This window comes from Cydia splendana, chromosome 7, assembly GCF_910591565.1.
Source record: "Cydia splendana chromosome 7, ilCydSple1.2, whole genome shotgun sequence".
NCBI classification, from domain to species: Eukaryota; Metazoa; Arthropoda; class Insecta; order Lepidoptera; family Tortricidae; genus Cydia; species Cydia splendana.
Window position 1 is genome coordinate 2,884,136 of NC_085966.1, and position 288,358 is coordinate 3,172,493.

Below are 288,358 nucleotides of genomic sequence, written 5' to 3' on the forward strand. Positions count from 1 at the left end.
TGTTTTATTAGACCATGATGCTTGTAGAGGTAGTTAGCATGTAGGTAAGACTAAATATCATACAATATATCATTCGGCGATAAAGTATTATTACCTACAGGTACACGCAATTTTCTATGTAAAGTGTCATTGTATAGAACTTGCTAACTATGTAACAAAAGTCACTAGTAAATTCATCATTCAGAGACAATTTCAATGTGGCGGTTTGTGTACATATGTAGTTATCAGGTTCCATAAAATGACACTTTCGGTACAGGTACAATATACTCGTACTACGAGTACGTATCTATATAGAGTCGGACCAAGAAAAGTCTGCAGCGGCTTTGATAGCCCACGCAGTGCAAGTGTCATTTATACGTCATAATTTCATAGACTTTGACGTTTAAAATAACACGTGCAGTGCGTGGGCTATCAAATCCGCTGCAGACTTTTCATGGACTGACTCTACCAGTGGATTTATTATCTCAAGCGTTGGCAAATGAGTGATTTTCATGTGGAATATATTATGCACCGAAACCTACCTCAAAAATCACTCTATAGTGGTTAAAAATGAGTGACGTTGGCCGCATCATTACTGCCGCGATTATGACGTTCAATTCATTACTCATTTTATTCAGTGGTCTTACCTAATCCGAATGGTACCTTTAGACGCTCGCAAACTATGGCCTTAATGTTTGCAATACTCGGCCCCATTCGAACTTTAAGATGCGTTTGGATACGATATGGATTAGATATGTCAGTGTCAAAAGTGACGTTTTTGTTTGAAGAAACGTCACTTTTGACACTGGCATATCTAATCCATAATTATAGTTTCTAGACGTAATATTTGACGTATCTTAAGGGCATTTTCACTTAACTGTGCACCTTTAACGGCCGGTTAGCAATCGTTACAAAACTGACGGTCAATGTCAAATCCCATACATTTTGTCAGGAATGTAACGTTACTGAAACACGACTTAAGTCGCGCTTTAAAGTAAAAGTTAAATGAAAATGCCCTTAAAGTTCGAATCGGGCCGACTGTCTCGGTATAGTTGAAGTGTACATTTTACTTCCTCGGGGGAAATTCAAGTTCCACTTTACTTGAACGTTGTTCTGTGATTAAAGGTTCACCTCGCTTCTCTTCACACCGTGATGACGGCAATTAACATAATAGATTAGATTAGATTAGATTAGATTAGATTTATTTATTACACAACATATGATTACAGTACAAATTACATTAATGTCAATTTATAAGATATATTATTTATATTGTGATCGTCAGAAATAAATTTAAATAATAGCAAGATAATCCAAATAACTATTATAAAGTATTTACTACTACATACTACATACGGCGAACTATTAAAAAACGGTGGTAAAATATCTAAACATAATGGTGGTAAAAAATTAAGTATTTTCTCTTAATTTTAAAACTAAACAATGCAACACTAAACATAGATAAAAACAATAAAAATGTTGTACATGACATCTATTATTGATTAATGTATTTGTACAAAATAGTGTGATTTTAATGGGGCTAATGTTAAAATAAATAGAACTTATTAACTTAAATTATTGTAGTAAAATAAGTATTTATCATCAGTTTTCAAACACGGGCAACATTTTACCGTAAACAAGAGCCATAGATCAGCTTAAGTTTGACGTTTCATTCATTTTTGTTTATTTTAAAATAAATAGTGTCCACAGGTATATTAGTATGTATATTTAGGTATTTAAATAAAAGTAAACAAAATCTGGCCTCAAATGGCTCCTTAAGCCAGTTGAGGGTAGATGAAAACATTACACGATCAAATAATATGTACGTTAAAGTCAGGTCGTTCAGTGGCAGATCCAGGCGGTTTTGTATTTGGTTGGTTAACCGATAAATGCTCGGAGTAATTAACAATGGAGCCGCCATTAACAGGCGTTCCCCTCTGTCGAAAATAGGCGGCCAATGGTCAACAACTTGTCAACCATATGTATGGACTGACGTTTATCTGACATGACGTACCTATACATTTGATGTGCCCCTCCCCCGCAAAAAACGGCAGACTATTTTGTACCGAAAATTTTAGACATGGCGTCTCCGTTGGTTATATCCTCTAAGGATAAATGTTATAACTACCCGAAAATTTACGTATTATTTGTTTACTTTTATTTAAATACCTAAAGATACGGAGTATAGTACCTATTACCCGTGACTGGAGAAAAAAACATAGTTTACTCTCTATGCTCACGTTACGAGGCTTTCTCATATCGTACACGGTACGGTGTAAGTGAGCCACCACACTCTGGAGACCAAGTTATTGAACTTGGTTCATTTCAACGGCAAATATTACTTTAAATTACTGAATATTGGAAATTTCATGTACGCCTTTTGTTCTGGCAAAGAGAATTTAGACTAGAGGAATATTGTCGAAGTAAATTAAAATTATGTAGTCAGTACATTTACTGCCATCTTTCGACACAATTGATTTACACTTTTAGAACGCCATTTGACTTTGATCCTTATTTTTCACTGATATCTGTTAAATTTGTTAAATGTCAAAAAGTATCGCCATCTACTCAATGATAGGCCAAAGGTATGTTGCCATCTTTTCGAGCGATGGCGCCATACCTTTGGCCTACTTTCACACTACATAATTTACTTTGACAATATTCCTCTATTTCAAGTTCTCTTTGGTTCTGGTCATTGTCATACACACAAAATTTGATTCAATATCAATATACGTTGACATACTATGTAATAGTGAATGGAGATAAGATAAATACGTAATCGTATTTTGATTATTTTTAATGAACAGTACGGTTACCATCAGTTTGTCACTGACATAAACGCCGTCGAGAACGTAATTTACTTTCTATACATCCCGTTTGCACTATTATGCGAGTGCGAGCGAGATGTATAGAAAGTAAATTACGTTCTCGACGGCGTTTATGTCAGTGACAAACTGATGGTAACCGTACAGGTCGATTTATGGTATACATTTTCTACACTTTAATAGTATTTGATTTCCCCTCGCAACTTAAAAATAGAGATTTTCTCTTAAAGGTTAGATTTATTGGAAAAAGTCAATTTACATAATTCCCGTGAACAGTGAAGGCAAACTTGTTTGCTTCGGATTTGCACTAGAATGGACGACCCTTCAAGGGATCGGCAAATATTGGAAGGATTTAGTTGGAGTGTTAGGTAAATTAGATTTTACTATGTATCGACGTCGAATCACGTTCGCCGGGGGTACGAGTACACACATTTATAACGAATTGTAAAACTTAGAATAACCATATTGAATTTGAAAAATAAGCTAAAGTAAAGGCCCCTACTGTGCGAGTACTTTAGCTTGCCATACAATAGCCTCTTGACAAAGATTACCTTCTAATAGACAGAGCGCGCGGACGGACGGATAGAAAACGTCGCACGCTCACTATTCATAGGCACGCACGTACAGTCAAAGAATATAATTTAACCGCGAAAATCACAGTCCAAAATCCAGTCCAGTGTTGAAATGCACAGTCCTCCACATGCACAAGAAAAACCCCAAGTTGCCCTACACTTTAAACAACGTACAATTAGCAGGAACCAAGACCCAACAAGACCTAGGAGTCATTATGTCTGACGATCTCAAGTGGGAACCCCATATTTCACAAATGGTAAAAAAGGCTTATTCTATAATCTACATAATGAGAAGAGCTTTTGTGCCGCTAGGTTCCTGGTCTTATCCATCAGGCAGCGGACTGGACGCAGGCGGCGCGCGGCGCGGCGAGCGGCAAATCAATGCCATTTATTCCTACTTTACGCTCGACCAAATCTATCGACGGCCTTGATTTGCCGCTCGCCGTGCCGCGCGCCGCTTGCGTCCAGTCCGCAGTGTAAGGCAGCGTCTAGTAGGACGTAATCTACGGCCTGTATAGACAAATAATGTCAATAAAGTTGTGGATACCCACGTCACCTTTATAAATTGACACAGGACTGTCAGTGAGGGATATCATGGGCCGTTAACTCGTTTTGACAAGGGTTGGGCCAAGGTTAGGCAAGGTGATGTTGTTTTATATGTGGTTATAATTTAATTATCGAACAGGTGTCTATATTTGGGGATGGTAGGATTAATTAAAATTCAATATGATTTGTATTTTGTTTGGAGTAATTCTAAAAGTTGAATAGTTTATTTGTAGTTTATTGATTAATTTAAATAGATATTACTTTTAAGTTATTTTTTTTAGGATTGTATATACCATTAAATTTAATGTAGTAAATCCATTTTGATGATGAACATTTAAATAAATGATGATGATATATTGAAAAAAATTAAAATAATTTTAATACTGTAGTGTAGTGGACTCAAGAATAAACCAGCATTACTGTAGCAGTATTGCAACACGACAGTACTGCCAACTGCATTGCTGCCACAAATGTTAAAAATCCGGGAGTAACTTCGATTGTGACATTATTATGATGTTGCTTGGTTCTCATGTAGTCTCATTTTGTATGGGATTTAGAACAGCGCGCCAAGCGGGACGTTTTGGAAACTCAAAATCCCATACGTAACGTCACGCTATTGAATGAAATTTACACTAGGAGTACGGTTCGAGCCTAACATTTGTTTGATTTACATACTTATGCCATCCGTACATGGCGACCGTGACAGGACATCGACCCTCGTTGGTCCACGAGCCTCAGTGTGACGTCCTTCCTAAAGCCATCCGTACCATTGAATTATTATTACTAACGTATAGATTTGGCACAGAGAACCAGTATTTTGCGCCATGAGTTGCTGTCGTTTTGACAACAAACCATAGAAGCGGAGCGTGAATCTCGTGACCTAAACGCGTAAGCGCCATGAATTTTACGGGGCTTACGACGTTTTGGTCGCGTGGTACAGGTTGCGATTGCGACAATTTCGTTGTTTAAGGCTTCTCTATAGTAGGTAATAATAGCTCAATGATCCGTACAGTATTAAACTGAAACAGGAAACTATTGTACTAATTTAGCAAAGAGACGAAGTAATTGAAATCGGGAACTTTAAATGTTATTAACATTTAAAGTTCAAACGATTCTCATTACTAGTGATACACGTGTCACTACACTAGTGTTGGGAAAAACTCGAGTCTTTGGTCTTATTTTTAGGAATCGAATCAGTTTATAAGACTCTAGTTTTTATGTATAGTTATGTACAAAATTGAGTCCTTTTAAGCTTGTTGAGGCACAGTCTAAAGAGCGAGAAAGAACAAGAGCCCTATTCAGATTTATATGTCTTGTTATGAAACGGTTATGAATGTGAACGATTATTTCTGGTCTCTCTTCTTCTTCCCTAAATAAAAGAAATTACCTAAACACAGCAACAGATGTCATGATTTAGGGAGCGCGGTCACGCATTCCTCTGTCAAATATAGGTTTTGAAAAGGTTTCATTCGGATGGCGACTGAAGCCTGCAGCATCGCGCAGGCTGTATAAATTGATGGAATGTATGTTCTAATCATGACAGCCATACGGTAACGACAGCAATGAAACATATCTTGGAATTGAGAGTGACATCACCAGTGGTAATGCCGCAACATGTAACGCCGCTGCAACAGCAAAGCTGTTGCAGTCGCCATCCAAATAATATAATTTATTTATTTAAACTTTATTGCACAAAATATATACAACAATGTACGAATGGTGGACTTAATGCCAAATGGCATTCTCTACCAGTCAACCATAGGGCCAAACAGAGAAAATAATAATATTAAATTGTACCTAATTGGCTGTGGTCAAGTCGAAAGACTCGAGTCTCCAAAAATTTTGTCAACTAAAAAAAAGACTCATGAAACTCGTTCTTCCCAGCTCTTTGTTTTATATAGTTAGCTTACTACGGAATTTAGTGAGGATCTGAAGCGCTTTAACCGTGTCCGTTTCATTCTCTGGGATAGAGTCAAAAGGTATAAGCTAAATGGAGCATGATACCTATTCAGCGAAATCCACTTTTATTTTAAATCGTTTAGCGTCAGGTTAAATCGGTTCTAGTTTCGCCGACCCTAGTTTTTGTGCCCCTTTGACCGCTTTGTTACTTAATCCACAATCAGCCGACGAATGGATTTCACTAGGGTTGTCACTTGTCAATTACTTGAAGTCAGCATTTTATAGTTTTCATAACGAAATATTTAGAGTAAAATTCTGGACTGTGTCATCTCACTGATTTACTAGTTTAATAACTTCATTATCTTCCGTCACTCTTTGTGTCATTTCTGATTCCATCATTCTAATCAATTCACTGTCAGTAGTAATGTCATTTCTAGTATCATTACATTGACATAAATCCAATACTGAAGGAAAATATTTAAATAAACTTCATTACTTGCCGTTTTTCCTTCATGACAATCCCTACATTATCACTAAAAATGTCATTCCTTCAAAGTAATGCCATTGTTCATGATAGTGTAGGGCTCATATAAAATTTTCCCGATTTTAACACATAATTATTTACTTTGACAATGACATCCAAAGTGTGAAACAAATTTAAGTTGATAAACAAGACCAAGTGCGGGATGTTCGAAAAACATTAGCCCGTAATTTTCCGACATTACCGTCCTCGAGACGTCGGAGTTAGTAATTTTAAAGCTTAAGTACCTATAAGCTTTTCAGTCCCATTGAAGTGAATATTAAGGGACATTATTACCTTATAAAACATAATTATATTCGCTGAGAATTGCACTTTTAGTAGGTTCCTATTGTACTCGTGTAAGTACGTACACAATGGCACAATATTATTTAACCAGGGATCGCAAACAACTAAAACCCAGAACAGTCAAGCTACAGCAATTTAAACTTTACCCCATACGATATAAGGATATCCGGATCGCATACAAACTTCTGCAGTTAACGTAACCTGAATTGTTGGTTGCATACAGTTTCTACGAAGTTTGTTGTCGTATCATTAAATATACAGCCTCTCTGTATTAATGCTTTGAGTGCGGATGCGGACATTTTGCAGGAAAGGTCAAAACGAAAAGTAACATGACGGCATAAAGCCCTTTGGTTATAATGTCTACTATAACTAATAATAATTCATATAAGGCGTAAGGATGTGTGTAAGCGCTGGTGGCCTAGCGGTAAGATCGTGCGACTTGCAATCTGGAGTTCGCGGGTTCAAACCCCGGCTCGTACCAATGAGTTTTTCGGAACTTATGTATGAAATATCATTTGATATTTACCAGTAGCTTTCGGTGAAGGAAAATATCGTGAGGAAACCGGACTAATCCCAATAAGACCTAGTTTACCCTCTGGGTTGGAAGGTCAGATGGCAATCGCTTACAATACTTAAGACTATTCTTAAGGACGAATCATGCCGTCATTTTCTAACTTGTACGGTTTGACAAGAACGGCAGGTTTTGAGTAGAAAAGTAGGCAACAAACATTGGACGTTTTGAAACTTTTCTAGTTAGCTCCGTTTTGCTCATTTCATTTGTTTTCTCGAACAAAAATGAACTATGCAAATCGTCGCTATACTTACTCAACCTCATATCTGCAACAATCATTTGATGGAAATGTCGCTTTTCTTTCATTCGGAATACGGGTGTTTTTGTCATCAAATGAGTGTTGCAGATACGAGGTTGAGTAAGTACAGCGGCGAAATGCCATCGCCCACACTGTTAACTGACAGTTCACAAACCTTATTACAATAGGCTTAAGGTCCACCGATGGGCAGTTAAGAGTGTTGCTGTTTGTACTGAGCCAGGTAATTAGTTCTGAAACTTGTTTGCTAGAATTTTCCAGGTGTTTGTCGCGTTTCATAAAAGTGATAGAGTCTGGCTACTGAAATATTACACAAATGTTTGGCGGGAAATTCAAAAAATCTTGGGCTGGTCACACTTTGTGTGGTAGGAATTATAGTTTTGATACTAGAAAATATTTTTGATTTCCTGTGCTCACGTAAGGTACCTAAGGATATAAGTTAAATATAAGTTGAAGTGCACTCAAAGTCAGCTCACATAATTTCTACCACTATGTAAAGTACAGTCAACGATAAACACATAATAATATGTTAACACTTTCTCACCATATACCATTGTAACAAGGCAAAATGAAATGTAGTGTAAATGAGACCTAGCTCGATAATACCGTAATATTAATCCATCACCAAAAAAAATACATAAGTATTGCCAAATATGCTAAATGCTAAGTATCTAAATATCTATAGAGCACCAACCTCCTAATTTGTTTACATTTGTTTAGGAGTTGTAAGGCAGTATGGCTTAGAGCTTTAGCCTGTCCAGATGGACGAAAAAAAAAAAAAAAATTAGGAGTTGTAAACATTGCAGTTTTTCGTTATACAACGCTACACGTCGACTTCGGACACTGTCGTAATTATTAACGAGCTTAAATAATAGTTTGCGAACCTCACTCAGTAAAGACATTATTAATATTATTTAAAATAAACCCCTTATTAACCGCAAACAGTTTGAAGAATGACATAAATTGACAACTGACTTTTAGCTTTTTTTTAATCATAGACTATTGGTGATACAACAACGAAATATCTGTCTACAATTTTTGGCTAGCCAGACTCTAGGACTCTAGGACAGGAATCGGAACATAGGTTAAGGCCGGTTAAGCACACAAAAATGTGGCATATAATAATTAAAACATAGATTGTACTCCTCAGACGATGAAACTTTGGTCAATAACTTTTGAAAAATAAGAAGTCTTTAAATTTCCTATTATTTATACAAATTAAATATTAATCCTCAATGTACGCCATCATCGATTCGTTGTAATGGGGTTGGCCGGTCAAAGTATTTAACAGATGGCGCCAGCATAGCTTGCCCTGTCAATCCCTAGAATTGTGTCAAATTTTTGTTTTTTTTTAAGAAATTTTATGCCCTGGATCCTGGATGCCAGCCCTTTTATCCAAATCTCATAGAAAAAGGGGCAAGCTATGATGACGCCATCTTTGTAAGCCTTTGACAGTCGCCAATCCCATTGACGTTGCTTGTCACGCTTTAAACCGTGCTTTAAACTGTTGTGCGTGAGATGCGCGCCAATCACCAAGACGTTCTTCAAGGTCGTGTCAAAACCTGTTCAAACCCGTAACCAGTTTTTAAAATCAGAATCGGGCTCTAGTATAGTGCAATCAAAGAGAATTTGAAATAGAGAGTTACTGTCATAGTAAATTATGTAGCTACAGTACATTTAGGGGAGACCGAGGTAAGTTGTGACATTGTCGATTTTTTGGAATCTTATAACTGTTAGCGAGCTCGTAACAGTGTGCGTTTGTTAGCTCGTAACTTGAACTAAAAGACGCGCGCGCAATAGCGCCTAGTTTTTAGTTTTTAGTTTTTAGTTTTTACCTAGTTTTTAGTTAATAGATTCCAAAAATATCGACTATGTCACAACTCTCCACTGTCACAACTTACGTCGGTCTCCCCTACTGCCATCTTTCGACAGAAGATTAAAATTGTTAGAACGCCAGGGAGGGCGGTGTCTTATATGGGACGCAACTTGTGTGAGTACATTTGCTGCGTCCCATGTAGGACACACCGCTAAGTCGGCAGGCTCAGCGGCAGAGACTGCCGCCAAAAACAAGCACCAAAAATACTTTGCCTTGGGAGCCAACTACGACTTCGTGCCCGTTGCCGTCGAGACAGCCGGGCCCTGGGGACGGGAGGCGCGTGAGCTATTTAGAGAGATCGGCAAGCGCCTAAGGGAAAAGGGGTATGACCCCCGTTCTGAGTCATGGCTTGTCCAACAGGTCTCTATCGCCATACAGCGGGGTAACGCTGCAAGTGTGATGGGGACCTTTGGACCCGGCATGGCTCAGAACGGGTTTTAGTTCTTAAGTTTTGTATGTATTTGTTTTATATTATCAAATAAATGATTTTAAAAACTTTGATCATTATTGTGTGATGTGTTAACTTGTTAAATATTAATATTAACGCCATCTACTTGAGAGTAGGCCAGAGGTATGGTGCAACCTTTTCGAGCGATGGCGCCATAACCTTTGGCCTACAGTCGAGTAAATGGCGTTAATGTCAATATTTAACAAATTAACGCATATCAGTGAAATAATAAGGATCAAAGTCAAATGGCGTTCTAACAGTTTTAATCTTCTGTCGAAAGATGGCAGTAAATTTACAGTGGCTACATAATTTACTTTGACAATCCGCCTCTATACACTCTATTGTCTTTGGTGCAATTAAGCAAAACGAAGCAGCGAACATTTTCAATTCCGATTTAACTTCGGGCACTTTCTCGAAACAGATTCATGGTCCATTTTCTTTCTTTAGTGATTGGAGAGCGGCCAAGCGTCATGAGCGATATGCCAAATAATCGCTTAGTAATTTATTGCTCGTATCGCTTAGGCGAGAATGTAATGGCGTGGATAATGTAGTTAAGCGTAATTTAGGTGTTCTATTGTGTTTTGTAAAAATTCTACAAAAAAAAACGTTAGTATAAGTAATGTACCTATGTTACCGTAAAAAATGGTATTTGTCGAAACGCGTTTTCTCTAGTTAAAATAGTTTTCTGTAACGCCTCAGTGAAAATGCGTTTTCACTATGTTAGAACTAGTTTTTCGTAACGCCTCGACGCCTCGAGGAAAACTAGTTTTGACTAATTGTTTTTTTCTAAGCTAACTTTATAACACTACGTTATACACCGTGTTTTTATTGAATTCCGTTAACTTCGGGGTATAGTTAAGTACGTATAAAAGAACTAAATGGCATAGTTAATTTTCAAAAAAAAATTTTTTTTTTGTTTTCTTTTTGTTTTTTTTTTGTTTAAAAAGTAATTAAATGTAGCATATAGCGTTGTTGTAACACGGGCATTACATTTAACTCAACCAAACACTTGAAATCTGTGACATATCAATGTCATTTCGTACATCAATCGACCGAGATTGTACTTAAGTTTAGTAGCAAATGTATGAACTCATTCTAAACACTAATCAATATGTAAGCCGGCCCTAAGGCAAGTGTACACGCTTGTAGAGGTCTTATAGGAAAAAAATAAATTATGGATTATCTCCGAAATGGACTTAATTAGAACATCGGTGTCTTTGAGAAAGTTACTTGATTTAAGCTCAGGAATGCACCCTTGAAATTAACGGAAATCAAAAAAAACACGGTGTATAGACTTTGTTCGTAATAAATGATTTTTGATTTGATTTGAAAATACTTAAAAAGTCGGTTCTGGCGCTCGCCGGCCGCTGCCGTGCGCGTTTTCAATAAAAAGACACGTCAAGATTGTTTACCCTTTTTCTAATGCTAAAACGAGGTATAGTTAGTGAAAACTACCAAGGGACTTTGTAGATACTCCCTTGTCACAATTTTCTACTAAGCCCGCGAGACACAGGGATAAACAGCCACAAAACTAAGCTTTTTTATCTCTTACTGTACTTTTCTTTGGCAAGGCTCGGAACCGGTTTTTTCTTCATACATGAAATACCGGTATTATTACGTTCTTTTTCGTTCTTTGGTTTATTATTTCATTTTGAATGGGACAATCTAATATACGAAGTTGTTACCTAAATACACGATTCAGTCCTACGTAAACAGCATAAAATACTTAAAAATATTGGGCTATTTTGGGATTAAAAAAAAACCGGTTCCGAGCCCTAATACTCATCGATACAATTCTAAAAACCCCAAACACAATTAGGTTTCGTTGTTTCCAGGGTTCCTGTGGCCACCTCCTGTATCCATCATCAGCTCGATGGTACCATAATATTGCACTGTCATCGTCATATGTATGCAAATTTTCAGCTTCATTGGAAGTCGAAAATTTGACCCTTACAAACATAGGTAGATACATATAGGTAGGTACATTGCAAGTTAATAAAAAGTTTGTAATAATATCACCGGCTTGCTTAGTCATGTATGCGTCTTCATTATGCAACCTCGCAGCTTCTAAATCTTGGCTTCTTATTACAGCCTCATTGCGCAATAACTCCCAGAAAACCCAATAAGGGTCTAAGGGATATATAGACCCCCTTGACCCCCGATAAGTGCGGTCCTCTGAGCCTCTTGTTTCTTGATTTATTGACCCACTCGGTGTTTTATATTATAATATATGGCGTATTAGGATAGGCTTGTCTGTAAATAGTATTTTGTGTGAGTACTTTAATTCAAATTTGAAGATTGTAACGTATACAAGGCTATTTTAAAGGCCATTTTCGAGTTTAAAGATGAAGGAAAATTAAAATACTCGGATGAGAGTCAATTCGTGAATCCAGAATATAATAGCCCGTCGCTCTGCCAACATTATTTATTACAGATGTAGTGAATAATTATTTTCCATCGTATTTTCACGGAAATGTACGAATGTGTCTTGTTATTTACGTCTGTCTTGGTACAAAAAGTACTGAGGTTGACTGAACTAACATGACAAATACGAAAGTTTCCGTAAAAATATATTATGATGGAAAACAGTTATGCACTAAATCTGTTTTTAAAACTGAGGACTTGCGAATCGGCCGACAGGTCGGTTTCTAACATCGAAATCGGTTTTGATATTGATTAATTTCCTTATTACTAAAGCTTATTGTTAGTTATTCTTTAAATTACTATTAAGTAATTCAGAAAAACACTTTTTGACTCTGAAAAAATAACTAGCCGAAATCATTGAAGTCTCCTAATTATTTTTTTCAGTGTACCGAAAATTAATCGTCTACATTAAACATTTCTATTGTATATTTCACGAGCATTGTGGTGCCATGAGCAGACGTCTCTGCTTAATACAAAATTAATTTACGCGAAACGCGTTAATATTTATATTATTATAGACTTTGGCTACTTTTTCTGAAAATAAAATGTACAAGATTTACAATATTCTTTTGCTTTTACAATATTGCTTTTGTAAGAATTTGATATGCTTTCTGAAAAGAACTACGTATTTGTATGATGTGATACACATATATAATTTTAAATCAAATTTCTAGAAGGAAAAGTACCTACTGTATGTAATTGCATGAATTCTATAGTAATTTAACTTGTATTTTTACACGACTGCCCAAACAAAAAGAGTGTCTTGTTTTCAGTGTTCATGTTTGTATGTATGTGAGTTTCTTTATTCCACCTTAACTTCTGAATGCCTTAACCGATTTAGACGTATGATACATCATTAGAATCCTTACGTCATCCCGGCTAACATAGGCTATATGACGTCATTATAAAAACAATATGGCGGACTTAATACGCCATATTACGCAATCTTTAGAAAAAAATATCGTGCAAACCTATCGAGTAGGGTATCAAAATGAAGGGCTTTGAAAGCCAATTGATAATATATATGCAACATGTGGGTTTAAGTTTCATTTTGAGAAAGTAAGAATTGACAAATAGTATTTTATACAATCGTGATATAATAGAGAGTTTTTCAGTCGAGTACCGTGTTTAGGCAACGAAGCTTGCTGAGTTGCCTAAGTAAGGTACGAGATTGAAAAGCTTGATTATATCACTATTGTATACAATACTTTTTCTACTAGTCAACAAAAATAATACTTTAAACTTTTATCATACAAACAAACCAAACTAAAAGTACAGCTAAGATTCGCGAACAGCCGCGATACCTACATACTGGTACGCGACCCGGCCGCCGCGCCCCGCGCCCCACGGCGGGTTGGTCAACGACACCTTCTCGTAACTCATGAGGCCCTGGTACTTGCTCCGCGCTTAATTTAATTTTTAGACAGTTGTTTTCTCGATTTTGGCCACCGTAGCCTATGGAGACTAACAAGCAACACTAAGTGGTTTTCGTAGTCTATGGATATTGCTATATTAAGGGTGTCACATGCGCGTTTCTGACTTATGAACCAATTGTTTCTACTATACAACCTAAAATAATTAATTTGAGCTATGGTTTTGTTTCGTCCTCTTGATCGCGACGAGCTGTGATTGGTCAATTTCATTATAGTTGACTAAACTGTATCGATATGAATATTATAGTTGAGTTGGCAACCCATACACAAGAATTACAGTCGACGAGTAGAAAAATATGTTAAGAGAAGCTAATCTCATAAAACCAAATATTATTATTGAATGGGATACTTATTAAAATAAAAGGAAAGGGTTTGACCGCTGATCATAAAAAAATATCATCATCATCATCATCATATCAGCCAGAGGACGTCCACTCCTGGACATAGGCCTCCCCCAAAGAGTGCCACAATGACCGGTCTTGCGCCACCCGCATCCAGCGGACTCCCGCGACCTTTACCAGGTCGTCAGTCCACCTTGTGGGGGGTCTACCCACGTTGCGCCTTCCGGTACGTGGTCGCCACTCGAGAACCTTTCCGCCCCAACGGCCATCGGTTCTACGGGCAATGTGCCCCGCCCACTGCCACTTAAGTTTAGCGATTCGGAGGGCTACATCGGTTACTTTGGTTCTGCTGCGGATGGCCTCATTTCTGATGCGATCACGCAGAGAGACTCCAAGCATAGCCCTCTCCATTGCCCTTTGGGTGATTTTGAGCCTTCTTATGAGGCACACAGTAAGCGGCCACGTTTCAGTTCCATATTTCATCACTGGCAACACACACTGGTCGAAGACTTTCTAGTAAAGTAGTATAGTATAAAAAAAACATGTTCGTAATTGTGCTAATGGAATCGGAAAGTTTAAAATATAACTTCTATTTATTAATCGATACGATGCAGAGTCCGTCTAAGCTAACTCTGCACCGACTTTGGCAGAACAAATCGTGAAAGTATCATTATAACCGTATGGTTTAATTTAATTTTAACATTTATGATGATGACATTACTCAGAGCGTAAGAAAGATGTGCGCTTCCTGCAACTTGTCCAAGTATATGCACTCGGTCCAAAGCCAGGCGTGAAAGGCGCCCCCACACTAAAAGGGTCAGGCGTAGCCCGACGTACGTGACACGCTATACTCTTATAGTGTAAATAACATTATTTGCGGTATTTGACGTCTGTCACTCACAACAGCAATACTACGTAAAATGTTTTGCACATCGAAATCACAAAGGAAAACAACTGCACTGCGAACGTTTACGTTCTACGTCTTTTTTTTTTTAATTTTAGGGTTGGTCGGACACCACCGTTATGAATCGGTAGTCGTCTAAGTAAATCGATATGAATTTTTCATTTTTCTTTTAATAAAAATAAGGAAAAGGTGGATAATTAACTGTAAATATGGATATATTTATCGTCACTTAACAGACAACAAATTTGACACAGAAATAACATAAATAAACTTTAAAATAGATCCCCAGTTAGTTTCAATTTTGACAATGGGTGCGACCTACTCGGTCGGTGTATTAAATACACCGACCGACCGGTAGCTTGCGGGAGAACCATATAATTCTAGCTTTATTTAAATCTCAAATAAAAATTCATTATACGTCACAATTCGATACCTCAGTCTACGTGCCATCCAATCGTAATCGCTTGCTGTGACAATCGATTTGCGTTAGTTACATCTCTATATACGTCAGTCATAATGTGTCAAATACCGCAAATAATGTTATTTACACTATACCAAAGCCTCATACTAAAAGAGTCGGGCGTAGCCCGACGTACATACATGGCGCACTGCGCGCGGTCCAAAGCCAGGCGACTTCTACTTTCTCATACTAAAAGTGTCGGGCGTAGTCCGACGTACGTGACACGCTGTACGCATACCAAAGCCGGGCGCCTTCGGCGCCCTCTTACTCAAAGCGTCGGGCGTGTACGAGGCGCGTTGTACGCGTTCTAAGGCCGGGCGCCTTCGGCGCCCAAATAGTAAAAGAGTCGGATGTAGCCCGACGTACGTGGCGCGCTGCACTCGGTCCAAAGCCAGACGCCTTCGACTCTCTCATACCAAGTATCGGGCGTAGGCCCACGTACGTGACACGCTGTACGCTTACCAAGACGCCTTCAGTGCCCTCTTACTCAAAGCGTTGGGCATAGCCCGACGTTCGTGGCGCACTGTACGCGTTCCAAAGGAGTCGGGCGTAGCCCGATATATGCGGCGCTCTGCGTGCCTTTCTGTACTGAGGACGCCCTCGCAAAAGTAATATAAAGTGACTTCAAATAGTTAGTAACGAAATCATGACCCCAAAGTTAATTAAATAATTAAAATTAAAAAACACGACTTCGAAAAAGCGAACTGAAAAGATGAAAATATTTTTTAGTTGTGTTAGTTACTCAACTTAATGAATGTAAAAATTCTAAAAAGTATAAAATAAAATAAATTAATTAAATATTAAAAAACACGCCTGCGAAAAAGCGAACTTTTCAGTTCGCTTTCAATTGCAGTCGGGGACCTATTAAATGGGAAAATGACAATACGTGAAGGTCCCCGACTGCAATTGAAATAAAATACACAGGTACAGTCACGATCCTCAATGAGCATAAAACTTTTGCGTTTGTTGTTTATAACCTTCACTAAACACTCATATTCTAATTATTTTTTTCATTCATTAAGTTACTCAACTAAACTAACACAACTAAAAATTATTTTTGTCATTTCAGTTCGCTTTTTCGCAGGCGTGTTTTTTAATATTTAATTAATTTATTTCTTATTTACTCGTAATGCATGTTAATTATAAGATGTAATGTTTTGAAAAGATGTGGCCCGCTGAGTCTGTTGCCGGTCCCATATTGGGATAACCTCCTCCAATTGCGGGGGGATTTAAATTTTCTCGAGGCAGAGGTGTAGGGGTAGGGTTGGAGCCGGTGTAGCTTTATTTGACGTTCATAAAGCACATTGTAATATGTTCGTCGCTATGAGTGTAGCAGGCGCTTACCTTTTTAGGTCTCAGACCCTCATAGAGTCAGACCAAGCTAAGTAAGCAGCAATTTTAATGGCCCAGGCGGTGCGAGTGTTGTTTTAAACGTCAAATTTCTATGAAATTATCATGTTTACTTAACTCTTCTCTGGCCTGGTCTAGGCTGTCATAATCGCTGCTAACTAAGCTTGGTCAGACTCTATTTTGTATCCAGTGAGCACCAAATTACTAGCATAAGTTGCATTGTCGCGCGCGAGTCGCTCTAGATGTATGAAGTCGCTCGAGCGAGGCAACTTTTGGTGCGTTGTTTCATACGCTACTCTGTTGCTGCTGACTGTACCAATATTTATTATTTAGGTATTCAGAGCCCACTGTTTCCCACTGCTGGGCAAAGGCCTCCCCCCTCTTCTTCCACTCGTCTCCGTTTAGTGCTATATCTGGCCAGCCTCTCAAGAAGGAGTCCAAGTTGTTCCGCTATCGCCGACGAGGCCTGCCGGCTCCCCGGTTAGACTTTATAGAGCTCTTTTTAATGGATCTTAAGACAGTGTTTTCCGGTTCCGGTACTATAAACGTCAGTTGATTGAGAGTGAAGCTCCCGTGTTTTAAATCAAAAACTGTGCAAAAAGTTACTATCTCGGAGAAATAAAGTGAATTCCAAGTAATCCGTGTGCCTGTGCTCATAAACCAATTAAAGTGCAGAGGAAACACATCGGTGTAAGCGCTAAATCATTACAAATATCATCTCAAGAAAAAGTGAGGTTATCTGCAAATAAAAGCAGTACCAACATCATAGCACAACTGCGTTTCGTTCAACAACAACAAAAAGAAAACGTTCTGTTTTACGTCAAGATGTGTGCGCAACTGTCATCAGAAATGTCACTTTTACTCGAAAAGATGACGGAACAACTTAACCTCCAAACAATAACAATTACGGAAAACATTACAACTACAATAATGGCAAAAGTTGATGAAAAACTCAAACCGATCATAGAGGAGAATGGAAAACTAAAAAACGAAATAGAAATACTCACTAGAAAAATAGAAAATCTAGAAACAAATGGAAAGAGAAATAATTTGTTAATACACGGGCTCCCAGAACAAAAGGACGAGTCTCAAGAAGAACTGAAAACGTTAGTAATTACCACCATGAAAGAAATTGATGTGAATCTGAAAGAAGAAGAAATTAATAGAATGCAGAGACTAGGAAAACGAGAAGTACAAGATGGAAAAATCAGACCCATTCTACTGGTCACAACAACTCTTCAACGAAAAGTGCAAATATTAAAAAACAAGAAAAAGATGAAATCTAACACATACATTACACAGGATTTGTCTAAAGAAGCTCAACTCAAAAAGAAGGAAAAAAGAAACATCAAAAAGAAAGACAATGAAAACGAGAAGAGGAAGAGATCTGAATCCCCGAGCCCAAAATCTAGTGATAATAAAAACAAGTTAGACAACTCAAAAATAAGGAGGTGGGATACATTTCAGTACTTGCGTCAAAGATCAAACTCACTTTCGGACGCCCACTCAGACCGACCCGAAGACATGCCTAGTACCAGCCGGACACTCACAACACAATCATAAAAAACAACCACAAGAAAAGCCCCCAAGCCGGCTGGTCACCGTGGGGGTTACCGACCACAACCTTCCGAAATCGCAGGAAACAACGAAATATATAAAAAATATATATATCAACACTTACAACACTAGATCACTGTCTAAAGAAGAACAGCTGATAGAATTAGAATCTGCCTTAAAACACATAAAATGGGACATAATAGGCCTAGCTGAAATAAGAAGAAAGGGATACAACATAGTTGAAAGAAAAGACTATACACTATACAGCTATGGAGAAAATAAAGGAATACGGGGAGTAGGCTTCATGGTTAAAAAGCACATAAACCGCTATGTAGAAAACTTCAGATACACCTCAGAAAGAGTATGCTCACTTGACCTGAACATTAACAAATTCAATTTTTCTATAATTCAAGTGTATGCTCCGATGGAAAAATCAAATGATAGTGAAATAAATACCTTTTATCAAAATATAGAAGAAGCTATGAGCAACAGCCATAAAAACATAATTTTACAAGGGGATTTCAACGCCCAGATAGGGCAGACAGAACCAGAGGAAAGTGCAGCTTTGGGAAAATTTGGGTATGGTACTCGAAGCCCAAGAGGAGACAAACTTGTTCACTTTGCAATGGAAAATCAACTGAAAGTCCTTAACACACTATACAAAAAGAAAAAAGGCAGACGCTGGACATGGATATCACCGGGAGGCGACACAAGAAACGAGATCGACTACATCACAACAAATTTCCAACAAAACTTCAAAAACTGTGAAGTCATATCCAACCTACAACATAACAGCGATCACAGAATGCTAAGAGCCACTTTATGCATAGATACACTTCGTAAATCAAGGAAAAACTTTAACAGAACTCTAATAACAACACCGCCTGAAAATCTGGCAGAACTCAGGGAAAAAATACACCAAAAACTGGACACCATATTTACGGGACAAAGCCCCTACCCCGTGCAAGAACTTTACAACAAATTTGAGGATATTTTAAAAGAAAATTTAGCGGGAAAATCCAATACAGGACGAATGGATAGAAATATTTTGTCAAAAGATACACTAACACTAATAGAAAAACGCCAACTTTTAAGAAATACAAAATGCAAGACGAAATCGCAAAGAGAAGAACTGTCAAACCTTTACAAGATTACCAAAAATAAAATAAAAGAAGATATCAAAACCTACAAATTAAATGTCATCAGAGAAAATTTAGAAAAATCAGGAACAATAAAAAAGGCACAAAAAATTCTAAACAAAGGAAAACCCATTATGCCAAAACTGAAAAATAGAAAAGGAGAGGAAAAAACCAACAGGAAGGATATCAACGAAATTGCCACAATTTTTTATGAGGAGTTATACTCGTTAAAACAGACAAACCAGACAACTAGAAAACAAAATGAAGAGAGAAATAAAAATGTAGATCCATTCACAGTTGAAGAAGTACAAAAATCAATACATAAACTTAAAAAAGATAAAAGTCCAGGACCGGATAACATCAAAAATGAAAGTATACATATGATGAAACCAGTAATAGCAGTTCCACTAACAAAACTATTTAATAAAATTTTAGAAGAAAATGAACAAATACCCACTCAATGGACAGAGGCACATATATCCCTATTATACAAGAAAGGAGACCCACATGACATATCAAACTACCGACCAATTAGTCTAATGTCTAATATTTACAAGATTTTTTCAATGACACTACTACAACGCATCACACCTATTTTAGATAATAAACAGCCAACAGAACAAGCTGGATTTATGAAGGGTTTCTCCACAACAGACCACCTTCAGACCCTATGCCAAATAATTGAGAAACACACAGAGTTCCAAATACCACTTTATATAGGATTTGTCGACTTTAAAAAAGCTTTTGACTCAATTACTCATACATCGATATGGCAGGCACTAGAGAATCAGGACATACCAGAAGTCTACATACATGTCATAAAAAAGATCTATGAAAAAAGTACAGCCAGAGTAAAAACAGACAAATTAGGAAGACAGATCCAGATCAACAGAGGGGTAAGACAGGGAGACCCAATGTCACCAAAGCTGTTCATAGCGGTCTTAGAAGAAATATTCAAAAATCTAAACTGGGAAGAAAGACAAAAGGGCATCAAGATAAACAACAAATATTTATCAAATCTTCGATTCGCAGATGACCTGGTAATATTAGCATACAGTGCAACTGAGCTCAGTATATTACTGCAAGAACTAAATGCACAAAGTCAAAAAGTAGGTCTAGAAATGAATGAAGAAAAAACAAAAGTCATGACCAACTCAAAAAAAGTGACTATACAAATAGAGAATACATCACTGGAATATGTTGACGAGTATATATACCTTGGAAAACAGGTATCATTCACAGACTGCACAAACAAAGAAATAACAAGAAGAATCGGACAGACATGGAAGAAGTACTGGGCCATGAAGGATATATTTAAGAAGAAACTACCAATAAAACTAAAAAAAACTAGCCTTCGACTCATGCATTCTGCCCTGTCTTACATATGGTAGTCAAACATGGTCACTCACAGGAGATATCATCAAACGAATTCAAGTATGTCAACGGTCAATAGAAAGAAGTGTCCTTAACATAAAGTTATCAAACAGAGTTAGAAACACAGAGATAAGAAGAAGAACAAGATTTATAGATGCAGCAATACATATATTGAAACAAAAATACAATTGGGCCGGGCACATAGCCAGGATGAAAAACAACAGATGGACAAAAATAGCAACAAATTGGAATCCAAAAATTGGTAAAAGAAAAAAGGGCAAACCAAAAACAAGATGGGAAAAAGACCTAATAGAAACAATAGGAAAAGACTGGAAAGAAATGGCAATAGATAGACAAGAATGGAAGAAAATGTTGGACAAATACTTAAATATATTAGAAAAAGGCGATTCGGAAGAGGCCTAGGTCAAAAAGACCTTACGAACATGCATATAGAAATATACATACATAAAATTATAATTGTTAAATGAAATGTTAACAGTTCGTATAAGAAAGGCTTTAATAATAATAATAATAATAAGACAGTGTTGGCAGAAATTTTAGCTAATTATCCGTTCTCGATATAAATTTACTAAGAATGAAAGGCGGTAGAAATATTGCTTACCTAAAGCTCTCCTTTCTTATAATAAATTCGAGGAATTATTCATTGAATTTAACATGATTTCGCTTTGATAAATTTATAATTTGTTCCGGTTCAGTGAGTCAGTGTAATTTTCCACTTTGTTTTAAATATAAAGAAAAAATTATGTTTGTAAAGTAAAAAAAAAAAAATACATATATAAATGAGAAAATAACTTTAATTTTTAACAAGCAGAAACGTTTGCGAACGATGCTAAATAAGTTTAGAATAAATGTAAAACTAGAAAAATTACTGTCATGGGTGAGAATTGAACTCACGGCCACGGATCACGGATGAGGTCTTGGTGGCTCAGATGGCAGAGCGCTGGAGTATCGATCCAGAGGCCGTGAGTTCAAGTCTAACCCAGGATAGTAATTTTTCCACTTTTAAATTTATTCTAAGCGAAAGTAACTGTTTGTCTATCCGTCTGTCTATTACCTCTTCACTCTTAAAACGCTGAACCGATATAAGTAGATGGTATTAAGATATTTTGAGTACACAGTATAGTTTTATCGATCATCATCATTCCACTCAGACAAAGTCGCGGGGAGAAGCTAGTTTAGTAGCTGGAGTGCAAATCATGTTTAAAATTATGATAAAGCAAAACATCATTAAGATTATACTACGTATATATTTACAAGTACGTAGGTAGGTATAATATATCTTCAGTACAAAGACATCGAGGTAAAAACGAATACCTACCTACATTAATATTATATTCGTCAAAGTGCCTTGCGGATCCAAGGAACTACGAATTCTTTATGAACGAACGTTTTAGCTCGTCCCTATCGAGCTGGCAACCAGACGTATCTACTAAAACATGCACGACATTTATAATGTATGTGTTTTGGTTTTAGCGTTTGAGTGTAGATTTCGTTTTGTAGCACACACACACACACGCGCGCGCGCGCACACACACACACGCACACACACACACACACACACACACACACACACACACACACACACACATACGTGCACGCTCGCGTACCACTCGCACTCACTTAGTAGATTATATCCTATCCTGTAAGATACAAAAGAAAAAAGCCACACTTTTAAATGAAACAGAAATTTCTCTCATACTGTTTCGTATTTTCCTTAGAGCATTTAATAAATCGGAGTAGCCTTTAAGAGCTTACCCCTCTACCGAAAACCATGCACAGTTGTGCAAACTTTTGTATGAACTGACGTTTATCTGACATGGCTATTTGTACGTTACGTACAAATCATGTGCCCTCCCCGCAAAAATCGGCAGACTGTTTTGTACAGAAAATGACAGCCAATCTCCAGTTCCTAAATGCTCTAAGGTATTTTCTATCATCCAATCTATCCCCAAAATGGAGGGTTATTAAAAATGAATAGAACGCACGACGTTAATCAGATAAAGTTAGAGTCGCGATCGTGCTTAGTTGGCTAATCAAATAAAATTAGGATCTTATTTCCTGACGACAGGCCTGATCCAATTAGGAGGGGTTGTCGGGGCACTCGCCAGAAAGAACCCGGCATGAGTTACGAGAGATAAGCGGTCTAGCAAATTTATCATAAAAAATACAACGTGTCTCTACCCTCTGGACATGATGAATTGCACCTGTCGGTTAGGGTATTTCTAACCTATGTACAAAGTCTCATTTCAAACGCCACAGTATTAACGGAGAAATTACTGATTTACGATTTAATAGGTACTTCGAAATAGCCTGTATATACGGTAATTAAAGAGTAGGTATGTTATGTCATTAATGTCACTTTAGTCTTATCGTCATTGTGAACGACTGATACAGTTTCACCTATTTATAGATGATTTAATTTGATCTAATTTAACTTATAACTATTTTTTTTTATGTTCATCTAATCAAATAATTTACCATATTAGAACATTCCTGCGAAGGAACTCTACTCGGGATCTTGGTCAACGTCCAGAGAGTAGAGACACGTTGTATATACGTCCCACTTCTGGGCACAAGCCTCGTCTCAAGCATCCCCACGCGAAAATCATGAGCATAGCATTTTTTCTTTTTCACCGACTTCGAAAACGTTTTCACTTCGCGGGGATTTGTGTTTTTTATTTAGTTTTTTTTAAAGCCATAATAAGATGGAAGGATGTAGTGCTAAAGGACATACCTCCTCTAAATTAAATCCCAATAACTCCAACAATTCCTACCTTCACGTGAGCTTGTTACCGTCTCAGTTTGCGTCGAGTTATGACTGGAAACATAAACAGTCCGTTTAACTTGGTTTCTTATTATATGCGAATACAAAACATCAAACAAAGTTTTCCCTTTTTAAAGATATTGGGAAGGATGAGAAAGATATAATTCCGATCGGGATTAAAAAGGCCAATGCTTTCGGTTGAATGAAAATTCATGATAAGTAGGTAGTCAGCAGCAGAAGTTGCTAGGGATGTTGGGGATGCAGATTTTTTGACATCCGCGGATGCGGATGCGGATATTTAAAGGCTCACATCCGCGGACGCAGATGCGGTTGCAGATGTCAAGATAAGGTACTTAAAAAACGTCAAATATTACATTTTAGTAATTTTTGGTTAAAAGAAAACGAAACGTTTAGTATTTGAGCAAGAATATAGGTGCGTTATATTTAATAAACAGTAACTTTTGGCCGACTTTTCTGGATCTAACTAGACGATTTCGTTATAGGTAATGATGAAATTACCTAGCACTTACGCCGCCGCTAAGACGTTCCTGTACCGACTTGTTCGACATCCGTGGATGTTGAAAATAATGCGGAAATTCCACGGTTGCGGATGCGGATGCGGATGCGGATATTCGCAACATCCCTGGTTCAGAATTACCTTGACGCGCTCTTATTCTCTTAACAATATCATGATCACGTCATGATCATTTTGAACACCTCGCCCGCTTAGCAACTATTGCTGCTGAAGGTACGCACCTATATTCTTGCTCAAATACTAAACGATTCGTTTTTTTTTAAATAAAAATTACTAAAAATGTAATATTTGAGGTTTTTTAAGTACCTAATCTTGACACGGATGTGAGACTTTAAATATCCGCATCCGCATGTCAAAAAATCTGCATCCGCAACATCCCTGGTGAGGAGCAGTGTGATAACCGCTTTAAAAGCTTGCCTCCGGGAAAAATAACGAATGCAAATCTGTCTCCCTAGGGATTGTAAACCGGTCCGATTTTCAAATCCGCTCGGAAGGCCGGATTTCTATCGACCCAACCGGATCCGGAATTAAGGATGACTCACGCTAAAACGGCCCGGGTCCGGACGAAACGTCCGACACTTCAGTCTTATATAGAAAGCATCATGTGATCACCGAGTAGCATTCCAATAAACAATGTTTTGAAATAGGGGGTATTGCGGTACTGATAATTCCGCTACTCGATGCTAGATGTCGACTGCGAAAATAATAGTCGTTTTGGTATCAAAAATGATATATGGAGTGAGCACTCTATTCTTACTATGTTTCTCTATGGCAAAACTAAATTCGTAGTCGTAATACATATGTATCGTACACGAAGTTAACCTATAAAAGTGAGCATGGGTATGATTAGGATCCGTTTCTCGAGGACATTCCACGCTTGAGTTACACGTTATGGAGAAAATTAACTTTACTTGATTTCTTCCTATTAGGTATGACTATTATTAGAACAAAGCAGGTCTAAGGCATTACATAAAATTTTGATACGACCAAACATTGCTACATGACATCCAGCTATACCCCTCTGTTTAACTTTTTAATTATTTTTTTTTCATTTCATTTAAAAGGTATATAACTTAAAAAAATATCACAATACATAAATAACCACATTAATGACACAACCAACCAAACATGTACTTAACCTGAAGTTCTATTTATCATTAAAAATATACAATTCAAAAATCTTACAATCTACTTAAAAAATTTCTAGGTTTGCATTATTTAATTAATATACAATTAAGCTCAAAATAGAAATCTCAAAATGAATTTGAATCTTCTTTGTTGTCTGTTGCCGCTATAACAACAAATACTAACGTACGGAACCCTCGGTGGGCGAATCCGACTCGCATTTGTCCGGATTTTTTATACTCGTAAGTACACGTGAATTCCGAGCAAATTTTTTCACCCAAATTATTTATAGCTCTGGGCGTTGAATTGACTTTGGATGATAAATATTTAATAACATTAATTTGGATTTGATTTGGTTTGCATCGGATTGGTGTGGTGAAAAATGTTGTGTTTCACTCGGGGGCAAATTTTGTTTAACCCTCGTGCTTTGAAACCCTCGCAACGCTCAAGATTCCATTTTTCGAACCACTCGCTACGCTAGTGGTTCAATTTTGCAATCTTTCGCTTGCTCGGGTATCAATATTTGCACTAGCGGTTAAACAACAACTTTGCCCCCTTGTAAAATAAATAACTATAGTCGTACTTACTCGTATTTGTTTTTTCATCAGATCTGTCTAACGATAGCTCCAATTGTTTTATTTGGTTCTGTGAGAAATAAATATTTAAATGTAAGAGAGAAATACATAGAGTATAGTGTAAAAGGAGTGAAATCTCTTATGGTAGAACAGCTGTAAAAGTGTCCAGCAGTCAGCCAATAATAGTTCCAAATCTCTCCAGAGTAGCGCTAGAGTAGATAAGGACGTAGGCGGGTCAAACAGATCACTGTGTTATGTCTTTCCTGTAGACATACACAAGAGTTAAGGGCTATAAAGGTTAATTTTCTTATTTAACCCTTATCCACGTGAAAAGGTCCTCCTTTTATTTAGAGAACTATGATAAAATCATTGCTTACATGCCCACAAGCTGTTAACTATTGCCCACAGGAGAGAAAACTAGTGTGTTCGCGCGAACAGTACATTTTTCTCTCCTGTGGGCAATAGTTAACAGCTTGTGGGCATGTAAGCAATGATTTTATCATAGTTCTCTAAATAAAAGGAGGACCTTTTCACGTGGATAAGGGTTAAATAAGAAAATTAACCTTTATAGCCCTTAACTCTTGTGTATGTCTACAGGAAAGACATAACACAGTGATCTTTTTGACCCAAATATCTTAAAAATAGCGGCCGCCACATGCGTGGTTCAGGTGGTGGTCAGAGTGTCCATTTCGAGGCATCTTGCCGTAAGTTCATATGCGGCCCGATTCGAACTTTAAGATACGTCAAATATTACGTCTAGATACGATATGGATTAGATATGTCAGTGTCAAAAGTGACGTTTGTTCAAACAAAAACGTCAATTGGTCATTGGTCAATATTATTAAGGGCTATACGCACCAAATGTCAAAACAAGCCATTCGTCAAGGTCACAAGACGCGATACCATAATATCGCTGTCCCAATATTACAGGGTTCTATGTTTCACTTTTATCGAACTGAAATTTGAACTTTGTCATAGTGACATAAAGTCGAATTCCAACTATCTTGAAATGTAACATAGAACCCTGTAATATTGGGCCAGCGATATAACTGTACACCATTACTTAGCAGGAAGTCGTCCAGGGTGATGAAGCGGTAGTCATATAACGCAGATTACCTCCCACTAGATGTATTTTCGAGTGTGACTCATAGAATTCGCACACAGCAACAAAGTACCAATGGGAAACGCAAATATGACCCTGAATTGATAATTTGGGGACTCGTGGGTGATTCTCAGGAAACTGTAAATGACACGTTGTAACTATAGTAATTTCTAGTAGGTATGAAGGTTTTTGCTATTCCATTAGGTGCGTAGCCAACGTGCAATCGTTAACTCTCCGTAGCGAACGTAACCCAACTGTCACTGTCGCACTAGTGGGGAAGAGTGATAGAGAGAGATCACTACAATACGCTACGGAGCGTTAACGATTGGCACGTTGGATACGCGCCTTATATGTATAAGTATGTACTCGTAGTAGTTTATATATATTTTATTTATTTATGTAGTTTATATGTATAACGAGCGCTGGTGGCCTAGCGGTAAGAGCGTGCGACTTGCAATCCGGAGGTCGCGGGTTCAAACCCCGGCTCGTACCAATGAGTTTTTCGGAACTTATGTACGAAATATCGTTTGATATTTACCAGTCGCTTTTCGGTGAAGGAAAACATCGTGAGGAAACCGGACTAATCCCAATAAGGCCTAGTTCCCCTCTGGGTTGGAAGGTCAGATGGCAGTCGCTTTCGTAAAAAACTAGTGCCTACGTCAAATCATGGGATTAGTTGTCAAGCGGACCCCAGGCTCTCATGAGCCGTGGCGAAATGCCGGGATAACGCGAGGAAGAAGAAGAAGATGTAGTTTATATGTATAGTTTGCTTTTTTTTAATTCACTGAATAGGTATATTTCTCTCTCTGCACCAATTGTATATATCTCTGTTTGGCCCTATGGTTGACTGGTAGAGAATGCCATTTGGCATTAAGTCCGCCATTTGTACATTTTTGTATATATTTTGTGCAATAAAGTTTAAATAAATAAATAATAATGTCACACCTAATGTAATGTCAATTAATTGTCAGTACAATTTATAGTACATTTCTGGGTCAGTACTCGGTACGTATCGAGTACTGACCCAGAAATGTACTATACGAGTACGTACTCGTAACGAGTACGGTACCCAGCATCAATATTAACTGCTCAGAATGTTAATGTCAGACGATAATTGCCAGCATGGGTAAAACTGGAGCAGTGACTTGTGTCATTATCATTCGCTTGCCCTTATCCCATTCATTCCGGGTCGGGGCAGCACGTATTTTTCTTCCATACCTACCTCTTTCTCGCCCGTCATCTCATCATTCACTCGCGTACATTTCATATCATCTTTCACACAGTCCATCCGCCTTTTCCTTGATTTTCCTCTCCCGTTACTTCCGTCCATATTCATTCATAATACATTTCTCGTCATATGACTTTCCTCCCTCCGCATCACAAATGATGCCCGTACCACGCTAGGCGATACGCTCGTACTTTTTCTACTATGTGTGCAACTTCGTGTATATTATTTTCTTTAAATGAGGTATACTACTCATTTGTCGTCTTATATGCTCCATCTACTGGTAAGCAGTGGTAAACATTGTACAGCGATGTCGTGTGATGGATGGACCCCTAACTGACACGAACGGGGGACCTAATAAGCAGTGGGCAACGTTATAAGACTTATAAGTGATGTACAAAATGTAATTAAATTACATCAAGTCTTATAACGTGCTGAGAGAAAAGGATAACAAAAACACACTTAGAATTACAAAAATAAACTTAATCCGGGGACAAGGAGAGTCAACTAATAGGAACAAATTGACTTTTGCAATTTCTATTAGTTCTTGCAATTTCTATTATCTGTTTGTTGAAATTAGATTTAGGATTACTGAGCTGTTTGTAGAAATAAATAAACTTTACAGAAATAGTGAAACGTCTATAATTATTACTAAACTTAATTTTTTCCCCCAGTACAGAACTGTTTTTTAATTCCTGGTTTAGTTTACTAATGATTTTTCTCTCAGTGCGTATATACTAAGGTTTGTTACAATTACCAAGATGGTTTGTGTTATTTATCTCTCAAGTTGAAGCACGATAAAAGATGTTCTTAGATAAATTATAAACAAATAAATATTATGGGACAATCTTACACCGCCACCGCCGCCAGTCGCGCAATGTCGTGGTCGAGCCGTAAGTATCGGACCATCTTTGGTGCAAGTACCAACCTTATATCTAATCTAATCGTTGTTTCATTTATTTATTTCAATCAATCCGCACTAACAGCTAAACCTTACATGCCGGGTTGGCCGGTCGAAGTATTTAGCAGATGGCGCCAGCATAGCTTGCCCTGTTTGCCAGCCCTTTAAGCCAAATCTCATAAAAAAGGGGGCAAGCCATAGCCCCCTCATATCATAATGGCGCCATCTATGCATACCTTTGACAGAAGATGCCAACGCCATTGGCATTATATTACGTATAAACTTACTTACCTTCTTTTTTTTATAGTATCAAGTCCTTTATTTACAAAGAAGATATATACAGTGGTATTACGAAAATAAATTAATAACTAGCTTAAATCTAAAATAGGCCCTTGAGGCATTGTACCAAGGATGCTGGCGGCATTTCCTCGCTGTATTGCAATGCTGATACGTTGTGCGAGGTAGCCGGCAGCTCTTCGGTCACCAGTTACGTCAACCTGACGCTTCGCGATTTCTGCTTACCTACTTACTTTTTTATTTTGTAAATAATGACTGTGTAGGTACACAGTTACTTAATATCCCACAACTTTTGCCAAGGTACATTAATCACCGAAAAAATTAGGGCATTATTTGGGTGACGTTAATGACCACGTCGCTGTTATGATCATGATGTAATCTAGGTTATTTTCTGTTGCTAATGTACCAAGTTTTATTAGGTTTCGTTGTTCCTTTTAAATGGCTTCGAAATTTCGACGGAGGTTTTCTTTTTTATGCAAGCTCCGAATCTATTTGGATTTGGATGGTTTAGGTACTTTAAGTTTTTTGTTATAATAAGTTTGAAAGGGTATTTTACTTTGTTGGCTTAGTGGTCCATAATGAGACTTGCGGCTTGATTCGAACTTTAAACCTACGTCAAAAATTTGCTAAAGATACGATTTGGATCGAATATGTCTGTCAAAATTTGTTTTTTTAAAGAAAAACATCACTTTTGACACTGACATATCCGATCTAAATCGTATCTTTAGCAAATTTTTGACGTTCCGATATATCTGATGGCGACTGTACAATGTGCAGGTTATAGGTAGTATTTTAACAACAGCTAAAATCCTGTTCCCTAGTAGGTATGTGCAAGAAGGCGCAAGCTTATACACATGCTGGCCCTTAATGGGCCCACAGATTACCAGTTCGCCGGACGATATCAGCCTGTCAGTTGTTCGGAGCTGTCAAATTATGCATTTAACTGACAGGCTGATATCTTCCAGCGAACTGGTAACCAGGAGCCTTTAGCACATTCACTGCCACCGACGCACATGTGCGTTCACCGTCATACAAGTTTGTTCCTAGGCCACGCCGCTTGGCAGTGAATGCGTTAGAGTTAGTCAAAGACGCCTAGGCATTCTATGATGGCATATACAGGATGATTGGAAATTCGCCGTATTCCTTGAAAGGGGTTATTCTATGGTTCATTTGCAATGATTTAAGTCCAGTCAACCAGGGGTCAAAACTCATTGGTTTTCAAGTTATTTGAGTGTTTAGTTTAAAAAACCCGCCTTTCGACTAAAAAGTGGTAATTGTGAATAACTACTCAAATTTGGAATTAAAAATGCGTTCATCTAATAACCAATAAACTACTGATTACGTGAAATAATATAAATATTTTTTTGTATTTTTCCCCAAACTTTGTAACATTTTAAGGCATTACTTTAAAAAAAAGTATGACACAGCACGTAAAAATACAGAAATGAGTTCCTCAGTTCCTCAGCTTTCTAAAAAAGTACGAATGTCGACATTTTCCCTAAAACTTTATAAAATAACAATAATAATAGCAGAGCAGGCGCAAGACCTAGCCTACGCCTAGCGCCTAGCTGGCCTAGCGTACGTGACCCTTAATCGGTTTGTTTGTGTCACTTTATTATCTCCATGGGCTTTATTTGTCCCTTAATCGGTTTGTTTGTGTTATTTTAGTATCTTCGTGGGCTTTATTTGTCTTCGTTACCTTATCTTATCTTATTTTCTTGATGTTGCGGTCACGTCAGGTTGCCTTCGGCGCCACAAACAAACTAATTAAGGGTCATTACAGAAATTAGTTTCTACGTAAGCATTTTTGTCTTCGGTATCCCTATCTAATCTTATTTTCAAGGGGTGGGGGTGCTTTCCATGGAGTAGGGTTGGGACCAACCGAGCCTTATTTAATCTTCGTGCAGTAAGTAATCAATCACTTAGTTTCAACTTTCTTTTCATTTCGGACGATTATTGACAACAAAGCTGCGTCAAATGGCTGCTTACACATTTGAAGAATACGCAGATTTCCCCTTTCAAGGAATACGGCGAATTTCCAATCAACCTGTATACCTATACTTTGTAGACTTGTGACTGTTTCAACAACGAGATACGTAACGAGATAGTTTGCTAGTAACGAGACGCCGTACAAGTTGTCGGCGCGCTTGAGATTCTCGGGAAACTACAAATTGTACACCGACACCGACGCTCGCTGAGATAACTTCACATTTAGGTACAATGTGTTTATTTTATACCTACGTCGTCAAATATGCCTACTACTTTGCTTACCTACTCCAAATTCGAATTTACCTGTAGATATATTTTGGTGGTTTTGCCGTGGTATTTTGATACATAATGTACATAAGTATCTTTGAATTTAATGAAAACCTACTACTATCATATTGTAACACTTAAATGAGGTTGTGATATAGTTTTTTAGTTGTAGTCTTCCTAAGCTGATTCCAAGTAGCAATTTGTTAAAGTACCTACTACACTGTGAGAAAAATCATCACCAGGAATTAAAAAACAGTTCTGTACTGGGGAAAAAAATGAAGTTTAGTAATAATTATGGACGTTTCACTATTTCTGTAAAGTTTATTTATTTCTACAAACAGCTCAGTAATCCTAAATCTAATTTCAACAAACAGATAATAGAAATTGCAAGAACTAATAGAAATTACAAAAGTCAATTTGTTCCTATTAGTTGACTCTCCGTGTCCCCGGATTAAGTTTATTTTTGTAATTCTAAGTGTGTTTTTGTTATACTTTTCTCTCAGTGTAGCTAACTGTATTATTTACTTTATAGATGGTATCTTGCTCACGCATCGGCCTCTACAGTCACCAAACCCGTTGTCTAAACAGCAATGCATAAATCGTCTGCAATAGATGGAAAGGCCTGTGATGATGAGATATCTTGATAGTAATTTGCAACACGACAGGCGATTTATTTAATAGATAAACCTGACTGAAACAGATGATGAGCGAAGGTGAATAATCAGTAAATGACTATTCATTTACCTATTGATTATTCACATTCAATAAGTACCTATGTACTAAAGTATTTGAACAAATTAAATTATTTCAGAAAAATATTTTAATTTGTTTTTATCAAGTAGAAACACTACTAAGAAAAAGTCATATACTAAGAAAAAGGCACCTGCCGCGATAGCAGAGGACGCTGGTTCGATTCCAGCCTGGGGCACTGGAGGCCTTGGTCACTTTTTCTTAGTATATGACATTTATTTCAGTTTATAAGTACCTATGTACTTATTGACTAATAACAAAACTTTTATACAAACTAAATGAGAATGGGACAGGTGAACAATATGATGCATATGTAATTTACTTGTATATAATGTTTATTAATTAATTCGCATAATGTTGACTGTCCTACGACGGGTCAGTAAAGGATGACGCACGCTAGAACGGGTTGAGGCAACCGACACTTCATTTTCTATGGAAAGCGCCACGTGATCACCGACCAGCCGTCATAGATACTAATAATAATAAAGCTCTCCAAAGGGCCTCTACGTGTTGGATCTATATCCCCACGCAAGCCTATCAAAAGACCGGGATTTATAGGCCCGTGAAATCCAAAATGGAGAAAGATAAATATTTATTCAGAAAAACATAGCCATTGCATACATACTGACATGCCGGACGCCTCGGCTCGGGCCCGGCCCGCTCTAGCGTGGGGCATCCTTTATCCAGAAATACCCTATACAGCTCAATGTTTCAAGTTAACTTAATGCAATTATCATTGACTACAGTTTTCCAATTTCGTTTATGTCGCATGCGTTTTAAAATATTTCGCGAAACGACGTTTCCAAACAATTTTCCAAACGAACAAATAAATTGAATTTATGCTTGCTGCAACGTTCAACGCCGGTATTTATAAACGAAAAGTGCGGAGTGCAATTAAAACTGCATAACTGAGTGGCGAAAAAGCAGAGCGATGCAATAACAGGGTTATATTTTTAGACCTACGGCGCGATTCGGGAAATGAATTAGAGATAAAAGGTACCTTATGGCGGCTGGCGCTTACGTCGCATAGCACCGCAATAATATTGGAGCGGCGTTAATAATAGTGTAAGCGCCAACCGCCGCAAGGTACCTTTTGCCGTGGAACGTCACATATCTTTACTATATCGTATCTAGAATCTCTAATTCATTTCCCGAATCGAGCCGCTAGAGGGCGATTCTGATTTACCAATTCGTTATGGTTTTGATTTTGTAATGATAGCCAAATAAAACGAACACTGACATCAGAATGATATTTGGATCAAGTTATTTAGTTGTAGTGCGTCTCGCCCGCGCTAATACATGTACGGACAAGTACGAGTGAGATGCCAGTTAGATGTCATTCTGATAACAGTGTACGTTCGAATTAAACAGCTGTAGTGTGTGCTGCATCCACACACAAACATAGCCTTTAAATGTAAGTGCATGTAAGTACGCGTTATTTAAGTTATTAGACGTCTATACTCGAACCTACTTATTTGAACGTCGTCACGTTGAGTGATCCTGGCAGGGTCGCTATGTGAGGTGGGACGTTGAATCAGACAAATCTTATATCGACCGGGCTATGGAGCGTGATTACCTTTTGTACTGTTTTCGAGCTCTTTTGTAGCTGTTTTGTTTTGTTTTGTGTCGATATAAGTCTAGTGAAACTAACCTTGAATCATAGTAGTAGTAGTAAAACACTTTATTGTACAAAAATCAAAACAAAACAGGAAAAATAACATTCGTCATTAGTACAAAGGCGAACTTATCTCTTTAAGGGATCTCTTCCAGTTAACCTTTGAGCAATTGAGGGAGAATTGGAGACGGTAGACATCCGTACTGTACCAACAGCGTAAATAAAAGAAAAAGAAAAGAAAATTATAATAATAATAAAACGAAAAGTTTCTTAGTTACTTATAATATTAGCAACTTATCTACAACAAATATATACATATCGTCCTATTACTGCATCATCATTCAAAACTGTCAAACAAGTAGGTTGGATATAGAAGTATAATGACCTAAATAATACGTACATGCACTTATATAATGTTAAGGCTTGTGTGTGGGTGAGGCATAGCGCACACTACACCGAGTGATGAGCCGTAGCCATATGATGAAATTGAAAAGTAAGTATGTAAATACACTTTATTGAACCACAAAGAAAAAATACAATAACAGATTTACAGAGTAAATAAAGGTACAGGTAGTGCACGAAATAAATTACAGTAATAAGAAGATTACATATTCGATCATATACAATTATATAAATATGTACCAATAGGTACAACCAAATCGTTTAATATATATCAAATACATATACAAATATATATATAAATACATACAAAAATACAGACAATATATATATATAAATATATAATATATACACAGCGGCACATTAAGGAAAAGATAAGTAATGATTCTTTAGAAGGTTTTTAAAGCTTTGAAGAGTTTTAGCACACCTAATGTCTAACGGCAGACTGTTCCACAGACGAACAGCTCGAAACGTAAGGAAGTCATTGGGTCAAACAGATCACTGTGTTATGTCTTTCCTGTAGACATACACAAGAGTTAAGGGCTATAAAGGTTCATTTTCTTATTTAACCCTTATCCACGTGAAAAGGTCCTCCTTTTATTTAAAGAACTATGATAAAATCATTACTTACATGCCCACAAGCTGTTAACTATTGCCCACAGGAGAGGAAACTAGTGTGTTATCGCGAACAGTACATTTTTCTCTCCTGTGGGCAATAGTTAACAGCTTGTGGGCATGTAAGCAATGATTTTATCATAGTTCTCTAAATAAAAGGAGGACCTTTTCACGTGGATAAGGGTTAAATAAGAAAATTAACCTTTATAGCCCTTAACTCTTGTGTATGTCTACAGGAAAGACATAACACAGTGATCTGTTTGACCCCATTATAAAATTTCGTGAAAACGCTAGTGACTCTTGAAAAAGCGCTGGTGTGCACAAAGCTTTACTTTACACCTTCACCGGTGTGTATATTTAGCTTAATACATTCGGTTACGCTTAACTAAGTATTGATCTGTTGATGTGTACCCCAAGATTACCTTCTTGGGCCTGTGTTTATTGTTATTGCCTTATTATGTTGGCACGTGGCAAAGCCCTCACGTGCCTTAGTTATTTTTAACGTGAAGACAATGGCGTTATGTATTCGTAATAATAATAAACACTCAAGAATTTTTCCTGCGAGAACATGGTTAACTTTTATGAAAATATTCATGTAAAATTAAGTATATGTCAGTTTTCATTTTATACCAAAACATATAAAAACTCAAAAATGCGCGTTTTCCCAGAGATAAGAACTAGCTAGATCGATTTCACGCCCCCGTAAACATAGCGAATTTCATCGAAATCGTTTGAGCCGTTTCCGAGATCCTCGAAATATACATCATGGCTAAATTCGCGGTTTCGGGGTTGGTCCCATAGTAAAAGTTGCTCAGTATAATCCCAAAAACTCCCTGTCAACGGGAAGCGAATTTACAAAAGCTATACTATTTCAGTCACGACTCAGATTTTAATAGGTGAGCTTTTGTTTATGCATATTACTTGACAATATCTATACCGTTTCGGTAAAAAGTAGTCACTGAAATGGATTAGCTTTTTGCATACATATTTTCAAATATTATTCACGCCAAAACCTAGTCGAGTTTAGTAAGTTCAAGGCTTCAGGCACGTTTGAATGTGATATCTAAATTTTAATAATACTTATTTACTCAAATGGTTTAGATTTTGTTGCGATATATTTAAACATTAATGCTCTCACAATACCTAGTCGAGCGGAGTCTCGCCGTCATTATTCAATATTATTCATCGAGTATTATTTGTACGACACTAAAGTTCACTGAATATTGATTTCAACAATTATTTTTTTACTAAATTACTTTTCACCTAGTATTCATGTAAATTGCCAAAAAAGTAGTTTAGGTTAGTTTGATCTGCAACTTCCAAGAAAACGAAATGTTGCTGGAAAAGTGGGTTAGGTTAGGTTAGAACTGCGACCCCCAAGAAAACGAACTGTTACCAAAAATGTGGGTTAGGTTATGTTAGAACTGCGACCCTCAAGAAAATGAACTGTTGCCAGAAAAGTGGCTTAGGTTAGGTTAGAACTGCAACCCCCAGGAAAATGAACTGTTGCCAGAAAAGTCGTTCTATGTAAAAAAAAGTCGGTTCGCTGTTTGGTCGCAGTTCACCTAACACGCTCTTCCTCGCTTCGCTCGTCGTCGCACCTATATTGACTCAGTGAACTCTGTCAAATGACTAGACGATATCGTATTAATAAATATCTAGCAAGTTGAATGATTTGACCAAAGAAATGTACTCCAAACGTTGTACACATAGTAATAATCTACTTAACAATAATTCTATAAAGTAAAACGTTGTCATGATGAAAATTTGGTGAATGTTGGTTGCCAAAGTAAATCATCTGCGAAAAGTTGTCTGGCAAGTGAAATTCGGACAATAAAACTTCGGAGAAAAGGCAGAACACCGTAGTAAATCTTGGTCCTTAAATAAATCATCTACTTCGTTATGTACCAATGTATTATAAAATACAGTCGACTTATAATTGTATTACGATTTCACATTAAACATGTCCTAATAAGAAATCTCAACTGATATAGTTCTTCAATGAAAAAAAAAAAATTAGGCATTTTTAAGTAATTAGCACGAACGGTAATTAATACAATACAATCGGAGTCATTACTAAAATATTAGTCAAGTTTAGATCGCAACAAACTAGCATTTGTAGCAACAATATCCATATTAATTTAGCCAACAAAGTCTATACGATTTCAGTAAATTTCTGTACTGTAATGGATTAGGGTTTGGTCAAGTTTTGTCCAAACAAAAGCTAATCCAGTTCAGTTCGCATCTGGACCTTATCAGTATAGGCTTTGTAAATTCGCCAACGGGAATGCAGTAATTTTTTAGCCACCGTGTACATATACATATATACAAGAATTGCTCGTTTAAAGGTATAAGATAGATAAAGCAAAATCGGCAAAGGACCAGACCCTCAATACCCTCATTTCACCCTGTCACATGTCCCGTTGAATACCCTCCACTATAAAGTTTGTTATCGCACATATCCAGCCGATTGGTTTGCATCAAAGAGTTAGTATCATTGGTTTGCATGCTTCAATAGACAGGGGTATGAATGCCTGACGCCTGACTAGTTTTAAGACGAAATTGGACGACCCACGCGAAATCGTCTACAACTACAAACGTAGTCCCCATCCGTATTCTCACACGTATAGCTCTCTAGTAGCAGACGTAGTTCCTCTCTGGATATTAACATTAATGAAAATAGTTTTCATGCAATTATTTTTTTTTTAATTCCGTAAAACTACCCAATTATATTCCAAAGCTCCCAAGTCCCAACTATGGTTCAAAATTAACTGTAATTGTAGGGGAAATTTGGGGGGTTGAGAGGGGTAAGCTGAATTTATTCATTATTATAAGAGTCAGGAGCGTTTCGAAAATAGTCAAACGAAGGGACATTGAAATGGCTAATAAATACCCTTTAAATTATATAAAAATATTTTCCATAATGTCTATATCCAGAGATGAAAATGGAGACTACGTTTGTATGGGGAAGTTGACCGTCCCCTTTCCCCTCACAGATCACATTTATTTACCTACTTATGTATTGAACGCGGTGAAATGTCTTTTGTAATATCACATCAAAGAACAGAGTAGTGCCTTTGCTGATAATTATACCGATACAGTAGCAGTTTCAATAATATTTGTGTTGTCCTGAGTTAATTTGATTTTCCTTTTCATCGTTACTCTAGAAAAAGAGCTTAACACAAGAAATTGTAGAAAATTATTGAGGGCGAGGCTTTCTACGTAACTGTCACATTTTTGACGTAAAACGCTTAAACATAATACTTATGGGAACAGTCAAAGTTTTCAACCATAGACCTTAAAGGGGCCCACTGATTAAAGTGATTAACAGTCCGCCGGACGGTATCGGCCTGTCAGTTGTTCGGAACTGTCAAAATTTTGTTCTAACTGACACGACTGTTAATCAGTGGGCCCCTTAAGGTATATCACCTTTCAAAATTAAATTTTAATAGTTCGGCAACATCTCTGAAACTTATCGAAATGGTAACCATATGGTCATGTCACCTGTCGTGGCTTCTTCAAGTCGAGTCGGCCCTCTGATCTAATTTGTTCAATTTCCGCTTCCTATGTCATGCATAAATCTAAGGAGTTTGTAATTTAATCCTCGGCTTAATTACTATAATTAATTGGATATTCGATGTACTTACAATGACAAAGGTAAGCATAATATATCACGTATACCTACAATCCATTCTACATTTTCATTGTGGAAGGTCTTATAGGTCTTATTACTTTGTAGAAGATTGAACTTTATACCCTAGAAAAAATGGTTGATTTTACAATGATAATATATAGTTACCTACTATACCGGGTGTGGCCTGTAACACGAGCAAATAATTAAGACATATATTGTACTCCTCAAACGATAAAACTATTGTTAAAGATCTTTTAAAAATTATGAATCCTTTAGACTTTAGACCTATTTTTCATACAAAATAAATATTCCAAATTAAACTTTCGTGAGACATATTTAAACTGCGGACTGCCTGCGCCCGCCCCCGGCCCGTCAGCGCGCGCCCAACGAGCGACGAGGCGGGGGCGCGCCGCTCAGTGCACGAAGTGCAGCCGCCGCGAGCTCTCGAGCCTGAGGAAGGACCCCCAACGGGCCCGTAACGTGTCGCCAATAGCAACTAAAAATTCAAGTGAGTGAAACCCAACGGTTTAAAATAAATATTGTCTTCAATGTACGCTAACATCGTTGTGATCGACGTTACCCGTCACGCTTTAAACATAACAAAATTCGCAATACATACATTACGTCTTAGAATAAACTTTAAATGTTAGAGTCAGTTGGAAGAGTACAGCCTACAGTTAATTTTTTTGCTCGTGTTAGGGTCTCCCCAGATATATCGACGCGCATTCGGCAAAAGCCGATAGGAAAAAGCTTTATGTCCGCGCAATAAGAGCGAAAAAGCCGTCGACGCGTCGGCAGGCGCCGGCCGATGCGAGCCGAGCAAAACGACGACTTCTTCGCTCTTATTGCGCGGACATAAGCTTTTTCCTATCGGCTTTTGCCGAATGCGCGTCGATATATCTGGGGAGACCCTTACAGGCCACACCAGGTATGCGATGTAGGTACAGTATGTAAAATAACCATTCATTAATTAAAACGTTTATCTCAGAAACCACGCCAACGTTCACACGTCGTCGGGACGGGCCTAATAGGCCTATTTGTCAGAAATAACGAGCCACGTACAGTCGGCAACATATAGCCGTGTTCGGTGTTGACGGTGCGGAGTCTAGCTGACAGCTGTACAGGTGACAGTATACAGATTATGTGCAGAATGGTAAGGTCGTTACATGATGGGTTGGAATAAAATATTTAAGTCAATGTGGATGACGGTCTACATGCTCTTTCGTTGCATCAAAGAGAATTTGAAATGGAGGAATATCGTCAAAGTAAATTATGTAGCCAGTACATTTACTGCCATCTTTCGATACAAATGATTAAAACTTTTAGAATTAGAACTATTATGCCAAATATCGGCTTCTTATCTTTATCAGAAGTGTAAAAAAGCGGCCAAGTGGGAGCGGACTCGCCCATGAAGGGTTCCGTAGCAGCAAGTAACATAATAAAATTGCGGTTTACGATTTATGACGTATTAAAAAAAACTACTTACTAGATCTCGTTCAAACCAATTTTTGGTGGAAGTTTGCGATATTTATTTTAGTTTTATCATTCTCTTATTTTAGAAGTTACGTTACAGGGGGGGACACACACATACACACATTTTACCACTTTGGAAGTGTCTCTCGCGCAAACTATTCAGTTTAGAAAAAAAATATATTAGAAACCTCAATATCATTTTTGAAGACCTATTTATTGATACACCACGCGTATGGGTTTGATAAAAAAATGTTTTGAGTTTCAGTTCTACGTATGGAGAACCCCCCAAATTTATTGTTTTTTTTTCTATTTTTGTGTGAAAATCTTAATGCGGTTCACAGAATACATCTACTTACCAAGTTTCAACAGTATAGTTTTTATAGTTTCCGAAAAAAGTGGCTGTGACATACGGACGGACAGACAGACAGACATGACGAATCCATAAGGGTTCCGTTTTTAGCCATTTGGCTACGCCTGGCTACCCTAACCCTAATAGCGTCGCATACCTGATTCTTTGGAATGCCCCATAGAATAGGCCTTTTCATATGTGTCAAATGTTTTAAGCAGCATCCTGGTGACGACACTTGCGTACTTGCGTTTGTGGCTGTATAGTCCTATGCGAGAGAGGATCCCGCGTCCACACACGCGGCAGGTGTATGTAATGCCCCATAACCGTGTGATAAATGCTATAATACCATGCCTTACTTACTGTTATATAATATACTTACTACGGCCTTAATATAGCAATTTGTTGGGGGGAATTGCGAGGCATTATAAGTGATAATGAAGCACGGAGTTTGATTGATCCCCTTAAAACCAAATGCGTTACATAATTCAGTTTCCCATATGACGGAGATGATGTATTGCATTACGGAGATGGTGCTTACGTTTATTTTTGACGTATTTAGTTAGATATCTACATAAGCCACAGCCTCCTGAGCGTAGTAGCGGGGAGGTGGGACAGTGGCCTAGTCAGGCACTGGTCCTCGCTTCACTTAGGTTTAGGTACTAATATAGTTGTTTAAGTATTTTCTTGTTACTAACACACTATGGACACTTATTAAGTAGTCTGAAATAAATGCATTTTTTTATTTATTTATAATAAAACGCGGAAACTTATACAAGTAAATATGTACTTTAATAGACCAATAGTGGGACCGGATTTTTGCACTAAAAGTTTTGATAATTCTAAAGATGAAAAAGTGATACTTATCTGACATGGGACATATTTTTAAGCATATTTGTAAAATATGACGAAAAGTTAGAACGAGCGTTAGATATAAATTAGGTATTTATATATTTTTAGTAATGATTTTTTAATATTGAATTAAAGTGTAATGTTTAAGTTCCATCGTTTATAATATGTATGACGCTTTATAATGTAAAATTATTAGAAATTTTTTTAACGTGCTTCTTAGTCAAACTACAAATTAGCTTATTATTTTGTCGATATTGAATTAAAGTTTAATAAATCCACAACAACATATCTGAATTCTTAAGTTAATAGGCAAGCTAAAAATTTAGAAGAATAAGATATATGCTTTAGAATTAATATGCGTTTTTTTGTCCTATAATATCTAATATTGAATTAGAGTCTGTAAAAATAAGTCTATTACTATAAAATAATATACGCAGCCATATTATGGAAAATAAGAAATTTCGGTGTGTAGCTTGCATTGTAATAGTAAAATATATTTAAAAAGGCGCGAAATTCATACATACGCCGCGCTGGTCCGTCAGTGTCGCCGGCGCGGCGCCCGAGACCCTATCATAGCCTACCTATACCTCGCCCCTCGCCTCGCCCCACCTGCCGCTCACAGCACTGTCTGTCTTTTCTTATCATTCATTTGTTTGTTTACTGTGGACATATATAAATTAGATGCGGACATTACGTGAAATTAAAGGGGTCCCTTTGTTTCCCATAAAGTTTTAAGTCATAATGTATTGTTTGTCATATAAGAAACTTCGGGCTCTCGAATTAAGGTTTATTTTTGAATGGCCTTAGGGGTCATCCATTAATTACATCACACGTTTAGGGGGAGGGAGGGGGTCAAGAAAATGTGACATGTTGTGACAAGGGGGAGGAGGAGTCACAAACTTTGTGACGTCACTTTAACTTCATCAGTGACCGAAAATAAATTTAAATTATTTTATACTCTAATATAGGTACATTTAAATAACAAGTTTTTGAAACGTTAATCGTTTTTATTCGTTTAATTTAATTTCTTAATCAGTTTTGGGTTATAAAATTACTAACATTTCTTTTGTTAAAAATATTTTGATATAAAATTAAATGAATAATTGCCGATTTCGTTGAAGAAATGTGACGTCACACCAAGGGGGAGGGGTTTGCCAAATGTGACCAAGTGTGACAGGGAGGGGGGGAGGGGTAAAAAAACCTAGAAATTCATGTGACGTAATTAATGGACGACCCCTTAGTAGCAGTTTGATAGCGTTGACTCGGCTCGGAGAGTTGGCGAATTAGCGATTCATTCGCCGAGTTAGCGGATCGGATACCAAGTTATCAGTTAGTTTAGTGGCCGAGTTGATTAGGAAGAAAATTTGAATTTCGAAATTGTAATAAAAATGTACATGATATTCACAACTATTTTTTACCATAGTTTGTCAAAGGACTGTCTCATTTCAAACATAGAGAGAATCATCATACTATCTTTGACTTACACTAGTACTAGCACCCAAAAGAAAAGGATGAATATAGTTTTTTGTTTTTATTTACTGACAAATTGGTTTGACCGACTATACCTATTTCTGGTTCCTATTGTCATGTCCTGTCCTATTCAACGTCAATATCATATTATGTATATTATAAACCAACTGCTCAATATTACACGTATACATATTGAATATACAATAAGGTAAGTGACCTCACCTTATTGTATATTCCGTGTCGGCCGTATATGCCTATATACGGCCCACCTTAAATTAAAATGTTTTTTTTTTAATTAACAGGATATTAAGTATGAAAAACTCACTCAAATAGGTATCTTATTTAAATAGTTAATATTAAAATAGTTATAAAAATATTACGATACTCTTGGAAAATATACCTTTTATAAAAGTCCTATTGTGGGCCTTATTGAACACTAGCAGGGTATTACTTAATCCCGCAAAAAATAATAATTTTGACAGTAGACAATAACAGATTTTATTGTTTTTAACTTAAGAGTTATACATATACAAATAACAATATTTGGTACTTCACAACAAGAGGATATTTATAATAAGTTAAAAATAATTCTTTTGGGCCTTATTAGTTTACGCGAAAATAGTAGGTAACTAAAGTCACTAAACATAAAGCTTTATTATTATTATGTTTTAACATCTGGGGGCACGGCAGTGCCCCCGCCAAGACGAGCAAAGCGCAAGGGCACTATCTACCTTTTCTCGAAGCGCTTCGTCGTTTTTTGGAACCCTCATAACTTGGGGTTGGATTATACTAGATAAACAAAGTTCTCGGACTTATTAAGCATATCAATTGCATAGCTCTTATACTTTAGATTTTATTCATATCTAAAAACTTCGATTTCGTCACTGACTCACTCACTTGATGATTATCAATACCTTTAGGGTACTTCCTGAAGTCCTCTAAGAAGCTGAAATTTGATATGTAAGATAGTTTTAGTACACAAACAACAAATAAATTCAAAAACTTGAATTTTTTAATCCTTAAGGGGATGATGAGGGGGTTTAATCTTGTATGGGGAATCAATAATCGCTGAACCGATTTAGTTGAAATTTGGTATGTAGATAGGTATTGTTATGGGGAAGGATATAGAATAGATTTCAATCTCAAAGTTTACCCTTACGGGCTGAAGGCAGATTTCAACCCCAAAGTTTACCCTTACGGGGTGAAGGGTTTATATGGGGAATCAGTAAGAAGTACATTGTGTAACAGATGCCCCCAGATACTTATTTCAGGATTTTTAATAGTAAATCACCCCCAACCCTTTAAATTAGGGGATGGAAGATTGTCATAAGCAACTTACAAAAAGAAGTGAAATCCCACCAAAAACATTTTGATGTAAAATGTTGCCCAGACGAAACCATAAGGCTCGCACTGTCAAAAAGTTATCAGATCTCTTGCCAAGCTTCTAACTCTACAAGCCCTAACTTCACTAGCTCTACACCTTAGTCAAAGTATGTAGCTCGGCCGTTTCGTTTCTACAAGAACTATTGTATGTATAATAAAAAAACCGACCAAGTGCAAGTCGGACTCGCGTTCCAAGGGTTCCGTACATTACACAATTTTTAACAATATGTTTTTTTAGTGAAAAGTGAGTAAAATGTCTTTTAAAAACCCGTAGGGATCGGATCAAAAACTAAGTACTTAAGTCCGACTCACGCCACAGATTATACAATAGTTCTTACGAACTGATACTTATCTCTCAAACAAAACGCAAGTACCTACCGTTTTGATACCTACACAAAAATACAATGGAGTGACCTTCAACGCGCCGCTCCCCGTACCGCGCGCACCGGCACAACGCTAGGGTTGCTGACGCTTAGAAATGATAAATAAATACCCACTTAAACAGAGGAGTGAAATAAAAGGAAAGCTAAATCTTAAATTATACCTAATATTCCGATTATGCTTTAGTGTTTGCGAAATAGTCATTTTAAAAGGTCATATGTCCGTGCAGTAACCGCAGTGTTTACGCCGTTTTATAAACCGCGCAATAATCCCAGCAAGAATTAGTTTTAAAACTTCGTGTAATTTAAAACCAGATAGAGATTAATGTTACATAGTAAAGAAAAATAATAGAAACCCCATGAATAAAGGTAATTAATTATAAGTTAACCAGAGCAAAAATGAGTAGGCACTTTCCGGTGTAAACTTACTGTCGTTAAAATAAACATTTACCAAAATAAATTAAAAATTTACTACCTATTTCAAATAGATAGATATCTAAATCTATACATTTGTCACACATATTAAACATTACATGTTTAATTAAAGAAATTCAATAGTAGGTAGGTACCTACTACCCGCGCGATTCGAACTTTAAGATATATCGCGCCGTTAGACTTCACTAGATATGAAATAGTAAAGATATGTGACGTTCCACGGCAAAAGGTACCTTATGGCGGCTGGCGCTTACGCTTATTATTATCGCCACTCCAATATTCAGTCGGGGCAATGGTACCTTTTGCCGTGGAACGTCACATATCTTTACTATTTCTTATCTAGTGCATCTCTAATTCATTTCCCGAATCCCGCCGTCCGTGTAACTATCGTAAAAATTGACAGTGCGGCGCGCGGTGACGTGCGTACGTGAGCGCGTGTGGCAACCAACTGGCTTGCTTTTCTACCGTGAACGGGAGCAGATTCGTAGGTATTAATCCGAGCTCGCGCAGAGAGTTCCATAGGCCTGCTCACGCTTAGCTCCACATTTCTAATAGGTTTTCCTGTCATCTATAGGTAAAGAGCTAATATGTGTATTTTTTTCAAAATAAAAAGACCCAGTAGTTTCGGAGATAAGGGTAATGTTAATTTTTTGCCTGTTTTCTTAAATAACTTCTAAACTATTTATTTTAAAATTATGAAAAAAATATATTTGAGATTCTAATTCTAAAATGAGCCCCTTCATTTGATATATAACAAAGATATAGTTTTTTTTCTTCTATTTATCATTCATCTCAAAAGTGACCCCTTTATTTAAATTTATATTACATATTTACTTTACATGTATGTCTTTGGGTTATAGACAAGTTTCAACTTATTAGTCCAGTAGTTTCGGAGCAAATAGGCTGTGACAGACGGACAGCCAGACACACGAGTGATCCTATAAGGGTTCAGTTTTATTCCTTTTGAGGTACGGAACCCTAAAAATAATGATTATAATAAGTTTTTCACCTTATGCCCATGTGGCGGTAGCAAAACAGCCAAGCCACATATTTTGACTAAGGTGTAGAGTTAGTGAAGGGGCTTGTAGAGTTTGAAGCTTGGCTCGACAAGAGATCTGATAACTTTTTAACAGTGCGAGTCTTAGGCTTATGGTTTCGTCTTAGCAACATTTTACATGAAAATGTTTTTGGTGGGATAATTTTTTACAGTATAAATATTTCTTCGTAACAGTTAGTATTATCTTTTAACATGATTTTTACTGTACATCTGGGCCCTATTTCACCAACGTGACAGGTGCGACATTTGTCGACATCACTGTTACTGACGTCACAGGCCTTTATAGGCTACGGTAACCGCTTACCATCAGACGAGCGGTGTGGTTGTTTGCCACCAACCAGTGTTGGGCGTAACTAATTACTCGTGTAATTTAATTACATGTAATTAATTACTCGTGTAATTTAATTACATGTAATTAAAATGTTTGTAATTTAATTACATAAAATTTAATTACATGTAATTAATTTTTCTGTGTAATTTGCACTTGTGATTACATTAATTAGTAATTAAATTACTCAATTACTTTTCATTTACCTTTTTAATAATATGCAAATATGAACAAATTTACTTGTAGTAATTATAAAGAAAAACTTTTAAGAATACCATTATACGCTGGATAACGTTATAACCAGGGATGTTACGGAGCTCCGGTTCCGTTTCCGTTAAGGCGGAACTTCCGTTTGGTTTTACACATCCGTTTCTGTTCCGGTTCCGTTATGTTTGAAACGGAAGTTATAACGGATGTCAATGCTTCGCGCGGCGGCGGCGGCGTACATCAAAAACAAACAGGTTCATACCAGTCATTCGCTCATCGCCCCGCTTGCCACGTGCTACACTAATTTGTTGTTTGTTTGTATACTTTGTTTTATTCGTCTTATTATAATTAAAATCGAATGTGTTCTGTTGTGTACTGACTACTGACTGTGTGTAGGGTGTGTGGTGAATGTTAGTGTGTAAAAAAAAAGTTCGATTTGGAACTATTCTGATGAAGTTAGTGGGGACACGGCTAAGTGTAAACTTTGTCTGAAGGTTTATTCTAGAAAGGGGAAAACGACTACATCGTTAAAAAGACAGGCTCCGATTCTGGTTCCGGTTCCGTTTTCGGTTCCGTTTCCGTTTTCGGTTCCGTTTCCGTTTTCGGTTCCGTTAAACTAAATTGAAGACATCTGTTTCCGTTTTCGGTTCCGATAAAACCACATCCGTTACATCCCTGGTTATAACATATTTTTTATCCCTGGAATCATACCTTTACAGGGTACTATGTGACAAACCACGTTGAATATGGCGGTCGGCGCTTACGTCGCGTAGCACCGCATTAGTTTGCACGATGCACATCCCTGGTGCGCCGGGTGCGGGCCAGCCCCAACCCTATCCTGTGTGTGATAGCGGACAGACTTGACTGCCCGTATATGAGACACTGCTGCGAAATGCATGTTTCCAGCAGTGTATATATATTGTAATAGTTAATTAGGTACTAACATTAGGAACGTAAGTCTACTAACAAATCTGTATGAGTCCATAGTTGCTCGAAATAAATATTTTTCATTTCATTTTCATTTCATTAGTATTAGGGCGCCGGTAATAATGACGTAAGTGCCGACCTAAGGTGCCTTTCGGGTTGGACTGTAGCAAAGGGGGGGCTGGGACTTGGACAATTGTCACAAGAAATACGACAGTTGTCACGAAATTCCGACACAGAACTCATTTACTGTCATGAATTACCGAAAGTTCTTTGAAATCTTGTGTGAATTGTCATCATTATCATCATAAACATCACAAGAAAGATACCTGTTTTTTGCCGATATAATAAAGTTTTTTTTTAATAATACAATGATAGTGACAAACAGGAATAAGGCCCGTCCGATGGTAAGCTATAACCGTAGCCCATGGATGCCTGTGACGTCAGCAACAATGTGACGTTGGTGAAATAGGGCCCTGGTGCTACATTACGACACCGGTGCTATAATAAGCACATTAAAACACTCCCTTTGGCCGTGTTTTAAAATTCGTCATTCGTTGCAAAATTTCAATTTTTCGCACTTCTATCGTAAATAACTACCTATGTATTAATAAAAAAAGTTACCTATATAAGTAAGTAGTTACTGCCTTTAAAAAGTATAAGTTTCTAAATGTTATTAGACTTTTTGATTCTTTAAAACGTCTTTAGGTCAATAAAGCAAGTGAAAAATTATTAGAGTTAGACCAAGAAAAGTCTGCAGCGATTTGGACAGCCCACGCAGTGAAGATATTATTTATAAGTCATAATTTCATAGAAGTTTCTTCAAATTGGCCTTATTAATGAGAGATTAAAAATATTCTAAATTATCTAAAAATATTTTAATCTATTATTTCATCTCATACGTTCAATAAGGCCCGGGACTAGACCTTTTTACCTGCACTGACAGTGGATCTTCTTAGCAACAAGTACAAATTCAGAATAATAGGGAGCAACTGCTATTTTTGAATGCTGGGCCTTGTTACCCGCCGGGCCTCATATGCCTGCACCTCACCTACCTTATTTATTTGTTTTACAAGGGGAAAATTTGTTGATTAATCATGCTAATATTGATACCCAAACAAGCGAAACATTCTAAAATTGAACCACAAGCGTAGCGAGTGGTTCGTAAAGTTGAACCTCGAGCGTAGTGAAGGTTTCAAGGGACGAGGGTTAAATAAAATGTTCACTACATCAGCTCGTAAAGGCCCTCTTGATTGTTCGAAACGGATAAGAAGAGTGGCATTTAATTTGATGCAAATTTTGAGTTGTTTCCGTAGGTATACTCGTAAAGCTCAGTTGGTTGGTAAAATTGACTTTAAAATGATAAATATTGAATAACGTTAGTTTGAAATTGATTTAAATGATAAAGTAAATATTTATATTATTATTATATTAAGAAGTTTAAAAGAAGAAAGAAAGAACGTGTCATAAACGTCAACGTCAATAAAATTTATTTTCATTATTTTACTTCATTATATACGTATTTTCTTTGATATATATTTATAAATTTGCTAAAATACTATTCGATAATGGTTCTGTGTAGTAAATGTAGCACGGTGACCCACAGAAATTTTCTGGATTGTTGTTCCTGCCACTCCAGGTACTGCCTAGACTGTCTAGAAGAAATGGGCGTAAGTTTTAAACGGTTTACCCTTATGACCATAGAAAATAAAAGTAACTGGAAATGCCGTCACTGTAACCAAAATTATGGAAAGACGAATATCGTTAATAAAACCAAGAAGTCAATTACTCCTATACCGAATCCCAGTACTTCCAACGCTCCTTCTGTTCCTATCTACGAAGCAGATAACTCCATGTTTGGAAACATCACAACACGGCGAGAGCGGTCTCCAAATGTACTAAATACTAGTGTGCAGTATTGCAATGAGACTTTCCGCGACGACATTCTTTACTTTGAAAGTATTCGATCTATTGTACGCCAGGAAATTGAAGAATCATTTAATGAACGTCTAATAGATAAAATTTGCAAGAGGGTGTCAGATGAATTAATCCCGACACTTATTAATAAGATTACTGCCGTACTACACAACAATGTTACAGGACTAAGTGAGCACAATGCTCCCATTGCAACTGCCGGTCCCGTCGCTACATCTGCCCCTACCTACACCTCCACCCCTGCTGCTCCCGTCGCTACATCTGCCCCTACCTACACCTCCACCCCTGCTGCTCCCGTCGCTACATCTGCACCTGCCTACACCTCCACCCCTGCTGCTCCCGTCGCTACATCTGCACCTGCCTACACCTCCACCCCTGCTGCTCCCGTCGCCGCTTCTGCTACCACCACCGCAACTACCAATACTTATCCATCCTACGCCGCTGCCGCCGCCGCTGTAACCACCACCACAGCACCAGCTTCTCCTATCCTACTACCAGTCCAGCCCGTTATTCGCTCCAGTCCCAAGGCAAGAACAAACAACGATTCCAAACCTAACAAAAACAAAGACAATCAAGTGTCTACTACTCCTGCCGCACCGCTTAAGGTACCACCATCAACATCTCGCGAAACAAATCCAACCCAAAATGGCCTATCAGAAATTAACGACCATAGAAAGTCACTAAAGGGAATCACACGGGGCTGTGCTACCACTTGCATTTCTCAACTCCAAGCGTCTGAATGGATGAGACAAATTCACCTATATTATGTGAAGTTGGGAACCCCCGATGATGTAGTTAAAAATCATTTAAAAGTTATTACAGGTTATGATTGTGACACATTTAAAGTTGAATGTCTTAAATCCCGCGGTCAATATGCTTCATTTAAGCTTACTGTGCCATCGAGTCTGTTAGATAGAATTATGATCCCTGATAACTGGCCAAAAGACGTATGTGTCAAACCTTGGAATCAGCCCTTTCGACAAAATTACGCAGACAAAAACAATACATAACAAAAACCGCTTTACTAGAATACAAATAATATACCAAAATGTTAGGGGACTACGTAGCCGAACCTCGCTCTTTTATAGAAATGCCCTCGCAAGTGCCTGTGACATATTTGCGCTCACTGAAACATTTCTAACTAGCTCGATACAAGATGCTGAGCTCTTCCCGTCGAACTACACCGTGTTCCGTAAGGATAGAGCAGGCGACGCGGGATGGGGAGGAGTTCTACTAGCAGTGAAAGATATTTACAAACCTCAGTTAGTAATGCAAATTGATGGCTTGACACCAGACATGGAGATATTATTTGTTATACTTCATATTAAAAATAATAAAATTCTTATATGTGTAGCATACCTACCGCCAAATTATAATAGAGATCAGTATCTTCGCGTACTAACGTGTATTGAGAATGCAATTTGTACATTTTCTACCATAAAATCCATTATTATTGGCGATTTCAACCTCTCCTCATGCACAAAAACTGTAGTTGACCAATTTAACTGTTTCACCGAATTTTGCAAACTTAGGCAATTAAACAAAATTTGTAACGAATATGGAGGCATTTTGGATTTAGTTTTAACTAGTCTCAGTGACGTGTGCGTGGGTAGCGATGTCGAGCCGTTGATACCAATAGATCCATATCACCCACCTTTAGGAGTGACTGTCACCCTGCCAAGAGGACAGACAAGACGGACCACATTATCTTCACCGTCACGTAGTGTTGAACATAGTGATGCTCCGACCGGATGGAATTTTTTTAAAGCTGATTTCCCTGCCTTGTATACAGAACTAGAGTCTATTGACTGGTCTGATGTTCTTAATTCAAATAACATTGATTCTGCGGTAGACGTTTTTTACAAAAAACTCTACGGCGTTTTCAATGTTACTGTGCCCAAACGTTTACCCAAAACTAAAGTATATACATATCCATCGTGGTACACACCGGAAATCAAAAAATATATCGAACTAAAATACTATCACTTAAAGAAATTTAAATCATTAGGCCTACAATTTAACCTCGAAATGTTTAAATACTACAGGTCTCTCGTAAAGGAGTTAATTAACAAATCTTATAAAAAATATCTTCATGATATTGAATGTAATATAAGTAAAAACCCTCAAGAATTTTGGAAATATGTAAAAAGTAAACAACAGAATAGAAACATAATATCTGAATACATATATAAAGGTAAAACAGTCGTTGATCAAGAAGCAGTCGATGCTTTTGCGTCCTTCTTCAGCTCCGTATTCCAGCCTGAAGCTCCGCAACTAGATCCCAAAAAAGCGGAACTGGAGGCTGGTAACAACAATGAATCTATGATTGCTATCCCAACTATCAGTATTTCAGAAATCAGAGCCGCTATTCGGAAACTCAAACCTAAGTCGTCAGCTGGGCCTGATGGTATACCCCCGTTTCTAGTCAAGGACTGTGTATGCTTGTTAGAACACTCGTTACTTCACATATACAACCTATCACTCAAGCTGGGCGTATATCCATCCCAATGGAAGGTCTCAAGAGTGACCCCAATTCCTAAGATAAGTAAGTCCTCCGATATCACAAACTTCAGGCCCATTGCTGTATTGTCCGTGTTTGGAAAAGTGTTTGAGACCATTCTAAACCACTGCTTACTTAATCAGATAAATCGTAAATTAGTAGATTGTCAACATGGATTCCGCGCTTCTCGATCCACTACTACCAACCACATTTGCTTCTTTGATAGCGTTTTGCGCCAAATGGATACTGCACGACAAGTTGATGTTGTTTATTTCGACTTCAAGAAAGCTTTCGACTTAGTTGACAACGATACTCTCCTATGCAAACTGTCAGCCTTAGGTTTCACCCCTCAACTTCTTGTTTTCTTCTCTGACTACCTCAGGAATCGCACACAATATGTCCAATTAAATTCTTACCAATCTGAAAGGTATTACACTCGTTCCGGGGTTAGTCAAGGTAGCACTCTGGGGCCTACTCTTTTCTTAATCATGGTCAATGATCTGCCAAGTAATATATCAGGCGTGGAATCACTATTTTATGCGGATGATCTTAAAATAATTCAACCGGTCGTAAATCCATCCGACTGTACGGTACTCCAACAAACAATCAACATGGTTGACAGCTGGAGTAAAACAAACCGCTTGTACCTAAATGAATCTAAGTGCAAAGTAATAAGTTTTAGCCGGTCTGTAGATTATATCCTCCAGACATATACTCTTACTAACATTCCCCTTGACCGAGTAACAGAAATAAAGGATCTAGGGTTAACACTCGACACTAAGCTAAACATGCACTCACACATTATAAATATTTGCAAAAGTGCCTACAAAATTTTAGGGTTCATTATTAGAACGACTTCTGAATTTCGTGACCCTAAAATCGCAATAATTATTTATAATGCCTATGTTCGCAGCAAGCTTGAGTACAATTCTATCGCATGGGACCCTCGGGAAGCAAAATATACCATAATGGTCGAGCGCGTCCAACGTAAATTTGCTAGACATCTTTACAAAAGGTATTACGGATACTACCCATACTTATTTCCGTCATCCTTTGTATTGGGAATGGTAGGGTTAGAGTCTCTCGAGCTAAGGCGTAAGCAAACGCTTGCCTTACACTATTGTCTGCTTTTAAGAAATCGTATTGACAACCCATCCGTTCTGGAGCGTATGCGTATTTTTACCCCAGACAACTACATAGCTGCAGTAGGGCGTAGCGCACGTAGAGCCAGAAACCTTTTTGCATATCCAAATGTTCGCACCTATCACGGTTCAAACGCACCCACGTACCGAGCAATAGAATTACTAAATAACTTCATAGCTACAGTCCAAAACGCAGACATATTCGCAGACAAGTGGCCGTCCCTACAACGTAGTATCAGGATTTTTTTAAACTCTACCTATGTTATTTAATATCAGATTCTTTTTTTTATCTCTATGTAACTTAGTAATACATAATATGTATGTTCAATTATAAAGATAAGTGTGTAATACAATAAGTGTACCTACTAATTTTATGATACTGACTGATACTGACAACATATATGTACCTAATTAACAGTATAAGTGCCTTGGCTTGAGCTGTAAACTTATACATAGTGTTTGAATAAAGAATAAAGAATAAAGAATATATCGGATATCGCTCTTAAACAAAAAATATATGTCGCTAGTCATTTATAACCTAAAAGCGCCAAATTACGCAAAATTATATTGAAACGACACCTGTCTATTGAATTTGAAGAATACTTTAACAAGGGTGGTTATCTGTATGACAATGCACCTAAAATAATTTTCAAATGTATCTATTATTTCTATACTTAACACGATAACGAATTCTACGTAAACCAAACCGCGGGCAATCCCTAGTACATATAGAAATAAATAAGTGTAGGTAAGTTTCCATTAGTGTACCTACTATTAACAATATAACTATTTACCATTGATAATCATTTTATAAACGTTTTGCGTATTTTTTACGGGCACCGCGCTAATCGCTAGCCCGCCACCGTCGATCGCTGCCTCCTGCCACGCGCGAAAACGCCGCGCGTTTGAAATGTAACTCAATATAAGCGCGGAATGCATACTTACGTATCAGTATTTAGTGTCGCCGTGATTTTATATTTCTAATATTTTGTGTGGGAACTAAGATCTTTATTATGACCGTGTAATATTAACTCTACAAACTTTAATTCAATATTGGCTATACTGCTTAACCAGAAATCAATATCTAGACAAGCACATTGTCTACATTTCTAATTTTTTACAAGTATACTAAGTTGCTAGATAATATCGTAATTTTACAATATCAGCTACTTTAATTCTTTATTGACAAAGTAATTCGTGTTTTTACGTTCACCAGAAAGCAGCTGTTCCAGATTTCTAAAAACCGAATATTGTGAATAAATTAAAGTGTTATTGAACATGTTACAGTTTTTTGTAACTTTAATTTTATATTTACATAGTTATTTAGCAAAATTGAAATATTTAAATATGGCCGAACGCTCCACCTATAATTTTCTAATATTTTACATAAATGTTATTTAACATGCATGCAATAACATATCAAAAAAGAAAAAACTTTAATGTTATCAAAACCCATTTTTGTTCCACCGCTGGTCTATAAGAGGGGGCTGGGGTAATGCAAAATTATAGTCTAAGGTAAGGTGGGGTAAAAATAACATAGTTTATTTTGGTCGGGGCAAGACAAACAGTATGAGAATTCCATACAAGTGATAGTCTTACCCCGGTGATAGTCTTACCCTATCTTACTTTATACACTTAATGATTTTTTATAAGGTATAATCAAGGCAAAATGTCATGAAAAATCACACGGAAACTGTACTTTATTTGCAAGTGGACGCTCGAACCAAAACCTTTAAACCATCTTTAAACTTTAAATAAGGTTTTAGCAAAAAAAATATTTTTGGTACAAGCTTTTAGCGCTGACTGTACTTTTCTTTCTACAGGTATCTAATACTCATCGAGACAATTCTAAAATTCTCAAACATAATTAAGTTGCGTTGTTTTATCACACAGTTCCTCATTGGCCACCTCCTGTCTCTATAATCAATTCAGCTCGATGGTACCATAATATTGCATTGTCGACTTACATATGTATGCAAGTTTTCATCTTCATTGGAAAGCGGGAAATGGGTCAAATTTAACTTGCAAGATTTGACCGTACTAACATAGTTACATAGGTACATTACAAGTTAATAAAAAGCTTGTAATAAAGTTCGCTCGATAGAACAAATCCAAGCCATATCAGCATCGCAAGATTCGCGCGGCGCGCCTTATTTTTTGTTTTCTCCTCATATCCTGCCTTTATGCCTCCTCATAAATAGCCTAAATATCCAATTGAACCTTTATCCACATAAAAAGTACTCCTTTTCAACATCCCGTATACTAAAATCAATACCTATTTGCACACAAGCACTTTCAGGTGTAAATACTGTAGTTTAGATTCGCTCGTTTGCACGGCACGGCTGAACGTCGAATGCTGGCAGTGTACCAGTGTTGCCAGGCCTCTGGAGTCATAAGTTACGTTTCGTTTCCCTAAAAGTCACGTTTTTGCTGCTCAAGTCACATTTTTATATTATTGTAGGTAAATCGATTTAATTAGAAGAAATTCAGAAAATAATACATTTCACAAAAAATCTACTAACCTTATATATGATTTTTAGGGTTCCGTTCCTCAAAAGGAAAAAACGGAACCCTTATAGGATCACTCGTGCGTCTGTCTGTCTGTCTGTCCGTCTGTCACAGCCTATTTTGACGGAAACTTTTGGACCAATTAAGTTGAAATTTGGTACACACATGTAACGTAAACAAATGAATTTTAAGCATGGGGGCTACTTTTGGGGGTCAATGAGAAAGATAAAAAATAAAGTTTTTCAATAACCCAAGCAAATTAGAAAATTCGTGTAGTTTTGCAAATTGGTACAGGTATACCTTGTGGTGTCCAGATAAACATACTAAAAGCCCTCGAGGGTAGGGGGTGTGCTGAGGGTGCAGGGGGGTTGAAGATAACTTTTTTCATATTTTTGCTCATATCTGTACAAACAGCATTATAATTACTTCGGACAAAAGTTTTATCATAAAATTTCCTACAAATTTGGTTATGTTTATTTTTACTCTACGATCAATACTTTAGGAGCCTACAGGCTGTTAAAGTTAAATAAGAGATAAAAAATAGACGATTTAAGAAAACGTCGTTTTTTCCTAATTGTTCATCATAAATAAAAAAAAATAGTTAAGAGTAAGCAAGCTAAGCGACGTGCTGATAAAATATAAAAAAAAAACGGGCACGAGCATGTCGGGCCATGCTCAGTGTAGGGTTCCGTAGTTACCCGTCTGTCAAAATAGACTATTTGCAAAACTCAAAAACAGCTATACCGATTAGGTTCGCTATATTTTTCCTTGAACGTGGACGCATTCATTGGAAACATACGGTCTTAGAGTTAGCCGAAGTAAAACCGAGTATTTAAAGTGCCCATTTCGCGGGCAAACAACATCTGAACTTAAGAGGGGCCCAGGCCGCCGCCCGGTGACCTGGTGGTCAAACGTAGAAAAAGACCTCAAACGATCCCAGATGTCAAAAGAGACAACCCAAAACAGAGTAGCTTGGCGCAGAGGAGTGAGGAGGCCCGACCCCAAATAAAGGGAACAGGGAAAGAAGAAGACGAAGATAATATTTTTCCTTGAAAGTCTTTACTAAGCTATTTTTATGATTTTTTTCATATTTTTTGAACCCGTGGTTCAAAAGTTAGGGGAACTAAAGGGGAAAAACTACTTTTTTTTTTCTTTCAGATCGATTATTTCCGAAAATATTAAGTTGATCAAAAAATGGTTTGTGAAGACTCGTATTCGTTTTAAAAGACCTATCTAACGACACCCCACACTATAGGGTGGCAGCAAAAAAAATCATCCCCACCTTAATGTAGGGCAGCCCCCATAAAAAAATATTTTCTCTAATACACAAAATAGTTCTTTACATATAGATGACAGGAAAACCTATTATAAATGTGAAGTCAAGCGTGAGTCGGACTTAATGTACGGAACCCTTGGAACGTGAGCCCGACTCGCACTTGGCCGGTTTTCTTTTTGAAAGCACTCATTTAACACATTTATATAATTTAACACAAAAATAATCAATTCTACCAGCAAACATAAGAAAACAACTCAAAATTTGCATTTGATTACTTTGCCTCACATGTGGATAAAATGTAACTTTCTTATCAGTTTTTGAAGAATCAAGAGAGCCTTTACCAGCTGGTGTGGTGAAAATGATATAGCCGACTGCAGATTTTTTTTGCAGTAACAGACAAAGAAAAATTGAATTGAACCTACGGTCAACGATATATTCCAAATATTTACGTTGCTAGGAAATCTTAATAAAAAACAATTATAAATCAAAATTTACTTACCTATCTATCGAATCGTAAACGAATTCTGTTAACTTCATAGGTAAATAAATAAAAGCGCGAAGCCTGAAATCGCCGGACCCAGTCACAGTCAGTCAGTGCGAAAGAAAAGTTTTAAAAGTTTACACTGTTTACATTGTTCGCCGCTCGCGCGACTGCAAGACCGTGCAAGTGCAAGCAACGGTTCATTTAATGGCGTCTGTACTCAACTTGCGGTTATTCATTAAACTTAATCAAAAGAAAATAAAAAAGTATATGCGTAAATAATTTACCCCCGGGTAAAAATAACACAGTAATGTTTTTTGAGCGCTCAAAAATCTCAAAATAACTGATGCAGTGCAATGAGTCGTATAGATACAGAGTAAAAGAAATGAATCAATACACTAAAAAAAATAACTACTACTATCAAACTAAATGACACCGTCATGTCTCATTTTGCCACGACTATTATAATAAACATGATGGTGGATGTAAAGTCAAGGTGTCAGTGCAAGTGTCAACGTGGGTGCGTTCACCGCGTTCCTAAATAATAACTAATAAAATAATTGCAGAACTAAACTTGTCCAAAATTCGACTAGCTTCAAAAGTCACAAAAATTGCCTCAAGATCGTAAGTCACGCACATGTCACACGAGAAGGCAAAAAGTCACGAAAAATGTGACTTTTGTGACCATCTGGCAACACTGCAGTGTACCCAATGTAAACACGCTGGAGCTAGGCTACATTGAACTAGAGCAAACATTCGGTTAGCTAAAAGGCTTCCTAGAATGGGATTGGGAGTTTGCTATCTCTATATCTTTTGTATTATAACACTTTAAAATCTCGCGTGTTGTACACATATTTAATTACACAAACGGGTCTACCGCGATATAATTTCATTGTTTTTACCTTTACCACCACACACCACACACCACCACACACACACCACACCTGATGCAACTCAGATGAAACGTCGGAATTTAAGGTAAAAACAATGTCATTAAATATCTTTTGTATTATTTGCAGCGCATATTGTTCGTACGAGCGATTCGTAAATCGCAAGCGTGATTAGTTTACTTAAATTTTATACCTTTCTTACGAATACCAAAGATAAATTGAAATAGAGGAATATTGTCAAAGTAAATTATGTAGTGAGTATATTTACTGCCATCTTTCGACACAAATGATTGAAACTTATAGAACGCCATTTGAATTTGATCTTTATTCTTATACTGACATGTGTTAAATTTGTTAAATATCAAAAAGTATAGCCATCTACTCGAGAGTAGGCCAAAAGTATGGCGCCATCGCTCGAAAATATGGCACTACATTGCTTGCTTGCTAATCAGTCTCGGTATAAAAAGTACTGACTTTGACTGAAGCATATATATATATTTGATGACATATACAGGGTGTGGCCTGTAATAAGAGCAAAAAATCAAACTGGAGATTCCTTGGAGTACCCAAAGTTACCACCAAGTGGTCCCGATGGTTCAAAATTCTTAATTTAGGAGAAATTTTAATTTAAAGTCAAGTTTAGCAAGCAATGGATTTTCACATTGCGTTACGGTCGCTTATCTGGCGTAAGATGTCATGGTACCGGGACGTCTTGGTACGCGCCTTTTAGTACAATTTATTTTAAAAATTAATACAGAGAAAAGTAGCTCTTATTATTAGGAAATCAGAACTCATTCAATGTGCAATACTGGGTTATGTTTAACACGTTATGTTTTGTTGACAAACTCAAAAAAACTTTTGACATTGGAAATGTCTTTTCGTTCGCTCCAGTATACGGTCCGATTTCACGAAAAAGTGCGATCCCCTTATATCTCGGAAAGTTGTGAAGATATGATATTAAAAAATAGGCTCAAAAGACGCATAATCACGAGAGCTGTAAGGTGCAAAAATAATTATTCGAGAAAGTCAAAAACAAAAAAAGTTATGGTCGAAATAGTGAAAATAAAATTCAATTATTTCCGAATTTTTGATTTTGGTGCTCGATAATTTGGAAACGAAGAATGATATCAAAAATTTTAGAAAAACGGCTCTGGGCAATTTAGTCAGCTACAATTTGAGCCTAAAACAAAGACGATCGGGTTAAGGGTTTGCCCTGTAGCCTAACCTTAAAATAGTCAAAAAGTCAGAACGACATTTTTCACAGGACATTTATGACTTCATGTTTCGCAGAGTTCGTTATCGGTGTTTGTTGTGAATTATCGGGATTATGACGGCAGAATAACACTTGCACTGCGTGGGCTTTCAAAATCGCTGCAGATTTTTCTTGGTCTAACTCTATCTATCCTGTTTGAGACGGGCGTAGATAACGCACTATTCGACAATCTATGCATTCTTGTGGTGGTGGAAATAGAAATAGAGATAGAGGGAGAGGGAGAGGGAGAGGGAGAGGGAGAGGGAGAGGGAGAGGGAGAGGGAGAGGGAGAGGGAGAGGGAGAGGGAGAGGGAGAGGGAGAGGGAGAGGGAGAGGGAGAGGGAGAGGGAGAGGGAGAGGGAGAGGGAGAGGGAGAGGGAGAGGGAGAGGGAGAGGGAGAGGGAGAGGGAGAGGGAGAGGGAGAGGGAGAGGGAGAGGGAGAGGGAGAGGGAGAGGGAGAGGGAGAGGGAGAGGGAGAGGGAGAGGGAGAGGGAGAGGGAGAGGGAGAGGGAGAGGGAGAGGGAGAGGGAGAGGGAGAGGGAGAGGGAGAGGGAGAGGGAGAGGGAGAGGGAGAGGGAGAGGGAGAGGGAGAGGGAGAGGGAGAGGGAGAGGGAGAGGGAGAGGGAGAGGGAGAGGGAGAGGGAGAGGGAGAGGGAGAGGGAGAGGGAGAGGGAGAGGGAGAGGGAGAGGGAGAGGGAGAGGGAGAGGGAGAGGGAGAGGGAGAGGGAGAGGGAGAGGGAGAGGGAGAGGGAGAGGGAGAGGGAGAGGGAGAGGGAGAGGGAGAGGGAGAGGGAGAGGGAGAGGGAGAGGGAGAGGGAGAGGGAGAGGGAGAGGGAGAGGGAGAGGGAGAGGGAGAGGGAGAGGGAGAGGGAGAGGGAGAGGGAGAGGGAGAGGGAGAGGGAGAGGGAGAGGGAGAGGGAGAGGGAGAGGGAGAGGGAGAGGGAGAGGGAGAGGGAGAGGGAGAGGGAGAGGGAGAGGGAGAGGGAGAGGGAGAGGGAGAGGGAGAGGGAGAGGGAGAGGGAGAGGGAGAGGGAGAGGGAGAGGGAGAGGGAGAGGGAGAGGGAGAGGGAGAGGGAGAGGGAGAGGGAGAGGGAGAGGGAGAGGGAGAGGGAGAGGGAGAGGGAGAGGGAGAGGGAGAGGGAGAGGGAGAGGGAGAGGGAGAGGGAGAGGGAGAGGGAGAGGGAGAGGGAGAGGGAGAGGGAGAGGGAGAGGGAGAGGGAGAGGGAGAGGGAGAGGGAGAGGGAGAGGGAGAGGGAGAGGGAGAGGGAGAGGGAGAGGGAGAGGGAGAGGGAGAGGGAGAGGGAGAGGGAGAGGGAGAGGGAGAGGGAGAGGGAGAGGGAGAGGGAGAGGGAGAGGGAGAGGGAGAGGGAGAGGGAGAGGGAGAGGGAGAGGGAGAGGGAGAGGGAGAGGGAGAGGGAGAGGGAGAGGGAGAGGGAGAGGGAGAGGGAGAGGGAGAGGGAGAGGGAGAGGGAGAGGGAGAGGGAGAGGGAGAGGGAGAGGGAGAGGGAGAAAATAAAAACTTATACAGAGAAACATAAAAAAGAAAAAGTGCCACGAAATGGTCTCACCTCAGCATGTTGCTGGCGGCTGCTAGCAGATAGCTGATGGCAGTACCTAGTGGAGCTCGGGTTTAATACAACATAAACACACGCTGTTTTGGTCATCGGACTCGTCTCGATGAGCACTTAGGAGAGTAGTACCCAAGATAGAGCTGATGCTGAACCCTGGCTGTACCTAAAGGAACTCAGGTGTGTTGCAACATAGGCACACGCTGTTTTGGTCATCCGACTCGTCTTGATCAGCACTTAGGAGAGTAGTACCCAAGATAGAGCTGATGCTGAACCCTGGTTGTACCTAGCGGAACTCAGGTTTGGTGCAACATAGGCACACGCTGTTTTGGACACCCGATTCGTCATGATGAGCATTACCCAAGATAGCTGATGCTGAACCCTGGTAGTACACCTATTGGAACTCAGGTTTGGTGCAACATAGACAAACGCTGTTAAGGTCATCTCTCGTCGCGTCAAACTGCTGTCAAGAAAATTTCATATCTTGCAGCAAATGGGCCGCTGCCGATCACCACTTCTCGAGTTGACTACGGATTTGCCGTGTAATAATTTTCTTGTACTTTGAACATTAATATATCCTGCTTATTAATCGAAACATGAAATACATATGTACCTATACTTATGCGCCACGGCGACAATTATTCAAACTTGGATACGCGTGTGGAAATTTTGCAATTTGTTTGTTCACATGCGTTATGTCCAGGATACTTGTGTTAGTCTAAGAATAAAATAATTATCATTCAACGTTGTAGTTTTATTTTGTAACTTTTTCCTTATCCAGACTTTCTCGTCGCTCAGCGACAATATTTTTTCGAATTCCGTAGATTCATTTCCAATGTGCTCGATAGTCGTGTGAGGCACGAAATCTGTGATTTTTTTTTCTATGTAATGGAAACAGTTTTTAAAATAATTTAATTTCGTAATAAAAACCTCCATAAAACACTTAACTTCATTACCTACCTATTTGAAAAATGCTTTGAACTTTGTCAATATTGACAACTGTCAAGCGAATGCACAACAATTATGTATGTAATTCAATCTTATTTATGATTGAATTACATGATTGAACGGTGGAGCCAGAAGACGTTCAAACCAAGCTGTTGCATCGCAAACGATTTCCCGATAGGAGGCATACTGACAGTGACATCGTCAACGTTGAACGTAGTGCCACGTTTGCGGGACAACGAGCCTGCCTGTGCCCGGGGCCCGGGACGGCGGTGCAGCCTATCAGCCAGCGTGCAGGCGGTGATATTCGAGTCAGTTGCTGGCGGTATACCAGAAAATACTTCGCAATTTTGGACAACTATAGTGTAAATAACATTATTTGCGGTATTTGACGTCTGTCACTCACAACAGCAATACTACGTAAAATGTTTTGCACATCGAAATCACAAAGGAAAGCAACTGCACTGCGAACGTTTACGTTCTACGTCTTTTTTTTTTTAATTTTAGGGTTGGCCGGACACCACCGTTATGAATCGGTAGTCGTCTAAGTAAATCGATATGAATTTTTCATTTTTCTTTTAATAAAAATAAGGAAAAGGTGGATAATTAACTGTAAATATGGATATATTTATCGTCACTTGACAGACAACAAATTTGACACAGAAATAACATAAATAAACTTTAAAATAGATGCCCAGTTAGTTTCAATTTTGACAATGGGTGCGACCGGTAGCTTGCGGGAAAACCATATAATTCTAGCTTTATTTAAATCTCAAATAAAAATTCATTATACGTCACAATTCGATACCTCAGTCTACGTGCCATCCAATCGTAATCGCTTGCTGTGACAATCGATTTGCGTTAGTTACATCTCTATATACGTCAGTCATAATGTGTCAAATACCGCAAATAATGTTATTTACACTATACCAGTACCAATAAATCAAAACTATGTGTATTCTATTGATCTGACCCAGAAGTCGTCTAGAGGAGAAAAAGTACCTCATACATAATGAAGTCATTTGATAAAATAAGGATACTTAATGATACATCACATCGAAAAAAAGAAAAAGCACAAAAGCAATCTATCGGGCAAGATTATGAAGGGAAACTGAAAAGTGTTATTCTTATAAATTTGTTAGATGTGTTAATGTAAGTACTTGTGTTATGTAGTTGTTTAAGATTAATAAACGCAGTAACTAGAGTCTGGCTACTGAAATATTACCCAAAGTTTTGGCGGGAAATTAAAAAAATCTTGGGCTGGTCACACTGTGTGTAGTAGGAATTATAGTTTTGATACTAGAAAATATTTTTTATTTTCTGTGCACACGTAAGGTACCTAAGGAAATAAGTTAAATATACGTTGACTACACTCAAAGTCAGCTCACATTAATTTCTACCACTATGTAAAGTATAGTCAACGACAAACACATATGATTACGTTCCAATGTTTTGATTTTATTGATATTTTCTAGAACTTCTAGTTTATCCGTTTCTTTTACACACTTGTCCTGTTTATGAGATTCAGGTATTAGTAATTCACATACTTAATCAAAGTTATAGGGAAATGTTTGAAGTTTAGAACTAGTACTTAAAGTATCAAAATATTAATAGAGCACCAACCTACGAAATTGTTTCCGACTTGTAAACATTGCAGTTTTTCGTTATAAAACGCTTCACGTCGACTTTGCACATTGTCGTAATTATTTACGAGCTTAAATAATAGGTTGCGGACGTCACTCGGTATAGTCATTATTAACATTATTTAAGTATTATTTAAAATAAACGCCTTATAAACCGCGAACAATTTGAATGAATGACATAAATTGACAACAGACTTTTAACTTTTTTTAAAAGCATAGACAATTGGTGATGCAACAAGGAAATATCTGTCAACAAAATTTGGCTAGCCAGACTCTATACGTGTTTGTTCATTATTTTTTTCTTGGTGATGTAATTATTTACATGAAGCGAAAGATCTAGAGGGATATGCTTAGCCCAATTTCCATCGATGGGCAACTAATCACTATGTGCGATCAGTACAAGTATCTGGGTAGTATGATGCACCATTCTGGGAATGTGGATGCAACATTCAACACCGAATAGCCGCAGCTTGGCTAAAATGGCGAGAAGTGACTGGTGTTACGTGTGACCTCGGAGTAAATATCTATGGAGCGGCCATTAACAGGCGTTCCCCTCTGCAAAAAGATCGCGGCCGCCGGTCAAGGAGGTTATATAAAACTAGTTGCCACACGTCATACGCCATTCAGCAAACGTCAGTCTAAGCGGAATGATAGGAGCCGAAAATGCCGAATTGCAGCGTTTTCTCGTGCAAAATGAGATCGGAAACGTCTAGTCTACAAAAAGAACACGTTTCTTATCATATGTAGGTACTATTACATCTAAATATTATCAAATAGTGCATTAACTTTGCAAATAACTAAAAAACATTGTCAATCTGACAGTGATACCAGTGATATGATATTAGATCTAATTTAGGGTAATTCTAAAGAAGACTTTCTAAATATCAATTAGGTACGAGTAGAATTTCTAATAGGAAATATTATGCGAAACTCTGCGTAGGGGGCGCGACTACCACAATCCATCACAATCTGGGGGTCCGCCGCGGAACAAGAAAATTTAAATTTCGTTATCTAACCTCTCTATCACTATTGCATATTTGAGCGATAAAGAGAAAATTTACTAGCTAGCTTAGTGCTACACTCTGGCGGCAGAACATTGCAGTACTATGCCCTATTTGCGTTGCTTTTTGTTATATGTGACGTTCCATGGAAAAAGGTACCTTATGGCGGCCGGCGCTTACGTCGCATGGCGCCGCAATAATATTGGAGCGGCGTTAATACTAGCGTAAGCGCCAACCCCCATAAGGTACCTTTACCCGTGGGACGTCACATATAATTTATGTACTTAACACAGTATTTTTATATAACACCTTAGTTTCATATCAACCTAATCTATTTAATCAAATAAATAGATCTATAAGAATAAAGAAAAGGGGGACGGGGGATCAAAAAGTAGTCGAAAACATCTCGCGTGATTTGTGCACAACCCCTAAATAACGTAAAATTGCCGATAGACTCTTTTTTGAAAATTAATTTTTCCTTTAGTTTCTACATATAGCTGGTCAAGCAGATCTTGTCAGTAGAAAAAGGCGGCAAATTTGAAAAATGTAGGCGGGAAGGGATATCGTCCCATAGAAAATTTGAATTTCGCGCCTTTTTTACTGACAAGATTTGCTTGACCAGCTATATATTTTTATTTAACATGTCAAATATTTTATTAATTTAAGGTATTTACGGCTGTCACTTTCCATAAATAGGCACTTTTAATTTATTACTCTGGTATCACCGTACCAATATTAGTGATGGGACACCATAAAAACCAATATCGGTAAAATCGATATAAACATAATGAATAATATACAGATGGTCATGATGCCTAGCGAACACCAGCCATATCGTACAAACCTCAAGGAGTGATATTCCTAGGCAGATGATGATCTGCCTAGTGACCACCAGCCATATCGTGCTAACTTCAAGGTGTGATATTCCTAAGCAGATCATGAAACGCCGGCATGTCATGATCTGACTAGTGACCACCAGCCATACCGTTCAAACCTCAACATTTAGGCATATCGAATAAGTAGGATGTCCTAATTTTAGCAAATGATAACCATTGAAATGGCTTGACAGCCTACTTATAGTACGTGTTTGGGTAGCGTATGATTTTAGTACCTACCTAGTACCTACGCATTCTGCTCCAAATGCCACATAGAATGCAGCACTAGCCGTGGCAAAAAATGCAAAAGGCAGATTATTAAATGGCGGCGTTTCATGATATGCCTAGGAATATCTCGATATGCCCGATTTTACGATCTACTGCCGATATATATACTAATTATCCCCTACTCAATATCCCTTAAATGACATCCTATGGCCGCGTTCCATCTCTGTCATCAGATCTGCATGCTCGATAGTATATTGCATTGCTTTCAGAAGTAAACCAACATGTAAAATATTAACTAATGAACTGATAATAAATAATCATTCTATATCAGCTTGCAAGATTCGCCCTAAACAAATTGACAAACTATTAGAAATAACATCTAAACAATACAAAAATTCAAAGTTAGTAAAATGCTGGTACAAAGACTTGATATTGTATTATTATTATAATTGATAAAATCAGAAATTAAAATTCATTGTCAAATTTATCGATAATATTATCGGCGCGTCCCTCGCACTATCTAGGTTTACTTAGAACTGACGTCATCTCGTTCACGGACAGGGTTGTCTGTGTTTGTTCTTGTACTTGTGTGAATATAGTTTTTGCTAGTGTTTGATAATTTTGTCGTGTGCGTGTGTAGCGACGCATGCTAAAAATGCATTAGTGTTAACATTATTTGTGTGCGTTACCTCGTCCCCCGCGCCAAAAAAAACAGAATTTTTCAGATAGAAATTAGTGCGCGTCTCTACTCCATAGATATTTACTCCGAGCGTGTGACAGAAGAGTGCCGGTCAAACTCAAGGAGGGTCTGGTATACAAAAGTATACTAAGGCCGGTTCTTATGTATGGCAACGAGACGTGGGCAACGACTCAAAGACACGTAAGTCGCCGAGATGAAGATGCTGAGGTGGATGTGCGGCGTTACCAGGTTTGACAGAATCCATAACGAGTACGTACAAGGAAGCGTAGGCGTGCGCGACATCGCCGATAAAATGCAGGAGAGCAGGCTGCGATGGTATGGTCACGTAAAAAGAAGGCCTTCTGATTACGTAGGAAATTTGGCACTACAACTTTCCATTACAGGTCGAAGATCTAGTAGGGCAGACCCAGAACAAGATGGAAGGATGTAGTGCTAAAGGACATGAGTGACTGCAAGTTATCCGAGCACGATGTCGTGGACAGGGCGAAGCGGAGAAGGTTAAGCAGGGGAGCTGACCCCACCACCATGTGAGAATAAATAGCTAGGAAGAGAGAGATAGACGTAGCTACGACCTGGTCAAAGTGATCTTTGTATGAGAAATAAAGCTTTCCATTTCAAAAACTTCTTGGAAACTTTCACTTTCCACAACTTCCTCAACTAACCAAATTGGTTGGCCGTTCTTTAGTGTTATCGAAGGTACTTTATCACGGAAAAGAACAGAGGGCCGAGCTAAGATCCCAATCGTTTGCGCTTGTAGCGAACGAAACGGTTATCTCTCTCTATCAGTCGTCGATATTAGTGTGACAGCGAGAGAGAGAGAGAGACATTAGCGTGTCGTTCACTACGGCGCAAACGATTGGCATCTTGGCTAAGTACCCTGTACATATTTAGTACTTTGCTACAACAAGTACGTTGCGTTTTATTATAAGTAAAGTTCATAATTCTTCTTTTCATTACGCACAGACTCTACCACTGTTTTCTACCGGAGTGCGTCGCCTTTCAAAAAGTTCATAATTATTGTATTAAACGTTCACAGTCACAAGATATAAACCACGCATTCCTAATTTTTTAGGGATTGTTTACTCTATTCCTACATACATGACAATGTACGTCAAGTTGCAAAATCAAAATAAAGCAAAATAGAAATAATAAAATTTATTATGAATTAATCAGTTATGCACGTGAAATATGTAACATGATATTAACGAAACAAGAGTAAATGTTAACCCAGCTTTATTTTCAACTCAGAGCTACGAATGTGGGTGCACCAAATTGATTCTGATTGTGACCGTAGGCCGTGTACATACAGCCAGATGAATTAGCTGTGAAATTCTTCGTTCGTTTTGAGACTTTTGAGAAGGCCCTACACCTAGTATTGCACATGTCGATGTCGTGTCGGACCGGAGTCAAACGGAGAACAGGTTGTACCGTCGTTCGTAGTCGTTGTTGTTGAAAGGAAACATTCTTACAAAATTATAAAAGTGCACGTTATCTCGTGAATCGTGAAGTTATCCAGTAAGATTGGCATAATTATTATCAGTGATTTTATAAAAGTGCGCATTTTTTGTTGGAACTGCTTAATAAACAGCTCAAGTTACTTTATAGCATCTCATTTCGCCCTTTTGCCCGTCAGGTCCATTTGATAAGAAAACTGTTAAGTAATGTTGAAAGATGTGACTATTTAATTAGAATTGCATATGCTTATAAAGCAATATTGATGTATTTAATAAGTTTTTCAATATTATTGAAAACGATCGTAAACGTCAGTGTCAAGTATTCCGACTGGACACATAATGTCTGCAGTACATTGCTGGGTCGATTAATTTTGTTAGAAAATAATAAAATTAAAAAGTTCATTTTAATTAATTGAAACTATTTGGACTTAATTCCTGACTAGTTAAAGGGTGTGTACTTTAATTTTTTGCTCTTATTACAGGCCACGCCCTGTATATACGAACGATTCCGAGAAATTACGGAGGAAAACAATTGAGTCGCTTAAATTCAAACTCGGGTAAATCCATCTGTCAGATTATGGGATTTTGGTGAAAAGGTAATAGGGTAGAGATTTGCTGAGAGGGTCGAATGGATTTACCCGAGTTTGAAGTTAAGCGACACAATTATGCACTACATCTGTACCAGAGCTACAACGTAGCACTTAAAGCGTACAGTCCGTTAACTCTCAGAAAGACCTTCGTTTTTCGGGTAAAATCGGACGTAATCGCGAAATAGAAAATGACAGTGTCTTACGATTTAGTTGCAATCCAACACCCAAAGAGTGCAGTCGTCTTTTCAGCCTTAAACTATATAGAGTAGTTAATCCCACTATAACTAGTAGGTAAATATATAATTTCATACATAAAAATGTATAATTTTGACAATAGGTATCCCTAACTTTTTGCGGTAAATTTTAAACTTTTTGTGAGTTAATAAGAAAGCAGAACAGCAGTATCATCTTCGCGTGTTACAGCCGATACCCGATGTATCTTTCTAAAATCCGAAGTGCATTCTGAGAGTTAACGGACTGTAACTTATCTATCAGACATTTTTCAACCTGCAATTATTTTAGCTTTATTCTAACGCTAATTTCATACAATAACCAACCGCTTTTATTACAGCCGTTAACTTAAACGTCTCATAAATCTTTTTTTCTTTGAATAATGATTTTATTACTAAGAGTTTAAGATTCAAATTGCAACGGCAATTAGTTACGTCAAATATGTTTTCGGTGTTTTCATTGACGGTGGTGTTTTATTGCAGTCATTAAGGAAAGTTCTGTAACCGTTCTGAAATGATTGGACTTTATGTTGATGGTTTTAAGGTAGGTTTTCGTGTGACGCGGATAAAGGTCAGGTTTTAATCGATCGTAAAAAATGACGCGAGCGTAAAGTGTGAGGTTGGAATTATAATTGATGGCAAAAAAATGGCATATAAAGGTTAATTCAAATGGATTCGCATGAAAACTAGTAGCAAGTGTGCTTTAGAGTACCTTTTTACTTTGCTGGCAAAAAATATATTGCATATCAATATTTTTTTAAAACCAATATAACATATTTTTATCCATTATTAGCGACCCGCCCTGGCTTCGCAAGGGTTAACAAATTATACCCCTAAACCTTCCTCAAGAATCTATTGACAGGTGAAAGCCGCATAAAAATCCGTTCAGTAGTTTTTGAGTTTATCGCGAACAAACACACAAACAGACAGACGCAGCTTGTTTTATTAGGTGTAGTGATTTATAGTAAAATTATAACATTAATATAGATTCCAAATGTTGTAAATAAATTACATAGTGACATAAATACGAAAATTGAATGTTAAATAAAAGTTTGTAATAAACTGTGTATGTATAAAGTATGAAAAACATTGTACAACATTTTATTTGTTACCTCTTTTAAGCTTGTTAAATGTACAACACCTAAAAACGTGGAAAAAACATAGACTGGATTTCCCCTTTTAAACTTTCTTGCGTTTAAGACAGGTTCGCAACTCCTGACTTCAGCAAACATTAATAAGCGTGCCGTGTTTTAAAGTTTTCGAGTGCAGAAGTTCAGAACCTTATGCCAGGCTTCATTTAGAATAAAGTCTAAATTTAACAGCGGCAGTCTTTTGACGCAAATTGTATGTCGTCCGCTGTAAGTAGAAAGTTAATTAAAATAGGGAATATTAGGCAAAGCTCTGCGTAGGTGGCACAACTAGCACATATAGTAAACAAACATCAATGACCTTCGAGCAACACCGGCTTCCGACACATCGGAAGGGAGGGGCCCAAGCGATATCTCACCGTACAAATCTTTCTGCCATTTTTCGCGGGGGGAAAGGTGCACACAGTCGCACTTCTCACACACTTACATACAAAATCCAATCTGTAATGACGACACAAATACATAGAAAATGACACACGTCAAAGACAAATCTTGCAAACCTCGATCTCTTTTTGTGTACGGACGAGTGACACGCACACTAACACATTTTCGTTGAAGTATGTTATTGTATTCTGAGAGATGAGAAGTCGGATTTGTCGCTCGACCGATCCGCAATTTGTACTAAGCGAGCAAAATCGATAATAATTGTGTTTGAATGTAATTAAACGTATGATATGTAAAAAAAAATATTACATGTGAAATGTAACACTTTCTTTTTGTAAATTTGATGTCCCCGACCTCTTTTTATAACAAAAAAACCGAGCAAACAGGCATTTTTGTGCAGCAGTATTCACGCGCGCGTCTGGACTCGGTCTAGTGAAAAATCCAAGTGCAACTAGTTTTATTACCCGCGCTAGATTAGATTGACGCGCTAATCTTGTACCTCGGCAGAGGGGAAATAGTGCGAATGCCGCCTCCCTTCCGTGTTGCTCGAAGTCAATGACACATCATGCGTCACTACGTCAATCACATGGCCTACCGTGAAACACGACAATCGAAAGTTCGGTTTCTGCCTCTCTATCACTCTTGCATATTCGAGTGATATAGGCCCTTGTTAACAAACCGCCTTGATGCATCAATGTCATATTTTATTGTCTGTGAAAACTTGTCAAATAGTAGATTGTACAACAAGGGCATAAAGTGACCCATTTTTACCCGAGGCAAATTTTTACCCTCGTCTACCAAAATAGTAGACGAGGGTAAAAATGGACATTTATGCCCTTGTTGTACACTGCTTTTCACTTCGATTGCGAGGAAAATAAAATTATATTTTTCACGGCAATTTACACCACGAAATTGTCGTAAAGCGAAAGAACATAATACATAACCAATTCCCGCCAACTAACTTTTTAATTTTTTTTTTAAATTTCAACATGTGATCAGAGTTTCAGACGCTTGGTTTTCTGCCAAGTCAAATATTTCGGAGCATTTTTGAACGATAATCGACTCCTATTTTATGTGATAAAATTAATGACAGAAAATATGGATTTCTAATAAATTGTAGCAAAAATAAAATAATATAACAAGTTTTGTCATCTACACAATTTTATTGCTCAGTAAAATTGTGCAATATGTTTTAACTGTTTGGCTGTTGAGGCCGATTACCTTAGTCTTAGAAGAAAATTTTACTTTTATGCTCTAGAGCATAAAATGCGATTTTATGTCGTCTACGCCCGACATAAAGGTGCACTTTTTGAGCATGAGAAGTGAAAAAACAGTTTAAGGCACAGTATGTATAAGTTAGTCTATGAATTTACTAGAGTCGGTAGTGCTGCACTCTGGCGGCAGAACATTGCAGTAATATCCCCTATTGGGCATGTATATTTATGTATATACATGTACTTTGGTGAGAAGAATGTCCTTATTTTACAGGAAAAAAGAGTAGGAGAAGTGCGGGAATCATCAACAGCATTGGTTGTAATCCAGCGGAGTGGAGGAGAGAAACAATACTTTTGGTTGTTTCCCGTTTCTCCTCTCCTCTCCGCTCATTAGTGGAAAAACAGCCTAATAGTGCCTCGTGAAACTTAGCTTTTCATTCTCTTAATTTTGCGATGTCTACTGGAAAATCGCATATGAGTTATAAATACAATGAAATGTGTAGGTAAAGTCAAAAAATTACACCATTCGATTTATCTATTTATTTACAAAAATATAAGTCACAAGGTAGTAACTAGACTATCCTAAATTCTATATTTTAAATATACAGGTTCCTATTAAAATATTAAAGTTTAACAAATTTCACTGCATGAACTTCATAAGTTAAAATAATTATATAACAAAAAAACACTCAGCGTTAATATGAATCCTCGTACAGTCTTGCAATAATATGTTACTCTTCGAAGGCCGCAAAAATATGTGACACGCTCTTATGACTCTACAAGGGCATTTTCATTTTAACTTGCACTTTAAAGCGCGACTTAAGTCGTGTTTCAGTAACGTCTAACCGTTACATTCCTGACAAAATGTATGGGATTTGACATTGACCGTCAGTTTTGTAACGATTGCTAACCAGCCGTGAAAGGTGCACAGTTAAGTGAAAATGCCCACAAATAAGATAGTGTCAGATATTTTTGCAGCCTTCGTTGTGTAACATATGATTGCAGGTGACTGTACCAAGTTAACAAAGGTATAGTTTCAGTAATGTATTAATGATCTTAATAAATTCAGACTTACTACTAGTTCACAAAATAACCGATAAAAAATACCGGACGCCCTCAAGATGACAATCATACACATGCAGTGCATAATTATTTTCCATCGTATTTTAACGGAAACGTACGAACGTGTCTTGCTATTTCAGTCAGTCTCGTTACAAAAAGTACTGAGGTTGACTGAAGTAGCATGACAAATACGAACGTTTCCGAGAAAATACGATGGAAAACAATTATGTACTACATCTGTACAGTCGCCATCAGATATATAGGAGCGGCCAAGGTGTTCACAATATCTGAACACGCGCTCTAACGCCCTGACAATAGAGGCGTGTTCCGATATTTGTGAGCACCTTGGCCGCTCCGATATATCTGATGGCGACTGTACATAGAATAGAAAGAAACTACCGGGATGACAGATCGCTGGCCTAATATTACAGGGTTCTATGTTTCACTTTTATCGAACTGAAATTTGAACATTGTCATAGTGACATTAAGTCGAATTTCATCTTGAAAATGTAACATAGAACCCTGTAATATTGGGCCAGCGAGATGCTACGAAAAGTCACTAGACTATTTTTTCAGTACTACGTATCAAATGTACGAACTTGCACTAAACACTAATCAATATGTAAACAGGCCCTCTATTAATTCTTATTCATTCATAAACATTCATTCATTCATTCATACTTGCAATTCTAGCGGAAATCTTTGACTTTTAAAACTAGGGATCGGATACCGGTATTTTTTGTATGGGAACGAAACCGGTATTTTTCGTTCTTTGTTAATTATTTCATTTCTGACTGGGCAATCTAATATTTTTTTAATATTTTTATTAGAGATAAATCACAATTACATAATATTTTGATCCAAAAGCATCGTTAAACCAGAATGGTTTGTCTCGATACTCCATTCCGCAGTACTTAAATACTTAAATATACAATAGACACTTAAAACACATCTAATTCGTAAACAGCATAATGAATATAACGATTGCAAAAAAAATTGCGCAGTCGTTACCTAAAAACACAACTGAGTCCTACATTTGCAGTATAAAATACAATACAATACTCTTTATTGCACACCTCACATACACACACATACATACACGCAATTATATATAAAATAATTCGAAATATATGGTTATTTTGAGGTTTTTGCAAAAAACCGGTTCCGATCCCTGATTAAAACATATCAAAAAGAACTGTTTCGACTGTTTTTATTACAAGTTACAATTTTTTACCCTACCCCTAGAGCCCTAGAGGACCCTAGAGCGATGGAGAATTGAGTTAGTGCCGACAACTGGCTCTTGCTATATTTGCTATATTTAAATTAATATTTCTAGATGATAATATGTATAAATAGTTATTAATTACCTACTTACATCTTAAATTAGGTGTCAATATTACAAAGCTATTTACATTTTAGTAGTTTTTAACTACATCAAAATTAAATCTGTCATTAACTCACATTTATAGACGGGTCTAACAATAACATAACACTGATTTAACATATTACATAACATAACATATATAGTTAATATGTGTTGTATGTGTGTGTGTGTGTGGTCTAACATATATAGTTAATATGTGTTCAAAACACGAAAGTTTTAAATATTAAATCAGTTAATTTATAAATAACAACATAACATAATAAATAGTGTTTTAAGTTTATAAAAATGCATATATATATGTTTGTCTGTAAGGATTTGTAATATGAGCCTTGTTGCCTGATTTAAAATGTTAAATAAATAAAATAAATAACTCCTATATAATGTGTTTGAACAGGTGGACCGTATCTTCAACCACGGTCTTTAACCACGTATAGTACAGTTACCAGCAGAAGTTTCTAAGCGGGCGAGGTGTTCAAAATTATCTTGACACGCTCTTATTCTCTTAACAATAACGTCGCGTCAAGATCATTCTGAACACCTGGTCCGCTTAGTAACTTCTGCTGCTAACTGTAGGTACGATGTATTTTATTGACATATCAGCCCCCATTTTTTTTATATTTAGATAGTGGATGGTTATTTTGCCAAGATGCGCTTTTGTTTGGCGCTATAAAACTTTAAAGAGGTGCAATTTAAAAATGGTTGAGCATATAAATAGGTAATAGGCGTGATTTATCTATAACATTCATCGTACTTTAAGTGGTTAACCTTTTGGACGCCAATGACCGATATATCCGCACCGCAGGTTCAACGCCAAAGACCGATTAATCGGTCACAGACCACAGAGCAACATAGACCTATGTGCATTATGCATAAAGTTCAATTTCAGTTTTGACACTTCGGTGACGTGGCGTCCGCGTGACAGCTTTTGTGATTGACACGGCATCGAAAAGGTTAAAGGTTCCACTATAGCAGTCCAAATCCGTTGTATAATATGCAGTGCTATACAATGGAAAATAATTATGTAGCCATCTTTTTTTAGTACATTTCTATAACTCTACTTATTCTCTCGCTTTCCTATAGCAATCATAAAAAACCGGCCATGTGCGAGTCGGACTCGCGCATGAAGGTTTCCGTACCATTACGCAAAAAGCGGCAAAAAATATGGGAGCCCCACTTAAATATTTATTTCATTCTGTTTTTAGTATTTATTGTTATAGCGGCTACAGAAATAGGTACATCATCTGTGAAAGTTTTAACTGTCTAGCTATAACGGTTCATGAGATACAGCCTGGTATGAGATACAGACAGACAGACAGACAGACAGACAGACAGACAGACAGACAGACAGACAGACAGACAGACAGACAGACAGACAGACAGACAGACAGACAGACAGACAGACAGACAGACAGACAGACAGACAGACAGACGGACGGACGGAGGAGTCTTAGTAATAGGGTCCCCTTTTTACCCTCCGGGTATGGAGCCATAAGAACGCGCAATAATTCAATAAAAACTCTTCTCCAAGTATAATAATTCAATAAATCCTATTATTTTTCCCAACAACATAATACAATGTTTGGCTCTCGCCGGATTTCCGCCCGTCTGCGTTGTGGGCGTTCCTTTCATAGCTCTGTGAAAGCATGTCAGTTTATATTATATATCTGCCTTGGCTAGGGTTGGGGCACTGTGCGAGCGTAGGCGGGAGCGGGAGCGACAGCGTTTTATAAAGCACTGTTAGAACTAAGTTGGTGTTATGAAACTTGTGTGAAACTTATGAATTCGTAATTATCCACATTGTATAATTTGAATAAATGATAACTCTGCCGCGAAACAACTTTACTGTAGGTATGTACAATTTGCTAAATACATACTTATCTTTAAACGTGACCATTTCATAGCGTAAGAAAAATCAAGGTTAACAAATGCACTAATAGTTGTTATATTAAGCGCAATTGAATATTGTGTTTAGCATTTAATAAAATTTGTTATAAAATATTTGGTTTCGTCATAAAAAATCCAAGAATAGTAGTTTTCACAAACTTACCTACTACTAATTAAGAACCTAAGAAAATAAAATACTTTAAAACATTTTATGTAGATATGAAATCTTAATACAGACTACTAAAACACTTTAATAGTTAATATTAAATATAAGTAGTCTTACTACCATTACATATAATATAATACAATATACCACATCATTCAAACGTATACAATACATTCGATCTTGATAACTTTCTCTATCATCCACACCATTTGAGTCATACTTTATTGTTCATGAATTAATATTTTGACTAGATAGGTACTTATTTAGTACGGTCCTTTTATATCAACCATGCTACCCTCCCCCCCTTATCCCTAGGAGGAGTAGGCGCGGGAACCGCGGGCGCGGACACGCGGCGGCGCGCGAGTGTCCGCGGGGGCTCGCGTCATGCGCAGTCGATCCGCGCACACACGGCCGCGCTCAGGAGCGTAGCGCAAGCGAGAGCGATTTGCACGCACGCTATGACGACCAGGTCACGGGGGGATGGGCGGGATTCCTCGTCATATGCGTCCCTGTTGGATGAATAGAAAAACCTTATTCATGAACTTAAAATGCCTTTGCTAAATTGTCTCTTTTTAACAAACACATATGTCTCAGTAAATGATAATAAATAAAGTAATTTAAACATTTCAGATTTCAGACCTTGGGCCCATTTCTTGAATGGTCAACAACTGTCAAGTCGTATGGGTTACCATGGCAATACACTAATAATATTAGACTAATACCGTTCGAGAAATGGGCCACTTTATGACTAACGCCAAAACAAAAGTTTAAACATTTGGTTGAAAAAATTCAGTTGACTTAGTCTGGACAACTAACGTTTTATTTGACGTGTATTTTTTTGGCAATATCTTTAAGACGTGACGTACCTAACGAGACATACATAAGTATCAGACCTAAAGACACAAAAATAATATTTTTCTCTTACCCATATTCCAACCCAGGTGGCCCCATTATCGTCCTGCAGCACTGCACCACCAGTGCAATAAGAAGACACGCCGCACCCGCCCATAGCACGCTCGCCACGCCCGCTCCCGCTGTCGCTCCGCTTGTCACAGCCCAACCCCGCGATGTGTGGATGGACACAGCTGGAAACAAGATTTCAGTTGATTAATTCGGAACAAACTGCCCGATTTGAACTTTAAGATACGTCAATTAATAGATCTAGAAATGATATGGATTAGATGTGTCAGTGTCAAAAGTGACGTTTTTGTTTGAAGAACACCGCGCGCGAGTTTACCAACTGCAAATTAAATCTTCGTCTTTTAATTGAAAAACGCTATTTTAAAATCAGTAACTATTACTTACGAAAGCAAAAGAATGTAAATAATCGTATATGATTTATAATGTAACATATTTGCCGTGACTTATTTTTCAAAAGTGTTTTTCAATAAAAAGACACGTCAAGATTGCTTACCTTTTTTCTAATGCTAAATAAACGAACTATAAATTCAACTAACCGCTCCACTAATGAACCCGCTCCACTCATCTCCATAACCTTTCCTCTCCAAGTGTCGTGGGTAACAAAGCATATCTTGTGAGCAGGTAATGTAATAAGTAGCGTACCGAATCGTGACATTTTATGCTTGTGGCATTTGTGCAGACGTTATTCGACTTCACAAAGGCCTTTGTAGATGTAATGAAGTGTACATCTCGTACAGTGTTAAATATATAAACAGAAGTGTACATCGCATACAATGTAAAATATATATATGAACATGCAATGTGAGAGGTTAAAATAATAAAGACGGAAGTTAGTTTGCATAAAATAATGAGGTACCTAAGTTTAGGAATTCGGTAAAAAAATGCTTTGGAAGTAGATCAAGGTGCTCACAGATATCTGAACACGCCTCTATTGTCAAGGCGTTAAGAGTGCGTGTTCAGATATTGTTGAGCATCTCGGCCGCTCCGATATATCTGATGGCGACTGTACAAAATCCGTTAGTCGTTTCTTCGCACGCATCGCTCGTACCTACTGTCATATTAGTGCGAGCGAGATGTGTATAAAGTTACGCAGACGTTAGCGAACATGTCAGCGTCAAACTCGTGGTAAGGCTACTATAGTTTGTACTTACCGGCTGCTAAGACGCTGATCCCTCCAGCAGGTATACCGAGACCCATGTTGAATTTCTGCCTCTCTTCTATGAAGGCCACGCTACCCATCACCATAGCTGATATTCCGCATACGATCTGTAACAAATAAAAATGTAGAAAATTATGATAGTGTCCAGCTGGTGAGGTCACCAGCCTTAATGAGCTCACTGTTTTGATTCGAGTGACTTTTTAACTGACTTTAATAGGGAAATAAGAAAAAAGTTCTAAATTTTTTGGGCCTATAGAAAGCATCTGACTTCGTATATAAACTAGTTCTTCTTCCTCGATTCCTCATGACTGAGGTCGCGACCACACGAGGTCGTTATTTTGTGCACCAAGGCTCTACATTCTGCACGATTTTCCGCCTTCCTAATAATAGGCGCTTGAGTAGATCCCTGGCAGGCCTTCTTTACAGTGTCCAACCAGCGGGTTGGTGGATGTCCACTACCCCGTCCTCCATCCACCTTGCCAACCATAATGCGCTTTACAAAGTTGTCCGGCTCCCGGCAAAGTATAAACTAGTTATACAGTGATAATACTATGGGTATGACTTTGAGCCTCTCACAGTCAATTCCGTATTATTCCACTCGTACCAAATCTAGTGGTCAAACTTTAGTACAATTTGAAATTTGCTTTGGAGGGCTAAAGTTTGAAGTAAGCTCGTCCCAAAGGGACTAAGTGCAAGTTTGGATACGGGGTTAGGAGTTCCTGGAAAGTTGGGTTGAGATTATCCTCCACTAAATTCCGCATTATGAATCATGGAATAATATTGAATCTGGTATCCATTGGCTCCTCTACACAATGGGCTATCATACTGGCTCACTAAGCTGGGCCAGCGTGTAGAGAGGTTAGTGGTGTCGGAGGGCTTATGTCGCGGCGGGATGGCGTATACGCATCTACACGTGGCCCACTCCCTAGTACGTGCTCTCAACCATCGCATTGCCATCTCGCTGGTCCAACGCTGGGCCATCATGTAGAGGAGCTATATCGTCAGTTTTATCGTTAGTTGAACTTATGAGCTTATGTCTGTTGAGCGCACACCAATATTTCAGTTTATGGGATAACATTGGCTGCCAGCAGCCGCTGACAGCGTATTTCGTTTACAAGCAAAACTATTAGTTTTGAGAAAGTAGAAGTCGTAGCGGTTGTCTCGTCAGTTGAAATGGAGAATGAATAACTTTAATTTCTGGCAACACTATTATACAAACATAAATACTTTTACTAACATAAGTACATTTTTAATAAAAACTAAACTGATAACATTACGGCTGAGTTGCGTCAGGTAATCACGATTACAAGCATGAAAGAACCTGTAGAGACATTCAGATTACTAAGTCTTTTGTAATGATCGATCTATTGGTAACAGATCTGTGGCAAAGATGATGTAAAGTTCCATGTGGCTACGCAAGTTTGTCTTGTTGTTCAGCCCAGTTCAGCGATAATTGCTTTAGAACTGACATGTTTCACAGGATTGTATGAGCTCTCCAATGATGTCGGCTGCTATTTGTTTTAGGACTATTCAAGAAGTACAATTTTGCCGTAGAACATTGTTAAAATAAGAGCCCGATCAAGGGCCGGATTCCTGCCTAGATCCACAAGGCCCGGGCCTAGGGGCCCAGGCAACCTAGCAATGGTTTTGACATGGAGAAGCCCCCCCCTAAAGTCTGTGTCATACCAGGTGCCTAGGGGCCCTAGGTCTCTATATTCAGGCCTGCTGATGAGTACAAAATCTTTTTAGGGTTCCGTACCAAAATGGTACAAAAGGAACCCTTATGGTGCGACTCTGTCCGTCTGTCCGTCCGTCTGTCACATCGCTAAATATGTCGAGAACTACTGAAGCTATCGATTTGAAATTTGGAATAGTTATGAACAACGCTAACCCAAACACATTGGAAGTGTAATTTCAGTTAAAATTAATTGATGTCAGTTAAAAACCAACACAAGCGCCCTATACCAACAAATCGAAAGAGAAATTTAATGGTTCCGCAAGATAAGTGTCCACGTCAACAATTAATGAATATGGAAATGCTCTGAAAACACCGTAATCGGATCAGTGGTGATGAATATTTAGATACCTAGTCAGCAGCAGAATTTGCAAGCGGGCGGGGTGTTCAAAATTACCTTGACACGCTCTTATTCTCCTAACAATAAAGTCGCGTCAAGATCATTTTGAACACCTGGCCCGCTTAGCAACGTCAGCGGCTGACTGTACATCCTCATCACTGAGTATTTATGATTTTAATTGGAATATTTAATCAGTTGGCTATAAATATGAACGAACTTAAGGCACGTTTAATGTACATAATTATGCACATAATTAAAAACCCATGCAAAGGTGCCCATGTATTAGGTTAGGTTTGAACTGCAACCCTTACAGAAAAGAAATGCTACTTGAAAAGTGGGTTAGGTTAGGTTAGAACTGTAACCCTTACAGGAACGAACTGCTACCAGGAAAGTGGGTTAGGTTAGGTTAGAACTGTGATCCTTGCAGGAACGAACTGCTACCAGAAAAGTGGGTTAGGTTAGGTTAGAACTATGATCCTTGCAGGAACGAACTGCTACCAGAAAAGTGGGTTAGGTTAGGTTTGTAATTCTAAATAGTCATAGTTACAAATTGATATGTTCTCACAATAATGTATTCATCCCATGCAACGGTCCTAACTTTGCAAGTCACTTGGTCAGCATTTTCACGCAAATAATACTTTACAAGCATTCAATAATCATCATTATGATTATAATGAGGTTTATGTTCCGAATTACCATTCCTACTACCCCAAAATACTGCGTAGGTACCGTCAACCGGAGTGAATAAGGATGGCTGGGGTGAATAGGGACAAACCTTAAAATTTTATTTATTTATTTTAACTTTATTGCACATAAAATTATAAGTACAAATGGCGGACTTAATGCCATAATGCATTCTCTACTAGTCAATCACTGGGCCAAGAAGAGACGGTTGTTAGGTGCAGGTTTTTATAATAGAAAAATTAAAACGATAATCACAAAAGTACTACTACCTACTATTTACAAAATAAACACTAATTAACACCGAATAAAATTAAATGTATTTAACCTGTCAATTTCTTAAAAAATACCCACACAAATTGAATCATTCGATTGAAAATAACAGTAGATTTTGTATGATATAATTTGTGTGGGTAGTTATTAACAAATAGTCAGGTAAATCACATTTTAAGTTTAGTCCCTATTCACCCCAGCAATCCCTATTCACCTCGGTTGACGGTATTGCTTAAACATGTTAATTTACTTTAGAGCACAGTATTGATTATTGGTCCCTTTTGCATAAAGTCATTCGGATAAGACAAATCAAAGCAAACTGCAATCAATGGAGTATAGACCGTAAGTATAAGGCGATATGGTTTAAAATGGATTGTGATACGAGTATAAATGCTTGACTATTCATTTCCATTGTTTCATAACTTTAATAAATAAGGATGGTATTATGCGGGAAGGAGATCACTTTGAGATAAACGACTTAGTTGCCGGTTTTCCGAAAGTCAAAGCATTTTCCTTGTTGACTTTCTTGGAAATTCTAAAGAACGCTATTTTATTTTACCTACTGTAAAAAGGCCAAAAAATAAAAGCACTCTTATTGATCGTTCAATAAAGTAGCAAATCGAAAGGATCGTACGCGTTAGAGGGTCTGCCATCTTGTGGCCTGAATCGTAAACATATGTGCAGATGTACATTGCCAAAGCAAAAATTCTACTATCTACCGATCTCGTCGGTACGTTTCCTTGTGCATAGTACGGTCAAACAGAAATCTGTGTTCGCGTCTTTCCTGTAGACATACACAAAAGTTAAGGGCTATGAAGGTTAATTTTCTTATTTAACCATTATCCACGTGAAAAGGTCCTCCTTTTATTTAGAGAACTATGATAAAATCATTACCTACATGCCCACAAGCTGTTAACTATTGCCCACAGGAGAGAAAAATGTACAGTTCGCGCGAACTCGCTAGTTTTCTGCCATCTTGTGGGCTACATCGGATGCATACACGACACATTTACGCCTCGCGCCCAAAATCTGACGGCTCTTGTGATGACCCCTATAGTTCACGCACGGGGCCTATAACTGTCATGTTTGCCGGAAAAAATCTTCAGTCGGGCGGTCGGTTTTTTAAGGTGTCTATTTATCTTTTTTAGTCCGGACAAACCTTAACGGTAGGTAATTAGGTATATGTATATGTGCTGAAGTGTCCATATTTATGACAATTAGAAATTACTCCATTACCCTTTGCTTTTGGCAAAAGAAGAGACAACGTTGATCTAATACCTTTATATGAGCAATTCTTGTTTATTTATATATCTAGTACCTTTTATTCTTGTTTATTTATATAGGTATATATTTCGGGGAACTCGGAAACGGCTCTAACGATTTCAATGAAATTTGCTATATGGGGGTTTTCGGGGGCGATCTAGCTAGGTCTTATCTCTGGGAAAACGCGCATTTGTGAGTTTTTATATGTTTTCCAAGCAAACCTCAGTCTTCCAGATATTATAATTCTCTTTATTTATTTTTCTTCTTAAGTTAGGTTGTTTATAACGTGAATATAAAAGTAAAATATAAAAGCACATAAAAAACAATAAAAAATACATATAAACACATTATAAAAAACCTAACCAAGGGTGCCGCCGGCAGCGGGGCAGGGCCCAAGCTGCCGGTGGTCAGGGCCGCAGAGTGAGGAATCGACGTACTATACGCGCCGTGTCCAAAATTACCGCCTTCTACATCTGACCCTTGATCCAACCACCCAGCGAGAGTCTCTCTATTATAATTATTATTATCGTTGGTCATTGGTGTAATAGCTTTTGAACTGTATTGCCTCAGGATAAGGCTGAAAATGCAGTACTAACCTGTAGGACGCGCAGCCGCAGCACCAGAGCGAGAGGGTACGAGAAGCCGAATATAGCGCCGTCCTTGTCCCCCGTCAGCGGCGCCGCCGACTCCTTCCGGCGGGAGAGAGCTGCCTGTAACAATATAAAAGTGCATGTTAAACTAATGTATTGATAAAACTTTTAATGTCATTAAAATGTGTTTCGTTTCTTTCTCAAACCCAAATGTCAAAGTGACAGACGGTCTTTTTCGGTTCTTTTCGCTCCTCGGGGCTCCTGGGGGCTAGACAAGATGGCAGTCGTACATCGACGAACGCCAAACGAAAAGAGAAACCGGACAAGTGCGAGTCGAAATCGCCCACCGAGGGTTCCGTACTTTTTAGTATTTGTTATTAAAATTTCTGAAATACATAATCCGTGAAAATTTCAACTAAATTGTTGAAATTTCATTTCATTTCACATCACGGTTCATGAGATACAGTCTGGTGACAGACAGACAGAGTAACTTACTGTGCCTTAAATGTTTTTGAGAAGTTTTCACAGACAATAAAGTATGACGTTGATGTATCAAGGCGGTTGGTTAACAAGGGCCTACCGGACTACCGGGAAACGCGAAAATCGAAATTTAGTTATTTGCCTATTTATCGCTCGAATATGCAAGAGTGATAGAAAGGTTAGATAACGAAATTTCGATTTTCTTGTTTCGCGATAGACCCCAAGATTGTGATGGGTAGTGGTAGTGGCGCCCCCTATGCAGAGTTTTGCGTACCTATTAAGAAAATATTGCCATATTGGCTAGTCCCCCTATTTTGCGCGGTTCAAATACCAAAACGAAACTTTTCGCTGTCAAACATCTGTTTTGTTAGACAATGAGAATTCTAAAGGTAATGTTATTTATTTTATGATTCAGCTTAAATTTTTCTTTCTTATAATTCTGGCGTTATGAGATCCAATATCAAATATTAATACGGAAATTTCATCGCCGGTTCGACTGGCTTTATTCACGGGTAATAATCAATTTTCACGGCTGTCACTTGTTAAAGGAAACGTCTGTTGGCAACATAATTTAAGAACATGACACAATGATTAAAAAATCACTAGGTACTTATATGAAATATTTATTTATGTAACAAATATAAACGGTAATATTATAGAAATTTACAGACTAGCGTCGATATAGGTACCCGGGTAAATGTGCCTAGCACGCTGTTGGTGTTGCCTCTTTGATCAGCCAGTGAAAAATGCTGGACTAAATATGCACGGGACCTGGGGTCGCCACTTTTTCTCGGAGGCGTTGACTTAACTTTTTTTTTGCGTCTGTGCACCATGGGCAGAGGGTACAAAGTCGAAAGTCGGCTCCAGATAAATGCGAAAGTAACGAGATATTTTTTTTGTTCGACATCATTTTAATATAATATTGATGTCACAATGTAAGTATGAATTGGCCTCCGTGACTATTACCTTCACCCCATATTCGTACCACCGCGTACCAGCAGCTTCGCGCATGCTCGTACCAACAGTTCACGCAAGTACCATCGTTACCACTAATTTACTATTATAAGCCTTAACACAACGATATAAGGATTACCATTGGTAATTTAATTCCGTTTCAGCTTAACTTAGGAACAGTTGGGTCAGTATTTACATAAAGTAAACAGTGCACGGACTCGTAGTTTTTACTCCCTTGAAAGTCTATCGTGTAAATTTAGATTTTAGTGCATATTACACAGTGGACAGAAATTAAGCAAAAAGGGTATATTCTGTTTTGCCTTGCTCATTTGAACTGTTTTGAATCTTTGGTTTGTCTTGCTAACCACGCGAACTGTTTTGAATCTATGGATAAATGGGATGGTTGGATCTACAAGTGTTTTATAATTGCGTAGAAAATACTAATATTTTTAACACAGTGTCAGGAAATACGAGTATGATGGGAGCCAATTTCAAGAAATAAGTAGACAGTTTTAAGTTCATCTCAAAGTTGGTATTAGTTAGTTTTTATAAAGGCGCTTTGTGATAATTGAGACTTTTTCAGTCATTATTAGGGGAGACCGAGGTGAGTTGTAACAGAGGAGAGTTGTTACATCGTCGATTTTTTGGAATCTATTAACCAGAAACTAGGTCGCAATAGCGTGCGTTTGTTACCTCGTAACTTGAACTAACAAATGCGCGCTATTGCGACCTAGTTTCTAATTAATAGATTCCAAAAAATCGACGATGTCTCAATTCTCCTCTGTCACAACTCACCTCGGTCTCCCCTATTGCCGAAATTATACGTCCACTGCAATACGGGTAGCGTCGCCAAGGATCCCGCAACGACTGGTTCCTTCTATTGCTTCGATCGGCTGATGAATACAATAAGCGATCGACAGCCGGTCTGTTTCCGACCCGTCTGGTCCCGGACTGGTCTGGTCCCCACACTACATCATCTATTGCTTTCATCTCTCTGGTTCGTGGTTGCCACTCAAGAACTTTTCTCTAAGAAGATAATACACATAGAAGTAAACATGAGTGACTCAGACAGTGATGTTGAAGAGAAACCAGTTGAAGTCGTGGTTGATAGCGAATCGGATAGCTACGAGGATGAGCCTGTGGTACCTCATGAAGCGCAGACGCTGGTGGAACGTGAGTAAATTTGAACTTTATTATTAGGCAGTTATGGTGCAGTTTGTAAACAGCCCAGTCCCGGGTACTTAGAGGTCCACTTTTTTTTACTACAACGTATATTTCAGTTGTTTTGCCAACCACTGGTAAAGTCGCCTGCAATAATATGTTACACAACAAAGGCCGCAAAATCATCTGACACGATCTTATTTGTAGAGCCATAAGAGCGCGTAACATATTTTTCTCAAAAATGGACGGCAAAGTCGACTTTGCCATTTAAAAAATAGGTCGCGAAGTGTGGAGTTTATGGTCAGTCAAAAATTAAAAAGTTAAAAACATTGCAGTCTCGATTTTGGGACTGGAATGTTGCATACAAATTCCATTATTTGTCGAGTTCCAAACTTTTTAAAAGTTTAAATGGCCATATCAAATAAAGGCACAGGCCCATTAAACAGCCAAACAGATGATAAGTACTTATTATTATAATGTTGGTACCGCGACTATTTAGCTGTCTCAAATAGGTTGGCGTATTTTCGGCAGAAAAATACACTTCTATTTTAAAATTAAAAAATAAAAAGCCGGCAAAGCAAACTTTTTCAATTGTTTCTACTTTTTTCTGTGAAAATATATACGTAAGAACGTTTCTTTTGTAAAATATTTCTATTATATTTATATTTCTTGCACCATTTTTGAGAAAAGCACTATATATGACTCGGCTGGAAGGCTACTTGCTGGCTTCGGATTCAATTAAACGGACTCCCAAGGTCGTCCGTTTAAAACGAATCCTCAGCCTGCAAGTAGCTACTTCCGAGCCTCGACAATAATGTACTATTTGCGGCTTTCGAAGAGTAATGCAGGTGACTTTACTTGACTATGTACAGTCAATACAAGCACCCACAGCAAGACAAACAATACAAACAAGACCTTGTTTAACCACTTGGACGTTTTGCAGACCAGGCTTAGGGCGGTCACATCTAGACGGCGGCGCGCGAACTCGCATGCGAGTTTAGTTACATTGCGGACTATTGAGGTTACATCCAATCCAGCCAACCGAGCAAAACTTGCATGCGAGTTCTAGCACCATATAAATAAGTCCTTAAACTCGCGCAGCGCAGTTGATGTCAAGCTAATAGTTTGTCTCCGAGACCATAGGGACAATATCGTCTTCGAAACGTCGGAGGAAATGTCAAAGTTTATTATATGCGTAAAGTAGATAATAATATTAAAAAATTGGTTTTTTGATACGCTTGAAAATCTAACCTGAAAGTTTCATTAAGCCGGTTCTTTTAATATATTCAATTTACCTGTTAACGCTATATTGCTCGTAGCATAAAGTGCACCAATTTCTCTTTATTTTCCATCCAATTTATTTAATACACCACAAATAGCTCGAGTTTTTATAAAAATTGCTTCTTCAGCTGAAAACGAATTACTTATTCAAGTAAATCCAATTGGAAATGTCTTCCCCAGACTTGTTCGCTCGCGGTTTCATCTGTAACCTAACTTTTGATTTTATATTTAATAACTGCTATAAAGTATAATAATATGTTTTCTTGTATAATATTGCTAAATTTTAGAAATAGGAGAGATATTTTGCGACGTCTGACTTAATTGATGTTTTGAGTAGAACGTACTGCTATTTGGTTTTGAGTGAGTCAAACGTAGACAGATAATATTAAATTGTCAAATAAAATACTTTGTACGCAGGTTTATTATTAAACTAAAAAGGAGGAGGTTCTTAATTTGTTTTTTTTTTGCAGACGGGTTTTCTTACATTTTCACTTAATTGGGAATATTACGCAAAACTCTGCGAAGGGGGTGCCACTACCACTATCCATCACAATCTGGGGGTTTACCGCGAAACGAGTAAATCGAAATTTCGTTATCTAACCTCTATTACCCTTGCATATTCGAGCGATAAAGAGGCAGATAACTAAATTTCGATTTTCGCGTTTCCCGGTAGGCCCTTGTTAACAAACCGCCTTGATGCATCATTGTCATATTTTATTGTCTGTGAAAATTTGTCAAAAAACAGTTTAAGGCACAGTATGTATCAGTTACTCTATGGTTTACTATAGGCGCTAGTGCTGTACTCTGGCGGTAAACTGCAGTAATACCTCCTATTTATAACAAGATTGAGCGCAGTTTGAATAAAAGTAGGCCTTCGAATTATTGGAAATATTAATTTATTCTTAAAGCATATTTGTACAAGGTATTTTACGCTCTTGTGGGCAAAGCCTCCAATCAAAATCTTAAGCATGTCTTAATTAAAAGTAAATTAACATCCATTCCCAATATGCTAACTCCAAATCTGCCTACATTACCTAGTTAATTTGAAGATGTCGTATGTTTATTCAAGTTTATAACTCTCTACGTCACCCATTACGGAATTTCCCGGTATCGATAGTTAATATAATTATTATTAATTTAATTTCGTTGAACTAATAGCTAGAGCATAATATTATCCTGCTATGTTGTAAGAAGTTATTGTAATTTTTATATGCTTTTAATAATGTTGAATAATAATGCTTACGATTGCCCATGCAACTAATAGGGGGTATTGCAATGTTCTGCCGCCAGAGTGCAGCACTACCTAGTGTATATAGTAAACCAAAGAGTGACTTATACATACTACGCCTTAAACAGTTTTTTGACATGTTTTCACATGACATTGACGCATCAAGGCATAGCATCAAGGCTATTTGTTTACAGGTGGCCTACCGCGAAACGCGAAAATCGAAATTTCGTTATCTGCCTCTCTATCGATCGAATAGACAAGAGTGATAGAGAGGCAGAAACCGAACTTTCGATTTTCGTGTTTCGCGGGAGGCCCTATGATTATGCTAGTGACGCCCTCTACGCAGAGTTTTGCGTAATATTCCCTATTGATCAAAGACATATGTAACTTCGTATAAGACGAATAAAGTCTAAGGAAAAAACGTGCCTCGGAATTCAAGTAAAAGTCATTCTCGAATAGATGCCGCACACACCTTTAGCCTATCCTCGGCTAGATGGCGTGACGACACCGTTTCATATTTAACAATTTTAACACATAGATATCAGTGAATGAACATGGATCAAAATGATATAAAAATAATAAAATAATTTATCCATATATATACATTTTTTGATAACTTTATACGTTTTCATTTTGAGTTTCAGTCGTGTGTCGGTAGATGGCAGTAAATTTACAGTGACTACACAATTTACAATGACAGGACCCCTCTATACTATCTATTCTTTTTGCTATTGATGAACCTTGGCAAACATTTCAAACCTCATTTGAATTTTGAATTTATTTGATCGTCCTTTAGGTACTCGTGTAAAAAGTTTTATTTGCACCTATATTTATAAATTAAATTAATACGTCAACGTCAATGACACGAGTGATTGATTACTGACATGTAAACAAATATTTATTGGATATTTACTCAGATAAACAGTACAGTACACTTGCTTTGAGGATATTTGAGTAAAAATATATTTATTGGTTACAGTACACGCTGACCACGGTAAAATGTCTGAAGGACCGCCATCACCGCCAAAGCCCCGAAGAAAGCGATTCATCCCAAAATATAATGTGGACGGAGTGCATCGGATCGCTATCGGCGAAGAAACCCAAGTACAAATTGAAATAGTCATGGGTATGGACATCACCCCCCAATGCCCGTGGAAGCTTGTTAGTAAAGACAAAATTATGGAAACCATAGAAGTCGGCGGCGAACTATCAGAATTTTTCCCGTTGAAAGCAGAATTAGAAGCTTATACACAAAACGAAGTTCTAATGGGATTCATAGAAGATGACTCTAATGATCTCGACGAATTCTACATCTGCACTACTGTCGAAGCAAGAGACCACTGTAAGTTTCAGTCGGATAAATTTCTAAAAAGACAGGCAAGGAAATTACAAAAGGCCGTGGAAAAGAAACCACGCCCTTGGACGAGTCTTGGAAGTGAAATAGAAATTACTGAACTCAGTCCAATAAATACTCGGGCATTTTTAGAGCTTGAAATAAAAACTGCCTTCCCCACTGTGTACCAGCCAGAGAAATTCAGTGTCAGAGACACGAGCTCCGTTCGAGATGGTTACATAGAACTCACACCGTACAGACAAAGGTTTAACTGTGTGTTTCAACGGAGAATAGACACAGGGGCTCAAGCAAATCCAGCTAGAATAACTAGACATGCGCAAACTGAGTTGCGATATCCGCAAAATGTCTGGACGCAATCTATCGCTGATGCTCTTGGCCGAGACTTTACAGAAACAGGTGGTGGTGGCGATACAAAACGTGAAAAAAATTTCGGTGCTGATGATGATGGTAGTGAAGATAGTGAACCAGAAAAGGAACCGATAGACGAAGTTGCACTTAAACCATACCGAGAGGCTCAAAAACGCATGCGGCGGGCGTCATATATAAAACTAATGACCAATTTCATGACTACTAAAGATGCTGAAATGGACTCTATTATATCACTTAATACAGTTATGGACATCTATTGTAACGATTATCCAAACTTAGTGACTCAGAAAGCTACTGGCGTAGTGTACGATTCTATGACGTTTGAGGACTATGTTTGCTTTACAGACGTTAGAGCCAAGAATAAGTACGTGTCCTGTGCAGTTTTTCATCCTATGTGGACTGGAATTGTCGCTATTTCATACGCTGACGCCTCACCTGCTGTGATGAACACGCTAAGCACACGTCCTGATCCAATCAAAAGGGCGGTGTATGGGTTAAACCCTGTTATGATCTGGAGTCATATCGATAGCTTATTCCCAAAACTTTACCTCGAAGCTCCGCGCGAAGTAAAGGTGCTTTCATTTTGCCCTTTTAATGAAAACATACTGATCGGTGGATGTATAAATGGCCAAGTTGTTGTTTGGGATTTGACAAACAAACTAGAAAATGTAGAGAAGATTGAAGTATTGACTGAAACGAGGGAAAGGTATCATATAGCAATGAATGCCCACATGGGATGGATGAAGAGGATTTCTGATAAGGCAGTGGTACCCGCAACGGCGTTGAGCAATTTGATGACGAATCATTATGGCGCTGTAACTGCCATCGAGTGGTTCTCGCCTAACTTTTTTATATCTCAAACTGGATTCACAGAGCTACTAACTGACGAGAAAAAGTCTTCCATATTTTTTACTGGCTCAGAAGACGGTACAATATTAATTTGGAACCTGTCAGTCGAAAATGTGGCAGTGTTTGGGGGCAAGAAGATTAAGAAATCTCAACGCGTTGCTAGAAGGCCATCTGGATTATTAGTTGACGTTTCACCATTCTGTGTCTTAGATCGCGTGTTCCAACCTAGTTATAAAATTATACTTGGAATAACGGGGCAACCCGACACACTTGCACTACAGAGTTTGGCTATGACCCCATGTCCGATTACTTACACTTATACACCAAAACCTATTTCGAGAGGCAGGAAATATTTTACATGTTCCATCTTGCCCCAGAAAGAAGAAGATCTAAACGTAGTAATGTACTGTGGCTCACAGCACGGAGAGATGAGAAGAATTACATGGGAGGGTCACGCGTTCAACACTGGAGAAGTTGTCAACTCTGAGTACTGCGTCACGAAGTACCGTTGTTATGTTCACGATGGAATAATAACATGTACTAAGAAAAATCCATTTCTTCATCATGTCACCATGACTGTTGGTGGAAAGATAATGGCAATCTGGTCTGACAAGTTGATGAATCGGCCCTTGATATGGAAAAAGCGCCCTCATAGATTAACTGACGCTGTTTGGTCACTTTACAAGCCTAGTCTGCTTTTTATCACCACGGCTGAAGGTAACATGGAGACTTGGGATTTATTACTGAGAAGTGACTTGCCTATTGCAGTACAAACACTCTCCGGCACACAGCTCACGGGTATTCACGTACACACGTTACCTTTAGCAAAGAATATCATCGGAGTAAGTGACTCCAATGGTTCCTTTCAAATGTTCTTGGACCCACCGATATTTATGATCGAAAACGAAACTTACAAAGCTCGCGTTGACAACATGCTTAGCAGAGAGCTTAACGTAATGCAATCGTTTACATCATGGCAAAATAATTGGCTGAAGCAAAACCCTCAAGTTCTACTAGAAATAAAGAGAAAAGAAGGAGCACTGCTGTTAGAAAAGGAGGAACAAAAGAGAAAAGCTAAAGAGGCAGAAGACCAACGACTAGAAGAGGAAGCGGAAGCGAGAAGACTAGCAAAACTGCGAGTTATAGGACCGGCAGAAAGATGGACCATGATAGTTAACAAATTGATAGAACGAACTATTGCAGTCAAGAAAAGAATAAATAAAGCAGAACTCATAGAACAAGAGAAACCTCTTCGCGAATTGGAAGCGCAGCGTTTAGAAAAGGAAAGAAGAATGCTCGAGATTATGAAAAACCAGACAAATATCTTCAATGATACCGTGGCTATCCTATTTCCAGAGGCTATAAAAAAGCCACCAAAACCAGCGAAGACTTATCTACCTCCTGACAAAGGTGCAGTAAAGAGAGAGTATATAGAAGACTATGAATACTTGAAAGAATCAGCAATGAGAACAGTGAAAGAGAATCCATACCACGCGACTTTCTCATGGGAAGCCACACTGAGCGAAGGGAAGGAGAGACGCGAAGCGCTAAACACTTATGAGAAGTATCTGAATGTGCATAAAGCGAGACTAAACTATGAAGTGCACGAGTTGACAATACAACCACAGTTAAAGAAAGAGACAAAGAAACTGAGGTCGAACGAAGCGATTTCCACCGTTGAATTTAGTGAGACAGAGACGGAGACGTGAGTACTTTAAATTTGATTATTTGAAACTGTAATTTATTCTTAAACGAGCATTCGGCGGTGAGCCAATTTATTTTGTAAATGTTAATGTTTTTCTCTTTCTGTAGAAATTATGTTCAAAATCTGAGAAAATATACTACTTTAGTCTCAAATACCGAATAGGAAACTTACGGCGAGACATATTTCAATATTTATTATTTGTATAAATATCGAATACTTACTACAATTATTTTTTGTAATTTTAGAGTCTCAGTTAAATATATTATTCTATAGTACTGTTATTTTTAATTCAACCATCACTAGACTTAGACCAAGAAAAGTCTGCAGCGATTTTGATAGCACACGCAGTGCCAGTGTTATTTTAAAATGTGTAATTATGAAGTTTAAATAACGCTTGCACTGTGTGTGCTATCAAAATCGTTGCAGACTTCTCTTGGTCTAACTCTATTAATTCATTCGAGTTTTTAAGGAATAGGCAGATCTAATTTGACAAAGTTACAGTTTAGATTAATTTCGTTCAAAGAACTTAAAAGAAAGTAAACTACGTTTATTATAAGCAAAGTATTGTTTGATTCATAGAGTAGGTATGAGATTAGAACTGTCAAATATATCATACAAATCCACGCCAGCTTTTTTGCATTAATCTATACCTTGCAGTTTAATTTTCGGTAGCATTCGTTGTCAACCAAATCTCACAATCTAGCTATTTCTCGATATCTGATGGATGATGTATTCGGTAGCTGATCTTACTGAAACATTTAAAATATCCAGTTTGTATATCTATGTAGATTACTAAAATTTTAAACCTCATAAGGTGCAGGGGGACAATTTCGACTGCGGGGTAATTTTAACTAATCGAAATATCTACCATGTTTAACATTCTTAACTAGAGTCACAACACACACAATACATCTTTTTCGCTATCTTGACATATATGGCACTCTAGTTAATAATGTAAAACATGGAAGATATTTCGATTAGTTGAAATTATCCCGCAGTAGAAATTGTCCCCATGCACCTTTGAGAATAGAAAAAAAGTGTCTATGTCTCTTTCGGTGACGTGAATCCCTTGAAATTAAGCAGTTGGTAAAAAAATATTAGCAACTTCCGAGATATTCACTTTGAAGAATGAAACAGATCTCTTACGTGACGTCATTCAAAGTCAAAGTCAAATATAATATACTTTATTCACGTAGGCCTAGCAACAAGCACTTATGAACGTTTTACATAATATATTATCTTTCTTCCATCGTCCAGTGTCGTATTCTCACTTTCTTTGGACATATTACACGTCGAGATGATACATCTGTGGAACGACTTGTAGTTCAGGGAAAAGTCGAAGGTACAAGGCGCGGTAGGTCACCAATGCGCTGGTCAGACCTAGTCAAAAATGCATTCAATGAATCACTTCATGAATGTACAGTCACCTGCAATAATATGTTACACAACGAAGGCTGCAAAAATATCTGACACGATCTTATTTGTAGAGCCATAAGAGCGTGTGACATATTTTTGCGGCCTTCGAAGAGTAACATATTATTGCAGGTGACTGTACAAGATGGGCTACAGTACGGGAGGAATGGCGACGGATTGTGAAGCTTGCCACCGGCCCTGATAAGACGACCACGACCACTCTGACAAGAGTGTGATGACAAAGACTTGTATTAGCTGTGTAAAATGTGTGTAATCAATTTTTCGGTTTATTTTATGTTTCTTTACTTATTTTTTTGTCTGTTACCTTCCGTGATTATTTCTCACTTGATGGTCTAATCGGAAGATCAGCGCTGGAAGTCGCCAGCAACATGCTGAGATGGGACCATTTCGTGACACTTTATTTTTCACTATGTTTTTTCAATGTATGTCTGTTGTCTGTGTGTTTACGAATAAAAAACTATTCTATTCTATTCTATTCTAAAGAAGAAGATTATCTTACGCTAATTATCAGAGCAATTTATTGTTGTTAAAGTCTTATATAAGTGAAAAACAAAAATCGTTAGAGTTAGACCAAGAAAAGTCTGCAGCGATTTTGATAGCCCACGCAGTGAAAGTGTTATATATAGGTACGTCATAATTTCATAGAAGTTTGACGTTTAAAATAACACTGGCACTGCATGGACTATCAAAAACGCAGCAGGCTTTTCTTGGTCTAACTCTATCTGTTTCTGTATCGCTCTTGGATATTTGGGCGACAGAGGGGCAGATGAAGAAATTTCGTTCCGTAGGACCTCTGCTCCTCTAGAATGTGTTTTGCGCACTAATTCTAAAAGTTTAATAAAGTGCCTAAAATCTTATTGTACGCTATAGGAGAGAGATGGCTATTTACGGTTTGTTATGTTCGAACAGAGAGACAGAGAAAGGCAGAGTGAGTATGTGTGTCAGTGAATAAGAGATAGAGTGGAGTGAATGTGTAAAAACAGAGAAGGAAAAGGATACACTTACCACATTCAGCTCCTCCATGTCGTCTTCGCATGAGAAGTTAAACGAAGGACCGGAGCATAGTTTGCGCTTCATAGCAAGCCCCGGCGGCGGTCGGCGTCGATCACTATCTGGAACAAAGGTAAGTATAAGCAAAGATAATAAGTACAGTGTATAGAGAGTTATTGAAAATTAAATTATGTAGTCACATTGAATTTGCTGCCATCTTTCGACATTTATGTTTAAAACTTAAAGAACGCCATACGCCAAGGTCTGGTTCCATCTTTTCGAGCGATGGCGTTACCTTTGGCCGAGTCTCGAGTAGATGGCGATTCTCTTTGGTATTAGTCTGCTTTTCGTGTAGCTGGTGACACTTTTTGATATTTAACAAATTTAACACATATCGGTGAAAGAATAAGGATCAAAGTCAAATGACGTTCTTAAAGTTTTAAACATCTGTCGAAAGATGGCAGTGAATTCACTGAGACTACATGAAATTTACTTTACCGTCTCTATTTCAAATTATCTGACAGATGGATGGATGGACCCGAGTTTGAAGTTAAGCGCCTCAATTGTTTTCCATCGTATTTTCTCGGAAACGTTCGTATTTGTCATGCTACTTCAGTCAACCTCAGTACTTTATGTACCGAGACTAACACGTAACACATAACACGTTCGTTCGTTTCCGTGAAAATACGATGGAAAATATTTATGCACTTCTGTATTACTCGTTAATGAAACAGCACAAAGTGAAATTATACACTAACTTGAATGTCATATTTTAGTGTAGTTTTTAAAGTTTTACCCCCTTATTCATAAAACTTTACGGGCCTGATTTAGTTAAATTATGTTTTATCCCTTTCTTACAAAAATAAAAGTCAAAATGACAAATAAGGACAAACGATTATTAGCTAATTGAGGTTTGTAGTGCGTTTATGAATGAGGGGGTTAAAATATACATTTTCAACCTTATTTTCGCGCGATACCCTATAAAATTTGAACTAGTTTACAAAAGCACAAAGATAGGCTGATATAAATTTCCCTTTAACATAAAACCACTTTCAATCGCTCCCTGTGTAAGATCACTACTGATTAATGGCGTTATACTTCCAGAGGTCTGGTGTAGTTGCAATAGCTTGCCAAGCGCTGGCAAACAGACAGACAGAGAGACATAAATTCGCTGCCAGACTTCTGCCCGCAGATATATTTGATTCCCGCGATTCATTAGCAGATTTGGACAAGTCTGGCGGACGCCAGACACACACGCCAGATAAAGTTGACGGACACATTTTATTCTGTAGGTACGTAAATAGTCAGAATAACTAATCCTAAGCTAAAAGTTTCATTATCTACTTTTGATTTTGACTGTATGTATAGTATAGCTATTGGCCTAATGTCTTAGAGCATTTAGTAACTGGAGACTTCATTGCTGTCATTTTCTGTACGAAACAGTCTGCCGATTTTTGCGAGGGAGGGGACGTCAAATGTACGTAACGTACAAATAGCCATGTCAGTCCATACAAAAGTTTGCACAATCGTGCAAGTTTTTTAGCAGAGGGGTAAGCTCTTAAAGGCGACTCCTGTTATTAAATGCTCTAAGCCTAATATATAGCCTTTTAGGCTATACAGGCCGGGCGACAGTCATACGAATCTCGAGCTAATCTTATATTGGTCGGTCGATAAACTCATTTGCCCGGGTTTTGAGAGACCAAATGGAATAAGCTGGCTCGAGATTGGAATTTAAGATTTAAAGCGATCCCTTTTAATATTGCGGTAAGCTAGCTACTCTGCACAGTGAGATTTTCAGCCTTAAATTCTTTATAAGTATGCGGTGAGAGTTGACCAGGTCTGCAACTTTCAAACTGGAGTTTTAGCTCCGTCCAGAGGGTAATTAAATACCTACCTTTTTTTTTTTTTTTTTTTCAGCCTACCTTGGTGTCCCACTGCTGGGCAAAGGCCTCCCCTCGTTTTCTCCACTCGACCCTGTTATCGGCATTTTCCCACCATTTGGGGTAGAATGCGTCCAAGTCGTCCCGCCATCTCCTTTTCGGTCTGCCTAAACCCCGACCTGCACCGTCTATTGTGTTCCGTGGGTCCCACTCAGTAACCATTTTGGCCCACCTTTCTGGGTGCATGCGGCAGACATGTCCAGCCCAGTCCCACTTAAGCTACCTTAAATACCTACCTATTATGTACTTATTAAATGTGTGTCTTATTTATTAATTGACTGGTTTTAAACCATATAAAATAAGTACTGTTGTGAGGAAGACTTAATGCCTCTCGGCATTCAGTCAATCATAATCATACTACAACTATTCTATTACAACTATTCTATTAAATAAATTACAATTTTTTTTTTACAGTTAAAATTAATTAGTAAAATAAGATGGTACATTCAGCTGCAGGCATAACCTTTCATTCTCCATGGATCCAACCAATGGATCTAGTGAGATTTCTATTCACTAGAATCAACTCCCGCTTCATTAAATTTTGTATGATTATACAAATTGCTTATCAAATATATCTAATACCTACGATCTTCAGATTATCGGAAAATCGCTAGCTCTAAAACCCTCTTCTCACCTAAATTAAAATTGCTTTAATACAGGCACAGCGGGGCGCCTCGATAGTTAGCCGAGGCAATTACTAGCGAAATGGTTTAATCTTAGTTAATAAAATAAGGAAGCCGGGTATAGGAATATTGTGTGCCCTTACAGGGTGTCATGTACCTACCGCTTTATACTTGTAACACCTTACTGTATTATGAACATGTCGACTACAATGAAATAAAGAATAAAGAATAAAGGAAGTGGGTCTTGATAAGAATGCCCCGCTTTAGACAATTAAGTAGTTTAATCAAGGATTCTGCAAGTCTCATGATTTAAAAGTCATGTTAGAGTCGGACCAAAAAAAGTCTGCAGCGGATTTGATAGCCCACACAGTGCAAGTGTCATTTATACGTCATAATTTCATAGAAGTTTGACGTTTAAAATAACACTTGCATTGCGTGAGCTATCAAATTCGCTGCAGACTATTCTTGGTCTGACTCTACTTGGTTTATATAGGTAACGACACGTGTCGTATCGCGCGCGACTCCATACATCTAGCGTCTAGCGCGAATTCAAGTATAGTTTCGCGCGCGAGAACGCAACGTATGCTAGACCGCCTGGTGTTGCAGATGGCCATGGGCGATGGTAATCGCTTACCATCAGGCGATTCGTCTGCCTCCTATATCATAAGAGTGAATTGCACGCAGAGAAGATGGCCGATGGGGTCGAAAAGTGCTCGAGTGGAGACCACGGACTAGCAAGCGCAGCGTAGGACGTCCATCCACAAGATGGACAGACGACCTTGTTAAGGTCGCCGGAAGTCGCTGGATGCGGCTCGCTTCCAACCGGCACGAATGGAAGTCCAAGGGTGAGGCCTATGTTCAGCAGTGGACGTCTTATGGCTGAGAAATGATGATGATGAATTGCAAAAAAAATGTACGTAATTAAGCGCATTTAAGAAGCTGTGATTATAAAGCGCATTTAAGAAGCTGAGCCTTAACTTAATTGATTCATTTATGTTACGAAAATTAACTATGTATTGTATTATACTTATTGTATTTAATTCGTACGCATATAAGTCTGTAGCATACGCTAACACACTTTCATGCATCTAACTTAAATAGAAATGGCTTAACTGTGGTAACACAATGGAATCAATTAACTTTAGACTAATTACAGGTGCTTAACTATGTACATTTTTTTTGCAATTCACTAATAAAGAAAAGTTATTTGACAGTTAAAATGACTTTCGTATGGCAAATAGAGAAGCTAAGGTGACGTTTGAATGTCAGTAGTATCTGTCACACCATCCACCACCTCCGTTCTCCACCATCTCATCTATTAGCAGCAGATACAGCAGTGCTGGCATGCACACACGATGATTTTTAATCGGTGATCAGGAGTAGAAAAATATTAATATCTAGTCCAAAATAAAACTTATTAGGCTAGGTCTCACGCAATTATCTCATTGTTTAATTAATTAAAAGTTAAAACATATTTAAAACTAATAACCACTAAATACATGGTTATCCTACATGAAGTAACTACGATTCGTCAAGTGTCATCGGTATGGCGGAAATTTGACGGATCTATGACTTTGTTTATGCATATGACAATGACAATGACAAGTTATTACTACTTATTACCTTATTACTCATAAATTATCAATTGCCATTAAGTTTGTAAAGAGGCTATAACTCATAGATACCGGTTAGTAGAGTGACAAGGATTTTAGGATAAAATCTTAGAGGATATAACCAACGGAGACGCCATGTCTAAAATTTTCGGTACAAAATAGTCTGCCGTTTTTTGCGGGGGAGGGGCACATCAAATGTATAGGTACGTCATGTCAGATAAACGTCAGTCCATACATATGGTTGACATGCGGTTGACCATTGGCCGCCTATTTTCGACAGAGGGGAACGCCTGTTAATGGCGGCTCCATTGTTAATTACTCCGAGGATAAAATAGATCTCAAAATTAAAATTACGATTAAAAAAAAAACAAGTTTGTTTCCATGTGATCTACTTCTACTACTGAGTAAAAAAAATGTTCCTGATCACCGATTAAAAATTATCGTGTATAGTGGAGCATGACATGCTTATCCATAAAATTACAACCATTATTATTTTTAACCGTAAGTGTACTAAGTGTAGGTTTCAATTACCATTCGTTCTACTCTATTCCTAAGTTCCGACCTATAGTACATAAGCGAGCATATACTATTCCACTCACATAATTAAAATGGGCAATCCTCATCAGTATTTTATAGAATAGCCCACTAAATATTTCGTGGTAACAATAGGTACATTAGCGAGGCGAGCATTTACATATTTACATAGTTTCCATTAAGGTTAATTGGTGTTGATATGGCCCGGCTAAGCTACTGGGACAAAATTGCCTATTATACCTGTAACTTTTGATATTAGGTATTTCTAACAATAGCGGATACACACACATACATACTAGGTATACGTATTAAAAAAGAGAATTTAGTATAGAGGCGGATTGTCAAAGTAATTTTTGTAGCCACAGTAAAATTACTGCCATCTTTCGACACAAGATAAAAACTCTCAGAACTCCATTTGACTTTGAGCCTTGTTCTTTCACTTATATATGTAAAAATGTCACCAGCTACACGAAGAGCAGACTAAACAGGCAAACTAATAATTTGCCTGTTTAGTGCGGCTTGTCAAAGTAATTTTTGTATGATGGCGCCATGCCTTTGGCCTATGCTCGTGTACTACAAAAATTACTTTGACAATCCCCCTCTTCACCTCTATATCAAATTCTCTTTGCACTGAGACGGTTTTGACGGAGGAGACATACGAGAATCAACCAATGTCTCTCTAAGAATTAGAGGAACGAGAAGAAGGATAGAAAGATTTGGATCTGAAGACGGCTGTGGAATACCCATCCTTGAAGATTAGATTTCTCTGCTTTCTACCGCACAACTGTATTGAAATAAGCTTAAAATTGTATTATTTAACGTAATAAATGTGTTAGCATCACCAATACCATACAGCCCGATTAGAACTTTAAGATACGTCAATTAATAGACCTAGAAACGATATGGATTAGATAGGTATGCCAGTGTCAAATATGACGTTTCTTCAAACAAAAACGTCACTTATGACACTGACATATCTAATCCATGTCGTTTCTAGATCTATTAATTTACGTATCTTAAAGTTCGAATCGGACCGATAGTTCACATCTCTTCTCCGCCCCGCTGGATTACAACCAATGCTATTGGTCAATACCCGTATGTCTCCTCTTTTTCCAGTCTCAGTGGAATGGCAGCCTTACGGCTCGGCCACGACATCAAGCGACTTCCGACGGCGGGAGCGATAACCATAGGTTGGAGTGAAAGGTCCGATCGCTGTGTCACGCTCCAACCTATGGTTATCGCTCCCGCCGTCGCAAGTCGCTCGATGTCGTGGCCGAGCCGTTAGTAGACAAGCTTCTGCCCGCGACTTTGTTTTTGTGGAATTCGTTACTTTTTAATGAAATTTACCCATAAATTTTACTCATTTAGAGAATGATTTCAGGGAGTAAATGGAAAGGTGAAATAATATTGAAACAATTTCAATAACGCCGGCTGAAAAGTAGAAAATTCTAGTTTTAGGGCTCGTTCAGACGGCGCGAGAACACATGCGAGTTTAATTACATTACGGTATTTGATTGGTCAGCTGAAATGGATAAAACCTTAATAATAGTCCGCAATATCTAAAATCGCATGAGAATTCACGCTCCGTCTAAATGAGCTCTTATGCTGGCTGTACACACTCGTCCAGAGACCCCGAGACATCGAGAACGATTGTGTACATGCTGCTCCCTTCTCTTCCATCTCCAATTGGATCGGAGCGGCGCCGAGACTACGCGCGATGCTCTCAACGTGTGTGTACAGCCGACATTAGATAACAGTCCTATGGTTGTAACAATTGTTATAAATTGTTAACCTAAGGCCGTCCTTAAATTAAAGAGCAGTGTTGGCCGAGTGGATATGACGTCCGACTTTCAATCCGGAGGTCGCGGGTTCAAAATCCTGGCTCGTACCAATAAGTTTTTCGGAACTTATGTACGAAATATAATTTGATATTTACCACTAGCTTTTCGGTGAAGAAAAACATCGTGAGGAAGTGTGTGTGAAGTCCCCAATCCGCATTGAGCTAGCGTGGGGCCTATTGTCACGTAAATATTCCTAGCCCGGCTGTGGGCTTTCCCTGAGGAAACTCACGGACAATTAAAGTTACTAAATTAAATAAAAACTAAATCTTACCAAAAGCTCAAGCAGGTGCTAAACCTATTTCCATCAACATTCAGGGCAATAAAGGACATGAATGAAAGTTAGTTTTTGTGACACATCATTTATTACTAATTCGAACACGGGCAGTTATTCTACATGTAAATCATTAAGCTAGCATAAGCACCTTATTTTAATAATGTCAGACGACAGAGCTGGGTCGTGCCAGAAATGGTTCTAAAATGATTTACAAGCAGACCTATCTAAATTTGTTAGTCCCTAAATTATCATTTGCCATCACATATGATTCTACTAAATTCTTTAACTTTAAATTTTGAAATGCTTCTAGGACGGAAGGAAAGCGTACACCAACCTCATAACAATGTTCCACCAGTTCAAGCCCGACGTGTGATCCTCCGCTGTGCCGGAGCTGATTTGCTGCAGCGGGAATCTGACCCGACACCGCAGAGCAACACCGAAGGACTAAGGTCTCAGTTTGAAGGTGACGTCACCTCCATCCAGCAGAAGAGCGAAATTCTTATGGCGAACTGCTCACCAGACACACTTGAAGTTTTAGGAATATGGACAGACTTCCATACTCTGATATGCGAACTGATTTCACATACGTAGTAACATAAAAACGAAAAACCCCAGTCAGCTGAAAGAAACAATTCAAGATTAATAACTAGAAGCATGTGCTCTGCTAACCTAAGAGACATTATATGATCTAAGTTTCTCACCAGCTGGAAATTCCTAGAGTGGACTCATCTCACAGCTCTGATATTCCCTCCCACCAACATTGTTTTACCAGCAGACTGGAAACAAAGCGAAATGGTCAAACAAAGATTCAACAAGGAGTTGCACCTGAGGACATCTATATATTATCATATTCTACTTACTGTTTGTGGCAAAATAACAACAGCATGAGCTCCCTAGCTCATGGATGCAGCGGCTACTGCATAACCAAGCCTCTGATCGATGCTACCAGAGCATGATGTACTTCGCTTCACAGTTCTATGTATAAAAGATGCCCATCCAGGGCGAAAACCAGCCAGGAAATGATCTCAAACCATTCTGTCCCTGGGATGACACAATCAAAATAACAGTAACTAATGAAATTCATGGAATAATTTTATATGCAAGTATAACCCAAAGAAATAAATCATATTCAATTATTTGAATATATTTCAACCTATTTTGTATTTATAAATTAAGTTTTTGATTTAAATATTTATTAATATTATTCCATAAATTTAGGATTTAATTTGAAGTAGCAACACCATCAGCTTCAATTTGTTTCCTATTGGCAGAATGCCTGTCATGTATATTGTTGCTACATCAAAGACTTCCTTGCCATAGAACAAAACTACACTATATTCGAGACAATCCTAAAAACGTTAAACTGAGCTAACCATACAAAGTGCCGTGTCACAATACCCCTCTCCCCGCTGTTGCGTTTTACCAAGGGTAAAACGCTCGCTGTCCTCAGCGACTATCTAATCTAAATCATGTGTCACAAGAAACGAAAAAAAAAAACAAACAGAACAACCTCAACCATACTTAGTATGGGAGAACCCAAAACAAGAACCACCACCGAAGTGATTGCCGCAGGATCGAGATTGCTATCCAACAGAAAAGCCAAAGTAAACCACACAACTCCACATACCAAAACCAATAAACCAATAAATTTTGAATTTTTTTTTATCTCGAACCCACACAACCTAAATACAAAAAAAATGTGGTATCCGCACAGCCGGAAAAATCCACATCGCAATATCCAACTATCCAGTAAACCATCCCTTGGTTCTACCAGCACAACTTTACCCAGTTGCGCTGGCAAAACCAAACCAACTGCCAGGACCGATGTTCAGCATACTCAAAATATTTCTCCGCTAGACCGGGCAAAATTAAAATCAAACAATTCCTACTACTAAGTTTACTAATATAAACTAGAGTAGCTAAATAACGAAATTTGCATTCCAAACTAAATTCAAAATATCCAAAATTACTAACCGCTAGTTAGCTAAATTATAATTATGTGTTATGTGCCTGAGAACGTGTGCTGAGAGAAAAAAATAAACGGACTACATAACCAAACCGAAAAACAACGTCCGCGGTATGCAGTGCGCGCCCTGCGATACCTCACAAAATAAAGCCTCTCCTTCTCACACCAAAAAAAACAACGCCAATCCACACATGCACGGAATCCGCCACGTATTGGCTAAAACCATCAGCACCATAACACCCAAATTTCTGCGTGACCTCGCACGACAGCAAAAAATAATCCCACATTAAAGACAACGCTCTTGACGTTAATTGAGCTATGGTTGCGCCGCTCCATACATTCATCGCTTTCAGTTCGTAGCATCCTTCCACGTTCATACTGTGTGGTGAAACAGTTATACCTGTTCGCCACGTCTCTGACAATTGGTGATTAAATATGACTTTGCAATATTTAACACTGTTGCTAAACTACAACCATAAAAACCTGTATGAGCTCTATTGTTCAGTCAACGGTGGCGGCGCGGCGAGCAGTACCCTGTACGCGGGCCGCACGTCCACCGTTCACCCTGTTCAGTCAACGATGGTGGCGCGGCGAGCAGTACCCTGTACGCGAGCCGCACGTCCACCGTTCACCAAACCAGAAGCTGCTACCTTCCCTTTCAGGTCTTTAATGTGCCATGATCCTATACTATGACCATTTTCAGTTTCTAACTCGTAGACTAAAGGCGACAACACTGCCTTTACTCTACACTTAACATATTTCGGGGCGAGTTTCGCCATCCTAAAATTCTGTGCGTCACTCTGCACATAATTACGTTTCCATACTAAATCGCCTACTGCAAATTGTTCTGGACGTCTTCTCAAATTATAATTCCTAGCATTTGTTTCGTGTGCTCTCAATAAACGTAACCTAACCTGATGAAAAATATCCTTTAAAATCCCGAAATTACCCGCATATTCCTCCCTAGGTACACCTGGCTCGTAGTCCCTATCTGTGTCCTTATAAAACGACCCATTGATAACTGGCTCTCTAGCATGAACTAAAAAGAAAGGAGACTCAATTGTGGTTTCATTCACTGCACTGTTTATTGCAAACTGAATTTGGTGCAATTTTTCGTCCCAAGTCCTATGGTTCTCCTTTACGTACGAAGCTACAGCTGTCATGACCGTTTTATTGTATCGCTCAACCAGGTTTACCTGTGGAGTATATCGAGGTCCGTAAAAAACTTTAGGTACGTTATAACGCTTCATCAACTGTCTAAATTCCGATCCCGTAAACTGAACTCCGTTATCAGTAATTACGGTTTCAGGTACACCGTGCTTCAAAATGACATGGTGCTCAAAAGTCTTCGCCACCAACGCGCTGGTTGCGCGGCGAAGCGGAAAAAGAAGCGTATACTTTGAAAAGCAACACGTAACCACAAACAAAAACGTAAATCCTGCACGAGAGCGCGGAAGGGGACCTACCAAATCAATACTTAACGCTAACATCGGTCGATCACATACTTTTGGCTGTCCCATTAGACCTGGAGTCGCTTTCTGTGAATGCTTATAGGCTGCACAGGTATCGCAAGCCTTCACGAAATCGACAACGTCCTTATACATCCCTGGCCAATAGTATGTCAACGACAACCGCCTATGAGTTTTAAATACTCCAAAATGTGCCGCGGTTGGTTCGCAAAGATTCGCGTGTAAAACAGCGTTCCTATCACCCTTGCGCACTACCTCTTTCCAGTCAAACTCTCGCAAAAGATTATACTTGTTTTTACTCAACCGGTACAATTTCCCTCCCCTAATACTATAGTTTGGGAAATTGGCCGGCAAAGTTTCACAACCTTTAAACGTCCTGTCAAACCATTCTGTCCCTGGGATGACACAATCAAAATAACAGTAACTAATGAAATTCATGGAATAATTTTATATGCAAGTATAACCCAAAGAAATAAATCATATTCAATTATTTGAATATATTTCAACCTATTTTGTATTTATAAATTAAGTTTTTGATTTAAATATTTATTAATATTATTCCATAAATTTAGGATTTAATTTGAAGTAGCAACACCATCAGCTTCAATTTGTTTCCTATTGGCAGAATGCCTGTCATGCATATTGTTGCTACATCAAAGACTTCCTTGCCATAGAACAAAACTACACTATATTCGAGACAATCCTAAAAACGTTAAACTGAGCTAACCATACAAAGTGCCGTGTCACACTATATAGCCCAAGCCCTCTCGCGCATGAGAGGACGCCTGTGCCCAGCAGTGGGGTGTATATAGGCTGAATTATTAAGGCCATCCCTATGTGACAAAAAAGCCCAATGAACATTACACGCTTCTCATTTGCGGTAATTTGGTACACTTCACGACAGTTCAAGTATCCCAAACCTCCCCTAAGTGTCTCAATAAAGGGCCTTTTTTGTGTTTAGACTTCTAACAAATCCGAACTCAATATTAGGCTCATTTAACCTAATCTCGTTCTCCGTTCTGGCCCCTTTAACTCGAATGCCAAGTCTCTGTGGAAATAAAAATGTTTAACGGTCTTACATTCATTCTCATTCATTCATTCAAAAGACCTATTTCACTGTGAAGTTTTGCGTGTAATTTAAAGAGCTTATTTATTCAGAAGCAGCGACGGAACACACCTATATATCCTTTTCATAATTTTGTCATTTCTTATGGGATTTTGAGTTTCCTAAGGGGGCCCACTGATTACCAGTTCGCCGGACGACATAAGCCTGTCAGTTAAACGCAAAATTTGACAGCTGCGTACAACAGACAGGCTGATATCGTCCGGCGAACTAGTAATCAGTGGGCCCCTTTAACGTCCCGCTTGGCGCTCTGTTCAAAATCCCATACAAAAATAGACATAACGCAAAGCGCAAAGTCCGTCACGCTATCGAATGAAATTTACACTTAGGGGTTCAGTACCTACAGCAAGTAAGAGAAAATACGATGAACTGATTATTCAATTCGTCTGTAAGTTTTCATGTGTACAAGTAGGTATAAGACTAATACATCTTTGATATACACTTAGATTCGAACGTTCTGTTCGACTTTGAACGTTCTCTGCTCTGTTGGACTTGGAAAGACCCAATCAAAACGAATCGTAGTCTTCTCTGAATTATTGTATTCACCTAAACAGATAAAATAGGAGACTGATACAGTCTTTGAGTGGGAGTTATTGTCTTTCCAACCTTTGTCAACAAAATACAACCTACACGATAAATGAAAGCCTATTATGGCCCTAATTAAGAGACTTAATTGACAGCTCGTTACGACATACCGGTTTGTACGACATTATAAGAGTAAGGTCAAAGAGAATTTGAAATAGAGAGTTACTGTCATGGTAAATTATGTAGCTACAGTAAATTTACTGCCATCTTTCGACATAAGATAAAACTGTAGAGTATTAGGCTGAAGGTAATGGCGCCATCGCTCGAAAATGATTGCACCATACCTTTGGCCTATAGTCGAGTAGATGGCGTTAATATTTATATTTAATAAGTTAACACATATCGGTGAAAGAATAAGGATCAAAGTCAAATGGCGTTCTAACAGTTTTATCTTATGTCGAAAGATGGCAGTAAATTACAGTACAGTGGCTACATTTTACTTTGACTATCCGTCTCTATACACTCTATTCTCTTTGGTAAGGTCAATAAGGGAGAACCAAGGAGGGAACAGTGGCTCGGAAAAAAAATAGCCGGGTACAGTGGCTCACTCAACCTTATTCCAACACGAGACAGGCCATTTGCTTCCCTGCTAATACAGCAGCTACATTCAGTAATCGAACAAATTCAGTTCATTTTGCAAAAACTGAAAAACGGTTTTTTGCTAGTTTTTCTAGTTTTTACTAAATATTTTTTGGCAACCGTATTATAACAACGGCGCCGGCATAGGGTATTTTCCTACTAGTCAAATCAGTTACTTTTTTAGAACTGTCAAAACGATTTGCTAATATGGAATTTATATGAAACATTACATCGTGACGTCACGGTCAACTCACCTACTTATTACATTTCTATCCGATTTATTAAATAGAACTTGTGTTTTAAAATAACTCCTATCTGTGTTTTTCTAATAATTATCTGGTGCTTAATTTCATGCATGGTGTAAAATAATTTATTTCAAATACAGTATAATACCCTATTCTAAAAGGGCGCCAAGATTTTTTAAATACTGCTGGCTGAATGAATTCACTGCACCTTAAATCCGTCTTGTTGAACCTGTTTATTAAAAACAAATATTTTTATTGATATTCGCTCCGGGTGCACAGAGGGCCTACCGCTAACCACGTTTGATGTGTTGCCTCCCTGTCACACTTACGTATGATGAGTTTACAAGTGTGACAGGGAGGCAACACGTCGAACGTGGTTCGCGGTGGCCCTCAGAGCTTGTTCATGGATTTAGCCAAACGACTGGTTGAGGTCATTGGGGACAAAAGAGCTGGCAGCTTCCTCGCCGAACGAATTAGCGTTGCTACTCAGCGAGGAAATGCTGCCAGTATCTTTGGTACTACGCCCCAGGAGCTCACTTTAGACATAGATTTTTAGTTTGTTTTAGGTATTAGTTTTAGTTTCGTAGGTAGTTTTAAGTTTAGGTTACTTTTTAATGTAAGTTTGTTGTTTAAGTAAATAAATAAAAGCGAACAAATATTTATCATGTATAATTTATGTAGCCCATTATAGATTGTTAATTATGTATTGCCAACAAAGTTAATGGAGTCGTTGATTGTGAGGAGTCAACCGTGTTCATTGGTGATCAGGTTACTCACTTTCGGCAGTTAATGGGTTAAATGGAGCTTGGGCGTAATTAGGTCGTTTCCTACCAATGTAAATTAGTCAGTAATGAACAAACTCTGTTATCAATGTAGAATTTATTGAAAATCAAGGTTGGTAATATTGGTGTACCCTTGTTTTGCCGACAAACTTTTCATCGAATATTATTTCATAGACAACGATTCATCGAAACGTTAGTACTAATAATATTGTTTGGCGTTATTTTGTTTCATATACTATTTATTTCAATTTTTCTTACTGCGTAGAAATACTATTCAACGAATATTACTTGATCGCTAGCTCGTTTCAAATTATTTTAATTGGCACAACTACTAAACATTGCAATTCATTTGTTCGACGTATTACTTTAATACATTCTTATATGTCGTACGTCGTACTACACATTAATACATTTTTCTGTTGTAAGAATTTTAGATTTAGGTTAGGTTAGAACCGCGACCCCACACAGAAATGAACGGCTATCAAAGTCGGATTAGGTTATATTAGAACTGCGACCCCACACAGAAACGAACGGCTTTTAAAGTAGGTTTAGGTTAGGTTAGAACTGCGATCCCACACAGAAACGAACGGCTTTCAAAGTAGGTTTAGGTTAGGTTAAAACTGCGACCCCACACAGAAACGAACGGCTTTTAAAGTAGGTTTAGGTTAGGTTAGAATTGCGACCCCACACAAAAACGAACGGCTTTCAAAGTAGGTTTAGGTTAGGTTAGAACTGCGACCCTACACAGAAACAAACGGCTTTCAAAGTAGGTTCAGGTTAGGTTAGAACTGCGACCCCACACAGAAACAAACGGCTTTCAAAGTAGGTTTAGGTTAGGTTAGAACTGCGATCCCACACAGAAACTAACGGCTTTCAAAGTAGGTTTAGGTTAGGTTAGAACTGCGATCCCACACAGAAACGAACGGCTTTCAAAGTAGGTTTAGGTTAGGTTAAAACTGCGACCCCACACAGAAACGAACGGCTTTTAAAGTAGGTTTAGGTTAGGTTAGAATTGCGACCCCACACAAAAACGAACGGCTTTCAAAGTAGGTTTAGGTTAGGTTAGAACTGCGACCCTACACAGAAACAAACGGCTTTCAAAGTAGGTTCAGGTTAGGTTAGAACTGCGACCCCACACAGAAACAAACGGCTTTCAAAGTAGGTTTAGGTTAGGTTAGAACTGCGATCCCACACAGAAACTAACGGCTTTCAAAGTAGGTTTAGGTTAGGTTAGAACTGCGGCCCTACACAGAAATGGCTTAGTAAGTAAAATTATTGTTACCAACCTATTTATAGTTTGGCCAAAATGAAAATGCAGCCTTGTAAAATTATGTGTTCAAAATTAGAGCACATAGCTATAATCGCGCAGAGTGAGACGACTGACGTGATTGCGTTTAGTTTCGATAACGAAATATTACAAATTGAAATCTTTTGCGCGTAATAAATTTCATGAAATACAATCCAAAATGAAATAAGAAAACCCGTAAAGAAATACTACGATATAAGGGTCAAACAGATCACTGTGTTATGTCTTTCCTGTAGACATACACAAGAGTTAAGGGCTATAAAGGTTAATTTTCTTATTTAACCCTTATCCACGTGAAAAGGTCCTCCTTTTATTTAGAGAACTATGATAAAATCATTGCTTACATGCCCACAAGCTGTTAACTATTGCCCACAGGAGAGAAAAATGTGCTGTTCGCGATAACACGCTAGTTTTCTCTCCTGTGGGCAATAGTTAACAGCTTGTGGGCATGTAAGTAATGATTTTATCATAGTTCTTTAAATAAAAGGAGGACCTTTTCACGTGGATAAGGGTTAAATAAGAAAATTAACCTTTATAGCCCTTAACTCTTGTGTATGTCTACAGGAAAGACATAACACAGTGATCTGTTTGACCCATAAACTATATACAAAATAACTCAAGTACCAATTAAAAGTCCCCGATTTAAATTTACTAGTATCGATTCTTCGACGCAATAACTTGTCGATGAAATGAAAATACTTGAAACGTTGTCTTCGAAATAACATTCGATGAAATGTCTGTCGGCAATTCAAGGGTAAACCGTCTCGCTAACGGAAGCGGCACCTAAAAGTAGTGCGATAAGGACAAGGCGAAAAATCCTGCGTAAAAATCTCAAAAATCGAGGTTTCGTACTCCTCTGTTTCCTCCTCCAAAATTTAACCAATCGTAACCAAATTTGGAAATCTAAATGACTATGAAATTATCTGTGTCAGACCGTTTTGCTTTTTTGGTTAATTGATATCAGTTTTGAATGCCACGCCTCTCATTGCGGCATAGTCAATTAGGCCATTTTGGCCATTTTTGAAGGGCTCTAGCGCCTTAAAAAACAAAAATATCAAAAAAAGCAAAACGGTCCTACACAGATATTGACAATATTAATCTGTGTTGAAAAAATCATTGCTCTAGCTTCAAAAACCACGGAGGAAAACGAGGAGTATGTTTGTATGGAGAAATAACCACTCCCGTTGGCTCTTAAGATACGTCAAATATTACGATAAGATACGATATATCAGTGTTAAAACGGACGTTTCTTGAAATAAAATTTACATATCTAATCCATATCGTATCTTGTCGTAATATTTGACGTATCTTAAAGTTCGAATCGGGCTAACAGTAGAGTATAAAGCAGTAAGAGAAACCCCACACTATCCGTCTCCCAAGCGTCGGTTTCCAGTCTATGAGACCGGATACTAGCGTCTCTTGAGCGTCGATGTCTAGTCAGTTGTCGCTGCGTAGTTGCGCCAACGTTGCGTTGAGTAGCAGCCATAGGTCTCAATGGTTGTTGCTCGACACAACGTAAGCGCATCTACTCGGCGACACCATTTTTCAATGCGCTGACTAGACGCTGACGCTAAAAAGACAGTAGTGTGGGTTCTCTCCAAGCTGAAATAAATGTAATTTATACGAAAACAAAGGAACCAAGGCATCTAGTATATAAACCATGCGGATTTACTTGGCCAAACAGCGCCGTTAGGGAGTGACTTGGGTGGCCTAGTGGTTAAGGTGTTTGCCGCCAATGCAGAAGACTCACACTGGTTCGGTCCTAGCCCCAGGCACTGACGGTTTTGCCCGACCCAAGACCCGGAGACATAGGACAGTTTTTCATCAGTCATCATCATCATTCTTCGCAGACAAATTCGTAGGTAGAAGCACAGAATAAATAATAGTACTTCCCTACAGAAAGGACACTTCCTACAAAACCGAAGTTTGACAGCGATTCAGGGACAAATCATGATATCCCTAATGTAGGGCACTATCCCTTTCGGCTATTTAGGGTAATCAAAATTCAAGTCATTACCTTATCTGTGGTCTTGCACGCAAAAGGACGTCAAGTGGTGCCAACCCTAATAATTGCTCGGAGCAATGCTGAGCCGAACGGAGCCGAGTTTGCCCGAAGTCAGGGGTGTCTCCCTCCCCACTGGTAGAAGCCAGTATATTATACAATATTCAAGAGCCAGTTGACGCTTGTTCTATAAAAATGCTATGAAATTCATATCAATATTCACAGGGAAAGCCCCACATAAATCATATTGGCTAAATAGTTAAACATGTCGCTCCACGGATTTATGATTTCTTTGCACAAAAGCTTCGGTTGTGCTGTAATAAAATCATAAATTCTAAGTATTCCATATTATTTTATCGAGCCAACAGTTCTGGCAATATATTTTAACAATCTGTGGCAGATTGCCAGATATTAAATGTAAGCAAAATGCTGAATAGAAAACTATTCTGTTGGTAATATATGATTGCACCAGAGATCACTACAAAACTAAACTATCAATCAATGAAAAGGGGCATTCCACAAAAATCTCTCTCTAACTTTGTCGGGGATATGATGCGTATGGCAGCTATCATAACCTGCAAAAATATGTCGTTATCAAATGTTATAATGCAAAATATCGGTTTCTTATCTTCATCAAAAGTATTAAAAAAATAGCGTCACGCACAGTACGACACTTTACTGGAATGCCCCATTTTCTGAACGCAACCTTTGGGTGACAACACATTGGTAGGTATAGTCTTTAGTCTTCAAGCTTAGCCAGTTGAGTTTCTATTGTCTATTGTAATAGAAACCATGAACCGGAAGCGCCATTTCAAAGGTTCAGAACGCTATTGTGTGGAATCATCATTATCAGTATGAAGACGAGTAGCTACGCTTTGGAAAGCTGAAAGCATGTGTACTCATCTTCATACTAACGTGCGGTTTCTTTATCATAAAATGCGGTTCGATGCTGATAGATGTTATTCCACCCTGTTTATCTGTTTTCATCGCTATGGACCTAGGCAGTTGGTAAAAATATGATGAACGCCACCGCATTGCCATCTAAAAATATAATGAGGATTTATTACAAAGTGTCATTCTATGGAACTTGCTAATTATGTAAACAAACCGCCATAGTGAAACTGTCAAAAATAATGAATTTACTAGGGACTTTTGTTTACATATTTAGCAAGTTCCATAGAAGGACACTTTATGTGTAAAGACAACCAGTCTGTTTTATTTATTTGTCTCTGCATGGTAACAAGTACCGACTGGCGGTTACTTCTCGATATAACTTGGATCCATACTTGGAGAGTCGTTGAACTTTTGGAAACTAATATCGAACTTTGACTTGGCGCCGTATTCAGCTTGCCTTAATTTAATCCAAAAATTGATCCTCATTCAATTACAATTAGCGAATATTAGGCGAAACTCTGCGTAGGGGGCGCCACTACCACTATTCATCACAATCTGGGGGTCTACCGCGAAACAAGAAAATCGAAATTTCGTTGTAACTAAATACTCTATGGTTTACTAGCTAGCTTAGTGCTGCACTCTGGCGGCAGAACAGTAGTTTTAGGGACACTGCGTATAAAGTAACTTGTTTTAATAATATATTATTTTTAACCGCCTTCATATTAACTTAACATAACGAACTAAAGTACACCCTTTTTTAAATATCATATTATCCTATACAAACATGTATATTGTATATCTAATATTAAGGGCCCTCTATGCTAACATCAAAATGATATGTCTACAAAATTGTAATTAGATTTTTGCCGAAAAGTTTACATAACGGAGGGTTTGTCTGAAAATAAGAGAACCTTATTTTCAGACAAAACCTCCGTTATTAATATTCTAGTATTTTTATTAAGTATTTGTTTGTTTAGGTATGATTATAACTGCCAAATTTATCTTGGCAGTTATAATCATACCTAAACAAACAAATACTTAATAAAAATACTTAATAAAAAAATAAAAAAGGTAAAATTAAGTTATACATATAAGTTATTATAATGTACTCTTATGGGTAATACATACCTAGTCTAAATCTTTCAATAAATTGCTGATTACTGATTAAGAGCGCTCTTACAAGAAAAGTCGAAATAACGCAAAATTGATGATACTAGTCGACGAAATTCAGGACTTTGTGCTCATTATTAGAAACAATGAGTACTTGTTCCAGTAAAAGTCTCTTCTTATCTTTTTAAATATCGTTGTAAATATTAGAAAAAGGACTTATTAAATTAGTAATGATTTTTTTTCTGATGGTCGTTTCCGAAAAACCCCGTGAAGCACTGAATGGCAAGCTCTTATTTGGAAATGTTGAGAAGTTTACTCTGCTAAACCTGGCTATTTCGTATTACTAATACCCTGTACTTTAGGCATATCAAACGATATTTTTCCTACACACTTTTGAGAAAGAGAAAATCAAAGTAAAACGAACTCAATTTTCTCTCCGAAACAAGTGTCAATTCCTACGAAAATCTACTTAATATCGAAGTCATTTTCATACTCAAGCAATCTGCAACGTTTGCTTATACTGTTGGTATACATTAGTGTTTATGAAATTCTACTATAATTTTTTGGAATTTTTTTGAAAACTACTCTATATTACCGATGACGCGCGTTGCGCCAGCTCAGTGCCGCGGCAGAGCTTGTAGAGGCAGGACGTGTGTCGGTCGGCTCCGCACATTTTCAACGGCGACAACGAGATTTTTTATCATTGTGTGCGGCGGGCGCCGTGTAAAACGCTATACTGTGTGCGTGTAAACCGCAACGAGACACTTTGATCCTAGCACTGTTTTTATAGTATTATAATTTATAATGGTACAGTTTAATAAACTACCGGACAGGATTAAAAATATTTGAAGCGACCTGACATTCTATATGTATTAATTTTGACTCAAGATAGTACCCAGGGTCTGATGATGGAGCCGGAAGGTGGTCACCGGTACTAATCAACCATGCAACTAAACCACTTCGTGTTTAGGCTCGTTTTATTCATCTCAACAAGATCTTTGACACAAGATAGTACTCAGGGTCTGATGATGGAGCCGGAAGGTGGTCACCGGTACCAATCAACCATGCAACTAAACCACTTCGTGTTTGGGCTCGTTTGATTCCGCTCAACAAGATCTTTGACTTAAGATAGTACTCAGGGTCTGATGATGGAGCCGGAAGGTGGTCACCAGTACCAATCAACCATGCAACTAAACCACTTCGTGTTTAGGCTCGTTTTATTCGTCTCAACAAGATCTTTGACACAAGATAGTACTCATGGTCTGATGATGGAGCCGGAAGGTGGTCACCGGTACCAATCAACCATGCAACTAAACCACTTCGTGTTTGGGCTCGTTTGATTCGTCTCAACAAGATCTTTGACACAAAGATAGTACTCAGGGTCTGATGATGGAGCCGGAAGGTGGTCACCGGTACCAATCAACCATGCAACTAAACCATTTCGTGTTTAGGCTCGTTTTATTCATCTCAACAAGATCTTTGACACAAGATAGTACTCAGGGTCTGATGATGGAGCCGGAAGGTGGTCACCGGTACCAATTAACCATGCAACTAAACCACTTCGTGTTTGGGCTCGTTTGATTCGTCTCAACAAGATCTTTGACACAAGATAGTACTCAAGGTCTAATGATGGAGCCGGAATGTGGTCACCGGTACCAATCAACCATGCAACTAAACCACTTCGTGTTTGGGCTCGTTTGATTCGTCTCAACAAGATCTTTGACACAAGATAGTACTCAGGGTCTGATGATGGAGCCGGAAAGTGGTCACCGGTACCAATCAACCATGCAACTAAACCACTTCGTGCTTGGGCTCGTTCGATTCGTCGCAACAAGATCTTTGACAAAAGTTAGTACTCAGAGTCTGATGATGGAGCTGGACTGTGACCACGGGTACCAGTCTACCATGTAACTGAACCACTTCGTGTTTGGGCTCGTTTGATTCGTCGCAACAAGATCTTTGACACAAGATACTACTCAGGGTCTGATGATGGAGCTCGAAGGTGGCGACGGGTACCAGTCTATCACGTAAATGAACCACTTCGTGTTTGGGCTACGTGTTTGGGCTTCGTGTTTGGGCATCGTGTTTGGGCTTCGTGTTTGGTGTATCACCTAGTGTCAAAGATCTTGTTGAGACGAATCAAACGAGCCTAAACACGATGTGGTTTAGTTGCATAGTCGATTGGTAATGGTGACCACCTTCCAGCTCCATCATCAGACCCTGAGTACTGTCTTGTGTCAAAGATCTTGTTGAGACGAATCAAACGAGCCCAAACACGAAGTTGTTTAGTTACACGATAGACTGGTACCCGTGGCCACCTTCCAGCTCCATCATCAGACCCTGTGTATCTTCAGTGTCAAAGATCTTGTTGAGACGAATCAAACGAGCCCAAACACGAAGTGGTTTAGTTACATGATAGACTGGTACCCGTGGCCACCTTCCAGCTCCATCATCAGACCCTGTGTATCTTCAGTGTCAAAGATCTTGTTGAGACGAATCAAACGAGCCTAATCATGTTACTACATGGTTGATGGGTATCCGTGACCACCTTAATCATCATCATTATCATCAGATCCTCAATACTAGTTCGTTTTTAAACCCTCGTTGATACAAACTTTACAACCTATAGGTACCAAATGCTATGACGAAACATGTAAACAAGAGTCATCCGAAGCATGATTTTTGGATGATTTGAGGGGTGGGGGGGTCAAAAATAGATGACGTAATTTATGAACACTGCACACACTTACATTTGCACTGCATTTAGTATTTTCGTACTTACCAAATAACAGTTTTAGGACTTTAAAAGTTAAGCACAGTTAGTGTTGTTATGGTTGATTTCAATATGCTTCGCGAAGGATCAAGAATGTTTAATCCATCATTGTAGTGCGAGTGTGGTAGAAGGGATCGGCATACTGAGCTCGCACGGCCTGCCGCAGCGCGTAAAATACCTAAACTCGCTCAACGCCGAAATGTAATAGCGCTCTTAAATGTACAAATATTAGATTTAACTATAATATAAATTCTTAGGCAACTATATTTAAAAAACTATGGGGTACCTATGTACATAAGTCAAATTATTAGATTTAAGAATAAGTATTGCTGTGCCTGCCATTGGCCACTTTGCCACCACCACCACCAGGCACCAGGGCCCATGTGAAACTAATTTTATTATTATGTGACACCACTGACACCTGCGTACCTGTGTACCATGGATGCAATAAATATATGAATTATGAAATACACATATATATAACATGCATTTTCTATTCTGTTTTAAACAAGTACAGGCGCCATCAGATATATCGGAGCGGCCAAGGTGCTCACAGATATCTGAACACGCCTCTATTGTCAAGGCACTAGAGTGCGTGTAGAGATATTTTTGAGTACTTTTGCCGCTCCGATATAACTGATCTGTACTCCAAAGAAGTCTGTGTGTAAAGTTTACAGACAATCCCCAAGAAACTAATTTGTTAATGGGTCTTGTGAAATACTGCCGCTACATAAGTAATTCCTGAAAGTCCTGAAACAGACAGACAATTCACAAATGGCCGGGTGTTATTCCGCGGCCGAGGTTGAATCGAGTTCGTTAAACCAGTTAAAATTTTTAAAGTTACCTTCAAATCCGTAATAATTTATAATACCTACCCCAGGCTTTAAAATACGTCTTCATGCTGTTGCAAATATTGAAAAAACCGGCCAAGTGCGAGGCGGACTCGCGCACGAAAGGCTCCGTACCATTACGCAAAAAACGGCAAAAAAATTACGTTCGCTGTATGGGAGCCCCACTTAAATATTTATTTTATTCTGTTTTTAGTACTTGTTGTTATAGCGGCAACAGAAATACATCATCTGTGAAAATTTCAACTGTCTAGCTATCACGATTCATGAGATACAACCTGGTGACACAGACGGACTGACGGACAGCCAGACAGACAGACGGACAGACAGACGGACAGACAATCGGACAGACAGACTGACAGACAGACTGACAGACAGACGGACAGACAGACGGACAGACAAATGTACAGCGAAGTCTTAGTAATAGGGTCCCGTTTTCACCCTTTGGGTACGGAACCCTAAAAAGATGTTTAGTAGAGAGTCAGCGTCGCATCAGAGACTGCATCAGATAATCAAAATCTAGTAAAATAAATGAACTAGTAGTGTTTTGGCGAGGAGTATCAGTCAGTACCATTTTTATTTTTTTATTTATATGTTTATGTTACTTATTTATGTATTTATATATTTGTGGGTATGTTTGTGACTTGTGTTTAATTACACCAGCATTAATTACTGGCATTGCTGCAGCAATATTGCACCGCAACATTAAGTATGACTCACGTTAGACCGCGCCGTGTCTTTCTGTGACATGACAGGCGATCACTTGATGCTTTCCATAGAAAACGATGCGTCGGAAGCTCTGCCCTGTACGGTTACCATCAGTTTGTCACTGACATAAACGCCGTCGAGAACGTAATTTACTTTCTATACATCCCGTTTGCACTAATATGCGAGTGCGAGCGAGATGTATAGAAAGTAAATTACGTTCTCGACGGCGTTTATGTCAGTGACAAACTGATGGTAACCGTACTGGACACGGCCCGGTCTAACGTGAGCCATCCCGTACTGCCCACTGCATTGCTACCGCAAATGGCAAAAGTCCGAACGTTATATTTCGCCAAGCGTTTGAAATGTTTTCATTCGTCTACAAAATTTACATAGCTCTTAACGGCACTGTTTATGAGAACGATCATAAAATTCAAATGCCCACTTTGATAACAAGGAATGGCAACTTTGTTTCTCGGAGTTTCTCCAACCGTTTCAAACAAGCCGCCACGTCCTCTAATGAATATTCAATTTTAGAGGATCGGGTGTCCTAATGCTAATGGGCTAGGCCTGTTTTCCCAGTTCCGATTTTGATTTGTTTCTTTTTATTTTAAGTTGTTTATAGATATATTAAAGACAAATTATGGATAACAGACAAAAATGTAACAATTAAACTTACAAATTACTTATAAATTAAAATAAACTTAAGAATAAGTAAAACTAAATGGCTAAACTTAACAAATACAATATTATCCTTCTGATTATCCCCCAGACCAAATGTGCCAAAAGTACTGGCGGCATTACCTCGCTGAATGGCCAGTGATATTTGTTGGACAAGGAAAGAACCAGAGCGAGGGTCGCAGCCCCTTTCCCTTGTTTATTGTTCTCGATGATCCTTAGCAAAGCCGTCAATTTAATTTCCGACAAAAGGGTTCATTTATGTAATAACGTTTTTAAAACATAATGAAAACACTAAAAACTTATAAATAAAAAAATTGACTTAAGTCGTAGTCGCTCGGTAGGGTGCCCAGAAGGCTGGCCGCATTGCCGCGCTGGACGGCAATGCTGATCCGTTGGGCAAAATATTGGCCAACTATTTCTATAACTATTTCCGACAAATGGTTATTGAGGAAACAAAGTCTGAGAAAAAATCGTGAAGCAGAGTTTAACAGCTGTACGGATATGATGGTCGTTCTTGTCTACGTGACAGTATGATAAAACGGTGTCCGTCACTTTCTATCCCAAGGTGTTAAAAAGTGACAGTTATCTTATCTCGTGGATAAAGCCATCCATAATACGCCGGCTGGAGTAGATATCAGTAAGTTTTGTGGTAACTCGACCCCTAGTGTAAATTTTTTTCGTTATGTCTATTTTTGTATGGGATTTTGAACAGCGCGCCAAGCGGGATGTTTTGAAAACTCACAATCCCATACGAAATGACACTTAACGCAAACACGTACGTACACGTACGAATGAAATTAACACTATGGGCCCGATTCGGATTTTGAAATAGACATCTATTAGACATCTTTTAGACACCAGGATACGATAACGATATGTTTAAGATCTAACCTATCAAATTTGACATTTGCGCGATTCTGGAGATACACTTGAACGATTTCCACAGGATATGACTTCTAGATCCAATTCACATCTAATAGATATCTTACTCTGTCTAACGTAAAAGTGACATTGGTTGCCCGAATTGCGCTGCAAAAGAGAACTAGTTGATATCTAAACTATAACGTATCTTGAATGGATCTAGTACGTGTCGTCTCTTGTGAATATCTTGAAGTTCGAATACGGCAGTATGGGTACTGAATTATCGAACGTTAACTTTTGACATCGAGAGTGGTAACCCTGGTGTTTGATTTTCCATTTCTGACCTGAACTTCAAAATGGCGAACACACACACACACACACACACACACACACCCACACACCCACACACACACACACACACACACACACACACACACACACACACACACACACACACACACACACACACACACACACACACACACACACACACACACACTACAGATACACTTAGTAATGTTGTAGTGTAATATTAATAGCTTATTATGCAATGAACTAATGAATAATTAATCTTTAAAACGCGTTAAACCATTATTTAGTCAACACCCGACAATCCATAGTGTATCTTGCGTCATAAAATGGTCAAACGGAGGTCATACCAAGATTCCAATTCTACCTATTTGTCTATGAATGGTATTCCAATTGCCTCAGAGCCAATCTAATAGGTATCTAGGTTTCTCGAAACTACCGATATTGTGTGACCTAGATATGTAGACTAACAATGTAGGCCTAACTCTATTAATAGCTGCTCTTATGTAGGCTGGGGCCCACTCTAGTGCTCTATTGATTTTTTTTTAAAGCTCTAAGGTAGTAGTAGCCGCAGTAAAAAAATCAACGTATTTTGGGACATCCTCTAAGGTCATCATCCTCCATCCTCCATCCATCATCCTGAAACTTAAGTCATTGTCAATAGAGGTGACAGCAAGGTGTCATCTATTGGGCAATTAGCATGTACGTGCACTAGTACGTTTACCTTATGTTCATAACCGAACACAAGTTATATTTATATTAAAACTCTTTAGGTTTTTTGACTGTACTCTTGTCTATGATAGGAAACAATGGAATAGAAATAGGAGAAGAGATTGAGTTGTCATGATATAAAAATGTAAGTTTTGGTGGAGCTGAAATAAATTTATTTTATCTACACACATATCATAAACTCTCTATGATGCCTTCAAAATCCGTAAATAATGCCCCACATTACGATAAACTGTTTTGTTACAGCAAATTTCTTATCTGTGAAAATGTGGTAATAGCTTCATTACTATATCAAAATCGATTTGGTAATGACATTCAAATTTCGAACATCTCTGAAAAAAAAAAGCAATTTGATTTGACCCCTATTCTAATATCAGTCGAGATGACGTTTTATTCGAAATCAAATGGCAATTGCATACAATATTGACAAATCTCGCTTGTAAGTTGGTATCGGACGATATGGTAATCGACCCCGACTCTAGTTTGTCTTTGAATTAAAAAAAAAACTACGGATGCGTGACATGCGTGAAAAAAGTTTTCATTTGCCGCCATTTGACGTACAGTTTATCTTTTAATTAGTTTGTAAGTAAAAAATAATTTGTTTTGTTGTTTTTAAAGTAACTATAACAAAAGTTTCGTGTAAAATGTATGATAAAGATATTTCGGAGACGCCATCTCATATCCGCGAGTTCCGCCAGAGAGGAAAGTGCCCCAATGTCGGCTGTAATATGAGGTTAGTGAATATATCATAGAAAGTTTATAATATGTGTGTAGATAAAGCAGTGTATGTAACTGTACATAATTAGGCATTAAAACACTCGTGTGATACTATTATGAAACTCATTTCATTCGTTTCATAAACCCACACTCGTATTTTAATGCCTTTCATTATGTAGCAGTCACATAAACTACTATTAATACAAGTTGCAGTGAGTTGTTTTAATGTGGAGACACGGTCAGAACCAGGGCCCTTTTAAATTGTCTCGCACACTTATGTGTTTTTGAAATAAATATTTGAAGCGAACAATAAAACACAATTTCCTCGTCTTATTCGAGTTCATTCGGTATTTTTGGAGAAAATACAAGACACCTATACTTATAGTCCTTTTGTCTTTATTATTAAACATAAGTGCTTCAATTGCAAATACCTACATGCACGGAATAGTACGAGCGATTGCACGCGCGAATGGTAACTAAATGGCATCATTAAGATATCATATTGATGTAAAAATGTACGTTCGAATTGGCCTCTGGGTCTCTAATCTTTTACTCTGTACTCTTTAATGTTTTACTCCCAAGAACAGCTTATGATAAAATTATTTAAATACTCTGATATTAAACGGTGTTTAATTATTTAAGTCTGACATCTGAGATGCTTAATATTTTGATATTCCAAAATATTTGAAGGTAAAACATTCTTAATTACATTATTAGGGTGAGATAACGGCGCAAATATTTCAAGATTGTCTCTTCTTCCTCGCGTTATCCCGGCATTTTGCCACGGCTCATAGAAGCCTGGGTTCCGCTTGACAACTAATTCCATGATTTGACGTAGGCACTAGTTTTTACGAAAGCGACTGCCATCTGACCTTCCAACCCAGAGGGGAAACTAGGCCTTATTTTGATTAGTCCGGTTTCCTCACGATGTTTTCCTTCACCGAAAAGCAACTGGTAATGAATATCAAATGATATTTCGTACATACGAGTCAGTTCCGAAAAACTCATTGGTACGAGCTGGGGTTTGAACCCACGACCTCTGGTTTGAAAGTCGCACGTTCTTACCGCTAGGCCACCAGCACTTCTATTTAAATATTTCAAGATTGTAATACCTAGTATGCCTACCTTCAAAACATTACGTTGAAAGAATTGGTGAAACTTGGCAGTCGTTTAAGCTAAAAATATTTCCATAGAATTGTTCTTTTTACCGCAGATCACTTACCGTAAAACGGTTGGGTGAACCATGATGATCCACAATTTATAAAAACATTTTGCCATAGAACTACGACTTTCAAGTAATAGTCACACCTGAACGAAGATATTCAAATTAATTTTTGACCATAGTTGGGAGTTTGAATTGATATTTTATGTGTTTTTTTTTTGCTTGTATGTAAATTCCATGTTGACGTGTAAAAGTGTCCTTGTGGCCTATTTGCTGAATAAATGTTCATGTTTGATGCTTCGATTAGATGAAGCAACCATCATACTATAGGTGTTCCGGCACTTGTGTAAGCATCAAACTACATAAGTGCCGTAAGCTACTGCAGTAAGCGTCAAACAGATGGTGACGGCCAAAGTGACCAAATACATCATTAACACACCTTTGATACCACAGTAATGAAGAGTCGATGGCCGCTGGCGGAAAGTCCTAGAGTGGCAGCCACGGATGGGTAAGCGCAGTGTCTGACACCCACAAACTAATAGATGGACGGATGATCGCACGCGTCGCTGGGAGCCGGTGGCTGCAGTGTCACAGAATGAATAGTAGTATGTACTACCATACAGAAAGGAAACTTCCTACAAAACCGAAGTTTGACAGCGGTTCAGGGTCGAATCATGCTGTGCCTTTCAAATATATGGCACTATCCCTTTCGGCTATTTAGGGTTGTCAAAATTCAAGTCATTATCTTATCTGTGGTCGTGCACGCAAAGGGACGTCAAGTTGTGCCAACCCTAATAATTGCTCGGAGCAATGCTGAGCCGAACGGAGCCAAGTTTGCCCGAAGCCAGTAGTTTCGCACTCGGCAGTGTGCCGCTCCCGGTGGCGGTTAATGGGGGAGGCCTATGTCAGTGGACGTCCGTGGCTGATAGGTACTTACGTAGGTAGTTAAGGTTGTGTTCCGGGAAATTTGGCTACTATTTCAGTCACTATCTATTTAGTGTTGACGGTACCTATGACAACGCTATCTGTTGTGTGATTGACTGTGAACGTTTTAAAGGCTCATTCAAATATTAAATGTCTGATTTGTTTAATATTGCTTTGACAATACAGAAATGGTGAAACATAAAATTGCCTGATGCAACTCAGTCTATCGAGTATCAAGGCGTCTTTGTGTGCATATGTTGTCTAATTCTAATGGAACGTGCGGTGTCTTTGAGAGGTAGTCTATTGCAAATAGGCACTTACGAAGGCAGTAAGGGCACTCAATAACTTAGGAACAGACGCCGCATACACAAAAGGTTTCTAATTGTGTTTGGAGCACAATATAAACTGATACAATGTATTTTTAAAAGCTTTGCTGCTTTGGTACGTTGAAAAAGCGTTCCCACTTAGGCGGTGAAGTTGCACTTTTGCTTGTCTTTAGGTATTCAGTTGATCTGAAAGCAACCACAGATCTACGCTCAAAGGAAATTTTATTGAAGTTTGAAAAAGTGAAGCACATATATGAAGATTTCATGAGTACCTATGAGGATCTTCAAAAAAGCAGTGTACAGCTTTTTAAAGGGTCGGCAACGCGCATGTAACACCCCTTTAGTTGCAGGTGTCCATAGGCTACGGTGACTGCTTACCATCAGACGGGCCGTATGCTATATTGCCACTGACGTGGTATTCAAAAAATGAGTTCGAAAGAGGTCTGTCTGGTCAGTGGCCACGTTGTTTTCTGGTAAGTGACCACTTTTGAGCTTCATAGCGGCCGCTAAGGGCAACTTGAATGTAAATAATGTATTCAATCACACTTATTATTTCTGACTTCAACACTTCCTGTGATATATATTTGACATCATTCCATTCTTTCTTTGATTTGGATTCAATTATTAGACATTTTTTGTTTGTTTATCTTTCCACGGCTAAACTATTAATACGTATATGTACCGTAAAATGGGGTGAGTAGGGAGAAAACTGCCATTCAAACCTCGATAACATTTTATTTTTCACCTCAGCAGCTCGAACAAGGGTACTTTGCTTCTTAAAAACAGTGAACAAAATGTGATTTTGCTCACTGAGTCATTTTGTCTCACTCAGTGAGCAAAATCGCATTTTGCTCACTGAGTGAGACAAAATGACATTCAAGTGACCTTTATAGTCAAATGTCATTTCAACATGCGGGGTCTAATACAAGTTCCATATACTTGGGTTCTATTATCTCTGTCCCTCTAGGTATGTTCTCACTGCTTAGGGTGAAAAATTTTGTGTACTACACGAGATCAAAGTTATTTACATCTCGTGCGCTTTTGAATCCCTTACTACGCTCAAGATTCTAAATTAGATTCACTCGCTACGCTCGTGAATCTATTATAGAATCTTTCGCTTGCACGGGACTCAAAATAAGCACTCGAAGAAATATCAAACTTTGATCTCTTGTTGTACAAATAACTATTTACATAATTATGTAAATTGAATGGTAGGTATATAGTATAATAAATGTTCCGGACGTTTGTATTTTAGTTTTTTATGACTTTGGGTAGTTCTATTTCATAACTTTACCAACAAACACAAAATCCCTCCTCACCCCGTAGTACCTCGTAATTGGGGTGAGATGGTATTACATACAAAGGTGATTTTGGAACATTGTTGGATCGATTTATTTTTCTTATGAATATCACTATAGCTTTATTTGTAATACGAATACATTATTTAGGTAGCAGTAGCCTTTACAAACCATCTCACCCCCCCTGGCATCCCTTCTCTCTCCATTCATAACCCAACTCTCCACGCAATCCCTACTCACCCATTTTACGGTACCGAATTGTGAACAGGCCTACAAATTGAACATAGTTTTAGACTGATAAGGTGTTAAGTGAAGCATTTGACCCTCGTTTCGAGCAAGCGGGGGATTATTCCCTAATGAATTTAGACCTTACCCTACTTAAAAGTAGCACAAGCTGGGCTGTAAAGATAGGGCAAATTTAGATGGGTATTTTAATGGAACAAATTAATCGCATAGAATTCGATTTCAAGGTACTTAGAATGTTATGCGATATGGCCAGCCCACTGCCACTTCAGCTTGCTAATTCTTTGAGCTATGTCTAGTGATGTGCCGAGAGTAAAATACCATTACCGGTATTTTACCATTTGGGAATATTACCAGTAAATTACCATTATTCCCGGTAATATTCCCAAAAGCGGGTAATATACTCGTACTTTAACGCTTACGGTATAAATGAATTAATTTAATTTAAAATATGTAGAAATGGCTTAATTATGTCACTAAAAAAAATATAAAAAAAAAAAAATAAAAAAAAAATATGTATATATATATATATATATATATATATATAAAACAAATATACACGCTCAAAATAAGAATATAATTATATCAATTAAGCTATAAAAAATTACCACTTAACGTATAAAAACAATGTCATTGTACTAGACCTTACCTACTCATAAAAATGTGATGATTATTATTAAATCAATGATTTTTGCATTTTCGTTTTAGTTTTACTAAAATTCTAGTATTATTCATTGAGTGGTTTTGACTGGAACTGGTTTTGACTATGCCCACTTGCCCAGACAAGGGGAATACTTCCTAGTAATATTGGTAAAATACCGAGTAACATTGGGAAAATTACCAGTAGTTTTGGGAATTTACTAGAAAAGTAAACCTATGTTGATTTTTTGTACTCCGTATGATGCATTTGTTGACAAGGAATGATTTAATGTAAAACAACTTATGTTGACATTTACTTAATTTGAATATTACCGTAAATTACTGATTCTGGGTAATCTTACCGGTAACATTACTGGGTATTTTACCACCTTGGGTATTTTACCGGTAACGGCACATCACTAGCTATGTCGATAACTTTGGTTCTCTGTCGAATTTACATCGCACGAAGAACCGATAACCGCTGGAGGAAACGTGTTCTTGAGTGGAGACCGCGACTCTGCAAACGTAGTGTAGGACGCCCTCCGCCAGGTGGGATGACGATCTGCGAAAGACTGCAGGCAGATGCTGAATGCGGCAAGCTGAAGACAGGGCGCTATGGCGCTCTTTAGGGGAGGGCTATGTCCAGCAGTGGACTACTATAGCCTGATGATGATGATGATGATGATGATGATGATGAGAATGTTATGGTCGTTCTCATTGAAATCACAGTTAATTAAATCAATTAAGGGAAATTTATCAAGTCAATTGTAACCTAACCAAATTCTTTAGATAACTCTAATCCATCACAATCGGGGGGTCTACCGCGAAACAAGAAAATCGAAATTTCGTTATCACTTTTGCATATTCGAGCGATAAAGAGGCAGATAACTAAATTCGATTTTCGCGTTTCATGGTAGGCCCTTATTGTTAACAAACCGCCTTGATGCATCAATGTGGTATTTTATTGTCTGTAAAAACTTGCCAAAAAACAGTTTAAAACACAGTATGTATAAGTTACTCTATGGTTTACTAGCTAGCTTAGTGCTGCACTCTGGCGGCAGAACATTGCATTAATACCCCCTATTGTTAAAATTATCACAAAATCTCACACATTCGTTTGACGTTTGACGACCGGTCTGGCCTAGTGGGTAGTGACCCTGCCTGTGAAGCCGATGGTCCTGGGTTCGAATCCCGGTAAGGGCATTTATTTGTGTGATGAACACAGATATTTGTTCATAAGTCATGGGTGTTTTATATTATGTATTTAAGTATTTATAAATATTTATATATTATATATATCGTTGTCTAAGTACCCACAACACAAGCCTTATTGAGCTTACTGTGGGACTTTAAATTTGTGTAATACTGTCCTATAATATTTATTCACATTATCGCTACAATCTATCTTAACTAGACGATATATCTCCCTTTTGTCGTCGAATCGTATTACTGTCACACGCTGAGTGGTAATCCGTCTTCTTATTTCTGTATACCTGAATCTGTGTGATCACTAGCGATCACAGACCACCTCAACTACTAGACTGAGCATATAAGACAATCGAGCACACACATAAGCGTGCCGCGGCCGCTGCTGGAAATCATCGCGAGGGCGGGCTTCTGGGCCACGAAAAACGAAGTTCGCAAATTGCGGGTATCTTTCTCTGTCACTCTAATTACGCCTTCATTTGATTAAAAGAGAAACGTCCTCGCAATTTACGAATTTCGGTTTTCGCGGTAGGCCCCCTGGCCAAAAGGTGTGGTAGGAATTTCGGCGGTTCCGTGAAAATCTGTCGAATCCTACACCGGAACATGCGACGCAATAGAAAACTGTGTCGACGAAATGATTTTTAGCTTATAAGATTTTTATCATTGTTATGTATGTTAGTTTTTGGTATGTATCTATGGGCCTTAGTTGCCTGATAATAAATAATGTTTAATTTTAATTTATTTGGCGTCGTACTAATTTAATAAAGGAGCGCGACCGCTTATTTCGGTTGCGTCCGTAATTACAACCAGTACCCGTGTAAATTAAAAATATTTGCATAAATTAGGCTTCAGGGACACCCCTAAACTACTATTACGTATTATACGTACGTAGTATAGTAGGACGTATTATAGTGTAGCCCAGTACGGCTACCACCAGTTTTGACATTGCCATAACGCTCACGTTTACGTAACTTACTTTCTATGCATCTCGCTCGTACTGGCATATTAGTGCAAGCGAGATGTACAGAAAGTAAATTACGTAGCCGTGAGCGTTATGTCAACGTCAAAACTGGTGGTAGCCGTACAGGTACACAGCTGGGCTCTTATAGTATAAAATAGTGAAGAATACAACTCGGTTGAGTTGCCTGTATCGTAGCATTTTATGTACAAGTTGCACCTACGTGCGGTAATGGTAACCTCGTGCACTTTATAACGCTTCATAATGCGGTGTCTGAGTGTCTGTGTCTAGCGATATACGAGAACCTAGGAGGCTAAGTAGGTCGATTTATTATGTTGTGACGTGAGAAATCTGCGTCTTTATACGACTAACACTTAATTTAGGTGGTTGGTAAAGAACTAAATTAAATATTAAATGATTTACCGTACTACCAATTTGTTTTAGAATAATCTATTTTATTTCCTAGAAACCTTACAAGAAATCTGTTAAATATCAATATCAACCACAAATAAACATTACAATAAAATGAAATCACTAAATAGGTGTACTTAATAACGCACAAAGTTAAAACCTAAAGGTAAAAAGCTCAAAGGTGTTCATCACGCTCACTGCATTGCCGTGTTGTATCTCGCATAAATTCGCTTTACGTTACCGAACCTTTACCGTACCTTAAAAAGGTCCATTAGACTAACTAAACATATAAATACAGATGTAGTACATAATTTGTTTTCGTTCGTATTTTCTCTGACTGAAATGGCAAGACACGTTCGTACGTTTCCGTGAAAATACGAAGGAAAATAATTACGCACTACATCTGTACTGGTATACTCATCTTCTATCAAATAAAAAGACAAAAGAAACTCTCTAATTAAGACAGGAAACAAAACAAACTCTAAATTCATACGAACCCAAAGCGGTAGAAACTTTACCTTCCAAAAGCCGAATCTGAAATTCCGCTCTGAAACTCAAAAGCTCTAAGCTCCGTAAATCTCTCGTTCACAGAGCTTTCGCAGTTCACCGCTGCTGTGTTCTAATTTGGGGCTTTCGGCTTCTTTGGGAACTTTCGGGTTCATTGGGGAACCTAATAGGCTAGGTGACTAATTTTCATTTATGGTATCAATCGATCAGGTTTGTTTTTAGGATCAAATTTCTATATGGGACCCATTGCATTAAAGCAATGCAAAAGTCAGAAATGATAGTCAAAGTACGACAGTCGTACTTCACTCACGAAACGGTCCTAAAATTTAAGTTTTTTAAAGATACAGGTATCTTTGAGTGATTCTCAAAATAGTGGCATCTTAATCTGTCATCGAGTTTTTGAATTGAATGTACATATGTTTATTTGCTCTTTTTCATATGAAACAAAAATGTATCTAGATAAACTAAAACAATGTTTATCGAGGCCAAGTCATTATTTTTATTTAAATTTAATACTTATATGTATAAAAAATAAAGAGTACCACTTTTTACTGTAACCTGTCTTGTTCAAAGGCATCGCTCTTCCAGTTTTAGTTCTTTAGATTTCATAAGCACCAATTTATGTAAATAAAATATCATGCTATATAATAACATAAACAATACCTTTTAAAATGTGCTTTGCATAGGCTTTATATTTTAACAATATTCACGCACGAAGTTTGTCCAAGGATATTTTCTCTGTTAACCTGTACCAACCTGTACATGCGCGGTATTGCATCTGACTCATGCACAGAAAATTTTATTTAGATCATAACTATGGCAAAATATTAGGTAGAAGAAGTATCAAGCTAACCACCGTAGGGTACCATTATGACCCAAGTGTCGTAGTTTCGTAGAGACAAGTGGTTAAAGGCAGAAATCCGGGGTTTTGTAACGGAATGTTAACTTTAACTTGTCTCGATTATTTTACGAATTTGGTATGGGGCCTAATGTAATAATATCATTTTAGTATTGTATGAAGGTTTATTCATCTATGCTAAAAGTGAGACATTCGTATTATTATCCGTTCAAGGGAAAAAATAAAAATGAATGTATTTTTTACTGTAACCTGCTTAACTTTAACCTGTGTTCAATGTATAGGTTATTGTATGTCTTGAAAATAAATTCCGTTCCCTTTTGAAAATTTGGGGTACTTGAAGTGGTAAAACATATTTTTCATTATTAAAAGTAAAAAAAATACAAAAAAAAATGTCGATGCCACTTTCTTGAGAATCACTCCTTTGTATTATTTCCATATATTATTTAATATCCACATTATTGTGATAAATTGCTCATTTGCTATAATTTATTATTATTTTATTATTATTTGTATGTCTTTCCCATCACGGAACAATGGTGTTCCGGACCTTTGGGAGGCGTGCGCGGAGCCGAAGCCAACACGTAGAGGCCCTTTTGACACTTTAATGAAATGTAAGGGGTACACCGAGCGGAGGCTGCCCTTGCCCGTGTCATGGGACGCACGCAGAGGCAGCACCCGCCAGGGTGTAAGGACTATTGAGAGTTGATGGAATCTAAAATGAACTAGGTTATTGGGTGAAAGCGATGGACTAAGAATTGAGCTATGGGGTAAAAAACCGGACGCCTGCCTAATAAAACGGTATGCAATTTTATTTCCGGCAGACGGTGACTCGCCCTCACAAGATGGGCCCCCACAAAAAGCGACATCTAGGATGGCTCAAGGGCAACACCGGTGTGAGCGGCTCAGGGGTGTCGAGAGATGTGCGCCGCTTTCTACCCAGTGGCTGTTAACAGCCACTGTGCCAACTCGCGTCTTATGCATATTTCACTTCCACCCCTGGAGCTTATAGCTCTAACGACTCCACTCTGGCCGGCCGGCTAAGGCAAGCCAGAGGCAGAGAATCCTGTCCTACCCACCCTCCTTGCGGGTAACAGAACTCTCCAGGAGCACTCGGGTACGTGAGGTCGCTAATCCCAACAGCTCGCCACAAGCTGCCCTGCGTTGACTGATTGCACTGGTAAAACCAGCGGGCGATGGGGTCGTCACATCCCTACGCCTTTTTATTATTATTATTCCTTTATTCAATTAGGGTCTTAGGTTAGGATTTTACAATGTGAGTATAAAAGTAAAATATAAAAACACTTACAAAACATAACAAAAATATATAAACACATTATAAAAAACCTAACCTAGGGTGCCGCCAGCAGCGGGGCAAGGCCCAAGCTACCGGTGGTCAGGGCTGCAGAGAGAGGAACCGGCGGACTATCCGCGCCGTGTCCAAGATCACCGCCTTCTGCATCTGACCCTTGATCCAACCACCCAGCGAGAGTCTCTCTAGGTGTTGGTCGAGACTCTTCGCTATGAGACCGTTCGCTGACACAACTATCGGAACAATGATCGTCGAGTCAACATCCCACATGGCGGTAATCTCATGAGCTAAGTCTAGGTACTTGCTGGACTTGTCCTTCTCGGCCTTCACGAGATTCTCATCATGGGGGATGGTGACGTCGGCGAGCACGGCCCGGCGCTGCGATCGGTCTATCAGCACGATGTCAGGCTTATTGGCGACAATAGTCCTGTCAGTGATGATAGATCGATCCCAATAGAGCGTGGCACGACCATTCTCGAGAACAGGTGCAGGTAAGTACTTGTAGTACGGTACTTCGCGGTCCACAAGGCCGTATAGAAGAGCAAGTTGCTGGTGAATAATCCTGGCTACGAGATTATGTCTGTGCAAGTACTCACCGTTAGCAAGATGAGAACAACCGGAAATGATATGCCTGAGTGACTCTCCGGGACGGCGGCATGCCCGACAAATGTCGACCGTACCGTCCTTCAGGATATATTTCCGATAGTTGTTCGTCATCATCACTTCGTCCGCAATTGCACAGGCAAAACCCTCGGTTTCTCCGAAGAGGTCCCCGAATCGTAACCAGTTCACCGACGCGAGCAGGTCCACATCGGGTCCCGTGAGGGCCTTGTAGAACCGCCCGTGTAGCACCTTATTCTCCCATGCCGCCTTGCGATCCGCAGTACTTAGTACCACAGGTTTGCGCCAGTTCTCGTTTGCCAAGGAGAGCGGCGTGAGGTTCCTGTCTACTGCCACCACATCACGATGCATCCCACACTCGTTGTTAAGGAAATAATTCCTGAGATTGTACACCTCGCGGTTGTGGAGATCCTTGGCGTTTAGGAAGCCTCGGCCTCCACACTTCCGTGGGATGTACAATCTCATAACTGACGAGCGTGGGTGTAGCATGCGATGTGTGGTGAGCAGTGATCGGACCCTCCGATCCAGGGCGTCCAGCTCGGTCTGAGTCCACCTTAGTATGCCAAAGGAGTATGTGAGGAGGGGCATTACCCAGGCGTTGAAGGCGCGCACTTTGTTGCCTCCTGACAAAAGACTGTTAAGGACTTTTGTGAGCCGACTGAAAAAGCGCTCCTTCACCGACCGTCTAATACCCTCGTCCTCAATACCCAACGACTGTGACATACCAAGGTATTTATAGGTTTCTGATTCAGAGATAGATCTGAAAGACATTGTCTCAGAAAGTTGTAAATTTGTTGAATTTACAACCCTCCCCCGCTGTACATGCATAACCGCACATTTATCGACACCAAACTCCATGTTGATGGCACTACTGAAGACTTCGGTGGTTTTCAGTAGCTCCAACAAGCCTTGGGTATTTGGTGCAAATAATTTGAGGTCATCCATGTACAGAAGGTGAGAAATAACTTCACCCTCTCTCCGAAGCCGGCAACCTAGTCCCAAATCCTTCAGCAGGGTGCTGAGGGGATTCAGAGCTAGGCAGAACCATAGCGGACTCAGACTGTCGCCCTGAAAGATTCCTCGCTCAATCCTTATAAAATCCTGTGGGCCAGGTTGGTCATCCCCGCCTCCTGGTTGACGAAGGACTGTGGTCCACTGCCCCATACACGCGCTTAGGAAGGCTCTCAAAGCTGCATCAACTTTGTACAGCTCTAAGACCCTCCCCAGCCATGAATGAGGCACCGAATCATAGGCCTTCTTGTAGTCAATCCAAGCGGCTGAGAGGGCCCCCTTGGTCCGCCGGATTTGTTGGCAGATGGTCATGTCTATGAGGAGGAGCTCTTTAGTACCACGGGACCCAACCCTACATCCATTTTGAGCAGAGGCTAAAATATTGTTTGCGACAATGTGCGCGTTGATTTTTGCTCTCAAAATGGATGTAAGGAGCTTGTAGAGTGTAGGCAAGCATGTGATGGGTCTGTAGTTCTTCGCTTCCGTGGTACTACCGGACTTATAGAGCAGAAAGGTGACACCAGTTGTTAAGGAAGGTGGGAGAGAACCAAGCTCGAGGGCTTGTTGAAATTGTGCTGCCAAGCAGGAGTGCGAGCATCGAAACCATTTTAGCCAGAAGTTGTGCAATCCATCCGGCCCAGGACTTTTCCAGTTCTGGGCCGTGCGGATGGCACAACTTACGTCATCGGGGCTGATGGTAACTGCCCCCATAGGTTCGATGGACTCGCACTCACGCTCGATAACACTCATCCAACTACCCTCGGTGTGTCCGACAGGCATCGACCAGATGCTACGCCAGAAGTCAGTCATGGCAGTAGCATCCGGCGGCTGCGTGTCGGGCGTACGAAGGTTGGTTTCCTCCCACTTTCGGTACACCTTCCTTTGGTCACTTTGAAAAAGGCGATTCTGCTGGAATCGCTCCACACGCTCTCTGTAACGGCGAATACGGTTTGCCCATGCATAGACTTTCTGCTTTAGAAAGTCGATGCGCTCTGTGACATTGGCCATGTAGTCGCGGGGCCTGATATCCGTCCCCGCGAACGCCTGGTTCACAAAGCGCATTACTCGGGGGCGATTGTTGCCCCCCCTGAAGCAGATTAGCTTTGCGATGAGAGTCCTAAACGAGCTGATACGTCGCTCGATCCGCGCTTGCCATGCAGGGACACCTCCGACGGTCCTAGGTGCACGTTCAGCGTCCGGGAACTTGACGCGAGCAACACGGCACGCCACGATGGCTCCGCAGTACAAGATCGAGTGCGTATCATCTAAATCTTTACTAGTCCGTAAATGTGGCTCTAGTAAAGCGTTTAGGGCTCCCATTAGCGCTAGATTGCGTCTATTCATAGGCAGACGTGGTAATCGTGGCCTAGAGTTGGTTGTGGCGCGATATTGCGTAATCACCTCTTCCAAAGTCCTCCTCAGTTGCTCATTAGCAGTTGTACTCACATTCTGACTCACGAGGTCCCCCTCGTCGGTACAGAAATCAACCCGTGGCGCCCCCGGTGCCAGGTCGGGTGCGGGCACCGGATCCGGCGACGTGGCGGGCAGATCCCGCACCGAGATGGAGTCCGCGCGAGCAGAGAGAGCCTCCTGGCGAAGCCGATCAAGTGTCGCGTCATCCAAGCGCTTTAGCCGCTGAATGACGCGCACCTGATCCGATAATCGCTGCTCCGACACGGTGATGGTGGGTTCAAGAGTCTGAAACAGAGGCAGTATTCTCGAACGGTAGGCGGACAGCTGTGTTCCCCCCTCTGTAGCCCCATAATAGGCGCGCATGACATTCTCGTTCATGTCTCGAGTCCGTCTCATGCGTCGCACTATACCACCGGTAGCGGGAGCCGTGGGCGGGGCAGGATGCCCCGCAGGCCCCAAGCGTGCCGGCAGCGGTGGCCGCCCTCGTCGCGCAGGTGGTCGTGGCGGCGGCGGCGGCGGCCCGCTCTCGTCACTGGACCCGTCTGTGTCAGGCGCCGTTGCGAACTCGTCGCCTGACGACGATGTGGACGAGGAAGTGGACGAGGCGGGCGGGGGTGGTGGGCGTGCGCTTGTTGTTACCGCTTTAGCTCGACTCCTTGTAATCATTTCTAATTTCGTTCGTAGTTTTGCCGGTGGTGTATGACAAATGTCAACATGGTATTAATGCGACTGCAACCCATGGTTGCGGTATTTATCAATTATATCAATTGTCCGCATGATTCACTACTAACTGGGTTCACACATGAGTAAATTATCAGTCTTTTAGGGCAAAAACCACATGTAAAAATATATTATATGAAAAGAAATGTAAAAGGACGTCTGTCAGTGTCAGCGGTTTTTTTTTTTTTTATTATTATTATTATTATATTATAAAATTCAACATGTGTCATCATCCCTATTATCATCATCATTGTGTGGCAAACAATTTTAATATCTGAACAAAGACATCAAGATAAAAAGAGTTAAAAGCAAAGCAAATTAATCCAACGTTCTTATTTCGCTGCTGCAGGCGATGTTGGGGCACCGAATGTCATCATTAAGGATGACTTATGTTAGACCAGGCCGGACCCGGACCGGAGTTTCCAGCGCTCACTTTTCTATGACAGACAGATGACCTGTGATCACGTGATGCTTTCCATAGAAAACGCCTATACCTTATACTGTATTTCCTTTATACTGGTCGAATTGATCAGACAATTCGCTTCCCACGGCGAAGTACTAGAGCGTTCTAGGCCCTAATGCTAATGAGGGAATGACAGGCCAGAGCTTTAGGCTAATTGGGAACTCTCAAATGGACTTTCGACAGTTTCGAACAGCTTTAGGGAAGGTAGTTTTGGTTGGTAAAGTTAATATGTAGTTTGTTTTGTTTAGGTATTTGCTTGTACAGTCAGCAGCAAAAGTGACGGGGCAGGCTTTGCGTTAAAAGTATCTATCATTCTCTAAAGCTTAACAAAAAGGTATAAGGTAAGGTAAGGTAAGACTAACATAGTTTATTTTGCTCGGGGCAAGAGAAACAGTATGAGGATTCCATACAAGTGATAGTCTTGGCCCACCTTACCTTAAGGCCTGTCAGAAAAATTAGACTGTGAGATATGATATAGAATGCGAACTGTATAAAATATCTTTATTTAGAAAAAAGTTCCAGGGTTAAGGAACCTTTTTTATCATAGTAATACGTGGTTAACCTTTGAACGCTAAGAACGCCTAAAGGCGTCGTAACTAGTCGTCGTAACAGCGCTATGAACACATATGTGTTATGCATCCATTACACTTATATAAGTGTAATGGATGGCGTACGCTGTCAAAGTAACCTTCGCACTTTCAAGTAAGGTTTACATGAGCTCGCATGCGACACTTTACCTATGACGTAGAGCGTTCAAAGGGTTAAAATCCTAAGGATTCTTCGTAGGCACCTTGTATAGGTACAACAAAAGTCTAAATTCATTCTCCCCACTTTTTATTCAAGTTGCACATTGCAGTTATTCTTCTCATATAAGTAATAAAGATTAACCCGTTTATTCATAAACGATCTACAAACCTCAATTAGCTAATAATCGTTTGTCTTTATCTTTAATTTTGACTTAAGTATTTGTAAGAAAGGGATAAACCACAATTTAACTAAATGCCCGTAAAGTTTGATGAATAAGGGGGTTAAGAAATCAAAACTTCACTAAACCTGCACAAAAGTCGGTAATAGAAAAGCAAGCACTCAGGCAGAGTAGAAGCGCAGATAAGCAAATAAATTCACTGCACCTTTTAAGCAAATTCAATCGCCACGCTCCTTATTTGTACTTTACTGTTTGCCTCTTCAGTGTTTACTATTTCCCCAATAGATCTACATACATATTGTATACGTTTTAATTTGAATACTTGAGTATATTTGGTAGATTATACAAAAGTGATACTTCTAGTCTCAAAAATGTAATGAGTGGAAGTTTTCCTGTCTTTGTTTATTTTTCTATCCTACTCTATTAACTTTAATGGTTGTTTTAGAATTTTACCCATCTGCAATACAAGTAGTAGATACCACTGCTATTTAACCCTTTTGACGGACACTTTTCACTACACAGATCGGTTCTCAACCCTGCCCAAACCTGAAACAGGTTTTGTATACTGCCATTACTGCCATTACTGCCGCTTATTAACTACGCTTTTCAACACACATTTTTTTTTCCAACTCCTAAATCGCTACTCTGGGGAGATTTTGATCTATGACTTACTATCTATGTAGCCCCCCATATCTATGTAGCCACAAGTGATATACTTGGTCAAGCAAATCTTGTCAGTAGCAAAAGGCGGGAAATTTGAAAAATCGCGGGTTAGCAACACTGTTTCAATAATTCCAAAATCTCATGTCATCTGTGTTTTATCTCTGGAATGTGGAGAATGAAATGACAACCATCTTGTTTGTTAACATTCTAAATCATTGCTATTTTAAGATGAACTTAAGCAAAGTCAAGGTGCCTACAATCATGTTCATTGATAGTATTTGTAAAATTTGAGGTTACGATAATTACATGTTTTGATTCGATATACCTTGTTGCTTATCTTTGCGCAATACTGCTCTTTGCTGTACATTGCTACTGACACACTTTGCTTGACAGACTATAGTTACAGGTGAGTACTAATTTAATAACCGCACACTTTTTAATATTTTTGAGCTACAGCCAGGTCTCCTATTTAGTAAAGGCATTATTAATGTGTTAAAATATTCTACAGCAGAAAAGAAAAATCCCCATGACCACAAATTCGTGCTGTTACGTAAGAAGCAATTTCATCCGTCCGCTAGGTCAGCCTGCTGGAGTAAACAAAGTAATAGGTATTGAGTTGGATCGATTGCTTTGGAACTGAAGTGCAAAATAAAAATAGGCAAGGTAAATAACAAATAAATTAAAGTAAAATGGATACAATAAATTTTTGTCATCGCGATATCAAACTGTATAATCCTACGTTTCTCCCAGATGTCACGGCCTGTTAACTTAAAACCGACAGCGAAATTGAATTTTTGCCGTCTTAGATCAAAGGTGGCACTGATTTCCTCTGAAGCATCCCTTGTAAATAGGACTAGATGTTTTGAAATTATATTTTTGCTCGCGGCAAGAGTGTATCATGATGCCGATTCTCGTTAAATAATTTCTTACGTTGTTGATTTTTGGATATTTTTCAATGAAATAACTTTTATCTTATCTTATCTTAACTTGTTTTGATCCGACTTTGACGAAAGCTCACGAAACTTGACGAAAACGCCCTTCTCAGAAACGCTTTAAATTATATCAGGAATCTAAAATTCAGCAGCTCGGAATACTTTTTGGACATTTTCAATCACAGCTGTTCTCCAAAATGATAATATAAATCACATTTACGAATTAAGATTGTCTGAGATTGATGTAGGTTCTCAGGTAAATATGCTGCAAGTACTGATTTGCCGTCGGAAAGTTTCGAAAATTCTACATGGAAAATTTTCGATAATTCCCTATATTTTTGTATGGTACCTACCTAATCGAAATTATCCATTTTCAAAATGATAGTTGATTGGTTTTCTGTAAATTTTTCATGAAATTTCTGAAAACCTTTCCAACTTTTTGGAAACTTTAAGCAACTTGCACATCTGCAGTTGCAAGTAATCAAAAGTAATAATCTAATTTAATTTAGCGACTTAAATTCTTTTGTTTTCAGCCAATCCAATCTTACCCCAACATATATTAGGTATTGGTTAAAGACATGAGGCAATACTAGTAAGTAAATAGAAAATCTTCAGATCCCTACTAATTGCCGAAAACTAATTGAGACCTCTATTCAACACTATCCCATTTACTAGCTTATTTCAATGAAAATCCCAGGTAGGTACTCTAGAAATTTATCTGCTCTTACTGTGACATTTGACGCCCTATTCTATTTAATAAGTCTTTTATCTCGTTTATTGAAGACATTATCATTAAAAGTATTAAAACTTCACTCTTTGAGGGATCAGATTAGCTTCATTTTTATTACCTCTTGAATTTGCTATTATGAAGGGCATTATTATTAAATTTATAAAAGTGATATTTGTAGAATATTCTAGACTGTGCTAAAATTAAATAATGACATCAATAAAGCGATAACATAAACTAAAAATAAATGAGTCCTTTATACAGATACTAACCTATTACAGTAAAAATCGTATTAAAGTACATTATAATTAAGTTCCTCGAAGTTAAGTAGATTTTGGCTGAAATACTTAGAAAAATAAAAAAAAGAGTTAGTAAGTATACTCGTACCTACTCAATTAAGTCCCGCTTAAGTAAATAATAATACCCAGGTGTCTGTTACTGAAAAAGTTAAAAAAATACGAACAGGTGACCTCGCCACATCTGAAATTGGTTTTATTCATGCCAACACCCCAAAAGTCCTAATTAATCTGAACCTGCGTCACCAAGTACCCATGTCAGTCAAGGGACGATTGGAACCATTATCCGGGCAATTACATTTGATAGAAAAGTTTTTGGAATTGGCATCGGCCATTTTGATTTAGGTAGTTTGCCACTAGGTTAGGTCCAAGTAGCGGCCGGATATATTTAAGTACTTACAGTTCTTAAAAATGTCCACATGACTGACACTTACCTGACACGTATCACTGACCATATCACCAAAGAGAATAATTCATAATTTCATAATTTATTTATTGCATCCATGGTTGTTACATTGGTGTTACATAGTAATAGTGAGTTTCACATGGACCCTGGTAGGGCACAGCAATAGTCTTAGAACTAAATTATGCTAGGTATTCGACAGTATTTATATAATAATTATAAAATTAGGTCTTTTAACAATGGTTAAGAGATTGTAATTTAAAATTTTATAGTAATGAATGTCTAGGAAATATTATTGATAATTAAAATTAACATTGAAATTGTAGTGTAAGTAGGTATATAATATTAATTTATTTAATAGTCATGTCAAGAATAATTTTATGTCACACAATGTTTAATAATAAGTGGTAAAATGAAATGAGTTAAATAATAAAAATAATAAAGTGAGTAATAATTAAAACTAATAACATTCGTGATCATTTTTATCTTCCAAGAAATCATTCAATTTATAGTAACACTAGTAGTCATTCAATTTATAGAGTGTATAGAGACGGATTGTCAAAGTAAATTATGTAGCCACTGTAAATTTACTACCATCTTTCGACGGAAGATAAAACTGTTAGAACGCCATTTGACTTTGATCCTTATTCCTTCACTGATAGATTAGTAAATTTCTGGTCAATCTTCTATAGTGATTCTAGTTCGTTGGGTCCAATCACAGACAAAACATCCTCCAGAATGAGCATAGTCGCGCTACCCCCTCTGCCACGCATACGGTAATTTTACTCCATGTTCGAGTCGAAAGTGTCTTTGTGTGACGTCCGTGTCTTTGATTGAATGGACCAATCACGGCACGGGACTTCGCTCCCCTCGTCCCGCGTACCCCCGCATTTTTGGCATCATCGGTTGCATGAAATAATTGCTCTGAACTCGGTCTAGAAGATTCCTAGTCTATGGGTCCAATGAAGCAATGCCGCGTCTGCGTACTTTTACTAAGCGCGCGATTTTTATTATGTATTTTTATATGATATTCCAGTAGGTAGGAACTTACTTCCTAAAGTCAATAGTTAAGAAACTTTTCTCAAAAATGGACGGCAAAGTCGACTTTGCCGTTTAAAAAATAGGTTGCGAAGCGCGTAGTTTATGGTCAGTCAAAAATTAAAAAGTTAAAAACATTGCAGTCTCGATTTTGGGACTGCAATGTTGCATACAAATTCCATTATTTGTCGAGTTCCAAACTTTTTAAAAGTTGAAATGGCCATATCAAATGAAGGCACAGGCCCATTAAACAGCCAAACAGATGATTAGTACCGCGACTATTTAGCTGTCTCAAATAGGTTGGCGTATTTTCGGCAGAAAAATACACTTCTATTTTTTTATTAAAAAAATAAAAAGGCGGCAAAGCTAATTTTTTCAATTGTTTCTACTTTTTTCTGTGAAAATATATACGTAAGAAAGTTGCTTTTGTAAAATATTTCTATGATATTTATATTTCTTGCACCATTTTTGAGAAAAGCACTATATATGACTCGGCTGGAAGGCTACTTGCTGGCTTCGGATTCAATTAAACGGACTCCCAAGGTCGTCCGTTTAAAACGAATCCTCAGCCTGCAAGTAGCTACTTCCGAGCCTCGACAATAATGTACTATTGTCGATAAATCATCTATCACAACTCAAAGATGCTTTGATGAAGAAACGAATCCTCGATATTTTCAATGGTGGTAATAAATGGGTAAAGAGTGACTTGCTTGAAATATCCGGTTTTAAGATAAAGTTAAAGTTGAAGTTTGAAGTTTATTATAAAATTCACTTCAGACACTTTCTTAATTAATTAAATAAATCTTGTTATAGTCAAGAATCGTGACTCGAGACGAAATATTTTCTACGGAATTTCAATCACGTTACAATTTAGTGTTCCGTACCTTAACAAGCTTGATGCCCAGTCACCTGGATTGATTAGAGGTCTGGGTCTTTATTGGATCCTTTCAGATATTCGTATGTAATAAAATTTTACCTTATATCGAGATACAGCCACCGCAGAAAAGATTCGGCCTTAATCGGGATTAAGGCCGAATTCGGGATTAATCATCTTAAACTGAAATAGATGTCATTAACAAAAAAAAAAGTGTAAGCATCATTGTAGATCTGTGATCTTTATCCTTTCCTCTCGCGTGCTTTCTTTCCTAAATAAACAGGTTAAGGCAAGAATCTACCCTTCAAAAGTGTGGCATTAAGTTATTAATGTAGCCAGCCTGGTGCGAATTAGGGATGAGAGCTACACGTTAATTCAATTTAGAAGTTTGTTGAATTAGATGATAATCCACACGCACCTTTGAGAGCCCTGACTTCAACTACAAAGCAGTTTCAACTCTATTTTAGTCGCCTTAGAATTTAATTATGAACACAGGTTTTTTCTGACTTCCGTTTTAGAACTATGAGTCTAAAAGTCCTTGATTTAAGGTTGAAATTCCTTTGTCTTCCGAGTTCTATTGTACGGGTTCAACCAGCCTTTTTACTTGTAAATATAACTTTATCTTAACACCTCAGTGCTCTGGATATTATTTAGGAACAATGGAAATTATCTGTAGATCTCATTCAGTAGATACCTAGTAAGAGTATCCAAGTGGAATGTTTCCAGGAATATATTAAAGCTCTATTGTATTCAGAAACTAATTTCGATCTGACTAATTACTATGTTTAAGTGAATAATTGTGTTTTATGAGTGAATTGCAAAAATGTACGTAATTAAGCGCAGTTAAGAAGCTGTAATTATTCTTAACTTAATTGATTCATTTTGTTACGAAAATTAACTATGTAAATTGTATTGTATTGTACTTAATTCGTACACATATAAGTCTATAGCATACGCTAACACACTTTCATGCATCTAACTTAAATAGAAATGGCTTAACAGTCGTACTTAATAACACAATGGAATCAATTAACTTTAGACTAATTACAGGTGCTTAACTATGTAGGTACAATTTTTTTGCAATTCACTCTTATTGAACTAACAAATGCGTCGTTATGAGAATTAAAAAAAAACGCAATTTGATACGACTCGCAGTAACTATCTATAACTATCTCTCTCGAGTTTATATTTGCATGTAAAATGCACAGCGAGTTAAGTTCTTATAACGGCTCGCGACGTTAAGCGACAGTTAAGGACATTAAGCGACGGCGACAGCGATAACCATAGGTTGGAGCAAGACACAGCGATCGGACCTTTCGTTCCCACCTATGGTTGTCGCTGCCGCCGTCGCAAGTCGCTTAATGTCGTGGCCGAGCCATCTTCTTCTTTCTAGCGTTGCAAAACTAATTTAATGTCTAATCTAAATAGCTTAAAAAAATAATACGGCTGCCATTATCGTCCCAAGTATATTCATTAATGGAAAAGTAAATTATACTAAAGAATAAATCAAATAAGAAGATAAATAAATGTTTACATAGCTTATAAGTTTTGTGGCGTAATGCCACTAATGTACTGAAAGATAATAATAGAAGCCTACCTTGCCATACCAATAGGGAATATTACGCAAAACTCTGCGTAGAGGGCGTCACAAGCGCTATCACAGGGCCTGCCGCGAAAAACGAAAATCGAGAGTTCGGTTTCTGCCTCACTATCACTCTTGCCTATTCGATCGATAGAGAGGCAGATAACGAAATTTCGATTTCGCTTTCGCGGTAGGACCTGTAAACAAAACGACTTGATGCATCAATGTCATTGTGAAAACTTGTCAAAAACTGTTTAAGGCCGAGTATGTATGTTACTCTATAGTTTACTAAACAACATAGTGCTGCACTCTGGCGGCAGAACATTGCAGTAATACTCCCTATTACGTTGGTAATATAACTTGTAATATTTTCTAATGAGTAGCAATTGAAATACGCCAAATGAAAGGGACTGTTAGTTAAAAACTAGTAGGTAAACATTTTAGGTATATAACATTTAACATAATTATATTAGGTGCCTACTTACTTATTAATCTAAGCACAGGTTAAAATTTATAAACAGGAAAAAAGAAGATCATTTAAAATAAAAACTTCAATCTAACTTGACTTCGTATTTGGTGTTTAATTAAAATTGTTTTTTATATTACTGTGTATTATGCCTTTCCCATGACGGTATTATTATTATTTAATATTGTTATTTCGACTTTTATACATTAATATCAACTAAGTAGAATTTTGGTAGAATATTTCGTTTAAAAGCGTATAAATAAGTACCATAGTGAGTATTTTTGCAAATAAGAAAATAAATTTCCCAGAGAATCGAAACCTTTACATAAATTTTAAATGAAGCAGTAAAGGAGGATTACACCGCCTTCATAAATTAATCTTAAAAAAAAAAACAATATCGTTTATTCTTTCTTCGTTCGTTTCGTTTGTTCGTTCTTTTGATCCCTACAACGAACTGATCCCTACGTTGCGAGTGCCGTTCGTAAAATGTTCAAAGATGTTAAGGCTCTGGCTTCAATCAATTAGAATTTTTGATGTGGGTTATATAGTGTGGAAAAATAAGTCGGGCCCTGGAGGGAAACTACCTTAAATGCTTAAGTTGGCTTATTTTACGTAAAGGAGACATTCCTTTAATTTTAAAAAGAAATAAAACTGCATTCAAATATTTTCTAAAACTCACTTGCCTCGCCCGGGACTCGAACCGAATTTTATTCTACTGGTCGATAAGGTTAATGTTAATGTTAACATTTCTCCCAGAAACATTAGGTCTTACACTCGTCTATCGTATACAAAATATCCGTAAAATCTAATATTTAGTACTCAAGATTTTTTAGACAAGCCAAGTTAAAGAAAAAAAGAAAAATCTTTCAATGCAGTTTTGTTTCTTTTTAAAAATAAAGGAATGTCTCCTTTAAGTAAAATGAGCCAACTTAAGGATTTAAGGTAGTTTCCCTCCAGGGCCCGACTTATTTTTCCACACTGCATATCGTCGAGACAGCAGGGCCCTGGGGACGGGAGGCGCGTGAGCTCTTCCGAGAGCTTGGCAAGCCCCTGAGGCAGAAAGGGAATGATCCCGGTTCTGAGTCATGACTTGTCCAACAGGTCTCCATCGCCATACAGCGGGGTAACGCAGTGTGATGGGGACCTTTAGACCCGGCATGGCTCAGAGCGGGTTTTAGTTTCTTAACATTTGTAGGTACAGTCTGACAAAAAAGAGTAGAAATTAAAAAGTGGCAATACTGTAGTGTCGTCCCATTTTCTTATATAATTTGGTTTGAAAGGGTTGACACTACATTATTGCCACTTTTTAATTTCTACTCTTTTTTGTCAGACTATAGTTCGTAGACAAGATGATTGCACGAATAAAATGTTGGTCCAAGAAAACATATATTATGATTCGTTGAAGTATGAAATACGTATGTAGTTGATTTTATTATCGCGATTTTAGGGTTCATAGGGTCCATTAGTTTCATAAGGTAACAAGCATTATCGAAACTCTCATTAGTAAAGTAAGAGCCATACTTATGTACCTAATGTTTTGGCAAATAAATAATTCATCTTTTTCGCTTCAAAGTAATTGATATGTTCAATAAGTACGTAACAGCGAAAACTGCAGGTATTTTGTGATTTATATTAATTCAGCATCTTTCTTTTAACTAAAGGAAGCTGTATAAACATTACTCAAAAAAAAATATAATTAATATAAATTCTAAGGACACATCCGAGGCTTTCATCACTGAAACCTTTCAGCCTCAAAGCTCAAGCAATTACGCGGAGTGATCCTTAGGAAAATATCACCTTTCATTTTTGTGAGAGCCTGAAGACTTTTAGCCATTAGGGATACTTGACGACCCATTAGGGCTCAAATGTGTTTGTATTACAAAGTACACGCATGTTCATGTAAGGTTGATAGTCACATTTAGATGCTGTTCGTGTTATAACAAGATCAAAATTTTAACAAATTGTTGAATTAGAATCAGCCTGTCTTTAAGAGCCCATCAACGTGCACACTAGCGTCCAAAATTAAAACGGCCGTTTTTTGTTTTGAGTTTATAAATCGACGAATCCAGCAACATAAAAACTAGTTTGTTATATTCAAAAGGTACTTAAATACAAACATAGTACGTAGAGGCCCCCTTTTTTTAAATATCTTTCGTTAAATTTAAATTATCACGATTAATTAGCAGTGGCGCTAGTGTGCACGTTGATGGGCTCTTAAACCACAGGCACACGTTTGATTTAAATAGAATAACCAATGCGGCGGTGGCGCCTGCAGCGTATTGGTGACTGGTGCTCAAATAGAAAAAAAAAAAAAAAAAAAGAACAAAATGGAAATAAATAAATATTAGGGAACATCTTACATAATATCAACCTAGCTCCAAATTAAGCAAAGCTTGTACAATGGGAGGCGACGAAGTTATATAGATAAATATGTAAATACTTATAAACATAGAAAAACCCATGATCCATGAACAAATATTTGGATGAACATGAAAATTGGTGCTGTAGATGTTCTAAGCACAAATTTGGTAAACCAAATTATTTTTAGACATCTCAATAAATAGTAACCTAAGTAGACATTCTAAGGCCCGCCAGAAAAATGAATCAAAAGCATTATTTACTGTGCCATATAAATACAATGAGAACCTCAATCAGAATACATCGCAGCTCAGCATAATCCAAACAAACGCAAAATACATTATAAATATGAAAAACGGCTGTTCAAAAGGAACATAATATTTTCATGAATAAAATATCCGAAATTCAATGCAATCACTCCAATATGCCCATACAAATATCAACAAAAGTTTTCCACCAATCGTCATTTCCCTTTTTCTTTCGCCCTAAAGTCCTACTCAATAAGGTCGATTTTCCTGAGATATTTGCAGCCGAAAACTTCCCTGACTGTACATATATTAATAAAGCATGACTTTTCAACTCACAAAACGGAATCCAATTTCAAAGGCTATTATTTTATTATGAATAAATTTCGTGGAATTCCAGTATTACTCCATTCAATAAGGGCCTTTCACGGTTGTAATTACTATAATTGTAAGAGAGATCAAAGAACCTCGAAGTGATAATAGTAGTATAAATTAAAGATATAAATAGAACACGATGTCTGCCTGCTGGTAATAGTACATTATTGTCGAGGCTCGGAAGTAGCTACTTGCAGGCTGAGGATTCGTTTTAAACGGACGACCTTGGGAGTCCGTTTAATTGAAGCCGAAGCCAGCAAGTAGCCTTCCAGCCAAGTCATATATAGTGCTTTTCTCAAAAATGGTGCAAGAAATATAAATATAATAGAAGTATTTTACAGAAGCAACGTTCTTACGTATATATTTTCACAGAAAAAAGTAGAAACAATTGAAAAAATTAGCTTTGCCGCCTTTTTATTTTTTTAATTAAAAAATAGAAGTGTATTTTTCTGCCGAAAATACGCCAACCTATTTGAGACAGCTAAATAGTCGCGGTACCAACATTATAATTATAAGTACTAATCATCTGTTTGGCTGTTTAATGGGCCTGTGCCTTCATTTGATATGGCCATTTCAACTTTTAAAAAGTTTGGAACACGACAAATAATGGAATTTGTATGCAACATTGCAGTCCCAAAATCGAGACTGCAATGTTATTAACTTTTTAATTTTTGACTGACCATAAACTCCGCACTTCGCGACCAATTTTTTATACGGCAACGTCGACTTTGCCGTCCATTTTTGAGAAAAATAAATTGTTGACTCTCAGATTTACACACCTATCAATAGATCTCGCGTTTAAAGTGTCTTAAGACATCTACTTCAGTTTATAGTTTATTTGCTTTGTCAAGAAAATGAGAGAAGACCGTTAATGCAAGAGTTCTAAGTAAAGAGAGAGGTAAATCGACTCGAACTCGGGTAAATTCATCTGTCAGATTATGCGATATTGGTATTAAGAAAAGGTAATAGGGTGGATATTTGCTGAGAGGGTCGAATGGATTTACCCGAGTTTGAAGCTAAGCGACACATTTATACTTGGAACATTAATTTCCACGAAACAAAAACCTGATCCTGTCATCGCTAGATGAATGAATTTACTTACCCTTATGACTACTCCCTTTAAAACATGTTCGAAGAAATCTTTCAACTCAGATGTTAATTAAAATATTTTGAGAAAATTGCTCTCAAAAGTTGACGACAATTCCTCAAGTCAGGGACTATGGTAAATAAGCCATTAGCTTGTTTGACGAAGTTGGGCAATTAAATAAAGATGGTTGGGAGAGGTTAGGAATCACATTTCTGTACGGAATTTTCAGTTCTAGAGACTGTTTTCAAATTAAAACAAATAAGCAATAAAATTAACTTACTTTATCTATCACGAACAAAAAAAACAAGCTAAAACAATGTATTTTCTCGGAAAAATTCGTATTTGTCATGCTACTTCGGTCAACCTCAGTACCTTTTGTTCCAAGACTGACTGAAATAGCAAGACACGTTCGTGCGTTTCCGTGAAAATACGATGGAAAATAATAATTATTTTCCATAATAATTATTGCATAATTATTATGCACTGCATTTGTATCAAAATAAGACCGAAATCGTAACAAATTGTTGAATCTGAATAGGGCCAGTTGTATTATTCTTGTCTCATTTGTTTTAAGAAATAAAAGCTCTATTTCAATTACTTAACTACAAATTGAAAAGGTTTTATACACGGTGCCTAAAAAATAACTGCATTCCCGTTGCCAGGGAGATTTTGGGATTATACTGAGCAACTTTTACCATGGGACCAACCCCGAAATCGCGATAAAAAATTTACTCTTCCATAGAAAATGGACCAGCCAAAATATATGAAACAGCCAATTTTTTTATTCGCGATTTCGGGGTTGGTCCCATAGTAAAAGTTGCTCAGTTTAATCCCAAAACCTCCCTGGCAACGCGAATCAGTTTTTTTTAGCCACCTTGTATATGTTCGTATTTGTAAGTGGAAAAGAGTCTAAGCTAACCTTTAGTACTCGTGGGACGAAATGATATTTAACCTATGATTTCGATGGAAGTCTTAGGGCGTACAAAGTAGCGTTTTATACGAGCGTACGACAATTTACGACAATGTACGACAAATCAAGCCCCTGCTACACGGTCGCCGACAAGCCTTCTAACCGTCTGACCTTGGTCAGTTTTGGTCAAATTTTGTTGGTAACAACTGTCTACACGGTCCGGGACAGACCAAGGCGCGGTCTGAAGGCTTGTCGGCGAACGTGTAGCAAGGGCTTAAGATAGACTTCCCCGGGCAGTGATGCTGAGTGAAATCGCATACGCCAAACGACCAGTCGGACGCCCGTTGCTTCGCTTTAAGGATTCCTGCAAGCGGGACATGTTGTCCTTTGGCATCGACCCGAACGCCTGGGAAACGGAAGCCCTTAAAATGGCGTAACCTTTTACATGATGGCATAGCGAAGCATGATGAAGTCTGGCTTCGTTAAAGCAGAAAAGACTTCGGGCTTCACAGGAACCATCAACAGATTCGCGTTTCACCTGCGATCTTTGTGGCAGGAAGTGTCGTGCTGCGGTTGGACTTTACAGCCTTAGAAAAAGGTGTGCCGCACCTCCGATCTCCGACGGCGCACAGACCTCTTCTTAATAAACTGTCGCTGCAACAATCATCTGTCAAGATGCTGTGGCCAATGATTGATTGATACGACAATTTAGACCATAATCAAAGACATATGTAACTTCGTATAAGATGAATAAAGTCTAAGGAAAAAACGTGCCTCGGAAATCAAGAAAAAGTCACTCTCCACCTTTGGCCTATGCTCGGCTAGATGGCGTGACGACACCGTTTCATATTTAACAATTTTAACACATAGATATCAGTGAATGAACATGGGTCAAAATGATATAAAAATAATAAAATCAATTATCCGTATATATGATTTTTTTTTATAATTTTATACGTTTTCATTTCGAGTTTTAGTCGTGTGTCGATAGATGGCAGTAAATTTACTGCGACTACAAAATTTACTATGACACGACCCCTCTATACTATGTATTCTCTTTGCCATAATGTAGGGAAAAAAGTAACACGCGTGTAAACGCGTAAAAATCAAATGTAAGGAAATTTAACGCGCCTGTAAGCTCGTAACGCCGAAACGAGCGTAACATAGGCGCAGGACAATACGCTAGGCTAAAACCGCACGTAGGACGTAAAATAAATGGCTGTTGGGTTCGGTTCTTTGCCTCATCATGTTACAATCTCTGGAGAATACTGTACAGTCGACGTCAAAGATATCTGTAGGTACCTATTCCCTTCTACTTACAAGTTGGCAAAGATAATATTTAATAAACTAGCGGACATCCTCAAGCCCGTTAACATTCCACAGTGCCTGAAGACTCGCCTCTTTAACCAATGTGTCCTGCCCACCATGACCTACGGTGCCGAGACATGGACGCTCACTAGGCAGGCAGTGCATAAAATCCAAGTGGCACAGAGAGCCATGGAGCGCGCCATGCTCGGCATCAAACTTCAAGATCGAGTGAGGAATGTTGAGATCCGACGTCGCACCAAGGTGCAAGACGTCGGATACGTCATTACCAAACTCAAGTGGAGCTGGGCGGGACATGTTGCCAGGCAGAGTGATGGCAGGTGGGCCAAAAGGTTAACGGAATGGTGGCCGCTTACAGACGAAAGGAGTGCCTGGCGTCCGTTGGCTCGTTGGGTGGATGACATCCGGAAGACTGCGGGTCACTTCTGGATGAGATTGGCTCGGGACCGGGATAAGTCGCGTACTCGAAGAGAGGCCTATGCTCAGCAGTGGGCGATAAAAGGCTGATATGATGATGATGATATGAAAGATAAATTATATACTAAAGGTGTCATTTTTTAGGTGATACAGAATAATATATATACTTACTAACGCGATTGTACACATTTCTATGATCAACTTTTACTATAGCAGCAACTCACGCTAGACCAGGCGCTTCGTTTTCTAAGGAAAGCAGCACGTGATCACCGATCACCCGTCATAGAAAATGACATGTCTGACGCCTCGGTTCGGGCACGGCCCGGTCTAGCGTGAGTCATCCTTAAAGCTAATGGCAATTGCATAACACTAACTTAGTCGGTTTTTTGCTGTAAATACTAGTACCATTCCCGCAGAAAAACATTATGGAATTATTCAATTATAAACGCTTTCAGCTCAGACGAAATTATTTTTCCAGTCTTGAATATTTCATGAAAGCTTTAATTACTCATTGTATGGTAAGAGAAACTTTGTTGTGAAAAAATACCCTTATCTCGGATAGGGGTAATTTTGTACTTACCATTTTTAGGGTTCCGTAGCCAAATGGCAAAAAACGGAACCCTTATGGATTCGTCATGCCTGTCTGTCTGTATGTCTGTCCGTCCGTATGTCACAGCCACTTTTTTCCGAAACTATAAGAACTATACTGTTGAAACTTGGTAAGTAGATGTATTCTGTGAACCGCATTAAGATTTTCACTCAAAAATAGAAAAAAAACAATAAATTTAGGGGGGATACTTAGAACTGAAACTCATTTTTTTTTTTCATCAAACCCATACGTGTGGGGTATCTATATGTGGGGGATAGGTCTTCAAAAATGATATTGAGGTTTCTAAACTGAATAGTTTGCGCGAGAGACACTTCCAAAGTGGTAAAATGTGTGTCCCCCCCTGTAACTTCTAAAATAAGAGAATGATACAACTAAAAAAAATATATAATGTACATTACCATGCAAATTTCCACCGTAAATTGGTTTGAACGAGATCTAGTAAGTAGTTTTTTTTTAATACGTCATCAATCGTAAACCGCAATTTTATTATGTTACTTGCTGCTACGGAACCCTTCATGGGCGAGCACTTGGCCTGTTTTCACTTTACTTTGTAAACGAAAAAGTTTTCAGGGGTCGAAGTTTGTTTTTGGTTATACCGTAACCACTTACTGGACTTTTAATTAGTATAATAAAGTTAATGTTTCTTCTTTATAATTAACTTAATTTAGCGGATTGATGAAAACAGGCAATAACTTTACCCTTATTGGTACATATTATTTCTGAAACCATACAAAATGGGACTCGCCCGATTCGAATTTTAAGATACGTCAAATATTACGGCTAGATCATAGTCTAATAAAACATGGTCTTCTCTTCCCAGTGTGACACAAGCCTACGTCACAATAACATTGCCACTTTATATAGCTTTTTTTTGTACTGTTCGCTGCAGCATTCCTAAGAATTTAGCTGGAGGTCTTGGCTGCGATTGGGAGGACTCGTTTTATATAGCGCTATCGCATATTATCATATAGCGCTGTCGCATGATGACGTAGGCTTGTGTCAGTCACGTGACCACGAAAAGACGGGAAGAGAGTACCTATCGGAGTATATTATTATACAATGGGCTAGATACGATATAGATTACATATGTCAGTGTCAAAAGTGACGTTTTTGTTTAAAGAAACGTCACATTTGACACTGACATATCTATTCTATATCGTATCTAACCGTAATATTTGACGTATCTTAAAGTTCGAATAGGGCCGTTAACGCAAACGCGTATTTACCTACGTCACGTCACGTCACACAAGCGAATGAAATTTACTATTGGGTCTGGAACTCAGATATCTTTTAGATTCTTATTTTAATTTGAATTAGAGAAAATATTTGACATGCTTTTACTTTAGTTTTTAGCAGTTTAATATTTTAAAACATTTACCCCGTGCAAACAAAAAGTACCTACTTTACATTTAACTTTGCGTAAGTGTAAGGCCTGAGTGGACGCTGCTCAAATCATTTGTGAGCCCGACGCCACGCTGCACGCCCCGCCGAACGCTCCGCTTCAAGCGTCCACTCAGGCCTTACACTTAGGTTGCATCTTTAGTTTAGAGAATAATTTCTTGCGAAAAAATGCACATATAAAAAGTAGTATGAAAAGTTGTTGGCACACTTTACCATCCTAATGAATGCAACTCATTAGCTTTGTAAACTAACCAGGTGCATAATAGAAATTTCATCTCAAGGACGACCATCTCTGAGCGCTGGGTTTCCTTCGTCCTTAGAGATAATACTGCTTTGATGGAGCTTTATTACTGAGTATGAAAAACGACCAAGAAATTCTTTAGAGCTCGGTCGACGACTTTTTTTTAGCTAAACGAACTAAAAGCCCTTTGTAGTAACGAGATAGTTGGTAATGTAAAGGTGAGTTGTGACAGGGGAGAATTGTGACATTGTCGATTTATTCATTCAATTTTATTCACAAATAAGCTTACAGTCTAATAAACCAAGGCGCTTATAAGTAATTTAATCTATTAACCTACCTTTGGTTTTGGTTTTGTTTGGTTTTGGTGCGCGTTTGTTAGCTCGTAACTTGAACTAACTAACGCGCGCTATTGCGAGCTCGTTATTAGTTAATAGATTCCAAAAAATCGACGATGTCACAACTCTCCTCTGTCACAACTCACCTCGGTCTCCCTAGTTTGTTATTAATTAAACTAAGATAAAAACAATGGAAAATATACTTTGACAAAGCTTGGGGCGGATTTTTAGACCAGGTTCTCTAGAAAATATCGTATGCATAGTTATCAGACTACAGATTGACTTCTGGTCCTTGTATTGGTGCTTCTAGGCTTAAAGAAACCTGGGGGCCTAGCCAAGATGACAATCGTTTGCGCTACTACAACAAAACGATATGTCTCTATCACTCTTCTATATTAGTGCCATAGAGAGAGATATACCTGTACTCATTATGTCTGGTCGAACAAAATTAAATTATGTAAGGTGCAGGGAACAATTTAGGCTGCGGGGTAATTTAAACTAATCGAAATATCTTCCATGTTTTACATTATTAACTAGAGTCACACACAACACACTCTTTTTCGCTAAATGGACATTTGTGGTAATCTAGTCTAGTTAATAATGTAAAACATGGAAGATATTTCGATTAGTTTAAATTACCCCGCAGTCTGAATGGCCCCCCTGCACCTTACTTGATCCTTAAATTTCATTTTTAGGGTTCCGTACCTCAAAAGGAAAAAACGGAACCCTTATAGGATCACTCGTGCGTCTGTCTGTCTGTCCGTCTGTCACAGCCGATTTTCTCCGGAACTACTGGACCAATCAAGTTGAAATTTGGTACACATATGTAAGTTTGTGACCCAAATACGGACATGTAACGTAAACAAATGAATTTTAAACATGGGGGCCACTTTTGGGGGGTAAATAAAAAAATGAAAAAAATTAATTTTTCAAACTATATCATGTTACATATCAAATGAAAGAGCTTATTGTAAGGATTTCAAATATATTTTTTTTATAATTTTCGAATAAACAGTTTAGAAGTTATTCAAGAAAATAGGCAAAAAATGACCATTCCCCCCCCCATATCTCCGAAACTACTAAGTCTTAAATTTAAAAAAAAATACATACAATAGGTCTATACCTATAGATGACAGGAAAACCTATTAGAAATGTACAGTCAAGCGTGAGTCGGACTTAATTACAGTTTTTGATCCGACCCCTACGGATTTTTTAAAGAGATTTCACTCACGTTTCACATAAAAAATACATTGTTAACAGTGCCGGATTACTTAGAGTAGTAGTTTTCTTAGAGTAATTAATGATAATTTTCTGATAAGATAATCATTTTAAATATTTAACGGTCTTACCTACTTACGAGTAATTGTAAGGTCAAATTAAAAATAATGTTTAAAAAAATATGTTAAATTGAGAGCTAGCTCAAATTTTTTTGTACTCGTCGACTTTAATGGTTGAATTAATAAAGACTTTGTAACCAATAAGCAAAACAAGCACGTGCTTACGGCACCACGTTCAGGGGGGGCACCAAAATGCCAGGTTGAAAAAGGTGAACAAATTTTAAAATTAGGGACAGACACATCGTTTTTACCACACGATTTTTTAGCTGTCCAAAAGCTAATTTGCAAAAATAATGGCTCGTAATTCTTTGGGAAACAATCGGGTAGCAGTAGAAGAGTCGTGATTACATGCATAGATTCGATTTCAATCCACTCTTTTGCGGTTCGGCGTTAGGTCTTATGCGAGGCCTTCTGCCTTACGGCAAAGTTGATCTTCTGCCTTAATTACACTTGGGCGTGGATCCAAATCCAAGCTTTCCTCTTTCGCAGCTGGGCCTACTGCACACTTCACACACTGCTGCTGCACTTGTGCTGGGCACACTTCGCCAATTCAATTTCAAGCTCTCTGGTTTCTTGCATATTTTATGCATGAAAACAACCTCGCTGAGACCCTTAAATATCGAGCCCTATGCGAAGCTAGGCTGATAGAAAACTGTCCCATCCCTTCTCTGTATGAAATCCTGGATTCGCGCCTGGTTGGGACTATAACTAAAATTGCGTTTTTATATCGAAAAATTTTCGCGCTCGCTTCGCTCGCGTTTTCAATAACTTTATAAGGTATGATAAAGGTGACATTCGGATGGCGACTGCAGCAACATTACTCTGTTGCAACGTTACTGCTGCAGTACTGTCAACTTCCGTGATAAAATGATGTGACTGATTTCCATACTAAAAGTAAAAATGTACAACTGTCTATCATATTGCGTTTTTATATCGAAAAATTTCCGCGCTCGCTTCGCTCGCGTTTCTATTACTTTCTAAGCTATGATAAAGGTGACATTCGGATGGCGACTGCAACAGCATTAGGTACTCTGTTGCAACATTACTGCTGCGGCACTGTCAATTTTCGTGATAAAATGATGTGACTGATTTCCATTCTCAGCTGTAATGCGGCAATGAACTTCTCTCAATTTACCAAAAAATCAATGTAATCTTGATGACCCTAGGGAGAGGGGGCACCTAGAAATGCTTAGGGCATCAAAATATCTTAATCCGGCACTGATTGTTAAAAATTGTGTAATATACGGAACCCTTGGAACGCGAGTCCGACTCGCACTTGGCCGGTTTTTAATATAAGGCAAGCTATAATATAAAATAAGGTACCTGCGTCAAAGAAGGCCAATGTTTTTTTATTATTTATGTTTAATATGAATATGCAGTTTTGTATAATAATATAGTACTTGTGAACATGGGCGCAAAATTTGAACCCATTCACACTTACAGATGTAGTGCATAATTATTTTCCATCGTTTTTTCACGGAAACGTACGAACGAAGAGCTTATTTTTTACATGTTCAGGTGACCAGCTGACGTTCTTTCCACCGTGATACAACCGGCTGACGATTTTTTAAATTCACAATAGCATCCAAACTATCATCTGATAGAGTATCAAACGGGAGACGATGACTAAACTCATTTTATTTTTTTACGTGTTTCGGTGGCTGCCATTCCTGAACCCACCAACGAAGCGGCAGCTGACGTCCACGAGGGTTCATCATACATAGCCGTTAACCACTATACGAGTTATCGCCCGGGCGATTACTCATGGAAATCTGTTCCTGGTTCGGGGCCTATAAAAAGTATGACATTTCGAAAGTAGGCAATTTCTTATAAACTGAGCCTTCTTTAGTGCAAGTATTTTAGTAGTAAAGTGTTATATTATACGTTGTTAATCAATTTAAAAATGTTTTCACTCATTTCGTAATCAAAACGGACGCAAAAGCAAAAAAAACATACGACGGCGACATTTGAAACGATCAACGATATACCATTTCAACAGATTTTCAGACAAGGTTTTCCGGGATCGAAAGCGATCTCTTTGAACCTTAATTAGTAATATTGTGTGACGTACAAACAAAAGGTTCGTATTACAGGAGTGAGTGGAAATAGTAGCTATTCGATTTCATTGTGCTCGTATAATAGGTATTAATCTCGTATTTTATCTCGTATCATGTCATCTAATCTATCTAATTCCTTTAAACGAGCAATTCTTGTATATTTTTGTTTTTTTCGGGGATCTCGGAAACGGCTCTAACGATTTCGATGAAATTTGCTATATGGGGGTTTTCGGGGGCGATAAATCGATCTAGTTAGGTCTTATCTCTGGGAAAACGCGCAATACGCGCATTTTTGAGTTTTTACATGTTTTCCGAGCAAAGCTCGGTCTCCCAGATATTCGAGTATTATTTAACACATTTACTTATTTCTGTTAGAAGTAGGCGTAATCGATTTAAAATTAAAATGCCCTAATTGCACTATTATTAATATTATAAATGAGAAAGTAACTCTGTCTGTCTGTCTGTTACCTCTCCACGCTTAACTGCTGAACCGTTTTAGATGATATTTGGTATGGATATAGTGTGAGTCCCGGGGAAGGACGTAGGATAGTTGTTATCAATCATCATCATTCCACACAGACGAAGACGCGGGCAGAAGCTAGTGACATAATATCTATGTACAAAAACACTTTATGAAATAAGTCAAAAGTTGTTTTGTGAAAATATTTTGAAATAATTCAACCGCGCTCGCAATAAACCTAAACATATTCATTTTCTTACTTAAAAAGACGTTAAATAATATTTTGTCCTGGCTTATTTTCTTTTTTGCTTTATGAATACAAAACATAATTTATCAGATCTGTCTGTGACTCGTGGTAGGTTTTGTAATAATTATTTTGGACGTGGGTTTAAAATGTATTAAACTGTACCAATATAAAATCATAAAGTTTACATTTAGACTAACGTTGAACTGTAGAACTGTTATTTGAAAATACGAATACAAGCTTTCTTGTGATTTAATTAGTTTTTGATTTTAAAATAAATGATAAACAAATAGTTACTTAGTTTAATTGCTGTTTTGCTTAAAATAATGTGGCATTTTTGAATCTAGGTAATAATGACTAGTGATGTACCGACTATTGATTTAGCCGACTAGCCGACTAATCGGCGCTCGAATGGCCGATTAGTCGGCCGACTAGTCGGCTAGTCGGCCAGGTCATTAGTTTCGTATAAGTTCAGGTGAAAAACAATAGTTTTGCTCCTTTGGTTGCGCTATTCATCATAATTTAACTTGGTTAAAAGGTGTTCTCTACAGATTCAAAGACCTATCACAAGAATCCTCGTCCAATTTCTGTCTTTAGTTCTTTTATTTTGCGATCCTATTAATGACATTGTAAATTTCATAGCATTATCGGTGCAGCGGAGTGGCGGTAACGGAATTAGTAAAAACAATTTCAATCCTAATGATTAATTAACGTTAATTACGTTAATATTAACCTTAATTTCAGTTGGAATTTTCTATACCAATTCCGTTAAAAACACCACTCCGCTGCACCAAAAATGCTATAAAATTTACGATGTCTGTAATAAAGTATAAAGAATTTTACACACCATTTTAAGTTACCCCTGTTGATGAGGTAATTATGGTTAGTATTTATTAATTAATGAATCGTAAAACTTACCTCATAGACACGAAAACACAGTTTTTCAGGTATTAAAATCCAAAAACACCTCTCCAACCACTTCACAAAACAAGCAACTTCCACAAAAAATACTTCCCAATAATTCCAACGTACTTTTCAAACACAAATTCTAAAATAGAACGTTCGGCGTTCGAAATTCGAATTAAAACTCCCGGCGCGCGTGCTCAAGCCCCGGTGGTTTCAGCCAAACTGGCTGAATGGACCACCGTTGTCACTTCATGATAAAAAGGTGCTCAGCGCAGAAAAATGACAGTGACGACGTGAATGTAAAATAACTTGGAATAATGACTGGTCTATCTATCAAACTTTTGTTGAGTTTGGGAGTTGAATGGAAAATAAGCTTGACGAAATGATGATCGTCATAATTAGGTATAATGACGGCTCTTTTTAAACCGTCTGTGTTCAAAGGTCACAACGGAGGGTCGACGATTTTAATAACATTCGTTTGTTTGGATAGGGATTTGACTGTATTTAAAATAAATTATTTTACACCCATGAAATAAAGCACCAGAAATTTAATAGAGAAACGTAGACAGCAGCTATTTTTAGAATCAGAATCAGAATCAAGCATTTTATTCGTGATAAACTTTTAGACACAATTTCTATTTTTAAACCCGTATAAAACTGTAAAGAGTAGGTAATTTGATTGTGTCGTCACATGCTAGTGTTTCATATAAATTCCATAGTAGCAAAATCGTTTTGACAGTTCGAAGAAAGAAACTGATTTGAGTAGTAGTCAAATATCCTATTGTGTGTGTTGTTATTGGACAGATTTAATTAACCGACTTCCAAAAAGGAGGACTGCTCGTCAAAAACTCGTAAACTAGTTAGGATTGATTAATTCATTTACATTGTATGTGTCGCTTTTGACGTTACTGCTTTTCTTAACCTTCTCGACGCCGTATCAAACACAAAAGCTGTCACTACGCCACGTCACCGAAGTGTCTAAACCTAAATTGAACTTTATGCATATGCACGTAGGTATATGTTGCTCTATGGTCTGCAACGGATGAATCCGTCTTTGGCGTTGGACCTACGGTACGGATATATCCGTCATTGGCGTCGAAAAGGTTAAGAGTCCCAGGAGCGTAGCTGCTGCCAAAACATGTACAGAGACAGAGACATGCCAAGTTCATGTAATTTAATTGTGGACTACCAAATGGGACTGGCGTTTTTGGCGGCTGGTTCGTCTGACTGCCTCCTAAGGCCCAAGGTCCTACCTTATAGTACTTTGTTTCGTTCTATTTTCAAACAAAACCAAAATCAACTCTATTCCCTGCACTGAAGATTCAAATTTCAGTGCCAATTCTGGATTTATCATTTGCATGGAGGTTTACATGTTAGTTTTTTACGTAAACACTCAGCCATTCTTCGAATTGTGTAAACTCGTAGCTAATTTTGGCGCGTCTGCCAACGACCTCAATGCATAGACTAGGCATTTCAACTGTGCTATTAAATAACAACAGGCACCATTCTGGCGACCCTGTTGCGAAACTGCATATATTTTTGCCTTATCCAATTTAAATGTCAGAATTGAAAGCACTAGCCAAGAATAGTTTTATAAGCAAATATGTCATATGGTCTATTTTATTTTATGATTACACAGTTTACCTACATCTTACACTTTAGTAGTGACTGCTATTGGCCACTCCTAACAAATCAGAAAGAAACAAGTCAATAGAGTCTTATTGCGTGGCTAATTACTATGTAGTGGCCAATAGCTATATCGGTCACTCTACACTTTTTTTCTTCAGACTTGGAAATTATTGTTTTAGAGTGACGACTTTTTTGAGTAAAAAAGTGCCCTTTGCAATGGTTGGAAGAAACCAAAAATTATGGAAATTTAAAACACTTTTTCTCCTATTAGGAATTTAGGGTCGAAAGAGCTCGTGATTCTGAGTAGAGATAAAAAACCCTAGCCTATATCAGGTATAGTGTACAAAATGGCAAATTTAAACAAAATGGCGTAAATAAAAGGATTCTGAAACGAAATTGAGTTAGTTAAAATTGTTCAATTGACTGCACATTAACTACAGCTATGTATTGTCTCTTCGTTAATTTTTTTCCAAGATTTTGATAAATATTCGTATTTTTATTATTTCTGAATGCGCTTCTATGTAAATTATGTATCACATAAGCAAAGACGTCTGTTAACAATACCAACATTTTTATAAATAAAGAATTTAATGGGAAAAATTCTGGACTCATTGATGCCGTGTTTTTTTTTAACTTTTCCTGAATCTAACACCTTTAAACGAGTAATTCTCGTTTATATATTTCGGAGATCTCGGTAACGGCTCTAACGATTTTGAAGAAATTTGCTATATAGAGGTTTTCGGGGTCTATCTCTGGGTAAACGCGCATTATTGAGTTTTTATATGTTTTCTGAGCAAAGCTCGGTCTCCCAGATATTGTATTTTTAAACATTCTGCTTCCAGGATATTGCACCAAATATTGTATCACGTATCTAGTTTATTTTAGATATGTTTAGATTAAAATGAAGCTCTGGTATAATTTCGGCTCGCACACGATGGAGCGTGCGGTGCGCCAGCGATTTAGATAATGCCTGGTGTGCAAACGTGCTAGTGCTAGTGCTGGGAAATATCTATACTTGGTAACGTTTTATTATTATTCTCTGTATTTATTTATCTAAAGTAACTACTTAAGTTAAGATAATATGAATTTAAAAGTAAAATAATAATGATTATGATTTTTATTAACAGTTAGAAAAAAACAGAAAATAAGCATATTAAAAGGCTATACTTTAATTAGCATTAATAAAACTTTCTCTTGTAAATATTTTACAAGCATTGTGATGGAAAAACCCGAAAACTTAATCGCATATCTACAACAAATGTCACTTTTGACACTGCCATATCAGATCCATATCTAATTCTTAACCTGTTATTAAAATCGGAAAGAAAGCTTCGTGATTGTATTTTCTTTATTTTAATTCCCAACGCAAAGAGACGGGTGTTATAAGTTAGAGCGCTATGTGTATATATGTCTGTATCACCGTCCTTATGTGTATCACAGGCCTTAAAAGAGTGAGGCGAATTGGATGCGTTTTTAACTTTTTATTGTTATTTGAAAGCAGGTTTTCTGCGACGGGTTTTTTTAAATACTATTGTTACCAAATTGACAGCTCACACCTAGGCGAGGAGGAATCACTGACTCTCGAGTCACAGGCTTGGACCTAGTTCGGGTGGCAGAGGCTCAACCCCACTACCTAAATGTGTCACAAACCTGATACACCTGTTTTACAACAAGCCTATTAATCAACAAGCCTTATTGAGGTTACCGCGGGACTAGATTGATCTGTGGAAAATTGTCCTATAATATTTATTTATTTATTAATAAATTTTATGATGTGAAATGTAATGTTTAAGGTTTAAAGCAATAAAGATTTTATTATTATTTATTATTTTAAGTATTAATTTACCGATATATGTGTGAAAGTTTTGCCCATCACTACAATGCTTCGACATTAAGCGCCTTGCAGCATAAATCATCTATACAGGTTATTAAATATTTCCACAATGCGGTGTTATCCGTTTGGTGTACGTGCCATACTGTATAGGTAGGTATACAGGATGGAATCGAGTTCAGTAAATTTTGAAAATACTGCTCGAACAGCGTTTAATCCACAAATTCGTGAATTCTCCGCCGAGGCCGATTCTGTTTTACAAATTTGACTAGGTTTTGATATTTCATGTGTCGAAGTCGAGTGCGTTGTGTTGAAACAGTTCGGATTCAAACTACACCAGCATTTACTGCTGCAGTATTGCCAGGAAACTCTGCCCTCCGGGCAAACTCGGATCCGTTCAGCTCAGCATTGCTCCGAGCAATTATTAGGGTTGACACAACTTGACATCCCTTTGCGTGCACGACCACAGATAAGATAATCTAACTTATCTATAAAATAAAACTAAATTAAAACTAAAAACTAATACTGAATAAAATAAAATTAAAATTAAAATACGTCTAAGAAATTGGGCCCCTTTGGCATGGTGCCGAGGACGCTGGCAGCATTTCCCCGCTGTATTGCGAAGCTAATACGTTGAAGATAAGATAATTAGTTGAATTTTGACAACCCTAAGTAGTCGAAAAAAATAGTGCCATATATTAGAAAGGGACAGCATGATTCGACCCTGAACCGCTGTCAAACTTCGGTTTTGTAGGAAGTTTCCTTTCTGTACGGTAGTACTATTATTTATTTTCACCACATTAGTGCTGACTGCATTGCTGCTGCAAATGTTGAAAATCCGGACGGCAACATCGATTTTGACATTTGCGGCAGTAATATCGCGGTACAATACGGCAGTAATGCAGCCGACTGCATGCTGCAAGAAACGTCAAATAGGTAATTATATAGAGTAATTAATACTAGTTACTAATTAGTATCGAGTAGGTAATTGTGGTCCTATAAAAGTAAGATAAAAATCGTATCAAATTGTAAAAATACAATCGACCTCTTGGTAAATTTGGCTTCAGGGTGAATTTGCGAACCGAAAAATCGGTCAGGCTGAAATATAGACCAGAACCACTACAACCAGTTTTGACATTGACAGATACGCTCGCGTCTAAGTAACTTACTTTCTATGCATCTCGCTCGTACTCGCGTATTAGTGCAAGCGAGATGTATAGAAAGTAATTTACGTAGACGCGAGCGTATCTGTCAATGTCAAAACTGGTGGTAGCCGTATAGGCTTTTATTAGATAAATTATTAGCGCATTATTTAATATCTACGTCAGATCGAAATAGCAGAATAGAAGCAGAGCTGCGGTTTGCTTCATGTTAGCTTTTGATTAGTAGACAATTACCTATACACTAGACTTAATGGCGGATTTTTGTATGTTCGAACCTATATTAGAGGGTTATATGGTTCTGGTTAGACAAGACAGTTACACAGAGTTCAAAACTTCGAGATATTAAATATTACTAGATTAAACACTGTACATATGACTTCTTTTAGAACACTCCAGAAAATATAAAAGTGATTTTCTTGCTTTCCATACTTCCAGATGCAGTATGACGTCACGTCAGGCATGACTCACTCCGCGATTTCGTCGCTTTGCTACAGGTAGCTAAAAGTACATCCGTTCGGCCCCAATTTTGGGGTCTGCCATAAGCCGCGCGTGGCGCTGTCGTCACCTAGCGGCCATATCTGTGCTGATCGTAACGGACGCGTTTTGTTGGAGAGTGAGTCTTCTGTACCTAGTACTATTATTTATTCTGTGGTCACGTTTCAGTTTAGTAAGGGGCGTTTCGCACGTTGTGTACAATTGTCATACTTAGACACACACACATACATACATAGACTCAAATAAAAATGAAGGAAAATAGTTTTAAGAATACTTAGATGAATTGTAGATATGGAAGAACGGTGTCTCCAGGCACAGGTTATTTTATAATTAACTTACAAGAAGACACCAGCCATTGTAAGATTTATACTGGTTTTTGAATGAAATAAAGAATATAATCCCCTTAGACACATTTAACCTGGTACCATTAAAATAACAGTCATCTAGTATATTAGCTCTTAGAGCATTTAATAACTGGAGTGGCCATTAAGAGCTTACCCCTCTGCCGAAAAACTTGCACAATTGTGCAAACTTTTGTATGGACTGACGTTTATTTGGCATGGCTATTTGTACGTTACGTACAAGTAGCCATACATTTGACGCGATCCTCCCCCCAAAAATCGGCAGACTGTTTTGTACAGAAAATTGGCTGTCATTTTCTGTACAAAAGAGTCTGCCGACGACGTCTCCAGTACGGCTACCACCAGTTTTGACATTGACATAACGCTCACGTTTACGTAACTTACTTTCTATGCATCTCGCTCGTACTCGCATATGCGAGCAATAGTGCAAGCGAGATGTACAGAAAGTAAATTACGTAGACGTGAGCGTTATGTCAATGTTAAAACTGATGGTAGAGGCTCTGTTACTAAATACTCAAAGCATAAAGATCATAAAATTCGCCTTGTAGAAAATAAAATCAAAACTATAATGAGTTTCATGCGAACTACATTGTATGGTACGGTATTAAATTAAATATATTCATTATTAAGCAACAAGCAAACATTGTAGAGGTAATATTGTATTCAGTCCCGCTGTGATAACGTGACGAGAGCACCGGGCTATTATATTATAAAGCTATGGTCACACATACCACGTAAAAATATTAAAACTAATGTAATCGAATTGGTTGAGGTCATTGTGGCTAATTCTGTCATAGGGGCTATTTCGTACACTAGCGTTTTTCTCGAACAACGAACAAAAATAACAAAATTGATAATTTCATCGACGAAGCAGCGATTGCTTTTAGTTTCAGCAATCAAAAGCAAATGTTTTATTTCTTACGATTGAAAATCAAAGAAATATAATTATGCTCGTGGACGGAATAGTCCCTATGACGGAATTAGCCCCAATGACCTTAATGGTCTTTATTTTTAAATAGATCATACTCATATTACCTATAATATAATAATATGGACACATAATTAGGTATAAGAAAAGACTGTTAAACAGGTAATTTTTTTCGGCAAAACACACTAAAATTGTCCCACTAACTTATGTTACGTTTAGCCAACATGTATGACTCAGTTGTAAGACAGGAATTCAAATACACGCGAAGCTTGGCAACATGGATCACAATTATAGTTTCCGACATTACATCATAGTTAGCGCCGAAGTTACCCGAGTTAGCGAACTTTGTTAGCATGGCAAGGGAGTCCTTGGTTTAGCTTGACAGAGTATAATGTTATTAGAAGGGATCGGAATATTTTAGCGGATATATAAACTCGAACTTTCCAAATAGGCCAATCAAATTAGATCCAAAAAAGCGTTTTGAGGAATTAATTCCCAGCAAGCCGGAAATTTGAATACCTTCATTTGGTCCTAAATGCGTATACCTAATCCGAGTTTGCTCCATCCCAGGTGTGGATAAATTTTGGGAGCCGTGGGAGTTACACAACAAGACAAGATCACTCGACGTAGAAGGAGCCATCATCAATTACAATGTCACTACCAGCATACCAGCAAGGTTGTGGTGGATTAGACACTGGTAAAAAAAAATATTCGGAATTTAACACAATTGTATGTTATTGGTACAATTATTGTACCAATAACAAAAAATTCAAAGTTTCGGCCGTTTTTTACAATCTTTGACTACGAATTCATATAAAGGTATCTTCCGGATCCTGAGATGTCAATTTTTATCATGATCAGAGCAAATTTTTCGTACCGTGTTTGAACTACAAGGAAAAAAACTGAAAAAGAGCAAAAAATTTTCCTCAACTCCTGGAATAGAGCAAACTCGGATTACACTAATTAATTTAGTACCAAATAAAGGTATTAAGACGATTTCCAGCCTGCTGGGAATTAATTCCTGGAAAAAATCTAATTGATTGGCCTAAGAGGACAAATATTTTATGAATGTCGGTTACATCACCACCTCACCGCAGGCCGTTAGCAGGGTGTTCGCCCTCACCGAAGAACCTAAATGATCCCGCAATGTGAGGTTTAAGAGGAATTTCCTCCCGGCTGTAGAATGAGCTCCCTGCCGAGGTTTTCTCGAGGGACTATAATATGGGGTTCTTCAGCAAGAAAATCAGACATAAGGACGAGATTTGCTTGTATGTTTATACGAATAACCTGATAAGGCGTCCTTATGGCAAGCGTCAGAGTGGGACGTTTTGCCGGCCGCGGTCACATTTTATGATGTCCATATATGTTAAAAGGCGCAAAACCTTAACTCATATTAATTAAAAAGGTTATGAACCAAAACCAAATATTTGATAAAGGTTATTTATGATATATGAGGCAAACGGGCTGACAAATCGCCTGATGGTAAGCAATAACCGTCGCCAATAGATATCTGCAACATCTGAGGGGTTGCAATTGCGTTGCCGGACTTTAAGACGGGAGTACGCTCTTTTCTTGAAGGTATGTATTTTAAATAAACTCCAATAGCCATACACGTACGGATTTGCCCGCCGGATCTGCCTGAAAGATGTGTCTGACGGGCACATCCCGATCCGTTGGTTTTTAGCACGGACAGCGGACAGATATCCGGCGGACAACTCCGTGTCTATTTCTCGCCACACATTGACGGATGTGCCCGTCAGACACATCTTTCAGGCAGATCCGGCGGGAAAATCAGTACGTGTATGGCTAGCTAAAATTATGATCAGATGAGGTAAGATGGCAGTCGCTTTCGTAAAAACTAGTGCCTACGCCAATTCTTGGGATTAGCTGCCAAGCGGACCCCAGGCTCCCATGAGCCGTGGCAAAATTCCGGGACAACGCGAGAAGAATATTATGATCATTGAGATTTTAAAATCTTTACTCTGGTTTTTAGAAGCTTTTATTTTACTTGCAATGTATGTTGTACCTATGTAACAATGTTTGTACGGGTCAAATCTTGCAAGATAAACTTGACCCTCTTTTGCATATGTAAATTAGATGAAAATGCAATATTATGGTACCATCGAGCTGATCTGATGATGGAGACAGGAGGCCACAGGATCTCTGTGACAAAACAATGCAACCTACTTGTGGGTTTGTTAGAATTGTCTCGATGAGTAGGTACTAGTTGTCTGTTAAAAGAAAAATACAGTCAACGCTCAAAGCTTGTATTAAAAATGATATTTTATACAAAAAAACTTATTATTAGTTAAACTAGTGCTCATCTAAACATGCCTTTAATGTTCACCGTCCCTTATTAATTTACAAGCCACAGACACTGTGTCAACAAAGCTAAATTAAACTTTAGCTACGTGATATATTTGGGAGAATTAATTTAGCCCGCTCCTTTTTGCCTCACTACAGCGGTTTTGCAATATCATTTGCATTATTTGGGTTGTTTATTAAAAATGTAGGTGCTTATTATGTGGGTACAAAGGCAATTCAACATTAAAACTTTGATTAAAAATGCAATTTTAGAAAAAAAAAATTTTTTTTTTTGAATTTTGTATAATGATCCACTTAAAGCCCCCCCTTATACCGGGTGTGGCCTGTAATATGAGCAAAAAATTAAACTGTAGACTGTACTCCTCATACTGACCAACATTTGTTCAGCGACTTTTAAGAATAACTTGTGGTTTGATTTTTAATACAATTTAAAGTTTATTCTAAGACGCAATGTATTGCGAATTTTGTTATATTTAAGGCGTGACAAGCAACGTCAATCACAATGATATGGCGTGGCGAAGGCGTCCATTGAAGATAATATTTATTCTGTATGAAAAATAGGGAGTCTAAATACTTCATAATTTTTAAAAGTTGTAGAACAAAAGTGTCACTGTTTGAGGAGTACAATCTATGTTTTAATTATTTGCTCGGGTTACAGGCCACACCCGGTATAGAGTCGTAGGTATATTATTATGTCCTATTATTGACCAAATGTTATAAAAAGTCGTCGTTAAAGAAACATTCCAATTCAGACTGCGCTACTTAACTGCTGCAGTGCTGTGGCGCGGCTTTGTTGCCGTTTGCAATAAATGTTAAAATCCAGGCATGGACACATTGAACTATTATTACTACGTATATAACAGGCACAGAGAATCAGTATTTTGCGCCATGAGTTGTTCTTTGGACAACAAACCATAGAAGCGGCCAGTGCATCTCGCCACCTATAGACCGACCGCTTAAATGAAACGGGGGCGACAAGGAGGGACGACTAAGGGTGGCGTGGAACGTGCGAGCGCCGTACGCCTGCCGCCCGCACCTTCCCCGTCGCCCTTATAGTCGTCTCTTCCCGTCGCCCCCTTACCGCGCAGGCGAGGACTCATTTAAACGGTCGGTCTATAACCGCGTAAGCGCCATGAATTTTACAGCGCTTACGACGTTTTGGTCGCGTGGTACAAGTTGAGATTGCGACAATTTCATTGTTTGGTATGGCTTCTCTATAGCCCAATGCATCAACTTTGATTTTTATGATCTCAACTGTAAGTAAGGTGCATTAGCATAATTTCGAAAGCGGATTTTGAAAGTCTCTAAAATCTGTTGAACCAGACGTACTTCATATTTTGGCAAGACTGCTACTACACCGCTTACTAAGGCATATATATTGTGTGCTGTTGCTACAGTAGAAAGTCTTTCTATTTCAGATATTTGCAATTTTCAAAGTTATCCGAATACATCTTACAATGGGGTTGGCCGGTCGTAGTACATTACAGATGAATCCAGCATAGCTTGCCCTGTCAATCCCTATAATTGTCTCATTTTTTTTTATGTTATGGCCTGGATCAAGCTATGATGGCGCCATCTATGCAAACCTTTGACAGTTGCCAACCCCATTACAACATCTAAAGGACCAATTTTCATATTATGTACTCCATCCATATTTCGTCAAATTCCCTCGGGCAAACAAATTGCGTAGGCAGATCAGATGTTTTGAGACGGTCTTATAAGGAAAATACTCAGAAATTCTGTTATTAATATTATATTATTATACGTTTTTGGGGTCCCGAAAGTAGTAGAAGTAAAATATTACTACCGCTCCCAGGTGTAGGTACACATGACGATTGTTTTGAAATCAATCTTCAGTGACTATTAGAATCCACGAAAAACGTAGAATATGGATCATTTTTATATTGTTAGTTGAAAATTTTCAAGAAAATTTACGAACGTAAACCCCAGGCGTTTTCTTTTTTGACACAAAGCCCCTGAACCAGATTCATAACATGTCGTACAAAAACATCCAACTCGTGAAAATGTTTCTCCTGTAAATACAGAAATATGGAGAGAAAATTTTGTTTTCAATACCCTTCCGGCGTCTTTATTTCCGGAGATGCGAACTTTATGTCAATCCTTTCAACGCCCACGACGGCTAAAGACGTCATCTCAGCGTTCATTTCACGCTTATACAATGACTATAATAAGAGCAAGAAAAATCTATATTAAATATATATTGAGAACGGATCACTCACGTATTTTAAGTCGAAAAACGCTCGACATGTTTCACTCCGTACCGTATCTACCGTCTACCGTATGTGTCTCACGGAAGTTTTGTTATTAGCCAGAAAAATCGCTTGAAATATTTGTGTCCTTTTTATTTGGGAATTGTCATATTATTTCCACTTAGAATCACGAGATTATTTCTATCTTAATATGAGAAAAAAGCAACCAAAGATGGTATTTACACATATGGTGGCCTTGCAGGCGTATTATGGATGGTTTTATCCACGTGATGCTGTCACTTTTTAACACCGCGGTGTAGAAAGTGACGGACACCTTTTTATCACGCTGTCACGTAGACAAGAACGACCATCATTATCCGTACGTCTATTTTAGATTATGAAACCCTCTAAGATAAGGATAGTATTAATAAGAAAACATTTATTTGTTTACTATTTTATTCCAGCAAAGCACAATAAATAATTATGATAAAAAATCTAATTTTATCTTAAACTATAGTAACAACGTATTTATTTAAGAACAAAATTGCAAGCAATCTCAGCCTTTGCATCCAATAGGAAACATTCAAACAATATACAGTATTCCAAATTGTATCAGGTAATTACAGAATTTTGTCGCACTAGGGTTGAAAAATGATGGCAGTGAAAAGTTCATAATAATTGACAAAACTCCAGAATTACACGGCTATTAGGACACAGAAAATAACAGCAATACTATGTTGCAAACATTTTGTATTAAGTACTATAATTATTGATACTGTAGTGAAAATGAAATGGCTCTTTTTAACATGTTTGGAAATTAATGCCAGTCAAATATCGCCCAAAGTTTCGTTTGTAAAAATATAAATTTGTTGAAAGGAGGTATATATGAATTCTATTTTTTTTATTGTAAAGGATATATTATTTGAAACTTGATACCTATCATAAGTCTCATAACCTGGCGGTCATTTAAAAACATGCGTCTCAAAAAGAATACAAAGGTACAAAAATAAAATTTACAAACAAAACCTGGAGCGATCACTTAGCGGATGGTGCTGGGCCTTAAATACGGCGTTGCGTGAACAAGAGATTTCCTTTGGCAGGATTGGTCCTTAGGACCCAAGGATGGATTTAAGAAGTGGAGCCACCGAGATTTTTGATGTAAATTTTTAGGGGGGAGGGGGGCTCTCAACTTGATCTTGATATCTATATCATTTAAGCTACTACGCCAAGTTTGGTATCGTTTTCGTTTAAATCGGGGATGCCGAATTCATTTCTGATATCATAATGACACCATTCAGAAGTAAAAACACATAAAATATGAAAAAAATACTTTTTTTTTAAATTCCTCTTCACGCTTAAACCGCTGAACCAATTTAGTTAAAATTTGGTACAGAGATAGTTTGAGTTCCAGGGAATAACATAGCCTACTTTAAATCTCAAAAATCATCCTGTAAGGGTGTGAAAAGGGAGGTGGAAATTTGTATGGGGATTCAATAACCGCTGAACCGATTTAGATAAAATTTGGTATACAGATATTTTGAGTCCCGGCGAAGAACATAGGATAGCTTTTATTTAAAAAAAAATCTCTTAAAAGTGAAAAGGAAGGTGTAAGATTGTATGGGGAATCAATAACGGCTGAACCGATTTAGATGAAATCTATGTCTACATCTTTGATTTAGTTGAAAATGTTACTAAACTTGACATAGAACCTAAACTTAAACAATTATTAACCTCAGACGTCGCCGACGCTTAAAACCCCCCACCCCCCACCTGCAACAATAATCTGGGTGGCTCCACTTCTTAAATCCATCCTTGGGTCCTAAGGACCAATCCTGCCAATGAAAATCTCTTGTTAATGCAACGCCGTGGTTGACCTTTTTATGCTCTGAGCACACTCAACTAATGGGAAAAACACCGATAATTGAGATAGATTTCCTTAATACCTAAAAACGGTCTTGTACCCTTGCCATAAATATGAACAAAACCTGATTTCACATCAACATTTATCCTTATAAAGAAGAAAACACTATAAATCATCTAGAAATCATTAAACGTCCGTTTTTTTCCGTTTCTTCTCAACTATTTAGTATGATAAACCAATAAAAAATATGCGAGTTTCTTTACGCTTAAATCTAATCATACAAGTAGTAGGTATATAAAAATCTAACATTTTACTAACTATTTACTATATTTAAGGCACAGTAGTGGCAGGCTTTGGTACTAAATATACAAAGTAGACCTAAAGAGGTACAATTCACCTTAACTAGATAGACGCTACACAAAAGATCATTCTTACATCCTGTCATTATGATCATTACTCACTATTACTCAGAGATATCAAAGTTCTAAAAACTGAGTCTGTATTTTACTTATAGTTGGTCAAACCAATTTGCCAGTCAGTAAGAACCTGGAAAACTATACTCATCCTTTTCTTTTGGGTGCTAGTACTAGTGTAAGACAAAGATAGTATGATTCTCTCTGTCTATGATTGAACTGAGACAGTCCTTTGACAAACTATAATTGTTTACCGTCACTGGGGTTGCCTTACGTCAGGATTAGGTCCTATTGTCAGGATTTTTGTCCTTTATCAGGATTACGCGGGGACTTGGCTAGTAGTCAAGGTTTTTCAGAAACCTCAACTAACCTCTGGAAGGTTACACCCTATTAGCTACAGCATGTGGTGACAAGTTAAGGGAATAGTGACCCACTGGATGTGTGTGCAAGAAATGTCAGGATTACAGGGTGATGTCCGGATTTTTGTAAGGATATTCCTTTTTATTCATATGACAACCTTAATCGTGATGCAACGCAATGTGAAAATCTAGCTTAGTTTGTACTCCCACGTATCCAAAACGAATGCAGACAAATCTTGCGTAGCGTCTATCAACTCTTCACTCAACCTTCTTCGTCTTCTTAATCTCAAGCAACTTCAAAGTATACAGGCACCAGAACATAGCAGAAGCCACGTACACTATCTGCAATGCGGTTCCGTAGCCTGGGCTGATGGCCAGACTCCTCGTGAGGAAGGCCAGGGCAGAACAGCGGAGGACTTCCATGAGGGGAGCGTAGGTTGAGGAGTCGAAGAGCATCCCAATGACGGTGAGGGACCAGATGATGTAGCAGACAGAGATTAGGACGGAGAGTGGGGACATGCCCTGGAAAAAAGAAATGGTGATAAATAAAACAATAAAAAAAATTTTAAGCGTTCATCTGCGTAATAAAAAGTCAAAAACTTTTTAGTACCGTAAAATCAGGTAACTATAGTCCTTAAGTACCACTATTAGGGTGGTTCAAGAAACATTTTTTTTTATTTTCCTACGGGGCACCCCCTTATTGTTACACCTATTATGCTGATAAAATACACCAAGTTTCGTAATTTTATCTCAACTACAAGGGGGTGCTCAACCACTTTGAAAATTTTCAATTTTCAAAGATTTTTTGAATTTCACCTAAAAAAATCATAAAAACAATAATAAAATATTTTTTTACTTAATAACTTTTAAATCACACTTTCAAATAATGTGAAAACCACTACTTATATAAAAATCTAAAAAAAAATAAAAATCTTACTTTTGAAAAATTATAAAAAATAGAAATAAAAATGTTTTTCTACTTAAAAACTTATAAATCACATGTGCAAATAGTGTGAAACCAGATACTTAAATAAAATTCTGAATAATAAATACTTTAATTTTTTGGATTTCATACAACTTTGAAAAATTTCAAAGTGTTTGAGCACCCCCTAGTAGTTGAGATAAGATTACAAACCTTGGCGTATTTTGTCAACATAACAAGTGTAACAAAATGAGGGGGTGCCGCTTCTTCTAACTAGAGTTTGAATTTTTCCCATACAAACGTGAACCACCCTAACCACTATGGTCCAGTTTTTAACGTTGATTCTTAACGAGCCTTTATGATTTGTACTCGTTACATTTATTTTGGAGCTTATTAGATACACTAATGCTTTTTCTTTATTATACACTCAACATAATTTAAAGTTACTTATACTTAAGTACATATTTTACTGGAACTTGAGTTTGGACCTTAGTTGTAAGCTGTGGACTAAAATTACCAGATTTTACGGTATTAATTAAAGTTATGCGATTGTGGACATCGTAAAATAAACGGACTTTAAGGCCTGATGTTCCTATTTTATCCTTTAAGGCACGTTAACCCTCTACTTCTTTAAATTTGTATGATGAACATCTTAGAAAAATTGATCCATAATATTAACTTTTGTTATGTCCACTAAAAAGATTTCCCGTAGCTATTTTATCCTTCCGCACTTATTATACTTAGCTCATAACAATATTAAATGCAGTTCTAAATAGTTTCAAGCTTTGAGAGTTAGGTCAGAATAATAAACGTACATATCTACTGTCCAAATCAAAACACTCCCCAACAAACAAAAACGGCAACGTTTTACTCCGTCCTATGTTTGCTTTCCTCACAGAATAGTACTCAATCAATCGATCTCTCGCAGATACAAAAATCTAGGTCAGATGAAGTGTTTGTTTACGCTACCCCAGTTAACGGATCTAAAAACGGAACTAAACGAAACCCTCAAACGTTAAAAAAGCACTTAGGTCGCCAAGAATTTATCCACGCTCGATAAAATTTTATCGCGTCCTTACGATTGAAGACGGGAACGATAAAGACTATCAATCGATGTCAGAGAAGCTTTAGTTTGATATGGCTGTATAGATAGCAGTGGCGGCGCGTCAAACATATCCATAGGCAAGCCGGGGTTAATTTGACTTACATATTTCCTTTACAACTACGGCTTGCCTGTTTTTCAAACGTCCAAAAACAGGCAAGCCGGTGGGAATCGGCTTTTATGGACGCGCCGCCACTGATAGATAGTTACTTTGACAAAGCGTGTGGCGAATTATCTTTGCGCTTTGTATTTACCTACGTTTTTGACGGATTTTGTTACAGATGCCCTGTGTGCACTTTGGATGAAACTTGCTTTGTAGATTATGCTCTGTCATTGATAAGTACCTATTTATAATTTGATACGAGTATGTTACAAATAATATGGTGACAGGTCTCATTATTAAACGCAGAAACCAATCAGATTAATGTTTTCGGTATACCTACTTACAGTAATAAATTCCACGCACCACTAAGCGCTTATGGCTCGATTCGGAAAATGAATTAGATCTCTACTAGACTTCAACAAGTTACGATACGGATAATTTAAAGATATTTGTAAGATAGATATGTCAAATTTGACGTTTCCGCGATTCTGGAGGTCCTCTTGAACGATTTCGACAAGTTATGACTTAGATATCCAAGTAACATCTAGTCGATATCTAATGTAGATCTAGTTGATCTCTAAATCGTCTCAAGATCTTGTGATTATCTCGAAATCCGAATAGGCCTGTTAGACGCTTTCAAATGATTTTCCTCTAAATTATATTAATTTTCGGCAATTATATTTTTTATTACAGATATCATTATTTGTATAAAATTGATTACATGTGCGTGTTCGTTCACAAAATAATTTACTTTTTCCTCATAACGATCGGATTCCCAGTATTCCCACCGCTTTCTAGGGAGTTTTTTCATATTTTTTACATATGTCTGCTTTAAAACGTGATCTTCGAAAGACACGTTCACTGTTCAGCCGGGCTGTTTGCAACGTGACTGTAGTTCCAATTACTAGTAAATTGGTCCAATTGAGCGAATCCCCCGTGCGAATTTCAATCGTTACCTATTTGAGTTTAAGGTAATCTTGTTTGATCATAATAATCTTTGATCAAGGTGAACATGTGTATCTAGGTGTCGCAAGGAAATGACTTAAATCTGGAGTAATTATCTATCAAGCAGAAACATCTGCGAACGATGCTATTAAGCTTAGAAACAAATTTAAAGTGGAAAAATTCATTGTCTAGGTTGGAATTTGTATCCACGACCACGGTGACCGCTATCCCGGTGTTCCACCTGAACTAACATGACCTTACCCAATACAGCGAATGTTTCCACCATATAATTAGGAGCCTTAGGGAGGCCCTAGCGACATCTACGGTAAGAGTGTTGTACTACTTCAACGGCTACCGGAGTTCCAAGTCATAAAGCTGGAGTTCAAGACAGTGAACTTTTCCATTTTTAATTTGTGTCTAAGTAAAATCTGGATAGTATCGAATTCTAAGAGCGTTTTTTTAAAGAAAAAATTTTTTTTACAAGATATATACAATGGTACTACTAAACGAAATTGATAACTAGCTTAAATCTAAAATAAGCCCTTGAGGCATTGTACCAAGGATGCTGGCGGCATTTCCTCGCTGTATCGCAATGCGATACAGCGATACGTTGTGCGAGATAGCCGCCAGCTCTTCGGTCACCAGTTACATCAACCAGAGCATTTTCACATTGTTCGATCGGATATCGGATGTCGGATACGATCACAAAAAGTGAACGGATACGCCTACAAAGACAGCTTTTTCAAGTTTTGCTATTATGTTTAACGCTATTGCTCGCATATGCGAGTACGAGCGAGATGCATAGAAAGTAAGTTACGTAGACGTGAGCGTATATGTCAATGTCAAAACTGATGGTAGACGTACTTATTACAACAGTCATAAGGTCCACCGATGGACAGTTAAGAGTGTTCCTGTTTGTGCTACAATACTCTTGATATAAGTGACCCATATTTGATAATATAGTGTGTAGCTTTCAAATAGAGCTCGACGGCTAATCCTATTGTATATTGTTAAGTAAAACCACACGTGCTACTTACCTGCAAAAAAGGGTCTTAATTATTCTATTTGGCACCTGAGCGCGGGCTAGTCCAACGCTCAAAAAACCAGGGTGTAGGTGCGCTCTCCGATAACGCGTCTTTCTTACGCATCTCGATGACACATTTTAGACTGGTTCTGTAGCATTCGACTCGCCGGCACTCAGTAACCGAAGTACGTATTTTTTATGCAGGTGGTTGTGGCACGTGGCACGAGCGGTTCTACTTAACAATAGACTAGCCGTCGAGCTCTATTTGAAAGCTACACACTATACTATAGCTTTATTACCCCAATAAACAAAAATTTGAGGTTCGGCACTCAATATTTTATGAGTCCTCAATATTCTGCTGACAAACACTTTCACGCACAGGCTTTTAAGGAGTCGTAACAATTTTAATAGTACTTATTATATATATAAAAGAACCAGTGCCAGTGGTTCTATTTTATGAGTTCTTTATTTAAACTTAATAGGAAATCGATCGTCGAGATTGTGAACCAAACAACGACGGTTTAATATTTTACATTAATGACTTAAGGGGCCCACTGATTAACAGTCCGCCGGACGATATCGGCCTGTCAGTTAGAACAAAATATTGACAGTTCCGAACAACTGACTGGCCGATACCGTCCGACGGACTGTTAATCAGTGGGCCCCTACAAGCCTTTTATCTCTTTATAAAATTTGTAACTGAAATGAGTTAGAAAAAAAAATATATTGACGACCGGCCTGGCCTAGTGGGTTGTGACCATGCCTATGAAGCCGATGTAAGGCCGTAAGCATTTAAATATTTGTGTGATAAACATGTTTTCTATGTATATAGATAAATACCTATGTAGTTATATATATACGTAGGTATATCGATAAAGACATAGGTACTTATATACGTAGGTTTGGGGCTATGTCGATCTATGTCAGATTCTTCCCAAATATTTATTTAATTATTTTATATATAAAGTTTCATTATGAAACATCTATAATCCAGGGATAATGTAAAAATACTACAAGGACAACCCATTGCATCCGAGCTACCTATGTTAAAATTATTTTTTTAACTTATTTAATCAAACCAGATTCAGTTAAAAGAGAAATTTTTACCCGAAAATATTCTTCGGCCGACGCAATAAGCGCCTACGGCGTAAGTAAAAATAAAGTTATTGCGTCAAAAATTCGGATTTAGCATGAAAAATCATATATTTCGTGACTTTTTGCCCTTTAACGTTTGAAATAATAAAGTAATTTCTTGCAGCTGCCGAAATGAAGCTGACGGTATGAAAACTTTTTTATTTATTGCCTTTAATTTTAGTTTGTTTTTACATAAGCCTACGATGAAATGGGGACGTTATACGAGTTCAGGTTGAGATGTTATCTGGTTTTGCATACGAAAAGAGATGCTCATTTATTTCGGAAATGGATCTTTAAATCTATTTAGTTGTGCTTCTCTGCTAACAATTCTGTGATCTCACACTAGATGGCATAGCTATGATTTTGTCGTAAGCTTTTTTAGAGTTATTGTTTTTTTTACATAAAATTTATGGAAATGAACGTGTAGAATTTGACTTAAAGCCAAACATTGGAACAGCTTCATCGTTTGTAAATATCTTAAAATGAGTATTCAGTCGGTTTTCGTCTTTTACTTTGAATTTGTATTCATTTCTATTCTATAATATATGAATATTTTTTTCACGCTGTTCGCGTCGTCATCCGAATGTGAAAGAAATAATATGATACAATTTCCGTATTAAGGTATGTACTTGTATTGTTTAACTTGGAATTTTTGAAATGTACAGCTACTTAATTAGATTCCAGAGATAAAAGAAAGTAGGCGTCCTTTTTAATTTACCTTGTTTTGTTACTCAACATCATCGAGCGGTTTTTGGAATTTATTAAAAGGTCGTCTATTTTTACCAGATTTGCACAATTTTCTGCAAAACATCTACACAAGGTTTGACAATACTTAGAATGATTACAACAGAGATTTTAGTTTATTTGAAAGTAACTTAATCGATTTCTAAGTAGACATAAATATTTTCTTTGGCGACTGAATGTCTTATCTGACTCAGTCAGATGCGAATGTGTAAAAGTACATATTTATGGGTGCACACATCATACTCAAAATTATGTCCCATAGCTCTTATGTCAGCGAATTAAGAACTATGGGAGATATTTTTGATTAAGTTATATGCACCCATATTTTTACACTTGACTGTAGGTACCTAAATAAAGCAAATCCAAGGGGAGCATGTGTCATGGGCATGTTTGGGCAGGCTACGCTACGACTAGTCTATAGTTACCGCAAAACTAACTGGCGAATGAGGTCATAATGTTATCTTCTTTACCCTTGCTAAGACCAACCGAGAGTGAAAGAGATGGGATAATGACAACGGTCGCCAGTTTGTATTACGGTTACTATAAAAGGTTACAATTACAAACGGTTAAAAACTATACTAACCATGTATCTAGAGGCGAGCTCGAAGAATCCGTAGAAGACCACCGCGTAATGCAAAACCAGATAAAGATTGCACCACGCCGGTAGCGCTACGTCGTATTTCTCTCTCTGCTCAATCTGAAACAAATGACGAACTTTAACAATTTGTTATGGGTGTAATTTGGGGCCCATTTCTCGAACGATATTAGTCTAATATTATCAGTGTGTTGTCAGGGCAACCCATACGATTTGACAGTTCGTGGACTAATATTATTAGTCTAATATCGTTCGAGAAATGGGCCCCTAGTATTGATACAACCTTGCAGAAGTAAACGTATAAACATGAATGATCATTTGTGTTTTTAGTTTTACGACTTTTTAGTATTGGAGCATTTTTTTGTATGTCGAATTCCACAGTCAGAAAATTTTTAATAATCAGTCAATTATTTTATCTTCTTAACTCAATGATCTGTCTATGACTATGATTATGAAATTTAGCCAAAATTTATGAAAAACACCAACTCTTAACATTTGCTTTAGAAGAGCTATCATTCTAAGAAGGCGTAGTAGGTTCAGGGAGTCAAGGATGACTCACGTTAGACCGAGAGCCGGAGCCCGGAGCCTCCGGAGCTTCAATTTCTATGGAAAGCACCACGTGATCACCGATCAGCCGTCATAGAAAATGACATGTCGGACGCCTCGGGCCAGTCACGGCCCGGACTAGCGTGAATCAATATTAGCAAATTTTATTTTGCCACGGCTCGATAATGATTGCTATTTGGAATATTTTAAACTATTATGAATCGTGTTGTACCACGAAAAAAATTATCGAACGAGCGAGCAAAGCGAAGCGAAGTTCTTACATTCGACTTTGAACACGCGGCTGGCTAGCGGCACGTCCCGGCATTTCGATGTTTTTAAGCTGAACTGTCAGAAGATAGTTTGATACTCAATAACTTAAGTAAATTTGTTCTAATTTAAATGAAATTGGGTAAACGTGTAGTCGAGGGCATTATATTTTAGTCATTAAATTATGAGCAGGCCCGATCAAGGGGTTATTGAGCTAGAAGAGCTTAGAAGGCCAAAAAGCTGTTTGTGCTAGGTCTTGCTATTCTGGTCATTTTTTTTGCAAGAAACATGGTCGAGTTTAGTATCAAATGAAAGTGCTCGACTTACACTTTTATAACATCGTTTTTAAATTTACCATTTTGAAATAATTAGCAAGATAAAAATAAAATAGTATAAACATAATATATGTATTTGACATTTGACAGGAAATATTTCGGCTTAGCACAGATACAGTTTATTTTAATCTCTATGGTGGTGACTTAAATCCAGGGGAGGGACAGCCGTATACGAAGCCCTTTATTCGAAAAAATAGCGCCATCTATATTACTTAACGCTAAACTTGTAAATGGCGCTTCAAAATTGATGCAAAAAAGCAAATCTTGTCAGTAGAAAAAGGCGCAAAACTTAAATTTTCTATGAGACCATATCCCTTCGCGCCTACATTTTTTCTACTGACAAGATCTGCTTGGCCAACTATATTATACATACTACTCTTTGCTTAAATCTATCAGTTAAGGGCTCCACAGACTTTGCACTAAATCCACGCGATCTTTGATCCATTGCCGCCTATAGAGCGACATAAAATAGTAGAAATTAAATAAAATGGAACTCAAAAATGTCCATACTAAATTGTTGCCATGTGTAAGCATTTTACGTCAAAAATGTGACAGTTACGTAGAAAGTGGCGCCCTCATTTATTTTCTATTATGTTATGTCGCACTATACGAGTACCTAAGTAGGTGCAACAAAGTCAATCGCTATATAATTTTTGGTTAACCGCGAGTTCTCAGTTCGGGGCGAACTACTAGTTAATTATTTTTTTATATTTTAATTGGTACTTACATCTATTTTCTGGTCTTCATCCCCCAACCTCGCCTGTCCCGGCTCCCAGCTTGGCCCCCAGAATATCGCCCTGAACTTGTCACCAGCTGTTTCTAGCCGACGGAACTTCTCCACTACGTAGCCTGTGTAAAACGCCTGTCAAACCAAAATATTATGTTAATGTAAAGGAAACAAGAAACTTAACAATAACTTGTGTCAAAAAAAGTGCATTTTATGATCTTTTGTTTGATTGCACCAAATGTCGCATTTTAGTAGAAATTAAGAAATACCTATCTTTGTACATTTTGTGCCTATATTAGTTAAAGAGTTCCCATGATTTCTCTAGGATTATAATGTATATCATTAGATGACAATGGTATCAACTAATATTCTTAAAAAAACACAAATCAGTCAAGCCATCTTCGAATAATCAGGGAGTATACGAAAATAACGGATGATCCTAGCAAACATTCCCTTTCAACATCGATTAAAAAGTGTAGCCGAAAAATTAACCGGCAGTTCGACCTCAATATGGCAGGTGTGGTTGTGGTTCTCCTACTATCAATGTACATTGTATAATGTAAGTGTAAATAAGCCCAAGCAATAATATCCGCATTATGCCTCGACAATCTCAAAATCCGTAGGAAATAGTGACATGTACGAAACAAAACTAAGGCAGTCTGAATATATCAAACTCTAACAAATGTAAGGCATAATTTTAAAACGTGTATATCTTCTTTTATTTCCAATCAAAACTCAACCTTAAGAATTTGCTAACAAGGTTCAAATCAGACAAAAACAAATAAGAGGACATCCGAATATTCATTCCTCAAATACATGTCATATACATTTTCGCCTATAATGCGACAATTTCTCTGAAACCGCATTTCCGACTGGTACCTGTCCTGAATAATGTTGGCAAATTCTACCGCAGTGTTCCTCAGCATAGGTGACAGATAAAGTAATATTAAGTTTACGACTGCGATATGTCATATTACAGGATTTGGTAATAAATAAAGCATATAAGTTTTTATAATAAATGACGGTAGTTGTCACAAAAGTGGTTTGTTATAAATGTTGCACGATTGCATGTTCAGGCAAAGGAATTGAATGAAGTTTGACTAAATATCGCAAATTTGATAGATCAAGTAGATCGAGTGGCGACCACGTACCGGAAGACGCAGCGTGGGAAGGCCCCCGACTAGATGGACCGATGGTCTGGTTAAAGTCGCGGGAAACCGTCGGTTGAGGGCAGCGAATGAAAGCCTTTGTCCAACAGTGGACGTCTTTCGGCTGAGATGATGATGAAGTAGATAGCGTGTAACGCTGCTTCCCAAATGCCCGGAACACCATTGTTCCGTGATAGGTAAAGATATCCATACCAAAACTAACCTGTAAATACATGGGGTTGAAAGAAGGCTGGTTGTAAATAAGGCCGTAGACGATCTGGATCTTGTCCGTCTCGGGGCGGAAGGTGCCGAACAGCCTGTCCCAGACGATCAGGACGCCTCCATAGTTCACGTCTAAGCAGTATTTGTTGCTGCCTACAATGGAATAGGTACAAACTGTATTACACTTTAGCATTTTGACTGATATGAAAAAATCAAAATTTGTATTTGAGCCATCATCCAGTTCGAGAAATAATAAACACATTAGCTACAGCATGACATTACAAGCAATATTCGATGTACAGTCGGCGTCAAAGATATGTTTACATTGTTCACCTTATTACAAAGGAGTAAGGTGCAAAAGTGTAAACATAATATGTTAATGGATTGATTTAAGTATGTACAGTCGACGTCAAAGATATTTCTTTGACGTCGACTGTACATACTTAAATAAATCCATTAACATGGTCGAGTCTCTCGTATGATTAATTTATGTTATCGTACAAAAATGTATTATGTTGTCTACTATTTTGGGATCGAATTAAATTTTATTTACTCGGAGAACTTTAATCTTATAATGCGAGACTATAATTACGAGTACTCATTAAGGCGTCTTGGATAGCTAAAACTAGATTTAAACGCGATAAAGCTTTATGTGGACTATTTTGCCGTGATGCACTCTATGGTGGCTAGGCACGTTGAGAATATACTCCAAGAAGGGCCCAAGACTCTTGATGGATTCAGAACATGTATGCTGGGGGAATTTCCAGTGCTAGGAGAAAGATTATCTTACCATGATGTACTCTATGGTGGCTAGGAGTATTGAGGATGTACTCCAGAGGCCCTAGGCTCTTGATGGCTTCAGTGTGGATCCAGAACATGTACAGGTAACTGAACTGGTGGTGCATCACGAACTGGGCTGGGGGGATGGCCAGTGCCAGAGGAAGGTAGAAGATCTGTTGACAAGACACTTCATTCATTTTTCGGATATAGAGTTACCTACTGCGTACTATAATGTTTCTGATAAACATGCCTTCTCTATTTGGGGTACCGTAAAATCACTCAAATATAGTCCTATAGTAGTAGGACTATATGATCCTCAAGTTCAAGAAGTAATGAAGTACTTATAGTAAATTAGGTAAGTTCAAAATATTTTACATAATGTCAATTTCCATAGAGAAAAATGGGGATCACAACGGTATGCAGAAGCGGTCGTCCGCTATCCCCTAAATACTTATGTAATTTCGTATGTATAAGTTCAGTCTCAAGTATCAAATTTTTCGTTTAATCTATCCTATTTGTAGAAGTAGGTAGTTAAGAAGCAAAGTAACACCTTGAATTTATGAGATTATCCCTTTAATAGTAATAAATTTAATATTCACTTTGTTGAACACACGGCCTCTTGAGAACAGGGTTATACGAAAAATTTTAGAAATGTATTCACTATTCAGTGGATAATTATATTTGAAGATGTTGACCCTTGTCAGCCTGTGACATTGGGTATCTTAACTCTTAAGTAACAAAGCATTTTTACACACTTTTTATATTTTATTCAGTTTCACTGCGCCTATTTGTATAATATATGTGTGCTTCAAATCTTGTAACTTAAATTTGAGCCAAATATTAGTATAAAATTACTTCAAAATATATCGAGTGTTTAATTAGTTATACAAGTATTATTAATACATTTAAATATTATTGATGAAGCGTCTTTTATAATATTTTTTCTCATCGCTTACTCGTATAGTTGCATATTTTTCCTGTTAATTAATTATTTTAACTTGGAATCATTTCGTCTTAACGTAGTGTTATATTTATATTTTATTTGCTTGGAACAATTTTCACTGATGTCTCGATATTCCAATATCACCTGACATAAAGTTTAGTTTCAATTAAACGATAATAACCGTAGGGACTCCTGTCACTATCTTCGTTGTTTTTCATCACTATATGACTTACTGTAAATGTTGTATCAATTAACTGGTAAAAGAGCCCTTGAAACCTACTTGAAGAAATTCAAGAAATCATTTTTAAATTTTGAATTTAGAACAAGCAATACTTACGAATCCGCACCATCCCTGCAGTATGGACTGTCTGATGCCGACACCCATGTTGAAATCTTCCGACGTGTGATGTACTTGATGTTGTGCCCATAAGATGTGCACCTCTGGAAACGAAGTGATAATTTAATAAATATAACCACATATAGGTTTGTCTGTCGTCTCTGTCTGTGGTGTCTCTGACACGCAAGGTACTGGATATGTTCCCCATATAGTCGCAACGAGAAAAGCTCCGTCTGAGCCATGTCAGAGTGGCAACACTGAAGAGGGATATTGAAGAAGCCCAAATCCCACCAGAGATGACCCAGGACCGAGAAGCCTGGCGGAATTTGTAACTAGGAGAGCCGGCTCCAAATAATGGGAAAAGGACAAGGAAAAGAAAAACAAGAAGAAGAAGAAAATAGGTCTGTTGGCGTCATTGTTTACAGCACAAGGCATAATATTATAAATAATATATGAATCATGAAAACGAATGATGTAGGCCTTCCTGGGGGATGGTTACAGAAATATTTTCAAAAATTAAGGTACTAAAGCTATGGGAATCTATCTCTATATAAATGGGTCAAAAACCCTTAGTATGAGTTAGCATTTTGCGTCTTTTTTGTGGACATCTTCAATATTATTAAATTTACCTAGTCTAATTTAGCTGGATTTTTATGCAAATGTTAAAACCTTCTATTTTTCTTCTATATAATTATGAAATTTAAGTACGAGTAAGAAGCCCGATTTTTGGAACGTTTGTGATATAAATATGTTAGTTTCAGTAATATTTGTACGAAAGGACGGCCCATCAGGCTTTAATTACGAACATCTTGAAAGGGCCGGGAAGTATTGGAAGTCACTCAAAAGATTTGATTAAAATCGCAATATAATCTATTTTTAGTCAAGGAAAATATCACGAAAACACCTCCGGATTTTTAATGTCTTTTTATGAACAATATTTTTATTTGTACCTATTAAACCTTTATCACCACAAATTAAAAAAAAAACCGGGCAAGTGCAAGTCGGACTCGCGCACGAAGGGTTCCGTACCATAATGAAAAAAAAAAACGGAAAAAAAATGCAAAAAAATAAAAAAAACCGGGCAAGTGCGAGTCGGACTCGCGCACGAAGGGTTCCGTACCATAATGCAAAAAAAAACAAAAAAAAAAGCAAAAAAAAAACGGTCACCCATCCAAATACTGACCACTCCCGACGTTGCTTAACTTTGGTCAAAAATCACGTTTGTTGTATGGGAGCCCCATTTAAATCTTTATTTTATTCTGTTTTTAGTATTTGTTGTTATAGCGGCAACAGAAATACATCATCTGTGAAAATTTCAACTGTCTAGCTATCACGGTTCGTGAGATACAGCCTGGTGACAGACGGACGGACGGACGGACGGACGGACAGCGAAGTCTTAGTAATAGGGTCCCGTTTTACCCTTTGGGTACGGAACCCTAAAAACGGTCACCCATCCAAGTACTGACCACGCCCGACGTTGCTTAACTTTGGTCAAAAATCACGTTTGTTGTATGGGAGCTCCATTTAAATCTTTATTTTATTCTGTTTTTAGTATTTGTTGTTATAGCGGCAACAGAAATACATCATCTGTGAAAATTTCAACTGTCTAGCTATCACGGTTCGTGAGATACAGCCTGGTGACAGACAGACGGACGGACGGACGGACGGACGGACGGACAGCGAAGTCTTAGTAATAGGGTCCCGTTTTACCTTTTGGGTACGGAACCCTAAAAACCTACAGTTAAGGTAAGAACACAAAAATTTGAACACAGGAAACACCACAGTTTGTTATAAATTCCATTGTTTTTTTTCTTTTCCCAAATAACACAAACGTAACTTCAAAACACCTATTAGATTCTCCTTCTAGTTTTTCAGCTTACAAATATATCGAGACGAGGAAAAACAAAACTTTCTCAACGACGAAGCAAACTCAGGGAAATCGTCAAAAATCAAAGGATGGAAATTTGGAGAGCTCTAAGAAGCAATTTGATCGTTCTTTTTGTTCTTACGCTTTGATGGAATGTAATTTGAATTTTGTCGTCAAGGAAAATTATGAATATTCAAATTTTACACTTGAGTAAACAATTTTCTCATTGCCACTGACAATTTATGCTAACGTTATTAAATAGTCTTTATTTTTTTCAGTTTTCTTATGTATTATTTATAATTTTTCTAAACAATTTCAAACTTGACGGAGATATTGAGGTATTTGTTCAAAACGAAATCTGTGGCCAGATAACCTAGAGGTCCAGAGCGTTACCCGCGTAAAATGAAGACGCTGGTTCGAATCCGGCTTCACCACTGGAGGGCTTATTGTTCACTTTATCATTAGTATAGTTATTATGACATCTATTTCAGTTTAGAATAATCCCAATTGTTTCCAATTTTTAGGTCAACCAATAGCAAGTGCTGAGTTGTCGGTCACTCACCATGGCATGCTCTGTGCATTCAATATTAACAGAAGTCAACCTCCAACGCTGCAGCGTACCACGTCCATACGTTGTCCCAGGTCCACTCCACTCTTGTGAAGTTGGTAACATATAATCTAGGTATTGCAAGAAGTAGTGAGTTGTCGGTCACTCACCATGGCATGCTCTGTGCATCCAATAGTAACAGAAGTCAACCCCCAACGCTGCAGCGTACCACGTCCACACGTTGTCCCAGGGTAAGTCGACTATTCTGAAGTTGGTGTATATCCATGTGTAAAGGTACGATTCGGCGCCTCGCCATAATATTCTAATAACAAAAGAAAAAAATATTAGAACTATTGCTTGAGCATATACGCATACGTGTGCTAACTCAGAGTACGATTACTAAAGTGATGTGTATTATAATTAATAACGTTCATTTGAATCTGATTTCTAATGTTTTGCCATTGGTATTTTCTCCCATTGGTGTGATGAAAAATTTTGTGTTGTTGTGTCGTCGGGATTGTATTATAATTTCATTATTACGCGAGTTTCATAGTTTTATTTCATGAGTAACTATCGCAGTCACCGAAGAATATATTTTTTGTAGTAAACTTCCAGTCAACAATTGGCGAGAGGTCGCACAGGACCGAGAAGTGGCGCTGTCTTGTGTCGGAGGCAGTCTCATTTTGGGTCGCTGAGCCAGCGGAGTAAGTAAGTAAACTTTGGTTAACCTTCTGCCATTGAGTTATTATTAATATAGAGACGACAAACCTAAAAATGAAATGGTCGCATTTACAACCTGTAGCACGCGAACAAAACGTCGTAAGCGCCGTAAAATTCATGGCGCTTACGTGTTTAGGTCGCGAGATTCACGCTCCGCTTCTATGGTTTGATGCCAAAACGGCAGCAACTCATGGCGCAAAATACTGGTTCTCTTTGCCGGTTCTATACGTCAGTAATAACAGTTCAATGCCCTCAGTACATAGTAGTAAGTAAATAGTTATTAGTTATAGGGCGGGGCTCGTTGCTCATAGAACCGATGGCCATTGGGGCGGAAAGGTTCTCGAGTGGCGACCACGTACCGGAAGGCGCAGCGTGGGTAGACGCCCCACAAGGTAGACTGATGACCTGGTAAAGGTCGCGGGAGTCCGCTGGATGCGGGTGGCGCAAGAAATTGTGGCACTCTTTGGGGGAGGCCTATGTCCATCAGTGGACATCCTCTGGATGATATGATGATGATGAAGTTGATGAAATACTTATACATTTGTAACTGAATAGATACCTGCCACATTCCTGTAGGATCCCGTGGGAGATGCTGGTGATTCCGTCGTTCAGTCTTATCCCAGGCTTGCCCTCCAGCCTTAACACTATGTGCTCCAGCACCATGAATATCAGGAAATACGGCCATGACTAGAAGGAATAAAAGGACAAAGTTATATGTGAAACGAAAGAACAAAGTATGTATTGTGCTCTCAAAACTAAAATCAATCGTGACTCCAAAGACACTAAATTCAATCAAATTTAGTATCGTGTACCATAATACAATTTTTTAGAGAGGCGAGAACATATTAGGTAAATAAAAACATAATGTGCTAGATCACTGTTACAATATATGTACCTAATCTAATTTAAGAAATGAAACGTCTACGCAGCATTCGAACAAGTAGCCTTTTCTCACTACAACCAGTGCACAAAATTTATTTTAACTAAATAGTTTAGCGCATCAAAGTAGCTTGTTCGGAATATTGAGTTAAAAAATATATATACATACATGCATTAGCACATTATTTGTCCAATATAAGGTACAAGGTCCATTGACTGTCGCTTTCATAATCAATAATACGAAACCTTAGATATGTCCAAGCATGTTTTAAAGTTAGGGTCACCCGTCTGCACCCGAAGTTTAAAACTCTATAAATAATTAATGTTCAAATCCGTACAGTGCCTAATCCTAGTGTATAGCGTGACGTGACGTACGCGTTTGCGTTAAGTGTCATTTTGCATGGGATTTTGAGTTTCCAAAACGTCCCTGCTTGGCGCGCTGTTCAAAATCCCATACAAAAATAGACACCCTTCGTCACGCTATCGAATGAAATTTACACTAGGTGTTATTTATTTATATTAAACGTTATTGCACGATAAAACAAATAAAGGACTAATGGTGTACTTAATGCCTAAAGGCCTTCTCTACCAGTCAACGATCATTCTAAACAGAAAAAGTAGGGTTCAGAATATTAAGCGTTTTCATAATTCGAGATCGCTCGGGAATTCTATTGGTGGACTCAAATTAAATATATTTGACTGTATTATTACGTCTAATTGGGGTCGTATTTCGAATAATTGAATCGGATAATCTAAATCTGTCGGAGTAAGGTTCTCAGAAATAATTAATTAGTAAGTATTATGATTTCTCGTAATCGAATGAAATGACGAAAGTTTTTGTTATTATGTTTTTTATATTAAGAAGCCGGCTTGCTTTAAATGAAAAGAGTAGGTAGGTCCACAATAAAATAATAGGATAATGTTTTTCAGAAATAGCACCTCGATCTATGGTTTTTTAAACTAGAAGTTGGTAATGACTGCAGTGCAGCTGCAGTGGTCCAGCAAAGTTTTTGAAATATCGTAGCGCTTTTTTAGATCTCTTGCAAAAAAAAAATGAATAATATCAATCTATAGGCTTTTTCCAGTAACGACATCGATTCGAAACTTGATTAAAAACAACTTTCGCTATATAGAAAATAAAATCACGAACATATAGGTTTAAAACTCGTCATTAAAAAACTATTTTTGCACAAAAGCTATTATTAAGAAAATTGCTTCTGAAAATGCGTAATTTTCGATCAAAAGATTGAACTAATAAATTAATATTTTTGAAAAAACTAACTAAAAATGAACTATTCAAAAACAATGATATCCATCATTGCTGAGCGAGCTGCGTTCGGAAAAGGACCTGTACTCACGGCGCCTTAAGCAAATAATAGTACTAGTAGATGAGCCGGCCGCAAATTTTCTAACCGACTTGATACCACGATGAAATGCACAATGGTTTCCCATAAAAGTGATGCTAAGACCGAATTCGATTCATTTCGATTCGAGGTTAGTGTACGGTAACCGATGGTCATCTTGCTTATAATCTCGTCTGCCAAGGTGTTTCGGCAGGAAAGGCCTTGGCAGACTTATATATTCCTGACATGAGGGTTCATACCTACCGACTGGAATTGGTTTCATGGTGGTATCAGATGGGTTAAATTAGGGGTCCTGGTGACCACCTTTGAGAGCGTCTGCCAAGCACTTCCGGCAAAAAAAATACTGGCAGACTTCGCTTTTCTGTGTCTACATGTAAATTTCTAACTGCTGCCATAACTATTATTTCGGTATCAGATGGGTTAAATCAGTCCCCTTTTTTCGCACCGGAAGTGGCCTTCTTTTTCGTACTTTCGGCAAGTTCCGCCGTGGCAGACTATCGAATTCGGACTTAGCATCACTTTTATGGGAAACCATTGTGCATTTCATCGTGGTGTCAAGTCGGTTAGAAAATTTGCGGCCGGCTCTTCTACTATACTAGGTACAGAAGACTTACTCTCTAACAAAACGCGTCCGTTACGATCAGGACAGATATGGCCGCTAGGTGGCGACAGCGCCACGCGCGGCTTATGGCTTTCCCCAAAATTGGTGTGGAACGGATGTACTTTTAGCTAACTGTAGCAAAGCGACGAAATCGCGGAGTGAGCCACGCCTGCCTTAAGCCAAAGTGGCCTAACAGTATATCGACAACTATATTTTATTACATATACATTTTATAGTCTCTATTTCACGCCTGTAGTGTCAACCCTGATAATGGTGCCTAGTGTCACCGGATACCATTACACGCGTTGCAACAGCATTGAGAAACCGCTGTCATACGATACCCATTGCCCGATTCGAAATTTAAGATACGTCTATTAATAGATCTAGAAACGATATGGATTAGATGTGTCAGTGTCAAAAGTGACGTTTTTGTTTGATGAAACGTCACATTTGACACTGACATATATAATCCATATCGTTTCTAGATCTATTAACTGACGTATCTTAAAGTTCGAATCGGGCCGGCATACAAGTACATCTATCGTTACCTAATTACTACCTACTATAACAATACTGTCGCCATCAGATATATCGGAGCGGCGAAGGCGCTCATAAACATCTGAACACGTCTCTATAGGGTATTTTCCTACTAGTCAAATCAGTTACTTTTTTAGAACTGTCAAAACGATTTGCTAATATGGAATTTATATGTAACATTACATCGTGACGTCACGGTCAACTCACCTACTTTTTATATTTCTATCCGATTTATTAAATAGAACTTGAGTTTAAAAATAACTCCTATCTGTGTTTTTCTAATAATTATCTGGTGGTTTATTTCATGCATGGTGTAAAATAATTTATTTTAAATACAGTATAATACCCTATTGTCAAGGTGTTAGAGTAACGGCCCGATTCGAACTTTAAGATACGTCAATTAATAGATCTAGAAACGATATGGATTAGATGTTGTTTGTAGAAACGTCACATTTGACACTGACATATCTAATCCATATCGTTTCTAGATCTATTAACTGGCGTATCTTAAAGTTCGAATCGGGCCGGCATACAAGTACATCTATAGTTACCTAATTACTACCCACTATAACAATACTGTCGCCATCAGATATATCGGAGCGGTGAAGGCGCTCACAAATATCTGAACACGTCTCTATTGTCAAGGTGATAGAGTACGTGTTCAGATATTTTTGAGCACGTCAGCAGCTCCGTATCTAATGGCGACTGTACCATTTTAAAAGAGCTACTTGAGCCGTACAAGTGCATCTATAGCTCTTATTACTATACCAATAAATACTGTTTTAGAATACCCTTTGAATATAACCTAGTTTAAGCATTGCATAAATCTTGTTTCATCCTTAGGTTATTTAAAATAAGGTACATTTTCGCATGGCTTGGATTCGCTTGCGATAGATATTTGTAGCGATATTATGTGTGGCTGCAGATCACATATCACTAGATGGAGTATCTGTATATTATTTCGCATCTGCTTAACACCTTGTCACCGACAGGGCAATGTGGCTTTAAATAAAATACCTTATTATGATTATACACTATCAAGGTATCAAGGAGTCAGGGTTAGCTTTGATCATGACTTCCTTCTTCCTCGCGTTATCCCGGCATTTTGCCACGGCTCATGGGAGCCTGGGGTCCGCTTAACAACTAATCCCAAGAATTGACGAAGGCACTAGTTTTTACGAAAGCGACTGCCATCTGACCTTTCAACCCAGAGGGGAAACTAAGCCTTATTGGGATTAGTCCGGTTTCCTCACGATGTTTTCCTTCACCGAAAAGCAACTGGTAAATATCAATGATATTTCGTACATAAGTTCCGAAAAACTCATTGGTACGAGCCGGGGTTTGAACCCGCGACCTCCGGATTGAAAGTCGCACGCTCTTACCGCTAGGCCACCAGCGCTTCCTAGCTTTGATCATGACTATTCCTTTCAAAATCAAATCGATAGCGTAAGTTATTGTTCTCAAAATATTTTGCGATGTGACAGACAGACAGATATACGGATAGTCGCACCATTTTAGTACGCAACGGATCGGAACAAAAAAAAAAAAAGTATTTAACTAATAATTACAATAAATAAATAAAACAAAGAACTTTTTGAAGTCTGGTATTACAAACGGTTAGTGTTATAATAATAATCCTACTATGATGTGATTAAAAAAATAGTTATAGATTTTAATTCTTCTATAATTTATAATATATTATGTTTTATGTAACGAAATCACCAATATAAATCTACGACTACTTTTCGTTACACAAAATAATTAATTATATTAAAGCGCAAGACTTTAACTATGTAAAAACACTTATTCACCACACCAGCTCGGAAAGGCTTCCTTTGCATTTCAAAAACTGATAGCAAAGTTGCATTTTATTCATATGTGAGGCAAAGTAATCAAATGCAAATTTTGAGTTGTTTATTTATGTTTGCTGGTAGAATTTACTTTTAAATGATGATTTTGGATGATAAATATTTAATAACATTAATTTCGATTTGATTTGGTTTGTTTTTGTTTGATATTTTACATTTAATATTTGCTTCGGGTTGGTGTGGTGAAAAATGTTGTGTTTCACTTGGGAGCAAATTTTGTTTAACCCTCGTGTTTGAAACCCAAGCAAGCGAAGTATACCATTTTTCGAACCACTCGCTACGCTCGTGGTTCAATTTTGGAATCTTTCGCTTGCTCGGGTATCAATATTAGCACGAGCGGTTAAACAACAACTTTGCCCCCTTGTAAAACAAATCACTATTGTAATAGTATGTCCCGTTCTTTCGTCGCAACTAAACCGGGATTTCCTCTTTTAACTCGCGCGTTAAGTTTGACTTTGATAAGCTATCTAGTGATAACTGGGGATCTTTGCGACGTGTTAGATGTAACAAGTAGTTTAGGGCGTTGAACTTTGAACTTAAAAGGTCGTTGAAGGCTCTCTTTGTATGAAATACACGTCCCACGAATGAAGTTTGCTGAAGTCTCTTATAATAATCAAAAACTCGAAACAATTTTAAGTTAGTATCAATTATATGTACTTACATAAATAATTGTAGAAATACATTCCAAAATGTCAATAATATTGACATTATGGAAAGTAATGTCAATAATGTATGTATGTATGTATGTGTTGATAATATCAAGTTTGGAATATTGGGACCAGAGTTGGGCAAAAATTAACTTGAATAAGAATAAGAATAAAAACAGAAATTTTATTCTTATTCAAATCGATTTGAAATAAAATAATTCTTGCACTAGTTATTTTAGAATAAAATTAAGGTGAATAAATCATGTGACTTTTATTTTAAATGCGGAATAAAAAACAGAATAATTATTCTAGAAGTGGGACTATTCTAAATAAGGTTTTATTCAATTAAAATGTTATTTAGAATTAAGTTAATTTTTGTAGTACAATCGGTTATATTTTGTAAGCTGATTTTCACCCTTCTATTTAAAAGTCGGATTGAATTGATATTCGTTACTTTAGTTTAGGTACAGTACAAACTGAAGAGTTCCGCTATACACTATCTAGTTCTATCATCCGATCAGGGTGCTTAGCCAATATGCCAAACGTTAACGCTCCGTAGAGTTGCATGTAGTCTCTCTCTATCACTCTTACATATCAGTGCGATAGAGAGACAGATAGCGTTTCATTGTCGTAGCACAAACGATTGGCATGTTGGCTACGCACCCAAGGTGCCTAGCCAAGATGACAATATTTCTTTTTAATTTAATAACCAAATCATTAGGTAAATTTAGCTGTTCTGGGGGCCTAGCCAAGATGCCAATCGCTTGTGTCTCTATCACTCTTACATATTAGTGCGATAGAGAGACACAGATAGCGTTTCATTGTCGTAGCGCAAACGAATAGCATGTTGGCTACGCACCCAAGGTGCCTAGCCAAGATGACAATTTTAATTTTTAATTTAATAACCAAATCATTAGGTAAATTTAGCTGTTCTGGGGGCCTAGCCAAGATGCCAATCGCTTGTGCTCCGACAACGAAGCACTTTCTGTCTCTATCACTCTTACATATTAGTGCGATAGAGACACAGAGATAGCGTTTCGTACTCGTAGCGCAAACGATTGGCATATTGGCTACGCACTCAAGGTGCCTAGTCAAGATGCCAATTTTTGTTTTTAATTTAATAACCAAATCTTTGGGTACAATTTAGCTGTTCTAGGGGCCTAGCCAATATGCCAATAGTTTGCGCTCCAACAACGAAGGGCTTTCTGTCTCTATCACTTTTACATTTAGTGCGATAGAGACAGAGAGAGCGTTTCATTGTCGTAGCGCAAACGATTAGCATGTTGGCTACGCACCCAAGGTGCCTAGCCAAGATGACAATTTTTCTTTTTAATTTAATAACCAAATCATTAGGTAAATTTAGCTGTTCTGGGGGCCTAGCCAAGATGCCAATCGTTTGCGCTACTACAACGAAACGGTATCTCTGTCTCTCTCGCATTAATATGTAAGAGTGATAGAGACAGAAAGCTCTTCGTTGTCGGAGCGCAAGCGATTGGCATGTTGGCTAGGCCCCCAGAACTGCTAAATTTACCTAATGATTTGGTTATTAAATTAAGAACAAAAATTGTCATCTTGGCTAGGCATCTTGGGTTCGTAGCCAACATGCCAATGGTTTGCGCTACGACAACAAAACGCTTTCTCTGTCTCTCTCGCATTATTATGTAAGAGTGATAGAGACAGAAAGCGCTTCGTTGTCGGAGCGCAAGCGATTGGCATGTTGGCTAGGCCCCCAGAAAGCTAAATTTACCTATTAATTTGGTTATTAAATTTAAAACAAAAATTGGCATCTTGGCTAGGCACCTTGAGTGCGTAGCCAACATGCCAATGGTTTGCGCTACGACAACAAAACGCTATCTCTGGCTCTCTATTGCACTAATATGTAAGAGTGATAGAGACAGAAAGCGCTTCGTTGTCGGAGCACAAGCGATTGACATCTTGGCTAGGCCCCTAGACCAGCTAAATTGAACCTAATGATTTGGTTAGTAAATTAAAAATAATACGCTTACTGAAAGTATGCGATAGTCAATTTGTAAGATTTTATTCCATAAAATGGGTATAAATTAGACAAGTGACTAACTACTTTTACATCTACCTAACTATACGTAATTAGTACCTATACGGTACCCAGACCACATTTTTATTCGTGGAATATTATTTCGAATAAAAATCATGATTTTATTTATTTGATTAAGAATATGTTATTCTCATTCAATTTTTTCTCACACGAATTATTCCCGACCAAAATTATTTGAATATTTTTGACGGGAATAAAATCGAGATGATTTTATTCCTACAAATTCTTATTCAAATAATGATTTTATTCTTGAATGCCCAACACTGATTGGGACTTCGTTTGTATATAGACACAGGCGTCCAATATCATCTTAAAGTTCTTATTTCCTATGTGTGCTGTGACGCCATTTTTTTGGGATCCTTCAGAATGGGTACTTTAAAATCTTTTTTTTTATTACCCTATGCGTGTGTTCCACTGCTGGGCTAAGGCCTCCCCTCTTTCTTTCCAATCCTCCCTGTGCTGAGCAAGATCCCGCCAATCCCGCTGGAATGCATCCAGGTCGTCCCGCCATCTCTTTCTCGGTCTGCCTCTGCCTCAACTACCCTGGGGATGCCAGCTAGTGGCTATTTTGCCCCATATGTCATCCAGCAGACATGTCCAGCTCAGTCCCACTTTAGCCTGGCGGTCTTCGCCCCAACATCGACGATTCGGGTTTCGGGTTTCGGGTTTCGGGGGAAATCATTTATCTATACTTATTTTAAGACAATATTAACTTTGCAACAAACGAAGCAATTATATTTAGCTCAGGTTTCATTTTTACCGCATCGCCACGTATAAATAACTAACCCAATTGTTTTTAGGCCGTACCGTACCCAAACCGACCGTACGGTAGGTCCGTACCCAAAGGGTAAAAATGGGACCCTATTACTAAGACTCCACTGTCCGTCTGTCTATCTGTCTGTCTGTCACCAGGCTGTATCTCATGAACCGTGCTAGCTAGACAGTTGAAATTTTCACAGATGATGTATTTCTGTTGCCGCTATAACAACAAATAGGTACTAAAAAGTACGGAACCCTCGGTGGGCGAGTCCGACTCGCACTTGTCCGGTTTTTTCAATCAAACTTTGAAGGTAAAAGAGAACGATCAATCATCGAGAAACGTTGCCATGTTGAGCAACTCAATGTTGCCGTGTGACCTAAATTAGAATTTTTGCTTAAGTACAATTCAAGCCTAGTTTGCTGACAGTGTATTGCAACATGCGAATAATACTTTAATGTAAGGAGACTTTACATGTCTACTTTCATTAATTTTGCCGAAGGTTGTCGATCCTCGGATCGTACGGTCGAGTTCAGAAACTTATTAAATATTTTAGGTAGGGTTAGCCAACGTTCCAAAAATATACTTACATGCCTCCAGACACTGACAATAAGGTTGTGTACATATATTTTTGGAACGTGTGCTTGTTTTAATGATAACAGTTTTGAATGATTTACGGTTAGTTTCACTAGATTTATTATCGAAAACAATACAAAACGTAATCACGGTCCATATCCAGGTCGATATAAGTCTTGTCTTAATGATGTCTGTAAACTCGATTTCAAACCTCTCTTAAGGCTAAGGTCTCCTATAAACGCCATCGGCCGCTTACAGCGTCTGCGTCATAATACTTACTATAGAGATGTATTGGTGTGGTCTATTTCACACGTCGACGTTGGCGTCTTTTTTGGTCAGGAACGTTGACGCTAACGTCAGACTCCGCGTATAGCATAAAATAGGAGACCAAGGCCTAACTCTTAACTTACTAACTAACTTAACTTAGTCTCTCTTAACAGAATAATACATGAACTAAATGTCATGTAACATTAATATTTTTCGAGTCGCCTTTGTGAAGGAAAACATCGTTCGGAATCGGTACTACCCTCAAAAAAACTGAAAACTTGCGCTTTCATAAAAACCAGTGCCTGCTGCAAAGCCTGGGAATAGGTTGCCAAAGCGAAGCCTGAGCTAATTAAGGATGCAATTGAGAATTAGTATGAATATATTAGATAAAATTGATATTAAAAACAATTTGGTTGGCCTATTTATTTATTTATCGTATGGCAATAGGTACACACACTTATTAAATTTACACTTAACATCAAAATTTACAATTCCGCAGATATAAACTCGCGTTTATTGGCCTATTGCTCTAAAGGTTCCATTTTCCGTAGATAGTTTCCATTTAATTTAAAATTTAGCTTCAAAATTCCACTCAAAAGCCTACCTTTTCCGGATCATACTTTTATAATAAATAAATAATAAATAAATAAATAAATAAATATTAAGGACATTTTTACACAAATTGACTAAGCCCCACGGTAAGCTCAAGAAAGCTTGTGTTGTGGGTACTCAGACAACGATATATATAATATATAAATACTTAAATACATAGAAAACAACCATGACTCAAGAACAAATATCTGTATCATCATACAAATAAATGCCCTTGCCAGGATTCGAACCCGGGACCATCGGCTTCATAGGCAGGGTCACTACCCACTAGGCCAGACCGGTCGTCAAATGAGGTATGCATATGCAATATTACCGGACGATATTGGTCTGAACATTCCCTCATCTTAGTCATAAAGAGTCTTAACTACATCGAAATATTTGTTCAATAATGAACCCTATTTAGTAATATAAAAGTTCATAATTGAGTGGTTTCTTAAATGTAGTTACAGCTGATTTTTGTTAGTAATTTGGCTGCCCAATTTCAAAAACACGTGTTCGGAGTTAGGGAATGTGGGCTGTTGGTTTATTAATATTGCTGGCATACTGAAGTTTGCTAAAATGTGGCCTATAAAATTGGAAGTGTTTAGTCTAGGCATAGCAACACGCGCGATGTGCAAACGTAAATGTGCAAGCATAGCAAACTTATTACAGGCCTGCATGTATAAGTAGTAGTAGTAAACTATTGTACAAAAAGACATATTAAAAATAACATACCATTAGTAAGAAGTACAAAGGCGACTTATCTCTTTGAGGGATCTCTTCCACTTAACCTTAGAGTAGACGAGAGGAGAGAGTGAAAAGAGGGTAACAAATGCAGCAAAATGTACAACAAGATGCCAGAAAGGCAAAGGATATAATAGAGTTAAACCAAGCTATCTATGTACGTACCCAAGTATCTACTATCTACCTCCTATACGCTCAACAACATACTAAAAGTCATTCATTTCATTTATTTATTTCTATAACAATATGATATTGTGTTAGAAAAATCTTACAAACTAATACATGCACATAATTAAAATTATACAATAACAGCGGGACCGGACATGTCAATAATTAAAATTCCAAAAACACACTTAAACCAACAACAAAAAAAAAAGTACAGATAAAGTAATAAAAATGTCATTATTAAAAGTGTAAAGTTACATGCATGATAATTTTGTAAAAATCTGTTTAATTTGCAAAGATCTCGTCAATACTGTAAAAACACCCCCTCAATAAAGTCCAAAGTGGTTACCTGCTCTGAACTATGTTCCCACAAGATATAGGTCTAGGTACCTATATTGCTTGAAAATAGAGACCCAGGCTCTACAAAACAAGTCGTGAAATTAGCTTAATATTACCACAAAGGGGCAGCCCAGCTCAAAACGGGGATTTGGCAGACCACGTCGGCGATGGCGCGATGAGCTAGAAGACTCCTTTATAAAAAAGAATGGCCGAAGACGGCTCAAAACCGGGAGGAATGGAAAAAACGGGGAAGGTCTATGCCCAGCAGTGGGACACAACAGGCTCTCAATAATAATAATGATGGGTACCTGTTTAAAGAAGTTAGGCACATCCTCCTTTTTCTCAAACATGTGTTCTTGCGGCGTGATGAGGTAGAACAGCCTCCCCACCCCTTTTAGGTGGCTCACCATCGCCGACTCCTCCAGCGTCTCGTTCGCGTACGAGAACTCCATGGTTTTACCTGGAATAAAAAAATTATCTTATAAAAAAACGGGTCTAGATTAGAGGGTCGGTCTCCACAGTCACCAAACTCGTTGTCTAAACAGTAATGCATAAATCGTCTGCAATAGGCGGAAAGGCCTGTGATGATGATGATATTGGGTCGCATAATAATTGATTGTCCTAACGTAATGTTACGCATAAAACTCATTTCGCATAATTGTTATTGTGCTGAAACTATTAACATTGCGGAAAAATTATAAAACAAACCTAACCTTACCTAAGGTAGGATCTACACAACCTATGCAAAATATATTCTATTAAAATACTTTCTGTTTCAGCTGGAGAAAAATTATGCGAAAAGAGTTTTATGCGTAACATTACATTAGGACAATCAATTATTATGCGACGAGATAGTAAAAGAACAACTTTACAATAGTAGTTAATGTGAGTGTTACATAATGAAATGCATTAAAATACGACTGTAGGGTTTTAGAACGAGCTGAGAGTTTTATAATAACATCCATCACAAGAGTTTTTATGAGACAAAAAAATTGTTTATCTTTAGGCTGGCCATGATTTGCGGTGTTTGAACCCACCATAGAAGGTTTATGATATGCGTGTAGTTAAAACAGCTGTCAATGACATTAAAACCATTTAGTTATTTTCCTTTAGTATAAAAATGTGTACTTATTTGGTGCATTTTTCCAGTGTTAAGTCATATAACAATACCTACCCATTAAGAGTATCTTATAAACCCTAGTCACCATGCTCAGAATAGAGTTCCACTACGAATAGCTACGAGTTAGACTAGCTACTAACTAAGAGACTAGATAATCAGTCCTCTGTATTAAGCCCTACCCAAGGGTAGAATTACAGAGACCATTGAACTATTGAAGCCCACAAGTCTGAGCTATATAACTTGTAAGACTTTAAAGGGGTAACGTATAGTACTGTCCATTAGGACAGTTAGTTATAGGTAAAGAGAATCGTATTAGTAGTTTATGTGACTGATACCTAATGAAAGGCATTAAAATACGAATGTGAGTTTATGAAACGAGCTGAAAGCAAGTTTCATAACAACATCTCAGGAGTCGCCTCATGGGTTATATTTGTAGACGAAATATTTTATTCGCTTAATATTAATGAATTAGTATTTGTTTCGCATCATTATTTTTGACATAAATACAATTCAAGACATTTGTAACCATCAAATAGTAAAATATTCTGTCGCTAAAGATTCAGATTCAGATGTTTTATTGATAAAAGGCAATCATGTTACAAGTCAATTGTCAAAGGTCGCTAAATGCACGCAAAAAAAAGAGATCCCTTAATTAATGCAGGATCCTATAATCAGATCCGGACATGGTGATGATGGGACCAGCTGTGCTCCTTTAAGCCTTAAAGGAAAATAAAATTTCGGAATTTGTCCAGCTGTATTACAGAAATTTTAAGAAATACAAAAACATAAAACGAATATCCCGACGTATTGTGAAAAAGTAAATTAAGAAGCCGATCAAATCTACATTAGCAACATTGCTTGAAAAAGCAGGCAAAGACGACTATATAAACACAATATTAGAATAAGACTTCGAATGCATGAATCTTTCATGAAAAACTTTTCCAGCCCATCAAGCCAAAGTTTCCAAAACTTCTACACGGAAAACTTCTAATAAGAATCTTCGCAAAAGTCACATCTGATATGGAAGTCGCGAAAGAAATATTTAATGTCAAAAATGTTTTCTGGAATAGTAGGTAATAACGTATGCGGAGTGAAATATGGACAAAATTAAATAAGGTCGTATTAAATAAAAACAACATGTTTATTTTCTATAAGTTTTCATGTTCTTTAATAGACAGTTTTACTGCCACATTTGAATGTTCACGTGACCTCTTTGTAAGATTTTGTGACTCAGCGGGCCTTCATTTTGTTTTATCGATCTCTCCCAGAAAACTAGGTAATGCCGAAATATTTCCCTGAACCAGAATTTCTAGCAGTTGTTTTTTTTTTTAAGAAATGGGATGCAAAAGTATTATAATCATGGTTACAGCTCTAACCCGCTTCCATAAAATGTTCTTTATGACCATAATTTCAAGAGAAAGAATCCAATGCCTATGAAACTTACCGGATTAATTGACAGATATGAAATGAAATGAAATGAAATTCTTTATTTCAGGCAACTAGTGGCCCATACATAAATACAAATACCTTAACACTAGCATACATATTATAAAAATATATTTTAAAACTAAACACTACAAGTCACATATGTATACCTATACCAATAATTGTGGTGTAATTGGCAACTGCCAATTTGTGGTCTACATAGTAAACTTACAATGCTTATTAGTTGGCTGTATAATTTTAGTTTACTTTTTACAATCATGTTCAAAACTTTATCCAGATTTCACTCCGCATACGTTAAACTTTCCCCTATGAACGTATGTGACGATTAAAGGTGACATTCGGGTGTCAACTGCAGCTGCATTACTGTTGAGACATTACTGTAGCAGCCTTGATACTAACAATTAACCTATTATCTTGATTAATGTATAAAGATGTCATATATTAAAGAAAAAGTGACCAAGCCTGCCAGTGGTGAAGGCCGGAACGCTATGAACCCCTAGGCTACTCCGCCACGGCGGAACCGGTCCCAATTTCTAAACTACATGCCATCTTAGTACCTAAGACATAAGTCTGCCTGTATATACAAGTTTGGGAACAAATCAAATTACTTTTTATCCAATATTTTGATTCACACAAATCAAAATATTCGATAAAAAGTAATTCGATTTGTTCTCAAACATATTGATTAATGTAATTTACTTTAAATTCGCGATAGACCCGTTATATTATTAGTCAGTAATGTAATTGAAATAAATTATCTATTCTATTTATAAATCCGAGCTTGAAGTAAAGCAGTTAGAAAGTAATAACGCTACCATAATTATAATTACTTGTAATCAACATAATTAAAATTATTTTGAATTTGATTCAAAGTTTAAACGATAATTAGATTAATTTTACGATCTGCTTAAAACTGTATGCAAAATAACTTTATGAGTAGTGCGAATTTCAGTCTAATGAATATGGGCATAAAGTTCAGTTTTCTCCTAAGCGTAGCTTCAGTTACAGCTTTTTTATTGTAAAAAGGTGGAAATTTGTAAATGGGAGTTGATGGGAGTAACTTGGGGTAAGATTTGAAAAACTTCTGTATCAGATTCCTACATCGAAAAGCTTCTTCTGAAGCATTTAATTCTTGGGTGAACTCGAAAATAACTGAAAAGCAAAAAAACTTGTTAACGTTGCTTTTTTGTCAGATGTTTCTGTTTATAAAAAGCCTACTGTTTCTAAATGATAAGTTGGCTTTTAATTAAGATTCTTTCTTACACCTTGAAATCGTTATTTACGTCTTTCTTTTTTTTATCCTACTCAACGACCATATCAAAAAACGTGGGTCTTATTTAAAGGTGCAGTTCTTCACATTTGTGTGTAAATTAGCGACCAAATATTTTTTTTTTGTGTCTACATGTCTTCTTCTTTCTTGTGGTCCCAAATTCTTATCTAGACTGGTGCAACAAATAAGTACAAGCTTATAGTGATAATAGTAGTGATAGTGATAATGGTAATAGTTGGGACTTCGTTTTGACCGATTTTGGTCGATTTAAACAGTAACCAGAGCTTAGGTTTATTTTTTTGTTTTTCTGTATTCAAGATATTTTAATAAAATATGCACAATTTTTTTTTCTTTGTGCAACGTATGTATTGAATAACATTATATATTAATTATCTATCCTGACCCGGTCACTGATGGCAAGATATCAGCATGTTTAATTTAGTACAAAGTGTAAGTCATAATATCTCTACTTAATTGATAACTTGACCTCAAGCAGACTTTTATCTCTGAAATGTTATATAACCATAACTATTAATTACTATGTATACCGGGTGCTTCTTGTAATACGAGCAAATAACTAAAACATATATCTATATTGTATTCCTCAAACGATATAACTTTTTATTAACAACATTTAAAAAATATAAAATCTTTATATTTTCTCTTTTTCATACAAATTAAATATTATATTCAATGTAAGCTATAATCAGTGTCTTTGACGTTGCCCGTCACGCCTTAAACATAGCAAAATTTGCAATACATTGCGTCCTAGAATAAACTTTAAAGTGTAATAAAAACCAAAACATAAGTTATTTTTCAAAGTCGCTGTAAAAATGTTGGTCAGTTTGTGGAGTACAGACTACAGTTTAATTTATTACCTACTCCTATTATAGGCAGCACCCTGTATACATACAGTGAAGTACTGTTTATGCAAAACACTTATGAACTAGTTTTACTGACACTAAATTTCTACAAAAATATTATTGTGTAGGTATATAATATTTTCATAACAACTCCAACTTACAAATCTTCCGTTTTTAGGGTTCCGTAGCCAAATGGCTACGGAACCCTGATTCGGAAATATGGATTCGCCATGTTTGTCTGTCTGTCTGTCTGTCTGTCCGTCCGTATGTCTCAGCCACTTTTTTCCGAAACTATAAGACTTATACTGTTGAAGCTTGGTCAGTAGATGTATTCTGTGAACCGCATTAAGATTTTCACACAAAAATAGAAAAAAAAAACAATACATTTTGGGGGTTCCCAATACTTAGAACTGAAACTCAAAGATTTTTTTTTCATCAAACCCATACGTGTGTGGGGTATCTATGGATAGGTCTTCAAAAATGATATTGAGGTTTCTCATATCATTTTTGTCTAAACTGAATAGTTTGCGCGAGAGACACTTCCAAAGTGGTAAAATGTGTCCCCCCCCACGTAACTTCTAAAATAAGAGAATGATAAAACTAAAAAAAATATATGATGTACATTACAATACAAACTTCCACCGAAAATTGGTTTGAACGAGATCTAGTAAGTAGTTTTTTTTTAATACGTCATAAATCGAAAACCGCAATTTTATTATGTTACTTGCTGCTACGGAACCCTTCATGGGCGAGTCCGACTCGCACTTGGCCGCTTTTTTTGTTAGTTTAAAGAAAATGCGTGAAGTGTGCAAAACACTATTTTGCTCGCTGTCATTCTGAAGCAAAATACGCTATGTTAGCTGCTGAGGTAAAATAATAATTATAATATTACTTGGCTTTTGCTGTGTAGGCTACAAATATACCTACTTACACTTTTATTTAGCAATAAAAGTTGGAAAATAGTAATTCCTACCACTCTTTATCGATATTCTGCAACTTTGTATCACGATTTATATTATTCCTACAACCTATTACCGTTATCAGTTGACAAGATAAGACCAATTGAACCCCTGCTAGGCTCGACATGTGTTCGTTGACAAGGCGAGAATAGACGACCTTTCTGTGAGGAAGGTCGAAGTATAATGGCGATAGGTACTGGTTTGTTAGAACGTGTATTTTTGGAAACTAATTTTAGCTATACAGGTGATCTTGTTATGTCTGACCTGACTCTGAGGGGTGAATATGGAGGACATACTGAACAACTTTTACTATGTAACGAACCTCGCAATCGCGTAAATTTTTTTGCTGAATCCATAGAAAAAATTAACTACACCGAAATGTGTAAGACAGCAGATTTTTGTTTTTGCGTGTTTGGGGTTGGCCTCATATTAAAAGTTGTTTAGCTGCATAATATTCACCCCTCACTGTGTATTTTATAAATAATTAAAATTTCTAAAAAAAGGCGTAGTAAATGCAGACGAGAAAATTTCTGTCAATCAACAGAAAAAAATGGAAATTTGATAATATTTATCATAAAATAAAAGTTTCGTATATAAAAAAAAAATCAACAAATATTTAGGCTGTCTTTTACTGAGATAAGAATGCCAAACATTAGGAGATTAGGTACATTTATTTACCTTCATTTATCTATCATGGCTCATTTAGACGGCGCGCGAGTCGCATGCGAGTTCTGGTACCGTCTAGACGAGCCATAATAGATAAAATAAGGGTTCCTTTTTTGTACTTTTTTTGGTACGGACCCCTAAAATACAACTATATATTTTAAATGAGCGATATAATATTGGATACGCAAAATGTATGGTAAAGTAAATAAATCGCTCAATACGTCAGCCTTCACATTCAATGGTGCCGGTAAGGTAAGTACATATTTTGGTTTCCCAAATGCCTGGTTTTCACTATCTTCTTCATTTATAATTACAATAGGTACCTGTTATTGAAAATTGATTGTTATTGAAAATGTCTACGCAGAGTCCTTGAATACTTCGGACATATAGCAAGGAAAGACGGTGGCAACCTCGAAAAGCTTTTTTGACCGGCAAAGGCGATGGGAAAGGCCTGGACGTGGACGCAGTCCAATACTTTTGATCTGACCAGATCCGCACCGCTCTCGACTCCACAGTTCACATGGCTCTCCACACCGCCAAAGACGGAAACAGATGGAGAAAGATCGTAAGAGAGAAAGTGAGGTGAGTTACAAAAGGGAGGTCACGACCCTCAATATTGAGGAATACGACGCAAGAAGGGGGGACCTGCTATTGATCTTTCTTCTTCTCCTTTAAAATAAATCAACATATAATTATTATTAATCGTAAATCATAAATAATTTGTATTTGTACTAACCAGATTTATACATTTTATAATATTTCAATGACCATGGCCCCTACGACGTGTTTTACGTAACAAGTCTAAAATACCAAACCCGTTTTCGAACCGGCTGTCTCTAGAGACTTCAGAAAGGTCATAACTATAAACAGTGAAGTTATTACGGGAAGCATGTTCTTGTACGCTTGATGGCTTGTTTACGATCATGTGGACAGATTCATGTAGATGATGGAGGACGTGAGAGTAAGACAATTGAAGATAAAGGAAGCGTCGGGCTCACTTGTAGCCGTACAGCTCCTGTAGCCATCAGGGGCCTTACCATGCGGTTCTGTTTAGGACCTAAACGAAAGGACGCTAAAAAGGTTGCTAAAGGACGGAGCTATATAAATCGCATAACTCCGTCCCTTAGCAAATCAGTTTAGGTCCTATACAGAATCGCAATAAGGACATCATGGTAAGGCCCCTGATATATCGGAGCGGCCAAGGTGCTGACGTTTTTGGTTGAAGTAATGTCACTTTTGACACTGTCAGATCAGTATCGTATCGGAATCAGATCGCACAACTACTAATCCCTACTAAGATTATATCGAAAGTAACTGCCTCTCTGTGTGTCTACGTTTCTTACTTCTATATCTTGAAATCGATTAAATAAAGAGGGCTCTACAATAGTTTGGTAAGGCAAACAAGCTGCCACCGTCGCGAGTTTTCTAAATACACAACTTTGCGGCTAACGAGCAAACGAAACAGTCAAGGTAACTACTGCAACTAGCTTGACTTGATAAGTTGAAGTACCCTTCCTTTAGGCTGCGTACAGATTATCATAGGAATATTTGTTATTTAAAGCCTACTTTGTTAATAAGTGCCGCAGTACGATTTAACAAGAAAATATTGGAACTCGTTTTAAGCATTGGGTATGAATGGAAATAGTTTATTTTGATATCTATTATGAAAAGATGTAGACAGCAACAACATTATTGGAATGAGTTCCAAGGATTTAGTGATGAGGAAGAGAGAAAGGTGTGCCTGGCTTTGTTTGAATTCATTCAAACAACCAGCTTCCTGGAATCTTCAGATTCCAGGAAGCTGGCGTAGCAGGCCACTAACGAGCCTCCCAAATGGATGCCGTTAAAATGGATTCATCCAAATGGACGGCATCCTAATATTAAATATTGTACGTTTTTGACATTCACGGACCGATTTTGGATTGCCACGCTATTTGGACTGTTCGAAGGCTCGTCAGTGGCCACCATTATGTATTTTAAAAGTGACATTCTTTTTCTATGTTTAAACTTATTTATCAGAAATATAACGAAGTTACTGAGGGATGAATTTCGTACAATTTACTACAGTTCATTTCCATTAGTCGTCCTTTGTTTCGGACTCATTTGATTGCAGTGTGTGTAACTTTTTTCATTTATTTCTTCTTTAAAGGTAAATTTTTGCTATGCAAATGATTATTCAATAGAGATTTTTTAATAAGATGAAGCGCTGCTCGCTCACAGTTCACCGCATCGCTACCGCAAGTCTGTCCACAGCTTTACCGACTCAATTTGTGAATGGATCGAATTGAACGAATGTTGTTTATAGGTTCATTCATTATTTACGGCTCTTTAGACGTCGACCTCCAATCGGTTACTATCTATAAACGTGAGTCGAAACGTGACTTGGACATGTGAATGCAATTTGCATAAATGAAGAAACAAAAAATTACAACATTAAGTAGTACCTACAATCTACATATGTAGCCGGTAAAGTCTCGTGTACTCAGTTGTCATTTTTTTTTATTAGCCTGTTGTCCCACTGCTGGGCAAAGGCCTCTCCCCCTGATTTCCACAACTCCCGTTGTAGTGCCTTCTCCGGCCAGCCACTGATGAAGGCGTCTAAGTCGTCCCGCCATCTCCGTCTGGGCATGCCACGTCCGAAAAAGAAATATTGAACAAAAATCCAGTCCTGGCCTATGGTCACCGATCACCCCTTAGGGCCACTTGCACCTTTCACAAACCCAGGGTTAACCGGTTAAACCAGGAGTTACCATAGTTACCTGTACAATTTGACACTGGAATTAATGGTTTAACTGGTCAACCCCGGGTTAGTGGGATGGTGCAAGTGGCGCTTATAGAAATAGAAGTATCGGAAGCCTCGGCCCAGACCCAGCCTGTTCTACTTCGAGATTCTTTACTCCGATAATAATAACTAGCTATCTATTTATTTACACTTCGTCAGTGGCAAAGAAGCATAGCGTTGCATTGAGGCGTACGAGAGAATGTTGTTTTGTAAACTATTCATTAAGTTGACGACATATTTCACCATCAATAGTTGGCCTACCACAGCGCATAATTGTTATGCATCTGAAGTTCAAGTTACATTTGAGACAAGACTAAAGTATTAGTTGAACGTGTATTGTATTAAAAGTGACATTCGGCTGTCAACTACGGCTGCATTATGGTAACATTCCATTTCTGACCGCAGCTGCACTACTGGCACCGAACGTGTCGGTGTTAATGGGCCCGCTTCGCTTGGGCCGCTTCGCTTTCGCTTCGTCTTCTTTTGAAATAGACATCTATTAGATATATTTTAGACATCACCAAGATACGATAACGATATGTTTAAGATCTAACCTGTCAAATTTGACATTTGCGCGATTCTGGAGATACTGTTGAACGATTTCCACAGGATATGACTTAGAGATCCAATTCACATCTAATAGATATCTTACTCTATCTAACGTAAAAGTGACATTGGTTGCCCGAATTGCGCTGCAAAAGAGAACTAGTTGATATCTAAACTATAACGTATCTAGAATGGATGTAGTACGTGTCGTCTCGTGTGAATATCTTGAAGTTCGAATACGGCAGATTGTCAATTTCCATAGTAAAATGAACAGTAGTGCAGCTGTCGTTGGAAATGGACTGTCACCTTAAAGGTAACATTCCATTTCTGACCGCAGCTGCACTACTAGTACGAACGCGTCGGTGTTATTATCAATTCCCATAGTAAAATGAATGGTAGTGCTGCTGTCGTTGGAAATGGACTGTCACCTTTACCTTGATAAAATGACTGACGTTCGCCGCCGAATTACAATCGCGATTATGACGTTTAATACGTCACTTATTTTATCAAGGAAATGGTCAGAACTCTTAGTGTAATTTTCATTCGATAGTCTTACGTCCGTCACCGTAAGCGTTTGCTTTAAGTCTCATTTTGTATGGGATTTTGAACAGCGCGCCAAGCGGGACGTTTTGGAAAATCAAAATCCCATACAAAATGACACTTAACGCAAACGCGTACGTTACGTCACGCTATCGAATTAAATGAACACTTCTAGGGGTACAGATTACAGATACCGCCGCGGCATCAACGTCGCTGCAGTAATGTCGCAACAATAATGCAGCTACAGTTGAAATCCGAACGTCACCTTAAGTTATACTCGCGTGAGAGCCTTGGCCTTGCCATCACTGTTAGTTTAATGTTTATGCACGTTAATGTATTTTTCGGTAATTTTCCTATTGATGCCATTTAGTTGGATGGCGTTAGGTATTAATCTTCTTATAGTACTTAAACAGTTCGACAGATAATAGAAAAAATAAGTGAGTAGATTTATAAATTTTATATGCACGATCGAGTTCACAATAGCAGATTGTCTCACATGGGAGCGAAATTACATATTTACGGCGAGGGCGTACATTAGCCGCAGGTAATCGATGTTTACTTCACCTTAATGAGGTTAAATATTTCGAGTTAAAGAAGTTCAAGTCCTCAAGTTAAAAGTTATTTACAATGTATAAAAATGTCTTTCCAACCATGAGGAAATTCCGGACATTCACGGAATAAACGCCACGGATACGAGTACCTAAATTGAGGCCACGTTATCCATGAAGTATGTTTTATAGGTCGACTTTCTGAGATAAAGATATTCAGATCATTTCCTATATTGTTTTACGACCTAACTTGGGTTGTCAGAACCATTTTCCGAGTGTTAGTGTCATGATATAATATCTTCCACCAGAATTATTATTATGCTTCATAAACCGTGCAAACCGACTCGATTTTGACATTGGAAATGTCTTTTCGTTCGCTCCAGTATACGGTCCGATTTCACGAAAAAGTGCGATCCCCTTATATCTCGGAAAGTTGTGAAGATATGATATTAAAAAATAGGCTCAAAAGACGCATAATGCTGAGAGCTGTAAGGTGCAAAAATAATTATTCGAGAAAGTCAAAAACAAAAAAAGTTATGGTCGAAATAGTGAAAATAAAATTCAATTTTTTCCGAATTTTTGATTTTGGTGCTCGATAATTTGGAAACGAAGAATGATATCAAAAATTTGAGAAAAACGGCTCTGGACAATTTAGTCAGCTACAATTTGAGCCTAAAACAAAGACGATCGGGTTAAGGGTTTGCCCTGTAGCCTAACCTTAAAATAGTCAAAAAGTCAGAACGACATTTTTCACAGGACATTTATGACTTCATGTTTCGTAGAGTTCGTTATCGGTGTTTGTTGTGAATTATCGGGATTATGACGGCAGAATAACACTTGCACTGCGTGGGCTTTCAAAATCGCTGCAGATTTTTCTTGGTCTAACTCTATCTATCCTGTTTGAGACGGGCGTAGATAACGCACTATTCGACAATCTATTCATTCTTGTGGTGGTGGAAATAGAAATAGAGGTCGAGGGAGAGGGAGAGGGAGAGGGAGAGGGAGAGGGAGAGGGAGAGGGAGAGGGAGAGGGAGAGGGAGAGGGAGAGGGAGAGGGAGAGGGAGAGGGAGAGGGAGAGGGAGAGGGAGAGGGAGAGGGAGAGGGAGAGGGAGAGGGAGAGGGAGAGGGAGAGGGAGAGGGAGAGGGAGAGGGAGAGGGAGAGGGAGAGGGAGAGGGAGAGGGAGAGGGAGAGGGAGAGGGAGAGGGAGAGGGAGAGGGAGAGGGAGAGGGAGAGGGAGAGGGAGAGGGAGAGGGAGAGGGAGAGGGAGAGGGAGAGGGAGAGGGAGAGGGAGAGGGAGAGGGAGAGGGAGAGGGAGAGGGAGAGGGAGAGGGAGAGGGAGAGGGAGAGGGAGAGGGAGAGGGAGAGGGAGAGGGAGAGGGAGAGGGAGAGGGAGAGGGAGAGGGAGAGGGAGAGGGAGAGGGAGAGGGAGAGGGAGAGGGAGAGGGAGAGGGAGAGGGAGAGGGAGAGGGAGAGGGAGAGGGAGAGGGAGAGGGAGAGGGAGAGGGAGAGGGAGAGGGAGAGGGAGAGGGAGAGGGAGAGGGAGAGGGAGAGGGAGAGGGAGAGGGAGAGGGAGAGGGAGAGGGAGAAAATAAAAACTTATACAGAGAAAGATAAAAAAGAAAAAGTGCCACGAAATGGTCTCACCTCAGCATGTTGCTGGCGGCTGCTAGCAGATAGCTGATTGACTACGGATTTGCCGTGTAATAATTTTCTTGTACTTTGAACATTAATATATCCTGCTTATTAATCGAAAAATTAAATATGTACCTATACTTATGCGCCACGGCGACAGTTATTCAAACTTGGATACGCGTGTGGAAATTTTGCAATTTGTTTGTTCACATGCGTTATGTCCAGGATACTTGTGTTAGTCTAAGAATACAATAATTATCATTCAACGTTGTAGTTTTATTTTGTAACTTTTTCCTTATCCAGACTTTCTCGTCGCTCAGCGACAATATTTTTTCGAATTCCGTAGATTCATTTCCAATGTGCTCGATAGTCGTGTGAGGCACGAAATCTGTGAATTTTTTATTTGTGCCTATAGTCGAATACCTAATAAATAATTCAGAATTGAACTCGTAGGTATCGCGATTAGATGTACCTAAAACTTTATAAAATAATTTGTTGGGGGTAAGTAATAAGTTCTCTAAAGTCTACAATGACTTATAATATAAGTTCCCGAAAATTATTATGCCGAATGTAATTTCGCAAACAATTATTAGCATAATTAAATTTTTCCTAATTAGTCCACGTAAGTAGGGCTTGCATTATCCGTCCATTTTTTGTATCCGGATATTTCGAATATTTATAATTTTACTATCCGGATATCCGGATAAAACGGATAATTCGAATACTTGCTTTTTATTTAACAAAACTTACACGAACTTTATAAAAAATGTAATAGAATCAAATTTTACGTATAAAAGGTTGCGTAGTAACAGCAAATGCTAAGGTATTTTTAGGAGTTCTACCTTTTCGTCGAAATTTTATTGTCCGAATTTCACTTGGTAAATTGTTTCTCTGAAGCTTTAGTAACATGAATGACAATCAAACTTCGGCCAATTTTATTTTTTAACAATACCTATATAGTTTATGGAGATAACTTGCTGCTGCTGCGAAACTCATTTCTTAAGTGATTTCAGATGATCACAAGTTATTTGGCGTTATGTCATTAAAATTTTACAACCATGTATTATATAATTACGGTCAAACTCTTCTGCAGTTAAGAAATTGGCGTCTTATTGACATAATGATATGGTACTGGCCGTGGTTTTGATGATATTTAGAGAATCGAATACGTCTTCTAACTGCTGAGGTACACTTTACATTGTATTTAAGGTCAATCAAGGCTTTCATTACAGATTTAAGTAAGTAAGTAAGTAAGTAAGTAAGTAAATACACTTTATTGCACCACAAAGAAAAAATACAATAACAGATTTACAGTGTAAATAAAGGTAGCAACAGGCGGTCTTATCGCTGTAAGCGATTTATTCAAATGTAGAATGCTAAAACTTTCTTATTCGTTCGGGAGTTCAATATCAACCGAAGTTCTGCTTCGTTGGACCCATTTTAGTTCTTTTCGCACATCATTAATAATGTATTCAGACGCTAACAATAATGTAGCGCAGCGCGTTTGACAGGAACACGGTACAAGTACATTCAAATTTAAAGTTACTTTGTACGTTTTACGGAGCTAGGTCGATCAGCATAAGATTGTTCACGAATATAAAAAAAAATAAGGGAGTAGACGACAATCAAGGAGAAATACTTAAATAATCAGTTTTTATACCGTAAAAATGTATCTAAATAAATAAATAAATCAACCGACATCGTTTACGTTATAATTTTCAACTTTTAGAAATAGTTTTCTTAAAAATTTGAATGATATTTTTGTCATAAATGGTATTCGAATTATTCGTTTTATCCGGATATTAACTTCATCTAAATCCGGATAGTAAATTTGACGGATATCCGGATAAAACGGATATCCGGATAGCCGGATTGCAAGCCCTACACGTAAGATAGACATAGGAACAGTACGAAACTCCTTATGCTAAGCGTCCTTTTTAGGGTTCCGTAACTAACCAAAGGCAGGCGTGGCGCACTCCGCGATTTCGTCGCTTTGCTACAGGTAGCTAAAAGTACATCCGTTCCACACCAATTTTGGTGGCTAGCCATAAGCTGCGCGTGGCACTGTCGCCACCTAGCGGCCATATCTGTCCTGATCGTAACAGACGCGTTTTGTTCGAGAGTGAGTCTTCTGTACCTAGTACTATTATTTATTCTGTGCCAAAGGTTAAAAACGGGACCCTAGTAGGAGTATTAGGTACATGTATAAACGGCAAAATACACGTTTGTTGTATGGGAGCCCCATTTAAATATTTATTCCCTTATTCATAAACGCGCTACAATCCTCAATTAACTAATAATCGTTTGTCCTGTAATATGGCGATTGTCCACTTTTAGTGTTTAGCAGTAACACTTTGGTTTACTGCGACATAAACGCGTATTGCTTGTGTCAGCGCAACCTAACGTGTATATATAGGCAGGCATTTAGAGAATATACGTTCTTATACTATCACACATAAGGTGTTTGACTTCTACTCCCATCACCCGCACGAAACCATAAACAACAAGTACTATATCTTGTTATTTGAGTCCTTATCTGTAATTTTGACTTATGTATTGGTAAGAAAGGGATAAAACATAATGTAACTAAATCAGGCCCGTAAAACTTTTATGAATAAGGGGGGTATTATATTCTGTTTTTAGTATTTGTTGTTATAGCGGCAACAAAAATAGGTACCTACATAATCTGTGAAAATTTCAACTGCCTCGCTATCACGGTTCATGAGATACAGCCTGGTGACATACAGACAAACGGACGGACAGATAGACGGACAGCGGAGTCTTCGTATTAGCAAGTATTAGGGTCTCGTTTTTACCCTTTGGGTGCGGAACCCTAAAAATAAGTTTCTATAACGTATTATTCAACGGAAACATCTCTTTGATATCTATTAACGAAGCCTTGACCCGAGTTCTAGATAGCCGTGCCAAATTCAAAATGCCGTCTGTAAAATTGAATTTGTTAGAGAAATTGTCACTGTATTATCATAGTATTAAAGTTTAAAATTGCTTGCTAAGAGCGCTATAAACATTATAATCTATTGAATGAAAAGCCGTAATACCTGTCTTAAAACAGAACACATATTGTTATCTTTCGTCGTATGTAAATATTTAAAATCCGTAAGTGCTAGAAATGAGCCACCAGCAAATATTTTGATAAGAACGAAGACTACATCACACACACATTACATTGTGTGTGTAAATCCAGGCTTCGTAACAATTTTTCAAACACTTTTTCGATTAATTTATCTGTTTCCGCTACCCAAAGGTTGTCTGGAAGAGATCGCTCTTTAGCGATAAGACCGCCTGTTGTCTGCGTCTACATTTAGGGCCCGATTCGGATTTTAAAATATACATCTATTACACATATTTTAGACATCACCAAGATACGATAACGATATGTTTAAGATCTATCCTGTCAAATTTGACATTTGCGCGATTCTGGAGATACTGTTGAACGATTTCCACAGGATATGACTTAGAGATCCAATTCACATCTAATAGATATCTTACTCTATCTGCCCGAATTGCGCTGCAAAAGAGAACTAGTTTATATCTAAACTATAACGTATCTAGAATGGATCTAGTACAAGTCGTGTCTTGTGAATATCTTGAAGTTCGAATACGGCAGTTAATCAATTGTTTCTTTTCTTCTGTAGGTATCTTTTTACTGAGGCACACCAACAAAGAGTATTCTTTCTTACTTTTCTACATCGATTCACTGTCCTGCCCACCACGGGGACTAGCCAATATGTCAATCGTACATCGATAAACGCCAAACGAAAAGATAAAATCGTCGGGTGACAAGCAAAAGTCACTAACTAACATCAATGAAATTATTGGACAATAAACCGTGTTACAAGTGTAATAAAGTGCATTGTTACTTTAATTTTTTGATAGTACTTAGTGACTTTTGCTTAAATTGTCACCCGACAAAATGAATCGGGGTGACAGATGGTACGAAAAGTCACGTGACTGTTTCCATACTTAAGTTTACATTGGCGTTTTCTTTTTATATTGTCATCTTGATTATGACTTGTGACCTTTGAACGTCCTCGTAACTAAAGTAGTGTCATTCTATGGAACTTCCCATACAACCATTTCCAGTCGCCGTTACGACGCGGTGTTGACACATCTTGTGTCGACACCGTCTGTTTCGGTCACAATTCCAGTCGCAGAGTCGTCGCCGTGTCGACACAGTTACCAGAAATGGGGAAGGGTCGACACATGACACAAAGTGACATAAAGTGTGGTCGCCGTGTGCACACATTGTTTCGGGTTTGCGACTACTTTATGCCAAAATCATTCGTTCATTCGTTCATTTTGTTCCTGTCAAATGGAAACTGTCAGATGGAAAAATACTTAAATAAAAATAAGTGACATTAATACGCCATCTCTTAAACGGATTACAAGACGTAATTATATATTGTTTGCATTTATATTACAATATGACTTAAATTATTATGGGGAATTAAACTGCTCGAGTGATTTGATAAACTAAGTGTAATATAATCAACGCGCCACCACATTGTTGTAGTTTAGCCGGAAATGAAATTGTTTACTTCTCAGTGCCTGTGTTCATAACTATATTATTTGAAGCATTTTTAGTACTTCGATGCGTATACTATACTTAAATAACAGAAATAACGCTTTACATACTACCAAACTTGTTAATTATGATGTATAAATATGGTTTAAGGCTGAGAAATATTGCAGTCACAAAGTAGTTGCAATGTTTCGACTTTGTGTCGACTCTGTGTTGACACATGACACGCGCTGTCAAAAGTAATAACAAAGTTACTGGATTTGCAAAATGGCTCCTTGTGTTGATTTGTTTTCAGATATTCTCAAAGTGTAAAAATGCCGTGGTCAGAGATGGGCATTAATCGATTAACTGTTTATTCGACTAATTAATGGAATAAAAAAAGTTAATTCTCAAATTTTAATCGCGATTAGTTTAGTCGACCTAACATAGATTGAAATTGAATTAATCTGAATATTAATCGAATAAATTATCGATTAAATCTCGATTGAAAGTTGACAGGGGGCCATTTTTGTACGTAAAAATAATAGAAATGTCTTGCATGCAGATGGTAGCAAAACACTTTGTCATAAAAGTCGAGATGGGTGTCGATATATAGGTTTTAGGGAGTGCCGATTTCGAAAATAATGATCATTTTGGAATCCGAAATGGCGGCCATGCACTGTGTCATAAAAGTCGTCATGGATGTCGTTTTATACGTTTTAGGGGGCCCCAATTTTGAAAATGATGACCATTTTGGAATCCAAAATGGCGGCCATGCACTATGTCATAAAAGTCGTCATGGGTGTCGTTTTATAGGTTTTGGGGGGCGCAGATTTAGAAAATGATAACCATTTTGGATTCCAAAATGGCGGCCATGCACTATGTCATAAAAGTCGTCATGGGTGTCGTTTTATAGGTTTTAGGGGGCGCAGATTTCGAAAATGATGACTATTTTGGATTCCACTTTTATGACAAAATACGTAGCCGCCATCTTGGATTATAAAATGATCATCGTTTCCGAATTCTGCACTCCCTAAAACCTATAAATCGACATCCGTGACGACGCAAGTTATCTTTATTTTCAGATCTAACAAATTGCTACAGAATACAAAGGACAAAAAAGAAGCGAGGAGGTAATGAAACAAGCAAAAATACAGATGATTCCTCGACGCAATTGGGTGATTCTTAAATTGTGTCCAGATTTTTTTTGTCATAAAAGTTTATATTTTTCACATATTACTCTCACAAGTTCCGTGACATTTCGACCTTGTAATTTTTTAAGTAAATGTTTTTGTTTATCCATGAGGATCTCACTAGAATAGTATAATCAAGGTATGTTTATATTTGATGAATGAAATAGTAACGCAAAAAAAAATATATTTGTGTCTTATATTCCTGCCGAAGACTTTTATTTTACCTTTTCCTTCTACACAAGTTTGGCCAAGTAATAAGAATTTAGGGCTCTCAATTTTATTTTGACTTCTACAACAGTAAAGCTACGAGGCCATGTTTGGTATCGTTTTCGTATAAATTCGCAGTACCAAATTTAGTTAAGGTATCACATTGACACCATTCCGAAGTAAAAACATATAAACTTATTAAAATACTTTCTTTTAAACTCCTCTTCACGCTTAAACTGCTGAACAGTTTTAATTTAAATTTGGTACACATATATTTTGAGTCCCGAGACAGGATATAATAAGTTATCTCAAAAATCATCCTTTAAAGGTGTGAAATGAGGTGTAGGGGGGAATTCAGAATTGACTTCTTGAAGAATACTGTTTAAGTTTAGGTTTGAAGTCATGTTTTTTCATCATTTTTAACTAAATCAAAGATGTAGACCATCCCAAATTTCATATAAATCGGTTCAGCGGTTATTGATTTCCCGTACAAATTTCCACGCCACTTTTCACACCTTCAAAAGATGATTTTGGTTATAAGATCTATCCTATGTCCTGTTCCGGGACGCAAACTATTTCTATACCAAATTTCAACGAAATCGGTTCAGCGGTTAAGCGTCAAGAAGAGTTTCAAAAAAACCGGCCAAGTGCGAGTCGGACTCGCGTATTAAGGGTTCCGTACATTAAGTCCGACTCGCGCTTGACTGCACATTTCTAATAGGTTTTCCTGTCATCTATATGTAAAGAACTATTTTGTGTATTCAGACGGACATACATACAGACGCACGAGTGATCCTATAAGGGTTCCGTTTTTTCCTTTTGAGGTACGGAAACGGAACCCTAAAAAGATTTATTTTTATTTTGTGGAATGGTGTCAATGTGATATCTTAAATGGATTCAGCACCCCAGATTTATACGAAAACGATACCAAACACGGCCTAGCACCTTCACTGATATAGATATATCAAGATAAAATTGAGAGCCCTAAATAAACTTTCAAGAGCGGATATCTCAAAAACTATTCAACATATCGAAAAAATTGACTGAATAAACTTGTAACAAATTAAATAAACTTTCATTTTGTATAAGTGGCCATGTCGCTGAGATGTATAGTTTCCGAGATATAATCGAAAAACGGGAAAATGGGACCTTCAAAGCCCCCTCTCTCCCCCCCCCGCTCAAGGGCTACGGCCGGGGACTTTTGATATGTTCACCTCCTAACTTGTCAAACCGAGTTACGGAGTCAAAAATTGTGTTCCGAGCATTTCCCTCTACAACTTTTGGAGCATTCGTTGCCTGACCTAAGTAGCTTATTGAATTTCTTTAAAAACTTTTCTGTAAAAGGTTGACGGGTGTTGGGTGTTTATATGGTTTCGGTCGATTATTATCATTTGCATTGCCCATGATGACTTACTAGAATTACGAGCACACGAGACACTAATAGTAGTTTGACAAACCTTGGTTTTCAAGAGGTATTTTATATTGACATTTGCTGTCACAAATTTGCTGTCAGATTTAGTCGCAAACCGCACGCAAAGTGCACACAAATGTGTCGACACCTTGTTACGGAAAAGTGTAGACACGGCGACGACACTTTGTTTCGAAACAATTCTAGACACATTGTGTGGACTCTGTTACGACACATCTGACATTTAGTTACCACTTTGTGATTCTGCGACTGGAATGGTTATATGGGTTGATAACTATGTATGTAAACAAAAGTCACTAGTAAATTCATGGTATAATAATATACTCCGTCTGGTACTCTCTTCCCGTCTTTTCGTGGTCACGTGACTGACATAAGCCTACGTCATCATACGACAGCGCTATATGATAATATGCGATAGCGCTATATAAAGTGGCAATGTTATTGTGACGTAGGCTTGTGTCACTATGTTTTATTAGACTATGAGTAAATTCAAAATTCAGAGACAATGTCAATATGGCGGTTTGTTTACATAGTTAGCAAGTTCCATTGAATGACACTTTGCAAGGTGTAGTTCTTCCGATATCCGATATTCCTTGTAAGGGTTTATTCTAGAGGTCATATGCAATGATTTCAGTGCAGTCAAAAAGGGTTCAAAATTAATTGGTTCCTAATTTGAGTTTGAAAAAAATACCATCTTTCCGCCTAATGGTAACATTCCATTTCTAACCGCAGCTGCACTACCGGTACTGAAAGCGTTGCTGTCATTGTCAATTTCCATAGTAAAATTGACAGTAATGCAGCTGTCATTGGAAATGGACTGTCACCTTAAAACTGGTAATTGTGGAAAATTAGTTACATTAATTGGTAGAAAAATATCCTTAAAATAGCCAATGAACGACTTGAAATGAATGTCATAAAATCCTTTTAGATCAGCGGTCAGCAAACATTTAGCAGCCAAGCGCCACATAGCAGTTAGCGAAGTTGACGCGGGCCGCACTTTGGTAATATTTGTGACTTTAGCAGACATTGTCGTTTGTCAATATTACATACAATATAGCCAGGGAGGCTCGCGGGCCGCAAGCGAGAGGTTCGCGGGCTGCTTACGCTTGCCGACCGCTGTTTTAAGGGGCCCACTGATTACCAGTCCGCGATACCGGCCTGTCCGTTGTTCGGAGCTGTCAAATTTCTGTTCTAACTGACAGGCCGATAGCGTCCGGCGGCCTGTTAGTCAGTGGTCAGTTTTAGAGCAAACTCTCTAAAACACTATAAGACGAAATAGTTTAACCGCTTATAATAAATACAATTGATATTTAAGTAAATCTTTTTTAATGAATTTTATTAAATTAGGTCAACGATCGTTTTTAGTACAAACAGCAACACTCCTAACTGTACATCGGTGGACTTTATTACAAAAGGCATAGGTAAGGTCCACCGATGTACAGTTAACAGGGTGGGTGATGGTACAGTAAATGTGCGATAATTATAGTGACCTATGAAAACAAAGCAGTGTGTCATAAAAAACAAAAAAATTAACGAAATAATTTTCATCGCCATTTTCTTTACAAAGACTTGATTGATGATCAAATTAAGATTATTAAATGAATGATGATTAAATTAAGATTAAAAAAAAACAGAGATAACGCTGTCAAAGGAGGTAAAAGTGCCTCGTGTACTAACAAGGTACGAGAAAATAAACAATAGAACTTGTTCCAGAAAGAAATTAAAAAATGTGAACGCTAAGAGTTAGACCAAGATAAATCTGCAACGATTTTGATAACACACGCAGCGCAAGTGTTGTTTTAAATGTCAAACTTCGATGAAATTATTCGTATAATATCAAAATCGTTGCAGACTTTTTTTGGTCTAACTCTATATAAATATTTATATAAGAAGGTAATGTTAAGAACGGCAAAACTTTATTTTATTTTGTTGTATTTACGGTTAAAATTAAACATTTATTTGGGTAGTGTTAACAAAGAAAGTAAATTATCTTATTTATGCATGAATTATTTACATGTAAACTTGTTATTTCATTTTAAACGTCGGAAGTACTTACAAAACAACTATCTCTACAATAACAACAAAAAGATTCCATGAGAATTACCTTTACAAGTTTTAGAGTTATTACAACAATACTAGGTTCTATATGTAGTAACTAAATGAATAACAATGTATCTTTAGTAAATAAAGTATTGTTGTAACTCTTGTTCGAAAACTGTAACATTTAAAAATGAATAAGAAAATAAATTACTCACCAAAAACAATCACAAACTTGTAACACAAACTGTCATTACACAACACTCACACCTAACATTATAACCAATCTCAAGATAACCTATCTTCAGAATTAACCCTTCACCGCGCTAATTAAATTCAATTTGAATAGTCGAATGAATGTACGATTGATCGACCGCCGCGCCGGCAAACAAATGAATGCATACGACGCTGTGAGTGGGTCGTATTTGTATAAATAGACCGACGTGTGTTAACACTTCGTTTGCCTTTGCGTTGACAGTGCAAATATTTCGCTGACGAGTACAGTTGCGATGTAGTAATACTTCTGTGTAAAATATATAGTTTCATATTGCGTTTAACCTTTTGTATGCTTAGGTACTGATCAGTGATCAGTGAACCTCTATACCTATTCATGAGAAAAAAGTCAATGTTTTATATTATATCATATATTTTTCCCTTGAAAACCACGTTGTGCGTCTGTCTGTTTTACATAGGAAAGTGTTAAGGTAAACTTTGTAAAAAATCACTAAATTTGCTTACGAATATATATTTTTTCAATATAACTTTCTTTTTCAGTACGAGGATCAACTTACCAAATTGAAATATGAAATTGATAAAGTTGAATCGAATCGATAACCAATTTAGTAACTTAAATTAAATGTTACGAAGATCTGTGAGACAATTTTCAATATAATATTGTCTAGAAAAAGTGATAGAAAGGTGTTCTATTACAAATATCATTATATTGATTTACAATGTAATAAGTGTAAATATTTTTTTTTAATTATATTTTTTACATGTATTTTATTCTTCTTTAGTCGCTGCAACTATATATCACCTTCAAAGTTGCTGTGGTCAATGATGGATTGAGCGTAAGTGAAGGTCTCCGCTTCAGTTTGGGTAAAAATGCTTTCGTATATCCGGATGGTCTCCTCTACAGGTCGCTATTCTAAAATTTTGTGAGCAGGTTCTATGATTAATTTTTTTTTGACGATTATTAAGTTTGGATTTTTTCAAAATGGCGGATTCAGTTTTAATTTATGCTTGCGAGGTCTACAGCTCCCAGAGCCGCTAGTAATAGGGTATTTTCCTACTAGTCAAATCAGTTACTTTTTTAGAACTGTCAAAACGATTTGCTAATATGGAATTTATATGAAACATTACATCGTGACGTCACGGTCAACTCATCTACTTTTTATATTTCTATCCAATTTATTAAATAGAATTTGTATTTAAAAATAACTCCTATCTGTGTTTTTCTAATAATTATCTGGTGTTTTATTTCATGCATGCAAAATAATTTATTTTAAATACAGTATAATACCCTATTATATAAAAAAATAATACAGTACATACAAATTAACAACAATCGACAATCAATCGATTCGACCCCGCAGCGGCAGGGTTAATGATATTATTACCACAAGCGGCGCCGGTGTTTGCTTTCTGATAATACCTACCGACCAATAAACGTATATGTTTCTTATTTATTTTAATATAAATAAACACGTTTGGAATAATCTCGAATTGAAATGTCCTTGATATCCTGAGTTATTTAGGTTGGCTTAAAATAATAACACCTAGAAGGTAACCGCAGCAGTGGAACTATTTTAATTATAATAATCGCATAGTATCCAAAACACTGATTTTAACTTTCATATAAGTACTCTCTATTATACTTATTATACTTACTTTATTACTATTATACTCTCTATTATACTTACTTTATTATTTATTATATTATATATTATACTCTCTATTATACTTACTGCCAACTGCATTACTGCGCCCTTCGTGCGCGAGTCCGACTCGCACTTGGCCGGTTTTTCTTTTCGTTTGACGTTTGTACGATTGACGCCTTGGCTGGCCCCCGTAACGGACAAAGTCGCGAGCAAAGACTGGTAGTCTTTTCGGAAAGAGAACAGTCGTGGAATGTATTGGGCCCCAAACATTCCACGACTCTTCTCTTTCCGCACAGACTCTAATAGGTATATAATATATACGAATTCGAATCCTGTTGAACTAGTAAACTGAATCCTGGCGGCTTAGCACGGTCGCGTTTTTATCCCTTGTCACCATGCCTGTCACGTTCTAACAAGTATGTAAGTGCGAAAGGGACGCGCATAGTGATAGTCGATAAAAATGGAACCGTGCTGAGCCCGCTGTTGAACTGTTTGAGTTAGTAAATAAAAACGTCGAAAAGACGTCAATACCTACATCATCAAATCGTCGAATTTGTTGCCAAACTAGTTTAGCATCACGTCTACTACGATTTTAGATACTTGGCAATAATACAAATAAATCACATGGGGGCCCATGATTCTGGGGGCTTCTGATTTCATAATTTGTTACGCTGAATACAATGAAAGTCATCTTATTAATAGAGATGCTACGAATATTCGGCAACTATTCGGTATTCGGCCTATTCGGCCACTTTGTCGAATATTCGGTATTCGGCCGAATATTGCCTACTATTTGGCCGAATACCGAATATCTGTTGCGTCTACCTAAAAAGAAAAATTACACAAAAAAATTACCAAAAATTAGGTTAATTTAATATTTAAAATCTATTCTTGGAAAGTAGTTAAATACGAAGACACGTTGTTGAGCATTTGTTGATTACAAAATATTTAATTTTTATCATGGGTCGGATTTGATTGACTCTAACTACATTAATTAATTCCGTTCAATATAAAAGTATATCTTAGCAAATTATCTGTGCTTTGTTGGCGAACAGTTTTCATAATAATTGTGACTCAAAATGTTCGCACGTCATGCCGAATATTCGGTATTCGGCCGAGAGTGGGGCCGAATATTCGGTATTCGGCCAAATTCGCTATTCGGGGCATCTCTAGTTACTTATTAAGCATCGCGCTCACACTTATTCGTGCGCGTGTGATAGAGATAGTCAAGGTTTTATCAAAATATGATCATAACTGTAACAAGTTTTTCCATCACAATCGGCCTCTTGTTATAAAAATAAAAGTGTCTGTTGAATTTAATTGACTAGAAGCGTTTGACCATTATAGTTATTTACGATGCAAGTGTGAAAAATAGGAGATTCGCAACGAGTGGCGAATTTTAAAATGAATGTCCTGTTGGTTTGTAAGTTAGTGTGGCGGGTCAAATCTTGGAAGCTGAATTTGACCTACCTTCCGATTTCCGATTGAGCTGATATTTTGCATACATAGTAAGTCAGGTGACAATGCAATATTATGGTACCATTGAGCTGATCTGATGATGGAGACAGGAGGTAGCTATAGGAACTCTGTGATGAAACAACGCAATTGTGTTTGGGGTTTTTCGAATTATCTCGATGAGTATTAGTTGCCTGTGGTAAGAAAAGTACAGTCAGCGATAAAAGCTTGTAGGGTAATTCGCCAGTAACTGGCCACCTGTTAGTAACTGGTCACTTGTTAGTACCTAGTCACTTGATAGTAACTGGCCACCTGTCAGTAACTGGCCACTGTTAGTAACTGGCCACCTGTTAGTAACTGGCCACCTGTTAGTAACTGGCCACCTGTTAGTAACTGGCCACCCTAAACTAAAAATGAATTCTATTCACCTATAAACCGAATTAATTTTAGTATACGGCTGACCAGTTATTGAAACCTTGTACTAAAATGAATTATATTTATATGTAGGTAAATAGAATTCATTTTTAGTTTAGGGAGGCCAGTTATTGGCCGGTGGCCAGTTACTGGGGAATTACCCTACCAAAAATGTTTTTTTTTTCAAAAACTTATTCTATCAGGTAAATGCGTTTCCTTGCACTTTATTATTTCGATATAATTTTCCTCATCAACTGCGTAGTTAGAGCAATCACACGATTCTTCATAGAAATCTTCGGTTACGATAAAGATCTTAACGAGTTCTTATATTTCTTATCCTCAGGAGGCCCACGGTCCTATCCATAGTACAAACAGCAACACACTTAACTATCCATCGGTCCACCGATCTTATGCCTTTTGTTATAAGGTTTACGTTTCAATGTAATTTAAAACCATTTTCAATTGAAACTGAGTTGAAGTTCTTTTGATTCGTCTAATATCAAAACAAACGAAGTTCGACCCTATTTCCTTCAGTATAGATATCAAATTGTTATGGCATTTTTTGGGTCTGAGGAGGATACAACATGTGCGCGTGACATGATCCACGCAAGAGGATCTCGATCGGAATTGAAATTTATCGAATTCTCTTTAGTATAGCCACAGATAACGTAGTTCCTGTAGTTACAATTAAAGCCAGTTGGCTTTAATTGTATCTACGGGAATTACCGCGTTATGTTCAAGAAGATAAGTACATGAAAGAATCCTCATTTATACATAAGTACCAACGAACCAGATTAATTATTTTATGCCTTTAAACGAGCATTATATATATATCGGGGATCCCGAAAACTGCTCTAACGATTTCGATGAAATTTGCTATATGGGGGTTTTCGGGGGCGAAAAATCGATCTAGCTAGGTCTTATCTCTGGAAAAACGCGCATTTTTGAGTTTTTATATGTTTTCCGAGCAATGCTCCGTCTCCCAGATATTAACAGGCCTATTCGGATTTCGGGATAATCACAAGATCTTGAGACGATTTAGAGATCAACTACATAGATATAGACTAGATGTGACTTGGATATCTAAGTCATAACTTGTTGAAATCGTTCAAGAGGACCTCCAGAATCGCGGAAACGTCAAATTTGACATATCTATCTTACAAATATCTTTAAATTATCCGTATCGTAACTTGTTGTAGTCTAATAGAAATCTAATTCATTTTCCGAATCGAGCCGTAAGTATAGAAGTCTGAATAGAGTTCAAAAATTACTCCACAATTCCACATGAATTGTGCCGCGAGCGACTGTACCGCGAGCAGCTTGACGACCTCAAATATTTATTGTGATTCCGCGCAAGATTTTTGACATAGAGAATTTTATTATAGCCAATCATAAGTTTTGGTAACCAAATCATACCTTAATTTTAATAGCAAGAAATTGTGTACCTATTGGGGGCAAATTGGGGGTATATTTATGGAGAAGGGATAACTATCAGTGATAAGTTTAGTCATAGAGAAAAAATATAGATTGCTCAAATGCTCACTCCATACATCAGTGTTGGTGCCAAAAAGACTATTATTTTCATAGTCGACATCTAGCATCGAGTAGCGGAATTATCAGTACCGGCGGTACTGTACTGTACCGCTACATCTATAGTCAAGTAGCAGTACTTACTCATAATTCCGCTACTCGGTGCTACATGTCGACTATGAAAATAATAGTCTTTTTGGTACCAAAACTGATGTATGGAGTGAGCACTCTTGTCTTACTATATTTCTCTATGGTTTACTGTAAAATAAGACGCGTCAGTCAAAATACACTAAGAGCTTCATCTATAAAGATAAGATAAAGATAAAGATAAAAAATAGTTTATTCAAGTAGGCATATATTACAATGCGCTTATGAACGTCAAATAAACCTTTACCGGCTCCAACCGTACACCTCTGCCCCGAGAAGATATATGAAGATGTATTATGATATATATTATGTATTCCGTCCCTGATAACTAATAGTATTTTGTTAGCAAAGGTCTACGTGGAATTCATGACCTGTATTAGAGAGCATTACATTTTATTTTAGAGGAGCCAACTAATGTCCGATAGGCTGAATAACACGAATATTGAAGTACCTAGGAACATATATACCAGTTATACGGCTTGGATAAATTCATTCATTGGAAAATATCATTTCTACAGTAAAAAAGACCCAAGATTCTATCGCTTGATAGAAAGTAAATAAAACATCAATGTAAGTGATCCCTCAATTTTCGTCCGATAGCATTTTGGAGAAGGAAAAATCAATTTGGAAGGCATTAACTGTCTGATACGTAATGGTAGGTATGTACAGTCATAGAGAAAAAAATACATAGAGTGCTCACTCCATACACCAGTTTTAGTACCAAAACGACTATTATTTTCGCAGTCGATTTCTAGCATCGAATAGCGGAATTATCAGTACTGCTACTTATCAATAGATGTTCCGACGATCGAAAAGTCTAAATGCTAAACAATTTTCAGCTAATATTATAACCGGATTAACTGGGACTCTATTTTCAACTCCTTCTGCTTTTAATTATTAGTTGTAAATTGTTATTCAATACAATTTTCGTGAGTCGCAACACTAGAGAATTCTAGTATCAAGTAGCGGTACTGATAATTCCGCTACTCGATGCTCATGTCGACTGCGAAAATAATAGTCGTTTTGGTATTAATACTGATGTATGGAGTGAGCACTCTATTCTTACTATATTTGTCTATGGTACAGTCGAAGAATTGAATCACAGTACTATGTCGTACCTGGTCACAGTGACCAGCAATATGAAAGACTAGGGACCTCATACTATTGTCACTGTGACAAAGTACGAAATGAGACTGAAATGAAATTTCTTGACCGTGTACGTGGGTAGCGTTGCGGCATTGCTATATCACTCAATTGGGCGCACTTGGCTTACGAATGTACTGAGCAGTAATTAAGAGTCACAACCCCGGGTAGTAAAAAACCACTCCCATACAATCGAAGTTACGCACGACTAGTCGAATCGAAGTTACATTGCTAGATATAAATTTGTCGACATAATGTCATTGTGTTTTTATTTTTTGATTTAAATGCCATCTAGTGAGTTTCCCTCAAACTGGTATTAATATAACTGTAGTACTCACAGTGATGTGCTTAGGGGTTTCAAGTGATGCGACGAAATACCGCTAGATGGCGTTAACCTCAATTATACATGCAGACATTTTGCACTAGATGGCGCTGTTATTAATATTTTTGAGTTACATTGTCGTTGAGTTTTCACTTCTGCCGGAGCTCCCGGAGTGCAACCCGTTGTTTTTTTAGCTATAATAATATTTTTAAACATTATAATTACCTCATAGGTGATGTGAATGCAGTATGTGCCACATGGTAGTAAAATTATTTCCATCGTGGGCGTAACACACCTGAATCCCTCACTACGCTCAGGATTCTATATTTTTTTTATAGAAAGTGTTTAGGATTGTAATTTTGCTCCCATGTGACACAATCTACTAGATACCTATTTACTTTTAGACATTATTATTGACAGTTCATTAGGTACTAATGTCTAACAAGTTCTTGAATCGACCATATTAATTCACGTGCTTATATGGTTCTAAAATTATAATGTACCCACTGACACGTTAATTGTAACATTCATGGTAACAAATCAATTACGACTTGTCGATAGAATTCTTTGATCAGGCTTTAGACGGTATGTCTCCACCTGAGCGCATGTTACGCATATAACGTTGCAACAAAGAATTACCCCCTTATAAATTAAACTTTACGGGCCGATTTAGTTAAATTATGTTTTATCCCTTTCTTACAAATATATAAGTACAACCCCCTTATTCATAAACGCGCTACAAACCTAAATAAGCTAATACTGCCGTATTCGAACTTCAAGATATTCACAAGAGACGACACGTACTAGATCCATTCTAGATACGTTATAGTTTAGATATCAACTAGTTCTCTTTTGCAGCGCAATTCGGGCAACCAATGTCACTTTTACGTTAGATAAAGTAAGATATCTATTAGATGTGAATTGGATCTGTAAGTCATATCCTGTGGAAATCGTTCGAGAGTATCTCCAGAATCGCGCAAATGTCAAATTTGACAGGTTAGATCTTAAACATATCGTTATTGTATCTTGGTGATGTCTAAAGGATATCTAATAGATGTCTATTTCAAAATCCGAATCCGAGTCCATAATCGTTTGTCTTTAATCTGTCATTTTGACTTACGTATTTATAAGAAAGGGATAAAACATAATTTACCTAACTAAATCAGGCCCAAGTTTATGAATAAGGAGGTAAATCTATTTCGTCAACTGTGTCCACTGTTGTCAAACGAGCAATTAACATTTATATAACTTACAAGTTAAGCAGTAGTAGTACTAGTTGCCGTTTAACTTAAGGAAGGTTTAGTTTTAAAATAAGAGATAGTTGCATGTTAAATGTTTGCAGGCGCACTAATTAAGGGTTTAAAAGTTTATAAGTACATTTACTAAAACCTGACCCTATTATTGGCAACTTATAAAAATAATGAGTTCAAGCCTAGAACTAAAAAAATCTATCAGAAATATAAAAAGAGGGTGTAAAATGCCTTGCTTTTATACTTTAGTTCTGTACTCTTACCACAACTGCCTTAGCAGTGACAAACCACAGTGTAAAAGGCCTTTGACGTGTACCGAGCTACTAACATTGCGATGACAGCGATGTATGCATCTCGGGTGCGCCCTCGTCGAACGACTGTATAGACTGTGGTCAAACCGTCTCGCGTTGACATGCGAGTAAGAGCCAGATGCATAGAAAGCAAGTTACTCACACGGTAGCGAATGTCAGTGATAAACTGTTCGTAACCGTATCTGCTCAAATAGCGACATACCGTTAAAACCTACACGCGCCCATTTATAAATATCGTTAAAACTACAAATATGTCCATATAATGTAGTTCATTAATATTAATGTGTGGTCAACATCCTAATGTAAATAGTAACTCGACAATGATGCAACATAGCGTGGCACTTTCATAATAAGATCTAACAGGTTTTCTTATAGCTTCATTACGTTAATCGAGTACTGCCTTTTAATTAGTGTATAATAAAGCCCTTTATCATTTTATGAATCGATCTATTTAGGTATTATTTAAGCATATAAATACAAGAACGGCTGCTCCAACATTTTTAACAATCGGACGCAATGAAATTTAAAAACGTTTATTGACTAGAAAATTCTGAATGTTTTCAGAAAATTGGAAGTACTTGGGTCAAAGTTATAGATTTTTTTTTGAGTGAAGCATGAGCGAAGGTCTCCGTTTTAGCTTGGACAAAAATGCTTTCGTATGTTCTCCTTTACAGATCGCAATTCTCAACCGATTCTCGTGAAATTTTGTGAGCAGATTCGATGATTAAACAAAATTTTTATGTCGATTAAGTTTTTGGAAAATGTTCAAAGCGGCTGAGCCGGTATATTTATTCAGTTTTAATTTATGCTCGTGAGGATAGGATAGTTTTAATCGATCATCATCATCATCCCACGCAGATGAAGTCGCTGGCAGAAGCTAGTAGTACACTCGAAAGTTTTAATTTATGACCCATTTTGTATTAAATTAATAATACGTAGGTACTTCTAATTAATAATCTTGGTGATATTGATCTATATATCAGTAAGGTAAACTTGATGATTCTGAACATGACGATGAAAATGAATTTATTAAAGAGGCAATAAAATTTTAATAGCTCCAGTCCATTAAATATAGAACCATTCATAATTAACGTCTATAAATAGGTTTATTATTCTTAAATTCTAACTCGGATTTATTTAAAGAATGTAACAATAGTACATTGTGTATTAAGGGCGGGAAATAAGAAATTACGAACGAGTGTCAATTTTAAGCCCGACGCGAAGCGAGGGCTTAAAATGTTCACGAGTTCGGAATTTCTTTACCGCCCGTGGCACACACAATGTTTTTCATCACACTTGTAAGGAAAAAAAGGAGAATTAATAAAAACAAACTTCTGTATAAAACACTTTTCCGCCCTAGGGCGAAAATTTCAATTTCCCGCCCGCAAGCCCTACGTGTAAATAAGTGTTTTTCATCACACTTGCTCGGAAAAGATTTTTTCCGCCCTAGGGCGAAAAATTCAATTTCCCGCCCGCAAGCCCTACGTGTAAATACATCTTTTCCGAGCAAGTGTGATGAAAAATTTATTTTAATATCATATTAATTTTCGTGAGCCACAGATAATACAGACATATTATTATGGGCCACTCACGTAGATATATAAGTAGATATAATATTTAATATATAAAAATCAAGTTGATACGTTATTTATAGATTACCTTTTTTTATTCCACGGAAGTGTTAGAAAATATACATACCGTAAACCGGGGTTACTTTGATTTGCGGGTCGACTTTGATAACAACTTCCCTCCGCTACTAAAGTGCTTGTTTTAACGAATTGAAAAATACCTTCGCAGTTATTTTTTCTTTTTTGGCAATACTGATAGTTGCTTAACCGCGTAGTAATCGGATGCGAGTGTAATTATTAATATTTCGTGTAGAAAAAAAATATTAATGGCGGGTACGCTTTTCTACCTGGTTTTCTTGGTTGAAAAACTTTGACTGTATTTGTGCCAAATGTATTAAACATGTAATTTTATAGTGTCTTAGGTTAATCAGTGTTTATTCGTGAGTTTATAAAAAAATACCCGAATTCGACAACCTACACATGCGCACGTAGCCGGGGAATCCATGGGTCGGGGTGTCTTTGGTCACTTATACGTGGTGAAATTGATCAAAATATTAAAGTAACACCATGAATTATTTTGGCAGCTTACGATTTTTTAATGTATATTTTTCAATAGTTATATAATAAATAAGTATCGTTTGAGTCAGTGCAAGAGGAAGAGGATGTAAAATTATAAGTTTGTATGTAGGAGTTGATCTTCGGAACTGCTTATCTGATTTAAAACATTCTTTTTTATTGTATGGAATTAACTTTCTGGGTGGAAATTGGCTATATTTTATCCTGCGGCTTTGATTTAGGTTTTTTATCATACGTGCATGAGGCCACCAGCCCACCAGGGTATTAATTCTACAATAAATAATAATGCATATTCTTTTATAGAAACAATGCCAGAGATTACAAAAAAAAATCGAGACTACAAAAAATACCAAGAAGATCAACTCAATGATGCACTTGAAAAAATAGTGGCGGGCTTAAAATCTATTCGTGCGCCATGGAAAGCATACAATATTTTATATAGAACATTATACAATAAGTATAAAGGCAACATATCAAAGGCACATACCAAATTTACTGAAACGGAAAAGCTTGCAATTCAAAAATCTGTTGCTAAGTGCGATGATAAGTTAAACCCCTACGTTATTTATAGTAAATGATCTAATAAGCGCTTAAAGTTATTAATTTGTATCATTTGGTATGTTATCAAAGTAACCCCACAACTTAAAAATATATATAACTTAAAAAGTACTTAACAAATTTTTATTTTTTTATTTTTTACGGGCTTATTAGCGGGTCTACTTTAGATTGTCAGCAAAAAAAGTAGTGGTTTCAAAGTAACCCCATTCTCAATATAACTTTGATCACGTTGTTTTTATTTTTTTCTGAAAAAATTATAAGTCCTAATTTTTTTTTATTTGGCAGGCTGAAAGAAGAGAAAAAACCGATTATTATATTTTTATTTCATATTTCTACGTATATTAGGATCGTCAAAAACTGGTCCCAAACTCTAAAATTGATCAAAGTATCCCCAGTTTACGGTACATACATGTACGAAAATATGAGGCATAAGGTTTCTAACCTTAAAAACAACAATTTTATTGGTAGGCAGGACACAAACAAAACAGAAAATTGTACCTAATTCTACCTATATTTAGTGCCTATATTTTTTTTTAATATAACTTTTTTCTTATTAGTCATGCTTGACAATTCCTAAGGAAGTCGGTGGTAGCAGTGTGCTAGATAATAAATAGTTTTTTCAGTTCTAATTGAAATTGAAATTCATTCAAAATGCACCTCAAACGGTGATTCAATTGTACAATTGTTCTATTTTTACGCACTTAAAGAAGAAAAAACCGGCCAAGTGCGAGTCGGTATCGAGCACGAAAGGTTCCGTACGGACAGACGGACAGACGGACAGACGGACAGACGGACAGACGGACAGACGGACAGACGGACAGACGGACAGACGGACAGACGGACAGACGGACAGACGGACAGACGGACAGACGGACAGACGGACAGACGGACAGACGGACAGACGGACAGACGGACAGACGGACAGACGGACAGACGGACAGACGGACAGACGGACAGACGGACAGACGGACAGACGGACAGACGGACAGACGGACAGATGGACAGACGGACAGACGGACAGACGGACAGGCGGACAGACGGACAGGCGGACAGACGGACAGACGGACAGACGGACAGACGGACAGACGGACAGACGGACAGACGGACAGACGGACAGCGGAGTCTTAGGAATAGGGTCCCGTTTTTATCCTTTGTGTACGGTACCCTAAAAACCGAGCTTTAAATAAATAATTAATGAATAATCACCGTTATTACAAAGTAATCGTACGGGTAGGGAAGCAACTAATCTCGTTTGTTGCATCACATGACATACTCTAGATTAAATCTTTTATTTATGGATTAGGATAAGCATATCTATTCTCATGACAATGTATCATAATTTAAGTGGAGTTTTATGCAAATGCATTTGTTCAGTCACCTGCAATAATACGTTACTCTTCGAAGGTCGCAAAAATATGTGACACGCTCTTATGGCTCTACAAATAAGATCCAGTCAGATATTTTTGCGGCCTTCGTTGTGTATATTATTATTGCAGGTGACTGTTCAGTCAGCCTATTCTATTTTGTTATTAATGGGTCGATTATAATTTTTTGTTGTTGTTTTTTCTTTGCTTTAGGATATTTGGCTGGTTTGAAAAGCTCCTTATTCTCCTCATCATTATCATCATCTTCCTCGAGTTGTCCCGGCATTTTGGCACGGCTCATGGGAGCCTGGGGTCCGCTTGGCAACTAATCCCAAGAATTGGCGTAGACACCAGTTTTTACGAAAGCGACTGCCATCTGACCTTACCCAGAGGGTAAACTAGGCCTTATCGGGATTAGTCCGGTTTCCTCACGATGTATTCCTTCACCGAAAAGCGACTGGTAAATATCAAATGTAATTTCGTACATAAGTTCCGAAACACTCATTGGTACGAGCCGGGGTTTGAACCCGCGACCTCCGGATTGCAAGTCGCACGCTCTTACCGTTAGGCTACCAGCGCTATCTCCTCATAAATACGAAATCTCAATTTGGTACAAAAAATATATGTAGGTATTTCTACATTGAGTTAAGAAAATACCATACGTAGGTAGGTACGTATCCAGTGGTCTTGGGTTCAAGTCCCACCCGAGACAGTGAATTTTTCCACTTTTAATTTGTTTCTAAGCTTAATAGCATCGTTCGCAGACGTGTCTGCTCGATACAAAATTAATTTAATACCATAAGTTTTCGTAACTCATTTATATGGAAATAAATAAGAACAATATGTTTCTTAAGTACCTACATAATATGGCTCGTAGTAAAGTAGGCCGTGCTCTCAAGACTTTACTATTACTTTAAAGTGCCCGCTAAAATGGAACTGTCTTTATCTCTGCGAGTTAGAAGTTCGCGGGACTTCGTTTAAGTGTTTCTGACGTCTTATTCTGTCTAGTATTTATTACTAGGTACTTAAAGAGAATATTAATATACTAAACTATACGAGAATATTTTAAAAATAATAGGGTCAAGGAGGGAACAGTGGCTTGGTAGAAAATTGCCGGGTACCTGCAGTAGCGCAAGCCATATACGCGTATACAATTTGTTTTAGCTAAATGATTAGTTTCTTCTGAATGCAAATATATTTAAATAGACGATATGATTCACTGATTTTATTTAGCGGCGTTTAGCTTTCGCATTAAATTGTATGCTAAAATAGCTAGCAACTTTGCCGGGGCTCGGAAACCGTTTTATTTTTCAAACCGTTTGCGATTACCTTTTTAAAAAACTGTTCTATTGAGATACCTACTATTTTATGCCAAATTCGATCGTCGTTCGTTATTGTGGAACGACATTAACCAGAATGATTAATTTTTAAAACTAAATTTTTCATTATGAATACGGCCACTCATCCTCTAGTATAAGTAGTGCCTTGTAAAGGAATCCCTTTAGCAGTGACTTGAAGTTTGAAGTACTGTTGAATAGAACTTGCTAGGATTAAGTGAAACTTCTGCAGACTCATTTGTCTCGGCTACTCGAGTCTCGAGTACCGTTCGAACTAGACTTGATTGTGTACAGGCTGATGTCTGTACGAAATAATGAAATGATCGAGGACTTCAAAAGCTATCGATTGATTTCCAGGGATTCGCAGGGTATTTAATTTGGTTCCATGACATTGATAACAAAAAATCAGTCATATCTGGTTAAAATGTAGTAGATTATGGTCTTATCATAATTGTGTTAGGGTACTTTCGACTTACGTTAATAATATTTGAATGGATTGAATTAAAAAAGTTATTAGAGAAAGTTTTATAAGTTCTTCACGAAAACGAAATCGATGAACTTCTCTAAAACCATTATTTTTTGCTGAAAATGCCATGGAGGGTTAAATCGGGAGCTTACCCTAAATTTAAAATCTGTTAAGGCTTTGAAATTGGTATGATACGATCGCTCATGCTGATTGATGCGCGCGATGACGTCAAAACGTTAGCCAAGTTTTAATTTGACAAAGCCTCTTGCGGATTTCATCATTTTGTTGGTATATTCGACATCCAATTTCAATTTCTAATATTATTCGAATGCGGGATTTAGACTTGTGTGTATTATAGGTTGATTAGTAACAAATAGAAATTGTGATTTAAAAAATGATGTTCAGTTTTGTTTTTTTTTTTATTTGAAATCGATAATTTGCCGCTTTCCTTTGTACCCACTTGACACTCACTCACAAACTACGAATGTGTTTCTCCATTTACAGTTTTGAATGATTCACGGTTAGTTTCGCTAGACTTATATCGACCGGGATATGAACCGTGATTACCTTTTGTATTGTTTTCGAGCTCCCGATATTTCGACGCAGTTACATGCGTCTTGTTCAGTAACAACTGATGGTAGCGGGTGGATGTCAAAAGGTAATCACGGTTCATATCCCAATTGATATAAGTCTAGAGTTTCTCCATTTATATCTTAAACAACAAATATTTTTAAACATTAACAATTTATATAATCTGAACACCCTTCCGGTAGCTCTATAGGTTTTGTCTGGTCTTCTTTTGATTAGTCCTGAAAGCAACAACCTGTATTAATTGAGAAGGTTGAGTCTAGTTCGTAATTGGATGATATAATGTTGTTAGTTTGTTGGACGTCGTTAATTGTATGACGTAGTTTGGAAAATGCCTGTTATCGTTAACGTAGGCAGGTAAAACATTGTTTGTTATTATCTGCATTAAACACTACCCTCAACTTTGTTCGCGTAGACGTCTTTGTTCTGACCCCGTTAGTAATCTCGTGCTAAATTCTAACCCCTGTTTCACGCATTTAGGAGGTAAATTCTGAGATAAAGTATGATGTGACTAACGGTGTGCCTTTCATCGAAAACCGTTAAGGCGTTTCTTTGCCTGACACTCAACACATACACACACCAAACACACATAAAGATTATAGCAACACGTTAAAAGGCTTACCGATTTTTCTTTAAGTACTTAATAGCCGAAAATAAGTATTTACTCATATTCCTGTTATTAATCTACTAACAGAAAAATGAAACAGAAAACTAATAAAATCGTAATATTTATTTAAAACGACACACATATGACAGAGCAACAACAACAGTTTTGATAAAAATGCAATTAAACAATAAATTTAAATTCTTTAATCCTTATCGCTATACTTAGTGGCCTTAATCTCCACAGTGTTGTACACAAACACGAACCAGAACAAGCCAGAGACGATGTACAAGACCTGAACCAGCGGGTTGACGGTCAACCACCGCATCATGAACACTGTGGTGACGCAGCGGATTGTCTCGAGGAGTGGGGCGCGGGGCGAGGCGTCCAGAATCATGCCGAAGACTGTTAGAGAGCCGAGGATGTAAAGGGTTAGGATGATCACTGTTGTTGATGGCATGGCCTGAAAACAAAAACAACTGTTATATTAGTAAAATGTTTTGCTATTTATTGTTTGATGTTCTAGGTATATATAGAAATTTCTGGTGTGTAGCTGCTGTTAAAAGTCGGATCGTTTTGATACTGATGGCACGTGGGCGGAGGTCAGAGGATCTTTAGGGGAGTTGGAGACAAACCAGCGTGTGCTTAGGGCGTAGATTGGACAAGTGATATGTGTACATTATAACCGTACACGGCGGGAAGAAGTTGATAACTCGAGGTATTTTATTGAAGAAATTTGAACTTAAAATAAAATTGCATAAAGTTCAAATTTCTTCACTTTATTCTCGCGATTTATCAACTTCTTCCCGCCGTGTACGATAATTATAAATTCACTATCCTAAAATAATTATAATTAATTACAGCGCCACCTATGGACTGTATAGGGAACTATGTACCTTACTGGAGGCGTATCCATATACATCGATAAGCCATCTAGGGATTTTAGGGTTCGATAAAGTGTGTAAAAGGTCAGATAGATGGCGCTGTTAACTACGCAAGTTAACGGATACTGTTTTGATATTACTTACATCTTATATCTTGGTCCAAGCAAGTTACGTTAAGAGTAATATCATTATCAAGATCAGATTCTTAGGTTTGCATACCGCTCAAGACCTTTAATATTGGATTATATAGAAGTGGAGGGAGGTAATATTTTAGGTTTGCTTGGTACCTAATATTGATTGCCCCTATATAGAATCTGTTTGAACTGTATTTAAGGTGATAGATATTAGCTATACTTATTTTTTACTTTTTATATTTGAATTAAGCAACACAACTTCAAACGGAGTGTTTTTAAAGCAGAAGTTGACTTACCATATGCATCAAGAACAACTGGTAAAATCCATACATGATGAACGCGTAGTGCATCAGAAGATAAGCGGAGCACCATTTCGGCAGGATGACGTCATACTTCACGCGAGTGTGCAGAGACGGCTAAAAAGTTATATCATTAATTAAAAGTTTTGGTATTATGAGGTGAGAATTTTAACTACATTCATAGTTAAACCCTAAACCAGGTACTGTCTAGTTTGATAGGTACCGTAAACTCAGGTAACTATAGTCATATTATACAACCATGGTCCAGTTTTTAACGTTGACACGTTGATTATTAACGAGTCCTTAAGATTTGTACTCGTTACATTAATTCTGGAGCTTGCATAAGTATACAAATGCTTTTTCTATATTAGATACTCAACATAATTCGAAAAATATTTATACATATTTTACTAGACCTTGAATTTGAACTATAGTTGTAAGTTGTGGGCTAAAGTTAAAACCTGAGTTTACGGTACTGCTGTAGAATGCAAAACACTAAAACATTTTTTTAAGCTCCGAGGATTTAAAACTGATAACTTTACACAAATACCTAAATTGCGATAGAAAATTTTCCACACAATTTAATTACTTATTTAAAATGTCATCCAGTATCGCTTTTATTTTCCAGAAAAGAACCAAAGGACTAATGGACAAATTATAAGAAAAGTAATGGAGCATCTTTGTTTGAATGAAATAAATGAAAAAATGTCCACATTGTACAATACAGCACTACAGCACAGTAGGTAATATTTGGTAAAAGGCTTTTTTATTTTTGATGGTACAGGTTATTATTTATACCCAGAATATAGTTTGTTAGATTTATGAGGGAATGGAGGTACTTGACCTTATATCAGTATGTATGTACATGGGTAATTAATGATGACATGTTTTTTTTTGTGTGTCGACGGCAAAGTTAATATAGTAGTCACTTAATGACCCTAACCGCCGTCTATAAAAGAACTTAAATTTTGGGTTTAATTACAGTAAGTTCTATTCATTTTTGAGAGAAATATTTTCTACGCTTTCACACCGCATTTAAATGACACAACATTAGTTTTTTGTAAGCTAATTAAGTAAAATTACGTTGCTAATTGTGAACCTCATTAACAGGATGACATTTAAATTAGCTCAGAGCAAGGTCCTTTAATAAAGACCCAAATGCTTTGCTTTTTGCGCTTAAAACACAAAAGAGAAACGATCATGAAAAAGACGGTGAAATGTTAACTGTGTAAATATTAAACTAATTTATTTGAATGTATTTTATAGTAAGGCAACTAAAACTTTATAATTGCAAATCAGACATAGCATCTTTATTTGATATAGTTAAAATTAGTAGAACTGCTGTTGCGATCCCCTATTTCGATAAGGTCAGTAATTAACATCGAAATAGATTAGGTATTTAAATGCACACATACCACATAGCATGCACTGACACCGCGATCAGCGCAAAAAAATGGTATCGTCTTGGGTCGTCCCATTCGTTTTTCATCAAGTTCTTAAATTAGTCCCATTCTGCTTTCGTCACTCATTCTACATTGAAAGCCACCGACGATTGTGACGAATGTAGAATGAGTGACGAAAGCAGAATAGGACTAATTTAAGAACTTGACGAAAAACGAATGGGACGACCTAAGACGATACTAAAAAAATCTGATATAGTTATGTACAATCGCCTGCGCTTGCGGTGTTCCAGTTAAGAAAAATTTGCCTTAATCCTTACTAAGTACCTGCTACCTGCAAGGCGTTCAAACGAGTACCGCTCTATGGGTGGTATTACACTGCGAGCGCAGGCGATTGTACACATACAGTCAAATAATTTAATATTGATACCATTTCGTACCTTGTCCTATGACAAGGACATGATTAGGACATGATTGTCACTATTGACAATCAATGTGAAACGCGCTAGGGACCTCATACTATTCTATCTATCTATATTAAAACACAAACGTTTGTTAAAATTATTAATAATATGCCACAGTAACAAAAAAAATCAACGTGTTTTTAAGCCTGTATTTCCCCCCCCCCCCCCCTCTTGATCGCCGACATAATATTAATAAGTAACTTGCTTACATCTTCCTCCATATCCTTGAAGCGGATGCTATGTCCCGGCTTCCAGCTGGGCCTGCTGAAGACGGCTCTGAACTTGTGGGTCCACTTCTCATATTCCTTGAACCTCTGGATTACGTACTTCGTGTAGAATGTCTGGAAAATAAAAACAGAGGGATTGGATACTTCGTGTAAAATGTCTAGAAAAAAGAAGAGGGAATGAATATGAGCAGGGCAAAAATTGTGATATATTTGTTGGTGCCGCAAACTTTCTTAACGTTGCTTATCATATCATGCCAAATAGTGATCAGTGGGCGCAGCACGGTTCCATTTTTATCGTCTATCACTATGCGCGTCCCTTTCGCACTTACATACTTGTTAGAACGTGACAGGCATGGTGACAAGGGATAAAAACGCGACCGTGCTACGCCGCCAGGACACTAAAAACGAATGCAAGAAATTCAAGAAAGTTGAAGGCATCACTATACCTATCGGTTGATGTGGATTCATCTTTCGAAAATTTCATTGACCACTTAATCAATTTCGGCTGATATTATGATAATAATGTAACCGTACGCTTATTATAAATAACAAAAAGCGTTTTGGTTTAAAAAAAAAGCTGTATATAGCTTACGTTTGGTATTATTAATCCCACTGGAAACTTATTCAAGTACAATGCAAAATGTAGTAAAATAAAATGAATAATAAATGCCAAAGCCAATTAAGCTAAATTACTTTTATAAAAGTGCTATCGCTATTTTAAGCCCTGCTTTATATACTTATATATACTTTTACGCCTTGACAATAGAGGCGTGCTCAGATATTTATGAGCGCCTTGGCCGCTCCGATATATCTGATGGCGATTGTACAAAAATTAGGATAAAAAATACGAAGACATATAAACAACAATTTAAAAAAAGCGACGAAGCAGTAATACTCTCTAGAGATGAGATCATTTTGAATCAAACTTAGTTTACGGAGTTTCAAACTTAGTTCATTGCAAAGTTCACTGCCCAGAGCAATTCAGTATTTCTCGTGGAGAGTCAATTTAATCCCAGTTTATAAATAGATTGAGATTAATTTCAGATTATTATTGTCAAACCTCTCACTGGAGAGCAAAAACTGATAACAAAGAAAATAAAATCAAGGAGGATAAGGAAGGATAAAGTTTTTTAAGAAAATTAAGAAAAGAAATGCAATCTTTCATAATGGATCTTTTATCAGTTCAGATACTTAGTAATCAATTTATGTACTTAATTAGGCATGTATTTATGTTTAAAATCTAGTCAGGCGCTAGGTTACTATCGCCAAGCGTATTTATGTATTTATCATAAACGTTCAAAGTTTATAGGACTACTCTGAAAAAACACTTATTGGCGTCCACCTCAGCAGCTCAAGGTGAAGTATTGCAAGAGAATACTGCATTAGGTCCCAAGAAACCAAGTACTTTTGAGATCAATGGGTCCAAGTTACTCCTATTAGAAGATATTTTGCTTAACTCATTTGCGCCCACTGCACTCTATTGGGTAACAGTACCTAATGCAGTTGGGTCTAAATGGCTAACCTCACCTGTAAATGCAGAGGGTTGAATGACGGCTGCTGATAGATTAGGCCGTAGACGATGCGGTCAGTCTCCTTCTCTGGCCTGAAGGTGCCGAATAGTTTGTCCCAGATGATGAGGACACCCCCGTAGTTCACGTCGATACAATACGGGTTGCTCCCTAAAAGAAAACGACGAAAAAAACATCTTTAGCAAGGGGGAAATCTATAGCATAGGTCACATGCTTAGAGCATTTAGAAACTGGAGACGCCTCGTTCATTTTCTGTACAAAACAGTCTGCCGATTTTTGCGGGGGAGGGTCACGTCAAATGTTTAGACCTGGGCTCGCCATAACATGTCGCATTCAGTGACTAAAAAAATAGTTCGACAAGAAATTGTAGAAAATTATCGAGGGCGTAATTAATTACGTAACTGTCACATTTTTGACGTAAAATGCTTAAACACGGCAACATAGTATGGATTTTATTTAGTTCCAATTTATTTATTTTGTACTTTTTTATGTCGCACATACGTACCGTAAAATTAGCTTTAAATTAGTAAGACTCGCGACAGCTTAAATTCGCCAAATGAACTAGTTCTAACCGTGATGGATCCTGTGGTGGCTAGGCGTGTTGAGGAAGTACTCCAGAGGCCCGAGGGTCTTGATGGTCTCAGTGTGGATCCAGAACATGTACAGGTAGCTGAACTGGTGGTGCATCACGAACTGGGCTGGAGGAATCAGCAGCGCCAAAGGCAGGTAGAATATCTGGTGGAAATTAAAGATTTATTCTTCATCTTCTTTCTATTTAAGAGCTGTGCTCTTGTCGGTGGAGCAATCTCCAACTCGTCCGGTCCTCTGCCAACTCCTTAACCTTCTGGTATGACACGACCTAAACCTTTTTTTATTTGGTTGAAATAATTTATTATTGGTCTTCCTCTAAAGATAAACTAGCCTCTCTGGTAAAGATTTATTATTGAGATATTATTCAAGTGCAAGAACCTTATAATTTAATTGCATTTTTGCCTCTACTCTAAGCCATTCTGTGGAGGCGCCAAATATAACCTTGATAAACCTATAAAATACACGCCCGTAACTGTCAGAGGGCTTACCGTGGAATATTAAAATCGAAATATCGTTATCTGCCTTTCTATCACTCTTGCATATTCGAGCGATATAAAGGCAGATCGAAATTTCGATTTACGTAGTTCGCTCTAGGCTCTCCGTTGTGGATACGAGGGTGTGTATTTCTTGGTACAAATTTAAATAAATTGCATACTAAACCCCGTCCTAATGTCCAAATAAATGGTGTTTAGTACTATTTACTCTTCTCGCCTCCAAACGAGGGCAATAAGTTTTAATATCCGCCATGAACCCGCTATACAAACTTAATGACCTTAGGTTCCGACATTTTACGTTGCAGAATTTAATAAACATAAATCAACTGTTTATTGAACGCCACAACTACGGTAATATTCTTTATTCAGTAATGAATATGTATTATTGTTGCGTGAACTGAAGTTCAGAAACGCGGAAAAAAGTTTTGCTATCGCGTGATAAAGTTGAAGGAAAAAAATAAGGGAAAGGAAAAGTTAGACGTTCGATATAATTTGATCACATGATCACAAAGTTAGGCCAAATTGAGGATTCGACAAACTATTACTGATTGAAGCTGAGTTGGGCATGTATTTGGGATACTACTGTGCCACTAGAGTTTGATAGCGTCACGTGACGTAAATATACATATTAAGTTTTTACAAGATTCTTAAATTATTAACTGATAAATGACTACTGGTGGGAAAAAACAACTTTAATTATCTCAACAAACACTGCCTTCCTATATTACCTTTTCAGTGTAAGGTATTTTTCAAGAATAAATATTTCTTGGATGGGATATTTATTCCTTGTACTAATATTTTTTATTTCATTTCGACTAATACACTTCAGAAAATAAAATAAGTCTAAGGAAAAATAACGAAAGCTTCAAACATGAAATAAAAAATAATTCGGAAATAGCGTATGAATACATTTTTTTTTTCAGACAAAACCTTAACACTACCTACTCTTTCCAAAATAGGACGAAATACGAAACGCTTTGTTATTGTAAAAAATTGATACAAAAACACCACTCAAACTCTTTGAAAGAAAATACGACCAAGAAGAATTACTAGGTCATATAACCAAATTACTCTGTTACAAAACGAACCTTAGCGTGTAAAATTTAAGTGTCAATTTCGAGTAGCACATGATATGCAAAAACTTGCGGTCGTTATAGTAGGAAGCTGCCTCGTTGAAATACTTTCTTGTTTCCGTTTCATTTAGTTGGAAATTGAAGGTTGTTTTTGCTTCGAATATAGGGTCATTGAGCTAGTTTTCGTCCACTTGACGGATTACCAAATAATATAATGATTACTTTTTAGTATTTGTTGTTATAGCGGCAACAGAAATACATATCATCAGTGAAAATTTCAATTATCTAGCTATCACGGTTCTTGTCTTGAGATACAGCATAGTGACAGACGAACAGACAGACAGGACAGACGGACAGTGGAGTCTTAGTAATAGGGTCCCGTTTTTACTCTTTGGGCACGGAACCCTAAAAACAATATAACTAAGTACAAATTTTCTTTAGCCAAGGAAATTTTATTGAGGTTCGAATAAAACATTCGTATTTATATAACCTGAAAACTGACAAAATAATTCTTACAAATTTCTCTTAAGTAATTACACAAATCTAATTAGTACGTAACAAGCCCGAGTGAGTTACTCCGCCTGATCCCGAGTAATCATTAATTAACTTAAGGTGGACGCTAGGCACCAACGTGGGGCACATTTAATTTCTTCAGGGTTAAGGTTACATTCGAATTGCGACCACAAAACAGCGCGACAGCTTTGTTATAAGAAATTAGCAAAATATTTTACAACGCAGTCGGCAGCAACTGTGCTGCAATGCTTCAGAAGCACTGAAGCATCAAATATCAAATAAGTTGCAGGGGGAAAATTTCGACTGCGGGGTAAAATTGTCGCCCTGCACCTTATTCAATATCCTTGATTGACAGCAACCTTTGAAAAAATATGTGAGTGACCCGTTTTATATGGCTGTGGAATGAGCTCACTGCCGAGGTTTTCCCGAGGGGCTACAGTATACGAGTAGTAACCTTTATAAATATATACACCAAGAAATGTAATCGGTGATCAGGAACCAATTTTTCTAATTCAGTCATCGATGGCGATCACATTTAACTATGGGACCAACCCGGAATCACAAAAAAAATTGTCTGTTTCATACATTTAGGCTGGTCTGATGTTGATATTTTCTATGAGAGAGTATATATTTTTTTCGCGATTTCGCGGTTTGTTTCATAGTTAAATGTGATCGCCATCATTGACTGAATTAGAAAAATTGGTTCCTGATCACCGATTAAAAATCATCGTGTATATAATAGTTATTTCTTTTACAAGGGGGCAGAGTTGTTGTTTAACCGCTCATGCTAATATTGATACCCGAGCAAGCGAAAGATTCCAAAAATGGAATCTTGAGCGTTGCGAGGGTTTCAAAGCACGAGGGTTAAACAAAATTTGCCCCCGAGTGAAACAATTTTTTTTACCACACCAACCCGAAGCAAATATTAAATGTAAAATATCAAACAAAATCAAACCAAATCAAATTCAAATGAATCTTATTAAATATTTATCATCTAAAATCATCATTTAAAAGTCAATTCTACCAGCAAACATAAGAAAACAACTCAAAATTTGCATTTGATTACTTTGCCTCACTTGAGAATAAAATGCAACTTTGCTATCAGTTTTTGAAGTGCAAAGTAAGCCTTTCCGAACTGGTGTGGTGAAAAGGTAATTATGTAGTACCTGTATCTGTCTCATGAATGTTTTCTGATAAAAAATTTCAATAGGTTTAATTTCATTTTTTTTTGCAATATCATGCAGCAATTCAGGACAGCATTATCGACGACTGCATTGCTGCAGAAAGTAAAATGAAATGTCGATGTTCTGTATATTAATTAAGTCATAGTTCTTGCAGCAAAGCGGTTTGCAGCTACTCTCTGCTGCAATCCTGTTGCAATTGGATTGCTACCTTCACGATAAATAGAGAGTAATTAACAATGTCATAAATGAAATATTATTACCGGCATGGTGTTCATTTGTTATGCCGAAAGAGCGATACAGAAAAAAGGGCTCAGAAACGCAATATAAGCTAATTTGTTTTTAATACCCAATGACTCATTAGTCATTACCCGTTTAGTTACGGTAACTTTTTATATTATTGCAGTATTAAGAATGAATACGTACTAATACCAATAAAAATGTGTACTCAAAAGAACGTTGTTAAGGTGAAAGGCGAAAGAACGTTCTTTTATGTACACATTTTTCTTTGAAACAAAACATCTAGATTTACATCTGAAAAAGTAATTTCCTGAATTTCTGTTTCAGAGTTTCAGACATGACTCATAAGACTTGTTGAGCGTTGAAAAGGCTTAAATATCGTAACGTTTTATGAAAAAACCACCTTAACATCTGCTTAAAAAAGCTTACTTTCGAATAAAATGTGGTCGATTTCTGACAGAACATTTCACAAATTTTAGGATTTTTTAAATAAAAATTCCAGAATTGCGTACAGTTAATCTACAGTTACTCGAATTCGATAACAATTTCACGCACCAATTGATCGACATCATTTTGTGCAAATGGAGTTGAGCAAAAAAATATGAACAGTATTTAGTAAATTTTTTGTTTTCAAATTTCAAACATGTTTTTGACACCCCTGGAATTGTACGCGTTCAAAGACTGCGGTAACCGCTTACCATAAGACTGCTAATTATGATAGTTTGTCAGCGTTTAAGAGCCCATCAACGTGCACACTAGCGCCACTGCTAAATAATCGTGATTATTTATATTTAACGACAGGTATTTAAAAAAGGGGGCCGCTACGTACCGTTTTTGTATTTAAGTATCTTTTGAATACATCAAACTAGTTTTTATGTTGCTGGATTCGTCAATCTACGCGTTCAATGTTAAAACGGACGTTTTTGTTTTGAGTTCATAGATCAACGAATCTAGCAACATAAAAACTAGTTTCATGTATTCAAAAGGTAGGCAAACCTTGGCTTATCGGTGATACTTGGTAATTCGGTGATAATGCATTTTTATATTACGCTGAAATCACAATTCTGAAATGTAAGCAATTAAATCGCTGCCAACCCGATTGCAAGCATCAAAACTGACAGCTGCCAACGTTTTTATAGCTCGCATTTCCTCATGGCGAGAACTGTGTAAGATTATAACGGAGTATCACCGAATTACCAATTATCACCGATAAGCCAAGGTTTGCCTTAAATACAAAATACAGTACGTAGCGGCCTCCTTTTTTAAATATCTTTCGTTAAATTTAAATAATCACGATTATTTAGCAGTGGCTTTATTGTGCACGTAGATGGGCTCTTAAAAAACATATACATAATAATATTATTAAATTACAATACCAAGGATTACTTACAAATCCGCACCAGCCCTGCAGTATGGACTGTCTAATGCCGACACCCATGTTGAAATCTTCCGACGTATGATGTACCTGATGCTGGGCCCATAACACGTGCATTTCTGAGGATCATATGTTTGGGATTTAATGTTTATGGATTTAATCAAAATATAATATTATAAAACATTTCTAAACCCGTTTAACGCTTTCGACGCCGAGTCAAACACAAACTGCGTAACCGAAGTATCAAAACTGAAATTGAACTTTATGCATATGCACGTAGGTCTATATTGCTCTGTGGTGTGTGACCGATTAATCTGTCTTTGGCGTTGGACCTGCGGTGCGGATATATCGGTCATTGGCGTCCAAAAGGTTAAGAGCCGGTACAGACGGACTGCAACTTGTATGGGAACTGCACGCCGAGGTTGCAGTTGGCATGCAGTCGGCGCTCATACAAATTGCAGTCGGGTTGCAGTCCATATTTATTGGCCCTTGTCATCCCAACAGATACTAAGAACACTAAAAGAGCAATTCTAGTTAATTAAAACAAAAAGTAATTTTATACTAAAATATCAATTAAGGAGTTTTTGGACTTATAATTTGTTTTCGTTTAGGAGACTCATAGACACTTAGTCAAAATTTCTCCAAGCGGGTGAGACACTGGCATCAAAATGCGTAAAGAAATCTACGATAAAATGAAAACTAACTGTTTTTAAAGGTTATGTAGCATAATTTCTAAAATCAAATATCCCAAGTACGAAATTCCTAAAGACAGAACATCGAAAATCAAATCATGTCTAATGTACGAAATTCCTAAAGATGCATGTCCTATGGTTAATCAACTTATTTTTTAAATGTCTAAAGTACAATACTGCTAGTGCACGAAAATACTAATGAATAAACGGTACCTTTAAAACAAAATAATAATTTTAAAAGAGGCTAGTGATATTATGTATCTCAGATATGAAATGATTGCTTCTACTTGACACCGCAGAAACGTTCAAAATACAGTCATAAAAATAACTATACCTAATAAAGTCAAGATAAAAAAGGTTGATGAATCTTGTTACATTACCTGTTGTTTGAATTTATTTTTATCTTCAATTAACGTGTCTAAAAGTATAATTCAAAAAGGTCTACCAATTACAAGTTAATTCCAGACCTTAATTACCTTGATAAAACTCCAATCAGAAAAAATTACTAGGGTCAACATTGAGTTAAAATAATTAGGGTTTCAAAGGGTTGAAAGTCTACAGATAATTAGAGTGAAAGAGGTAAATTCTGTTTTAACAATTTGATATGCTTATGTTATTTTGATATGACCTTTACCGTGAGCACTAATCAGCGTAAACCGCTAACGCTGACGAAATGCATTCAGGGTGCGTAGTAGCCAAGGTGACAATCGCCTGCACTACATCGAAACGCTTTGTGTCTATCACTCTTCCATATTAGGTACCTAGTGGGACAGTGACAGTTGCGTTTCGTTCGCTACGTAGCGTACACGATAGGCATGGTGACTATGCAGTTATGCACCTAGGCAAAGAGAATAGATAGTATAGAGGGGTCCTGTCATAGTAAATTTTGTAGTCGCAGTAAATTTACTGCCATCTATCGACACACGACTAAAACTCAAAATGAACACGTATAAAATTATCAAATATATATATATATATGGATAAATGATTTTATTATTTTTATATTATTTTGACCCATTTTCATTCACGTGTTAAAATTGTTAAATATGAAACGGTGTCGTCACGTCATCTAGCCGAGCATAGGCTAAAGGTGAGTGCGCCATCTATCCGAGAATGACTCTTTCTTGATTTCCGACGTTTTTTGCCTTAGACTTTATTCATCTTATACGAAGTTACATATGTCTTTGACCTAGGTGTCGTTCATAAGAAATTTCTTTCGCACTTATTATTGCACGTGAAATGCCTGAAAACACGACTCAAGATCATATCAAAATATGAAAACTTGAAAGCTAGTTAGTTACAGAATCAGCCTCAAGCCGTCTGAAAAGTTTTTCACTTCAACTCGTTGCGGTAACGTTATTAAATTTTAAGGGAAACTCTGAACTCTTAACTTGGATAGTTTAATTAAAAAAACCGGGCAAGTGCGAGTCGGACTCGCGCACGAAGGGTTCCGTACCATAATGCAAAAAAAAAACGAAAAAAAAGCAAAAAAAAAACGGTCACCCATCCAAGTACTGACCCCGCCCGACGTTGCTTAACTTCGGTCAAAAATCACGTTTGTTGTTTGGGAGCCCCACTTAAATCTTTATTTTATTCTGTTTTTAGTATTTGTTGTTATAGCGGCAACAGAAATACATCATCTGTGAAAATTTCAACTGCCTAGCTATCACGGTTCATGAGATACAGCCTGGTGACAGACGGACGGACGGACGGACGGACGGACAGCGGAGTCTTAGTAATAGGGTCCCGTTTTCACCCTTTGGGTACGGAACCCTAAAAAACGTAATTTTTGTGGTCTCTTGAAGTGAGTCTTGAATTAAAGTTTTCTTTAAGTAAGTACAAAATATATGACAGCCATTCCTACTTATGAGACTTTCAAATTTTGTTTTATAAACATTTCTTAAAATATAATTAATTAATGCGAATGCCTCAGAAACTGCGACAGAGCTTAATTTACTTATTAATTATTTTGGTCCACAATGTTATAAATTAGATTTGCATGTTTGACTTCAATTAGTGCTTAGAATAAACTGAATTTAGCAACATTGTCAACAAATAGCTACATAAGTCTAGCCTAAAGCCTTTATTTAATATTTTTTTCATTATTGAGTAACAATAATCCGCATTATTTACCTCCGACGTGAAGAGTCGGTGGCATTGTTTGGATGGACCGACATCTCAAACGGATGGACCGATTTCGATGCGTTTTTTACGTGAATAGCGAGTTTCCCTGCGCTGGGTTTTAAACTTTTAACTATGTTTAATAAAAAACGATCCAGTAGTTTGAAGACCGTCACGTCACTATATTCCATATTAGCAAATCGTTTTGACAGTTCTAAAAAAGAAGCTGATTAGTGATTATGATTAGACTAGTTGGAAAGAAGCCTATTATTGTCTCAAAGGTTGTCGTACTTCGTATTTTAAATTTCAATAGTTATCTTTATTGTTTTTTTCGTTTCACTCACCATGGCAAGCTCTATGCATCCAATAGTAGCAGAAATCTACGCCCAGTGCTGCCAGCAGCCACGTGGACACGTTGTCCCAAGGTAGTTCTACTAGCCTGTAGTTCGCGTATATCCACGTGTACAGGTATGCTTCGGCGCCGCGCCATATGAACCTGGGAAATAGGAAATTATGGCAAACTTAAGAAAGAGATGGCGCTTTTGTCAATTTTGTATAAAATAATCAATATTTTTGGTACAAACTGTCGAACTGGCGACATTAAAACAAATAAACATACGGGTACCTTTTATGTTAATAATTATTCATCATTCATCATCATCATCATCATCATCATCATCAGCCTACTATATCTATTTATTAATGCCTATAAGTAGATGAAACAAATAGATGTCTAGTGTGTTCACTTGGGGGCTATTCATATATAACGTCATTTCAAATTAGGGGGGGGGGGGGGGGGCACCACGCCAAATGTCGCCTTGAAAATTCGAATAGACCAAATGTATTAAGTAAGTTTATTACAAAATATTTTATTCAAATTAAATTATCTTTCCAAAACCTGCGTAGAAATACGACCTAAAAATAACCTACAAGTTCACTGAACGTCGTTTACGGCGAGGCACGTGATATATATGCGGGTCAAGCCTAATTGACAGACGACGAGCTGTAGGTAATAGTATATTGTATGAATATCCTTTACCTACTGGCGCCTCGACTCGTTACACCCCTGATACTTCTATGTAGATTATCATATTATTACCGTAAATCGGGGTGAATAGGGATGGCTGTGGTGAATAGGGTCAAAATTTAAAATGTGATTTACCTGACAATTTCTTCAAAACTGATACCATTTGTGGGTACAAATGGTATCATTCGATTGAAAATAATAGCAAATTTTGAATGACAGTGTGAGTATTTTTTAAGAAATTGTTAGTTATAGTTTGTCAAAGGACTGTCTCATTTCAATCATAGACAGAGAGAATCATACTATGTCTTACACTAGTACTAGCACCCAAAAGAAAAGGATGAGTATAGTTTTCCTGGTTCTTACTGACTGACAAATTGGTTTGACCAACTATAAATCACATTTTATGTTGTGTTCTTATTCACCACAGCCATCCCTATTCACCCCGGTAGACGGTATCGTAGATAATTCAGTGTAAATAGTAGGTATGTTGAAGAAAAATTACATACCTGCCGCCTTCTAGGAACATTCCATTGGAGAGACTCGTTATACCGTCATTAAGCCGGATACCTTTCTTTCCTTCTAGCTTTAAAATGATGTGCTCCAATATCATGAACATAAAGAAATATGGCCATGCCTGAAATTAAAAGACATAATGTGTATTAGAAAATAGTCCAGAAACAAAGGATGACTCACGCTAGACCGGGCCGGAGCTTCCGGCGCTTCGCTTCTATGGAATCACCGATCAGCCGTCATAGAAAACCTAGACCGGGCCCGGCCTGGTCTAGCGTGAGTCATCCTTAAGGGTGACATTATTTAACTGAAGCTCCGTAACGCTTATTTCATGATTAGTTCATACATTCAATTCTTTGTAACTTTGTACTTCTTACTAATTTTATGTTATTTTTAATATGTCTTTTTGCACAGTAATGAATTTGCGAGTACTTATTTTTTCTAAGTGGCCAGTCCAGGAATTTTCAGTATGCCCTAAGTAAATATTATATTAGTAGGTAGAATAAAAAAAATCCGGTCCACAGAAATCAGATTTATATGTACTATTAATTGGGTATAATTTTAAATGATACTCCAAGTACGACTAGTTGTTTATTCTTCGACAAGTTAACAGCAAAAGCGAGTGATCCCAAGTGACCGCTGCTTATATAACTTTACAGAATGAATAACTGGTTTGAATGAATGATTGAATGATGTCACTTGAAATATCAATCACACTACTAATTATTTAAAATACAAGTTTTATAAAATGAAAATAATATTTAATGTCATCTGAATTATTTAATTCGGACAACACTAACGGCAAGTGACATCATACGACATAATTACAATAAACTTAATAATAGTTTTCTTATAATTAACAGTACCTACTTAATTTATGTATGTATACCTGAATAATAATCATCACTGTACTAAAAAAGTATATTCTGATTTGATCTGGATATGATTGTTTTGTAGTATTAAAAAAAAAACAATTAACATTATTAATTACATTCTTTAAAACCGAATTTTTTAAATATTCAATTTATGTTTTCGAATAACACAATAATTTCAGTTACAAAAAACTATTGAGCAATCATAAGTTAATTGAAAATATCTCCTGTTATATCATAATAATTGTAGAACTGGCAAAGTTATTGAAATAAAATGAGTGGGGAATTATATTATACCTATAGGTAGGAACCTACTTATTGACATTCATGGAAAAAACTAGATAGGTATTTACCTACATACTTTGTTTATTGCATAATATATTATTATTCACGGGTCACATTGCAATAAAATTTATATTATTGTCGTCACATTATTATGACACTAAGAACAAATGGAATCACTATCTATGAAATTAATTTTAATTTGTGTTATTTCATGTAGACATATTACTACCCCATGCTGCCGTAACCGAGTGGCCGAGTGGTTAAGGCATCTGTCGCGTAAACGGAGGACGCTGGTTCGATTCCAGCCTTAGACACTGAAGGCCTTGGTCATTTTTTTCTTCGTATATGACATTTATTTCGGTTCACATATGGGGCATTATCTATGAAAAGGGACCTTATCGTCGATGGCGCTTACGCCGCACAGCGTCGCGCGGCATTGTATTTATATCGGAGAATCGTTAATAATGGCATAAGCGCCATCGACAATAAGGTCCCTTTTCATAACGTCACATATAATTATTTTTCACATACGCTTACCTGGACATAAAAATTAGGGACATCTTCCAAGTTTTCAAACGCTGTATCTTTCGGATTTATCACATAGAACATACGTCCCAATCCTTTTGCAAACTCCTTTGGCCCGTAATCATACACTGTCGAGTTATCGTAGTACACTTCGTCCATTTTTACAAATTATATTACTTTGAATATGAAACTACAAAATTAATATTTTTAGAACACAATATTTGTAGAAATTTCACTTAAAAAGGGTGCCTACTTCTTCAGCGCGAGAGCAAGTGATTTGATACGTAAATTCGATCAATTTATATTGAAGCAGATTTAAGAACCTTAATCGATGCGACAATTAACGTTTGTATTGAACATTAATAAAGTTATGTTACTTTTCGTTATGCAATGAGAGAACGTGAAGAAATTAAAAAAATTATATTCAAAAAATCATATAAAAGTCTAGATCTAGCCTTTTAAAATCACTTAGGTACGATGAGTTTAGGTGATTTACAATCAGTGCATAAATTATACATGTACTTAATGAAAAATTTGGTCTAAAATATAGCCATTCTTATAGTTATTCTTTTAATTTCTAACCGAGTAAAGTCATAAAACTTTATATAATTTAATTTAATTTTAGAAACTAATTGCACAACCTCTAGAACATAAACTCGTATTAAGTAAATTAATATTTAACTATTGTTGTTTAAGTTATTTTCTCGTAATAATTTCAGAACTATTAAACAAACTATCACTTTATAGCATGGCACTGTGTCTCTCATAGAAAATTGCCATTCGATACCTGCAATGCGCTAGTTTTTGTTCAATAAACATAAGCACATACTACAGGCGGTTCTATTATTCAATGAGATCCTCCTTTTCTAAATAAATTATAAGTATTATATTATATAAGCCTATACGGTGTCCCACTGCTGGGCAAAGGCCTCCCCCCTCGATTTCCATTCTCGGTTTTGATATGCGTCGTTAAGATATGCGTCCAGGTCGTCCCGCCATCTCCGTCTGGGCTTGCCAGATCCTCGCCCGTCTTGCGGAACCCGTGCCGTGGTTATTTTAAAATTATAAGTATGAGGCAAAATTTACTGGTACCGTAATATGTGCCTATTTTGCTCCTCACTGAGTAATAGTGGTTCATCAGTTTTTATAAAAAAAAAACTATAATATGACAGCATCATTTAAGTGTTAAAACATGGGATAGTACTGATGGTCTACTTTAAATTGACATACTGTAATAACATTTCTATCACAATTAAATAGATGTCCCCTGATATTTATTTTATTTATTTATTATTTAAAAACTAAGCAAAGCTTGTACTATGAGTACTAGGCGATATGGCGAGTACGACAATATACATACTTAAATAGATAAATACTTATATAATTATGTAGAAGACACCCAAGCCTCACTAACAAATTTAATATCCGCGCTCATCACAACAAATACTTCTTACTGGGATTCGAACCCAGGACCATCGGATTCATAGGCAGGGTCACTATCACTACCCACTAGGCCAGACCGGTCGTCGAAAGGTTCGTTCAAGGACAGATTGTTCAAACTAATTAAAACTGGTTCATATTACCTACTTTTTATCTAAAACTAAGTATTTATATTTAGTTAGGTACCTACTCGTTTAATGCCTAAAAATGTAATTATGTTATAAGTTTTTTCTAAAGGGTTAAGGACGTTAAGGTGCATCCACATCGCAGTTAACTCTTTATGCGCAACACGCTACCTACTGCCGTATTGCTCCACAGTTGCTCCATAAAAGCTAACTGCGGTCTGGATGCACCTTTATATTATACAGAACTGTTATAATCTTGGTCAACACCCTGTATATTGTGTGTTATGAAATTGGTGGTTTGGTATTAAGTTCCGTACCTACACCAGAATATCAGAATCAAGTTACACAATTAAGTATTTATGTTTACCTAATCATTATTAGATTATTTGTATATATGACGTATGAAAACGCTGCAGTTATTTTAATGTTGGTCAATAACATAGTTAATTAACATTATGTGTAGTAGGTGGTTTGAAAATGTGATGTCTACCCCAAACTTTTTCACACACTTTTCGTCGGGTAGTTGCACAAATCTCTGTTTTGACATTTTGCTGGGACATCAGTACGGCTACCACCAGTTTTGACATTGACAGATTAACTCGCGTCTACGTAAATTACTTTCTATACATCTCGCTTGCACTAATATGCGAGTACGAGCGAGATGCATAGAAAGTAAGTTACTTAAACGTGAGTGAATATGTCAATGTTAAAACTGGTGGTACCGTAAACCGGGGTTACTTTGATCAATTTTAGAGTTTGGCACCATTTTTTGACGATCCTAATATACGTAAAAATATGAAATAAAAATATAATAATCGGTTTTTTCTCTTCTTTCCGCCTGCCAAATAAAAAAAAATTAGGACTTGTATGTTTTTCAGAAATAAATAAAAACAACGCGATCAAAGTTATATTGAATATGGGGTTACTTTGAAACCACTAATTATTTTGCTGACAATCTAAAGTAGACCCGCTAAAAAGCCCGTAAAAAATAAAAAAATAAAAATCGGTTAAGTACTTTTTAAGTTATTTATATTTTTAACAAATTAATAACTTTAAGCGCTTATTACATTATCTACTATAAATAACGTAGAATTTTAACTTATTATCTCACTTAGCAACTGATTTTTGAATTGCAAGCTTTACGGTTTCAGTAAATTTGGTCTGTGCCCCCGGGTTTTTGATGTTGCCTTTGTACTTATTGTATAAAGTTCTATAAAAAAATTGTATGCTTTCGATGCGGCACGAATAGATTTTGTGCCCGCCACTATGTGTGCGAGTGCATCATTGAGTTGTTCTTCTTGGTATTTTTTGTAGTCTCGATACGCGATATTTTTTTGTAATCTCTGACATTGTTTTTATAAAAAAAAATGCATATTTATTAATAGTAGAATTAATTAATACCCTGGTGGGCTTGTAACTAGACGCACTAGCTGATCTAGTTAACATAAATAATGATTGACACAGCTGATCAAACGATAATATTTTCATAAACTTTAAAACCTCAATTATTATGTGCAAATGTTAATTAAAATAAATACATGTAAGTAACTATAATGTATGCATTCAGTAAATTAATTTTTAATAAAAACAAAACATTCTCACGAGAAATCCGAAACAACAAACAAAAAACTTAACAGAGTCAAGTTTCGTAGTGGGCCATTAATCAGAAAAAGTGATTCGCTGAAACCAAAGAGAATGGAATGTGTATAGAGAATTACTGTCGGTGAATTTTGTAGTCGCGAAGGTTATGCTGCCATCTGTTGACGCAGTATTGAAACTAAAGATGAAAATGAATAAAAATATCCATAAAACTTATATATTTACATATAGACATAAATGATTTTTATTAATTTTGGATCGTCATGTGCTTTGATCCGTGTTTTTTTACATTGATGTGAGTTAGAATTGTTAAATATCAAGGGAGTGGCGCCATCTGTTAGAGAGTAACTTTGTCTTGATTTCCGAGGCGAGGGGTTTCTGACTTTACTTGTCTTATGGGAATCACATCTCTTTGCTAAAACTACTCAAGATTGGTACTCGAGTTTAAAGGAAATAAATAACAAAGATCTTATATTGAAGTGCGCCTAACGCGTCAAATGCGTCAAACGCGTTTCGTTAATGTCTTTTATGGTTATAAATACCCCCACGCCAAGCTGGGAACTGGTTATTCTATTTTTGTCCGTCGGATTGTCACGATCTCTGGCTCGCCCGTAGACGTTAAAACAAAGGTGTTATTTTGACGATTGGATGTTTGACTTTACGTAGCTACTATGCTGCTTTTTGTCAGACTGTTCAATTGTTAGTTCAGTGTAAATACTTACGTGTGTTTTGGTGTTTTTTGTGTTTTAGAGCCAGATTAGTGTCTGATTGCACGGTCAATCAACCGGAAACGCCTAACCTAGCGGTGATAAACAGGCTTTTCCGGGAATCCAGTAGAGTGTTAGGTCCAGGTCGCGAGAGGGGCCTGGCGTCAACCTTTTTACCTACACAGGTGACGATTATACCTCTTACGTTCTCTTCAAGGTCTGACAGAGGGATGTGAGGATCTCACGTGTGGATCATTAGGAGTAATCTTTACTCACTGAAATCTGTTGGTAATTGAAGAAGCGTGGTCTTGTTATATATATTTATATATTTACATTTTATATTTGGAATAGGGCGCCTTATTCGTCAGTACCCTTGGCTACGGCCTACACTGCGGAGGGAGGCAATCACACAGACACTAGGGTTTGCAATACCTCGGTTTTGTCGGCCGAACGTTTACAGCTTAAATTAGGGTCCCTCTTACACACACTCCTCCCTGTAAAGATAGAGGTTCGCCTCTAGATTTACACATTAGAATAGGGACATTGGGTTAGAGTTAGGGTAGAGTCATTATTTGGGAGTTAGGGTTATTTATTATTTCTTTCTTTATTATTATTTATTCTCTCACATATATTTTGGTTACACACAGTGTTAAAATCATTAGAGTGTTAACTGTTTTAAAATGCAGAATAAAATTAAAGTCTAGTTTCAGTAGCATATGGATGGGTTACTGAGGCTCGTACATTGGATATGATTTAAAGGTAATACATTATTATATTGGGTGAGATAGGGGAACAAAGTTATTTGAGGACATACTAAATAATTTTGTTATAGGGAGCTAGTGACAGGCGAAGCAGTTCACTAGTGACAATTTGAGCTTTTCTATATCGGGGTAACTAAGGGTATTTAAATCATGTTTAATAGACGATTGCTTCAGTATTCCATACATTTATAGTAAGAATATTCAGATGAGTTTCTTGGCGTTTCTTCTTGTCTGAAAATAGGTTCCGAAACGCAGATAAAAGTAAATATTACATAGTGCTTAGAAATACCTATTAAAAACAAAACAAAAATAAAATAGGTATTATGTAGTTTAGAGACCCGACTTCATCCGAGGCGTGACAGTAGATAAAGTATGTTTGTACGTATTAATATTTGCATCATTTACATATAAATATTTTCCTTTAGCTAGCTAGGTTAGCGAATGGATATAAAAGGAAAATATAATTACAAACAACAAGGGCTTATACTACTGTTCATGGTAACTGGTCACGGTAGGGCTCGGTAGGAGATAAAATCTAAAAAATATAATTTATTATTTATTCTTCATATGATTTTGTTTTTCATACGATAGTGTTATAATATATAAATTACAGTAGCAATATTTACAATTACATAGGGTATTTTAGGGGTAATATTTTGAATCCAAATCTAATCAGTCTGCACATAAAAGACGATGGGTACTAAGGTTCACAATGTATTAATTTCACTAGACGATCACATGGCCAAATTAATCTATTTTTCTTAATTTATAATCAATTCTGGTTGAGTTCTATTAAAGTAGATTAGTTAGTAGAGGGTTAAGGTACATTTTTGGTGCCGTAGTGACCAGGATTATATATAAATAGTTTGTTTCATAAAGTAGCCTCTTTGGCTACATTTTTGCTGCCGTAAGAAAACTGGAATGTGAGTTGATTTGATTTGGATTTAATTAAATATAAAATAAAATATTTCTATATACTAGTATCTAACTACAATATCAATTTCTCCTCCTCGTGGTTTCATTGTATTGACGTAGCTTGCGTGTTAGGGATTTACGTCACCTGAAACAAACATAAAAATACATTAGTATAAATAGACAAATAAAGCTAGCTAAAAATACAATGCGTTATACGAGTCCAAAAGAAAATAGGGGGCGATAGTTAAATTTTAACAATCAAATATAGGCATATTTGTATATGTACGGACATATACATATATGTATTAAAACTAAACTATCAACACAGTGTAGAAAACCAGTAAAAGTTAAGTGTTTAAATAAGTGATAAATAAGTGTTATTTTATAAAAATAAAATAAGTGTTAAATAAGTGTGTTTATTAAGTGTTTTAAATAAGTGAAAATTAGTGTTAAAACAGTGTCAAAAAGTGAGTTAATTAATTAAAAATCTATTAAAATGGAGAGGTCTACAAGACAGCGAAAGGCCGCAGCTAAGTCTAAATCTACACGTCAAAGCATACAACAAACTACGCCGTCAATCAAGAGAAGTACTGTTGAGCGGGTAAATCAAAAAGCACGAGTACCTCGTAGAAGCATAAAGAAGAAACCAGATGTTAGACGTGGATTGTTCTATCATTTGCTAAAACAGACCGAACAGAAAATGACAGCAGGGCTTAGTCAACTACGAAACGAGCTTGCAACGGCAATTAGTCCTGTACAAGTGGAAGCTATAGAGACTGCAGATACATCGGAGCAACTCATGGAAGAGACAGAGCATATTGAACCAGTTTCAGGCAGTGAAAAGGAGCTCTCTACTGAAGAGAAGAAAACAATCATATACAATATTAAAAACACTAATATGGAACGTCCCAAGTTCGGCAAAACTAAATCGCATCCAGTGACATTTCTAGAAGACCTAGAAATGTATCTTAAAAGGGTCGTATCTGATGGAAATGAAATAGAATCGGTTCTCGAATGTTTAGAGGGAACAGTTCGTGATTGGGCCAGATTGTATAAAGACAGGTGGACCAGTGTAGCAGAATTCAAAGCCGACTTTCTGAAATCCTACTGGGGGACACATGAACAAAATGAATTACGCAGGAATATTGTTCACGGAGTTTGGGATAAAACAAAAGTAAATAGTATGCATGATTATTTTGTGCAAATGGTTGGACAAGCAAAAATGTTGACATATGTTATCTCGGAGAATCAATTAGTTACTGATATAATGAGGCACTTTCCTCGTTATATACAACAAGCGTTTGCGTCATCAAAAATTACTACTATCTTTGAAGCTGCCGAGTTTCTACGCGCGATGGACGACGTAAACAAACAAGAGCCGCGAGCAGTACCATCAACGTCCGGGGCCTCGAAACCATCCAATCAGACTTTGAGAAAAAACCAGACACAATATCAAAATTGGCGGAAACCAGAAGCAACGACAGCTGTTATAGAGCAAGAAATAGTTATCGACGATTCGGAAAACTAATATCTGCTGATAAAAACGTCCCCGGGTCAGCTACAGAAACAGATGATAGGGTCAAAATTCTAAAAATGATGTATAGAATGAATTGGTTGCCAGGCCAATTGTTAGGAAAAAATAATAATGGGTTGCGAGCGCCGATAGAACTAGAAATAGTCAATGGTGAACAAGGAGTGGGATTAGGTTACAGTAATTTAGAAAAGATCCAGTTAATAGGGTTACATGATTTAATTAACGTTTTAAAATTAAAAAGTGAATTGGTAGAATTTGATGTAGATGACGAATTTATCGCGTCCGTGTTTGAGGAAGAAAAAGAAATTCCGGAATCAAGTTCGTTTAAGAGTGAAATAATTATACGTATGCGAGACTTTCTTATAAGAGCTTTGCTAGATACAGGTAGCGATGTGACGGCTATGTCTGAGGAATTTTGGGAGGTTGTAAAAAATAAATATCCTGAAATTCCAGTAATGCCGATCAAGCCTTTTAATATCAAATCAGCGTCAGGGCACAAAAGTAAAGACATTAAAATTACAGCATTACTACCTATCGGTATAAATGATTTACAGATGGAAATCGGGTTTGTAGTAATACCTAATCTAAGTTTTCCAGTGATATTAGGATTTGACTGGATTAAGGAAAATGTAGTATCGATTGACCTAAGAAAAGAGAAATGTGGAGTCAATGTCGAATATAAAGGTGAAACTACTTGGATACCGTTTCATGATCGATATAATGGATGGCAAGATCAATGCAGTATAGAGTCGTCAAATCAATCTCAAACGCAAGTGACATGTAAAGTCGGAATACCGTTAGTAGAAAGTGAGAAAAAAGCTTTACATTCGGTATTGACAAAACATAAAACATTATTTGATTCAAAATTAGGCAGGGCTAATTGCTATCAACATGTGATAAAAATGGAATCACGCGCACCTGTAGTAAAGAGAACGTACCCCGTGCCATATGCGTATCGCGAGAAAATAGAATTAAAATTACGCGAATTAGAAGAACAGGGAATTATTAGTCGTTCACAAACTGAATACTGTAGTCCGTTAACCTTTACATTAAAGAAAGATGGAACAATAAGAGTCTTATTAGATGCGCGTGAAATCAATAAGAACATGATATCTGAAACCGAAAAACCAACTTTACAATTGGACGTATTAAACTCATTTCACGGAGCGAAATTTATAAGCGTAATTGATTTGAATAATGCGTACTTTCAAATACCACTATCGGAAGAAAGTAAAAAATATACAGGTTTCAGTTTTAATGGGAAATCTTACGTGTATAACGTGTTGCCGCTCAAAACATCTGTGGGAAGTTTTAGTCGTGCTATGGATTGCATACTTGGTCATGACGTTCGCGAATTTTGTGTCAATTACTTGGACGATTTAGCCATAATTACTACCGGTACCTTGCAACAACATTTGGAACACTTAGATATAGTGTTGGGAAAATTAGGAAAAGCGGGCCTAACTTGCAATTTAGAAAAATGCAAATTTCTATGTAAAGAGGTGCACATGCTAGGATATATAGTATCAGTAGATGGAATAAAAACCGATCCGGATAAAATTAAAGCGATACAGGAATTTCCAGCTCCAAGAAAAATAAAACAATTAAGAGCTTTCTTGGGACTGTGTAACTTTTATAGAAGATTTATCCCTAATTATAGCGAAAATGTACAATCATTGTGTCATTTATTGAAAAAAGGAGTGACGTGGCAGTGGGGTGTCAATGAACAAAAAGCTTTTGAGACAATAAAAAGGACTTTCGTAGATGTTATTCAATTACAACATCCTGATTTTAGCAAACCTTATTATTTGCAAACAGACTCCTCAGGTATCGGCTTATCAGGCATACTTTATCAACTTGATGATAATGGGGAAATGAGAGTTCTTGGGTTTCATAGTAAATCTCTAAGAGGGGCTCAATTAAATTATTCGACGACTGAAAAAGAATTTTATGCCGTTATTAACTGTTTAGAAAAGTTCGAAACTTATTTGAGAGGTTCAAAGGTTATTATTCAAACGGATCATAAGGCTTTACTATTTGTCAAAAACTGGAAATTATATAATGCGCGAGTAATACGTTGGATCAATTACTTAGAGCAGTTTAAATATGAAATTGAACACATAAAAGGCAAAGATAATATAGGAGCGGATGTGTTATCTAGATACCCACCTCAAACTGATCTTTTGCAGGAAGATAAAGTACGGCTGCCCGAGATTCTTTATACTGAAACAGAAATAAATAAAGAATTGATAAGTAAATTAAAAAAGGTTAAAGAATTACAAAAACAAGATCCCGAAATTGACGAAATAATTCAAGGTCTAGAAAATGGTGATATTAGTGATAGAATCGGTCGAATAATTCAAAGATGCTCATTACAGGATGGTGTAATGTACTTCACACCCGATAATAGTCCAAATAAAGTTATATTTTTGCCAAGAATGTTAGTATCGGATATAATAAAACAAATACACTTAGAAATGGGTCATCAAGGGGCTTACAAGGTCATAAAATACATAAAAGATAGATTTTATTGGAGGGGTATTACGCAAGATGTTAAAAAACTAATAAGAACTTGTCATACTTGTCAAATGGTGAAAAATGATAATATCAAACACGTAGGACCGTGTAAGTCAATAGTGAATAATGATATCGGAGATTTAGTCATGTCGGATCTTTATGGGCCTTTACCGTCAGGACAGTTCGGAATGAGCTATATTTTGGTAGTTCAAGATTCATTTAGTAAATTCATCAAACTATTTGCGTTACGGAAGGCTACAGCGTTATCTGTGGTAGTTAGTATGAAAAAATTCTTTAAAATCATTCAACCAAAAGCAATTTTAACAGATAATGGCTCGCAGTTTATTAGTGATCAATGGAGGCGTTTTATGAAAGAAAAGGGGGTCAAAACTATATATACAACAGTTAGAAATCCTCGTCCAAATACTACAGAACGCGTGAATAGACAACTTGGAGTATTATTCAGGACTTACTGTGAAAAACGACATCAAAGTTGGGTGAAAATATTACCAAAGATAGAAACTCTATATAACAATACGTTTCATGATAGTACAGGGTTCACTCCATGTGAAATAATGTATGGTCAGCCTACGCAATTAACATTTGATAAGGAAATTATTAGTCATATAAAGAAAAACATAGCGGACATTAGGCAAAAGGTTAGAGAAAATTTAAAGAAAGCAGCTGAGATGAGGCAGGCAAAGTTTAATCAAAATTATAGACTGATTCAATTTCAAATAGGGGATTGGGTTAAAATAAAAAAGTTAAATAAATCAAATGCTCAGCAAAAGATAACAAAAAAGTTCGAAGCAATTTATGAGGGACCTTATGTAATTGCAGCAATTCCCTATCCAAACGTATATATTTTAGTAGATCCATATACAAATATATACCGAGGTAAATACAATACAATACATTTGTCAAGATATTATAAAGGCGAATTGAGTAAAAATAGCTGATCCGGTGAACGTTGATTAAAATGTAATGTTTAACTGACATTTGTTAATGCCTGTATTTTTATTGTTATGTTAATTAGATAAACAGAACTAATTGTTATGTTTTAATGTTGATAAAAAGGTTTGACTAGAAAATAACTGTTAAAAAATATTAAAAAGTTAAAAAAAAAATAGGTTAAATATTATAAGGATAGATGTATTAGACATTGAGTAATATTTTTGAATTTTTCTAATATATAACATAGAGATTAATGACGTGTTTAAATGTGCTTACCAAGTTTAGAATAGTAGCACGGAAGTTCTATTAAGGCGAGTCGAGTGCGAAGGCGCTGAATGTTGTATTGTAGCTGAAATCATTAAGAATTTTATTTTATTAAATGAAAAAAAAATGTATACATAAGCATTATTGTTATAAAGGTTTTTAATAAAAAAAATGTCTAATTAGAATACATAATTTTTGGAACTACGTAATATTGTTATAGAGATTTTTAATAGCTATTAAGAAAAAAAACAAAGTGTCAAATTAGAATAAAGAATTTTTAGAAATAAAGAAAAAAAATTGTAAAAATAAGTAGGTAGGTTAGAATAGGGTCTTCCATCCACATCCGGCATAACAGTAGTCCGTATGTGTGAAAGTAACACTATTCACATATACAAGTCGCTTCATTCATATACATATACACGTAGAATAGGCAACTAACTTTGGTTTTGATTTTGTAATAACTTTGATTTTGTGTAATGGTAATTATCATAAAAAAGAAATATGTTAATTTACAATAACCCTTTAAGCATCTATATTAAAGGGTTGGGCTACCTAATGTTACCCGAAGGCACAAATAGCGGTAGTGGATTTTCACAAAAAAAAAAAAATATTTTTCATTATTATTATAAAAAAAAAATAATTAATTAAAATATATAATCAAAATATCTTTTAAATAAAAGAGAGATAAAAAGTAAATATCTTGAATTCATTAAATCATTTTGAAAAATATATTAATTATAAATAGTATCGTTTTTGCTATGTTAATAATAAGTAAGCATGTTAATTACCTTAAAATAAAATGAAGGAACAGCATTCAGCGACACTCGGTCTTTTGTCATGTGGAACATCTGGAAAACGGGAAGTATTCAGTTTAGACAGAGATCATAGATGTTTTGTAATTATTTAGGTAGACATAAATTTCAGTAGATGAAAATTATCAATAACATATTAAATAAGACATACATTTATATTACTTTTAATAAATAAAAAAAAGTTGTTGTAAAAAAAAATTCATTAGAAAATAATTACAGTAAAAGTATGATTATTGCGATATAGTTCATTATAATTATTTTATTTAAATAAAATTGAAAAATGTTAGGTTAGGTAAAGCAAACTTACTTAGAAAATGTTGTCTCATAATTAGGAAGACTAATTACATATAATCATCTTACACGAACGCCTTACGTATCCTGAAATCATATTATGTAAAAAATTTAAAAATCTTAAAATCAAAACAATAGTTCTAAAAATAGCTGAAAGACATCGTGAGACGCATTCAGCCACTTATAAAAGATCGGGGAAAAAAAAAGGTTAGCAGGTACTCCTTTAACTGTGTGTGACGACGCTTTCTTATCGTGTTAGTGTAAACAAAGTTTTTAAACGAGAAAAATAATATGGTGTAAACTAATGAGTTCAATTTACCAATCATATCTATATGTTATGGGTAATTAAAATGGCAGTAGGATAATATAACATATTAAATATAAATTAGCATTACGTAATATATACTATGTACTGAAAGAACTGACTGTGTTCTACCAAGTTGACATTCCTAGAAAAACATTGTTCTTTAGATTAAAACAAAAATGTATGATAGTAGAAAGAACCGAGTATTACTTACATAAAATGTTGAATCAAATAGGATCACCCACGTCGTCTAACAGTCCGGACTCATTTATGAGGGCCTGAAAAATAATAATCAAATAAACATTATTAAGTTTCTATGGAATCTGAAAGTAAAATAAATGTACTTCAAATTAAAACAACTTACGTTGAAATCCAGCGGAGGTTCTTCGTTTTCAACTACTTGCTCCGGGATATCAAAAAGTATATTTTGCAAACTTGGTGAAGGCTGTAAAAATAAATAAACATAGTTAAATGCAATAAGCATGTTTATACATCAATAACATTATTGATTTGTTAATCATACTTACTTCAATATCAATAACAGCGTGGTGTGGAGACCCCGGAGCTGCTTGAATTATTTGTATAACGTATCTGAATTGTTGTCCGTTGGCGACTAGTTTTTCCTATAACAAAAAAAAAAAGTTTTTGTTTTAGCGTTAAACAGTATTGTAATAAAAATTAACAGATTATTAAAATAAAATATTTCTCAAAATATACATTTAATATAATAATGATGTAAATAGTTATATAATTATTTAATATAAATATAATTAAATAAATGTATACAAACAAAATTATATACCCTTAATCTGCGGAGACGGTCCTTGAAATTCCTGATTTTCTTGTTAAGCATTTTAAAATTATAGTGAGGTTCGTCTTTCATACACAATATTAAAAGATCTAGACGGGCAAGTTCGGTTAGAAATTCATCACCATGATATAAATTATTGATGTCCCAAATTATTGGGAATTGCAATATCTTGTAGTCAATTTCTTTAAGTTGCATTTTTGAATAGTGTACACTTCACAAACACAAGCTAGTACTTCAAATGAGGGTTTTTCGTTGCGTATAACGAGTTGACAATTTGTAACCTATGGTTTATCCCAGGGGGCGCCACTGTGGACGTCATAGACAAAGCAAGAAAAGCAAGGGGAGTACTTATAGTATTCACTGATGTTGCTAGCAAACAAATTAATTGAAATATAATAATTTAAAATATTTTAAACTTGGATTTAAGTAAATATCAATATTCACTGTCATAAAAACATGTTGAAGTCATAAAATTTAGAAAGTTGGATTTGAAGTCATCGGTCGTATAAACAAAGAACCGTTTAAAACAATAGAATTACACAGAAGGGCCATATTGAATGCACATGTTGGAGTTTGTAACAAAAAATCAGCCAACGGCTCGAAGGGATCTTTACCTGCTGTTGAAATGCGTGGTGTTTTGAGTACAAAGTTAGAGATAAAGTTTTATTTAATTAATTTAGATAGTAAAAATACACAAGTATCGAATAAATATATCATGAATAGTGATTTAGATTGAATACTGATTATTCAGCAAAGGTGGTTGACTAGGTAGAATGCCCAATAGTTGCAAATATTTTTGGCAAGTCTAGTATTTATAGTGTAAATGTACAAAGAATTAACATGTTTAGAAATAGGTTATATAAAATATTAATACAATGGTATTTTTGAATATTAAATAAATACTTTAACATAAAATTTGTTACATTATCATCAAATATAATAACTATTTATTAAAAACATGAAATTCAATATTTATCTTACTCTGCATATCAAGAGAACAAAAATATATTTGGGGTTAATACTTTAAAAATAATACTATATAATAAATAGTTCACGCGAGAGTTAGCGATAAAATAATACATGTGGTATATATATAATGCAGAAACATTGGCATAAGTATACAAAATTAACGAGTTCAGTTGTATACATAAATGATTAGATAAAATATAGAAATAAAAAGTAAGAAATACATTCAAACTTACCAATTATTCAACAACAAAATTCACTATAGCACTACACTTCACAATAACACCCAATTGCACTACATCGGGTAAAATTTAAAACTGTTCAATGACAACGGACAGATAGACGCGCGATGCATCTCTCCGTTATCATTTTCGAGGCGCATCTTTGCGGGGTTGCCATAATAAAATAATGAGTTATCGTATTGCCATAGTAAGATGTAATAACGCAACGTTAACTAACATGGTATTAACGTTATTTCAACTAAATTTTTTTTTAACTTCAATATAAATAGTTTTGCAAATACAATTTTTTGGTATTGTTTATAATAAATAGGAGGGAGCTTGGGGTTATGTCAGAAATATTGTTTTTTTCATAAAAAAAAATTAAGTTTTATTTGATGCATTTTATTTTGATTGCAAATCATTGACGTTGGCTATCTGTAGAAATGGCCTAGTAAGAATTGAATGAACTGGCAATTGAAAGGCAATGAAAGATTATTAACTTATTTAATTCTAATAATAGATTGATGGATATCTGGAGATTTTGCAAGCAGTGTGTGAAATTTTGTATTTTTGTATGAATGATTTTTACGGTTAGGCAAATGTCAGATTGCAATCAACCTGGATTTGTTGGTATTTTGTTGCTAATAATACACAAAATAGTCAACAAATTCTTATCAGTAGGCTAAAATCGTATGACGATTCGACCCATTTCAAAGGGTAGTTTTTGTTGACTATACACTCCACAAGAAGCTAAGCCCATGACTAATTACACACCTCATCGTGAATAAGATCTTTGATATCAAAACACGATGATGATATGTCAACGAACATGCATTATCACATTATTATATGCGAAAGAGTTATTGGTGCATTATTTTTAAATATATTTTATAGAGCTTTTTGAGATATGGTTTTATATAAAAAATGGATTTATCTTATTATTTATTAAATATAAAGATGTATTAAAATGTCTACAAGTAAGACTTATTTTCATATGTTATAATGGTGAAGTGTTTATAGTACTGTAGGTAGTTATAAAATATTTTTTTTATATTATTATTTTTTATTTTCATGTATAAATATTTTTGATATAAATATATCCTCTATTTACAAACATTACATAGTAGTTTTGATTTAAACCTATGTTATGTTTGTGAAGGTAATATTTTGATACAAGTATCAGGATATTATCATGGTATTTTAGGTTTCTTTAACACTTTATTGTTAATATGGGAGTAAGTTTGAAGTCAAATATCTTGTTCATGTATGTGACATTTTCCAAGAAAACTTGATTGGGAGGGATGATTTGGTAATGGAATTCGGATTGGATTTTGATTAATGGAGAATGAGTATCCCAGTACTTATACCAAATGTTTTTTCTACTTTGTGAAGGGAGGTTTTATTGGTTCATTTATTAACCGGACAATGTGGTTAAGTCGTCGGATAGAAAGATCCATAGACTAGGATGAAACCATAAAATCGAGCTACTAGAGTTTATTGGATTCACGACCCAATACCCTAGACTGGTAGGGAAATCGTGACGAAAAGATAATCATAATACATTATTAAAATTCAATGATCTGAGTTTTATATCTAATCAATCACAATCAATGAGTATTGGTTTAAACACACATCATACACCACACGTTTAGTATACAAGGGGGAAAAAAGGGGATAATACCAACAAATTAAGGATATAATTTTCATTTTTATTCGAATAGGGTCCGAGAATTCTACATGTATGTGTATGCACATACATTGCAAATTCTCGAGGGGGCGACTGTAACTAGACGCACTAGCTGATCTAGTTAACATAAATAATGATTGACACAGCTGATCAAACGATAATATTTTCATAAACTTTAAAACCTCAATTATTATGTGCAAATGTTAATTAAAATAAATACATGTAAGTAACTATAATGTATGCATTCAGTAAATTAATTTTTAATAAAAACAAAACATTCTCACGAGAAATCCGAAACAACAAACAAAAAACTTAACAGAGTCAAGTTTCGTAGTGGGCCATTAATCAGAAAAAGTGATTCGCTGAAACCAAAGAGAATGGAATGTGTATAGAGAATTACTGTCGGTGAATTTTGTAGTCGCGAAGGTTATGCTGCCATCTGTTGACGCAGTATTGAAACTAAAGATGAAAATGAATAAAAATATCCATAAAACTTATATATTTACATATAGACATAAATGATTTTTATTAATTTTGGATCGTCATGTGCTTTGATCCGTGTTTTTTTACATTGATGTGAGTTAGAATTGTTAAATATCAAGGGAGTGGCGCCATCTGTTAGAGAGTAACTTTGTCTTGATTTCCGAGGCGAGGGGTTTCTGACTTTACTTGTCTTATGGGAATCACATCTCTTTGCTAAAACTACTCAAGATTGGTACTCGAGTTTAAAGGAAATAAATAACAAAGATCTTATATTGAAGTGCGCCTAACGCGTCAAATGCGTCAAACGCGTTTCGTTAATGTCTTTTATGGTTATAAATACCCCCACGCCAAGCTGGGAACTGGTTATTCTATTTTTGTCCGTCGGATTGTCACGATCTCTGGCTCGCCCGTAGACGTTAAAACAAAGGTGTTATTTTGACGATTGGATGTTTGACTTTACGTAGCTACTATGCTGCTTTTTGTCAGACTGTTCAATTGTTAGTTCAGTGTAAATACTTACGTGTGTTTTGGTGTTTTTTGTGTTTTAGAGCCAGATTAGTGTCTGATTGCACGGTCAATCAACCGGAAACGCCTAACCTAGCGGTGATAAACAGGCTTTTCCGGGAATCCAGTAGAGTGTTAGGTCCAGGTCGCGAGAGGGGCCTGGCGTCAACCTTTTTACCTACACAGGTGACGATTATACCTCTTACGTTCTCTTCAAGGTCTGACAGAGGGATGTGAGGATCTCACGTGTGGATCATTAGGAGTAATCTTTACTCACTGAAATCTGTTGGTAATTGAAGAAGCGTGGTCTTGTTATATATATTTATATATTTACATTTTATATTTGGAATAGGGCGCCTTATTCGTCAGTACCCTTGGCTACGGCCTACACTGCGGAGGGAGGCAATCACACAGACACTAGGGTTTGCAATACCTCGGTTTTGTCGGCCGAACGTTTACAGCTTAAATTAGGGTCCCTCTTACACACACTCCTCCCTGTAAAGATAGAGGTTCGCCTCTAGATTTACACATTAGAATAGGGACATTGGGTTAGAGTTAGGGTAGAGTCATTATTTGGGAGTTAGGGTTATTTATTATTTCTTTCTTTATTATTATTTATTCTCTCACATATATTTTGGTTACACACAGTGTTAAAATCATTAGAGTGTTAACTGTTTTAAAATGCAGAATAAAATTAAAGTCTAGTTTCAGTAGCATATGGATGGGTTACTGAGGCTCGTACATTGGATATGATTTAAAGGTAATACATTATTATATTGGGTGAGATAGGGGAACAAAGTTATTTGAGGACATACTAAATAATTTTGTTATAGGGAGCTAGTGACAGGCGAAGCAGTTCACTAGTGACAATTTGAGCTTTTCTATATCGGGGTAACTAAGGGTATTTAAATCATGTTTAATAGACGATTGCTTCAGTATTCCATACATTTATAGTAAGAATATTCAGATGAGTTTCTTGGCGTTTCTTCTTGTCTGAAAATAGGTTCCGAAACGCAGATAAAAGTAAATATTACATAGTGCTTAGAAATACCTATTAAAAACAAAACAAAAATAAAATAGGTATTATGTAGTTTAGAGACCCGACTTCATCCGAGGCGTGACAGTAGATAAAGTATGTTTGTACGTATTAATATTTGCATCATTTACATATAAATATTTTCCTTTAGCTAGCTAGGTTAGCGAATGGATATAAAAGGAAAATATAATTACAAACAACAAGGGCTTATACTACTGTTCATGGTAACTGGTCACGGTAGGGCTCGGTAGGAGATAAAATCTAAAAAATATAATTTATTATTTATTCTTCATATGATTTTGTTTTTCATACGATAGTGTTATAATATATAAATTACAGTAGCAATATTTACAATTACATAGGGTATTTTAGGGGTAATATTTTGAATCCAAATCTAATCAGTCTGCACATAAAAGACGATGGGTACTAAGGTTCACAATGTATTAATTTCACTAGACGATCACATGGCCAAATTAATCTATTTTTCTTAATTTATAATCAATTCTGGTTGAGTTCTATTAAAGTAGATTAGTTAGTAGAGGGTTAAGGTACAGGCTGGTGGCCTTACGCACGTATAATAAAACACCTAAAGCAAAGACGCAGGACTAAATGTAGCCAATTTCCACCCAGAAAGTTAATTCCATACAATAGAAACGGGTAAAAGATTGTTTAAAATCAGATGAGCAGTTCCGGAGATCAACATTTACATACAAACTTATAATTCTACAACCTCTGCCTCTTCCACTGACTCAAACGATACGTATTTATTATTGAAAAAGATACATAAAAAAATCGTAAGTTGCCAAAAAAATTCATGGTGTTACTTTAATATATTGATCAATTTCACCACGTATAAGTGATCAAAGACACCCCGACCCATGGATTCCCCGGCTACGTGCGCATGTGTAGGTTGTCGAATACTGCTATTTTTTTATTAACTCACGAATAAACACGGATTAACCTAAGACACTATAAAATTACATGTACTTAATTATTGACACAAATACAGTTAAAGTTTTTCAACCAATAAAACCAGGAAGAAATGCGTACCCGCCATTAATTTTTTTTTCAAGGCGAAATAATTATATTACACTAGCATCCGGTTACTGGGCGATGAAGCAACTATCAGTGTTGCCAATAAAGAAGAAATAACTGCGAAGGTATTTTCCAACTCGTCAAAACAAGCACTTTAGTAGGGGAGGGAAGTCGTTATCAAAGTCGACCCGCAAATCAAAGTAACCCCGGTTTACGGTAGTGCTTCAGTTAGCCGCGACTACTACCAGTGAAACCTGTGTCTAAACGTCGGTAAATAAAGGTAATAAAATAAATTCGCGATAGACCCGTCTATAAATGTGAGTTAATATGAATAACATAGTTCATTTTCAATTCCTACTAATTACATTTTTATATTTCCGAATAGGTACGAGGAATGAAAATAAATATCTTCGAAAAATACACAAGCAGACGTTAGCAGTCCATATTTTTTATCGCATCACATTTGGAACGGTATTCTGATTTTGAAAATCGATTAAGGTTTTGATATCACTACACGTAATAAAACAAAGTCACAAGCTGCGTCTGTCTGTTTGTGTGTTTGTTTGTTCGCGATAAACTCAAAAACTACTGACCGGATTTTCATGCCTATCAATAGAGTGATTCTTGAGGAAGGTTTAGGTGTATAATTTGTTAACGCGTGCGAAGCCGGGCGGGTCGCTAGTTAATAATATATTGATGGGTAATTTTTGAATAATTAATCTGTAATTAATAAACGCTGTACCTATTTAAATTATATGATCAATTCATTATGGAGTAATGAATATAACGATTAAATAGGTACAATTTTTTTGTAAATGACACATCAATATTACGAGAATAGATATTTAATACGGGTAATACACGTTTTATAGCAAACTCGTTCGTGTCTTTCCTGTAGCCATCGCAAATTTAAGGCAATCTAAAAGCAATTTTTAACGCCGCACTTTTACAGGCGGAATAATTTTTTTCAGTACTTGAGACTCAAATGAGAAAATCGGGATATATGTACCAGAGTCGTTACCTTTTTTAGTATTGTCCACCGAAGTGACCTTTTCTAAAATATATTGTACCCATAGGTACATGTCACCATAATTAGCAATAGGAACTCAAGATTGTCAAGCAGCCGTCATACGTTCTATGCCGTCGGGTACAAGCAAAAGTCACTAACTAACACCATTGAAATTATTGGACAATAAACCGTGTTACAAGTGGAATAAAGTGCATTGTTACTTTAATTTTTTAATAGTACTTAGTGACGTTTGCTTGTCACCCGACGATGTGTTCTATCAAAGTAACTCGCGCCGCCGCGCCGCCATAGATTCTAATGCATTATTTGAGGAGATTAGCATGTTTTACTAGGCTAAAAGTGGTATGTAAATAACCGTTTTTCTTTATATTACTACTACAGGTATTTTGCGTCAGTTTTGTGCCTTAATTTTCGCATACGGTGGCCTCAAACAAGAGCAGTGATAAAAATTCTGTAAAAACTGTCACATTTTTATTTTTTAGCAGCTTATTATAATACCGCGTGCTTTCTTTTACACATATTTCATTAAAATAAAATAAGATCTATCAAATGACAACAATTTTACCGAAATCGATTAAAGGACTGATGAGTCATTACTAAATGAACACTGAAAATAGGGGTCATTTTAGCTCCGAATACGTCGTGTCTAGCGCAGAATCAGCGCCATCTATGTCAGCGGCACGTGCTGTTCCGAGTAATGGCTACTTTTTTATATATCTCTATATCAAAATTATGTTTATAGGTATTATAGTTTCGGAGATATAAGCCGCCGCGCCATAACACTTTTTCGTTACATCGGTTTTTGATCCGAGCCCCTCTACGGGTTTTTAAAGACGTTGACCTACGTTTCACATCAAAATATTAGGCTATTTTTGGATTAAAAAAAAAACCGGTTCCAGGCCTTGCACTTAATGGCGCATTTTTTTTAAAGGTTTTGCTAACTCTTAAAGGCAAAATACTTATTATATATGGTGGCAAAATTGAAATTGCAGCATGGCGTGTGATAATAATTTTTTTAATACAGTTGCTCAAAAAGTGCTACTTTACGTAGCTGTTTAGCGTTCGCAAAGTTGTTTTTTGCGAACTAGTGCTTTTTACTTTTCCAGCTTTTTTAAATTTAATTCTGACCGTATTCGATACGTCCACACCAAAGAGTTTGGATATTAAAAAAACTTTATATATTTTTATTTAGCCATTGCACATTTATTACGTACCAAAAGTATTGTTACACGATATAAAGTAAATATTTATTTGTTATTATATAAATAAAACGTTATAAAATACGATATTTCACTAAAAAACTTTTTTTTAATTTGGCTGAATGGAACTATATCATTGCCACGTTGGCGTTTGTCGTTAACAGAAAAAATGAAAAATGAAAAAGAAAAACCGGCGCCCGCCATTTTCACTTGAAATTTAGTTGTATCAAGATAATTATCTTAAATTGCAACTGTAAGAGTGTTTTTGTATTAAATGAGTTATTGTGATTAATTTAGGGAATGTAAATCAACGCTGAACGTAGTTTATAGTGCTGAATAATAGATAGTATACAACATCATTCAAGTTACCAATATTTGTTTTATTGTGATTTTTTCGCAAATATATTAAAAAACGTCGTTCAATGTACGTGTGAAAGTGTTATTATTTACTTGTCCCGTGTCTTTTATTCGCCTACGGCTCATAAAAGACATCTCGGGACTCGTAAATAATAACATACTTTCCACACTTGCATTGAAATGTACTATAGTAGGTATGGCCTAAAGTGCCGTTCTATAGTTAGATGCTTAATAACACATTAATTGACCGGAGGTATAAAATTAGATTTTCGTGTATTAATACATATTTACGTCATATTTTGCGTCAATGGACACATTAGCTTCGATTAATATGCGGGCATTTAACTTTTAATGAGAACTGTATTAGGGACTAATTAAATACTTAATTAAAATAAACCTGTATCTATATTATAATTTATAGTTAATATCTGCTCGGAAAACATATATAAACTCAAAAATGTGCGTTTTCCCAGAGATAAGACCTAGCAAGATCGATTTTTCGCCCCCGAAACCCCCATATAGCAAATTTCATCGAAATCGTTAGAGGTATAAGATGATGTGAGCTGTAATATCTAATACAGTCAGCAACAATAGTAGCTGATGAAACAAAGCGCCAAAAGTATCTGCTATCCTGGAAAACTTTTCCAAATCCATACTTCCATACTAATATTTAATAATATTATAAAAGGAAGTCTGTCTGTCTGTCTGTTACCTCTTCACGCTAAACCGCTGAACCGATTTAGATGAAATTTGGTATAGAGATTGTTTGAAGGAGGAAGGACATAGGATAGTTTTTATTCCAGAAATCATCCCTTAAAGGGGTGGAATTTTGTATGGAGACTTAACAACAACTGCACAACAAACTTTGTCAATAAGAACTGTCCCGCGCGGTGTAGCACCGGCGCTGGTGCACGATTTAGTTGAAATTTGGTATAGAGATAGAATCCCGGGGAAGGACAAAGGGTAGTTTCCATTCAAGAAATCACCCTTTAAGGGGGTGAAAAGGGGAATTGAAGTTTGTATGGGGAATCAACAAAACGCAGATTGAATAAAATAATAGCGACCTAAATTAATAATTACACGCTGATGAAGTCGCGAGCTCGCGAGCAAAAGCTAGTAGGGATAAGTCCAGTTCCTTATGGCTGGCGGCACTTACGATAGGAAGAATAGGAACGAAAATGAGAAATTATGTTTTTTTTAATTTATTACTTAGGTACATCACAATCTGTGAAAGTAGGTTTCAAGAAAATAAGGGGTCATCCATTAATTACGTCACACAAATTTCCTCCGTCCTCCCTCCCGGTGTGACGTCACATTTTTGTAACGTCATATTTTTGACAAAAGAAAAGTTGGTAATATAACCTTAATCGGATTAGGAAATAAATTTAAACGAATAAAAACTATTGTCGTTCCAAAAACGTGCTATTTTACTGTATAGCGAATAAAATAATTTGAATAAATTTTCGGTTACAGATGAAGTAGCGACGTCACAAAGTATGTGAGTCCCCCCTCCGCCGTGTCACATTTTCTTGACCCCCTCCCTCCCCCTAAACGTGTGATGTAATTGATGGATATGGATGACCCCTAACATGTAAGATCGGACGTTAAATACGTCAAATATTATTTATTTCATGCAAATCAAATGGGGTTTTATTTCCTAATTTTAGTAGATACCTATTACCTACTGGAAAAGTATTATAAAGTTTTAAATACTTAGGAAGCATTATAACGTGCAACTCCAGATGCACTTCAGATATCATCACACGCATAGCCACGGCTAAAAGAGCTTTCATCACCAAGAAACACCTACTTAAAGCAATCGGAAAGCGATTTATCAAGACCTACGTCTGGAGTATAGCGTTATATGGAAGCGAGACGTGGACATTAACCCAGCGTGTTAGAGACAGATTGAGGGCTTTTGCACATGTGGACATGGAGAAGAATGGAAGGTATAAGCCGGAAAGAGAGGAAAACAAATACGGAAGTATTAAATTGAAAACAGAAGGGGAAACATGTTGGGACACCTGATACGTCACGATACTTACATAAAGTCTATAATTGAAGGCAGAATAGAAAAACAGAGAGGCAGAGGAAGACCGAGATGTGCATATATTGACCAGGCCAAAGAGAAAATTAACGTAGTGACGTATCAGGAGCTCAAATCAGTGGCAGAGAGAAGAACGGAATGGCGATTACTCCACCGACAAGAGGTAGGCTCTTAAGAATAATGATGATGATGATAGTAGGGACCTAATTATTGTGGGTTTGACAATACAAACAACGATAATAGTAGTTTATGTGACTGCTACATAATGAAAGGCATTAAAATACGAGTGTGGGTTTATGAAACGAATGAAATGAGTTTCATAATAGTATCACACGAGTGTTTTAATGCCTAATTATATTTGCATTTGGTCCTGAATAATTAACAATGTAGTACATCTCGCTCGCTTGCCATTTAATGCGAATTTAGAGCCGCCATAAAAGAAAAAATCACCAACTGTCAAGATGACACTTCATATATTTTGCGCGCGCCTCACGCATCTGTCGCATACTGTTAGTAAATTAAGTTTTATCGAGTAATTACTAGTTTTTCCCATGCAGTTATACCTAAAAAAGACGATATGCAGTGCAATGTGTACATGGAAAGTGAAATTTGTAAATATCGCATCATCACAATGTACAGCCTTGTACATCTTTACGGATGATTTAATCAGCATTTGTGTTCAGCTGGTAAACAAAAGTAGTCTTCATTTTCCAAATTTTTGCAACTATAAGGTGCTAAAAGTGTTCCCGTGGGGAAACTTGGAGGTCTAATACAATAGTCGTGTACTTAACCTCACTTTATTATAGAGTACCTATACAAAGTTTTTGCCAAGTTTTTATACATACTCGTGTGACGAGTTTGTCTATGTCCGTGGGACATTGTTGGAGGTGTTGTCTTAAAGATATAACAGATGTCGAGTGGCGACATATTGTGCTTCATTCTATAGAGAAGATGGACATAGGTCCGTGAGACATGGTTTGAAATATTGGCTTGCAAATATTCACATGTCGCGTGGCGACATTGTGCTTCGTTCGTGGAATGAAGGTCAGATCTTTTTCAACTCACTTTAACTATAATATAATGCTTATTGCATAGCAACATTGTTTGAAATATTGGCTTGCAAATATTCACATGTCGCGTGGCGACATTGTGCTTCGTTCGTGGAACGATGGTCAGATCTTTTTCAACTCACTTTAACTATAATATAATGCTTATTGCATGGCAAAAAGCCTTTCGTCCGTGGGACGAGCAAGAGTATCTATTATTCGATAATAAAATGGATTACATGTGAATGATGTGAAAAACATGTCATCCGTGGGATGATCATTTGTGAATCGTTTTGTATTATAAAAATAAATGAAAAATTACATTAGCACACTAGCATTAGCACAGTCATGGACGGGGTCCTGTTTCATGTACATACTATAACATAAATAACACAAGCATATTCTAATATAGACAGTGATATTCTGTCATTAACAAGCCCGCTAGCGGCATTAAACAAAATTGTATGCTAATTAAGTATCTACTTACTGTTTACAAATAATAACAATATTCTGGATGCTGTTGGAAAAATGTCTCTGGATTAATGTCTATGCTAAGCATTTATAATATGTGCTGAACCCTTTTAAGGCTTAAGAATGGCCTACCATTTTTATTCTGTAACCTGCACTATTACAATAAAATAAATAAGTGACTTGGCAGTGTATATCACACACATATACTAGTGTACAAGAGAATGGTATTTAACAGCCTTTATAAGGACTAGATCCAAACCACTGCCTTATTGTGAAAGGTCATATCCCGGGGTTAATGGCTTATACTTTTTTCACTAACACTTACAAGTTTACTATAGCTTTAGCTTGTTTCATAATATCATATTGTGTGAATACAGTTTGGTAAATTGCCATACAAATTTACTAATAAATTCTAATATCATAAGAAGACATCATAACATAACCCTTCAAGGGCTACTAATTTATTTTAGCCACCCTCATAAAAATATAAATGAAAATGTCACAATTATAACGTGAACAAAACTATGAAATGTCCCCGGATAGCTCAGTCAGTTGAGCAATGGAATTTTAAGTTCTCGAAGCCCTATTGCCTTCGGTGAAAACGATCAAACAAGACATATTTTCTATTTACTTCAGAAAAATGTATTATATATTGAATTAAGTCGAGAGTTTATTATTACTTTCAAATGTAAGATAATGAACAGTATGTTGTATAAAATACAAGACTGTAGGTGAACAAGGATACAATACCAAAACTATGCTTATGAAATCTTAATCAGTCCATTGGATGGATATTTAATATCAATTAAATTATAGCACAATGCTTCAAACTCATTTATTTATCAAACTTTCAGACCTTTATAAGACAGTGGTAACATTTATTTATTTTTTGGAACCCTTTTACAAAATGATAGGGTTCACTTTAGCACAAGCTCATGCCCATTAAAGGGCAGACTTGAATACATTTGTGATAAGACAGAAGAAATGGTTAGGTTGGTAGGTAATATAATAAAATATAAGTAGGTAGGTAGGTAGATAATTAGTTAGGTTTATAGGTAAGTATGTAATAGTTATATTACATTTCCCAACTTTTGAACATTAGTGTCCCCATTACCTTGTTGTATTTGTTTTTTAAAGGGTCAAGAGAAAGCTTTATCTACCAAATTTCTATAGCAGAATCCTTGAGATTTTAAAACAGTAACGGTCTTAGCTAACTTTAAGGCCAAAACATAAAATGAAATAATATTATTACATAGGTATTTATTTATATCTGTGTTTGAATGTTTGATACCTCTTGGTACTGTTAAATTACTTTGAACGGTTGGGGGGCTAATGATAATGGGTCAAGTCCATCAGAGACAATTATCGATAGTAGAGCTGAAATGAAATGGATGGAATGGATTCCGAAAGTAAAATTATGCTTTATGCCCATTTTATGCCATAATGAGCAATAGATATTTTTCTTTTATCTCTAATGATCTACGTAATCAATTATAATTGTATAAATAATCAGTAGTGAATTGAAACAATTTCACAAGTATAATAAAATTTACAACAGATCATTTTGTTGCATTTATATGCTTTTCTTTATACTCTCTGTACGAATATGATCAGTAAAGACCCAACAGAAAGTGGATAGATAGGGACACCTCTCAGCAGTCTTACGACTGTCCAAGCTGATCTATGAAGATATTTTCACCTAACAGAACATTCGAGACAAACTGTCTATCTATAATAACTCATAAGCTCATAACTATGTTATGTAAATAGTCATATTCTGTTTTTCTTAGTACCTATTTAGAATTCTCGAGGTGTATGCACATGTTGTAAGTGATTTGTGGTTTTTATTATGGGATAGTGCACGAAACGTCACAGACCGATCCACATACATATGTGTGGTTATAATTTCACACAGTCCCTAAATAAATGTTTTACATTATTTGACCTAATTACATGTTGTTTTGGTTTAAATTGCTTATTTTGTTAGACTCTGTAGTGGTTGAGAAATACTAGAACAAATAATTGAAAGAATGATACCCAACAGGATCATCTTTTTTATTTATAAGTACTTACCTCTAGACATTTATAATAAATAAATAAAATATTCCCTATGCACATGTCCAGCAGTGGACGTCCTCTGGCTGATATGATGATGATGAAATAAAATATTAAAATATAATACAAAGTGAAACTTGTTGTAGCTAGGAAAGCAATTTATTATATTTTAAGTGTAGGCTATATAAATTGTAATACCCCTTTTAGCATAGTTAGGAAGTGACTACTTAGTTAGCTTAGTTAAGTGGTTACTTAACAACTTTTTAAATAAGGATACTTAAATCCCTTCCAACATAAACTATCTAGTGTTAAGTCACCATGTAGTAACAAATTTACTATATTTAGTTGAAACAACTCCAAACATGTCTCAAGATATTCCAACCGGGGAAAGAAGAGTAGTATTCGGATTTTAGAATATGGACATGCAATAAATTACGCTTAATTGCATGCACGAGAAGCAATGCGAATCTATTTAAATTTGAGGGTGTATGACACGAATAATAAATCAACTTGAGATTTTGAAACTAAGATTACAGTAAATAGTACAATTCTTTTTATATTTATTTAGAATAGCAATACTCTTTGAAGACCTGAGATAAAGAAATATAGACTATTCAGACACATTTGTTTATGAATAAATAAATAAAAGGCAGGAAATGAAATACGTACTTATTGGAATAAACGAATACAATATTAGAGAAAAATATGGCATCATAATATCTTAAAACCTTGTCTTACGTATCTTAGACAAGTAACAAGAAAGTATAAGGTAAATAGTAACAATTCACATGTCTTCCTTCTTTTATGGAGGCTTTATATTTTTATACCATAATATAGGTACATTACTTAGATGCTACTTAGTACTAAAAGAGGGGGTAATCATATTTCTATATTTTCTTTACATAATGGAATTATCATGTCTCACATTGGTTAAGGTAAAGATCATAAGGGCAGGTCTCACCAGTGAATATAATGTTTTATAACGAAGGGATGCTCCAGATAACTAGTCTGCTACTTTTGTTAGATATTTATTAGGTAGCTTTACATGTTCAAAATTTTGTACACAGTAAATCTCTGATTCTCAAAGTATTTACCTATTAAAATAGCATGATAAGTTCAGACTCTAATTTTATTGTTGATAATTCTCATATTATAGGAGGGGGAATTTGAAACATTGATCTACTTTAAGATTTCTCATGGCAACTTATGTTTAGATTACCCTTGCTGATATATAGAGATAGGTATCCATGATAGATATATAAAATATATATACATTCTTGCCAAAAATACAAGTGCTTGTTTTTTGGGTAGTTTTTTGAGATATTTGGTTTTGACAAATTATTTAATTCTCTTCTCTAAACATCTACATTGTTAATTATTCAGGACCAAATGCAAATATAATGATAGGATTAAACGAACTTACCTGAAGTGAAGTTCAATCCTGATTATATGAAGCATTTGGTCCTGAATAAGGGGTACCCCCACCCTCCTCGAGTAACCATGAATTCATGGTTACTTCCCAATCAGTGTATGTATGCTCTAAACTATATGAAGTGTCATCTTGACAGTTGGTGATTTTTTCTTTTATGGCGGCTCTAAATTCGCGTTAAATGGCAAGCGAGCGAGATGTACTACATTGTTAATTATTCAGGACCAAATGCTTCATATAATCAGGATTGAACTTCACTTCAGGTAAGTTCGTTTAATCCTATCATTATGTACAGTTACATACACTGCTTTATCTACACACATATTATAAATTTTCTATGATATATTCACTAACCTCATATTACAGCCGGCATTGGGGCACTTTCCTCTCTGGCGGAACTCGCGGATATGAGCTGGCGTCACCGAAATATCTTTATCGCACATTTTACACGAAACTTTTGTTATAGTTACTTTAAAAACAACAAAAACAAATATTTTTTTACTTACAAAATAATTAAAATATAAACTGTATGTCAAATGGCGGCAAAAGAAAACTTTTTTCGCGCATGTCACGCATCCGTAGTTTTTTTTAAATTCAGAGACAAACTAGAGTCGGGGTCGGTTACCATATCGTCCGATACCAACTTACATGCGGGTTTTGTCAATATTGTATGTAATTGTCATTTAATTTCGAATAAAACGTCTTCTCGACTGATATTATAGAATAGGGGTCAAATCAAATTGCTTTTTTTTCAGAGGTGTTCGAAATTTGAATGCATTACCAAATCGATTTTGATATAGTAATGAAGCTATTACCACATTTTCACAGATAAGAAATTTGCTGTAACAAAACAGTTTATCGTAATGTGGGCCATTATTTACGGATTTTGAAGGCGTCATAGAGAGTTTATGATGTGTGTGTAGATAAAACAAAATAACTATTAAAAGGGAGTGTTTTAAATAACACGCGTTGCGAATTACCTATTCGCACATGTATCGTACAACATTACAGTACATAATGGCCCTTTAAATTTTCGACATAATGACGTACTTATTTAATGTGTTATTATCGCACTAGTGCGCTAAAATAGCACCATATGTACTATAAATAAAGTTAATATATGTAAGCATATTAAAAAAGGACTAAAATGGCCAGAAAATGCTCCAAAAGAAAGAAAGTTATCACAATTAAGCATGCAAAATATGCCAGGAGGCAGTATGAGGCTCGTTCAGCCAATCTATATAATAAAATAAACAGTAAAATTAATATTTATCCGACCGTCCATAAGGAATGTAAGGAAAAAGTATGTAACTGGCTAAGCCTAAGTTATAATGAAATTGAACAAATGTTAGAATAATACAAACGTACACACACACACACACACACACACACACACACACACACACACACACACACACACACACACACACACACACACACACACACACACACACACACACACACATACACACACACACACACACACACACACGCACACAAACACACACCACAAATATGTTTTCTCCTTATATTGTACTCGAGTACCTACTGTACCTCAACTTATCTACCTCTTCTTATTATTTTATATTGTAAACCTTTTACTGACGCCTTCAGCGCGTCTATTCCAAATGTTTAAAATTAAAATTACTGTAAACCACCTGTTTATTATATAACGTCTACTTGAAGCTACAACATGTGGAAGAGCGGTGTTCTCTTAACACAAGAATTTAAAATTTTATTATTAAACATTTCTTACTTACTTTTTGGGCATTTCCATTTAAAGTTGTACCATGACTCACTTGACGAGTTGAAAATATAATTTGGATTATTTGGTACTTTTTTATGTAATTCTATGAGTAAATATATTCTAGTTTATGAAACACAAAAGAGAATCGTCATATTTTTAGCATAAACTAGTTAAAATTAATATTTAATAGGATGAGGGAGGTTTTTTGCGGTCCGTTTGGTTACAAATGGTTTTTGATATAGTGAATAAAATACATACTTGAAGCAAATGTTTTTATGTTTAAAGCATAATAATGTTAATAAACAACCTAAAAACAATTATCATTGACCAATTTAGAGCAAACATTTTTCATAAAAGGGAATTTTAGGTGGTTTGGTTACGAGGTGGCCCCAAATCGTACGTTATTTTTAGGTTTATTAAATAATTATTGGCATTACTGCCATGTGACGAATAACAATCATTAGAATTAACAAAACATGTGATTATTGTCAAAAAAATTAAATATTTTAGCTTATAAACTTTGAATAAACAATAAAAATACTTTTGAAATCAAGGGGACATTTCCAAATGGACACCCATGTAACTTAATGGACAAAGTAAAGACGAGATCACAATAATCAAAAATTTACACAAATACTCAGCGAATAAAAAAAGGAGGCCTAAATATGTACTAAAATCAGTAGATAGAGTTTTACACATAAGAAACTCAATTTTACTTAATAAAATATGACTTATTAATTGCACATGAATTAAATAAGTATAGACAAAGTCACGGTAAAAACTATACATACTCAATGTGCGTGCGACTTTACCGTGTCCGTTCGGTTACATTTTTCTAGTCCGCCTATATGTTACGCTTCAAATTGTAACCAAACGGACGTAACGATTTGTCTGATCCAGAATTAAATCTATTCATAATAAAACAAAACTAACCGCAATGTTCAACTTATTGACTTGACAAATAACTATATGAAACATAGTTTTTTTAAATATAAACAGTGTTTTAGTTACTTAAGGTTCAAGCTGCATAAACATTTGAACAAAACGGACAAAACATTGAGTAAACTTACAGGTCGCACGCCAGCACGCCTTAGAGGTTGCGAATTGACTGTTTTAAATCAAATTTGACGTTTAAACAAGCTTTATCTATGGTCACAGGGTTTCCAGGATGTAAAAAAACCTAAAATATTGGTAAAAAGTATTTCGCTAAGTAGCGAAAACTGCGTAACCAACCCGGACTATGTCCGTTTCACGATTTCGCGGGGACAACGTTTTTATCGAAATTAAACCCTATTATTGATGTTTTTAAAGCTCTTTTTCATCAATAACACATTTTTCAACATTTAAACTATGCCAGGAATGCATTACTTGGTGTTGCCTTCATAGAAAAAATATGTGTAAAAGTCCATCAAAAATTGAAGTCGGTGAAGGGGACAGTACTACAGGGTCATTTTATCATATCTAAAAACCTGATTTTAAGTAAGAAAAAAGTGATTTATTGTGCATTAAACTTCATAAATGATGTGTCTATATAATATATTTCAATAAAAAACATCATTTGCCCAGTTAAAAAATTCGTCTTAAGAGTAAATTGCAAAAAATGCAAGGGGACATGCGAAAAACTCGAGGGTACAACTTTAAATGGAAATGCCCTTTTAACAATTTACACAAGTGTTACTAACGCCATCTGCATATTAGATAAGATACTTTTAACACAGCGCCTGCAAGTAGCTTACGTTTTGCTGGTTCTTGGCTAGCCAACATTTTGTTGTCAAACTACTTCAATAGATGGCGTCTAGATCTCATAATGCGTTTTTCGTTTTGCTTGCACTAGAGATTTAATATAAATCTGGTTTAGAAATGGTAATTTAATTACAGCTAATTACTAATATTGATATTTAGCATATAAGGGTAATTACTAATTATTAATAATAATCTTATTGTTATTGGAAATATATTATATACAAATAGGTATGTGGGCCATTTACTGTTATTCTGTCCGTGGTATCTTCGTAATTATAATTACGGTGTATCGCGTTTGATATAAATAGAGGGGAACTAGGGCGAGATGAACCCGCGATCGGACCGCTGAGCCGAGATAAACTGCCCTGGGGCATCGGGGATGCGAGGGTATGTTTTGAAAATCGACGGCAAAACTACACTAGTGGCTCTGTGAGCTGTAGACCTCGCGAGCAGAGCTTGAAATAACATGGTGCTAAGAGCTTTAAATACACCGTGTTTTTTTTGATTTCCGTTAATTTCAAGGGTGCATTCCTGAGCTTAAATCAAGTAACTTTCTCAAAGACACCGATGTTCTAATTAAGTCCATTTCGGAGATAATCCATAATTTATTTTTTTACTATAAGGCCTCTACAAGCGTGTACACTTGCCTCAGGGCCGGCTTACATATTGATTAGTGTTTAGAATGAGTTCATACATTTGCTACTAAACTTAAGTACAATCTCGGTCGATTGATGTACGAAATGACATTGATATGTCACAGATTTCAATTGTTTGGTTGAGTTAAATGTAATGCCCGTGTTACAACAACGCTATATGCTACATTTAATTACTTTTTAAACAAAAAAAAAACAAAACAGAAAACAAAAAAAAATTTTTTTTTTTTTAATTAACTATGCCATTTAGTTCTTATAAACGTACTTAACTATACCCCGAAGTTAACGGAATTCAATAAAAACACGGTGTATAGTAAATTAAAGAAAAACAATACAAAATTTATGTGTAAAAAAATACAAAAAGTTATAATATCCCAGCATACAATTACTGGGGATCGAACCCAGACCCTCTGTGCAAACAGAAAAAGCGAACGTTTACAAACTGAGCCAAATAGTTCTTAGATGGGTTGACGAAATTTAGCTACTCCTTCTCAAATTAAAATTAGTTAAAATTAAATATCTAAATACCGCCTAAACCAGCGATAATTTTTTTCTGCATTTTTTGCTATTAACTCTGTAAACATGTTTCAAAAAGAAAAAAGTCTTATGATATCGATACGACTATTTGTTTAGGCGCCAGGTATCACGACTCCGCCATTTTTAAAAATTTCCAAAAACCGGATTGACAAAAAAATTTTATTTAGTCATAAAATTCGGTCACAAAATTTCACGAGAATCGGTTAAGAATTGCGACCTGTAGAGGAGAACATCCGGACATACGAAAGCAAAATGCCCGAGTCAAAACGTAGACCTTCGCTTCGCTTCGGTCAATAAATAACAAATGACAGTATGTGGCGTTATCTGAAGACCAATATTTTAAAAGCGGTGAAACTCTGTTATCTGTTTTAGGAAATATTCGGTACACGGCGGGAAGAAGTCGATAAGTCGAGATATAAAAGTGAAGAAATTTGAACTTAAAATAGTCTTACATAAGGTTAATCTTTCTTAATTTTTTTCCCGCCAGTTATTTCCCGCCATGTACGGATTATATTGTTTAGTAGATTGAGCATTACTGTAAACTAAAGTTTTGATTTTGCCAGTTGGTAAGTATTTCACAAAATTTTGTGGGCGCGAAAGCGAGAAAGAATACGACTCATGCATTAGAGAGCGACAACAACACCACCTATCAAACATCGGTTTTTTTCACAGGTAAACATTACAAGATAACAATACAATACAAATATTCTTTATTGCTCACCAATATGAAAAAGAACATAACATACAAATTAAGTATATGGTAGACAACAGGCGGTCTTATCGCTAAATAGCGATCTCTTCCAGCCTTAGGTTAGTGGAGACACGGCAAAAAAACAAGTAGGTAATGTGAGTAGGTGTTGCAGTGAGTGATAGAAGTTGAGAAATAAAAATACCTAATAATACACATACATAAATAGCAAAAAGTATATACTACATACACTACCATAAGTACATAAATAAATTTCATATATATCATATTTACGAATATATATAAAACACCACAATACGATTACCTTTGACTAAATGATTCGGTAATGCGTCTATCGACCACTGGGCATCGTCCGAGTTCTCATGCAGTTGAGTTCATAATAATGTATACATTTTTTCACGTTATTGCAATGGGTTAAGGCGAAGAAATGTATACATATTTATGAACTGGACTGTACAAATTGCTCACATTAATTTACCTCATCCAAACAAAGATCTAAACGCAACATAAAGTTTACTGCAATTTAAATCTAATTACAACCCGGTAAGGTCTAATATTACTGTAGTGTATTGTTGTCATGAAGATCGTTTTGTTATGGAAATGAGGACAATTTAGTGGCGTCATGCAGTCGAATGCACTTTTATTGACCAGTACTTAGGGTAATTATAATGTAAAGTAATAATTAGGTGGTAATTATAATTGGAATTATGACGTTTATATGATTTATGATTAGCAAAGTTGCGATTTAAAGGTACTTTAAAAGTGAAATGCAGGCAGATCATTCTTTTCGATTTTCATGATAACCGCTATATAATAATACATTTATGTAAGAGTTGGATTGAGACTGCTCAGAGACAAAAGAGAGCAAGCGGAAGAGAGACAGAGAGAGATAGAGAGAGAGAATCACCCATGATATGGCTCAATTATCTTTTTTTTTAATTATCACGTTTTTTCCTTAATACGTTGCAAGCGATTTCATTACGTGATTTTTAGGGTTCCGTACCCAAAGGGTAAACGGGACCCTATTACTAAGACTTCGCTGTCCGTCCGTCCGTCCGTCCGTCCGTCCGTCTGTCACCAGGCTGTATCTCACGAACCGTGATAGCTAGACAGTTGAAATTTTCACAGATGATGTATTTCTGTTGCCGCTATAACAACAAATACTAAAAACAGAATAAAATAAAGATTTAAATGGGGCTCCCATACAACAAACGTGATTTTTGACCAAAGTTAAGCAACGTCGGGAGTGGTCAGTACTTGGATGGGTGACCGTTTTTTTTTTGCTTTTTTTTTTGTTTTTTTTTTTGCATTATGGTACGGAACCCTTCGTGCGCGAGTCCGACTCGCACTTGCCCGGTTTTTTTTTACGCTACGCCAACGTAGGCGTTCAAGGTTCCGCTAAGAGCACAGTATTCATTAGTTAGTATCTTAAGACTTAAGACGAAAGTGGAGGGCCCTCACGAAATCGCTTTTTTTGCATACAAACGTTATCCTCAATTTCCTCCCTGGATATTAACAATATTTTTAACATAATTTGTTGTATATCCACAGCTTACGTTTAATTTTTTTCGAATTTGTAATTATTATAAAAGTTAAGAGCATTTAGATTTTTTTATGAAATCTGTTTTTCGCACCTAACTTTTACAATTATCCAAAAATCGAACGGTAAATATACCTACATTAAATTATGTAATAATATTTTCGATAATTTCATTAACCAGAGAGGAAAATGGGGCTACGTTTGTATGGAGAAGGGGTCGTCTTTCCTCTTAAAAGCGTAAACTTTGCGGCAATAGTAAGCAATCGTTGAACGCAAGATGCCAGTTGGCCGCTTGCCGAAGTCGATAAGTGCGTCGAGAGTCACGCAAGATCCAGAGGGCCTATCGCGAACCACGACGTATTGTGTGTATACTAAAATTATATTATTTAATTTGGGTGTGTAATGTTTAATATAATTATAAAAAAACTATCATACATTTGTTATAATGCCATTTGATATATTATTGTATGTTATAATGTAATTTTTATTATACGTTTCCTTTATTATATAGTGATTTCATCTAAACTGGCATTGATATAATGCATAATGTAATATAATTTTCAAATAGTATATAGACATGTTTTATAATGACATTTGTTATATTATATTTTTGTATAACGTAATACTTCATACAATTTTATCAAGTATAAATACATTTATTGTATAATATTTTTTGTCATATTTCATTTACTGATAACGTAAAGTTTAACATACTTTTTATAACTACTACGCAGGCCTACTGCTTTTGCTAGCTATTTTATTCTAGGGAGGTCGCAGTTCTAACCTAACCTAACCTATTTTTTCACGGTTTTCGTTCTGCGGGGGCCGCAGTTCAAACCTAACCTAAACCACTTTTTTGATAGAACATTTTATTCTACGGAGGGTCAAAGTTCTAACCTAACCTAAACCTCCTTTTGTTAGGTAGTTATTCGTTTGTGCGGAGTCGCAGTTCCCTAACCTAACCCATTTATGTCATGCAACTATTATGCTACATAAATAATTATGTGATGTAACTTGTTATAACAAATAATATGCTTTAGAGTACGTAATAATTATGGCAATGTATATTAGACGAAGTGTAAATATACCTTATGACCATTATACCAATAATAACATTATGTATACAGTTAATTAGGTATTACGGTAGTATGCCATTTATTACGTTATACAAAATAACGATATATTAAACTAGAATATATGAAAAGTAATTATAACAAATGCAATGCACCCATTTAATTTAAGTATACACTTAATATATTAAAACTAATAAAATAAATAAATACAACTTGCCCACCTATCTTAGGTTGCCCATATCTGTCCCCTGCGGAAGGGTGCCCATAAGGCTGGCTACATGCCCACGCTGAATAGCTATGCCTATTCTTTGACCTAGGAATGAGCCTAGGATCACCCATAGTTTCAATCAGTCTTTTTTAGGCCCTGAAAAAGATTCTGAGCGTCACGACTCCACGGCCCCAGGGTCTTTGTCTCTACCGCGAACGCCGCAAATATGTGCGCTTTAGGGTTTCAGCTGCTGCCGCCGTCCCGCCATCTCTCTGATGTGACGAGATGGAACGACGCACATGTGGAATCCCAGATGAGCGGCCATCCCATCTGCCAGGGGATGAGGGTTATTCCATCGGGCCTCTTGCCATCGTCGC

At 37.0% G+C, this 288,358-nt stretch overlaps 4 protein-coding genes across 4 annotated transcripts; 1 reads left to right on the top strand and 3 right to left on the bottom strand.

Annotated features, from left to right (window-relative positions):
• Positions 1-76,115: 76,115 nt before the first annotated feature.
• LOC134792022 (uncharacterized) lies at positions 76,116-157,781 on the bottom strand. The gene is made up of 6 exons (XM_063763142.1): positions 157,483-157,781; positions 94,692-94,798; positions 82,878-82,991; positions 77,982-78,096; positions 76,835-76,994; positions 76,116-76,418 (listed from the first exon to the last, which is right to left on the bottom strand). The coding sequence occupies exons 2-6, from the start codon at positions 94,761-94,763 to the stop codon at positions 76,292-76,294; spliced, it is 588 nt and encodes a 195-aa protein (XP_063619212.1). The 5' UTR covers positions 94,764-94,798; positions 157,483-157,781; the 3' UTR covers positions 76,116-76,291.
• On the top strand, positions 88,853-92,527 carry LOC134791961 (dynein axonemal intermediate chain 3). Its single transcript, XM_063763055.1, has one exon. The coding sequence runs from the start codon at positions 88,975-88,977 to the stop codon at positions 92,254-92,256; it is 3,282 nt and encodes a 1,093-aa protein (XP_063619125.1). The 5' UTR covers positions 88,853-88,974; the 3' UTR covers positions 92,257-92,527.
• A 12,207-nt stretch (positions 157,782-169,988) lies between the features above and the next one.
• Positions 169,989-197,945, bottom strand: LOC134792002 (alkylglycerol monooxygenase-like). Its single transcript, XM_063763115.1, has 9 exons — positions 197,772-197,945; positions 186,614-186,741; positions 185,505-185,656; positions 182,921-183,024; positions 181,651-181,813; positions 180,862-181,013; positions 179,491-179,625; positions 177,604-177,717; positions 169,989-171,568 (listed from the first exon to the last, which is right to left on the bottom strand). Exons 1-9 carry the CDS (start codon positions 197,913-197,915, stop codon positions 171,305-171,307), a joined length of 1,356 nt encoding a protein of 451 aa, XP_063619185.1. The 5' UTR covers positions 197,916-197,945; the 3' UTR covers positions 169,989-171,304.
• A 36,970-nt stretch (positions 197,946-234,915) lies between these two features.
• Positions 234,916-251,340, bottom strand: LOC134792004 (alkylglycerol monooxygenase-like). The gene is made up of 9 exons (XM_063763116.1): positions 251,187-251,340; positions 249,489-249,616; positions 248,300-248,451; positions 245,158-245,261; positions 240,248-240,410; positions 239,674-239,825; positions 238,129-238,260; positions 236,053-236,172; positions 234,916-235,201 (listed from the first exon to the last, which is right to left on the bottom strand). Exons 1-9 carry the CDS (start codon positions 251,331-251,333, stop codon positions 234,944-234,946), a joined length of 1,356 nt encoding a protein of 451 aa, XP_063619186.1. The 5' UTR covers positions 251,334-251,340; the 3' UTR covers positions 234,916-234,943.
• Positions 251,341-288,358: the final 37,018 nt, after the last annotated feature.

Excerpts from the sequence above, each read along its gene's own strand:
- LOC134791961 (XM_063763055.1), top strand. The coding sequence starts at position 88,975 with ATGTCTGAAGGACCGCCATCACCGCCAAAGCCCCGAAGAAAGCGATTC.
- LOC134792022 (XM_063763142.1), bottom strand. The coding sequence starts at position 94,763 with ATGAAGCGCAAACTATGCTCCGGTCCTTCGTTTAACTTCTCATGCGAA. Across the intron at positions 82,992-94,691 it reads ACATGGAGGAGCTGAATGTG|GCAGCTCTCTCCCGCCGGAA; the intron begins GTAAGTGTATCC and ends ATATTGTTACAG. Across the intron at positions 78,097-82,877 it reads TGCGGCTGCGCGTCCTACAG|ATCGTATGCGGAATATCAGC; the intron begins GTTAGTACTGCA and ends TATTTGTTACAG.
- LOC134792002 (XM_063763115.1), bottom strand. The coding sequence starts at position 197,915 with ATGGAGTTCTCGTACGCGAACGAGACGCTGGAGGAGTCGGCGATGGTG. Across the intron at positions 185,657-186,613 it reads ATCCTACAGGAATGTGGCAG|AATATTATGGCGAGGCGCCG; the intron begins GTATCTATTCAG and ends TTTTGTTATTAG. Across the intron at positions 171,569-177,603 it reads AGCTCGCCTCTAGATACATG|GGCATGTCCCCACTCTCCGT; the intron begins GTTAGTATAGTT and ends TCTTTTTTCCAG.
- LOC134792004 (XM_063763116.1), bottom strand. The coding sequence starts at position 251,333 with ATGGACGAAGTGTACTACGATAACTCGACAGTGTATGATTACGGGCCA. Across the intron at positions 249,617-251,186 it reads TCCCTAATTTTTATGTCCAG|GCATGGCCATATTTCTTTAT; the intron begins GTAAGCGTATGT and ends TTTTAATTTCAG. Across the intron at positions 239,826-240,247 it reads CCACCACAGGATCCATCACG|GGAGCAACCCGTATTGTATC; the intron begins GTTAGAACTAGT and ends GTTTTCTTTTAG.